Raw genomic sequence first — 288358 nt, forward strand, 5'->3', positions numbered from 1 at the left:
TATACTGGAATGCTTTTTACTGTGGATCAATGGAGGCACGACCAGGGTCGCTCCACCGGCCGTTACACGCCTCCCGATAGAAGATCTTGTCTCCCCTGCTTTGTACGGCTTGTGTCGAGGTTTTGTTGTCTTACTTATTAAGTGGAATTATTTGTCGTTTGCCACGCGAGATGTAAACAAATACTGCTAGAGTTGAAACAGACACTGTTTACCGAGAGATCTGTACAGCTCTAACCTATCTGAGCTCACATGTTCATTATACAATATTACTAGGACTGATACTGCAAAATTTTGTTTGCATTAATATTTCATTGGAAATCTGATAGTGTAGTTAAAGTATCTCTAACTGGTCCTGAATACAAATATCCATTAAATAAAAGTCCTCGATAGGAAAATTATCTATTGAAATAAAATTCAACATATTGTCAATATATTCATATATATATATATACTAGTCTATAGTACAAAGATTCAAATAAATCATTGATGTAATCCCAGATTGCAGACAATATGTTTTCACTACATACAGGTTTTGTGTTATTTATAAAGTCTAGTTGTCACACAGATAATCTACATTCTACATTCAGGTTTCTACACCAAATCCTCCAACAGAGGGATAAACAGTCAAAACCTCATTTATATATGCCAGCTGAACAGACTTTTTTCTGTCTTTTCACTTGCAACAATTTAACAAACAGCTATTTCAGAGTTAATTGTATGTGCAAGGTAAGATAAATACCGATAGGCTATTCAGTGCACTGCTGACTCCAGGAGTGATAGTACACAGCGACGAAACATACCACATACTCCTAGTAACAAACTTCTACTAAACCTCCAAATCAATTGTACTGATATATGTTTACCATATTCTATGGATCGTTCGGGGGTAGATAATGCATTTCAGAAATCATTGTCTGTGTGTAGCTTATTCCTACACGCCTGAAGCCATGTCAGGTGTCTGTAAAAACATTAATAGCAACAATATCAACAGCAGAGTAATCAATATTCCAGTAAAGAGGTTGTAGTATGACACGATTCTAATAGTTTTAAGCATATGACATCATTATAAATGTTATCTCATCATCATGTTTAATCTCTTTCCCAGCATCAGTAACAATCATCACCTCACATCAGTGGAGTCTTTATCTAATCTCATCCTATTCATTATTAATAAAAAGTTACATATAAGTAAAGTGAGGGACTAGTTGTCTTGAAAAGATTTTGAGAAATATTTAGGAAATTTATTTCATAGATTGACCGACAAACAAATGATGAAACCCATTTGTTATATCCCCCGTCAGACCAGGTAAAAAATCTTAGTGTTTGTTACATACTGTATATCATTTAGAGCATATTAACAGATGGCCAAAGTTAACACTGAAGAAAAACAAATATCAAATCTTACTTAATAAACAACAGGTTGTATTTACAGTATACAGACAAGCATTTGTCATTTTCATGCCACCTATATTTCACCTTGAAACATTAACACCTATATTTTACCTTGAAACATTAACACCTATATTTTACCTTGAAACATTAACACCTATATTTTACCTTGAAACATTAACACCTATATTTTACCTTGAAACATTAATACCTATATTTCACCTTGAAACATTAACACCTATATCTTACCTTGAAACATTAACACCTATATTTTATCTTGAAACATTAACACCTATATTTTACCTTGAAACATTAATACCTATATTTCACCTTGAAACATTAACACCTATATCTTACCTTGAAACATTAACACCTATATTTTATCTTGAAACATTAACACCTATATTTTACCTTGAAACATTAATACCTATATCTTACCTTGAAACATTAACACCTATATTTTATCTTGAAACATTAACACCTATATTTTATCTTGAAACATTAACACCTATATTTTACCTTGAAACATTAATACCTATATTTCACCTTGAAACATTAACACCTATATTTTACCTTGAAACATTAACACCTATATTTTATCTTGAGCATTAACACCTATATTTTACCTATATTTCACCTTGAAACATAAACACCTATATTTTACCTTGAAACATTAACACCTATATTTTACCTTGAAACATTAACACCTATATTTTACCTTGAAACATTAACACCTATATTTTACCTTGAAACATTAATACCTATATTTTACCTTGAAACATTAACACCTATATTTTACCTTGAAACATTAACACCTTTATTTTACCTTGAAACATTAACACCTATAGGTAAAATGTAAAATTTTACCTATATTTTACCTTGAAACATTAACACCTATATTTTACCTTGAAACATTAACACCTATATTTTACCTTGAAACATTAATACCTATATTTTACCTTGAAACATTAACACCTATATTTTACCTTGAAACATTAACACCTATATTTTACCTTGAAACATTAACACCTATATTTTACCTTGAAACATTAACACCTATATTTTATCTTGAGCATTAACACCTATATTTTACCTATATTTCACCTTGAAACATAAACACCTATATTTTACCTTGAAACATTAACACCTATATTTTACCTTGAAACATTAACACCTATATTTTACCTTGAAACATTAACACCTATATTTTACCTTGAAACATTAATACCTATATTTTACCTTGAAACATTAACACCTATATTTTACCTTGAAACATTAACACCTTTATTTTACCTTGAAACATTAACACCTATAGGTAAAATGTAAAATTTTACCTATATTTTACCTTGAAACATTAACACCTATATTTTACCTTGAAACATTAATACCTATATTTTACCTTGAAACATTAACACCTATATTTTACCTTGAAACATTAACACCTTTATTTTACCTTGAAACATTAACACCTATATTTTACCTTGAAACATTAACACCTATATTTTACCTTGAAACAATTAACACCTATATTTTACCTTGAAACATTAATACCTATATTTCACCTTGAAACATTAACACCTATATCTTACCTTGAAACATTAACACCTATATTTTATCTTGAGCATTAACACCTATATTTTACCTATATTTCACCTTGAAACATAAACACCTATATTTTACCTTGAAACATTAACACCTATATTTTACCTTGAAACATTAACACCTATATTTTACCTTGAAACATTAACACCTATATTTTACCTTGAAACATTAATACCTATATTTTACCTTGAAACATTAACACCTATATTTTACCTTGAAACATTAACACCTTTATTTTACCTTGAAACATTAACACCTATAGGTAAAATGTAAAATTTTACCTATATTTTACCTTGAAACATTAACACCTATATTTTACCTTGAAACATTAATACCTATATTTTACCTTGAAACATTAACACCTATATTTTACCTTGAAACATTAACACCTTTATTTTACCTTGAAACATTAACACCTATATTTTAACTTGAAATATTAACACCTATATTTTACCTTGAAACAATTAACACCTATATTTTACCTTGAAACATTAACACCTATGTTTTACCTTGGAACATATCAATTACACCTATATTTTACCTTGAAACATTAACACCTATATTTTACCTTGAAACAATTAACACCTATATTTTACCTTGAAACATTAACACCTATGTTTTACCTTGAAACATTAACACCTATGTTTTACCTTGGAACATATTAATTACACCTATATTTTACCTTGAAACATTAACACCTATATTTTACCTTGAAACATTGACACCTATATTTTACCTTGAAACATGATCTCCCATATTTTTATCAATCTATAGGTAATAGGGGAAGGTAAAAGTTAGACCAAAATGTCCAATATTCAGTTTTTCCTTATATATTCATACACATCAAATGAGTTGTTAGTTACTAAAGAAGAAAACAGAACTGCATCTTACAAAGATCAGTTTAAATGAAGACAAGTGTATTAACTGAATCATGTCTGCTGGTAAGTCTACTATTGTTAATTGTTAAACAAATTTTACATTATAATTTTTAATTCAAATCATTTACTTCTTATCATGTCGAAACTACTGACTCTGTTTAATATTTGCACAATGTTCAAGAAAGAATATAATTTGTTGTAAATAAAGAATACAAAAGAACTCAAAGTCATTCAGAATTAAAGAAATAATTCAAGCTAAAAATTCTCAAGTTCTGAGCGACTAAGGATACAATGTGCTCTATATATAGTCAACATAAGTATTTAGCTAACTTGAAAATTATTATCAAAAGGTTAAACCGACAAAATGATAATTATTTAAATGCTTTTGGTTGAGTTGTGTATCTTTGTCATCATACTCCTGGCTGTGTGTACACGTATAGGGTGTGCTCCATTCAGATCTAGTCATGCTTGGATCAAGTGCTTGGTATAATTAGCTGAATGCATTGATTCCTTGTTCTCTATCTTCTCTGCCTAACTATACCTATAGTTCTGGTCTTTAGAAATTAAACATTCAAAACTGAATTCAATATAGAGGCTCAGATTTATAAACACTTGTATCAGACACAAAAGGAGTGGAAGATCGCGTAACAACAGGACCCGATTTGGTCCTCACCTTAAATATGGTAAGTATACATTTGGTGTGGCTTTGTGTGATATTCCATGGCTTCAGAAGGGTCTATTTGTGTTGGGAAACACTGTAAAATTCTTCATTGATTCTTCCTCAAATAATCATGGACTGTTTTAATTGATTGTTAACAGAACATATCCACTACAACATTCACCAAAATAAATAAAGAGATTGGGCCTGTGTGCAATGTAAAAGTTGTGGGGTTTCAACACCCCTCAACACTGACAATTTGACAATGTATGCCACTGTTGTTGTTAGCACAGACGTTGGTGGCATCTTTCCTTATCTGTAGAACTCTAAAAACTAAATGTACATTGTAATTATGGCATGAAATAGAAAATGCCAGGAGATATTTTTACCAAAGCTGGGGATATCAATTATACATTACCAGGTAATTGTTTTACAATGCCGCCAGTATACATGAAATAAACTTGTGCTTTGATAACTTGTGTTAAAGTGTGTGGTTACTGACATGTCACCTGTCCTCGACCTGTCACCCTACACCTGGCCAGCATAGTTCTGTTCTTCTCCTGGCTCAAACTTACTGTATTCATCAAATTAAAGTGCAGATTTTCTAAGAACAAACATTACAAAATATTCAGTTTATATGTTACATGTATTAAAAATTTGGTGAAACTTCTTTCCAGTACTTTTCATCCATTCATTATAGAAAATCCTGATTGGTTTGTCAGTCACTAGTAATATGATAAATCATCATGATTGGTGAGTCTTTCACAGGTAAAAAGATAAATCATTGGTTGGTTTGTCTGTCACAGATAAAATGATCTATCATTGATTGGTCAGTCTGTCACAGGTAAAATAATAGATCATTGGTTGGTCAGTCTCTCACAGATAAAATGATAAATCATTGGTTGGTTTGTCAGTCACAGGTAACATAATAAATCATTGGTTGGTCAGTCTGTCACAGATAAAATGATAAATCATTGGTTGGTCAGTCTCTCACAGATAAAATGATAAATCATTGGTTGGTTTGTCAGTCACAGGTAACATAATAAATCATTGGTTGGTCAGTCTGTCACAGATAAAATGATAAATCATTGGTTGGTCAGTCTGTCACAGGTAAAATGATAAATCATTGGTTGGTTTGTCAGTCACAGGTAACATGATAAATCATTGGTTGGTCAGTCTGTCACAGGTAAAATGATAAATCATTGGTTGGTTTGTCAGTCACAGGTAAATTGATAAATCATTGGTTGGTTTGTCAGTCACAGGTAAAATGATAAATCATTGGTTGGTTTGTCAGTCACAGGTAAATTGATAAATCATTGGTTGGTTTGTCAGTCACAGATAAATGATAAATCATTGGTTGGTCAGTCTGTCACAGGTAAAATGATAAATCATTGCTTGGTCAGTCTGTCACAGATAAAATGATAAATCATTGGTTTGTCAGTCACAGGTAAAATGGTAAATCATTGGTTGGTCAGTCTGTCACTTGTAAAATAATAATCATTGATTGGTTGTTATGGTTAAATTGATAAAGGATTAATGGAAACAACACTTTTGTTTACAGTTTCAGAACAATGGTCACTTTTTTAATTTCAATTATCATTTCATCGTGTATGCAACAGCATATATGATTGAAATGTTCATACATAAGATGTTATAATTCATCTTTGGAAGATGGCACAGAACATTAGCCAACACATATCAAAACTATAATTATGATATATGTTGACAAATGTGAAACCAAAATCTGACAACAATAAAAATTTAATGTTGTACATACATAATACTGCCACTGTAACTAATCTCTATGTCCCGAAATGTGTTATCGCCAGCCATAATGTAACAAACTTGATTCTGTCCCATTGATTTAGGCTAACTTAACTTTATATTAAACCAAAGTTTCACCAGAAATTAATAGATAATTAAATTTTAACCCTATTATATCCTTACTAACCATTTATAGGCTCCCAAGTGTTCATCTTAAATGGCTACTGTTTAATTTCTTAAGGAATTTTAATTAAAACAAACAGAGGTCTATATTCTAAGTTCCTTGAAAACAAAACTTTATGTTCAGTGAAGTCTGCTACAATATCCCTTATTTAATTTACATATTGTTGAAATATAATAAATTTTATGGCACAAATTGTTCTACCAAACTTGAGACACTTGCTTATGTAACTAACCATAGACACAACAAAGAAAACAAAAGTACCCCGGGGTGGAACAATGATAATTCCTACGCTAAAGAGAAATGTATTGTAATGTAATGTTAAATCAAAATGCACACAAATATGGAAATGGAAATATCAAGTCAACAAGCCACCAGGGAAACGACTTCTACACATTTTTGATAAGAAAACATACCAAGTTTTTAAGAAATTAAAAAACTGTGAGAAAAAAATTTCTCTGGAAAACATAAATTTGCTGAAAATAAGTTATGGTGATAATTTCAAATATCATTTAATCAAACGTCTTTCATGAAAACACAATATGGTTAAAAAGTCTTCTAAGTTTCAAAGTGAAAAACTAATGGAGGACATATCTAGACAAAATTAATATACAGAATTTGACCATTTCATCTACTAAGTCCCATCCCTTCCAACCTACTGGGCCCCATCCCTCTCCTATCCCTCCCACCCTACTGGGCCCCATCCCTCAGACTGCAAAGGGCCTTGACTTTCCATTTATATAAAACTGAATCGTCTTCACCCAAGCAGGCTTAAGACCAAATTTGGACAATATCCTGCGTTTCCTGAAGAAAAAGATAGATATCAAAGAAATAAATAGATTTTCCCTATTGGGCCCCAACCCTCAGGCCCTAGGGGCGTATAAAAAATTGGTTCACTTCCCCAAGGGATGCTTCAGACTAAATTTGGTTAAAATCCGCTGGGTTGTTCAGGACAAGTTGCGATTTATAGGAAATGATGAGGGATAGACAAATGACAACGGACAACATGACATCCCTATAGCTCACTTGGGATCCAAGAGGGATCCTGGCACCCACTATTTTTTAAAAATTTGTATTTGATCTTTAAAAGTCGGATCTTTTCCCATTTTTTCTCCTATCTCTTCTGTGTTTGCTCAAAATTTGGACATTCCTCTGAAGAAATTGCAATAACAATCTTTAACTGCCAGAATCCATGATGGTTGCCTGTCTGCCATTTTCTTTTTCTGGTCAGTCCCAAAATCAAATGGGTACAACTAGGGACAAACTGGAACCTACATATGAAATATGAGAGAGATTCATCTCATCCTTCTATAGAAATAGCCATAACAAACGTTATGAAGCAAAATCAAAAATGGACATCTGTCAGCCATTTTGCTTTTCTGGTAAGTCCAAAAATCAACCAAGCACAACTAAGGACCATGGGGAACCTACCGTAAATACAAAATGTGAGAGATATCCATCCAGTACTTCTAAAGAAAAATGATAACAATCTTTCAATGTTTAATTTCAAGATGGCCATCTGTCCACCATTTTGTATTCCTGATCAGCCATAAAATTGCTCAGCAACAAAAAATGACCAAGGAAAACTAACATGTAAAATTTTAAAAATATCGATCTTCACAAGAAATAGCAATAACAAATTTTCTTTTTCAAAATCCAAGATGGCTGACTGTCGTCCATTTTGTTTTTCCAATCAGTTTTAAAATCAAACTGACACAAGTATGGACCAAGGGGTAGATACATGTAAAATGTCAGAAGGATCCATCCAGTAATTTTCAAGAAAAAGCAATAATGATCTTTCTTAGTCAAAATCAGGGTGTGTTTTATGCCTATACACCCTGTAAGTTTTACAATTGTTCTAGAGTTTCATTATCAAATTTCACTCAAAACGAGAAGGAGTTCTAGTTCTTTGCCATGCTGAGTGCAATAGACTAATAAAGGGAGACAACCTCAAAAAAATTACAAGATATATTTTCTGAATTCTTTTTGTGTATATACTACACAAGCTAGAGGACTGTCAGAGTTTGTTCCCTTGTTTCAAGACAAATCTTTTCTTGGGCTATACTTTAACTATATCTCTTTACAACATGACTAAATATCTGTTCCTGTCTAGTTTAACCAAAGGGGCTGGTCAGGATTTTAAATTGAGTCCATGAAGATGAAAAAAAAATCTTCAAATAAAAAAAGGATAAATTATCAAATTAATATAGCCAATATTAGTGCAGTCATTTTATGGTTTAACTAAACTTAACTGCAAAAGAATTATTTCTAGTTTTTCATGCAGATTTGTACACTTCGAAGCAGAAGAAAAGTCTCCAAAAATCAACCTTACATAAAAAGGTGTAACTTTGTTGTGTATGACTAACCTATGTGTAACTTTGTTGTGTATGACTAACCTATGTGTAACTTTGTTGTGTATTACTAACCTATGTGTAACTTTGATGTGCATTACTAACCTATGTGTAACTTTGATGTGTAATACCAACCTATGTGTAACTTTGATGTGTATTACCAACCTATGTGTAACTTTGATGTGTATTACCAACCTATGTGTAACTTTGATGTGTATTACTAACCTCTGTGTAACTTTGTTTTGTATTACTAACCTATGTGTAACTCTTTTTTTTATTATTAAACTATGTGTAACACTGAATAGGAGAAATTAACTGATTGCAAGACCAATTAGCCTACAAAACAGGTCTAGATTAGCCAATATACACCATCATACTGACAACAATATCACACCAGGAATATTGCTATAAATCATTCAATTGTAGAACACATTAGCTTTGGTTGTGTTGGTACGACTGGATATTGACTTAATCAAACAATGGCTCTTTAGAAATGCAATATTATAGCTGCATTTAAGTTTTGAAAATGAGAGATTTTACTTTTACATATAAAAATTGATGACTGTTCAAAGTTGGCCTGCAGGACTGACTGGTTTGGGGTCCAAACTAAATGATATAATTTGGACCGATTATGTAAGATTTTAGCAACAGCATCACTTAATGCATTGAATTATTTTTTTATACAAGTTATTTTTAGAAGAAATGCCATCTTGGATATTTGCAAATAATGAATGAAGTCAGGTTGGTGAAATCCTCGCCTTATACAAATTTGATTTTGAGAAATAGAAATGTGAATATATTTTTTTTTATTTATTTATTTTTTTTTTTTTGTATAACCGATTGCTTAAACTTTTGGCAGGGATTTTCACCACAACAAATATGAGTATGGTTCTCTTGATTGAGGGGAATTAAGTTTAAACATATATCTCATATTTGAATAGATCAATTTTTCTCTCTCTCAACAGTACAGAATGAGGAACTGCATAATAAGTTTGAATTGTTTTTGAGTAAAATGACTGGACTATATAGCTAATAGGGTGATAGGTTTGTTTTAAATACAACTTATAAATTTTTGTGTCAGAATTTCTCTTCTTCTATGGATTTGCAGTTCTTTGTTGCTTCAATGTTTGACTGCACCTGCTGAATTTGCTGTGTAAACTGGAGAATATTTACAAAGTCGGTAATGTTACACAATGTTGAAACAATTTTGGAGTTCATGAAGCCTTGTGCACACATAACTGTCTATATTGATACAGTGTGGAAATCATTATTCACAATGTTTAACGTATTGTAGCCTTTCATAATATGTTTTAAAATAATGCTCCCTCCCAACCTCCAACCAAGGGTAATCACTCACAAAGACCCCTGAGAGTATGTTGTTTGATGCCATACTCTTGGGTTTGACATGGTTTGACCACTTAGATTTACCCAAAATTCAAGTGTTAATTTCATGTCCTTCCCTTTGACCTTAATTTGAGAAATGGTCAAGTGTGATCTTTGATCTTTAATTTTGGATGATGACCACTAAAATCACGTGTATAGACCATGATGGGGTGATGCTATGGTCTGAATATGAAGTAAATCTGTCCACAGCTTCATGAGATATCTTTTACAAAACATGGTTTTAACCAAGCACAGAGTGGTCTGTATCAACCCACCACACACCACACCACAACCCAACACCCTTTAACTTTACCTAAGTGGGGTATTAATATTTCAGGGTTCACATGAACAACATATCCTACTGGTCCTGCAACAAACCCAGGGAGTCAACATACTCAAACTCAGGGAGTCACCATATCAAACCCAGGGAGTCAACATACTCAAACTCAGGGAGTCACCATATCAAACCCAGGGAGTCAACATACTCAAACCCAGGGAGTCAACATACTCAAACTCAGGGAGTCACCATATTAAACCCAGGGAGTCAACATACTCAAACTCAGGGAGTCAACATACTTAAACTCAGGAATGGCAATATATCATATCATACTCAAACTCAAGGGCTAACATGTCACATCTTATTCAAACCCAGGAGTCAACATGTCACATTTTATTCAAACCCAGGAGTCAACATATCACATCTTATTCAAACCCAGGAGTCAACATGTCACATTTTATTCAAACCCAGGAGTCAACATATCACATCTTATTCAAACCCAGGAGTCAACATATCACATTTTATTTAAACCAAGGAGTCAACATGGCACATTTTACTCAAACCCAGGAGTCAACATATCACATCTTATTCAAACCCAGGAGTCAACATGTCACATCTTATTCCAACCAAGGGGCCAACATATCACATCTTATTCAAACCAAGGGGCCAACATATCACATATCACATCTCAGACAAAACAGTATGATGTATAAGTTAACTGACAAAATTATGATGTATAAGTGAACAGCACTTTTAGACCTGGGTGGGTTTTTAACCAGACACGGACTTATTGCCAGAAAGATATGGTATTAACAATCACACGTATTGTGTATGTAAAGAATTTACCATAGTATGACCTTCACTGCTGATATTAAGTTCTCCTGTAAAGGTCAAATACATTTTCTTGTACAAGGTTCCATATTTAAGGTTTCAAATAACCTACTTCAAACAGGTATATCCTTTACCTCAGTCACTTTTATGGACTAATTTCATTCACATCTACTTGTATTAACAAGTAAAGCTGAGATCTTATGCTCTATTTCAATCACTTTTCAGTAGTAAACAGAAAAACTTTATTATTAGTCTCCGTTTAAATACCTAAGTTTATAGGTGTATAGAAGCTGGAGAACTCTTCCATTTAATTTCACAGCTAGACAAACATACAAAATTTATGAAGATTAAATCATCTGATTAAGATAGAAATCTATCCTAACTGAAGCAGTTTCCAAATCAGAAAATCCCTCTGTGGAAGATTTAATTTTTTAGTGATCATATTTTAAAATTTTACAAAGGGGTATATAGAACATATCAGTTAAACCTTGTCCAGTATTCATATAGCATATTGGTATTGGAAAAATTGGAGAACTTATTTCTGAACATTCTACTTTAATTGATCAGATTATCAGTGGAACAATCTCTTTGTGGCACTGTAGACAGAACAATTAGCCAGCAGACACACAATGACAAAGGCGTGTGTACAGCTGGGTACAATATACCTATACAGGAAACAATAGCCACAGATATGGCACTATGTACAATCAACACAAACTATAGTGGCCAGTCCTAATCACCAGTAGTACTGTTACTTAGTCTATGTTTAACACATACAACGATATTATAATGATAAGTTATATATACCTGTTCGCAGTACAAAGGAAACCAAAACAAATGCTGGGATTTTCAGCCAGTATGAAAAGAAACATCAAAAATATTCCAATTTCATCCTGCCCAAATCTAATCTACTTTTTATTTCAATCTCTATCATGAAGCTTTGACATAAGGTTTTTTGATCATGATGATAAAAATTTAAATGTAATTAGTAAAGACTAATCTAGTTTCATGGGTATATCAAGCAGGAGAGGGAGTATAATCACTTCCTACTGACTGTCCTGGGAAGAATCATCTACCTCATCAAGAATTCTAAATCATAAAGTTGTAAAACTGTTAAACCAGATGTTGTAAGCAGATAACTCCTTACATTTTCATGTTCCTTCCCTGAATTGAACCCCAGACAGCTAGGTTAAAGGCGAGAGTGTGTTACCACAGTGCCACCTGACCACCTAAAGATCTAGAAGTATAATTCAGTGGTTATATACTGCTATAACAGATTTGTCATGTCTTACTGACAATAACAAATATATAATAGACATTCTAAATGGTACATTAAACTTCAGTAAACAAAATGGCTGACAAAATGCAAGCAAAAAGTAAGACAGATCTACTCGACAAGGTGAAAGACCTGATCCAGGCCAGGGTAACATTTCAGTTTTTATAAAATGGTCACCAACTGATGATACAAGCAATGATTAGTTTAGCTGTTCAAAATTAATTATCAATTTTAATTTTTCCAGCTGATTTCAATTTCTGTTCAATTTCTCAAAACAGAAAAAGGGTTCTTGATAAATAAAATCTGTGGCTAAACTTGAAATGTCCCTACGTGTTTTGGTAACTTAAACCCTTGTAAGAATGAAGCATTTGTGAGGTCCTGTTATAAGTTGGTAATAAAAGATGGCATCAACTATTTCATATCTTCTATCCTAATACCCAGTGTGATAGTTTTCTGTTTTAGAACCTAATTGATGTCAACTATGAAAGGTGATACATTATGTATCCTGATACAGTCTCAGTACATCATGATATATCAGTATAGATGCCAGTCCGATTTCTACACCCCTTCAGACACATGTATTTCACAGTATATGGAGTACATTACCCACAATACTTTAAGCACCAATATATGCATCATTTGTAAAATCTACAATATTCATAAAACTTCTGAGAAATCTTCCAAAAGGTTATTATGCATAAGAAAAAGGTTAAAATATACTTCAGTTGAATTATATCTATTAAGTGGGAATATGGAAACAATATCACATCTCATTCAAACCCAGGAGTCAACATATCACATTTTATTTAAACCAAGGAGTCAACATGTCACATTTTATTCAAACCCAGGAGTCAACATATCACATCTTATTCAAACCCAGGAGTCAACATGTCACATCTTATTCAAACCAAGGGGCCAACATATCACATCTTATTCAAACCAAGGGGCCAACATATCACATATTACATCTCAGACAAAACAGTATGATGTATAAGTTAACTGACAAAATTATGATGTATAAGTGAACAGCACTTTTAGACCTGGGTGGGTTTTTTACCAGACACGGACTTTTGCCAGAAAGATATGGTATTAACAATCACACGTATTGTGTATGTAAAGAATTTACCATAGCATGACCTTCACTGCTGATATTAAGTTCTCCTGTAAAGGTCAAATACATTTTCTTGTACAAGGTTCCATATTTAAGGTTTCAAATAACCTACTTCAAACAGGTATGTCCTTTAACTCAGTCACTTTTATGGACTAATTTCATTCACATCTACTTGTATTAACAAGTAAAGCTGAGATCTTATGCTCTATTTCAATCACTTTTCAGTAGTAAACAGAAAAACTTTATTATTAGTCTCCGTTTAAATACCTAAGTTTATAGATGTATAGAAGCTGGAGAACTCTTCCATTTAATTTCACAGCTAGACAAACATACAAAATTTATGAAGATTAAATCATCTGATTAAGATATTATATCTATTAAGAAATGCTTTGTGGGAATATGGAAACAAACACAAAATAAAAAGTAGGTCCCACTTTAAGTACAAACTGATGTTATTTGAAGATCAAGAAGGCCTTCACTTAAAAATCTACCTGACCAATCTGCATCCTCAGCTGTAACAGTGTAGTCATTTCTTAATGTTCAAAGGTTTGTCATTCCTTATTATGGCCTTCCAGTCTTTCAGCAGATGAAGGGTATATAGTCTGCACATTTACAGGTAAAAGGTGATGTTGAATGTGCTTTTCATGACATCACACCACAGGTGTAATGCAGGTCGGTGTATAGTCATTCAAGGGCTCGCTGTGTAGCCTGAACAGGGTGTATAGAGGTTAATAGAAAATACCAACCTTTCACAGAAATGTCTGAAATATTTTCTGACTTCAGTTCAGTAAAGATCATAAAAGGAGGCATACATATATATATATATATATATATATCTGTGTGTGTATATATACAAATGCACGAATTCATCTCAAGTATTTCTCAGTAATTCTTACTCTATCAATAGATTCTATTTTCTCTTCACTTTCTCAGTGAAAGTTGTGTATATTGGTGCTTTAAACATGGCTTTTAACAATATATACCAAGTACACATGTACTGAGATTTTCAACAGTTTTTACCTACAATTTATCTGTACATAGATGTAGTGCCAACAAACACAGGTTTAAACACTAGACAAAGGTCTTTTTGTTTATCTACACCACAAAATACAAATGAGTATTTGTTGATGAGGATCCCTAGTAAAGTGACTACATATAACCAGCTTCACATTGGACTTTGCTACATTCAAACTCTTAAACATAGGAAGGTACTATTAGGCTCAGATCCTTCTTTCCTGACAGTGTGGGACATCTTACATTAACTTTCTACATATTAGATACGCTATACAATTGTGTAATTAAACATTACCACATAAATGGTTGTGAGGGACATTACCCTTTTTACTAGAACTACTGCCTCATGGTAGTTATTCCATTAACCCCTCTTGATTATAATTAACTGACAGTCCAAATATGGAATCTAATGTGACCATCCTTAACTGCCTGTCACTAAGGTGTATCTATCTACCTATCATAGTTACGTGGCCTACACACATCCAACATTGGTAGGGTTCTAATCTAATAAATAGAAGGGCTCAATTATATGATAAATTAAATACATAATCAATAAAGTATAAAAAGAAAGTGCCAACTTGCTGGACCTATAAATCACACATATAAGTTGGCTCTGTGAGTCTGTAACTCCATCAAGATGAGTCACCAACTATCAAGTGTCATATACAAGGTGATTGAAGCTGCAGTTCAAACTTTCTGTCGGGACAAGTGGGTAATTAACCCTACTGGACTATGTCAATCCAGTGTCTGGTCAGCTCAACAGATCAAACTGGAATCTTATAAAGTCCATTTCTGTCAAAAATCCATTTATACATTGAAAAACAATAACAATAACATATGTTTATGAAAGATGTGATATTACAGAATTATTGAATAAAATTACAGACTTGTAGAAGAGTTAGATAAAATCAGCTCTAAACGTTTCTCTGAAAGCTTATCAATACGTGACATGTTTCCTGTATACAACAGGTAAAGGGTAACCAATATATACCAAATCGATCCTTTCTGACTTTAGATGTTAGACAACAAAACATACTTGAGATTACCTGCAGGTCTACCTGTTATCATAATATATGGGTGTACCTGTTGGACAAACGAATAATCGGGTTTAGTCAAACACAATTTACCTGTGTAGTAGCCATAGTGCTCCAAATGTTTTCGCATAAAACTGTCATATGGATTCTGCAAATGAAAAGAAAGCATTTTTAAATCCTCTGTTTAAGATCTGTGGCTGTATTTAAATGAGGAATGCGGTGGAAAAACGAACATTATTATTTTCAGTAATTTGTTTTTATTGGTTTTATGTCCACAAATCAATATATTCCATTACAGTTCCACAAACTTTTACATGAAGTTTCATTAAAATTGGTTAAAAAGTTTAGGATAATTTATCTGCACAAACAATGGCCACCAATGGGATACTCCACATTGTGAAGAATACAGACTGTACCTGGAAACAATCCTGAAAATGGCAAACAATGGGATACTCTATATTGTGAAGGGTGCAGACTGTACCTGGATACAAGACTGACAATGGCCACAAATGGGATACTTTACATTGTGAAGAGAGCAGGCTGTCCCTGGATACAAGACTGACACTGGTCACCAATGAGATACTCTACATTGTAAAGAGTGCAGGTCGTGTCTGGATCCAAGACTGACAATGACCACCAATGAGATACTCTACATTGTGAAGAGTGCAAGTCGTCCCTGAATACAAGACTGACACTGGTCACCAATGAGATACTCTACATTGTAAAGAGTGCAGGTCGTGTCTGGATCCAAGACTGACAATGACCACCAATGAGATACTCTACATTGTGAAGAGTGCAGGTCGTCCCTGAATACAAGACTGATACTGGCCACCAATGGAATACTCTACATTGTGAAGAGTGCAGGCTGTCCCTGGATACAAGACTGACACTGACCACCAATGAGATACTCTACATTGTGAAGAGTGCAGGTCGTCCCTGAATACAAGACTGACACTGGTCACCAATGAGATACTCTACATTGTGAAGAGTGCAGGCTGTCCCTGAATACAAGACTGACACTGGTCACCAATGAGATACTCTACATTGTGAAGAGTGCAGGCAGTCCCTGAATACAAGACTGACACTGGTCACCAATGAGATACTCTACATTGTAAAGAGTGCAGGTCGTGTCTGGATCCAAGACTGACAATGACCACCAATGAGATACTCTACATTGTGAAGAGTGCAAGTCGTCCCTGAATACAAGACTGACACTGGCCACAAATGGAATACTCTACATTGTGAAGAGTGCAGGCAGTCCCTGAATACAAGACTGACACTGGTCACCAATGAGATACTCTACATTGTGAAGAGTGCAGGCAGTCCCTGAATACAAGACTGACACTGGTCACCAATGAGATACTCTACATTGTGAAGAGTGCAGGCAGTCCCTGAATACAAGACTGACACTGGCCACCAATGAGATACTCTACATTGTGAAGAGTGCAGGCTGTCCCTGAATACAAGACTGACACTGGTCACCAATGAGATACTCTACATTGTGAAGAGTGCAGGCAGTCCCTGGATACAAGACTGACACTGGCCACCAATGAGATACTCTACATTGTGAAGAATGCAGGTCGTGTCTGGATACAAGACTGACAATGATCACCAATGAGATACTCTACATTGTGAAGAGTGCAAGTCGTCCCTGAATACAAGACTGACACTGGCCACAAATGGCATACTCTACATTGTGAAGAGTGCAGGCTGTCCCTGGATACAAGACTGACAATGACCATCAATGGGATACTCTACATTATGAAGAGTGCAGGCAATTCCTGGATACAAAACTGACACTGGCTACCAAGCTTAAAGGGGATACACTAAACATTAAGAAGTAAATGTTCTCTGGGAGCAAGACTGAAAATGGTCACAAAGGAAATGCCATACAGTGTGTGAAGAGTGTGGTCTCTGGAGGCAAGATGGGCTGTGGTAACCATACTGTAGATAACTAAAAACCAACATCCATTCAGTGTAGATAAGGAAAAGTTCATCTGGGTCCCAGAAGGATACCAAGTAGTATGTAGGGTGCTCTTAGTAACCAAGGAAATACCTTAAATTATAGAGAGTGGGTACAGTCTTTGGGGGAAAAACTTAGAACAAAAATGAGGGAAAATTGTGAAGATTAGGACAAAGATGATCCTCTGTATTCTACTGGTCATCAGGAGATTCTGGAATCAGATAGTAGTCTGTACGGTGGCATAATAACCTGTCCTGTTAATTACTATTCTGATCTAAAGCCTTCAAGAAACATGTACTCTAAATCTATATCTATACAGTGTACAGTTAATCATTTAGGATATGAAATTATGATTAATATTCTAGTACAAGGTATGCTTAATCAATGGACACCTCCAAAGGTTATCTAAACCCATTTTGTTTTCTAATGAAAGTGCTAGTCCTTAGGGACACGTTTATCTTGTATCGTGGGGTCTATAGCACTAATTCATTCAGGAAAGTGATAATCTGACACTAATAATATTGGACAGTCTGTTTTTTTATTACTAAGGAGAGGCTGGCATAGCAAAAATATTAAATAATCAGGTCAACTAACATTAAGATGATATCAGAGTTTCTTTTTATTGCAATTTTAGTATTCTTTACATTGGTAATTCTATTAGATCTTATCAATCCTACAAATGAAGGTAAAAAATCACATCAATTAGTGATAGTAATCTTCCTGACATAAGGCAAATAAACAGAAAATAAAAACATACCTCCAAACCATTCCACATTACATTCCCTTAAAGCTAAAAACCACCTCTGACATTTGAACATCTGACCTCCGATGCCTTCTCCACCTAACAACCACATAAACATGTACCTGACTTCGAAAACTATCCCCGCTTGACATTCCATAACAGCAGCCCTATGAACACCTGACTCCCAGCACCATCTTCACATAACAACCGTGTAACAACAGCCCTATGAACACCTGACTCCCAGCACCATCTTCACCTAACAACAGCCCTATGAACACCTGACTCCCAACACCATCTTCACCTAACAACCGTGTAACAACAGCCCTATGAACACCTGACTCCCAACACCATCTTCACCTAACAACTGTGTAACAGCAGCCCTATGAACACCTGACTCCCAACACCATCTTCACCTAACAACTGTGTAACAGCAGCCCTATGAACACCTGACTTCCAATACCATCTTCAAGGTGGTAAGGAGGATGTGTATTAATCTACCCCTGGTCTGTATAATATATCTGTGAACAGGAAAGCTGACCAGTCAGATTATATATAAGGTGGTATGGAGGATGTGTACTGATCCACCCCTGGTCTGTATAATATATCTAGGAACAGGACAGCTGACCAGAACAATCCAAACATGCCATTAACGATTAATCTCCTCAACAAGAGGGTGGAACACAAAGAAACAAAAAATCTAAACAACTTGTAGATCAATAATGTAAAGCCCTGAATTATTTATAAACACTATGACTGTAATAAAACGAGTGTCGTGACATTACAGGGGCCAGGCATTGGTTATTATTTAAACAGAACATAAACTTACTAGTAACTATATTAGCCACTAAAATAGCAACACACAAGGGACTATACTTAATAGACAATTAGAACCTTGTATTCTAGACTGTCGAAACAAAACGATCAGAAAAACAGATGAATTGTGCTCCCTAAAAAGTGACATTACAACTGGAATGTGCAAATATACATAATTCACATATATAATTATGTTACCGTCACTTACTTAGTTGTGTAATTCAAAATAGTACAAATAAAACTCTAACTTACAATTCCATAAAATGTCACTGACCTACCTTTTGCCTTCAACCTCAAAGTGATCACAACCTTGACTTTAGACATACAGTTTTAAAATGGCACAGAACACAAGGCATTGCTAACTGACATACAAATATATCTATATCATTATATAGCCAATAATCTTCACTTACAAAACCAACAGTGAGTTACGAGTTATGACCTTGACAAGGATTTCAAACAAACAACAGGACAAACTGATGAATAAACACATACCTCCACAAAATGTGTGGGTTCTGGGAGTAGTGCACACAACTTAGTAACAAACTTACTAAAGAATTGATAAAAAGGGGAAAGATTTGTCCAACCACGATGTACATCACGCTGTAACGATATGTGAGTAATAGTAGTATATGATGAAAATTGAGCACTGGTTTTTAACACATGGACTGGTATACATGTTTATAGTGAATACATGGTCAGTGTCTTCAAATGTAAGCTAATATTTGAAGACACTGACCATGTATTCTATTTATCTTGCAACACTGATTGAAAATCAGACTATTAAATCCCCAAATAGATTTGTTGTTCAATCTTTGTTTACCTGACATTGACATAGCGCTGAAATTTGCCTGATGACAGACATCAAAGTAATTGCTCTGCATGGAAACATAATTCAAAACTTCATCAGATATAACAGCAATTTTATGAATTTTAATAGATCAACATGTTCATTACAATGTAAGATTATGTAAAATATATAAAATATGTAAAATTACTTTTTTCAACAACTTTTTGTTTTATTAATGGTAATATTTAAGTAAACTCAGACAGAAATTCTGTCAAATTACTGCACATGCTAAAATACAGCTGTTTTCCGTCACTGCCGAATACAACCAAAAATATATGTAGCAGGTGTATTCTGACAATGGCAGTGCCAGTTGCAGGATACAAGATTTCTTTACAGTAGATCAACATCATTTTAACTTTATAAGACTTAGCTGCTGAGCTATATGCTTAACTTAAATACCCAACATACACATCTCCCAATTAATTCAGCTGCATAGGACTTCCAACCAGAAATTTTCAGAACTGTCTTAAGAAAAAAAAAAAGTAAGTTCAGTGTAAAGACAAATCCTATTACATTATTGCTACTGGGTAAAAAGGTGAAGGCATCACATCAGGTATCTAGTGTGTGGTACTCCAACAACACTTAATCCCTACTCATGCCTACAAGTATATTGGAAATGTCAATTACTTAAGTTTAATTCCTATGTTTGGCATTGAAGATGTACCCTAACTGCTTACGTATGCGACAAAGCGATGGAAATCTTATCAAACATTGAATGTCAACAATTTATTTGTATTGAACAACCACACAAAGATTCTAAAATTGTTGTGAATAAATTAAGTACATATTTAAATTCACTGGACAAACATTCTGTGTAAATATACTGGTATTATAGTAGTATGGGTTCAATAGTAAATTAGCACTTGATATGTCAGACTGTCCACTACATTTCTAACAGGGACATCATCACACCTTGACTGCACCAAGTCTTTGGTATAACTAAGATATGTGACAAATTGTCAATATCATTCTCTCATTTATTTCGATTAAATACCTCTGCCCAACATGTTACAAAGAGAATATTTACTCAGTAGCTGGTTACAGCACTTCTCTTCACATTGATCTGTCAGATATTGATGAGTACACTAACAAAAGAATTAAACATCATCAGTGGATTTTCATTTTCAATACTTTAAACCATGTTCTCTCCTTAAACATTAAATGTTGAAATAATTTGTTCGATTTTGTCTTTCATGTTAGAAATCTATAAACCCTTTCATTTAAATATGCCCACAGCTTCAAACAAAGTTCACAGGCTATCAGCATGATTTAAGAAATCTGTTCAATTCAAAGCAACTTATGCATTGTAAAAACACCAATGAATTATTTTAAGCATACATGTACATATACTGCTTTCCTTATCTTTTTACTGATCAAATCAAATCATAAAATTATTAATGGAAGAATATACAACAAAGAACTAAAGTCAACATAAAAATATGAACAAACTGTTTTCTAACTAAAGATTGATGTTAACGTGTTTTCTTTTGGAGAATAAACAGTATTTTTTGTAGGATATTTTCAGGTGAGTCTATAATACCAAAAGTTTGATGAGTTCCAATACCAAGAGATATAGAAGGCTCTCAAAAAAATTGAATGAGTCCCATAGGAAAATCAGGAGTCAAGAACTCAAATATCTGAGTCCCAAAAATCACTGTAAATATATGTACAGTGGATTTTCCAGCGATTTGTACTGTCTAAGTTATCTGGCCTTTAGACAACTGATAGCAGACTTTTGTCAAAGAAATTCTCTATGTCTGACGAACAGTCAAATATATTTGGCTTTATTGATAAATCTGTAAGCTTTGAATAAAAAGTTTAGCCATAAAACAAACAAACTTGAGTTTGGCTAAGCCGGGAAATGATAAGGCCACACGACCAGGTAACTTTCGAAAGTGGCACAGATATAGTATGGGATATATTTGGTCACCACTGATTCATGTTTGGATATGTATTTACTATTTAACACTTACCCCTTTTACTCTAAATCATAAATGTAAAGCTTTGACAATAAATGAAATTAAACATCAATCTTTTTATCTAACACATCTAAGGATTTATTTTGTAGGTGAAAAACAGCTATTTCCATCGGCTAAAAGTATGTTATTTTACAATAATGTAGTGCAGGTAATTTAGAAGAGAGAGTAGAAGAAATCTGATTTACCAGTAGTTCCAAATACATGTTACTACAATGTAAATTATAGATCCTTTTGACAACAATCATAAATGATTCCCTGTAATAAATTGATTTCCACTTTATAACTATTACTAATGTAGTTGCCAGGAAATGTAAAGAAAGAGGTGATCATATTGGAATTTCCATTTTCCTAATACTTACAGATATATACATTTTCTAAAAGATACTTTTATTTCAAAATTTATATACATTTAAGTAATCTAGTCTAACAGATTTTACAACCTTACCACAATATGATATATATATATAAATTACATGAAGAATGCTGTTAAACTATGGTCATCAAATTTTGTTATTTATACTCTAATCCAGTACACATTCATATATATAAAAAAAAAACTAAGAGCCAAAGTTTAATGATGGCAAACAGGCAATTAATGAAAGAGAAAAATGTTATGTGATTATCTTCAGTACTTTACTGTTCAGTGCTTGATACGTAATCAGACATTGAAAACGTTACAGTATACTGCATGTACAATCATTTATCTTGAAAAAAAATACATATTTGTCATCATATGATTTCATGGATTATATCCATTGACAGTTCATACTTACCAAGTCATATTGAAAATCGTTATCAGGATTTTCCCACATGTTGAATATCCTGTGCTGTTTTTATCAGAAAAATCAATCTGGATTTAGAAAATTGACAGCGATGCCAGTCATCAATTTAGTTCTTGCAAAGCTTTATCCCTCATTTTAACTGCTAAGACTTGAATCGGTAATCATATGCTTATTTTGGCAGCAACTTTTCCAGCGTCCCTCATCTCAAAAATACGTCATAGATTTCTACTACAGTATCATTTTTACTCTTTCATCTGTAAATGTTGCAGTTTGTGTCGTCGTGCTGCTGCAGCTGTTATGCAGAATCCGTGCCACTAACTTTATCGAAAGTTGATTTTATACAATACTACGATGTGGCACACAAATTAGATAGTTTGTATGAACGAAAGAATCGTTTAAGTCCAAAGCATTGTGTATTGGAACCACTATATATCCCTTTAAATAACGTAGTAAATAGGTTAGAACAGGTAAAGACGTGCTGTATAACAACATTAACTCGGTGCGAGTCGAATTACACCAAAAGATGCTACCGTCCGCCTGAAAAAATAGTCCTAAAAATAGCACATTGTAATATTCTAAGGGCTAAATGCCTTAAATTATCAGTAAAAATAGAATATATAACCCTAAAATATTAAGTTAGAATATGCACATGTATATGAAAGTGGGCATATTTGTCAAGCACATTGACAATGCAAAAAAACATGCAGACGCTTCTTCCGCAACGTTGCTAAAAGCCCTATTTTCAAGTCTCGGGCAGAATAAAATTTATATATTTCACCAAAGTATATAATTATATCACTACAGCAGCATAGCAAACGAAATCAATGATAAATTTAGCTTCCTAACGGAATAACTATTTATTTAAAGATATATATTTTTTACACGACTTCCTTTTCCTGCGCACCTGCCTTCCTTTCCTTGACGGACGCCATTTCCGCTGTTATCAGAATGGTACGGGTAGTGTGTGAAATGTTGGTTAAGGCGTCTTTCAGTAATCTGAACATAATTTTGGAAAACAAAAACAAGTTGAAAATATTGTGATTGAACACGATTGATTATAATTATGCTCTGATGGCAGTCGTTTGTTGTCTTTTTTAGTGTGTTTATCGAACACGATTTTGTTTAGTTCACGTTTTACTGTCCAATACATGTAAACACAACACAAACTTACTGTATTTGCAAGTTTCAAACCGTATTTGCAAATTTAATAGTGATATTTATAAAGTGTCTCACACAGTATTTAGAACTATGCTTAATGACATTATGTCGCAGTTATTGAATGCTGCACTCTTCGATGCAAAGTTTATAAGAGAATTTCGTTGTTCGATCTAGATTATAGTAATTATCCCTCCAATGCAATGCTAAAACCTATATGCGTGGCTGTGCAGAACCTGTTAAAGGCTTCGAAAGGTGCTTCCAAGCTTCTTTATATAAGTTTTGATATGACATCACAAATATATTGACATAATAATAGGTAAAGGTAGTCTCCTCCCCAACACTACTCGCATTAACAAGAAGTTCAATGCTATTACACAAAATTCAGGATACTTTTGGACAAAGTGAAGCAGCATCATGAATCTAATTTGCTCTGAGAATGTAGCAGTTAATGATATTCTGACTAAGATGCATAGATAATAAAATACTCTGTCATTGTGTCAAATGGCTACCAACTTGTATTTTTGAGCTGAAAATAGGGATAAACATAACAATGTCTTTGTATCTATTTAACTTGCAAAGTAGAAACAAAGATAGCAAAGATTTTGATCTGTGAATATGAAATTTCAAGGATTCTACTGATTATATGTACATAAAATACTTGTATGATTTTCTTTGAAAAAGATAGCTGAACATGCAACAATTAATGTATTAAATAGAATGAAGGCACTGTTAGAGATATTTATGTTATTCGTTTATTATAGCTAATTAAAGTGTATCTCCTCTGCAGGGCGCCCACAAATCATTCAGAATTAAGATGCGTCTGGCCAAAAAACAGAAGCAGAACAGACCAGTACCACAGTGGGTCAGAATGAAGACTGGCAACACGATCAGGTGAGTGTTCTACTGCATATCTCAAAATCACAGCAACTGCTGGAAGCGTGAGGCCCCAGCAAAATCTTTAAAAGTGTTCATCCACTGGAGTATTGGCCTGGTTAAAAGTAATTGAAAATTTTCAAAACAATGCATATAAAGCATGCACATTTTGTATTGGACTTTCATGCACATAGAAACAGGTAGTATACTTCAGTAGACATAACAAATGTCCATTAGTACACCTTAACAAACTTCACTGGATAATGCAATTCACAGGATAATGCAATTCATAGGATAATGCAACTTTCAAATTAAAATCTGGCATCGTTCAGGAAAATTTACTTATCAGGACGATCAGACAAGTGCTTTGGCTAGGACCTGATTACTCATAAAAGCATGGATATTTTTTATTGTACTAAATTATTTTTTAATTGTACTCTAATAAAGCATTTGCTGTTGACAGTAGTGTTTGTTATGATGACAAATTCAAATATATTTGACATAAGATAATGAATTTGTGGTTGTTATACACATATGGAGTAGGAAAAGGCTTTTTGTCTGCATCACTTCAAACAGAATTGCTTTGTCAGTATGCAATTTTTGTAATAATAATGTCTTAATATATTTTTAAAATATATTCCTTTTTAGAGTTCACATTTCACCAATATAGGTACAAAAATAAAGTCACAAATTGTAGTGCTGAAAGCATGTATCTAGAAGCATCACATATCTTTGATTAACCTTTATCTAGATAATGTATGGTGTATATTGTTTGTAATTTGTAGGCTATACTGAAATTGATCATTATCATTTCAGAGCTGTAACACTTTAAGATATGTTTTCTTATAGTCGTGAACAGCCTTTTGTAATATAGCTGTAACTAGTGATAGCTAAAACCCATACTTTTCTTTTGATAATGAAGCATATCATTTACATGGAGGGTGATCTTCACCATGTTTGACTAGTATGTATGTCTTTATAAATATATGTACAACATGTATGAGGTAAAGCAAATAAATTTTTGATATTTGTCATGAACATGTGATTATGAGAAATAAGCTAATGACATTTTGTTAAATGTGAAGATACACATATTACAAAGATGAAAAGAGTCCATGCTTGGTAAGTGAGATGAAATGTGATGAAAGTACGGCTTTCAGTGATTTTCAAGACCTGTATGTTTGAGTTCTGAACTCGTGATTTTTGTGGGGGAATTTTGCGACTCACTTATCTATGTACTGGACTCATTAAAATTTGGGAAATTGTACTCTGGAGACTTAAAATCAAATTCTTCAAAAACTACAATACTCCATTTCAACAGTTGACATTTAATCTTTGAAAGTTTTTGTTATCAAATGTCTGAGATAACATTCTGTGTGTTATTTCAGGTACAATGCCAAGAGGCGTCACTGGAGGAGGACCAAGCTGAAGATGTAAACCAATTCCTCGTCCTTAATACATCATCACACCTGAACCTCTTCTGACATTTGGAATAACTAAAATCTGGACAAAATGTATTGGTGGCAGCACAATTTGAAAGAGATCATTGACGTAAAATTATCAGCAGGCAGCAAAACCTGATAAGAGGTGAAACATTTAGACATTGTGATGAAAACAATTTTTTGTCCAAAAATTTCACTGTAAACATTGGTGGAATAAATCAATCTTCAGCTACCTGGTTTCTTGTCATCACTAAATGATATACATGTCTGTCTAACATATAGTTACATCGACAAATTTAGTGCTTCTGTTGAGAGTGATGTATGGTTTTCTAAAATAAAAAAAATAAGTTTGCCTGTGCTCATTGAAATCATTTAAACAAAAGCCAAGGAATCAAGAATTCAGATTATTCCCTTCAAGACAATATATATCGTAGCATAAACCCTATACAGGAGCATTTTATACACAGCATCATATTTGTGTTCATCATACTTCCCACAAAACTCTATACTATTAAAAAGCAATTATAAAAGTCGTTTTACATCAATATTTATATGCTTAGGCTTGCACTTCTCCTGTGCCAATTGTATGTTTCTGGAAAGTTAAGTCTCGAACCTTTCGGATTCTGTATGTACACACACATTACCAACAACAAATAGAGCATAACTTCAGAAGGCTTGAACTTACTTGGACATGCATCTTAATTACAGACGAGGCATGTATTACTTGTCAGATACAGACTCGGAAAGTTTCATGCCTAGGTACAAATTTAATGCTCGAAAATATCACCATGGCAAAAATGACAATCGCTGACAATCAGGGAGATTGTTTGGTGACCAGATGTTATATGTTGAATTTTGATGGTTAGGTTACTGTAGAGCAATTGCTTCTTTAAGAATTGTAGGGGTATTGTAAATCATCTTTGAAGTACTGTACATCATGTGGATCTGCCAGTGATGTCTTTGGAGAGACACTACCCTAATTTCTTTTCAATACAGAAGGTGCCCTCTATGAGGGGGATGCATGACCTCTTGGGTTTACAAGAGTTGAAAGCTTTTAAACTTCCAACAATAGTATAGAAACTCATTAGATTATACAAAGAAACTTTTGCAGTTCAAAAAAGGTTGACTGAAGTTTGATGGTAAAGCTGAAAGATGTCATCATATATCGAGTGCCTCGTTACGTTGTAGTACTGTATTTGTCCTACTCGGGCTGGATAGTTGGCATTACTTCAGACTGAAAGTCAATATTGACTACAATATGCTGAAATAGCATTCATCAATACTGGTATAAAGTAACATTATTATTATTATGACATTCTTAATGGCCCATCAACACATAAAAGGTCATTAGGGTCATTAAGTGGTAAAAGATACAGGGATCCATAAAGGAAATAATATCAAACAAACTAAAAGGTAAAGACAAATGCTAAAAATCTTAAATAGTTATATTATTACAAAAGATGAAGATTGTAAGTAATAGTCTATAATACAGGCCAACATCTAAAATAACAATTATCCTGTAAACAGGCCAGGAGGTTGGCACTATTTAATACTGAAAATTGGGTGTTTATAGTACCATATTTATCATACTGTCAGGCCAGGAGGTTGGCATTGCTTTTTACTGAAAGTCCCAAGGTTAATAGTACCATATTTATCCTACTGTCAGGTCAGGAGGTTGGCATTACTTTTTACTGAAAGTCCCAGGGTTAATAGTACCATATTTATCCTACTGTCAGGTCAGGAGGTTGGCATTACTTCTTACTGAAAGTCCCAGGGTTAATAGTACCATATTTATCCTACTGTCAGGCCAGGAGGTTGGCATTACTTTTTACTGAAAGTCCCAGGGTTAATAGTACCATATTTATCCTACTGTCAGGTCAGGAGGTTGGCATTACTTCTTACTGAAAGTCCCAGGGTTAATAGTACCATATTTATCTTCCTGTTGGGTCAGGAGGTTGGCATTACTTCTTGCTGAAAGTCCCAGGGTTAATAGTACCATATTTATCCTACTGTCAGGCCAGGAGGTTGGCATTACTTCTTACTGAAAGTCCCAGGGTTAATAGTACCATACTTATCTTCCTGTTGGGTCAGGAGGTTGGCATTACTTCTTACTGAAAGTCCCAGGGTTAATAGTACCATATTTATCCTACTGTCAGGCCATGGGGTTATTACAATACAGTTAAATGGCATTCATCAATACTGGTAATGCATGGGTTTATTGTGAGAAGTGAAGTATGAACTAAAAAATCCAACAATTGTCAACAATTTTATTTCAATCAACATTTTGATACATGTATTCTTGACTAGGCTCTGTACCGATGTGGTATAATGAAATCATTTAGCATGCCTTGTAACACCAGCTTCAAACTTAACACCATTACTATCAATAAGTTTAATGTAATAATGAGTTTCTCAGAGTTGGATTTTCTATTTGAAATATGAAACATCTGTGGTATATAAAGTTTAACATTTTGCAATTATTCTTTCATAAAAGAAAAATTTGTACAAAAGTAAATTGTAAAACTTTCAAAGTACTTTAAAACTATGGAAATGTTAATTTGTTCTTTGATCAAAACTACTTGCTATTCCAACAATGGGTCAAGCTTTGTAAGTTAATCGTGACCAGAACTGAACCTGGTACATGAACTAATGCTATATATAATACAAAAAGTATAACAACTTTGAACCAAGTCTTCATATGTCAAGTATAGAGTTGGAGTAACACTAGTGCTGGCACATTAGTCCTTCCATAGAATAACAATATTATCTGCCTTCTGGGTTCTGTGGTGACAAAATCTTAATATAAGCAAGAACGGTGAAGTTCTGGTCCTGATATCCTCAAACTGACAATGTTAACAATAAGTTTAGTGTTAAGATGGTGACCTGTCGACAAAGATCGGTGAGTCTGACTTTGTCTGTATCATATGCCCTCCATGCTTCTGCCACAGGTCTACAGCTTGTATTACCAGGACATCACCGCTATCCTCAGGGATCTGAAACCGAATTGTCATTCATAAAATAACAAATATTTATCACCATTATCTACTTACAAACAACAACCACGTTAACATAGTTTATATGTGATGTCTGAAACAGTTTAGAGGTTGAATACATCTTTACATTCCTTGAAAACTTCTGACTGTGACTGATGAGGAAAGACTTGTCAGTTTTCTCTCAGTTTTGTCAGACTTTGTATGATGTGAGTTGAGTGTAAACTTTCATAATGACCTTTAAAATACTTTTTACCTGATAACTCAGGTGTCTGATCATTGACCATAATAAACACATGGGAAATCTTAATGGTGAAAGAAAATGCATTTGTCTTTAACTTGATTCAATATTTGTACTCACTTTGAGTAGATAGTTTACCATGTCGTCTCGGCTGTTCATGCTCAACAGAGGACGTTTGAAGGTTAGGAATATTGACACCGCTACATAGATGAGTATACTACAGGACCCTCCAATTACTTTATCCCACACTCTGTAAAAGATCAAGATATTTTCTCTACAAAATGTTAATGTAATGCAGTGACTGATATTGGAATACAATATTCATGAGGAAAAAGTGTTGTGGGATTGTAGGAGTTTGTTTCCCTGATAATCACATTTAAAGATCGTTGGACAAATTGATACCCAAAAGAGTGAGTAATAGCATTTCTGCTAAATGTATGAACCTTTCAAATGATGTGTCAGGAAGGACATTGGAGAAGCACCGCCGATACCAGTCAACTAAGGGCAGACAACTCCAGACATCATGTTTATTGAGGTGGTTGAAAAGGCGCTGGTCTGTATCCTCCTTTTTCAGATACTGTATTGTTTTTTCAGGCTGTAAGAAAACAACAAACATGTTAATAACTAAGTAACTAAAATGGTTTTCATTGATAATTGTTAAACTATATTATAACACAAAGACAAATTTATCATTGATATACAGAAAACAGGGAGAAAGACATATTTATTAGCAAATCATTACAAATTCTTAAGTGTCAAGAGAGGAAGATTTACAATGAGTAGTGTCCCACAAAGTGTGTTGATTTATAATGAGCAGTGACTTGCAATGTGTGTTGATTTATAATGAGCAATGAGTCACAAAAAAGTAGAATAAAGAGTGTTGACTCACAAAGTGTGTTGATTTACAATTTGTAATGAGAATTGAATCACAAACAAGGTATATATTGAGCAGTGTGATCACAAATAGTGTATAACCAATGGCTCACCAGTTGTTGTAGGGATTCTTTACACTTGCTGAACTGTGTATAAAACCTTGTAGTAATCCAGTACCCATCCACATCATTCTCCACAATACCACTTACTGATGATCCCATGGAAACTAGAGCTTGATTCTCAGGATTTTTCTTCAAGGAACAGAATGACAGTTTTAAAACCATTGAACAAGACTCCATTTTGTAACAGTTGTTATTCTTAAAATGTAATTGACCAGGAAATAGTAACAAAGGTGGGAAATCAATATACAATGTCATTTACCGGAAATCAAAGACAAACATCTTTTTTTGTTATCTCACCACTACAAATAACTTACAGATTTCCAAAATTATCAACATAAAACTATGGATAAGCAATGTTTAATAGCAGGGAACAATGTAACAAATGTGAAGATAATTTTTTTTTAAATTCAAAACAATCACGAAAGCTTTATTGACCAAACATCAGTGAATTCGATGACAGCTTGGATTTAAACTGATACAGTAAAGTATTCATCCTTTAATATGCACAGGGGGCCATCAATGTAACAGCTTAGCACCTGACTTTAGGTCAAGGAGTGACCTTATTACACAGCAATGAAATACTTATCCACCTCACTCAGGGTCAAGGTTTGGGCTATTACACATCAATAAAATAGCATAGTACCTGACTTTAGGTCAAGGAGTGGGCTTATTACACATCAATAAAAAAGTAGAGAACCTGGCTCAGGGTTAAGATGTGGGCTTATTACACACACTGCAGAAATAGCATAATGCCTAACTTAAGGTCAGACTTGGTTTATTGCAAACCAATGAAAAATCATGGTACCTGACTCGGGGTCAAGGAGTGGGCTTATACAACAAGTGAAATAAAGTATTATCTAACCAAACGTTAGGGACTAGACTTATTACAAAAAATTGAAATAGCATAGTATCTGACTCAAAGTAAATGAGTGGGCTTATTACACACCAATAAAATAACATAGTACCAGCTTATTACACACCAATTAAATAGCCCAAGGCACCTGACTTTGGGTCAAGGAATGGGCTTATTACACATCAATGGAATAGTTTAGTACCAGCTTATTACACACCAATTAAATAGCCTAAGGCACCTGACTTTGGGTCAAGGAATGGGCTTATTACACATCAATGGAATAGCATAGCACCTGACTCCGGTTAAAGGAGTTGGGTTATTACACATCAATGGAATAGTTTAGTACCAGCTTATTACACACCAATTAAATAGCCTAAGGCACCTGACTTTGGGTCAAGGAGTGGGCTTATTACACATCAATGAGGGGGCTTATTACAGAACCCATTCAATAATTTTGCTGAACAGCAACATACTTGAGTGGGCTTATTACCAGATATGGCTAATTACAGTGTAAATACAAAACGCTTATTCCCTAGCATACCAAATCATGATCTTCAAATGACAATATGCCAGTTTGAAGGAGAAACATTTTTGTGTAGACTTCTCCCGGGGAAGTGTGATTGTCAATTCTCCTCATGACAATGAGAGCATGGCGGAGATCTTCATACTGTTGACGGCGCTGACTCATTACAAAGTCTGCTGATTTAGAGTTAGCCGGAGTAATACCTGGAACAAACAACTAGAACTTGAGTACAGTATATACAAGAAGTATTACAAAAATCAACAACCCATCACAAAGACTTCACATAATTGTAACTTTTATCTTGTAAACAGTTATTTACTTCTGTTGGTATAAAAAGTATCACATTAAACAAGCAAGCACTATTGTAACTTCACACATAAGAGAGTTCACACAAAAATAAGCATCAATATAACTGTCAAACCTGTCTACAGAGTACAATCAATTGAGAAGTGAGAAGTGGCAGTTGACCCCTTAATAGAGTTTTACATGTAATTTACGTCTCATACTTTTTATACACCAGATGGTACTCGCTGGAAGATGTAATTACATCAACTGGTGTCATACTAGGACATTAAATCAGTGACATTCCTAAGTAAGTCTTTATTATATGTGAGTGACCATATATAACAGCAGATGTTTGACTGAATGGAGCTAAAATGGCCTCTTTATAGAGGTTTACATGTGATTACTTAAATTGGTGTAATATTGAGATCTTAAATCAGTGACCTTCTCAGGTTGTTTACTATATGTGAGATAACATAACAGTGTAGTGGAACTGGACGGGGGTCGATTGTCAGCGACCAGTTAGCTCAGTAGGTAGAGCACCCGTCTAGAGTTCAGAAGTTCCCAGGTTAGAATTCCGTTCTGGCAGCGCATTTTTCTGCTGCTGTTACATTTGATACTGTGACCAAACTTTGTTTCAAGCAGTAGGTGAATACTTAACAAGGGGATACCCAAACCTGGGTTGTGATGTCTTGGGGCAAAGGCTAAAAACAAGGAGAGAGGAATGTAGCAGAACTGGACATAGTGATCGTCGGTGACCAGTTAGTTCAGTAGGTAGAGCATCTGTCTAGAGTCAGAAGGTCCCTGGTTCGAACCTCGGTCTGGCCGCTCATTTTTCCGCTCATGTTACAACAGTAGCTGTTTGACAAATTCACAATTGACTGTCACAAAATGGTAAACAAGTATAATATTGTATGCAGAAATATATCTAAAATGGCAGGTATTTGTTACTTGTGAGTGGCCATGTATAAAAAATGATAAATTGCATAACGGTAGCTGTTTGACTAAATGTACCTAAAATGGCTTTCCACAAGTGTATCCTGTACATGGCTGGGACCTGGAATCGTAAACAAAACTGTCTCAGTTTTTCAATGTTAAGTGGTTGTTCTTTCAGAAGAATTTCCAGCGATTTCTTTTCATCCACTCCTCCGATGCCAAACTTTTCATAGTAGTAAGTTCGGAAATTTCTTTCATCATGTCCAGCCATCTGAAAAAGAACAAAGCAAACTGTTAAGGTCTGCATTTTCAGTTAGTTTCAGCTACAAGCAATACATATACTTCAGTACATCAAATGAAAAGTCTGGACAGAAAACAATTTTTGAACATCAATCTCAAACATATAACTACCATACAATCACGGACTTAGACATAGTTAGATTTAACATGGACATTTGTATATATCGATCGGCTGGGTTGTTTGATACGATACTTCCCTGAGATTGGCACTGTGGTACACAAGTGTAAACATTAACATTTCAACACTCTAATATTACTATATATTCATTTCAGTACTGCAGCGGTGAATATTTACTAAATAATTCAGTAATCGCTAAGTATTATCATACAACGGATCGCTATACCTCAAACACTCAAATGTCACCACTTCAGCTTAAGGGGGACATGGATGCTGCAAATAAGGAAACTTTGACCAGCTGCATGCTAACTAAGTCTCCACATCGTCGTCTTAGTGTTGTAAACAATGTCATTTTACTTCATATTCTTCTTGCCTGACATTCTCCAGTTATTTAGAGTGATCTCCCCTATTCTTTCGGATAGTCTCTAGACTTCAAACATTTACAAACGGTAAAACAAGAGATATCCGAAAATACAAGGAATGGCGGAAAATTTGAGAAATGGGGATGAAGAGGAGTTGTGTAATACAATATCCATTCATTGATATGTAATAATTAATGCTTTCCCCACTTTAGTTTATTCAATATCACACCCAATGTATCCTACATTTTAAGTAGGGCATTTATGACGGGAACGCACAGATCGTCAATTATCGATAAATAATTGTGCATGGGCTTATGCATTATATCTGGTTGTAAACTCGAGTAGAAATCCACAGTCCATAGGTCTCTTTACATGGCAGATGCAAGCGCCTGTGGAACGGATGAACTGAAAATAAATGATCAAAGTTAACTTGTTAGTATGTACTCGACGCGACTGTAAATTATTACAAGATGGGGAGAAAGGGGGTTGATTCTTTGATATAAAATGGCGGTTACACTTGAAGGAGATGTTAACTTGTAATATTTCTTATATAAAGCACACATTTGGATTGTTATATAAGATATACATACTTACATAATCATTAACTGAATATGTCTCGGTAATATGATGTTTTGATTGCGAGGCAGGATGTTTTTCATTGCCCCATCCTGTATTACAAAAATGAAAATGATAAATTCGAACCAAGTTATCACTTAAATGCTGAAATTGTACACATATATTTTTAGGTGATTTCTGATTTTTGGCGGTTGCCTTGAAGTCTTTGGAGGACATGTCTGATGAGAGTGATGATGAACTTATAGTGTTACCCCCATCACCTGGAGCTGTCCAGCCTTCTTCATCAGCCAGTTTCCTCTCAGAAGCATCATCACAGAGGACATCATCCTCTAATTTGACATTTGGACGATCACTTCAGAGCCTCTTCCGACAAAGAGAAGGATCTTCAGGATCTGGAAGCGAACCCCCTCTACCATCCTTGATTATACCAGAAGCAAATATTTTGATTCCATATGAGGGTGGAAATAATGGAAGATTTCATGTAATACAGATAGTTTCACTTGATATAAAATTTTATGTGTCCATGGATATATCTATTAATGGCATAATGAAGAAGTTTTTATCTAGATATATTCAAGTTCATTTGGGATGTTGAAAAAGTGAAGTCTAGGTTTGCTTCATGATTTTGTCAATCATATATGTTTTAAAACGTAAACTTATTGGATATGTTTTCTTGTCCTCAGAATGTGTTGAATGTTGACACCAGTTCCCATGGCAGTGATGTGGTGGATGTTGATAACAGTTCCCACGGCAGTGATGTTGTGGAAGTGCCATCCGGAAGTGAAGACAATTCAGATGTTGTAGAAGTCGAAACAGAATCAGAAAATGAAGTAATTGTTGTTATTAATGAGATCATGTTTGATTTGGAGACTATTGTTTTGAAGAGTCAAGGAGTGAAAATGAGTCAAGGAGGGAAAGATCCTTAAAATAAGTATACATTTCACATATTTTTATCATGTTCTGTTTAATGATTTTTTTGTAATGTTTATAGGTTTCAAATATTGCTTTGGAAATTTCCAATTCTGATGTAAAAAGTTTTATTTCAACTAATCTAAGGATTTTGTGATGTCATTTTTCAAATTGACTTGATGATTTCAAATAATCCTATTTATGTTAAGGTCGAAATAGTATGACAAGATGGGAAACACATTCTAGAAAAAAGAAGTACACAAGATGGTTACAAATCTCAGTGATGCTGGCAGGGGTCAAAAGTGTTGAAATGCAGATTAAAAGTTTGGAAATCTTAACTGGCATGAAAAATGTACAAATGGCAATGGAGGTGTGCAGTTACATAGCCCCAAAATGATTTGTCAGTATCTAATTTAAAAATAACATGGTTTTTATGTTACACAGGAATCTGATAATGAAGTGCTACAGCCTGGTAGTCCTGCTGATCAAGGGGACAATATACAACAAGCTGGACCATCATCTGGTCTGACAGAAATAAGTGAACATGTGGCTGATTCGTCTTCTGGTCTGTCAGCCACAAGTGTTGCACCAGAAAGTACTGGTTCCAGTACCCCACGCCCTGGATCTGTGAGAGCTTTGTCAACCAGCCATGGCTCACCACGTGATTTCCGGTCCCCGAAACGCAGAAGAGTAGACTCCAGTGAAACAGCGACTACAAGTGGAGCAGATGTGGCAGGTTGTCTTGATGATGATGACGATGCAAATGTAAGCTATCGTACTCTTCAAAAACCTTTCTTTACTGTGTTCTAGGTTTAAAGCATTTTACTTTTTAGTTCACCTGTCCAGCAGGGCAAAGTGATCTTATGGCATACTCCAGTGTCCGATGTCACCCATCAACTTTTCCATATCAATTGCTTCTAGTCATAAACGACTCGCATGATTTCATCCAAATTTTGTCTGAAGCATTGTTGGACGAAGGGAAATCAATTTTGTGTAAATGGTAGGTTCCCGACCCCCTGGGGCATGAGGGGCAGGCCCAATAGTGAAAACAGAGCAAATCTTTCAAATCCTATTCATGCAGGAATTATTGAATTTTGCCCATATTCAGTATTAAACATTGTTGGGTGAAGGGGAATCATTTTTGTATAAATGGTAGGTGTCAGTCCCCTGGGTTGGGAGGGAACGGGTCAAGTTAGGTAAATCCTTAAAATCCTGCTTCTCCATAAGGAATGATTAGATATTGCCCAAATTTGGCAAGAAGTATTCTTGGGTGAAGGGGAACAAAGTTTGTGATAAGATTGGTTCTCAGTTCCTAGGTACCTGAGAGACAGGGCCTGATTGTAGTTGCCCAAAATTGGAAATTTTGCAAGTGCTTTAAAATCTTATCTTCCATAATGATATTTCCTAAATTTGGTCTGAAGTATTCCAGGGTAAAAGGGACTAAGTACCGTATAAATGGTGCATCCCAGCACTCTAGGACAGGAGGGATGGGCCAAATTGGGGGAAATGGGAGGGGTGGGCCCAATTCAGGATGGGAAGGGGTGGGCCAAATTGGAGAGTTCATTGGTAGATATGAGAGAAAATTTGCAACATGCAGTGATTGGTGCCAATAATGTTACAACTGTACCCACATAATGGTAAAAGTTTGAAGTAGTGTTGAACTTACAGGACTTGTGTACCTTTTATTGTAGACCTGTCCCATCTGCTTTGAGGAGTGGACAACATCAGGCTCGCACCGACTGGCTTCCCTCCGTTGTGGTCACCTGTTTGGACATAGGTAGGAACACAGACATTTTTGGCAGTCATCTTTACAATAATGAGTCAATATTCCATGATGCTAAGGGCCACTCTTGATTTCTGTAATGTTTTAAAATAACCAACCTAACATATTATCAACGACAACAAAGTTGTTCTTTTAGTTTACCATATTTGGCACTTCTATATAAATTTCTTAAGAAGAAAGTTCTTTAGGCGAGGATTTGGTTTATTGAACACATGGTTCATGGACAGGCCATGTCAAACAAAAATTACTGAAAAATGGAAATATTCTGGGTAATATTGATAAGAAACAAATGTTAAAGTGATCTATAGCCATATAGGTATGTTAGTTTTACCTATGGTACTAACAATACTTAATAAGTTACAGAAATATAAAGCATTCTGTCAATATAAGTGCTAATGCTTCATTGTGTTTGTATTACAGTTGTATAGACAAATGGTTGAGGGGTCAGGGTGGTAAATGTCCCCAGTGTAATGCCAAGGCCAAAAGACAGGACATCCGACTGCTGTATGCAAAGGCTATTAAGGTAGAGTCTCTCATCTGTCTTGTTTGAAGTTCACTTAATTCAGTATGATTTTTTTTAAAGACTTTTCTTTTGTTTTAAGTTTATCTGGTCCAAAGGACCAATGAGCTTATGCCATTTTGGTGTGTTTGTCCATTGTTTTCTAAAAATCACTATTAGACAGGAATGAATGGCAGAATTTTGACAAAATTTGGTCAAAAGCATCTCTGGGGGAAGAGGAATCAATTTTGCATAAATGAGAAGTAGACATAAGAGACTAAAATGATTCTTTTTCTGTTATAACAAGATACTTTGACAAAATTGTTTTAGGAGATAGTAACACAATTGTGTATAGTAATGTTCAGATGTGAAAGTTGAAATAGCCAAGTGAGCGATACAGGACCTATAGGCCTCTTGCTTTCTCAAGTCAATATACATTAATTTTAAAATACCTGTTATGAGATAAAAGATCATTCACAACAAGACAATCTGAAGGAAAATCATGATAGAAAAAAAATAAAGATGCAAATGATGATGATTCATAATGATAAAAAAAATGAACCAAGAATTGTACTGCATGCAGAATTATCTAATAAATTGAATCATAGGAACCCTTCTTACAAAACAAAAGTGTGAAAATTCAGAGTTAATATATAGACAAGCAAGACTGCTGTGTGGATAAGTACCAGTAGATTTTAGGATGTCCCAGGCCAAATGAGTAAGTACTCTTAAATATTTTCCCCTTCTTAATTTTAATCAGATATCAGTATAATACAGTGTGTGTTTGATAACAAGTAATGTATTTGATTTAACTATAAACTGATTTCTATTAAAAAAAATTGCAATGTTTTCTAATAAAACAATATTAATATTTTCTATTAAAACAATTTTAATGTTTTCTAATAAAACAATTTCAATATTTTCTAATAAAACAGTTTTGATGTTTTCTATTAAAACAATTTCAATATTTTCTAATGAAACAATTATAATTTTTTTCTACGAAAACAATTTTAATGTTTTAATAAATTGACACTATGTACACATGTACATGTAGATTCAGTATAAGTTGCATACAAGGTAAATAGATTTTAATTATAAAACAAATAATATTGAATCTTAATTGATTTTTCACAAGCACTGAAAGTTATTTTACAGTATATAGATTTGCTGTAAGTTTTAACCAGTTTTGAGTTTTAAGAAAACATTATTTTAAGAAAATAAAGTTGGATTGTCATACAGCTGGACCATTGCATCAATGTTCTTGTTATCTTCTGTATACCTGGTGTTATAATTGGACACTTGTGGTGTAATCGCTTCATTTTAATTGTTACCTTAACTTTGTTATCAAGGCAATAGATACATCAGAACGTGACAGAGCACTGCAGGACCTGGAGAAGGAGAAAGAAGCACGACGACGATGTGAGATGGAGGCTGCACAGACACGTTTACAGTATCAGCTGTCTGTAGAGGAATGCAACAGACTCAAGGCAGAACTAGACAGGGTCACACAGACAGTACAGTCACTCAGGTACTAGACAGGTTCACACAGACAGTACAATCACTCAGGTACTAGACAGGTTCACACAGACAGTACAGTCACTCAGGTACTAGACAGGTTCACACAGACAGAACAATCACTCAGGTACTAGACAGGTTCACACAGACAGTACAGTCACTCGGTACTAGACAACCTCATGCACAGCATGGTAACTCACATCCCAGTTATTGACAATCTTAATTATATTGTAGATCACAGGCTTCCAGTAGCAGTCTTTCTCTGACCCAGACAAGTCCCACAAGGCAGATTAAGGCTAGGCTTAATGGTCAGTTCATGCTGGAGAAAACTATCAAGATTTGGGAGGTAATATTTCATAAAAGTATAAGGCATGGTGTTTAGATTTTATATGGGCATGTTTTTTTTTGTAAACTGATCATGTTGAATTGGAAACTATTCTGTTCTTGTTAAATTATATATGCATTCGTCAATAAACACTTGTAGTTTTTGTGTGAGTGGTTTCCTGATAACCCATTAAAAGAAAATAGCACTTGTCAGAAAGTTTTAGAATGTCAAATGGAAATGCTTCAGAGATATTCTATATCAACACTTCCTAGATATATAAAGTATCAATCTATTCATTCTGTATGGAGTATTGACGTTCAACCATTATTTTCACTTACATGGAAAACAAATGGATTTTTGTTTACAGGCGGGCAACTGTCGTGTCATGGACTACAGCTCCTCTCTAGCCACCTTGGTTGTATCTCAGCCATCAGCCAGTCCTCTATTTCCAGGATTTGGCATTAAAAAGGTAACATTTGAGGAAACAGTGTACTTGTCACCAAAATGAGAAAGTAAAATCAATGGTTTTACATGTTATTCCATATAGTCTTTATACACAGCCTTGTTACTATGTATTAGATGTTAAACTGTTTATCAGACTTTGTGGATTCTGTCACGTAGGTCAGTATGATGGACTTTAAGACCTGCCAGTACTTAACGCTCCACACCAAGGCCATTCGTGATGTTTGTTTTCATCCCTTGGTGGACGATGGCATGCTGCTCAGTGCATCGATGGACAAAACCATTAAAATGACAAGTGTCATCAGTAATGCTGTTGTTCAGTCGTAAGTTTACCATTGGAAATGACGAGCTTAACCTCAAAATGACAAGCTTATTGTGTTTGTTATGTAGAGGTGCCTCAGTGAGGTTGGAGTTTACTGTAGAATAGTATATGTTACAATTTATGACACATTTTTACAAAATGAAAAATGATATTATTATGATATTGTAGACGAGAATTTTTAATAGTCAGGCAAGTTATGAGAAGTTATACATTTATTCTGACTAGCTGAGCATTACTGGAGAAAGAGGAACTTCTGTGTAATTGGTATTCATACTTTTGTTTTTAAGTTTATTCATTCATTCATCATTTGTGATATTTCACATAATGGCTGGTATATAATGACTGCTGTCCCAATTTTCTTTGTCCCTGAATTTGAAAAAGAAGTCAGGTGCATGTCATCAGGAATAGTATTCTGTACTCAGTATTCCTGTAAAACTTTCAGCTGGTTTATCATCTTTCTGACATTAGATATGAGACGCCACAGCCAGTCTGGAGTTGTGTGTGGAATGCTGATGACCATAACTACTTCTATTCTGGTCAGAGTAACGGAACTGTCCTGGAATTTGATATCAGAAATACTACTGAACATCTGAAGGAACTAAACACTGAAGGTCACAGGTCACCAGTCGTGTCCCTAGAGTACATCCCTAAGGATCCACAGGCCATGTTCAGGTAATCCCACCCTTTATCATCAGTCCTACCCCCAAAATTAAGTACAACCCTGAGGTTTTCTCCACCAAGAAAATAAATCATTAGTTAGACCCTGAGATAACACATCAAAAGTCCAACCAACAATATTATATAAATCCTTTCTCCAAGATAGGATCAGCAGCAGCATGATAGATAACAGTGATTCTACTCATTAGAATAGTTCTTTGGAACCTAATACTTGATGTAGTCTCTTGTAAATGTTGAAATAGGTGTTTAATGAACACTTGACCACATGTAAGACGAGTCATTGACTCGAGTTTAATACCAGGTATAGATAAAGACTACTTCTGATTATTAGTCTGTCCTTTATAAGGGAGTTTGGAAATGATTATTTGTTGTATATTTTAGACCTGGAGGTATACTGGTTGGACAGTTGGCCCAGGTTAGCTTCTACGAGCGTAAATCAGACGATCAGTACCGGCTACATATGCTGCCCCTGGATGGTAGGTAGATCTAAAGATAATTCTATAATTCAATTCAGAAGAGTAGATTTGAAACTTCATTTTACATTGTTTCATTTAAACACTTTGACAAGGAGTGAGTCTCTACATTAACTCACTGCTTTGACAGGGAGTAAGTCTCTACATTAACACTGCACTTTGACAGAGAGTAAGTCTCTACATTAACTCAACACTTTGACAGGGAGTAAGTCTCTACATTAAATCAACACTTTGACAAGGAGTGAGTCTCTACATTAACTCAACACTTTGGCAGGGAGTAAGTCTCTACATTAACTCAACACTTTGACAGGGAGTAAGTCTCTACATTAACTCAACACTTTGACAGGGAGTAAGTCTCTAATTAACTCAACACGTTGACAGGGAGTGAGTCTCTACATTAACTCAACACTTTGACAGGGATTAAGTCTTCACATTAATGCAATACTTTGACAGGAAGTAAGTCTCTACATTAACTCAATACTTATACAAGGAATAAGTCTCTAAATCACCGTATTCGATCCAATAAGCGCCCAGGCGCTTAAAAAATAACAATTAAGGGGGGTGCTTATTAAAGACCATCTTACATGTAAAAGAAACACATTCAGTGCTAAAAAATCTGCCTCCACTAGGAACTTTACGTCTTCTTTTTGAGGTGTTTAGTAAAGAGGTTTTCAATTCACTCTCTTTTTGTCTCCAATCGCTAATTCGCTTCCTATCTAGACCGTACTGCTTTGATGCTTTGCTATTTCCCCATTCCTTGGCAAGCTCCTCAACTTTTAACTTGAAAGAAATTTCATACGACTCGATTTGGCCCCCTTTGTGAGATTGTGATGTGCCTGTGGTTGCTATTACTTCAGTGTCAACCTCTATGTATCAAGGTGCACTCTGTCTTTTTGTGTTCGTCGATAAATTGTTTCAGAATATCTTAACATGATGACACGAAAGGGAATTTGTTTATGATAAAGATATAAAATTCCATTCATACTTGCCTGTTTTAGCACAACTGTTTTGCTTGTCATTTGATATCTAACTGCTTCATTTCTTTCTGTCAGATAATCTATCACACATGAAAATATCATTTCTTAATCTGCTGTATCAATGGCTACCTTACCTGTTAAATAATGGACTATGCCTATTCAGTCGTCATTACTGTGGCTGAGCGCGCGACACCAAGGTACACAAGGTAAAGGTCATCTACCACGTGGTTTAGGAATGTGTGAAAAAAATGTCTTTTATGTATGAATATTCGTCTGTGGTCAGGGGATATCATGTTTATAGAGAGTGTTGAAAACCATTCATAGGACAGTGCCTTGATACAGTTATTGAGGATAATAATCCGTTTGACAAGTTTGCAATCAGAGTTGTGAAAGAAGGGAAAACAGTGGGTCACATTTCAAGTGAACTGTCAAAAGCAGCTGATTTTTAGGTCGCCTGAGCCGAAGGTTATTCTCAAGAACCACTGAATGGATTTTGACCAAACTTGGCACAAAGCATCCCCATGGGAAGCCGCTTCAAGTTTGCGAAGAAAAAGGGCATGGCCCCAATAGGGGCCACAGGAGGGGGGAAAAGGGGGTAAAATTAGGTAAATCTTTAAAAATCTTCTTCTCATGAACCAACTGTCAGATTAAATTCCTATTTTATATTTAGGATCCTTATGGCAAGGTCTACAAAGTTTGCGAATGAAAAAAAAATCGGGTCAAAAACGACCCCACTAGGGGGCGCTCAAAAGGGTAGAAAATTCAACTTTGACCGATTTCAACCAAATTTGCGAAGAAAAAGGGCGTGGCCCCAATAGGGGCCCCAGGAGGGGGGAAAAGGGGAAACTTGATAGGAATGTTCTACACAAGGTCCTGGCAAGTGTTTTAACTTTTTTGGGGCGATTCAAAATCCAAGATGGCCACCCTGGCCTCTGTTTGGCTAAGACATTATGGACTTCCTCTCAAGAACCATTGGGTGGGTCATGTTCAAACTTGGTACAGATGTTTTACACATGGTCCTGCACAAGTGTTGTTACATTTTTGCAACATTTCAAAATCCCCAGATTATTGACATATATTCCTCAGGTGACCGTTAAGGCCCCTTGGGCCTCTTGTTTTATCAGGCATAGTGGGAAAATTGTGGTAGTAGTTACAGAGGACACTTATCAACATTCCTCTGTTGCTGGTGGACTGGAGATAAACTGTTTACATTTTTCTGGAGTACATCTCCTTATAAACTGACTTAAAACAATTCTTGATCGTGACTAATACATAAGTAAATCTAGACTTTTAGGTACCTGAAAGGGAGAGGGGGCGCTTCTAGGGACATGGGCACTTATTGGGTCGAATACGGTAACTCAACACTTTGACAGGGAGTAAGTCTCAACATTAACACAACACTTTGACAGGGATTAAGTCTCTACATTAACTCGGCTTTTTGACAGGGAGTAAGTCTCTACATTAACTCAACACTTTGACAGGGAGTAAGTCTCTACATTAATTCAACAATCTGACAGGGAGTGTTTATTTCAGGGACTTTATCAAACCTCTGTGTCGATGTCTCTTGACTAAGTCTGCAATGCAAATGTCTCTCGGTAATCCTGTGATTTGTTTTTTTTAGGGACTTTATCAAGTCTTTGTTTTGAGCCAACTACCAGAAACCTACTGGCAAGTTTCAAGCCCAATTCAAAATATCCAACAACTCGACATCAGGTATGTATACCTGTAATATTTATAGGAACTTTTCAAGCAAGTCAAGAACACCATACAAAAACTTTTAATGAATCCCATTACTAAGGGGTATAGTGGGTCTTCTGGGGGTATAGTGGGTCTTCTGAATTTGAGTCCCACAGGAAAATCATGCTTCCAGGATATGAATATTCCAAAAATCATTGTATACAAAAACTTTACAATATTATAACTGTCCAATTCATGTCGTGTATTAAAGTGATCCTGGAAATTAACTGCCTGTACATTGGGAATGCTTTCATGATAAAGAAAAAAATAATTCATTAAAGAAAAAAATAATTCATTATATATAAGAGATGACCTCCTCTCCTTAACCTCCTTGTTACAATGCTCTCCTCTCCTTAAACTCCAAGTAACAATAGTATCCACCTTTATTTATAAGGCAAATACAATGAAATTTGCTGATTTTCGTTAACAGATGTGCGAGATGTCATCAACAGCTATCAACACTGGTTTAGACACTGTGTGTACTTGTAATGTGATTCAAACATTCCATGGGGGACGTACCCAAGCAATGCTGTCCAACTCCCTTCTCCTTCCCCACCCTGAGGATAGCAGCCGACTCCTTGTATGTGCCGGGGAGGAGGCCTCTTCTGCAGTAAGTAGCCCTGACTCTCTCCCTTCTTCAGGGATGACAGCCATTTTCTTGTATTTGCTAGGATTGAATCTAATCTCTCACATGATGACATCAGCCAGCCTAGAAGAGAGAGTTCATTCAGTCTCTCACCTAACAGCTTCCTATCTTACCAAAAACTAAGTTTTCATATGCAGCATACAGATAAATCTGCAAAAGTCATATCAGTGTTTCTCGATATATTGTATCATTATGTGTATGTTACATATCCTCTGTCATTGGACTTGTATATGTTGTGTCTGAAGATACTATTTTTCATATGTTGTTTTATTGCCAAAATTAATTGACAAAATCTTTACGTGTTATATATTATGGCGACTATGTTTACCTACAGATGCATGTCTGGGACTGTGGTACAAATCAGATGAGTCAGCGACTCCACACAGGTGGAGTAGTGGTGGACATATGTGCGATACGCAGCAACCAAAAGGACTATGTTGCTGCTCTGACAGAGAAACAGGTCAAAATTCATAAGTGGTCATGAGTAGATATGTGTATGTAATGAAGTTCTGTAGAATACTCTGGTCAGCATGTGGAATGGACTTGTACAAGGAAGACATTTAGGAAATCCAAGTGTATGTGAAGAGAGTTTTTGAAAATCCAGTCAGGGACAAAAAAAAAATGGATCAGAATACTGAAGTAAATGTGAGTTAGGGAAGCCTGAATTAGTGTTAAAGAACTTCATACCAGTACTGAAATTTTAAGACTTCAAAAAATTTCAGTCTTGTGTTAATCATGAACAAGTATTTAGTGTCTGAACTAAAGAAACTGGTTCAAAAGGTTGATTCATGCATCTGGACTTCATGTGCATTGAGTGTGAAGACTAAAAAAAAACTGTTTTTATATGCTTTATGCTAGTATGTCTTGAATGTTTTGTGTAAGAGTATGGGTGGTGTTGTGTGGGATACAGAAAATAAAACAGCAAGATTTGAGGCTTGTAAATTAACTGAGTAGTTTTTATCATGATGCCTTGTGGTTTATAAACTATGTATAAGGTAACATCTATTGAGAAAAGAAATGAGGACAGAGGACACAATATCATAAGAAAAGAATTTTAAAGCCATGATGAGATAATGATTTAATGACTTGACATCACAGACATTACAATGATTTTGTGAGCCTTTGATGAGATAATGACTTGACATCACAGACATTACAATGATTTTGTGAGCCTTTGATAAGATAATGACTTGACATCACAGACATTACAATGATATTGTGAGCCTTTGATAAGATAATGACTTGACATCACAGACATTACAATGATATTGTGAGCCATTGATAAGATAATGACTTGACATCACAGACATTACAATGATTTTATGGGCCTTTGATAAGATAATGACTTGACATCACAGACATTACAATGACATTATGAAGCCATGATAAGATAATGACTTGACATCACAGACATTACATTGATATAGTGAGGCCATGACAAGATAATGACTTGACATCACAGACATTACATTGACATTATGAAGCCATGATAAGATAGTAACTTGACATCACAGACATTACAATGATATTGTGGGCCTTTGATAAGATAATGACTTGACATCACAGACATTACAATGACTTTGTTAGTTTACCTGGCCTGAAAGACTGATTTTATGCTATGTTGAAGTGTCTATCATCTATTCCTTGGCCCATTTTCAAGGTAACTTGGGGTCATTTGTTAAAGCCTTTAAATTTCCTTCTGATTTAGCAAATGGCCTAGAATCATGACATTTGGGTGGTAGGATCCTAGGATGATGATCAACAAAGTTAGAATAGAAATTAAAATGGCCTTGACTCATATCCAAGTTCACAGAGGTCAAATATGCTAAAATCTTCAGATAACATCTTCTGAGTAACTAAAAGACCTAGAGTCATGATATGTGGCTGAAAGGTTCCTTTAATGAAGCTCAACAAAAATATAAAAAAATAATTACCTGAATTATATTCCTGATCACAGCAGTCAAATTTGTTATCACCTTCAAACCACTTCTTCTAATGTATCAAAACCAACAATCGTGATATATGGTTAATACTGTATGTATTTAAATCAGTGCAGTCTTATTTTAGTTTTCTGAGGGGGTTTAGCCTTATAAGCCTGATCTTAAGTTCTCACAAAAACGACAAGAATATATTTCAAACAAGACGTAATGTACTTTCCTGATACAAAAGTTTTCCAGGTGTCCTATAATGGAAACCATATACAGGTAAGATTATCACGGAGCCTAGTTTTTTAAGAAATATGCTATACTATACAGGTGAGGTGACCTTTCTAAATATTCATACAGTAGATTCCTAAGATGAAGTCCATGACATTTTACAAAAAGAATTGACCTTGACCCATATTCAAGGTCACAAGGGTCAAATTTGTTAAAACCTTTAAATGTTTCCTTCTCATTAAGCAAGATTTGTAATGTAAACCATTATTAAATGTTCTTGTACTTACTGTAAAAGCATTGAGTACCAGGAGAGTGATGCAAGCCCACTGGGCCTCTTGTTTTGTGATGTGACTGGGGACTTCATGATTTTTAAAGAAAACATGTTTTAGGAAACTTAAATCTTACTTTCATTTCTGCATACCTTACATAAATCAAAACTTGTATTATTATTATTTAAGTTCAGGTTTGTAACTGACTTCATCTCTAATCTGTAAGTATTGCCTGCTTTTATAAGTTCTCTTATAGAATTTAAACTACCTCTAATTACTACTGCCAATGTATAGATAGGCTCATTATGAACATTTCACACAATCATGTTAATTTTATTCCGTCTCTTCACTTCACAAACATAAAAGATGAACAGGATACATTTGTATAGATTGTGATCAGGCATATATAGAGTATGATTAGGTATAGATAGAGTATGATTAGGTATAGATAGAATGTGATTAGGTACAGATAGAGTGTGATTAGGTACAGATAGAGTGTGATTAGGTATAGATAGAGTGTGATCAGGTACACATAGAGTATGATTAGGTATAGATAGTGTGTGATTAGGTACAGATAGAGTGTGATTAGGTACAGATAGAGTGTGATTAGGTACAGATAGAGTATGATTAGGTATAGATAGAGTGTGATTAGGTATAGATAGAGTGTGATTAGGTACAGATAGAGTGTGATTAGGTATAGATAGAGTGTGATTAGGTACAGATAGAGTGTGATTAGGTATAGATAGAGTGTGATTAGGTACAGATAGAGTGTGATTAGGTACAGATAGAGTGTGATTAGGTACAGATAGAGTGTGATTAGGTACAGATAGAGTGTGATTAGGTATAGATAGAGTGTGATTAGGTATAGATAGATAGAGTGTGATTAGGTATAGATAGAGTGTGATTAGGTATAGATAGAATGTGATTAGGTACAGATAGAGTGTCATTAGGTATAGATAGAGTGTGATTAGGTACAGATAGAGTGTGATTAGGTACAGATAGAGTGTGATTAGGTATAGATAGAGTGTGATTAGGTACAGATAGAGTGTGATTAGGTATAGATAGAGTGTGATTAGGTACAGATAGAGTGTGATTAGGTACAGATAGAGTGTGATTAGGTACAGATAGAGTGTGATTAGGTATAGATAGAGTGTGATTAGGTACAGATAGAGTGTGATTAGGTACAGATAGAGTGTGATTAGGTATAGATAGAGTGTGATTAGGTACAGATAGAGTGTGATCAGGCATATATAGAGCATGATTAGGTATAGATAGATAGAGTGTGATTAGGTATAGATAGATGGAGTGTGATTAGGTATAGATAGAGTGGTATTAGGTAGAGTGTGATTAGGTATAGATAGAGTGTGATTAGGTATAGATAGAGTGTGATTAGGTACAGATAGAGTGTGATTAGGTATAGATAGAATGTGATTAGGTATAGATAGAGTGTCATTAGGTATAGATAGAGTGTCATTAGGTACAGATAGAGTGTGATTAAGTATAGATAGAGTGTGATTAGGTACAGATAGAGTGTGATTAGGTATAGATAGAGTGTGATTAGGTATAGATAGAGTGTGATTAGGTATAGATAGAGTGTGATTAGGTACAGATAGAGTGTGATTAGGTATAGATAGAGTGTGATTAGGTATAGATAGAATGTGATTAGGTATAGATAGATGGAGTGTGATTAGGTATAGATAGAGTGTGATTAGGTATAGATAGATAGAGTGTGATTAGGTATAGATAGAGTGTGATTAGGTACAGATAGAGTGTGATTAGGTACAGATAGAGTGTGATTAGGTACAGATAGAGTGTGATTAGGTATAGATAGAGTGTGATTAGGTATAGATAGAATGTGATTAGGTACAGATAGAATGTGATTAGGTATAGATAGATAGAGTGTGATTAGGTACAGATAGAGTGTGATTAGGTATAGATAGAGTGTGATTAGGTATAGATAGAGTGTGATTAGGAATAGATAGAGTGTGATTAGGTATAGATAGAATGTGATAAGGTACAGATAGATTGTGATTAGGTATAGATAGATAGAGTGTGATAAGGTACAGATAGATTGTGATTAGGTACAGATAGAGTGTGATTAGGTATAGATAGAGTGTGATTAGGTATAGATAGAGTGTGATTAGGAATAGATAGAGTGTGATTAGGTAGAGTGTGATTAGGTATAGATAGAGTGTGATTAGGTAGAGTGTGATTAGGTATAGATAGAGTGTGATTAGGTATAGATAGAGTGTGATTAGGTACAGATAGAGTGTGATTAGGTACAGATAGAGTGTGATTAGGTATAGATAGAGTGTGATTAGGTATAGATAGAGTGTGATTAGGTATAGATAGAGTGTGATTAGGTATAGATAGAGTGTGATTAGGTAGAGTGTGATTAGGTACAGATAGAGTATGATTAGGTATAGATAGAGTGTGATTAGGTATAGATAGAGTGTGATTAGGTATAGATAGAGTGTGATTAGGTAGAGTGTGATTAGGTACAGATAGAGTATGATTAGGTATAGGTAGAGTGTGATTAGGTATAGATAGAGTGTGATTAGGTATAGATAGAGTGTGATTAGGTATAGATAGAGTGTGATTAGGTAGAGTGTGATTAGGTACAGATAGAGTGTGATTAGGTACAGATAGAGTGTGATTAGGTACAGATAGAGTGTGATTAGGTACAGATAGAGTGTGATTAGGTATAGATAGAGTGTGATTAGGTATAGATAGAGTGTGATTAGGTATAGATAGAGTGTGATTAGGTAGAGTGTGATTAGGTACAGATAGAGTGTGATTAGGTACAGATAGAGTGTGATTAGGTACAGATAGAGTGTGATTAGGTACAGATAGAGTGTGATTAGGTATAGATAGAGTGTGATTAGGTATAGATAGAGTGTGATTAGGTACAGATAGAGTGTGATTAGGTATAGATAGATGGAGTGTGATTAGGTATAGATAGAATGTGATAAGGTACAGATAGAATGTGATAAGGTACAGATAGAATGTGATTAGGAATAGATAGAATGTGATAAGGTACAGATAGAGTGTGATTAGGTATAGATAGATAGAGTGTGATTAGGTACAGATAGAGTGTGATTAGGTATAGATAGAGTGTGATTAGGTATAGATAGAGTGTGATTAGGTATAGATAGAGTGTGATTAGGTATAGATAGAGTGTGATTAGGTATAGATAGAGTGTGATTAAGTATAGATAGATAGAGTGTGATTAGGTATAGATAGAGTGTGATTAGGTATAGATAGAGTGTGATTAGGTATAGATAGATAGAGTGTGATTAGGTATAGATAGAGTGTGATTAGGTATAGATAGAATGTGATAAGGTACAGATAGATTGTGATTAGGTATAGATAGATAGAGTGTGATTAGGTATAGATAGAGTGTGATTAGGTACAGATAGAGTGTGATTAGGTATAGATAGAGTGTGATCAGGTACAGATAGAGTGTGATTAGGTACAGATAGAGTATGATTAGGTATAGATAGAGTGTGATTAGGTACAGATAGAGTGTGATTAGGTACAGATAGAGTGTGATTAGGTACAGATAGAGTGTGATTAGGTATAGATAGAGTGTGATTAGGTACAGATAGAGTGTGATTAGGTACAGATAGAGTGTGATTAGGTACAGATAGAGTGTGATTAGGTACAGATAGAGTGTGATTAGGTACAGATAGAGTGTGATTAGGTATAGATAGAGTGTGATTAGGTACAGATAGAGTGTGATTAGGTATAGATAGAGTGTGATTAGGTATAGAGAGAGTGTGATTAGGTACAGATAGAGTGTGATAAGGTACAGATAAAGTGTGATTAGGTATAGAATTATGTTGAAGTACGGAATGCCAGAAAATAAATGTCGTTATTTTGTATACAATATAGACTGGGAAAATTTGTTGTCTATATTGTAAACATCACATCCCATTCTGCAAAATATAAATGTCTGTGATACAGTGTGAATTTGGTAAGTATAGTGTATGTGTGTTGTACATGTGTGTAAAGTTGGATGTTTATATTGTGCTACATATGTGTGTCTATGTATGGTATTTTGTGTGTATGTGTAAATTGGCTGTGTAAAGTATGTATGTAAAATTTGCTACATACTGTGTATGAAGTGTGTGTGTTGTACATTTGCTCTGTTTAGTATATATTACATATTGTGAAGCATTTGTATGCCGTGTTATTGTGTGTTGTTAACATACATACATACTTATTTTGCATGCAATATACCAATGTAATTGTCAAAACAATCTCTCCTTTGTGTCATATTTCATTGTTTGTAAAAATATCCATTGACAATGACAGGTACAATGTATTATTAAGTATGTTGACAATGACAGGTACAATGTATGATTAAGTATGTTGGCAATGACAGGTACAATGTTTGATTAAGTATGTTGACAATGACAGGTACAATGTATGATTAAGTATGTTGACAATGACAGGTACAATGTATGATTAAGCATGTTGACAATGACAGGTACAATGTATGATTAAGCATGTTGACAATGACAGGTACAATATATGATTAAGCATGTTGACAATGACAGGTACAATGTATGATTAAGTATGTTGACAATGACAGGTACAATGTATGATGAAGTATGTTGACAATGACAGGTACAATGTATGATTAAGTATGTTGACAATGACAGGTACAATGTATGATGAAGTATGTTGACAATGACAGGTACAATGTATGATTAAGTATGTTGACAATGACAGGTACAATGTATGATTAAGCATGTTGACAATGACAGGTACAATTTATGATTAAGTATGTTGACAATGACAGGTACAATGTATGATTAAGTATGTTGACAATGACAGGTACAATGTATGATTAAGTATGTTGACAATGACAGGTACAATGTATGATGAAGTATGTTGACAATGACAGGTACAATGTATGATTAAGTATGTTGACAATGACAGGTACAATGTATGATTAAGTATGTTGACAATGACAGGTACAATGTATGATTAAGTATGTTGACAATGACAGGTACAATGTATGATTAAGTATGTTGACAATGACAGGTACAATGTATGATTAAGTATGTTGACAATGACAGGTACAATGTATGATTAAGTATGTTGACAATGACAGGTACAATGTATGATGAAGTATGTTGACAATGACAGGTACAATGTTAAGTTGCCAGGACTTATTACAGGATAAATACAGTACATGATACACAAACTGTACACAGAGGTAATGTTTAGGTGTCCTGGACTTATTACAGGATAAATACAGTACATGATACACAAACTGTACACAGAGGTAATGTTTAGGTGTCCTGGACTTATTACAGGATAAATACAGTACATGATACACAAACTGTACACAGAGGTAATGTTTAGGTGTCCTGGACTTATTACAGGATAAATACAGTACATGATACACAAACTGTACACAGAGGTAATGTTTAGGTGTCCTGGACTTATTACAGGATAAATACAGTACATGATACACAAACTGTACACAGAGGTAATGTTTAGGTGTCCTGGACTTATTACAGGATAAATACAGTACATGATACACAAACTGTACACAGAGGTAATGTTTAGGTGTCCTGGACTTATTACAGGATAAATACAGTACATGATACACAAACTGTACACAGAGGTAATGTTTAGGTGTCCTGGACTTATTACAGGATAAATACAGTACATGATACACAAACTGTACACAGAGGTAATGTTTATGTCTCCTAGACGTATTACAGGATAAATACAGTACATGATACACAAACTACACAGGTAATGTTTATGTCTCCTAGACTTATTACAGGATAAATACAGTACATGATACACAAACTACACAGGTAATGTTTATGTCTCCTAGACGTATTACAGGATAAATACAGTACATGATACACAAACTACACAGGTAATGTTTATGTCTCCTAGATTTATTACAGGATAAATACAGTACATGATACACAAACTGTACACAGAGGTAATGTTTAGGTGTCCTGGACTTATTACAGGATAAATACAGTACATGATACACAAACTGTACACAGAGGTAATGTTTAGGTGTCCTGGACTTATTACAGGATAAATACAGTACATGATACACAAACTGTACACAGAGGTAATGTTTAGGTGTCCTGGACTTATTACAGGATAAATAAAGTACATGATACACAAACTGTACACAGAGGTAATGTTTAGGTGTCCTGGACTTATTACAGGATAAATACAGTACATGATACACAAACTGTACACAGAGGTAATGTTTAGGTGTCATGGACTTATTACAGGATAAATACAGTACATGATACACAAACTGTACACAGAGGTAATGTTTAGGTGTCCTGGACTTATTACAGGATAAATACAGTACATGATACACAAACTGTACACAGAGGTAATGTTTAGGTGTCCTGGACTTATTACAGGATAAATAAAGTACATGATACACAAACTGTACACAGAGGTAATGTTTAGGTGTCCTGGACTTATTACAGGATAAATACAGTACATGATACACAAACTGTACACAGAGGTAATGTTTAGGTGTCCTGGACTTATTACAGGATAAATACAGTACATGATACACAAACTGTACACAGAGGTAATGTTTAGGTGTCCTAGACGTATTACAGGATAAATACAGTACATGATACACAAACTACACAGGTAATGTTTATGTCTCCTAGACTTATTACAGGATAAATACAGTACATGATACACAAACTGTACACAGAGGTAATGTTTATGTCTCCTAGACGTATTACAGGATAAATACAGTACATGATACACAAACTACACAGGTAATGTTTATGTCTCCTAGACTTATTACAGGATAAATACAGTACATGATACACAAACTACACAGGTAATGTTTATGTCTCCTAGATTTATTACAGGATAAATACAGTACATGATACACAAACTACACAGGTAATGTTTAGGTGTCCTGGATTTATTACAGGATAAATACAGTACATGATACACAAACTGTACACAGAGGTAATGTTTAGGTGTCCTGGACTTATTACAGGATAAATACAGTACATGATACACAAACTGTACACAGAGGTAATGTTTAGGTGTCCTGGACTTATTACAGGATAAATACAGTACATGATACACAAACTGTACACAGAGGTAATGTTTAGGTGTCCTGGACTTATTACAGGATAAATAAAGTACATGATACACAAACTGTACACAGAGGTAATGTTTAGGTGTCCTGGACTTATTACAGGATAAATACAGTACATGATACACAAACTGTACACAGAGGTAATGTTTAGGTGTCCTGGACTTATTACAGGATAAATACAGTACATGATACACAAACTGTACACAGAGGTAATGTTTAGGTGTCCTGGACTTATTACAGGATAAATACAGTACATGATACACAAACTGTACACAGAGGTAATGTTTAGGTGTCCTGGACTTATTACAGGATAAATACAGTACATGATACACAAACTGTACACAGAGGTAATGTTTAGGTGTCCTAGACGTATTACAGGATAAATACAGTACATGATACACAAACTACACAGGTAATGTTTATGTCTCCTAGACTTATTACAGGATAAATACAGTACATGATACACAAACTACACAGGTAATGTTTATGTCTCCTAGATTTATTACAGGATAAATACAGTACATGATACACAAACTACACAGGTAATGTTTATGTCTCCTAGATTTATTACAGGATAAATACAGTACATGATACACAAACTGTACACAGAGGTAATGTTTAGGTGTCCTGGACTTATTACAGGATAAATACAGTACATGATACACAAACTGTACACAGAGGTAATGTTTAGGTGTCCTGGACTTATTACAGGATAAATACAGTACATGATATACAAACTGTACACAGAGGTAATGTTTAGGTGTCCTGGACTCATTACAGGATAAATGCAGTACATGATATACAAAGAAGTACTGTATGGATCTTTTTCAAATTTCTTATGGGTAGATTTCCTTTGGTCTCTAGTTGTAACCATGTAATTTTTGGGACTGATCAGGGGGGAAAATGGCCGAAAGGCAGCCATCTTGGATTTTGATTTTGAAAGGTTCTTTTCGCTATTTCTTGAGAAGTATGTAATGGATCTCTCTTAAATTTTTTATGGAAGTTTCCCTTGGTCTAGTTGTTCCTGTGTAATTTTGGGTCTGATCAGTAAAACAAAATGGCCCACAGACGGTCATCTTTGATAGTGACTTTTATTGCTATTTCTTGATAACTACAGCATAGATCATGTGTATGCTTTCCTTGATCCCTAGCTGTGCCTGTTTGATTTAGTACTTATCAGAAAAAATGGAAATGGCCCGCAAGTGGACATCTTGTCTTTGAAAATTTTCTTGAGAAATACTCAAAAGATCTTTCTCAAATTTCTTGGGTAGGTTCCTTTAGGTCCCTTTATATGTTTAAGTTTGGGACTGATCAGAAAACAAATGACCGACAGGCAGCCATCTTGGACTTTGCAGGTAACGATTATCATCGTATTTCTGCAAAGGACTGCTCAAATATCTTATCATTAAGGATAAAAACAGAGAAAAGAAGGGAAAAGATCCAACTTTCAAAGACCATTAAAGATTTAACCGTGTTGGATGACAATATCCCTGTGGGATTTCTTGTTTCTTGTTTATTTAAGATTCACCACAGGCTATTTATTACAAACTTTTACGATATTAATGAGGCTGTATATATCAGTATCTCATTGCCCTAAACACACATGTTTTGTGGACAAGAATCCTTTATTTCCTCGACAAACGTTTTGTGGACAAGCATCCATCATTTATTTCTTAGACAAACGTTTTGTGGACAAGCATCCATCATTTATTTCTTAGACAAACGTTTTGTAGACAAGCATCCATTTTTTATTTCTTCAGTGTACGTTTTGTAGACAAGCATCCATCATTTATTTCTTAGACAAACGTTTTGTGGACAAGCATCCATCATTTATTTCTTAGACAAACGTTTTGTGGACAAGCATCCATCATTTATTTCTTAGACAAACGTTTTGTGGACAAGCATCCATTTTTTATTTCTTCAGTGTACGTTTTGTAGACAAGCATCCGTCATTTATTTCTTCAGTGTACGTTTTGTAGACAAGCATCCATCATTTATTTCTTAGACAAACGTTTTGTAGACAAGCATCCATCATTTATTTCTTCAGTGTACGTTTTGTAGACAAGCATCCGTCATTTATTTCTTCAGTGTACGTTTTGTAGACAAGCATCCATCATTTATTTCTTAGACAAACGTTTTGTAGACAAGCATCCATCATTTATTTCTTAGACAAACGTTTTGTGGACAAGCATCCATCATTTATTTCTTAGACAAACGTTTTGTAGACAAGCATCCATCATTTATTTATTTCTTAGACAAACGTTTTGTAGACAAGCATCCATCATTTATTTCTTAGACAAACGTTTTGTGGACAAGCATCCATCATTTATTTCTTAGACAAACGTTTTGTGGACAAGCATCCATCATTTATTTCTTAGACAAACGTTTTGCAGACAAGCATCCATCATTTATTTCTTAGACAAACTTTTGTAGACAAGCATCCATCATTTATTTCTTCAGTGTACGTTTTATAGACAAGCATCCATCATTTATTTCTTCAGTGTACGTTTTGTAGACAAGCATCCATCATTTATTTCTTAGACAAACGTTTTGTGGACAAGCATCCATCATTTATTTCTTAGACAAACGTTTTGTGGACAAGCATCCATCATTTATTTCTTAGACAAACGTTTTGTAGACAAGCATCCATCATTTATTTCTTAGACAAACGTTTTGTAGACAAGCATCCATCATTTATTTCTTCAGTGTACGTTTTATAGACAAGCATCCATCATTTATTTCTTAGACAAACGTTTTGTAGACAAGCATCCATCATTTATTTCTTAGTAGACAAGCATCCATCATTTATTTCTTCAGTGTACGTTTTGTAGACAAGCATCCATCATTTATTTCTTCAGTGTACGTTTTGTAGACAAGCATCCATCATTTATTTCTTCAACGTTTTGTAGACAAGCATCCATCATTTATTTCTTCAGTGTACGTTTTGTAGACAAGCATCCATCATTTATTTCGTTTTTAGACAAACGTTTTGTAGACAAGCATCCATCATTTATTTCTTCAGTGTACGTTTTGTAGACAAGCATCCATCATTTATTTCTTTCGTTTTGTAGACAAGCATCCATCATTTATTTCTTCAAGTTTTGTACGCATCCATCATTTATTTTTTGTAGACAAGCATCCAACATTTATTTCTTCAGTGAAAGTTTTGTAGACAAGCATCCATCATTTATTTCTTCAGTGTACGTTTTGTAGACAAGCATCCATCATTTATTTCGTTTTGTAGACAAGCATCCATCATTTATTTCTTCAGTGTACGTTTTGTAGACAAGCATCCATCATTTATTTCTTCAGACAAACGTTTTTTCAGTGTACGTTTTTAGACAAGCATCATTTATTTCATCATTTATTTCTTAGACAAACGTTTTGTAGACAAGCATCCATCATTTATTTCTTCAGTGTACGTTTTGTAGACAAGGATCCATCATTTATTTCTTCGTAGCCAAACTTTTGTAGACAAGCATCCATCATTTATTTCTTCAGTGTACGTTTTGTAGACAAGCATCCATCATTTATTTCTTCAGACATCATTTATTTAGTGTACGTTTTGTAGACAAGCATCCATCATTTATTTCTTAGACAAACGTTTTGTAGACAAGCATCCATCATTTATTTCTTAGACAAACGTTTTGTAGACAAGCATCCATCATTTATTTATTTCTTAGACAAGCATCCATCATTTATTTCTTCAGTGTACGTTTTGTAGACAAGCATCCATCATTTATTTCTTCAGCATCCATCATTTATTTCTTCAAACGTTTTGTAGACAAGCATCCATCATTTATTTCTTATGTTTTGTAGACAAGCATCCACATTTTTTCTTAGACAAACTTTTGTAGACAAGCATCCATCATTTATTTCTTCATTTAGTAGACGTTTTGTAGACAAGTACGTTTTGTAGACAAGCATCCATCATTTATTTCTTCAGTGTACGTTTTGTAGACAAGCATCCATCATTTATTTCTTCACGTTTTGTGTACATCCATCATTTATTTCTTCAGTTTTGTAGACAAGCATCCATCATTTATTTCTTCAGTGTACGTTTTGTAGACAAGCATCCATCATTTATTTCTTAGACAAACTTTTGTAGACAAGCATCCATCATTTATTTCTTCAGACAAGCATCCATCATTTATTTCTTCAGTGTACGTTTTGTAGACAAGCATCCATCATTTATTTCTTAGACAAACGTTTTGTAGACAAGCATCCATCATTTATTTCTTAGACAAACGTTTTGTGGACAAGCATCCATCATTTATTTCTTAGACAAACGTTTTGTAGACAAGCATCCATCATTTATTTCTTAGACAAACGTTTTGTGGACAAGCATCCATCATTTATTTCTTAGACAAACTTTTGTAGACAAGCATCCATCATTTATTTCTTCAGTGTACGTTTTGTAGACAAGCATCCATCATTTATTTCTTAGACAAACTTTTGTAGACAAGCATCCATCATTTATTTCTTCAGTGTACGTTTTGTAGACAAGCATCCATCATTTATTTCTTCAGTGTACGTTTTGTAGACAAGCATCCATCATTTATTTCTTAGACAAACTTTTGTAGACAAGCATCCATCATTTATTTCTTCAGTGTATGTTTTGTAGACAAGCATCCATCATTTATTTCTTCAGTGTACGTTTTGTAGACAAGCATCCATCATTTATTTCTTCAGTGTACGTTTTGTAGACAAGCATCCATCATTTATTTCTTAGACAAACGTTTTGTAGACAAGCATCCATCATTTATTTCTTAGACAAACTTTTGTAGACAAGCATCCATCATTTATTTCCTCAGTGTACGTTTTGTAGACAAGTATCCATCATTTATTTCTTCAGTGTACGTTTTGTAGACAAGCATCCATCATTTATTTCTTCAGTGTACGTTTTGTAGACAAGCATCCATCATTTATTTCTTCAGTGTATGTTTTGTAGACAAGCATCCATCATTTATTTCTTAGACATACTTTTGTAGACAAGCATCCATCATTTATTTCTTCAGTGTACGTTTTGTAGACAAGCATCCATCATTTATTTCTTCAGTGTATGTTTTGTAGACAAGCATCCATCATTTATTTCTTCGATATATTCGAGATATAAGTATCAAAAGTTAAACACAGATATAATCACAGGTATTAGTATCAAAAGTTAAACAAAGATATAATCACAGGTATTAATATCAAAAGGTAATCAGATATAATCACAGGTATTAGTATCAAAAGGTAATCAGATATAATCACAGGTATTAGTATCAAAAGTTAAACACAGATATAATCACAGGTAGTAGTATTACAAGGTAATCACAAGTATTAGTATCAAAAGGTAATCACAGGTATTAGTATCAAAAGGTAATTAGAGGTATTGGTATCAAAAGTTAAACACAGATATAATCACAGGTATTAGTATCAAAAGTTAAACACAGATATAATCACAGGTATTAGTATCAAAAGGTAGACACAGATATAATCACAGGTATTGGTATCAAAAGTTAAACCCAGATATAATCATAGGTATTAGTATCAAAAGGTAATAACAGATATAATCACAGGTATTAGTATCAAAAGTTAACACAGATATAATCACAGATATTAGTATCAAAAGGTAATCACAGGTATTAGTATCAAAAGGTAATCACAGGTATTGGTATCAAAAGTTAAACACAGATATAATCACAGGTATTGGTATCAAAAGTTAAACACATATATAATCACAGGTATTAGTATCAAAAGGTAATCACAGGTATTAGTATCAAAAGGTAATCACAGGTAATAGTATTACAAGGTAATCACAAGTATTAGTATCAAAAGGTAATCACAGGTATTGGTATCAAAAGGTAGACACATATATAATCACAGGTATTAGTATCAAAAGTTAATACAGATATAATCACAGGTATTAGTATCAAAAGGTAATAACAGATATAATCACAGGTATTAGTATCAAAAGTTAAACACAGATATAATCACAGGTATTAATATCAAAAGGTAGACACAGATATTATCACAGGTATTAGTATCAAAAGGTAATCACAGGTAATAGTATTACAAGGTAATCACAAGTATTAGTATCAAAAGGTAATCACAGGTATTGGTATCAAAAGGTAGACACATATATAATCACAGGTATTAGTATCAAAAGTTAATACAGATATAATCACAGGTATTAGTATCAAAAGGTAATAACAGATATAATCACAGGTATAAGTATCAAAAGTTAAACACATATATAATCACAGGTATTAGTATCAAAAGGTAGACACAGATATTATCACAGGTATTAGTATCAAAAGGTAATCACAGATATAATCACAGGTATTAGTATCAAAAGTTAACACAGATATTAGTATCAAAAGGTAATCACAGATATTAGTTTCAAAAGGTTATCACAGGTATTAGTATCAAAAGGTAATCAGAGGTATTGGTATCAAAAGTTAAACACAGATATAATCACAGGTATTAGTATCAAAAGGTAATCACAGGTATTGGTATCAAAAGTTAAACACAGATATAATCACAGGTATTAGTATCAAAAGTTAACACAGATATAATCACAGGTATTAGTATCAAAAGGTAATCACAGGTATTGGTATCAAAAGTTAAACACAGATATAATCACAGGTATTAGTATCAAAAGGTAATCACAGGTACTAGTATCAAAAGGTAATCACAGATATAATCACAGGTATTAGTAACAAAAGGTAGACACAGACAAAGACATTAGCCATGTATTTGTGTGTACATTACACATTCTCAAAGTGAAAGTCATATCTTATGAATCGATTTGTCAACACAAAGCGTATTTCTTGTCTAAGTGAGAAACAAAGACTTCTTATCTACAACGAAATGTCTTCATAACATGGACCAAATAGTATTGTAGGCAATATAAAAAGGCACAGGTAGTAGCATTACACAGGAACTGATTTAATTCAGGTGATTTTCTGTTTTATCAAAGGATGTAAGGGGTTATCTCTACTTCTAGTTTTTTCCACTCGCTAGTTTCTCTGTTGATCAGCACTGGGAAGCCGTTCTTAATATTACTCCATATCATGATTATTCAGCAGTTATATCTGTTATAAATAGGTCTCATTGGGAAGGTGGTCCCTTTAGATAGGTTTGATAATCACGTTCAGTAGTCAGAATGTAAAAAAATTTTACTGATTTGGCATATAGACATATTTTGTTCTGAAGAATCCCATACATACATGAAGAATTGGTGAAAATATCCATTATTTTTATTACAACACATTCTCCGAGATTAAATCACAAAATCTCAAGTGACCATAAAGATAAAAATACTAACTAAATCTTCCAGCATGAAAAGTGTCTTTATCTAAATATAAATTTTGGATCATTAGTTTTAAGTTCACCATCATCTAGCTTTCTTGAAAAACACTATAATCAAAATTTGGTCTGAAGCATCCTTGGGTGAAAGGAATCATTGTTTAATAATCAGGGGGTCTGGAATCCCTATGATGAGAAAACGTGGTCCTGTAAAGGAAATGAATGTCAATGTCTTAAATGCTTTTCATTCAGTTTAGATGACGTAATTTCAGCAAATGAAATAAGGTGACACACCCTCTTTGGGCCTCTTGTTAAATCCCCAGTGCAAATTGGTTGACAGATAAATCTGTTAAAACTTTCGATCAACCAGTTTATACACATACTGCATTAGTCATATGCTCACAAGTGTTTACCAGGTATCTAAATCAAGGCATTAGTCATATGCTCACAAGTGTTTACCAGGTATTTCAATCCAGGAAGAAGAAATCGTTGGATTGTATAACGAGCCCTTGATTTTAGGATATATTATTTCTGGACAGAATACAGGTTTACCACTGGAAAGACTTGGTATGTTCTATCTAATTTGTTCTTTAGATAAACATTTTCCCTTTTCTTCTTTTGATTAGATGAAATTTGAAAATTCATTTTTCAAAATGATACTGATCATCTTTAGCTGTCAAGTCCAAGATATCTGCCAATGATTTTGTTTTTAGTTCACCAGTTCTGAGGGACCAGTAAGCGCATATGCCATGGCACAGCATTCACTTGTTCATCCAGCCTGAGTGGTGAAGAGGAACAAATTTTGTATAGTCAAAATTAAATACAGTAAAACAGCAGCAAACAACAACTAACAACAGCAAAACAACAGACAACAGCAAAACACTCCAAACAACAGCAAACAGTAGCAAAACTTTAGCAAACAACAGTAAACATTGGCAAATAGCAGCAAAACAGAAGCAAACTGCAGCAAAACACTAAAACAGCAGCAAGCAACAACAGACAATAGAAGCAAACAACAGTAAACAGGTGCAAAACAACAGCAAAACAGGAGCAAACAGCAGCAAATAGCCCCAAAACAATAGAAAACGAGTGAAAAACAGGAACGCATAGCAGCAAACAGCAGCAAAACAGCAAACAGCAGCAAAACAGCAGACAGCAGCAAACAACAACAGACAATAGAAGCAAACAACAGTAAACAGGTGCAAAACAACAGCAAAACAGCAGCAAATAGCCCCAAAACAATAGAAAACGGGTGAAAAACAGGAACGCATAGCAGCAAAACAGCAGACAGCAGCAAAACAACAGTAAACACCTGCAAAATAGGAGCAAAAAGCAACAAATAGCATCAAAACAACAGTAAACAGGTGCAAAACAACAGTTAACAGCAGCAAAATAGGAACAAATTGCATGAAAACAGCAGCAAAACAACAGTAAACAGGTGCAAAACAACAGCAAATAGCAGCAAAACAACAGTAAACAGGTGCAAAACAACAGCAAATAGCGGCAAAACAACAGTAAACAGCAGCAAAATAGGAAAAAATTGCGTAAAAACAGCAGCAAAACAACAGCAAAAACAAAAAAGACAGCAATAGATAGCAGCAAACAACAGCAAAACGCAGCAAACAACAGCAGCAAACCATCAGCAAACAGCAGTAAAACAACATCAGCCAATAGCAACAAACAATAGTAAACAGTAAACAGCAAACAACAAGAAAACAGCAGCAAACCATCAGCAAACAGCAGCAAAATAGTAACAAACCATCAGCAAAACTACAGCAAACAATAGTAAACAGCAGCAAAATCCCAGCAAACATCAGCAAAGCATTAGCAAACAACAGAAAACAGCCGCAAAACAACATCAAACAAAAGCAAAACAACAAGTAATAACAAAACAGCAGCAAACAACAGACAACAACAGAGCAAACAGCAGCAAAACAACAAACAGCCAAAAGCAATGATAAAAAACAGCAACAGATAGCAGCAAAAAACAGCAGTCAGCAGCAAAACAACAGTAAAACAACAGCAAACAAAATAAAACGGCAGCAAACAACAGCAAACAGCAGCAAACCTTCACAAAACAGCAGAAAATATACAGCATAACAACAGTAAACATCAGCCAAACAGTGACAATACCTGCAGTCAAACAGCAGCAAACAACAGAAAACAGCAGCAAAACTACAACAAACTACAGAAAAGAACAACAAAACAGTAGCAAAAACTGCAGCAAAACAGCAGCAAACAATAGCAAACAGCAACAAAACAACAGCAAACTATAGTAAACTGCAGCAAAACAGGAGCAAATAACAGAAAAACAATAGCAAACAATAGCAAAATAATAGCAAACCAACAGCAAACAGCAGCAAAACCTGCAGCAAAACAGCAGCAAACAACAGAAATCGGCAGCAAAACGCAGCATACAACAGCAGCAAACAGCACCAAAACAGCAAACAACAGTAGCATACAACAACAGAACAGCAGCAGAACAACAGAAAAAGTTTCATTTTTTAACATCATTACATATTTTGAAAAAAAAAGCAATGATAGAAATGTAATTGTGTAAGTGAAAAATGTAAATGTTATAATTTTATGCTTTTTTGTCAGTAACATAGTAATATTTCGTATATGTATAGATGTGTACACTCTACGGCACAGTCGAAAACTTAACGACGTCGTCAAAACCAACCCGTCAGTCGAATTACGTACTTTACTATAGCTACAACATCAACGACGTCATCAAAATCAACCTGTCAGTCGAATTACGTACTTTACTATAGCTGAAACATCAATGACGTCCTCAAAACCAACCCATCATTCGAATTACGTACTTTACTACAATTTAAAACATCAATGACGTCGTCAAAACCAACTCAGGGCGTACCTGAAACAATGAAAGCAAAACAGGGGAGACAATTAGTAACGTCTAATGATCAATTTTTCGCTAATTATGTTTTGTTTTTCTAGATAGTGTTTGAGTCAGTTGTTTATAATTATTTCTAACGTTTTGCTTAAAGCTATTGGTCTCTAGGAGGCTGGGGATTCTTTATCCTGACCAATTTTGTATATGGGAATAACGATATCATTATTCCAGGACTCTGGATAGGAACCTAATTTCTGAATTGCGTTGAAAAGTAACAGAATGATATTCTTGATTTTGTCCTGACAATTTTTCAGAATTGTATAAGATCAATAATCTATGCCCGAGGATGTACTTTCTTTGGATTTCAGTGAATGGAAGCGGGCAATTTTTGTCTTCTTTCCCAGGATGCTTTAGCGCCTCTCTGATATTATCTATGTTTTGGTTTTATTGTCAATAAATTCCTGAGTATAATTATTAAAGCTCCTTAATATTCAAACTGGTTTTGCCCTCGGCATTTCTTCCTAATATGGGCATTTCTCTAAGGTCTCAGAGAGAGGGCCCAAAAGGTGAAATAGAGCAGATTCTTTAAAATCCCTCTTCTCCTGTAGGAGTCATTGAATGTTGCTTAAAGTTGGTCTGAAGCATTGTTGGGTGAAATGACACCAAGGGAAATACAAAAAAAATTTAGATGGGATTTAACCATGAATGTGACACTAGATGATATCACATAATGCATCCTACAATTTGATAACATACTTTTAAGAAATTGTAGGAATTGTTTAGGTGGACAATGGAAGAATCACGGACATGGTACTTCACATTAAATTACCTAGTCAGAATATATATCATTGGTATGTAATAGTGTAATAATATCCTATTATCCCGTCCATTAGAAAATACCATTAATATGTAGTAGTGTTATAATATCTCATTATCCAGTCTCGTAGAAAATATTTCATTAAAATGTAATAGTATAATAATATTCTGTTATCCCGTCTCATAGAAAATTTATTATTACTGTGTAATAGTATCCTATTATAGAGTCTCCTAGAAAATGTTTTATTACTTTGTAATAGTGTAATAAGATCCTATTATAGAGTCTCCTAAAACCATCTTATTACTTTGTAATAGTGTAATAATATTCTGTTATCCCGAAACATAGAAAATATATCATTATTCTATGACAATAAAGTTATATCAGCTTCTAGCATGTCATGGTTTATACTTTTTACAGGCGGTGTTCGACCTGATGGATACCGGGAACCTCCGAACAAGAAAACGGTGTACAGAACCAGGACATACAGAATTAGTGAGTGCCTGGTGTCAAACTTGTCAGATGTTTGTCTGTATCCAGGATATAGTATCCCCAAAACATGCTAGACATGTCTTTGTATCACTGGAGAAGATTGCTGAAGAACACAGATCTAGCACACACCAGAAGAAAAAAGAATTGAGTAAAATCAAAGAAAATCTTGAAAAGGTTTTATTACAACAGTCGGAAATTGAAACCCAGTTTGACGAGAAAGTCCAGGACATTGATGCTACAATAGAGAGGAGAGCTGAGGCTTTACAATCTGACATTGAGTCATGGAAGACAAAGGTCAAATCAGCTCTTCAGAAGAAGGTTGTGGAAAACAAGGAGTTAATGAAGGCACGCCAGGAAAAAATTAGAGAGGATCAAAATAAACTACAAGAAGCTCTGGATCAATGTAATGTTGATCATTTTGAGATGGTGGACAATGTTATTCAGGCTAAACACCAGACATCTGTCTACAACCCTGCATCTCTCATCTTTCGAGAAGGCAACTTAGCAACGCTTGACTTGGACGGCTTACTCGGACATATCTCTGATGAAGACTTCTATGGATCAGACAGCATGTCTACTCTAAACCCAGATTCCTTTACTAGTACAAATGATATCAGACATAGACGACCACCAGAATCTGAAGACAGCAGATCACTCACAGAGGATTGGACCTCTAAAGTAACCGAACGCCCTGAGAGAATATATGACTTCTTGGAATTCGAAGATGTTGAGATTTTAGAGCATGGCGTGTTTCACAACCCTGACCAAAAAGTTGACAACACCACACAAGGAGCTGCGATCAAGCTAGCTGCTAGCACAGAGGAAGGTGTGTGGGTGACATGTACAGGGAAGAGATGCATCAAACATTTTAATGACAAAGGTGATTCTACAAAACAAATTATCTCAGACTTTGATATAGCAGACTTCGGCTTCAATAGTAAAAACGAACTTTTCGCAACTGTACACAACGGTTTTAAGATAAAGAAAAAAGGGTTTTTCAAATGGAAAAGTCTTGTAAGGACTGCACCCTATTTGACCTTCGGAATTAACCTCACTCCTGAGGATGATATATTGGTTTTCCTCCAAGGAATCGGTTGTAGAGCAGAGATACACAGGTATTCTCCTGCTGGAGACAATAAACAGAGAATCTATTTCGATCAGGATGTCCAGGATGGCAAAGAAATTTTCCTCAGACCAAGACAAGTACTTGAGGTCGGCCCTACAAGAGATGTGCTAGTGATAGATAGCAAGAGACTGATAACTCTGGACAAGGATGGGAAAGTGACGAAAACCTGGAGAGGTGAGCTGGACATGGAAACTGGTAGCGAAGCTGCAATGAATTTGTTCCATCCTGTCAGTATTGCTGTCGCTTCACATGGGAATTCAATTGTCTTGGATACAGGAAACAAGCGAATCGTTGTGTTTGATAAACATGGACAGATACTCTGGAGTTTCAACGATACGGTCATGTTGGAGGACATGAACTGCGTAGTATTCGATAATGAGGATAAACTTTGGGTTGCCTGCACAAATGGCGCTCTTCACCATGCAAAGCTACACTTTAACTGTAATGGAAAAACAGACTGAGATATTTCTTTATTAAAAATCAAACCATTTTGCCAAATCTGACAGCATTGTAGTGTCTGGTTTTGAGTTTTATCCATCTATTTATTTTTGTTTACTTTGTTTATATTCCTATTTTCTCTACTTTTTCTCAAAGCTTTTCACTTTTAAATTCACACCTACCTTTAATGTGACCTGTATACCATAACACATACCTGTATTTAATTGGATCCCGAAGTAGAACAATTTGACTTCATTTAATCTCAGTATATTGAGGCCAATTTTCATTGCTCCCTTGAGTGGCCTTTGGAGACAGGTTTGACTTTATTCTGTTTTTGTGGTTCATAACTTTCATGAATAAAACAGAACACTAAGCAGCATTTTTCATCGTTATCAATAAAAAAAACTTTTCAGGCGAGGAATCACCATTACAGATATCTTCTTTCCAGGTTCAATCAACATACCAGTCAATCACCCCTACAGACATGTCTTACTCAGGTTCTGTCTACCTATCAGTCAATCACCCTCACAGACATGTCATACACATATTATATAACCTATCAGTCAATCACCGTCACAGACATGTCCTACTCAGGTTTTATCTACCTATCAGGCATTCACCCTCACATATATGTCCTACTCAGGTTCTATCTACATATCAGTCAATCACCCTCACAGACATGTCCTACTCAGATTCTATCTACCTATCAGTCAATCACCCTCATAGACATGTCCTACTCAGATTCTATCTACATATCAGTCAATCACCCTCACAGACATGTCCTACTCAGTTTTTTATCTACATATCAGTCAATCACCCTCACAGAAATGTCCTACTCAGATTCTATCTACATACAAGACAATCACCCTCACAGACCACAGACATGTCCTACTCAGGTTCTATCTACCTATCCGTCAATCACCCTCACAGACATGTCCTACTCAGGTTCTGTCTAACTATCAGTCAATCATCCTCAAAGACATGTCCTACTCAGATTCTATCTACATACAAGTCAATCACCCTCACAGACATGTCCTACTCAGGTTCTATCTACATACCAGTCAATCACCCTCACAGACATGTCCTACTCAGATTCTGTCTAACTATCAGTCAATCACCCTCACAGACATGTCCTACTCAGTTTTTTATCTACATATCAGTCAATCACCCTCACAGAAATGTCCTACTCAGATTCTATCTACATACAAGACAATCACCCTCACAGACCACAGACATGTCCTACTCAGGTTCTATCTACCTATCCGTCAATCACCCTCACAGACATCTCCTACACAGTTTCTATCTAACTATCAGTCAATCACCCTCACAGAAATGTCCTACTCAGATTCTATCTACATACAAGTCAATCACCCTCACAGACCACAGACATGTCCTACTCAGGTTCTATCTACCTATCAGTCAATCATCCTCAAAGACATGTCCTACTCAGATTCTATCTACATACAAGTCAATCACCCTCACAGACCACAGACATGTCCTACTCAGGTTCTATCTACCTATCAGTCAATCATCCTCAAAGACATGTCCTACTCAGATTCTATCTACATACAAGTCAATCACCCTCACAGACATGTCCTACTCAGGTTCTATCTACATACCAGTCAATCACCCTCACAGACATGTCCTACTCAGATTCTGTCTAACTATCAGTCAATCACCCTCACAGACATGTCCTACTCAAGTTCTATCTACCTATCAGTCAATTATTCTCATGGATATGTACCGTCTACCACTTTCTAAAATTATCGTCTGTATCCAACTATAATTTGTTCATAACTACCTTCTGTCTATAATTATCTCCTATTTATTAATACCACCTATTTATAACTACCTTGTGTTTATAAATATCACCTGTCTATAAGTATCACCCTTTTTATAACTATGACCTCTGTATAACTACCTTCCACATATAACTACGACATGCTTATAATTTCTACCTGTCTATAACTATCACGTCTGTAACTACCATCTGTCTGTAACTACCATCTGTCTATTACTATATCACCTTTCTATAAATATAACCTATGTAACTAATCCCAACATATAACTACAACATGTGTATAAACTCCTAGCTATAACTGCCACCTGTCTATATCGACCTCCTGTCTCTGATGATTATCTGTCTATAACTACCTTCTGTCTATAACTATCACTTGTCTATAACTACCACCTGTCTATATCGACCTCCTGTCTCTGACTATTATTTGTTTATATCTACCACCTGTTTATAACTACTACCTGTCTATCACTACTACCTGTCTATTACTGCCTTCTGTCTATAACTATCCCCTGTCTATAATTACCACCTGTCTGTCTATAACTACCACCTGTCTATAACTACCTTCTGTCTCTAACTATCACCTGTCTATAATTACCACCTGTCTATCACTTCCACCTCTCTATATCGACTTCCTGTCTCTGACTATTATCTGTATATATCTATCACCTGTTTATAACTACTACCTATCACTACCACCTGTCTATAACTACCTCCTGTTTCTAACTACCACCAATTTTATGACTAATTAACTTTTAAACTGTGTGACTTGTTTCCATTTGTGTGTTAAACAAAGATCCTCAAAAGGCTTTATTTAAAACTGCGAAAGAGGAAATAAAATTGTGCAGATTAATCGGCAGCAAGATAAACAGATCTACTGCACAATGGCAAAATGGTTTGTGTGGAACAGATATAACTCAATAATACTGGTGTGCTATTCAATGTTCTACAGCTATCTATTGTACTGTTGAGATACACATAAAGTACACATGGTCACACTATTGTTCTTACCAGGAATTCTGTTGCCAATTTTCAATACAGTATTTCAAGTAAGAAGAAATAAATGGTTAATCTGACCAGGACTTAAACGTACGATATTTTCAAGGAGAGAAAACACTTACAGGTAAATTGGATATTACATAGGTTCTACACAATGAAGTTTTTGCTTTACGATAAACAAAACATGCAGACATTTATCTTAGAACATTTCAAAGAAGCTTACATGTATAGTGGGGACTATACATAAGTTTTACACAATTAAGTTTTTTTTTTATCTTATTTAAAAATTGTAGAAACTGCTCAGTTTAGTTTTATTTTGCATTTAAATGTTTCCATCATTATATCTTATAGTAGTGGTAGCCTCAATTCATATTACCCAGTCTCCTAGACATAGACTTAATTATGTAATAGTGTCCTGATATCAGCTTCTTTCTTCTCATGTAATGATATCTACTCATTATAGGCAGAGTTCGACCTGATGGATACTGGGGACCTCCAAACAAGAAAACAGTGTACAGAACCAGGACATACAGAATTAGTGAGTGCCTGGTGTCAAACTTGTCAGACGTTTGTCTGTATCCAGGGAATAGTATCCCCAAAACATGCTGGACATGTGTTTGTATCACTGGAGAAGATTGCTGAAGAACACAGAGCAAGCACACACCAGAAGAAAAAAGAATTGAGTAAAATCAAAGAAAATCTTGAAAAGGTTTTATTACAACAGTCGGAAATTGAAACCCAGTTTGACGAGAAAGTCCAGGACATTGATGCTACAATAGAGAGGAGAGCTGAGGCTTTACAATCTGACATTGAGTCATGGAAGACAAAGGTCAAATCAGCTCTTCAGAAGAAGGTTGTAGAAAACAAGGAGTTAATGAAGGCACGCCAGGAAAAAATTAAAGAGGATCAAAATAAACTACAAGAAACTCTGGATCAATGTAATGTTGATCATTTTGAGATGGTGGACAATGTTATTCAGGCTAAACACCAGACATCTGTCTACAACCCTGCATCTCTCGTCTTTAGAGAAGGCAACTTAGCAACGCTTGACTTGGACGGCTTACTCGGACATATCTCTGATGAAGACTTCTATGGATCAGACAGCATGTCTACTCTAAACCCAGATTCCTTTACTAGTACAAATGATATCAGACATAGACGACCACCAGAATCTGAAGACAGCAGATCACTTACAGAGGATTGGACCTCTAAGGTAACCAAACCCACTGAGAGATTGTATGACTACTTGGAACTTGAAGATGTTGAGATTTTAGAGCATGGCGTGTTTCACGACCCTGACCAAAAAGTTGACAACACCACACAAGGAGCTGCGATCAAGCTAGCTGCTAGCACAGAGGAAGGTGTGTGGGTGACATGTACAGGGAAGAGATGCATCAAACATTTTAATGACAAAGGTGATTCTACAAAACAAATTATCTCAGACTTTGATATAGCAGACTTCGGCTTCAATAGTAAAAACGAACTTTTCGCAACTGTACACAACGGTTTTAAGATAAAGAAAAAAGGGTTTTTCAAATGGAAAAGTCTTGTAAGGACTGAACCCTATTTGACCTTCGGAATTAACCTCACTCCTGAGGATGATATATTGGTTTGCCTCCAAGGAATCGATTGTAGAGCAGAGATACACAGGTATTCCCCTGCTGGAGACAATAAACAGAGAATCTATTTCGATCAGGATGTCCAGGATGGCAAAGAAATTTTCCTCAGACCAAGACAAGTACTTGAGGTCGGCCCTACAAGAGATGTGCTAGTGATAGATAGCAAGAGACTGATAACTCTGGACAAGGATGGGAAAGTGACGAAAACCTGGAGAGGTGAGCTGGACATGGAAACTGGTAGCGAAGCTGCAATGAATTTGTTCCATCCTGTCAGTATTGCTGTCGCTTCACATGGGAATTCAATTGTCTTGGATACAGGAAACAAGCGAATCGTTGTGTTTGATAAACATGGACAGATACTCTGGAGTTTCAACGATACGGTCATGTTGGAGGACATGAACTGCGTAGTATTCGATAATGAGGATAAACTTTGGGTTGCCTGCACAAATGGCGCTCTTCACCATGCAAAGCTACACTTTAACTGTAATGGAAAAACAGACTGAGATATTTCTTTATTAAGAATCAAACCATTTTGCCAAATCTGACAGCATTGTAGTGTCTGGTTTTGAGTTTTATCCATTTATTTATTTTTGTTTACTTTGTTTATATTGCTATTTTCTCTACTTTTTATCTAAGCTTTTCACCTTTAAATTCACACCTACCTTTAATGTGACCTGTATACCATAACACATACCTGTCTTTAATTGGATCCCAAAGTAGAACAATTTGACTTCATTTAATCTCAGTATATTGAGGCCAATTTTCATTGCTCCCTTGAATGGCCTTTGGAGACAGGTTTGACTTTATTCTGTTTTTGTGGTTCATAACTTTCATGAATAAAACAGAACACTAAGCAGCATTTTTCATCGTTATCAATAAAAAAACTTTTCAGGCGAGGAATCACCATTACAGATATCTTCTTTCCAGGTTCTATCAACATACCAGTCAATCACCCCTACAGACATGTCTTATTCAGGTTCTGTCTACCTATCAGTCAATCACCCTCACAGACATGTCATACACATATTATATAACCTATCAGTCAATCACCGTCACAGACATGTCCTACTCAGGTTTTATCTACCTATCAGGCATTCACCCTCACATATATGTCCTACTCAGGTTCTATCTACATATCAGTCAATCACCCTCACAGACATGTCCTACTCAGGTTCTATCTACATATCAGTCAATCACCCTCACAGACATGTCCTACTCAGATTCTATCTACATATCAGTCAGTCACCATCACAGACATATCCTACTCAGTTTCTATCTACCTATCAGTCAATCACCCTCACAGATATGTCTTACTCAGATTCTATCTACCTATCAGTCAATCACCCTCACAGACATGTCCTACTCAGTTTCTATCTACATAACAGTCAATCACCCTCACAGACATGTCCTACTCAGATTATATCTACATACAAGTCAATCACCCTCACAGACCACAGACATGTCCTACTCAGGTTCTATCTACATACCAGTCAATCACCCTCACAGACATGTCCTACTCAGATTCTATCTACCTATCAGTCAATCACCCTCACAGACATGTCCTACTCAGGTTCTATATACATAACAATCAATCACCCTCACAGACATGTCATACTCAGGTTCTATCTACATATCAGTCAATCACCCTCACAGACATGTCCTACTCAGATTCTATCTACATACAAGTCAATCGCCCTCACAGACCACAGACATGTCCCCAATCACCCTCACAGACATGTCCTACTCAGGTTCTGTCTAGCTATCAGTCAATCACCCTCATAGACATGTCATACTCAGATTCTATCTACATATCAGTCAGTCACCCTCACAGACATGTCATACTCAGTTTCTATCTACCTATCAGTCAATCACCCTCACAGACATGTCCTACTCAAGTTCTATCTACCTATCAGTCAGTCACCCTCACAGATATGTCTTACTCCGATTCTATTACTATCAGTCAATCACCCTCACAGACATGTCCTACTCAGATTCTATCTACCTATCAGTCAATCACCCTCACAGACATGTCCTACTCAGGTTCTATATACATAACAATCAATCACCCTCACAGACATGTCATACTCAGGTTCTATCTACCTATCAGTCAATCACCCTCACAGACATCTCCTGCTCAGTTTTTATCTACCTATCAGTCAATCACCCTCACAGACATGTCCTACTCAGATTCTATCTACATACAAGTCAATCGCCCTCACAGACCACAGACATGTCCTACTATCAGTCAATCACCCTCACAGACATGTCCTCTACCTATCAGTCAATCACCCTCACAGACATGTCCTACTCAGGTTCTATCTACATAACAGTCAATCATCCTCAAAGACATGTCCTACTCAGATTATATCTACATACAAGTCAATCACCCTCACAGACATGTCCTACTCAGGTTCTATCTACATACCAGTCAATCACCCTCACAGACATGTCCTACTCAGATTCTGTCTAACTATCAGTCAATCACCTTCACAGACATGTCCTACTCAAGTTCTATCTACCTATCAGTCAATTATTCTCATGGATATGTACCGTCTACCACTTTCTAAAATTATCGTCTGTATCCAACTATAATTTGTTCATAACTACCGTCTGTCTATAATTATCTCCTATTTATTAATACCACCTATTTATAACTACCATGTGTTTATAAATATCACCTGTCTATAAGTATCACCCTTTTTATAACTATGACCTCTGTATAACTACCTTCCACATATAACTACGACATGCTTATAATTTCTACCTGTCTATAACTACCACCTGTCTATAACTATCACGTCTGTAACTACCATCTGTCTGTAACTACCATCTGTCTATTACTATATCACCTTTCTATAACTATAACCTATGTAACTAATCCCAACATATAACTACAACATGTGTATAAACTCCTAGCTATAACTACCACCTGTCTATATCGACCTCCTGTCTCTGATGATTATCTGTCTATAACTACCTTCTGTCTATAACTATCACTTGTCTATAACTACCACCTGTCTATATCGACCTCCTGTCTCTGACTATTATTTGTTTATATCTACCACCTGTTTATAACTACTACCTGTCTATCACTACTACCTGTCTATTACTGCCTTCTGTCTATAACTATCACCTGTCTATAATTACCACCTGTCTGTCTATAACTACCACCTGTCTATAACTACCTTCTGTCTCTAACTATCACCTGTCTATAATTACCACCTGTCTATCACTTCCACCTCTCTATATCGACTTCCTGTCTCTGACTATTATCTGTATATATCTATCACCTGTTTATAACTACTACCTATCACTACCACCTGTCTATAACTACCTCCTGTTTCTAACTACCACCAATTTTATGACTAATTAACTTTTAAACTGTGTGACTTGTTTCCATTTGTGTGTTAAACAAAGATCCTCAAAAGGCTTTATTTAAAACTGCGAAAGAGGAAATAAAATTGTGCAGATTAATCGGCAGCAAGATAAACAGATCTACTGCACAATGGCAAAATGGTTTGTGTGGAACAGATATAACTCAATAATACTGGTGTGCTATTCAATGTTCTACAGCTATCTATTGTACTGTTGAGATACACATAAAGTACACATGGTCACACTATTGTTCTTACCAGGAATTCTGTTGCCAATTTTCAATACAGTATTTCAAGTAAGAAGAAATAAATAGTTAATCTGACCAGGACTTAAACGTAGGATATTTCCAAGGAGAGAAAACACTTACAGGTAAATTGGATATTACATAGGTTCTACACAATGAAGTTTTTGCTTTACGATAAACAAAACATGCAGGCATTTATCTTAGAACATTTCAAAGAAGCTTACATGTATAGTGGGGACTATGTTTTACACAATTAAGTTTTTTTTATCTTATTTAAAAATTGTAGAAACTGCTCAGTTTAGTTTTATTTTGCATTTAAATGTTTCCATCATTATATCTTATAGTAGTGGTAGCCTCAATTCATATTACCCAGTCTCCTAGACATAGACTTAATTATGTAATAGTGTCCTGATATCAGCTTCTTTCTTCTCATGTAATGATATCTACTCTTTATAGGCAGAGTTCGACCTGATGGATACTGGGGACCTCCAAACAAGAAAACAGTGTACAGAACCAGGACATACAGAATTAGTGAGTGCCTGGTGTCAAACTTGTCAGACGTTTGTCTGTATCCAGGGAATAGTATCCCCAAAACATGCTGGACATGTGTTTGTATCACTGGAGAAGATTGCTGAAGAACACAGAGCAAACACACACCAGAAGAAAAAAGAATTGAGTAAAATCAAAGAAAATCTTGAAAAGGTTTTATTACAACAGTCGGAAATTGAAACCCAGTTTGACGAGAAAGTCCAGGACATTGATGCTACAATAGAGAGGAGAGCTGAGGCTTTACAATCTGACATTGAGTCATGGAAGACAAAGGTCAAATCAGCTCTTCAGAAGAAGGTTGTAGAAAACAAGGAGTTAATGAAGGCACGCCAGGAAAAAATTAAAGAGGATCAAAATAAACTACAAGAAACTCTGGATCAATGTAATGTTGATCATTTTGAGATGGTGGACAATGTTATTCAGGCTAAACACCAGACATCTGTCTACAACCCTGCATCTCTCGTCTTTAGAGAAGGCAACTTAGCAACGCTTGACTTGGACGGCTTACTCGGACATATCTCTGATGAAGACTTCTATGGATCAGACAGCATGTCTACTCTAAACCCAGATTCCTTTACTAGTACAAATGATATCAGACATAGACGACCACCAGAATCTGAAGACAGCAGATCACTTACAGAGGATTGGACCTCTAAGGTAACCGAACCCACTGAGAGAATATATGACTTCTTGGAATTCGAAGATGTTGAGATTTTAGAGCATGGCGTGTTTCACAACCCTGACCAAAAAGTTGACAACACCACACAAGGAGCTGCGATCAAGCTAGCTGCTAGCACAGAGGAAGGTGTGTGGGTGACATGTACAGGGAAGAGATGCATCAAACATTTTAATGACAAAGGTGATTCTACAAAACAAATTATCTCAGACTTTGATATAGCAGACTTCGGCTTCAATAGTAAAAACGAACTTTTCGCAACTGTACACAACGGTTTTAAGATAAAGAAAAAAGGGTTTTTCAAATGGAAAAGTCTTGTAAGGACTGAACCCTATTTGACCTTCGGAATTAACCTCACTCCTGAGGATGATATATTGGTTTTCCTCCAAGGAATCGATTGTAGAGCAGAGATACACAGGTATTCCCCTGCTGGAGACAATAAACAGAGAATCTATTTTGATCAGGATGTCCAGGATGGCAAAGAAATTTTCCTCAGACCAAGACAAGTACTTGAGGTCGGCCCTACAAGAGATGTGCTAGTGATAGATAGCAAGAGACTGATAACTCTGGACAAGGATGGGAAAGTGACGAAAACCTGGAGAGGTGAGCTGGACATGGAAACTGGTAGCGAAGCTGCAATGAATTTGTTCCATCCTGTCAGTATTGCTGTCGCTTCACATGGGAATTCAATTGTTTTGGATACAGGAAACAAGCGAATCGTTGTGTTTGATAAACATGGACAGATACTCTGGAGTTTCAACGATACGGTCATGTTGGAGGACATGAACTGCGTAGTATTCGATAATAAGGATAAACTTTGGGTTGCCTGCACAAATGGCGCTCTTCACCATGCAAAGCTACACTTTAACTGTAATGGAAAAACAGACTGAGATATTTCTTTATTAAGAATCAAACCATTTTGCCAAATCTGACAGCATTGTAGTGTCTGGTTTTGAGTTTCATCCATTTATTTATTTTTGTTTACTTTGTTTAAATTGCTATTTTCTCTACTTTTTATCTAAGTTTTTCACCTTTAAATTAACACCTACCTTTAATGTGACCTGTATACCATAACATATACCTGTCTTTAATTGGATCCCAAAGTAGAACAATTTGACTTCATTTAATCTCAGTATATTGAGGCCAATTTTCATTGCTCCCTTGAATGGCCTTTGGAGACAGGTTTGACTTTATTCTGTTTTTGTGGTTCATAACTTTCATGAATAAAACAGAACACTAAGCAGCATTTTTCATCGTTATCAATAAAAAAACTTTTCAGGCGAGGAATCACCATTACAGATATCTTCTTTCCAGGTTCTATCAACATACCAGTCAGTCACCCCTACAGACATGTCTTACTCAGGTTCTGTCTACCTATCAGTCAATCACCCTCACAGACATGTCATACACATATCATATAACCTATCAGTCAATCACCGTCACAGACATGTCCTACTCAGGTTTTATCTACCTATCAGGCATTCACCCTCACATATATGTCCTACTCAGGTTCTATCTACATATCAGTCAATCACCCTCACAGACATGTCCTACTCAGGTTCTATCTACATATCAGTCAATCACCCTCACAGACATGTCCTACTCAGATTCTATCTACCTATCAGTCAATCACCCTCATAGACATGTCCTACTCAGATTCTATCTACATATCAGTCAATCACCCTCACAGACATGTCCTACTCAGTTTTTTTATCTACATATCAGTCAATCACCCTCACAGAAATGTCCTACTCAGATTCTATCTACATACAAGACAATCACCCTCACAGACCACAGACATGTCCTACTCAGGTTCTATCTACCTATCCGTCAATCACCCTCACAGACATGTCCTACTCAGGTTCTGTCCAACTATCAGTCAATCATCCTCAAAGACATGTCCTACTCAGATTCTATCTACATACAAGTCAATCACCCTCACAGACATGTCCTACTCAGGTTCTATCTACATACCAGTCAATCACCCTCACAGACATGTCCTACTCAGATTCTGTCTAACTATCAGTCAATCACCCTCAAAGACATGTCCTACTCAGATTCTATCTACGTACAAGTCAATCACCCTCACAGACATGTCCTACTCAGGTTCTATCTACATACCAGTCAATTACCCTCACAGACATGTCATACTCAGATTCTGTCTAACTATCAGTCAATCACCCTCACAGACATGTCCTACTCAAGTTCTATCTACCTATCAGTCAGTCACCCTCACAGATATGTCTTACTCCGATTCTATCTACATATCAGTCAATTACCCTCACAGTCATGTCCTACTCAGGTTCTATCTACATACCAATCAATCACCCTCACAGACATGTCCTACTCAGGTTCTATCTACATACCAGTCAATCACCCTAACAGACATGTCATACTCAGATTCTATCTACCTATCAGTCAATCACCCTCACAGACATCTCCTACTCAGGTTCTATCTACCTATCAGTCATTCACCCTCATAGACATGTCCTACTCAGATTCTATCTACATACAAGTCAATCACCCTCACAGACCACAGACATGTCCTACTCAGGTTCTATCTACCTATCAGTCAATCACCCTCATAGACATGTCCTACTCAGGTTCTGTCTAACTATCAGTCAATCATCCTCAAAGACATGTCCTACTCAGATTCTATCTACATACAAGTCAATCACCCTCACAGACATGTCCTACTCAGGTTCTATCTACATACCAGTCAATCACCCTCACAGACATGTCCTACTCAAGTTCTATCTACCTATCAGTCAATTCTCTCATGGATATGTACCGTCTACCACTTTCTAAAATTATTTTCTGTATCCAACTATAATTTGTTCATAACTACCGTCTGTCTATAATTATCTCCTATTTATTAATACCACCTATTTATAACTACCATGTGTTTATAAATATCACCTGTCTATAAGTGTCACCCTTTTTATAACTATGACCTCTGTATAACTACCTTCCACATATAACTACGACATGCTTATAATTTCTACCTGTCTATAACTACCACCTGTCTATAACTATCACGTCTGTAACTACCATCTGTCTGTAACTACCATCTGTCTATTACTATATCACCTTTCTATAACTATAACCTATGTAACTAATCCCAACATATAACTACAACATGTGTATAAACTCCTAGCTATAACTACCACCTGTCTATATCGACCTCCTGTCTCTGATGATTATCTGTCTATAACTACCTTCTGTCTATAACTATCACTTGTCTATAACTACCACCTGTCTATATCGACCTCCTGTCTCTGACTATTATTTGTTTATATCTACCACCTGTTTATAACTACTACCTGTCTATCACTACTACCTGTCTATTACTGCCTTCTGTCTATAACTATCACCTGTCTATAATTACCACCTGTCTGTCTATAACTACCACCTGTCTATAACTACCTTCTGTCTCTAACTATCACCTGTCTATAATTACCACCTGTCTATCACTTCCACCTCTCTATATCGACTTCCTGTCTCTGACTATTATCTGTATATATCTATCACCTGTTTATAACTACTACCTATCACTACCACCTGTCTATAACTACCTCCTGTTTCTAACTACCACCAATTTTATGACTAATTAACTTTTAAACTGTGTGACTTGTTTCCATTTGTGTGTTAAACAAAGATCCTCAAAAGGCTTTATTTAAAACTGCGAAAGAGGAAATAAAATTGTGCAGATTAATCGGCAGCAAGATAAACAGATCTACTGCACAATGGCAAAATGGTTTGTGTGGAACAGATATAACTCAATAATACTGGTGTGCTATTCAATGTTCTACAGCTATCTATTGTACTGTTGAGATACACATAAAGTACACATGGTCACACTATTGTTCTTACCAGGAATTATGTTGCCAATTTTCAATACAGTATTTCAAGTAAGAAGAAATAAATAGTTAATCTGACCAGGACTTAAACGTAGGATATTTCCAAGGAGAGAAAACACTTACAGGTAAATTGGATATTACATAGGTTCTACACAATGAAGTTTTTGCTTTACGATAAACAAAACATGCAGACATTTATCTTAGAACATTTCAAAGAAGCTTACATGTATAGTGGGGACTATACATAAGTTTTACACAATTAAGGTTTTTTTTATCTTATTTAAAAATTGTAGAAACTGCTCAGTTTAGTTTTATTTTGCATTTAAATGTTTCCATCATTATATCTTATAGTAGTGGTAGCCTCAATTCATATTACCCAGTCTCCTAGACATAGACTTAATTATGTAATAGTGTCCTGATATCAGCTTCTTTCTTCTCATGTAATGATATCTACTCTTTATAGGCAGAGTTCGACCTGATGGATACTGGGGACCTCCAAACAAGAAAACAGTGTACAGAACCAGGACATACAGAATTAGTGAGTGCCTGGTGTCAAACTTGTCAGACGTTTGTCTGTATCCAGGGAATAGTATCCCCAAAACATGCTGGACATGTGTTTGTATCACTGGAGAAGATTGCTGAAGAACACAGAGCAAACACACACCAGAAGAAAAAAGAATTGAGTAAAATCAAAGAAAATCTTGAAAAGGTTTTATTACAACAGTCGGAAATTGAAACCCAGTTTGACGAGAAAGTCCAGGACATTGATGCTACAATAGAGAGGAGAGCTGAGGCTTTACAATCTGACATTGAGTCATGGAAGACAAAGGTCAAATCAGCTCTTCAGAAGAAGGTTGTAGAAAACAAGGAGTTAATGAAGGCACGCCAGGAAAAAATTAAAGAGGATCAAAATAAACTACAAGAAACTCTGGATCAATGTAATGTTGATCATTTTGAGATGGTGGACAATGTTATTCAGGCTAAACACCAGACATCTGTCTACAACCCTGCATCTCTCGTCTTTAGAGAAGGCAACTTAGCAACGCTTGACTTGGACGGCTTACTCGGACATATCTCTGATGAAGACTTCTATGGATCAGACAGCATGTCTACTCTAAACCCAGATTCCTTTACTAGTACAAATGATATCAGACATAGACGACCACCAGAATCTGAAGACAGCAGATCACTTACAGAGGATTGGACCTCTAAGGTAACCGAACCCACTGAGAGAATATATGACTTCTTGGAATTCGAAGATGTTGAGATTTTAGAGCATGGCGTGTTTCACAACCCTGACCAAAAAGTTGACAACACCACACAAGGAGCTGCGATCAAGCTAGCTGCTAGCACAGAGGAAGGTGTGTGGGTGACATGTACAGGGAAGAGATGCATCAAACATTTTAATGACAAAGGTGATTCTACAAAACAAATTATCTCAGACTTTGATATAGCAGACTTCGGCTTCAATAGTAAAAACGAACTTTTCGCAACTGTACACAACGGTTTTAAGATAAAGAAAAAAGGGTTTTTCAAATGGAAAAGTCTTGTAAGGACTGAACCCTATTTGACCTTCGGAATTAACCTCACTCCTGAGGATGATATATTGGTTTTCCTCCAAGGAATCGATTGTAGAGCAGAGATACACAGGTATTCCCCTGCTGGAGACAATAAACAGAGAATCTATTTTGATCAGGATGTCCAGGATGGCAAAGAAATTTTCCTCAGACCAAGACAAGTACTTGAGGTCGGCCCTACAAGAGATGTGCTAGTGATAGATAGCAAGAGACTGATAACTCTGGACAAGGATGGGAAAGTGACGAAAACCTGGAGAGGTGAGCTGGACATGGAAACTGGTAGCGAAGCTGCAATGAATTTGTTCCATCCTGTCAGTATTGCTGTCGCTTCTCATGGGAATTCAATTGTTTTGGATACAGGAAACAAGCGAATCGTTGTGTTTGATAAACATGGACAGATACTCTGGAGTTTCAACGATACGGTCATGTTGGAGGACATGAACTGCGTAGTATTCGATAATGAGGATAAACTTTGGGTTGCCTGCACAAATGGCGCTCTTCACCATGCAAAGCTACACTTTAACTGTAATGGAAAAACAGACTGAGATATTTCTTTATTAAGAATCAAACCATTCTGCCAAATCTGACAGCATTGTAGTGTCTGGTTTTGAGTTTTATCCATCTATTTATTTTTGTTTACTTTGTTTATATTGCTATTTTCTCTACTTTTTCTCTAAGCTTTTCACCTTTAAATTCACACCTACCTTTAATGTGACCTGTATACCATAACACATACCTGTCTTTAATTGGATCCCGAAGTAGAACAATTTGACTTCATTTAATCTCAGTATATTGAGGCCAATTTTCATTGCTCCCTTGAGTGGCCTTTGGAGACAGGTTTGACTTTATTCTGTTTTTGTGGTTCATAACTTTCATTAATAAAACAGAACACTAAGCAGCATTTTTCATCGTTATCAATAAAAAAACTTTTCAGGCGAGGAATCACCATTACAGATATCTTCTTTCCAGGTTCTATCAACATACCAGTCAATCACCCCTACAGACATGTCTTACTCAGGTTCTGTCTACCTATCAGTCAATCACCCTCACAGACATGTCATACACATATATAACCTATCAGTCAATCACCGTCACAGACATGTCCTACTCAGGTTTTATCTACCTATCAGGCATTCACCCAAACATATATGTCCTACTCAGGTTTTATCTACCTATCAGTCATCCACCCTCACAGACATGTCCTACTCAGATTCTATCTACATATCAGTCAATCACCATCACAGACATATCCTACTCATGCTCTATCTACCTATCAGTCAATCACCCTCACAGATATGTCTTACTCCGATTCTATTAACTATCAGTCAATCACCCTCACAGACATGTCCTACTCAGTTTCTATCTACCTATCAGTCAATCACCCTCATAGACATGTCCTACTCAGATTCTATCTACATATCAGTCAGTCACCCTCACAGACATGTCATACTCAGTTTCTATCTACCTATCAGTCAATCACCCTCACAGACATATCCTACTCAGTTTCTATCTACCTATCAGTCAATCACCCTCACAGATATGTCTTACTCCGATTCTATTTACCTATCAGTCAATCACCCTCACAGACATCTCCTGCTCAGTTTCTATCTACCTATCAGTCATTCACCCTCACAGACATGTCCTACTCAGATTCATCTACCTATCAGTCAATCACCCTCACAGACATCTCCTGCTCAGTTTCTATCTACCTATCAGTCATTCACCCTCACAGACATGTCCTACTCAGATTCTATCTACATACAAGTCAATCACCCTCACAGACCACAGACATGTCCTACTCAGGTTCTATATACATAACAATCAATCACCCTCACAGACATGTCATACTCAGGTTCTATCTACCTATCAGTCAGTCACCCTCACAGACATGTCCTACTCAGATTCTATCTACCTATCAGTCAATCACCCTCACAGACATCTCCTGCTCAGTTTCTATCTACCTAGCAGTCATTCACCCTCACAGACATGTCCTACCCATATTCTATCTACATACAAGTCAATCACCCTCACAGACCACAGACATGTCCTACTCAGGTTCTATCTACATACCAGTCAATCACCCTCACAGACATGTCCTACTCAGATTCTATCTACCTATCAGTCAATCACCCTCACAGACATGTCCTGCTCAGTTTCTATCTACCTATCAGTCATTCACCCTCACAGACATGTCCTACTCAGATTCTATCTACATACAAGTCAATCACCCTCACAGACCACAGACATGTCCTACTCAGGTTCTATCTACATACCAGTCAATCACCCTCACAGACATGTCCTACTCAGATTCTATCTACATACCAGTCAATCACCCTCACAGACATGTCCTACTCAGATTCTATCTACCTATCAGTCAATCACCCTCACAGACATGTCCTGCTCAGTTTCTATCTACCTATCAGTCATTCACCCTCACAGACATGTCCTACTCAGATTCTATCTACATACAAGTCAATCACCCTCACAGACCACAGACATGTCCTACTCAGGTTCTATCTACATACCAGTCAATCACCCTCACAGACATGTCCTACTCAGATTCTATCTACCTATCAGTCAATCACCCTCACAGACATGTCCTACTCAAGTTCTATCTACCTATCAGTCAATTACTCTCATGGATATGTACCGTCTACCACTTTCTAAAATTATCGTCTGTATCCAACTATAATTTGTTCATAACTACCGTCTGTCTATAATTATCTCCTATTTATTAATACCACCTATTTATAACTACCATGTGTTTATAAATATCACCTGTCTATAAGTATCACCCTTTTTATAACTATGACCTTCCACATATAACTACGACATGCTTATAATTTCTACCTGTCTATAACTACCACCTGTCTATAACTATCACATGTCTGTAACTACCATCTGTCTGTAACTACCATCTGTCTATTACTATATCACCTTTCTATAACTATTACCTATGTAACTAATCCCAACATATAACTACAACATGTGTATAAACTCCTAGCTATAACTGCCACCTGTCTATATCGACCTCCTGTCTCTGATGATTATCTGTCTATAACTACCTTCTGTCTATAACTATCACTTGTCTATAACTACCACCTGTCTATAACTATCACCTGTCTATATCGACCTCCTGTCTCTGACTATTATTTGTCTATATCTACCACCTGTTTATAACTACTGCCTGTCTATCACTACCACCTGTCTATTACTACCTTCTGTCTATAACTATCACCTGTCTATAATTACCACCTGTCTGTCTATAACTACCACCTGTCTATAACCACCTTCTGTCTCTAACTATCACCTGTCTATAATTACCACCTGTCTATCACTTCCACCTCTCTATATCGACTTCCTGTCTCTGACTATTATCTGTATATATCTATCACCTGTTTATAACTACTACCTATCACTACCACCTGTCTATAACTACCTCCTGTTTCTAACTACCACCAATTTTATGACTAATTAACTTTTAAACTGTGTGACTTGTTTCCATTTGTGTGTTAAACAAAGATCCTCAAAAGGCTTTATTTAAAACTGCGAAAGAGGAAATAAAATTGTGCAGATTAATCGGCAGCAAGATAAACAGATCTACTGCACAATGGCAAAATGGTTTGTGTGGAACAGATATAACTCAATAATACTGGTGTGCTATTCAATGTTCTACAGCTATCTATTGTACTGTTGAGATACACATAAAGTACACATGGTCACACTATTGTTCTTACCAGGAATTCTGTTGCCAATTTTCAATACAGTATTTCAAGTAAGAAGAAATAAATAGTTAATCTGACCAGGACTTAAACGTAGGATATTTCCAAGGAGAGAAAACACTTACAGGTAAATTGGATATTACATAGGTTCTACACAATGAAGTTTTTGCTTTACGATAAACAAAACATGCAGGCATTTATCTTAGAACATTTCAAAGAAGCTTACATGTATAGTGGGGACTATGTTTTACACAATTAAGTTTTTTTTATCTTATTTAAAAATTGTAGAAACTGCTCAGTTTAGTTTTATTTTGCATTTAAATGTTTCCATCATTATATCTTATAGTAGTGGTAGCCTCAATTCATATTACCCAGTCTCCTAGACATAGACTTAATTATGTAATAGTGTCCTGATATCAGCTTCTTTCTTCTCATGTAATGATATCTACTCTTTATAGGCAGAGTTCGACCTGATGGATACTGGGGACCTCCAAACAAGAAAACAGTGTACAGAACCAGGACATACAGAATTAGTGAGTGCCTGGTGTCAAACTTGTCAGACGTTTGTCTGTATCCAGGGAATAGTATCCCCAAAACATGCTGGACATGTGTTTGTATCACTGGAGAAGATTGCTGAAGAACACAGAGCAAACACACACCAGAAGAAAAAAGAATTGAGTAAAATCAAAGAAAATCTTGAAAAGGTTTTATTACAACAGTCGGAAATTGAAACCCAGTTTGACGAGAAAGTCCAGGACATTGATGCTACAATAGAGAGGAGAGCTGAGGCTTTACAATCTGATATTGAGTCATGGAAGACAAAGGTCAAATCAGCTCTTCAGAAGAAGGTTGTAGAAAACAAGGAGTTAATGAAGGCACGCCAAGAAAAAATTAAAGAAGATCAAAATAAACTACAAGAAACTCTGGATCAATGTAATGTTGATCATTTTGAGATGGTGGACAATGTTATTCAGGCTAAACACCAGACATCTGTCTACAACCCTGCATCTCTCGTCTTTAGAGAAGGCAACTTAGCAACGCTTGACTTGGACGGCTTACTCGGACATATCTCTGATGAAGACTTCTATGGATCAGACAGCATGTCTACTCTAAACCCAGATTCCTTTACTAGTACAAATGATATCAGCCGTAGACGACCACCAGAATCTGAAGACAGCAGATCACTTACAGAGGATTGGACCTCTAAGGTAACCAAACCCACTGAGAGATTGTATGACTACTTGAAACTTGAAGATGTTGAGATTTTAGAGCATGGCGTGTTTCACAACCCTGACCAAAAAGTTGACAACACCACACAAGGAGCTGCGATCAAGCTAGCTGCTAGCACAGAGGAAGGTGTGTGGGTGACATGTACAGGGAAGAGATGCATCAAACATTTTAATGACAAAGGTGATTCTACAAAACAAATTATCTCAGACTTTGATATAGCAGACTTCGGCTTCAATAGTAAAAACGAACTTTTCGCAACTGTACACAACGGTTTTAAGATAAAGAAAAAAGGGTTTTTCAAATGGAAAAGTCTTGTAAGGACTGCACCCTATTTGACCTTCGGAATTAACCTCACTCCTGAGGATGATATATTGGTTTTCCTCCAAGGAATCGATTGTAGAGCAGAGATACACAGGTATTCCCCTGCTGGAGACAATAAACAGAGAATCTACTTCGATCAGGATGTCCAGGATGGCAAAGAAATTTTCCTCAGACCAAGACAAGTACTTGAGGTCGGCCCTACAAGAGATGTGCTAGTGATAGATAGCAAGAGACTGATAACTCTGGACAAGGATGGGAAAGTGACGAAAACCTGGAGAGGTGAGCTGGACATGGAAACTGGTAGCGAAGCTGCAATGAATTTGTTCCATCCTGTCAGTATTGCTGTCGCTTCACATGGGAAACAAGCGAATCGTTGTGTTTGATAAACATGGACAGATACTCTGGAGTTTCAACGATACGGTCATGTTGGAGGACATGAACTGCGTAGTATTCGATAATGAGGATAAACTTTGGGTTGCCTGCACAAATGGCGCTCTTCACCATGCAAAGCTACACTTTAACTGTAATGGAAAAACAGACTGAGATATTTCTTTATTAAGAATCAAACCATTCTGCCAAATCTGACAGCATTGTAGTGTCTGGTTTTGAGTTTTATCCATTTATTTATTTTTGTTTACTTTGTTTATATTGCTATTTTCTCTACTTTTTATCTAAGCTTTTCACCTTTAAATTCACACCTACCTTTAATGTGACCTGTATAACATAACACATACCTGTCTTTAATTGGATCCCAAAGTAGAACAATTTGACTTCATTTAATCTCAGTATCACCCTCACAGACATGTCATACTCAGATTCTATCTACCTATCAGTCAATCACACTCACAGACATCCCCTACTCAGGTTCTATCTACCTATCAGTCAATCACCCTCACAGACATGTTCTACTCAGGTTCTATCTACCTATCAGTCAATTACCCTCACAGACATGTCCTACTCATATTCTATCTACCTATCATTCAAAAACCCTCACAGACATGTCCTACTCAGATTCTATCTACATACCAGTCAATCACCCTCACAGACATGTCCTACTCAGGTTCTATCTACATACCAGTCAATCACCCTCACAGACATGTCATACTCAGGTTCTATCTACCTATCAGTCAATCACCCTCACAGACATGTCCTACTCAGGTTCTATCTACATATCAGTCAATCACCCTCACAGACATGTCCTACACATGTTATATCGCCTATCAGTCAATCGCTCTCACAGACATGTCCTACTCAGGTTCTGTCTATCTTTCAGTCAATCACCCTCACAGACATGTCCTACTCAGATTCTTCTGTCTACCTATCAGTCATTCACCCTCATGGACATGTCCTACTCAGATTCTGTCTACCCATCAGTTAATCACCTTCACAGACATGTCCTACTCAGGTTCTGTCTACCTATCAGTCAATCACCCTCACATACATGTCCTACTCAGGTTCTGTCTACCTATCAGTCATTCACCCTCATAGACATGTCCTACTCAGATTCTGTCTACCTATCAGTCAATCATCCTTACAGACATGTCCTATTCAGATCCTATCTACCTATCAGTCAATTACCCTCACAGACATGTCCTACTCAGATTCTGTCTACCTATCAGTCAGTCATCCTTACAGACATGTCCTATTCAGATTCTATCTACCTATCAGTCAATCACCCTCACAGACATGTCATACTAAGATTCTATCTACCCATCAGTCAATCACCCTCACAGACATGTCCTACTGAGGTTCTATCTACCAATCAGTCAGTCATCCTTACAGACATGTCCTACTGAGGTTCTATCCACCTATTCAGTCAGTCATCCTTACAGATATGTCCTACTCAGATCCTATCTACCTATCAGTCATTCACCATCACAGACATGTCCTACTCAGATTCTGTCTACTTATCAGTCAGTCATCCTTACAGACATGTCCTATTCAGATCCTATCTACCTATCGGTCAATAGTCAATCACCCTCACTGACATGTCCTACTCAGGTTCTATCTACCTATCAGTCAATCACCCTCACAGACATGTCATACTAAGATTCTATCTACCTATCAGTCAATCACCCTCACAGACATGTCCTACTCAGGTTCTATCTACCTATCAGTCAATCACCCTCACATAGATGTCTTATATCATCTATTTTAAAAACTTTCACAGGGGAAAATATGAGAGCCTTGAGTAATAAAAATTACAATTTTGGTCAAACATCTTTAAGCCTTTTCATCCATGAAGCATTTGAATCTAACTTACTTGGTTTTTTAAAGTTTCAATCCATTTGACCCCTTTTGGTCATGGCTTATAGGCATCTTGTGGATGGGAACCATATAATTTATCATTTTGGTACAACTCTGGCCATCACAGGTTTCTGCAAAATTTCATTAAAATCGGTTCTAAGGTTTTCCAGAATTCAAAAATGTTGAAAGTTTACAACACATGACACCAGACAAAAGATAATCGCAAGGGGTCTCCATGGGATTTTGTCTGACAATGATCACAGGAAAACCAGGATGTGACAGACACCTCCATTGTTCCTACTACATAGGTATCATCATACCATTGACATCATTCATTCAAGCATGAAAAGATAAATAAATGGCCGAAGCAGCTGCTCTATACCAAGCTTTAAAATCACCAGGAAAACCAGGTGCATCCCTACTGAGGGACTCGTCAGGGATTGAACCCAGATCGCAGCACAATAATCCAAGGACCAACAAAAGCACAGAAGCACCCTGCTTCAGTGACAAAGACCTTATTTAACATTTAACTGAGTTTACATCACTATTGCCATATGTATATTGACATGAAAAAAATCACAACTGAAAAAAAAATCAAAACAGGTGAAAATTAAGCATTTTATTAAAAATCATAAAAAAAATATCAATGATTTGTTTGATCTGAGTACATTACATACATTATACTTCAATAACAAACTTAATCTACTTTGACAAACAAACAAGGAATTTCAACAAGGTGTCTCTCAATAAATATTATATTTATCTCCCAACAGTCATATTATCTAAACCTCAATATGATCAGACCTCTCAGTAACTATAAATGTTATCCTCTTACCGTGATCAATACTTTATCTCTCTGTGATCATAGACACATCATCTCTCTGTGATCATAGACACATCATTTCTCTGTGATCATAGACACATCATCTCTCTGTGATCATAGACACATCATCTCTCTGTGATCATAGACACATCATCTCTTTGTGATCATAGACTCATCATCTCTCTGTGATCATAGACACATTATCTCTCTGTGATCAAATCTCTATCTCTCTGTGATCATAGACATTATCTCTCTACGCTCAACACACTATCTATTTGTGATCATAGACACATCATCTCTCTGTGATCATAGACACATTATCTCTCTGTATCATAGACACATTATCTCTCTGTGATCATAGACACATTATCTCTCTGTGATCATAGACACATAATCTCTCCACAATCCACACATTATCTATTTGTGATCATAGACACATTATCTCTCTGTGATCATAGACACATAATCTCTCCACAATCCACACATTATCTCTCTGTGATCAAATCTCTATCTCGCTTTGATCATAAACACATTATCTCTCTGTGATCATAGACACATTATCTCTCTGTATCATAGACACATTATCTCTCTGTGATCATAGACACATTATCTCTCTGTGATCATAGACACATAATCTCTCCACAATCCACACATTATCTATTTGTGATCATAGACACATTATCTCTCTGTGATCATAGACACATAATCTCTCCACAATCCACACATTATCTCTCTGTGATCAAATCTCTATCTCGCTTTGATCATAGACACATTATCTCTCTGTGATCATAGACACATTATCTCTATGTGATCAAATCTCTATCTCGCTTTGATCATAGACATACTATCTCTTGATGACCACAAATGAAATCACACAATGTTACCAGTATCTATCAATAGTTGTTATTATTGAAATATCTTGAAGTATCTGTGGCTATATGAGAATCACAATACCATCAATGAATTTGTAATGAATTCTGGTTTCTGATTGGTTGTAATTATCCTTAAAATCACTTGTTAGTTTCCTGCTTAAACAACTGCTCAGAGCTTGCTGTTGGTTCCTGGTTTGTTCAATTCCACCACAATCTTCCCCAAATTTTTCTTTGTGTACATATACTGAAAAACAATAAATGTAAACTTGATTAAAACAAGAGTATCAGTGAAACTGATGAATGCTCCACAAAAACAACTTTGTTTGACACAGAATTTTAACAAAGGGCAATAATTAAGTACTTAATGGCTTTCAGGCTCTGAATTTGGAACACTCATTGTATTCACCAAATTTCATTATGCTAGTTTGAATAAAAACATATGCTCTGATGTGAAATTTTATCAAAGGGCAATAATTCTGTAATTAAGTGATTGTTGGCCCTGAATTTTATACACTGCACATAGTCTTAGTGTGACAAATCATACATGATCACGAGATTTAGGATCCTTACTTAACTATGAGCAAAGTTATGCGCCAGACATGAAATGATCGATGAAAAGACGGATGGACGGACAAAGCAGCAACTGTGTATGCTCCCCAGAAAATTTTCGGAGTTCACGGGAGTTTAAAAATTTTTGTCACACATGATGGACAATATTTAAGACAAATCAGGGCCAAACACACCACATTTAATTTCATTATTTGTTTTGATAGGAATATTAGTATATGACTTCGATGAATGCATGTACACACATACAATAGTATTGTTACTAGTATTGCATATCACAATAAACAACAACTAAATGTTTTCATTGTAAGAGACGAGGAAAGTCCAGCTGAATATTTCTTTCTTTTAAATCGTGTACATTTTGTGAGTTAATCTTTGAAAAGCTGCAAATTATAGGGCTAGTCGTAAACTGATCTCCTTTCAAATATATATCAGAACTGAAATAAGAAATTCTAAAATAAGTTAAAAGTAACAATTGTTTAGACACATATACGCAAACAACTATGTTAATTTTATCTTTTTAATTATATATATATGTATATATATAAACTAGCGGGAAAAAAAAGCAAGTTTGGTTTTCTTAATGCAATTTTTAGACATGTGCATAAGATTTAGTAAAATTTGACACTGAGCTACCTCTGTGCACTATGAAAATGTTCTTCAGTTAGAATTCAGCCGACGCTACATGCTTTTACCTGATTTTTTTTTTAAAAGGTGTATCTAGGGTACTCCTGCACTATATGTGCTGGTAAAATTACAAATCAAACATTAGAACAGTACCGATCAGCAACACAACATTTCTTTTTGAAGTGATTATAGAGCGAAATGCCGAAATTGAGTGAAGTTGAGAGGGGTAGTTGCTGTAATAATGCAGGGGCATTCGCAGCGTCATGTAGCCCAGCAATATAGCATACACGAGACAACATTATCCCATTTAGTTTGTTGTCTCAAAGCCACAGTGAGATTGGGTGAACGTCCCAGGAGTGGATGCTCACACGTTACATGGTGACATCAAGATAGAGGCATCTCTCACCTCCACAACCAGACGACCACAGAGATGGCACACCAAGTTGTCGGCACTCATGGTCAGCCTGTGTGTCTAAGAATGGTTAGGATTCTGTTATGGGAGTTTTATTTAAGGCCACAATGACCCTATGTTGGTCCGTCACTTATGCAGAGACAATGCCAACCTCAAATGCAGTGGCTGCTTGCACAAGCATCTAATCAATTTTGTTTGGCTCATTGGAGACACGTGTTGTTCACTGACAAATCTCACTTTACACTTTAAAGATCAGATAGCTGACGTGTCTATTGGCAACCTGATAAACGGTATTCTGATGATTGCGTATCTGAAAGCCACAGAGTAAATAAATCACACAGGCCCTTAGGAATAATATCACCAAAGGACAATAAACACCTTGATGGGGTCAATGTTAAGGAAAGTAAGAGCAGCGATTGAAGCCAAGAAATGGTACACATGCTACTCATTTAGATCAGAAAACGGCGTAGGGTACGCTAATCACACAAATGCCGTCTGTGATTGGACAACAAAAATCATCAAAATGTATTCAGTAATAAAGAAAAATAATCGAGAAACCCAAACAATGAACTAATCATCAACGACTCATGTATGATAATAATTATCGAAAATAAACTTTCAATTTTTTCTCTGTAATGTATACATATATATGAAACGCGGGTAAAATTACGACAAGTAATTCAAATGTTGCTGATCCAACATTGAATCTACAATTTGTATCCATGTATGTATTTCCATTGCGATCCAGGTGTTTATATCATGTAATTAGACAATTTGCTACTGTGATCATATTGAGAAATATCTTGGTGTATATTGATACAGTTTCCAAACATTTTTTGGGGATGTCATGGTTGTGTGATGGTTAGGCAATTTGGAATTTTCTCCAGATCAATGAATCGTAAAAACACTAAACAGATTATATTTAATTACCTCTACAGCATCTGCAATTTTCTCCAGACCAATAAAAGGACCAGAGACAGTGGAGTCACCTTTGTCTATAAAACTTTTCAAGGCTCCCTCGCTGTACATGCTCGACAGTTTGGAGGCAGATTTCATCCAATCTTGTTCAAAATGTGGTATAAAGAATCCTTGAACACATGCCGATTTCTGTAATAACTAAAAATAAATAAGATTTTTATATTATATTTTACTGTTGAGTACATAGTAGGGTTTGAAAGCATGATCACTGTAGCATTATACATAGTAACTGTGTATCTGTAATTATACAGGACCAGTAACACAGTAAAAGACATTATCATCATTCAAACATCGAATTTATTACAGAAGTTCAATAATGTTACAAATCTTTATGAGATCAGATTCTACTGATAACCTGTCAGACCATATGGGATTTCCCGATGTACTCTGCCCTCCTTCCACAGTAAGACCCCATGAGCACTTCCATCCAGGCCAAGAAAAGTAATTAATAGAAAATGTTATATCCTGTTTTGCAATTTTGTAAAATAAATAAAGTTTATATATACTGGTATGCTTACTAAAACTTCTGAAGTGTAAAATACTGAAAAAATCAAAGTTTGGAAAAACAGAGAAATCAAATTAATGACATCAGTGCATTCTATAAATATCATATATGAACTCTGGATGAAAAAATGTTTATTGCAGACACCATTCAATTTTCTTTTGATGTAACCTAAAATGTTTCTCATTCATCCTCAAAATTTTCAGTAAATGAACAACATAATGTGTTGAAAGTAAAACAATACAGAAGGGTCATGACATTTGACCTTGAACTTTGACCCAGCCAAGGATCTGGAAATACAATCTTATGTTAGCAGAAAGCTGTGAATGCACAGATGTTGATTTCTCCTCAGCATGACTTACCCTGACAGGAAGAGATGCCATAGTCCTGGAGGGAGTGAAGCCCAAGTCAGACTCATATCCAGATATAAACCCAATAACGATGAGGCGGCCTCCAGTGGTCAGACTGTCCAAACAAAATCAAACACAATCAGAGGCATGACCCTTACTGGTCAGATTGTCAAAACAAAATCAAACACAATCAATGACATGGCCTTCAGTGGTCTGACTGTCCTAGCAACATTAAACACAATCAAAGACATGGTCTTCAGTGGTCAGACTGTCCAAACAACATTAAACACAATCAATGACATGGCCTTCAGTGGTCAGACTGTCCAAACAACATTAAACACAATCAAAGACATGGCCTTCAGTGGTCAGACTGTCCAAACAAAATCAAACACAATCAAAGACATCGCAGTCAATGGTCAGACTGTCCAAACAACATTAAACACAATCAAAGACATGGCCTTCAGTGGTCAGACTGTCCAAACAACATTAAACACGATCAAAGACATGGCCTTCAGTGGTCAGACTGTCAAAACAAAATCGAACACGATCAAAGACATTGCAGTCAATGGTCAGACTGTCCAAACAACATTAACCACAATCAAAAACTTGGCCTTCAGTGGTCAGACTGTCCAAACAACATTAAACACAATCAAAGACATGGCCTGCAGTGGTCAGACTGTCTAAACACAATCAAACACAATCAATGACATGGCCTTCAGTGGTTGGACTGTCCAAACAACGTTAAACATAATCAAAGACATGGCCTTCAGTGGTCTGACTGTCCAAACAATGTTAAACACAATCAAAGACAGGGCCTTCAGTAGTCGGACTATTCAAACAACATTAAACACAATCAAAGACTTGGCCTTCAGTGGTCGGACTGTCTAAACAAAATCAAACACTATCAATGACATGTGTCCAAGATAGTAATGTTAAGACACCAGAAATAAATTCTAAAAATGTTACCTCAGAAGACTTAAGGATGTTGTACTTACCTGTTCAAACAAGTGTCGAATGTTTCTCCTCCGACTGACTCGTAAACAACATCAACACCTTTCTGTGGATTAACCCAAAGGATTCTTACTCAAATGTAATGTAAATCTAATGTAAATCAAATAACAAATTTTTCCTCACATTATATCAATCTGATTTAAATAATTGTGATTTTAAATAAAATTCAAAAGACTTAGAAGAACTTTTAATGTTCAAATCCTGTCCATCCTTTCTCATACTGAACATAACATTGGTGATTTTTTTTTCTCAGAAACAACATTTTATTATCAAGGATGAAAGGAAGATAAACAGTTGAAGGTCAAATAATTGACCCTGGGTCAAAGTTATTTCGATGGAAACTATGACTCACCATCATGCATTGTGTTTATTTGTTTTTGTTTGTTAATAGATTCTTTTGAGATTTTTATTTTAACACATTTGACTGCAGTAAATGTTTGGTCAAGGTCACTTCAGGTATCATAACCTTATGGGTCTCATTTAGAATCAATTTTTCAAAGACTTTAACACCTTTGATGTCTGTTACTTTGAAAGCTGGTCAAAATATCCGTCTGGCCATAAGTTAAGGACCATCAATTGCACTATGAAAATTTTAATCAAACTGATTTTTCCTTTGTTATACTCCTTTTGTGTTTGAAGCTGTATGCAGCCAAGCCATGGATCAAACTTAACAATAACATGGATTAAACAAGGGTACCCAATACTGTAGCAAAACACAAGATTGCTTTGGCACCTAAAACAGCATTTACATGTGTATTACTGGTAAATCATACACATGTTCATACTGCATGTTGAAGTTGACAAACGCTGAAAGATGACTAATCAAAACTGGGTATGTTGACAAGCAACCCAGGTCTAGCAGACCTTGGAAGACACAGATAGAGAAGTTAGACAGGCAAGGTAAGCTCCATTCACCACGGCCAATAGGCACAGAGGCTAAAGGAAGGTTCACATCAGCCAACGTACCATCAACTGATGTTTGAACAATTGGCGACCGCCCTCTTGACGACCAGCAAAACATGTTCTGTTGACTGGAAGGCATAAACATGCAAGACTGCAATGGGCACAGGACCATCAGGCATGGAATATCAGGCCTTGGCGAAGAGTTCACTAGTCTGATGCTGCTTAAGTCTGACAGACAGCAGGGCATGTTTGTAGACCAAGAAACACAGAACACCATCAGAATCACATTCAGAGCACAACAGCATTTGGTGTAAGCGGTGTTACTGTATAGTGATATTTTTCTCTAAACTTCAGGTTTGCTTGCATGTTCTTAATTGAATTTTAAATAGGCAGAAGTACCATGATCAGATCCATCCCTTAAGCCTATCTTAATGGATAACAATGCTAAACCACACAGAGCTAGTTGAGTACATGACTAACAGGAAGTGACAGAGACACTCCCACTGCCTGCAATACTATGAGATATGAACCCAACTGAGAATGTCTATCTAGGACAAAAAGTCAAAGCACCGGATCCCAAATGCCAAACAATTAGAGAATTTCTGGTTGCGTTGATTCAGGAATGGCAGAGGTTTACTCAGAACAAGCTTCAGCATCTGGTCAATGGTATGAGAAGATAGGCACAAGAATCCCTGAATGTATGGTACCTATACCCAATATTGACATTTTCATACCCAATAGAACTTGTTGATAAGTTCATTTTCTTGATCAAGAAAAATGTTCCTTTTAAATGATACAGCACCTCTGGTTCTGTATATTTCCCTTTCCAGTTGCCAGTGAATGTTTAAATACAGAGAACATAATTAAGCCCAATGTAAGATGTCGGTGGTGCTTTACTTACGGGCAAGTGTACATTTCTAACGAACAAATTTTTGACAGCCCTATCAGCAGGTGAGCTAAAAATGAAATACCTAGTCCAGGGATTCAAACATGTAGAAAAAGAATTGTTTGATATGAGAAAATATTACCTTATATTCTGTTTTCAAAACAGTTCGTAAATCTTCCTTTTTGTAATTTATGGGTCGGTCACATCCTAATTTCTAGAAAAAAAAATCATCAGGAATCAAATAATTTCAATAAGAATTATAATAAGAAACGCACAATAACAATATATCAGAAAATGAACTGATTTATCAAGCATATCAAATACGCACTGTTAACAGGAGAAATTATACTTTCCCCTTTAAAAAGTTCACAATGGTTATCTTTACTTTTACATATTTATCTAGCAGAGATTCCAACTTGCTCTCTATAGTGTTCAACTTTACTCGTATATTTACGTATATATAGGAGAGACTCCACCTTCCCCTCTTTAGTGTTCAACTTTACTCGTATATTTATGTATATATAGGAGAGACTCTAACTTCCCCCCTAAAATGTACATCTCTAGCCCTATATCTATTTTGCAAGTGTATTGTTACCTTGAGAAATTCCACCTTTTCCTCTGTAGAACATGTTCCAATAACATGACAGCCAGCTTTCTTTGCCCACTGTACCTATAAATCCAAATACGTTGTTTTATTAGAATTGAGAGCGTTGAATTCTATGGAGGGCAGATAGGTCCTTATTTGATAAAACATTGTGACCTTTAGTATCTTTTCCACTGTACTTTACTGATGTGATAGAACAGAATTGACTTATATAAACCTGAGGAAAATAACATTAAAGCTAAACAAGACGATTATCCAGAGACCAACATAACATGGATACAGACATACTTTTGAAGTAGTTTTCCTGGTAACTTTTTTGACAGACAAACATGGTATTTAACAAGATTGTGCACAAGATACTTACAGCAAACTGTCCTGTTCCACCTGCAGCAGCTTCAAACAAGAGAAAAAGCTACAATAAATCTTTCTATAACCTAGGACTGATAATAAACCTTCCCATACCTATAACAATAAACATCATCACCTACTCTATCATGTACATCATATATTGGCAGAATTAATATTTCAACACATGAATTTTTTAAACAGTAACTTCTTCAAATAATAAATACATTATTTAAACAGTATCTCTACATATTACAGTATTTAAATCTATAAGCATGAATATAATGCTGATCTAAATGTAATAATTACCAGTGACCAAGACAGTCTCTCCTTTCTTCAAATTTCCAAACTGAAAACAGCAGAGTGAAAATGTTTTATTGGATAAGACATCTATTGATATACCTTACATATTCATAATTTGTGGAAATGGACAGAACAAGAAAAACATCTTGCTGTTAATGTTCTTGACTGAAAGAACGCCTCTGTTCTCTTGTTATGGAACCATTCTCTTTCAAGAAAGGTGAACAGCCATACACTTACATGTAGCATATTTTATGAAAAATGTGTCAAAATCAAAGAAGAAATATATGGAGGAAGAAATGATAAAAGCAATTTTATTTGTTGTTATTGTCTCACCTTTTCTAAGGCAACAGTTGCTGTGGGTCCACTTAATTGGAATGGCAAGAACTCTGGGGAGGCCGTCGGAATCTTGGTCAGGAGTCTGGCTGGTACTTTCTGTAATTATGTAGTAGACCTTATTTACACAACAGTATTTCCAAGATCTGGCCTTAATCTCTGCCACATATTTTTCAAGGGATACTGCAAAACACCCTTTATTCATTCTGCTCATAAACATCCCTTTAGACTCTGCTTTCCCTGGGAGACTACAGTTTGGCAATCTACACTGAGAAAGGGTTATCCTCTAAGGCCCATCGCTTCTTAAAGATGTTGTTCCGTAAAGTCCAACTGTCATACATTTGCACCTGGCTGTTCTAGAGCAGTCATACTATTTAGTCATCGTCCCCAGCTAGGAAATTTAATTAGGTCTTACTTTCCCAAGATAGATCATACTCTTGAGTAACAGTTTCCTTGAAGAATCCAGCCCTTAAAATGTTTACAAGCCACCAGTATTGCCAATTCACATGATTTTGTCAGGTCGGTCTGATACTGGACTTGTTCAAATCGTGGAAAATTTAAGAATCACTCGATATTTCTTTGTTTTTGACCAGTTTTGAAAAATTTCAAAATCTATTTCTGAATCTAATATTAGTCAAAATAGTATTCAAACATGAAACATCATCTCATACACATATACTATTATACAATAGAGTTAACTATATTTTCCTTTACAGTTGCAAGGAGACACTGAACCCTGAACTATCAAAAGTTAATATATGAGTGAAGTAAATTATTCAAGATTGTATTCACTTAGACATATGTCAGATTTTTTAGTCTTAATTAATTTTTAATTTAAATGCCAGAATGAGACTAGCTAAATTTGTAACTGACATCTATCGACCAGTGGGAAAACTATGTATTGACCAGTGGCCAGAGGCATACTGTTGTTACTTAATATATACATGGTCAATGTTATAAATGTATTTCCTGATTACATAAGTTATTACCTAAGCTCATGTATTAATCTTTGTTAGTCTGTTTATCTATTGTGTAAAGTTACTTTACCAACAATTTTTTAACTTTTTGGTATAAATAGACTTCTCTTGGCTTACTAGAAGAGAAGAGCAAAGGCCAGACAGGAGAGAGGCTAGTTTCCACTGTCAGGACAGCTGTTCGCTCAGGCTTCTGCCTGAACAGTTTGGATGTAATTTGTAAATATATACACTTATATATATAGGATATATATAGGACAATCTACAATTAACATGAAGACCAGAAGTTTGACTTAATTGTCATCACTACACTATAAGTCAACAACATCAAAGCACATAATAGGAAAACATATATTTCATCATAACCCCTTAAATCAATCTAAATACATGTGTATTTCTATCCCATGTAATTTCATTACATAGCATATTTGAAATTCCATTAACCATATAGTTTTCAAGCAAACCTTGCATTTCTCTAGTATTAATTATCAGGTTCAACGTTCAAGAAGTGATTATAAAATGTACCACATAGTCTGCAAAACTGCCATTTCTACAGTACATGACAGCTTGACCTGGAGATATGTTGACCCCTGAGCCCACGCTGACAACCTCACCAAGGCCCTGTGTTAATGAAAAGCAGAAACTAATCATGGATATGAAACAGATTGAATTACTACTGTAGAAAATTGACGTATCAGTGGAACAGTTTCAAATACATCCGTTTCTTTCCTAAATCTCTGAATTTTATTTCAAATGTTTACAAACTGTTTTTAATTTGGAGGACAAGTTTAAGTATTTTCACAATCCAAATGCAACCTTTACATGAAACTTGAATTGTCAATGGTATGATGTTGAGGAAGCTTGAGCAATTGAAGTTCTCACCTCCATTCCACAGACAAACGGTGGTTTGATAGACGGATCATATCTCCCTGCTGTGTAATTTATATCAGAAGCATTGATACCAACATATCTGCAATAAAAGATGCCATATTTGTCACATGTTTAAACTTATAATTTAGCAACACCATTTCTCTTATACATACAAAGTGTCAAAGTATTCATTTTGGTTTGTTTAGGTTTTTTGTTTATGTATGTGGTAAATATTCTGTCTATCTGAATGTCTTACGCTGGTAAAACCACAGGGGCCTGTAACAATGTTTTTTTGGAAACATTAAATAAAGCTTTTAGACTCTCGACTGGAATGAGAGTTTGTGTGGAATAATATACCTCGTACTGTGTGTACCCTGGATGTTTAAACCCATACTACAATGCGGACTGATTAACGAACAGTACTCATATATGTAAAAGAGATCTAGCCCGCCTTGATGCATTAGCAGATATCACGACAAAAGTTTCTAACCATGTAAAAAAAATGTAAATACATGCATGTTGGTAAGCCTAATCTGAGTGAAACCATATATACATTGAACAATACTGTGCTGGAGAATTCTGAATGTGAAAAAGACATTGGTATCAAAGTAGACTCAAACCTATCGTTTGAAGATCATATAAGTGAGAAAGTCAATAAAGCCAATTCCATGTTTGCCATGCTTCGGAGAACTTTTAACTTTATGGACAAAAAATCATTCCTACCACTTTATAAAACCCTAGTGAGAACGCATCTAGACTTCGCTAGCTCAGTATGGTTACCTTATAAAATAAAAGATATTGAGAGAATTGAAGGAGTGCAGAGAAGGGCAACAAAACAACTTCCAGGCCTTAAAAACTTATCTTACGAGGACAGACTAAAAGAATTAGGATTACCAACCCTCGCTTACCGCAGGACAAGAGGAGACATGATCGAGACATACAAGCTAATGAGTGGAATATATGATAAAAATACAAACAACATACTTATAAGCTGGAGCAGCGCTGCAAGCAGGAGTAGCAACAGGACAAACTCAAACAAGATCTACCCCCAGAGAGCTAGAACAAAACTTAGGCAACATTACTTCTCTCACAGAGTATGGAAAGTATGGAACAACCTACCAGAATATGTAGTCAACGCACCCAACACTAACACATTCAAAAATCGCCTGGATAAACAATGGAAACACCAGGAGCTGTATTACAGCTACAGAGCAGATATAAAAAAGAATGGAAGTGACAGAACTACATTGATTAACAACAACGAGTCCGGTGAAGAGGAATTTTAATTCCTGTACTGGAAATCAACTATAAGTAACTATAAGTATGACAAAATCTTAACCTTGTTGAGTAAATGAATAGATAAGACTGCACACGTGACATTGAATGCTAAACTTTTCGCATTTCCCTCAATGTCAGTTATTTGTTCTAACCTGTTCTTCACTAAAACCTCCCCTGGTTGCAATTCCTTCAGGGGAGCTTCAACGATTTTAGTTATATCTCTGAACTTTGGACTAATTTGTGTAGCTATTAGTCTTCTGACAGTTCTTGGGACGTGCCCGGCCATTTTCACTTCCACGGTTATCTGCCCTTATTTCCGGTATATCGCTTAAAACTAAATAAAGATATCAATTTATGTAAAAAGATAACATGACACATTATTCTCAAAAACATGGTTTATTACCGTCATACAATCGTTGATTGCAAAACACAGCGACTATATTTGAATCTATAGCAAAATTACCTAAAATGTAAGATATATTTTAGCGTTGTAAGCGGCAACTATTCGGCTGATCAGCCAGTTAGCAGACGATTGTTTTTAAAGTGACGAGATCAGAGCAAATTCATGATGTTAAAAGCGCTGTTTTCGTTACCTCTAAGCATAGTAGCATGCTATGCGATATTTGTACTTTCCTATAAAGCTGTGGTGTTCTTTTCAGTCCAGAAGACACAAGCGTTTAACGTTATACAAGGTGATATTTGCATGTCGACAACGGTATTAATGTTACCTGGTTACATACACGTAGTGATCATGCATGTAGATTTTCAGGATTTGATTTCTGTTGATAGCAAATCTTTCAGGAGTAACAACAGTGTTATTCCAAATGTACATGTGCTGCAAATTCATGAAACTTGTACAACGGAGTGATCAGCTGTCAAAGTGCCGAGCACGCTCGACGTTGCTAGTTAAGTTATGATCACCATTCACAAATGAGCTACATCACAAAGCTCTTGTGGGTTTTACCTGGCATCTCTGTGCTCTTCTTTTCTGTTGGTCTGTCCAAGACTTACAAAATTTTGGGAGAGTGGTTGAACCTGAACACAGTGGCTAACATAACATGGATACGTGTATCTAAATGCTAAGTAGAGATAATGTGACAAATTAATTAGTTTCCGATGCCTTCACTGGCACTTGAGATTAGCGGTCGATAGGGGCTTATTTTGAACTTTTCAGCAGATTTCTGAATAATAAATACAGAGGAGGATAAAAAAAACTGCTGGTAATTTTATTAATTTGCTTCGTAAAATGAATTTAGTTAGATTTACAATTAATACAAATTTTGAAATCTGCAATATTTTTTTCATTCAATTAATTTAAAGAAATTTTGTTTTGTTTTTTTAGATTCAAAAGAAGTCTTCAAGATTTTGCTGTTTGATCTGCTTTTAGTTGGAGTGTTTGTATTACAACACAGCTTGATGGCAAGTCGTTTGTACAAAGAAATGATTGGGAGTAGGTTAGGATTCCTGCAGAGATCAGTATACACAATACTTACCTGCATTATTCTTCAGGTAACATTGAAATTTTCACACATATGGTAACCGTGTATAACTATCAATTTTAGAATATGAACAAATTTAAATACAAATCTTTATCACTTGAGACAGACTTTTCATTCTGTAGAGCATCCTCAGAAATAACGAAGCATTGTTCCTTCAGATTGTGTGCAGGCATGGTGCTAATATGTCTTTGTTTTTAATCTCACTTGCAGTTTTTGTTTGAAAATTGGAAGACAGTCAGTGGATGGGACATATGGTTTTGGGACCTTCATGATTCTCCTGTTACTTCCCTTTTCTTTTCTTTGGTTCATACTGTTGCTTGGTGTTTCCTTGCCCTAGAACATGCACTGATAGACCCCTTCTACCTCATAGGGGTGAAGCAGGTCAGTAGAATTTCAGAAAGTTTTGTTACAATCACTAATTAGGGTGAGGACAATAGTTTTTTGTGTTGTCAATTATATATAATTATCAAATTTCATTATAACCAGCTAACCAAGAAAGTAAGGTCACGACAATAACATTGACCTCAATGTGATGTTACCTTTTATCTTTACTGAAATTATAGTTGACACAAGCATCTTATACTGAAATCTGGATGGAGAGAGCTGCATGACTAAATGCTCCATCAATTTTTTGTAAAATTGAAGTTGAGGTATACCCAGAACAGATTTGTTAATAAACATAGTTTGTTGATATAATATTTATATTTTAATACCGGTATGCCTAAAATACACAATCAATATTTTTGCTTTGCATTATACAATTACTGTTACAGGTATACTATCGACTGTGGGGTGACATGTCACCCTGGCAGTACATGTCTCGGAGATTACAGAGTTTCATCACTCACATGCCACACCCTGGTGTTCTGTGCTTTCTCATCCTTTTGTGGGTGTATCCACACATGTCCCTGGACCGCTGGCTAGTGTCTACTCTCCTTACCTGGTACACCTGTCTAGGACTTGGACAGGTCACAAACAAGGACTTTGTCTACATAGAGGAACAGACCAAAGTCAGAATGACCACTACTGCAAGACATATGGCTGCTTGAAGGCTGTGTAATGATGTGATGTAAACTGCCTATAGGAGACTGAAGCTGCTATCACTGCTTGAAGGCTGTGTAATGATGTGCTGTAACCTGCCTTAAGGAGACTGAAGCTGCTATGACTGCTTGAAGGCTGTGAAATAATGTGCTGTAACCCGCCTAAAGGAGACTGAAGCTGCTATGACTGCTGGAAGGCTGTGTAATAATGTGCTGTAACCTGCCTAAAGGAGACTGAAGCTGCTATGTCTGCTTGAAGGCTGTGTAATAATGTGCTGTAACCTGCCTAAAGGAGACTGAAGCTATGACTGCTTGAAGACTGTGTAATAATGTGCTGTAACCTGCCTAAAGGAGACTGAAGCTGCTATGGCTGCTGGAAGGCTGTGTAATAATGTGCTGTAACCTGCCTAAAGGAGACTGAAGCTGCTATGACTGCTGGAAGGCTGTGTAATCATGTTCTGTAACCTGCCTAAAGGATACTGACGCTGCTTCTGCATAGCCTGAACCATTTGAACCTTTCAGAATATGACACACACACAGATTAGAAATGAAATTATCCCATGAAATACTGGTCTAGCTGTAGGATTACTAGTTTTGAAAATATCTACAAAACATTGTTGCACATATTTCTATATTTCATGTAATGTTAAAGTCAGTAAAGCAAACAATGGAATGCATTGTGTAATTGAATGTTTTTAATATTTTGTTTTACACTGATAGAAAACTGTTCATTCTGACATTTTAATAGTGTAACTCCCCCACCTCCATGGCCAGTAGATTCTAACAAACATTTTGTGGAATAGTCTCTGTCATCTTTTACCTTTTTACCCAGGTTACAAAGAGGAAGCTACATGTACAGTTAGACACTTGAATAATTATAAAGTTTTTCTCATATGGTAACCAGCATATTTGATTGTTCTGCCTTAGGCATAGTGCAATTCTTATCTCATATAGACAAAACATTAGAGGTTTTGGCTATGTCTCAACCTCATTTTACAGTTCTACTCTAATAGTCACTTATGTTGGCAGGAGACATCATAGTAAAAGTTAGTTAAATAGCTCATTTTTTAATGATTGTGCATATTTTGACTTTCAGAGGGTTGAGGCGATACATTACAAATAGTTGTTTATCAATTTAATATCATTTTCTATAGCACGATATAGTCTTGTCATAAAAGTGTCTTATCAATATACATATATAATGTACATATATTTTTAATATATTAAAGTATTTTCATTACTTTTTTTGAACGGACACATTTAAATATGTGCATCAGTATTATGTATCAAAGTGTTATCTTGCTGAATACACTTACTTGTTGCTGGCCCTAATGACCTTTTGTGTTGACGGCCATTAAGAATGTCATAATTGTTGATAACAAAAGAAAGTCTTCATACTTAGTAAGTGTTGATTGTTGAATAAAAAGTTTTCTTATTAAATGTTAGATACTCTACAATGGAAATGATATATGTATTGTATTTTCTACATTAATGTAATATATGCCAAGACGCAATAAAAATACTATATTCTACTAAGTATACTACTACACACGTTTTTTCCTTTCCAGTAAATGCTTTATTCCATAAGAAATGGCCCCGATACTCTCCCTTGGGGTACCAAAATACCTGCTTCTCACTTCTTTACAAATTGTTAATAAACCATGGGCTGTATCTGTAAACAAAGCCAAGAGTGATTATGATGTCAGTATATCATGACTTTACAATGTAGATGGAGATGGTGGGGAAGGAGGATTTTTTTTTTATTTTTTCGGTTAGATAGAATCAGTAGAAGATTAGAATGTGACAGACTCTTCCACATTTATTAAAAGCTTAGCCAAATTGACTTCAGTACTTTGTTACCATCATGTAATTTTTGGTCTATAATCTGTTAACCATCTTGTCAAACTATTTTTTATCTTGTTGTACACAAGATTATAGTACAGCCAAAAAATGTTGTTAGATTCCCTACCATCTTGTACATTGCGTCAGTACTAGTGCGCTCCACACTAATCATTTGTCTGATAAAGGTGACCATGTAGTCATGGAAATGTCACTCTTCTACTGGTTATGTCATAAAAACTTCTATCCTGTTGATACTACCGACCCAAAGAAAATGTTCCGAAATGGTTTTAAGAAAAAATTAGGTATAGTAGTAAAAGGGGGTCATTTTTGGGTAATACATATGGGCAGTTTGATTTCTTAAGAAATCAGGTGTCAACGATGAAGCAGAACACACTTACTCTTCCGGAACACTTGGTCTATTTCTTTGTATGATCAATTTTGAATGACTGCCAAAGGGGAATACCTAGGATGAAGGAGTCTAAGGTCTTAAAAATAATGTTAATAAATACCTTACTGGGTGTTAGGGCAAGAGGCACTGCAAGGGAAACATGTCGGGGTTGTGTTGGCCTCAATGATACATTTGAAGAGGAGTTGGTGTGAAGATTTCATGTTTAGTGTTTGAGTTGTATTTTATGTTTAATTGGTTCAATGATTAATTGTTCTTAAACCCAGCTCTCCACACAATCAGTACTTACAGTGCTTTGATTTGTAAAGCAGTCTTGTGTCGAAGTCTTTCAGTACTTTGTTATCATCAGTTGTTGTGTATCAATGAGTGCTTCAGAGTAAAAATACCACTTAACACAAATGTATACAAAATATTGAAAATTTATTCACCATACAAAATGTCTCATATTTTCATAAATTACCATTTTCATTTTAATCTCTCCCTCATCTTAAAATAGTCTCCATGTATCTTTTCTTCCTCACTTATTTAATCTCAGACATTACACCAACTGTTCCTGAACATACAAGGACAGTAGCAGTGAAACTGGTCAGGAATTAATTATTTAAACATGTAGCAATAATTTGTCTTTAAATCTTCAAAACTTTAAAAAAGAAATTTATCAATTTGTGTCATATTATATATTTATTGAAACCCCAACTTTTATACTGACAATGACTTTGGACCCCTTAACAGTATTATTTTAGGAAAACGTATCTTATATAATGATGCAAAATATTAATCTGCTGCAACCCTTCATCATTAAAATACTTACACACTGTTATCAAACATAGTCAACAAATTACATACAAGTATATTCTTATGAAATAGAGATCAAATTCTCACAAAATAACCATTCAAAATGTCTTCATTCCTTCCACACATCACATACATTCTAATTCACCCTCAAGTTCCCTCTCTATCTAGTTTCATTTTCTCTTTTCCAAACACCAATCTTTCTCATTTCCTTCTGTCACTCCTTTAAATTTCAGTCATTCAAAAATAATTAAACATGTAATCTCTCTTCCCTCTGGTAACAGATATTGACACATAAACCCCATGTAATCTGTATCAATTAAAATCACGATATCTGGTCCGTAGAATAAGACAGTACCAGATCAAAGTAAATAAGACCATTTTGGCTCTTGCATATCTAAAAAGAGCAGACATGTCCCTGATTTTCAGGCAGTGTTGATATATAATACTGAGAGCTGCAGTGTCGCCAAACTCATACCAGGTCAATGTCCTTCAAAATCAAAGATGACTGAGGTGCAGTAAAGGAAAAAGACCCTATAATCTATTGTATAGTAAATTATCACATTTTGATGATATTTTGTTATATTTTAACATTATCAAAATGTCAAAATTCATTTTGAAAATTTCAAGTATTGACAAACTCAAATATTGGGTGATTGAAACAAAGGTTATTATTTATTTCAATGATCCGCTGAGATTCAAACCCAGGATCCTGGCTTATTAGTCTGATCGAACTAAAGAGAAGCTCTCTTTAGCAGAGCGGTATATTGCAGCTAATATTCTCCAGGGTGACATACTCTCCTACCAGGAAACAACTTGTCCAGCAATACTTGTGAAAGTAACGCCAAGTACTATTCCCGAGTCCCTACATGGGCACCAATGTAACAGAGGTCCTTACTTATTTCACTGCCTCCGCTAGGATTTGAACCTAGGACCACTGGCTTTCTAGTATGACACTCAACCCATCGAGCTAAAGAGAAGTTCTTTCTAGCCAAGTGGTATATTGCAGCTACAGGGTTACAATAGTAACATTTGTCATGATTTAAAATGTAAGGAAATATCAGGTGGTACTAACAATTTTTCAAAGTTTAAGCTAGTCATGATACAGCCAACATCAGGTTGACCTGACAGAGCTGGTGAATTAGGGACACTGAAGCTGGTGTTTTATAATCATCAGAAATAAGGACACAATATTAACACACAGCTTACTATAAACAGTGAAACACTGAACAAGACTAGTGTGAATATTACCAGAATAGAGTGAATATTTACTAGGTGATGGTTGACAAAAAAATGTGAAAAAATCCTAGAAATGGTGAAACAAAATGTTGAAATTGCATGTTTGATAACAAAAAAAGGTCTATTTTATATCTACAATATTTGCAAAAGTATGTTAATTAACTGAACTTATTACTCAAAATTTGTTTATTCAATAGAAAAAAAACTGTTGTACAGATAAACAATATGTTGTGTATATGGAATTTTTGAGTCTGTATTGAAGAACTTTAGATATACTGTACTAATATAAAATATTCAGACTAAATGCACAAAATTTGGCTGTTAGTAGATTTGAAAACAACCAGGCAGTATTATCATCTTCATCATCATAAATCCAAGTACACAAATGCATTAATGCCCTGAGGATGGATTATAATGCTCTTTGGCATTGTTATTCATAACTAGGTATCATAGAGGGCAATAATTGGGAAAGATCTCAACAATGACATTTTTATAGAAGTACAAGCATGCATATCAGGTACATGTCTCACTAAAATAAACTTCTTTATGTTCTTGGTAAACAGATACCATGTTAACAATACATTAGAAAACAAATTATGGACTATCCTAGATTAGGTAGAATGTAATTTCTTTAATTTACTGAAATGTGCTTTTAGGGAATTTCTGTCATATCAACATCTCCATCTCAAGTCTCAAACATTTTTACTACTTGTCTATTGTTATGAACTTGTATAATTACCATTAGGTATACTGCATGTAATTGATAGCTCAAAGAAAATCAGTACATTTTTAACATTAAGTGACATTTTGATAGATGGGGTAAATTACCCCAAAATTATAGAGATGTAGACTTTAATGGTCCTTGAATGGAACCTTAATGACATCGCCAAAATACACACACAAGGTTATCAGCAAAAGCAGTGAATAATTATACTACAGAACACAAGTCCTTGTTTAAAAAAAAAAAAAAAAAAAAAAAAAAAAACACTACCATAAAATATTCAACATGACACATGAAAGCATTATTTGCAACAGTGACAAAAATTAAAACAATTGCTACACCGGTAACAATATAATATTATCAATATGGAAAAATCATTAATTTTCGTGTGGAATTTATTTTCACTATACCCTTAGTTCATGAAATCATATTAGCAATATTTTAAAAAAGCAGGAAAATTAAGCCCCACCAAAATATATAGATTTCTCAAGCTCTAACTCAATCTAATTTTCCTTTCAAGGAAAACTCTTCACCTAAATTGAACTTTTCAGGAGCATAATTATTTCATACTATATGTATGTCATCTTTATTGTAAGATAGATGTTTTTAAAAGCCATATTTAGTGGTTTTCCATGATTGTCAATCAATAGTTGAAAACTGGATGTGGAAGTTGTCAAGGTGGACATCAAACAACCTACTGACTATTGTCTTGTCTCATATGATTAATAATCTCAGATATAACATGGCTATAGATGCTTCTGCTCTCATAGATACAAGTATTGACATTAAGACTTTTATAAATAGTAAGAACAACCCTGATTTTTGAACTCTGGAAACAAACCCATTTCAGGAATTTCCAGATAAGCAAAAAGTTTGCTGGAAATCCCTTGAGAAATGAAGAATACTGACATGATTCCCATAATTAATGGGTAAATTTAATGACATAAATGGTGGGGGCCTCAATAAACAACGATGTATATAATTGTCTTATTCATTTGGTGTAGCAACACCTAAGTTAAATACATAGCTATTTCTTCAGGCAACGTCTTGGAGTAGATGGATTTAGGTGCCCTGAATTACATTTATTTATGTTGGCAGACATTTGATGTCTTTAACTGAATTCTCTGTATAGAAAGTATAGTATAGAAACTGATCTCTTTCACTGTACATTTTTTCTGATTGCCAAAACATTTTAAAATCAAACTTTTTTGAAGAAAAAGAAAAATGAGAAGAAATTGTTTTAAATATCAAAAATTTCCATTGTACTTTAATTTTAAAGCATCAATTTCAGTTTTGCTGAAGATAGTTTCCTCCTTCATTTGTCGGTTTATTATTACAGTGATGGACTAACTTACACACACATAAAGTGACAGTACATATGTAAAGAACATAAACCAGGTAAGATATTGGGTTAAGATTCCAGTTGGAATGTCGTACATAGATCAATGAGAAAAAAACATGGCTCCTGATCATAGTCAAGGTGTCTGTGTGCGTTGGTAAGGTGACCTGCGTTGTCGGGGAGTAGTGCCATCAACAGGACTGTATCCAGGTGACCAGAGGTATGGAGTTTTGGGTGTGGTTCCATATGGATTGTACTGAGGAGACATCACAGCTGGAATATAGTAATGACAGTGATATAAAACAGGCTGATATACTCAGGTATATACCATCAAAAAATCTGGAATGCATTAAATGAAAGAAGACCTGACATAAGTACTTCTACATGCAGATGTTAATGTTCCAAATCAAATAACGCTGACAATGCTGTATGATTTATTACATATTTTACCTTGAGGTGAGTAGCTGATGGGCGTGGCAGCTCCTCCTGGTCCCATGAATACACCTGCATTGGCAGCTCTGTACTTCGGTCCAAACACAGCATGGTAACCTGTTAAACACAGAACATTATATGTAGAAGAGCGGTAATGTAAAAAATTATTATTTTTTGTTATTTATAAGCATACTGAAAGATAAAGCACACATCAGCAGTGCTAACATTTGAAGATGAATAATAAATTATAATTGTTTGTGTGTTTGTCCCAATGTATTTATGGATATACGTAGGATATTGCTACAGTGTATCCTTTCCCGAGTCAATTGTACATTACCAGTTCATAAACTGACAATTAAAAACAAATAAAACATGAGCTTCATTGAATATCTCATTCACCTGTCACTCATATACCCATGAATGCCAACTAAAAGCTATGCAAAACTTGAACAGCACTGTTAATAATAATAGATACAAGCATGATGATGACTACCACAGTCATCAGGAGATCAATTATATTTGACGTTCCAATTTAATTTTCTAAAGATCTCATACAAATCATGCACCAGTGGTGCTGTCCTGCTAGACATATTTACTGATAAATCTGCTGTAGTACAATAATGAAGGAGTGAAATTTACCAATGATGACTGCTAGAGCTGTGAGGATGATGACCAGGATGATGAAGAGCCAGGACTGATAATTGTAGAAGATGTTACGAACCAAGGACTGCCAGCCACTCCCTCTGTATGTACCTGCAAAAGAACAATAGAAATATCACGAACAGTTCCGATTTCTGATCTGAATCGGGATCAATGATATGGAGTTTAACCATATCTTTCTCAAGAAACAATAGAATATCTCTATCCTTATCTTAAACTTTTACCTGAATCTTATAGTCAATGGTAACACAAACAAAATCAGGTTTCAAGAAATAAACCCTACATGTAATTAAACCTCTGTCCAGTTAACTGGAGTTAATTGACAATCCCTTTTACAGATTTATAAGAAGAACAAACACTGATCTGATTTTTCAAATATAATTTATACTTGCAACTTAATCTTAAAGCAATTGTATTAAATACTTATGGACTGAGTTTTTAAAGACTGAGTTAGGTCCACTGTGACTTGTTCTTGTGCACTTAAACTGCCTGTGAATACCTAGCTTGAACAACTTACTGATGTAATCCGGCTTCTGACCAATAAGACTGACAAATACAGGTAGTTTGACCCTTTGACCTGTCTTTTGGCATATCATCTCAATGTGTACATCAATCTGGTCTTTTTCCCACAGAGCTGCTGACTCAATCAATCTGATTGGATACAGAAGCACAGCTCCAGACTGTGTATCCTTCTCTGGGGACAAACTCTCTAGGATGGATGGGTCACTCACATAGACCTACAGAAAAGAGGACAGAATGGTAAGGACATCACACACTCAGACAAACTCATATAGACAGATCACTCACATAGACATACAAAAAAGAGAACAGAATGGTAAGGACATCACACACTTAGACAAACTCATATAGACAGATCACTCACATAGACATACAAAAGTGAGGACAGAATGGTAAGGACATCACACACTTAGACAAACTCATATAGACAGGTCACTCACATAGACATACAAAAAAGAGAACAGAATGGTAAGGACATCACACACTTAGACAAACTCATATAGACAGATCACTCACACAGACATACAAAAGTGAGGACAGAATGGTAAGGAAATCACACACTTAGACAAACTCATATAGACAGATCACTCACATAGACATACAAAAGTGAGGACAGAATGGTAAGGACATCACACACTCAAACTCATATAGACAGATCACTCACATAGACATACAAAAGTGAGGACAGAATGGTAAGGACATCACACACTTAGACAAACTCATATAGACAGATCACTCACATAGACATACAAAAGTGAGGACAGAATGGTAAGGACATCACACACTTAGACAAACTCATATAGACAGATCACTCACATAGACATACAAAAGTTAGGACAGAATGGTAAGGACATCACACACTCAAACTCATATAGACAGATCACTCACATAGACATACAAAAGTGAGGACAGAATGGTAAGGATATCACACACTTAGACAAACTCATATAGACAGATCACTCACATAGACATACAAAAAAGAGAACAGAATGGTAAGGATATCATAAGGTTCTTCAAGAATTTACACTTAATATTCTTACACCAAAAGTTGCAATCTCCCTTCCACCTCAATAAGTGGGTCAATGATTATTTTTACCTGCTAGTTTTCTTCTACAGGTGTTTTTTTTTTATTCCAAAGCTTTGCATTGTTGATACAAAATCATAGACATACCTCTATACAGTCCATGAGACGAGATGTCGTGGAGACACGGACAGATGAGAGTTGGTTAATCGTTGATAGATGAACCTCACTTTGGTGGATAAAAAATGAAGGTAGGAAGCTGAATATGAGCTGTTGCGGCATGACCTGCCTTTGACCTTCACGGGATGCGACTCCTACTGACAAGGTCAAGTCTACATTTAATGTACTAATCTGCTGTTGTATCATTGGTCTTGACACTTGGTTTATCTGACATCCAAACTTCCCTGAAATTTTGAAAAATGAAATATAAATTCTGTGAATCTTAATCTACTATAATGTCAGCATCTAGTGGTTTCCAATTGATTCACATACTGATGGTGGTACTGTATTTTTGATATTAAAAAGATATGCATTCTTAAAAAATAAAAATTCAAAATTGATGAAATGAGATCAATAACAGTTCATAATCATTTTATTTTTTAAGTATAACTGACCATGATGTTAATAATAAATACAACTGAATGGGATATAACATTTCAAAGACAATAATGAAGAAACTAGGTCAGCGTACAACATTTGTCAATGGTCATGACAAAGTGTGTTAAAACTTTTTATATGTTAACCAGACCCGAAAGAAGAATTCTCGTATTTCCTTTCTTATTTACCCAACATTTCCTGATATCATAACACCAAATTTTTACCAGTCATGTCAGAGAGTCAGACACATTTTGATACATACTGTCATAAATGTCATTCCATTAACCCTCTTGTATATCATTTCCTTTATAAACACACGAATGTCACAACATTACAAACCTGTCTTCAAATCAAAGTCGGGGTGTGTGGTGAAAAGATCCTCTACACCGATATCAGGCGTCTTGCCGGCGAGTTCCAATTCACACCAGAAAGGAATATGTTTAGGATGGAAATGGTATTCCTGGATTCTAGCTGTGCAGTTTTCTCCTGTAATGTACGATCCAACTTCCTTTTTAACCTCACATGTCAAAAGTTTATTTCATTTCATATTTCATTAACTTAACCTAGAAAGCATGCAGACTAGTCAAGATGACTTTTGTGACACAACTGGCAGTGTGTTTGACCAGTTATCAACATTTTAAACATTTTAACACTCCTTTAAATAAGAAGTAAATTTATTATCTAGATTTGCAAACAAGATAATTTCTTTACAATATTCCAATTTAGCAGGACTTACATTTTATGTTCATTTCAGTCAGAACAAGTGTACATGGATTACTATTTGGAGAACACTAGCTTTTCAAAATTTTGACAAAGGTAAAAAAGATAGAAGAAAAACTGCCTCTTTGTTTGTATATACAAGTACATATCTCTTGTGTGAGATATTCACTGATATTTTCACTGATTACTTTCCTATTTCGTCAAGATCTAGTTTTAAATAAATATGAAGACGATGGTCAAGATCTGGTTCTAATCTAATATGAAGACGAACCTGTGATTCCTGTTGTTAATGTTAGTTATAAAATACCTACCCAAAACTTCATTTTCATCATCCAGGACGACAGTAATGAAGGGAGCTTTCCCTCTAGACTGGACATTGGTCAAGTGGTCCACACTGTTGTCCAGTGTCAACTTACTGATTGGCGAAACTGTCACCTGTAAAGTAACAATGAAAAATCAGGATTAGGGGACATTTTTCAGGAATATTATCTCGAACACTTATTTTCAAACTTACCTTTGTTCTAGCAACTGAAAATGTTATTATTACTATCTGATAATAAGTGAAACTGCAGTGGTCAAGTGGTTAAGGAGTCTAAATATCTCCATCACAGCTAGCCCTCCACTTCTAGGTAAAGGGTTCAAGGCCTACATGGGCCCACACCAGGTAATGGCTACAGGTCGGTATTTTTTCTCTGTGAACCCTAACTTCCCTCCACAAACCAAACCTGGCACATCCTTAAATGATCCTGGCTGAGGTAAGGAAACCTAACCTAACCTAACCTTGATAAGAAGTCATGTGGAGCCAAAAACCAACACAAAGAAAACTTTAAATTGTGTGTTTGTATTTAACATAATAGAATTGCCTTACACCTTGAAAAGAAGATTGTACAAAAGACAGGTAAAGTGAATAGCACCATTCAGTACAATTCAGGAATGAGATTTACAGCCAAACAAAGAACAAAACTGAATACAGCTGTTTCATCCTTCATGCACTCATCAGTGATGCTGAGGGGCTAACTTTTAAAACCTAGAAAGTGGCTGAGATATATAACAAATGATCCAATAAAATGTCAGAATCTAGAATGGGAGATACTCTTGCCCAATTATTAAGCAAATTTAATTTTTTTTTTCATGTCAGATAGTTCGAGAACATCAAGTACATAAGTATGTTATTGAATGTTCTGTACCATGCCAATCAATCAATACTAACCTCCATGTATGTAGACACTGTGCTGGAAATGTTATAGTCTACAAAAGATTGTCCAACTCCTGTAGCAATAGCGATACCCGAGTCCTTGTCAACGTGGATATTGCCATTGCTGGAAAACCAAGCCCCTCTGTGTCCTGTTTAATAAAGATTCTAACATGAATGGGCTGTGTGTGATCAGTGAAGGGTCCTTTAATCACACTACTGCATAGTCTCTATCTCATGTGTTTTACACACTACTGTATAGTCTCTGTCCCATGTGTTTTACACACTACTGCATAGTCTCTGTCATATGTGTTTTACACACTACTGCAACGTCTCTATCTCATGTGTTTTAAACACTACTGCAACGTCTCTGTCTCATGTGTTTTACACACTACTGCAGAGTCTCTGTCTCATGTGTTTTACACACTACTGCATAGTCTCTGTCTCATGTGTTTACACACTACTGCATAGTCTCTGTCCCATGTGTTTACACACTACTGCATAGTCTCTGTCCTATGTGTTTTACATATAGAATTCAATATATAAGTATGCTGGTGTGATGACGATTAGCCTGACTGACCAGATAGAACATAAAATCACACTACCTGGGTATGACTATGATAATAACCTTCCCTAAATGATATGGATCTTTAAGTACAACAGTAATAACCATTTACAAATGACAATGTAAAATTCAAAATTCTGTATTCTACTGGATCTTTTCACCAGGAGATCTAAAAATAAAGCTCAACACCAAGCTGAACATAAAACTTTAACTTTGTTTTGAGAAAATTTGTCTTCTAAACACAAACAGCATTCTGTTTTATGATTAACAAGCACACTTAACCTTAAAAATTAGGCTAAATTGAGAAATGAAACCAAGTCCTGAGATACTCTTGGTTATATGACTAAAGAACAGGTTTAGTGATAATAGCACTCGTAATGATTGAACAACTTTTAGTTTAGCACAAAAGTTGACACCATCACTGATGTTGCTGAAAAATTAACAACTATGCCTGCCTCTGTCGCAAGATTTTTTCAGTGTTTTATATAGCTAGTGCATTTAAAATTTTTTGCTTGTTATCTGTTGTTGATATCAAGGTCAATAAAATGATACCAGAATCTATAAAATCTCTTGTTGTAAATGCACAGTATCCTGTCAAAAAAGGAAATATTGGTGAATCACTTACCTTTCTCCGATACCAGTGATGACTGGAAACAAACAATTTCTCCTAAGGACATGACAACCTTAACAGGCATGATGGCGTAGTCTCCATGTATATTGATATAATCTGCTAACCAGGGATTCTGTTTGTCCCAAACCTGTAGAGAAATTCATTGGACATTGGTTAATGAAACAGGAAATCATGCGATACCACAAATTGAAGAGTTTCCCAAATAGTGAAAACAAGATCAAAATATTTCTTTAACCAATGGAATCTACTGACATGTGCCTAAGTATTATCCCAGAAATGGCTTTTTATCATGGAGCAACAAACAGAGAGGTTTGTAATTATCCAGATATTTGTGGTAGGTCTCACTTGAAAAACACATCCTCTGGCAAATACTATTCATAAAATTCTGCGAGGCTAAAGAAAAATCTTTTCAGCTTGATAGGTTGAGTGCGATACTGGACAAGATAGACTTTACAACCCTAAGGAATCACTTACCTTGAGTATAGTTTGGCCAACATCTGAGACCTTGACAACAAGGGTATTATTTTCTACGCCATAACCAGCTTGTACCAGATCATACCTAGTAAATGTACAAATCACTACTATACAAGAATTTGATGGAATTCCACTTTGCTTTCAGCACTTTGGCTAAACAAAACACTGAAATAATCAAAATCTTTTCACATTTAAATGTACATTTTTTATCAAACATTTGTGCAAAATAAGTCAATTTAAAAATATTTAAAGGAGATCCAGCAGTATTCTAAAAACAAGTTTGGACAAAAGAAAAAAAAATTGTTTCATAAATTTCATAATGCCGTAAAAACCCACGTAATGTCCGCATCTGTGTAATGTCCGCACCCCTTTTTTGACACAAAAATCTGGGGAAAAAATCCACCTTCCATGTAATGTCCGCGGGTAAAAAATGCAAATTGAAGCTGCCGATTTCATTTCACGTACGCTAATGTCGTAATGGCCGAGAGCATGTCGCATTGTGTATAACTTACAGGTACCATTCAAGAATTCACTTAATTGTTTATAACAACAGTTATTCTCCATAATGATACAGTAAGCTTACCAGTATGACAAGTCCTCATTTCGATAATTGGTGTTTTGATAAGGGTTAGCCCAGCAGTGTTATAAACAGCTTGGGTCGTCTCCTCACCTCGAGTGTGAGTGAGTGACAGCGTGTGATTAGCCAATTCACGATAACTATACAGTAACATGACCCGCCCATGACCCACGGCGCCACTGACCCTACTGACACACCATCAGACGACGAGAACGCCATTTATTACAACGACCAGACAGAGGAAGACAACTTCAACGCCAAGGAGTTCTTCCACAGTGACGACGACGACTTCTGGGGTTTTTCGAGAAACGCTATTAAACCGGCCTGCTATGTATTAAGACTTTCTGATAAACGATCCATAATCAATAAAACGTCTGATTATTTATTTTATGTAATATTCTTGTACATGTTATTTATTGTTATTTTGTAAATAAAATGTAGAATGAAAATGTTGTGTTATTTTGTATATGCTCATGGGTATGCTTTTTCAATGGGGAAAGGGGAATAACTCTAACTTTATTCATGTGACAAAGTCAAACAAAATGGCTTCCTATTACGAAGGACGACACAATACGAACTTGTAACGAGAAATTGGAAGGAATTAGCCATGGAAACTATAATAAATAATCATAAATAATCATGTTTGGTTGAGGAAACATCATAGGAAAAACCATAGAACGATAATATCAGGTATGCTTGGCTTTTAAGAACACAATTCAAGGAGATATGATATGAATTGTCGGAAGGAAAAAAGTGTCATTTCCTCTATATCTCTGTAATGTCCGCACCCCCTTTTTTGGATTGATTTTCGGTGAAAAAAAGTGTGGACATTACATGGGTTTTTACGGTAAATAAAACTTATGCCACCTCCTCCTATACACATATAAATAAATTAACCAAAGTAACAAATTTTACCTGCTAAATCTGTAACGCATTTTCACATTTGTTGCATAAAACTTTTCTCCAATGTTGTCATGGTAACTGATAGATAAATGAAGAGTACTTCCAACTGGAATCTTTTTCAGCAACCCTCCAGAAGTCCTCAGTTTAGTGTCAGAATTGATCATCATGTAGGAAACAGGTTTTACCTAAAGGACAAACAGATATATAGGTTTTACCAAAAAGGTCACTGAAAATATACAGGATTTACCTAGAGGTCACAGAAATATACAGGATTTACCTACAGGTCACAGAAATATACAGGATTTACCTAGAGGTCACAGAAATATACAGGATTTACCTACAGGTCACAGAAATACACAGGATTTACCTAGAGGTCACAGAACTATAAAATAATTAACTAGAGGTCACAGAAATATACAGGATTTACCTAGAGGTCACAGAAATATACAGGATTTACCTAGAGGTCACAGAAATACACAGGATTTACCTAGAGGTCACAGAAATATACAGGATTTACCTACAGGTCACAGAAATACACAGGATTTACCTAGAGGTCACAGAACTATAAAGAATTAACTAGAGGTCACAGAAATATACAGGATTTACCTAGAGGTCACAGAAATATACAGGATTTACCTAGAGGTCACAGAAATATACAGGATTTACCTAGAGGTCACAGAAATATACAGGATTTACCTAGAGGTTACAGAAATATACAGGATTTACCTAGAGTTCACAGAAATATACAGGATTTACCTAGAGTTCACAGAAATATACAGAATTTACCTAGAGGTCACAGAAATATACAGGATTTACCTAGAGTTCACAGAAATATACAGGATTTACCTAGAGGTCACAGAAATATACAGGATTTACCTAGAGGTCACAGAAATATACAGGAATTACATTGAAGTCACAGAATTATACAGGTTTACCTAGAGGTCACAGAAATATACAGGATTTACCTAGAGGTCACAGAAATATACAGGAATTACATTGAAGTCACAGAATTATACAGGTTTACCTAGAGGTCACAGAAATATACAGGATTTACCTAGAGGTCACAGAGATGACCTTGATGAGAAGGATGAATGTATGAGACAATAACCTTGATGAGAAGGATGAGGGTAAGAGACAATAACCTTGATCAGAAGGATGAGTGAGAGAGATAATGACCTTTATTAGAAGTACTAATGTCTGGTTAGTACCAAACTCCTCCTGAGATGTGATGTGGAGGGCAGCCTCTCCAGCCTTTGGTCCAGAAATCAATAAGCCTCCATCTCCCACGGCAACGACCCTCTGGTCACCACTAGATGGCAGTACTGTGTAGCTCACTTTGGCTGCCCCATCTCTATTGAATTATAGAAGATTTCTGAGTGTTAGTACTGTGTTAACATCGACCTGTACAAGTCTTGTAGTACATTGGTGACTTATTGCCACCACAGTTTACTGTCTTCATTTACACCCAAAAAACAAATCAATAAATATCTGTTGATATTGCAATCAAGAACTTCATATAACTTTAATATAAAAAGCGAACAATTTATGATTGCTTGAAGTGTTTGAATGTGGAGATTTGTAATACCTGTTTGTTTTGATGACTGCCTCGGTGTTAGGAGTCATCAGAAGTTTGCCATCACACACAGACGGACTGATCACAGCAAGCTTCTGGAACACCTGAAAATCAACACCAATAATCACAATGAAATGTAACATGACTAAATATCATTTCATTACGAGACTATGACAGAAATAATAAACGTAAGTTATAGTACTGTGACAGTGTTAGTGTCTGTTTGCTGCTCCTCCAATTGATTACTGTTGTACTAATTTGTACTCTTTGCAGCAAAATAAGAGATCATGTGATAAAATTTCATTGCACTAAATCAAGGATGTTAACAGTATTTTTTAGATTCATGTATCATGATCTCACAAATTTTTTTTTTAAAAAGTTACCAAGTCAAAACTGTAGGTCACTATTTCTCCCTTCACTTAACAGACCCTTCCTCAATCTGTAGCTCACCACTACTTCATTCTCTTTACTGACCCCACTTTTATCTGTAACACATCAGTCCTGTGTACCCCTAACTAACCCTACCTCAATCTGTAACACATCAGTCTCTGTACCCCTAACTGACCCTACCTCAATCTGTAACACATCAGTCCTCTGTACCCCTAACTGACCCTCCCTCAATCTGTAACACATCAGTCTCTGTACCCCTAACTGACCCTCCCTCAATCTGTAACACATCAGTCCTGTGTACCCCTAACTGACCCTACCTCAATCTCTAACACAATAGTCCTGTGTACCCCTAACTGACCCTACCTCAATCTGTAACACATCAGTCCTCTGTACCCCAAACTGACCCTACGTCAATCTGTAACACATCAGTCTCTGTACCCCTAACTGACCCTACCTCAATCTGTAACACAATAGTCCTCTGTACCCCTAACTGACCCTACCTCAATCTGTAACACATCAGTCCTGTGTACCCCTAACTGACCCTACCTCAATCTGTAACGCATCAGTCCTGTGTACCCCTAACTGACCCTACCTCAATCTGTAACACATCAGTCCTCTGTACCCCTAACTGACCCTACCTCAATCTGTAACACATCAGTCCTGTGTACCCCTAACTGACCCTACCTCAATCTGTAACACATCAGTCCTGTGTACCCCTAACTGACCCTACCTCAATCTGTAACGCATCAGTCCTCTGTACCCCTAACTGACCCTACCTCAATCTGTAACACATCAGTCCTCTGTACCCCTAACTAACCCTACCTCAATATGTAACACATCAGTCCTGTGTACCCCTAACTGACCCTACCTCAATCTGTAACACAATAGTCCTCTGTACCCCTAACTGACCCTACCTCAATCTGTAACACATCAGTCCTCTGTACCCCTAACTGACCCTACCTCAATCTGTAACACATCAGTCCTCTGTACCCCTAACTGACCCTACCTCAATCTGTAACTCATCAGTCCTCTGTACCCCTAACTGACCCTACCTCAATCTGTAACACATCAGTCCTCTGTACCCCTAACTGACCCTACCTCAATCTGTAACACATCAGTCCTGTACCCCTAACTGACCCTACCTCAATCTGTAACACATCAGTCCTGTGTACCCCTAACTGACCCTACCTCAATCTGTAACACATCAGTCCTCTGTACCCCTAACTGACCCTACCTCAATCTGTAACACATCAGTCCTCTGTACCCCTAACTGACCCTACCTCAATCTGTAACACATCAGTCCTCTGTACCCCTAACTGACCCTACCTCAATCTGTAACACATCAGTCCTCTGTACCCCTAACTGACCCTACCTCAATCTGTAACACATCAGTCCTCTGTACCCCTAACTGACCCTACCTCAATCTGTAACACATCAGTCCTCTGTACCCCTAACTGACCCTACCTCAATCTGTAACACATCAGTCAATATGTAACACTCTGTGTACCCCTAACTGACCCTACCTCAATCTGTAACACATCAGTCCTCTGTACCCCTAACTGACCCTACCTCAATCTGTAACACATCAGTCCTCTGTACCCCTAACTGACCCTACCTCAATCTGTAACACATCAGTCCTCTGTACCCCTAACTGACCCTACCTCAATCTGTAACACATCAGTCCTCTGTACCCCTAACTGACCCTACCTCAATCTGTAACACATCAGTCCTCTGTACCCCTAACTGACCCTACCTCAATCTGTAACACATCAGTCCTCTGTACCCCTAACTGACCCTACCTCAATCTGTAACACATCAGTCCTCTGTACCCCTAACTGACCCTACCTCAATCTGTAACACATCAGTCCTGTGTACCCCTAACTGACCCTACCTCAATCTGTAACACATCAGTCCTCTGTACCCCTAACTGACCCTACCTCAATCTGTAACACATCAGTCCTGTGTACCCCTAACTGACCCTACCTCAATCTGTAACACATCAGTCCTCTGTACCCCTAACTGACCCTACCTCAATCTGTAACACATCAGTCCTCTGTACCCCTAACTGACCCTACCTCAATCTGTAACACATCAGTCCTCTGTACCCCTAACTGACCCTACCTCAATCTGTAACACATCAGTCCTGTGTACCCCTAACTGACCCTACCTCAATCTGTAACACATCAGTCCTCTGTACCCCTAACTGACCCTACCTCAATATGTAACACATCAGTCCTGTGTACCCCTAACTGACCCTACCTCAATCTGTAACACATCAGTCCTCTGTACCCCTAACTGACCCTACCTCAATCTGTAACACATCAGTCCTGTGTACCCCTAACTGACCCTACCTCAATCTGTAACACATCAGTCCTGTGTACCCCTAACTGACCCTACCTCAATCTGTAACACATCAGTCCTGTGTACCCCTAACTGACCCTACCTCAATCTGTAACACATCAGTCCTCTGTACCCCTAACTGACCCTACCTCAATCTGTAACACATCAGTCCTCTGTACCCCTAACTGACCCTACCTCAATCTGTAACACATCAGTCCTCTGTACCCCTAACTGACCCTACCTCAATCTGTAACACATCAGTCCTCTGTACCCCTAACTGACCCTACCTCAATCTGTAACACATCAGTCCTGTGTACCCCTAACTGTAACACACCCTGTGTACCTCAATCTGTAACACAATCTGTAACACATCACTCTGTAACACATCAGTCCTCTGTACCCCTAACTGACCCTACCTCAATCTGTAACACATCAGTCCTGTGTACCCCTAACTGACCCTACCTCAATCTGTAACACATCAGTCCTCTGTACCCCTAACTGACCCTACCTCAATCTGTAACACATCAGTCCTCTGTACCCCTAACTGACCCTACCTCAATCTGTAACACATCAGTCCTCTGTACCCCTAACTGACCCTACCTCAATCTGTAACACATCAGTCCCCTGTACCCCTAACTGACCCTACCTCTGTAACACAACACACACATCAGTCCTCTGTACCCCTAACTGACCCTACCTCAATCTGTAACACATCAGTCCTCTGTACCCCTAACTGACCCTACCTCAATCTGTAACACATCAGTCCTCTGTACCCCTAACTGACCCTACCTCAATCTGTAACACATCAGTCCTCTGTACCCCTAACTGACCCTACCTCAATCTGTAACACATCAGTCCTCTGTACCCCTAACTGACCCTACCTCAATCTGTAACACATCAGTCCTCTGTACCCCTAACTGACCCTACCTCAATCTGTAACACAATAGTCCTCTGTACCCCTAACTGACCCTACCTCAATCTGTAACACATCAGTCCTGTGTACCCCTAACTGACCCTACCTCAATCTGTAACACATCAGTCCTCTGTACCCCTAACTGACCCTACCTCAATCTGTAACACATAAGTCCTCTGTACCCCGAACTGACCCTACCTCAATCTGTAACACATCAGTCCCTGTACCCCTAACTGACCCTACCTCAATCTGTAACACATCAGTCCTCTGTACCCCTAACTGACCCTACCTCAATCTGTAACACATCAGTCCTAACTGTACCCCTAACTGACCTAACTGACCCTACCTCAATCTGTAACACATCAGTCCTGTGTAGCCCTAACTGACCCTACCTCAATCTGTAACACATCAGTCCTCTGTACCCCAAACTGACCCTACGTCAATCTGTAACACATCAGTCCTCTGTACCCCTAACTGACCCTACCTCAATCTGTAACACATCAGTCCTGTGTACCCCTAACTGACCCTACCTCAATCTGTAACACATCAGTCCTCTGTACCCCTAACTGACCCTACCTCAATCTGTAACACAATAGTCCTCTGTACCCCTAACTGACCCTACCTCAATCTGTAACACATCAGTCCTGTGTACCCCTAACTGACCCTACCTCAATCTGTAACACATCAGTCCTGTGTACCCCTACCTCAATATGTAACACATCAGTCCTGTGTACCCCTAACTAACCCTTCCTCAATATGTAACACATCAGTCTCTGTACCCCTAACTAACCCTTCCTCAATATGTAACACATCAGTCCTCTGTGCCCCTAACTGACCCTACCTCAATCTGTAACACAATAGTCCTCTGTACCCCTAACTGACCCTACCTCAATCTGTAACACATAAGTCCTCTGTACCCCTAACTAACCCTACCTCAATCTGTAACACATCAGTCCTGTGTACCCCTAACTGACCCTACCTCAATATGTAACACATCAGTCCTCTGTACCCCTAACTGACCCTACCTCAATATGTAACACATCAGTCCTCTGTACCCCTAACTGACCCTACCTCCATCTGTAACACATCAGTCCTCTGAAACCCTAAGTAACCCTAAACCCTACCTCAATCTGTAGTTCATCAGTTAGCTGCATATGACCGCTAACTTGGATTTTCTGGAATCTTGCTGGGCTGACCTCCAGCTTGACTGTCACCCTTCCAGGTTCCCTAGCAACCAGCTGGTTGGCAAAGTCACTCTGTTCTGGAGGAAAGACACCACTCTGCAGAGTAAAAATCAAATCAAAGATTCATAACAAGCATTTCAGGTTGACATTAGCGGCTGAGAACAGTTAATGGAATAATAGAAAATTCTCTCACAAGAGTGAGAGCTGTTTACTACAACACTGATCTGGACTATAATAGCACACACAATCCTGCAGTTTCATCCAATAATATACCAATAACTCACCGAATGGAAGACGTTCTCGAGAAAGACAACATCTTTGTTGGAGACGGACCATGAGAATGTGAGTGGTGGGATGGCACTACCAAATGTAAACGGAGTCTCATGTTCTGTTGTTCCGACAGCATACATGGGCATCTGGATTACACAGGGGAAGGAAACTGTTAGCAATTATACAGGTGGTATTTTGTTTTTGCTTTCATTTATGACAAAATGGCTATTTTACCCAAATTAAAACAGGTTTTTACATATTTTAGAAAATGACTATGTTAGACAAATGAGAACTAAAAGAACACCATCCTCTAAATAATCAAAATATCATATTCCTGGAGGACATGTAATAAACCTGAACAGTAATGTCATTTCCTTACCATTAATGAAAAGATTGAGAAATGCCAAAACGTTGATAATAATACCTCCACTTACCCGTGTGCCAGTTTGTAGACGTGTCAGTGGGGCGTGGATTCTGATGTCAGTCAGAGGCACAACATGTACCTGTGCTTCATCCTGGGGGCAAAAAACAAAGTATTATCTCTTAGAACACAACTATCACTCCTTGCAAGTCCAACCCAATCAAAAGACTTGGCATCAGTCTCTTGATATTTAAATAGCTTTTTGTACAGAAGATAAAAATCTTTATTTATTATTTATGTTATTGAGCAAAAAGTCTATAATGAATAAATTTTCACCTGTGAATATATGATTGTCTCTCCCGTTTCTGGGTCTTGACCTACAGCTTGACCTATGACCCTTGTTGAACCCAGTTCTTGAGCATCAAGTAGTCCACTGCTTGAAACTAAAGCGATGTCATCATTGGCGATTGAGAAGAGCACTGTACACTGAGGAGTGGGGCCACCTTTACTGAGCACCTGAAACAGAAATCACAAACCTATCAATTTGATACACTGAGGGGTGGGGCCACCTTTACTGAGCACCTGAAACAGAAATCACAAACCTATCAATTTGACACACTGAGGGGTGGGGCCACCTTTACTGAGCACCTGAAACAGAAATCACAAACCTATCAATTCGATACATTGAGGTGTGAGGCCTCATATGTTTGCTTACCTGGAAGAGTGCTCCAATAATCAGTGTAATATTCTGAGGTATTAGCTGGAGTGGGGGAAACACCTGCAATATAACATTCATTTGTTACACTTATTCAAATTGAGAGTGAAATATAATACATATGATTATCTAATTATGTCAGAAATTCAAAATGATAAACATTCAGTCCACTGTGAAAGACATTATATTATAGCATAAATATGTAGGTAATTTCTGTTATTTTTATCTTTTTGTTTATGGCTTACAAACCTTATTCTACGATCATCACTTTGATGTCTAGAGGTCTCACAGCCATTCATTTTTATTATCTACAAGTTTCTTGTTAATTATTTTACATATAAATATTCATAATGAATAATTACTTTCCTGGATACCTACCTCAACAGCTTTGGCAACACTGGTCACTGCAACATCAGGTCTGGGCGTCGCCCGAGCCTCTAGGGAGGTGTGGCCCACTATTGCTCCATGTACAGTGTAGAATGCAGTGAATCTGTCTTCTGCTGCCTCAAGATCAGGCCTGACAGATGAAACACAAGTTCTGAATGTCTATGTAATGTAATGAGACAGAATCACAATGGAGAAGAAACTCAGACATTTTAAAAAATCCCTTCATCGCGCCCCTCAACGAGATGATGGTAAATGCAGGCATCAGTCAGAGTTGGGGAAAGAAACTTGCCTGTAGTAGTAGTTAACTATTACATAAAACCAGAACATGGCCCCATCCTTATTCACAGGTACTTGTCTGAGGCCCATTGGGGCGAAAATTGCCTGCATTGGTTAATTCTTTTATTATTCTCATACAAGTCCCCATTCCTACTTACTTAACTGTGATGATGGTGGATGCAGGCACTAGCCGGAGGCCAATCAAGGGGAAGAAGCTAGGCTTTAGTGAGTAATTATTGTATAAAACCCCTACAGAGACCCATCCTAACTCATACTTACTTAACTGTGATGATGGTGGATGCGGGCACTAGCCGGAGGCCCATCAAGGGGAGGGGCTCGCCTGTAGTGAGTAATTATTGTATAAAACCCCTACAGATACCCATCCTAACTCATACTTACTTGACCGTGATGGTGGATGCGGGCACCAGCCCCATCAAAGGGAAGAAGCTCGCCTGTAGTGAGTAATTATTGTATAAAACCCCTACAGAGACCCATCCTTCCTTACACTTACTTGACTGTGATGATGGTAGATGCAGGCACCAGCCGGAGGCCCATTAAGGGGAAGAAGCTTGCCTGTAGTGGTTTACCATGCATATCCAACACCTTCACCTTGGCCTGAAAGTCCTTGCCAACTTCCACCTAAAAATTCAATTTAATGTCATAAAGTTTCTTTTCAGTTCTTAAAACAATAAATATGGACTATGATTTGTTTAAAGCAGCCATTTCTAATACTCAGCAGTCTTAGTGCTATCAAACCTGACCAGGCAGAAATGTCTTCACCATCTGTACAATTACAGGAATTTTATTCCTAGTCAAAGAAGCAGCTTACCTCAATAAAGTTCATGGGAGATATAGTACCTGATATATACAGAGTACCTGTAGTTTGTGATAGGATGTCTTACCTTGTCCATGGCAGAGAGCTGAATACTTCCTACACCTGACACGAACACCGTAGCCATAGGAGGGTCTGGCATATCAATACAGAGGTCAAATACGGTCACAGACAAGGAGCCATCTGATATAGGCTTTACCTGTAACAGGTGACAAAGATTATTTATAGATCACAGTGATGTCACATTCACAACATTGCCATGTTTAAATCTGTTGATACTGTTTCCATTTCTTTATTCTTTTTTTTTTTATTTTATTTTTTTCTTCCATTCTTTTTTATAGAAAGATTGTAGGATATTTTTTATGAAGATGAGAAAAGATTGTATCACTGTTCAATTTTTGTTATCAATGGACAGCATATATAAATAACACTTTACCAGCATCTCGCGTTTCTGATCGCTGTAGTCGATCTTCACGATGTCAGACTGGGCTGGATGGATATAGAAGTACCCCGAACCTTTCTGTACGTGAACTGTCACCTGATCAATATAAACAACAGTATAATAGTAAGGACGACTATGTTTTCACATAATTGCACAAAATTCAATCAAAGTCAACAACATTTGTTATTTTACATTTGGTTTTTGAAAACAAATTGTAGGTTTTCTTTAGGGCGGTTCCAGAATTAAATGTGTGATAGAGTCTGGCGTCAGATAAATTGTTTTTTTGTGAGAGGTTGGGACAACACTATAATGAATTATATGAGTGATTGGTACTATTACAAATTGAATTACATAGTTGACAGGTAAAATGGGAACTCCCCAAAAAATGTGGAGTTAAACTTGATACAGAAAGTAAGATTTTGTGGGTCAAACAATTCAGTTATTTTGATTTTTAAAGAGGTTTGAAATTAAATTATCAATTTATTCTTCCAAATGCGTATTGGTTCCCAATCAATGAGTTCAAGGGAGATACCTCGTGTTGGTTTTGAAACTCTTTTTGGATGTGAGAACTAACGCAACTTAGTAAAAAATGGCAAAGGATAACTAGAATATACATGAGGTGGTCACATGGTTTGGCTAAAATTGCTTGGAATCCTTTTAAGGGGCCATTCATTAGTAAGTAATTTTGTTGGTTTTCAGTCAAGTTGATTCGTGACATGTTTGTAATACAAAATCACATCAATATATTGTAGTGGACTTGCCACAAGCACATACTGACCTTGTTAGAAGGGTGATTGAACACTGATATCATGTCTGGAGATACAACAGCTTCCTCCACCAACTTTAACTGAAGCGACTTAGTAAGGGGTGGTGATATGTTGGCCTGTAATGAAAATATGTCAGAATTTTTCATCACTGAACCAAGAGTTTCACTTTCCTTTGTGTAGGAGTAAATTCTTGATCAACATACTGAACAGATATAAGGTGTAGAATTTATTGAGATAGTTTTAAAATGTATTGAACTGAAATGACATAACTGGAATCTCTATTAAAAAACCACTTGTGCCAATAAAAGCCAGCTAAATGTGACTGTGCTCCTTATCAACTGGTCTTTATGTACCAAGATTAATGTTGGTTGAAGATAAACAATCTGTCATTTGGTTCTTAGATAATACACAGAAGACAAGGTTCTAGTTTTACAATTATCTGGTCAAACATGTTTTGTGATTATTCCCAACGGTAAACCCAGGGTTATTTCCAGTAGCGTACATATATTCCTGATCCAGCCTCCCTGAGATACTTGGCTAAGTAGCGATTCACAGTGGCAGTTACAGTGATATATCCAGGACGGCCAGCTGGGTTCAGGGTCTGGAAGTCTGTCAGAAAGTAACAGATTAATTACACAATCATACACAAAATTTCACAAAGGTTACACCTATTATATTCAACATAACATTACGACATAACCATCAAAACAGAAAATTCTACATCCACAAATAATCACAAAGTGACAAAGACTAATACAACAAAACATTAAAAACACTCTTACATGGGTTACTTTTTATTTACTAAACATTTTTTTCATTTTTGTAAAAATTCCTTCAGTAATATCACATAGTTCTCTCACTATAACTGTAATATCCTGGTAAAATGTTTCTTCTTGTATGTTTCCTTATTTAATACTTATTCCACAAACTCCTGCTTATTGTTGAATTATTATCTGCAGTGACCTACTTTTAATGGTGTTGAATTATTACATCTGCAGTGACCTATTTTAATGGTGTTGAATTACTACATCTGCAGTGACCTACTTTTATCGGTGTTGAATTATTACATCTGCAGTGACCTACTTTAATTGGTGTTAAATTATTACATCTGCAGTGACCTACTTTTAATGGTGTTGAATTATTACATCTGCAGTGACCTACTTTTAATGGTGGTGACTCCTTCACTGGATGTGGTCACCTCAGTCATAAGACCAGTCTCCAAGGCTAAGGAACCTAAGGAATGGTCAGTGTGTGTCCACTCAAACTCAAGAGAGGAGAAATTGTCAAACTTATTGCCAGCCGAGTCGGTGACAGTCACCAGAATGTCCAAATCTCTGCTACAATGTACAGGTACCTACAACATAGCAAACGAACAATGAACTAATGATAAAGTTTCATAAATAACAAGATTTCAGTGATAATTTCCCGCAGTGACATGAAGACCATGAAATCTACATGAACCAAAATTGTACTGCAACAATTCTTCTAAGTTTAGATACTTGGAAGTAACATAGTACTAGTACTTGAACACTGACAGGTCAGCAATGGCCCAGCTATCTGACAACACTGTATAAAGTTCAGCTTGATTGGCCCAAGGAAATTCAAATTATTACACCAACACAAAAGTGCTGACAGATAGACGGATGGACACCGTGATTACTATAGGGATTAAGCACTTTCTTGTGAGGCCCTAATAAATAAAATCTTAATACAAATCAGTAAAAGGTGTGAAATTCAATGAGAAGATATGACCAGTGTCTTAAAATATAAGCTATATTTTGGCACAGGGGAAGAAACACAAAAGTGGCTTGCCTCTGTCCAGAGATTGTTCAGTCTTTGTTTACCAGACATTATACTGTATTTTGTCTACTGACGTAGGTTAAAATAATTGCTCCACATGGAAATTTAGTTCCGAAATTCAATGGACATATCGGTCATTTTTTTTATGAGTTTTTGCAAATAAACTTGTGCATTAAATAATATATATACCCCCGGTAATAAAATTGCTTATTTCAACAACTTACTTCCTGTGTGGGATCTCTTATGATAGGTCATGGTGGGAGGTCCAAAACTTACCGACTGTGTGGGATCTCGTATAACAGGACACGGAGGCAGGTTCTTGTCTGGCATCTTTACAAGGGGGGTCAAATGTAGTTCTACTGGAGCAGCACAGTTGTATCTGATGGGTTCAAATAACATTATAATATAAAATATAAATACTGACTGTCAAATGTCTTTTCTCTTTTGCAATCAAATAAAAAATTATCTTGAGAAATAGTAATACCATCGTTCCCAGCTCATGTTTTATCAAGAGAGGGAGAGAGGGAGGGGCGACTAAATTTCAGAGAAAACCATCAGGTATGATACAAAAAGACTTGGTGGGGAAAGATTTACACAGACCTACCTTTAATATTACCTCATTACAGGCAATATACTAGCATATTTTACTTCTACTTCCCAAATATAGTATAATGGGGATGGGCCAAGGAGGGGACATTATTGTGCCCCATTATCCCTTTTAACTACTGATTTCCACAGCTCTCCATAGCTCCACCTGTTTATCCCCCATATATCAAAAAAACATCACAAATCATCTGTTTCTTTGTTATAGGCATTGTCTTCTTCACCAAAAGCTTACATGATAGACACTTCTTCTGTAGCTGGGTACTGGTTCTTGGCTGTTTTCTCGTTTCCAACCCTGAGAGTTAGTTTCTGTAAGTAATAAGAGTAAAATGCTATATACAAATCAGAAAACTGCATCCCTAACCCTCTTTCTTAGATTTGAAAACTAAATAAAAAAAAAATTTAAGATAAAAAATGAGCTGTGAAACATAAATTTAATATTTGTGTGAACACCTGTCACTTTTGAAACTTAATACATCAAATTAGAGCTCACTGTATATATAAAACTTTGAATTTGAGATGTTATTACAAAGTTATCCCGGCTAATGGCTCCCTCAAAGGAACTCTGCCATGGTCTACTACAATAGGAGTACACTGTGAATTACACTGAAATATGTTACACCATGAATTACACTGAACTGCACTCTGATTTACACTTAATTACCTTGTGAATTATACTGAATTACACTCTGTGATTTACACTGAATTACAGTTACGTCATGAATTACACTAAATTATACTGAAAATTATACTTAATTACACTGGATAACACCACAAATTATACCATTATAGTTTAGAGTGTTTACCTGTTTACCAATATCTCTACAGGTCACTAAGAAGTTATGGAAACCTCCTGAAAAAGATGCATCATCACATCATTAAAAACCTTGACAACCATCAGACAACATTTGGTTAAATAATCAAGTGACTTTTAAACAGAGATATTTGAAATCAAACCTTTTTCATAAATAATTACGAGTTTAAATGTTATTTTTATTGCCCTGACAAATTTTTGATTAATACCAAGGACGAGAGTCCAGCCCACTAATCAATCCTCTAACTTAAGTATTGTTGTCAGTTTTGTGAAATCATATCAGAGACAGAAATGCACATTAGATAAAACAATAAAACAATATACCCTTACTCTCGACAAACAGTGACACAGACAGTCCGATACTTACTATTGTTGCCAAATGTTCCCAGTTGATGCTGTTTGACAATGCTTGGATTTTCAGGTGTCACTATAAAGTAGAAAGATAAATTATAAAAACACCAATGAAGACATAACATTTGTCAGCTCAGAAACGGATTTTAAATCAGGATTATTTCTATATCACTACTTTCCTTCCTATAGGTGAGGGAAACTCAGCATAACAATGGAAGTACTTGGATAAGTCTATGACCCAGGGCTGGGGGCCACCTCTGAGTAGCATGTATAGGGCTTTGAGTTATGACTCAGGGTGGTGTGTTACTTACATATTTGGAAGTACTTGGATGAGTCTATGACCCAGGGCTGGGGGCCACCTCTGAACACCACCTCTTTTTGAGAGCCCACAGCAACCACAGCCTCCTTCTCTGGATCCACAGCCTGTATACACAAATAAATCAAACTGGATTATGATCAATATTTGTACAACATGAATTATGATCTTCTACGACAATGCTCAGCTAGCCTTTCATATTTCTGGCTAAAAAATATCACACAAACAATTTTCCATCCTCTTGACTGACCTGAAGTGGATCATAAGCAGCAATTGTGACTGTGGATTCAAGCTGTATATTGCCTACTATATAGGAGGCCTTCACTTCTGTGTGACCTTGGATCACTGCCCTGACCTTTACAAAGCGACACCCATTATCAGGTAAGGAAGTTATATCTACAAAACAAAACATGTATAAGATTACATAAGTTTAAGTGTTATAATATATACATCAAAGAATTTGAATAAAAGATACAGAAAAAATGTTTAATCAAACAATGACCTTGATTTTTAACATAACACCCTATATGCAATACCATTTCATATACAAATATATAGTGATGATATTTTTAACCTTCATCTCACATTTACATAAAATAAATGAAATTTAATCAGAGGCCAGGATTGTGTTGCCACTGTTTATGAAACACCTAATGTATCCTACTATAGGTTTTAACTAGTTTATACTATTTGACCAAAGTCAAATAATGAAATCTGTTGAATGACTTTTCGAAGTGAAACCTGTCTACAGTTACCAAATACCACAGCAACCAAAATTTTGGAAAAACAAGGGAAAAAATTCCTATTTTATGTTAAATGGTACTTTTCAACAAAGGAGTTCACCAAATGTCAAGTTAATCATATATTGAACGTTTGATTACAACAGCATCTTTAATAAAAACCAGACATCTGATTTCTACCAGACTTCATTTTATTACAAGAGCATGTAAAAATAAATTCTAATTTTACCAGCCTTCTCATTTTTCTAATGATCTTCAAGAAAGTTAAGGCTTATAACCTTGAAACAAAAAAAAAGGATCAAGACTGTGGTGTTGCAGAAGGGTGGAGTGTGGAATTGGGTGGGGGAGGAGGTCAAGGTTTTGAATGTGAGAGGAATGTGCGGACTGGATTAAGCTATTTTGGCATTTTCAGGTAAAGAAAAGATCAGGTTGATAAAAAATGTTGAATTAAAAGAATAGATATATATCTATACAACTGACCCAATAATAAAGAAAAAAACAAGAACTGATCATCAGTTCTGATATTCATGGGATTTTGAAACGTTTAAACTCATTACCTTCTGAATACTGGAACACTGTCTGGTCAGTAAAAGTTACATTCAGTCTCATCATTCTGCAGTCGTTGAATTCCTGCGGTGTCCCTGGAAATGATGTGTCATTATGTAAAAATTCAGTCTTGAATGTTCTGCATTAGACTATACAGAATGTTTCCTAAATAAGTCCACGGTAGTGTCCCCTTTACCCCTGAATGAGGGTAAAAAATCACCCAAACTGGTCTTGAACCCCAGTTTTCAAGGACTCCCTACATGAATGCATTGTTGAGTACACTGTACACCCAGTTTCAAAATGCAAGAAAGAACACTGGTCCTGAGTTAGCAATGGTTGTCCTGGCCCTAAAACTCAAGTGATAAGAGAGAATCTAAAACCATGAACAGTAACCCTGTATCAAGATGGATTGGAGAGGGTCTAGAACCTGACCTACATCAACAACCATTAACAGTGACCCTGTATCAAGATGGATTGGAGAGGGTCTAGAACCTGATCTACATCATTAACCATTAACAGCAACCCTGTATCAAGATGGATTGAAGAGGGTCTAGAACCTGATCTACATCAACAACCATTAACAGTAACCCTGTATCAAGATGGATTGGAGAGGGTCTAGAACCTGATCTACATCAACAACCATTAACAGTAAACCTGTATCAAGATGGATTGAAGAGGGTCTAGAACCTGATCTACATCAACAACCATTAACAGTCACCCTGTATCAAGATAGATTGGAGAGGGTCTAGAACCTGATCTACATCAACAACCATTAACAGTCACCCTGTATCAAGATAGATTGGAGAGGGTCTAGAACCTGATCTACATCAACAACCATTAACAGTAACCCTGTATAAAAATGGATTTAAATGAATGTAGAACCTGGATCCACATTGCCACCACTAATTGTAGTTTAAACCAGATCTATGATTACAGAAGATACCAATAAATAATGACAAACCATTTTTACAGCAGATACTTGGTACAGATGAATTAACTGAAGACTACTAGTCACGTAACACAGGACTATCATTATCCTGTAATGGTGACTTACCTTTAAACAATGCAAAAATAGCCAAGGGGATCTCCAGATCTGTCCCAACAGCAGCCTCGACTCTTTTAGGGCGGAACAACATGTCCGACGGTGGCAATACATGGACCTTCAAGGTAAATCACCAGTCATAGATGAAAACTGACTTAAGTTTAAATAGATTTGCACCAAAATTCTGGAAAAGACTTAAAATTCCTTAACTGATTTTACAACTTTTGGTTCTGACCATTAAGGTAAGACCATGGTAATGACAAGTGATATATATCCTTATTGACGACTAGTGGTATTGATTATCCTTCACTGTGTAAATGTATGAACATGTTTATATACATTTACTGATGGCAAACCCTGATTCATCAAGTAACACTTACAGCAGACAAACCCTGATTCATCATGTAACACTTACAGTAGACAAACCCCAGTGGGCCTGGTTCCTTGTGTCAGCTGCTGTTACGTTGGTGCTTCCTGTGTGACCTGTCGTTATCTCCCCATGCATGTTAACATTAGTGATTCGTGGCTCTGATGACTTCCATATATACTCTCCACTTCCTCCTGTAGCCTGGAATCAGGTAAAGAAAGCTATATTTTATATTTCAATAATTTGTCATGTGTCAAATAGATAAATGCTACTCTGTACAGGTGTGACAATAATGTACCTAAAGTTGTGTACACATGTTAGAAAATTACTATTAGAAAGTACAGGCGTCACAGAAACTTAACCGTAGTTGACACAGGTGTCACAGAAACTTACCTGTAGTTGGTACAGGTGTCACAGAAACTTAACTGTAGTTGGTACAGGTGTCACAGAAACTTACCTGTAGTTGACACAGGTGTCACTGAAACTTACCTGTAGTTCGTACAAGTGTCACAGAAACTTACCTGTAGTTGGTACAAGTGTCACAGAATCTTACTATTAGAAGGTAGATGTCACAGAAACTTAGCTGTAGTTGGTGCAGATGTCATTGAAACTCACCTGTTGTTGGTGCAGGTGTCACAGAAACTTACCTGTAGTTGGTGCTGGTGTCACAGAAACTTACCTGTAGTTGGTACAAGTGTCACAGAATCTTACTATTAGAAGGTAGATGTCACAGAAACTTAGCTGTAGTTGGTGCAGATGTCATTGAAACTCACCTGTTGTTGGTGCAGGTGTCACAGAAACTTACCTGTAGTTGGTGCTGGTGTCACAGAAACTTACCTGTAGTTGGTACAAGTGTCACAGAATCTTACTATTAGAAGATAGATGTCACAGAAACTTAGCTGTAGTTGGTGCAGATGTCATTGAAACTCACCTGTTGTTGGTGCAGGTGTCACAGAAACTTACCTGTAGTTGGTGCTTGTGTCACAGAAACTTACCTGTAGTTGGTACAAGTGTCACAGAATATTACTATTAGAAGGTAGATGTCACAGAAACTTAGCTGTAGTTGGTACAGATGTCATTGAAACTCACTTGTTGTTGGCGCAGGTGTCACAGAAACTTACCTGTAGTTGGTACAAGTGTCACAGAATCTTACTATTAGAAGGTAGATGTCACAGAAACTTAGCTGTAGTTGGTACAGATGTCATTGAAACTCACCTGTTGTTGGCGCAGGTGTCACAGAAACTTACCTGTAGTTGGTGCTGGTGTCACAGAAACTTACCTGTAGTTCATACAGGTGTCAAAGAAATTTATGTTTAGGTGGTAGAGGTGTCAGATTTACATGCAGTTGGTTCACTCAAGTGTCACAGAATCTCACCTGGAGTTGATAGCGATGACTTATTGGCACCTTTGGGTCCCAGGGAAAGAAGAGCTCTGATGGTTTCACTAGTATAGGATCATAGATCTCCACTGGCTGTATCTGTTTGATGGCCGGACTGATCGGGTACTCCGAACCATCCTAAAGTCAACAAGAACATTATGTCAGGATTTTATAAGTAGTTTTACCCTTAAGACAGCAGTTATTTTTAACAAAGACAGAGTTACCATTTAAAATGAAAATTTCAATATCTTGGTTGTTATATTTTCCATATATGAGGCATTTAACTTAACATTTTAAGACTGATTACTTACAGTATTTGTTTGTCCCATGCCACAAGGCATCATAGAATTGATTTGTCTAAAACAGCTTAATATCACCTACTGATGCTGTCATTGATATTGTCAGGATCCTGGTTGATTCTGCACTGTTTAAGTGAACTAGTATACAGCAGAACAAAACAACCACCACATTTTTAAGACATGTAATCAATTTCTGCTGAAACTATATAGCATGGTGAAAGTCTAGAAATACTACATTTAATATGCAATATCAGCTTTAAAAGCAAATAATGAGATGACAGTTTGTCTATTGTGTACTAAGATAAAATACAAGCTATATATCAGATATATATTAGGTAAACATCGCTGTTATACCTGAATGTGTGCTATGATAATCTATGTATGATAATCTTTGTATGATAATCTATGTATTATAATCTATGTATGATAATCTATGTATGATAATTTTTGTATGATAATCTTTGTATGATAATCTTTGTATGATAATCTATGTATGATAATCAATGTATGATAATCTATTTATGATAATCTATTTATGATAATCTTTGTATGATGATCTTTGTATGATAATCTATGTATGATAATCTTTGTATGATAATCTATTTATGATAATCTTTGTATGATAATCTATGTATGATAATCTATGTATGATAATCTTTGTATGATAATCTATGTATGATAATCTATGTATGATAATCTTTGTATTATAATCTATGTATGATAATCTTTGTATGATAATCTATGTATGATAATCTTTGTATGATAATCTATGTATGATAATCTATGTATGATAATCTATGTATGATAATCTTTGTATTATAATCTATGTATGACTATCTATGTATCTATGTATGATATATACCTGGTATACTACAATACACATGGTGAGATACAACAGAATTTATTGTCCAAAAGCTGAAAGCCAGTCAAACACTTCTCTGGTAATGCAATCAATACAATATTTCCATTCTAAATGTTTTAATATTTTAATTTGAAAGTTTGGCTCTCAATGAAGTGAAAACAGTATTCTATCAATTCTGAAATCTGAAGTAGAAAAGTATTCAACACAAACTTTAACTATCATGCCAACTTCGTTCATCAACAACATTTGATAATAGCTTTGTATTTCAAACATTCTTATGCTGTACAACAAACTAATTGTGTATGTTTCCATGGCAACGTTTTACAACATCATGCTCAAGTTTTATCTCAGGGAAATCATCATGAACATACACACAATAACAATAACAATGGAATCTTGATGCCTAACATTCTCTTATCTTTATTCTGTTCTTTAAAAGTTCTTTTCCCTCCTTTCCTGTTTTTGCTCAGAATTATATGAAATTTGAAAATTCCTCTCCAGAAATAAAGATGATAATCTTTAACTATCAAATCCATTTGATTCATCTGATCAGTCCTAAAACCTGAAGGGCACAAAGAGGAACCAGGGTGAACCTACATGCAAAATTAGAGAAAAAAATCTATTGACCACTTCTCAAGAAACAGCAATAACAATACTTTTATTATCAAAATCTAAAATGGCTGCCTCTTCATTCCCAAATCAAACAGGAACCATCTTTCATTTTCAAATTCAAAGATGGCCACCTACATCTTTCAACAATTTCATTTTCCTGACCAGTCTCAAAATCAAAAGGGCACAACTAGGGACCAAAGGGAGTCTACATATGATATTTAAGAAAGATCTCTTGTTTTAATCCACACTATATTAGCGTATATTCTGGTTAATCTTACTCTTTGCCACATTGGCATATATGTATATTGGACACTTAGGTATTTAGTGTTTATAATCATATTTTATATGCCACATGAGATCTTACGTATGCATGACTTTTAATACTTAATTTCTTATAATGAATACTCATGTATCTTTTATAATTCGGAAATTCTGAGATATCAATGTTATATTCTGTGATATTATCAAACGTTTTGTAATGTTCTGTGTTTTAACTATGCTGTAAATACTGTATATTTTATATTTTCGACCACATGTGAGAAGAGTCTTTGACTCAATGTGTAATCGAATGAAAATAAAGTCTATTATTATTATTATTATTATTATCTATTCAGTACTTCAAGAATCAATGATAACAAAAACCGTCTAGGGATGGACTGACCACAGACATAAGGTGATATTAATAGCCCACCAGCTGATGATGATAGGGTAAAAAACTCACAATAGAAAGAAAGTATAAATATCTGCTTAGTATAGCAACAGGTGCTTTATCTTTCTGACTGCACTGATACAGAATCAATTTAATATTCAATTAACATACTGCTACAAGTGCTTCAACTCTCAGACTGCAGAGATATACAATCGAATGCTATTTGAAGCAAGTGCAACATGTCAGATTTTTCAAAAAATGAATGACTAGATATATGACAAACTCTATGAGTACATGACATGCTTGATCAGCAAATGACATGCCTGTTCAGTATTTAACAAGCCTGTTGGGTAAATGAAAAACTTGATGAGCATATGACAAGCTTGTGTGGCACAACACATGCCTATTTGGTATATAGCAAGTCTGTTGGGTACATGACAAATTTGATGAGCATATGAGAAGCTTGATGGGCACACAATATGCCCTTTGGGTACATGACAAGCCCAGCTGGTAAGAGTGATTACCTCTACGTAGTAGACATAGTAATGAGTGCCCTCTGTCATACGTCGGCTCACCTGACGATAACACATCAGTTAATGTTTTGTCAACAGAAATCTACTTCTGTTATCTTACTGAATGTTTTCATACAATAGATACTCTGTATTAGTACATATGTAAACCATGAATTCATATTACTTAGACTCAATGTTCATTATGTCAAATCAAGCACACAAAGAATTGAATGTCACACCAATCCCATTTTGTCCTTTTAAAATGACTAGGTCAAAAAATGCATTATTGTGTACAAAATATGAAATAAATCTGAAAATTCCTGTCAATTTTTGGAAATTCTCACCAAAACTTCCCATCTTTTACCTACACATAAAATTCTCGTACTCCATACATTTATTTGTTTTAATCATGATGATTACATGTCACAGAGATAGGAAATTTCAATGTCTAACTCATTATCATTCTCTCCCCTCATGGAGGACATCTAACCAGACATGTGTCTTACCGTTCTGATAACACTGCCCAGAGTTCCATCCAACACGGTCTGTCCTTTGTCCAGTGTCTTTACTAGATGGTATGTACCGTTCTTAGTGGAGGACAAGACCTGGAAATATTCTTTAGGGAACAGCGCCCTGATGATGACATTCTGGCAAAAAAAATAGATGATGGGGTTTTGATTTTAAACCAAGTAGGAATCCTGAATTAAAATTAAAATGACAAAACATTAGCATCTACAGAGAATTTTTCCAGCTTTACACAGATAATGAGAGCTAACAAAATCTTAATCTTACTATCTACATCAGACGGGTAGACCTTATGTCTGTTTTTATCATACATCTTTATGATACCTGTACTTACATCAGACAGGTAGACCTTATGTCTGTTTTTATCATACATCTTTATGATACCTGTAAGTACTTACATCAGACGGGTAGACCTTATGTCTGTTTTTATCATACATCTTTATGATACCTGTAAGTACTTACATCAGACGGGTAGACCTTATGTCTGTTTTTATCATACATCTTTATGATACCTGTACTTACATCAGACAGGTAGACCTTATGTCTGTTTTTATCATACATCTTTATGATACCTGTAAGTACTTACATCAGACGGGTAGACCTTATGGCTGTTTTTACCATACATCTTTATGATACCTGTAAGTACTTACATCAGACGGGTAGACCTTATGTCTGTTTTTAGCATACATCTTTATGATACCTGTAAGTACTTACATCAGACGGGTAGACCTTATGTCTGTTTTTACCATACATCTTTATGATACCTGTACTTACATCAGACAGGTAGACCTTATGTCTGTTTTTACCATACATCTTTATGATACCTGTAAGTACTTACATCAGACGGGTAGACCTTATGTCTGTTTTTATCATACATCTTTATGATACCTGTAAGTACTTACATCAGACGGGTAGACCTTATGTCTGTTTTTATCATACATCTTTATGATACCTGTACTTACATCAGACAGGTAGACCTTATGTCTGTTTTTATCATACATCTTTATGATACCTGTACTTACATCAGACAGGTAGACCTTATGTCTGTTTTTACCATACATCTTTATGATACCTGTAAGTACTTACATCAGACAGGTAGACCTTATGGCTGTTTTTACCATACATCTTTATGATACCAGTAAATACTTACTGATATCTGTATATACTTACATCAGACGGGTAGACCTTATGGCTGTTTTTATCATAGACTTCTATGATGATTTCATATTCTCGTCCAGTTTCTAAAACCCATTTCTTGTGGGGCAGGATAACGAACGCTGTAATATTTGAAATAATATGATCAGTTAACTTGGATCAATCAACGATGCCCTTTAATCTGACACTAGATCAGCTGGAAAACAAATCTAGGCAGTGATCAGCTCAGGATAATGGTCAATCAATTATGTTAAAACATCAATGTTTTTTGTCAGCATTATTGGTTAGCCTAGATTGACTAGTATTGGCTGATAAGTGAGTTGTTCCTGTATGTGATAATACATACCCAGACGACTGGCTGTGACAACATACATCATGGCAGATGGACGCCTCAGAACATCCTGATTTTTTATATCTTATGTTGGTTAAGGTTTTCAACATATCTGTACTTTAAGTGATTACTCAAACATATTGTTACCCTGAAAAGTATAATAGACCATGACTGTCAAAACTGTTTAAAATAACAGAGGTCATTATTTATTTTGATGCCTCTGCAAGGATTTGAACCCACGATCCCTTGGTTACTAGTCTGGCTCTCAACTGATTGAGCTGAACAGAAGTTATTTCTAGCCAAGCAGTATATTGTGGCTGGTATTTAAATAGGGTTATATAATGTAGGTAAACATTAAATACTATATAGCAAGGTATGTCATGTGATTTGGGAAAGACGGAAAGGATACTTTTGTCCATCAGTACAATCTCTGTGGAACCAAGCTCGGCCGCTGTCGCAAATGATGTCTTGGCATTAAACTCACAGATCATGTGATCCTGGACTTCTAAATAAAACTGTTCTGATGGCATCGCAATCTCTGTAACAGAGTGAAAATTAAAGTACCATCATGTCTACAATTAAAATTTAAACTGTAACAAAGATTGAGGTGAAACTTAAGCAATATGTCTGATAAACATTCTGAGGACATGATTCATATTAATGAAACTATGATTATTTGATGATAGCCGTACAGATTGGAGTGTTCACAGGAAACCATAAATATCAAGTATACATAAAGCAAAAGTAATTTTAATTAAATTAAATATTTTTACATACTCTCAATACTGAGATACTCAAACCATATTTTAACAAATAGACAACAAAGTGATAGCTTTTTGTATAAACGTTGACAGATCACTGGAATTAAGACTAGCTTACCAATGATGGAATTCTGCTTGATGAGTTCCACTGTGTATTTCACAGTGGAGTATTTAAGGACATAGGCTTCAGCTGGACTAACCATCAGGTTTGCGATGACCATGATCTTCACAACATAAGGCGAGACATTCTGGGGAAAAAAATAATACTGACCACAACCTTCAACACATAACACATTTGGGAGCATTGTTACAACACTTAAAATATTGCAGGCATAACATACCATATTCTGAAAGCAATTTTTATGACATAAATTACTCTATAAATAAAAATTATCATTAAATTTTTAAATAACAGTGTGTCTATTCCGGTCAACTCACCTTGTAGGCAGGGTCACGTATGATAGACTTAACATTGGCACTGCCTGTACGAATACCCTCCACCAAGATCATGTCACCCTGTAGGCCGCGTCCCTCCAATCTATCGATGTGGGATGGTCGTGTGTAGTGTGACTCTGAAAACTTAATGATTCTGAAAAAAATTTCAGTACAAAATTAATTTCATTAATTTTGATTCTTAGCTTGATGACTTTTTGAATCATCACATCAATTTAAGACGTTGACATAAACAATCTCCTGGCACTGAATGAGCATGAAATTGAAACCAAATACAGGACAAAATGTTAAGATTTCTCAGATTTATTAGACTAAACTAGCTACCGCAGGATGTTGCTGGCATCAATGACCATGTCCTGGTCAGCTGAAGTATCTGGTTCAAGGCTCCATTCAAAGCGCAGACCAGCAAGACTGGAGAAGACATTTCCTGGAATGTACAGAACAACTAGATTAGCTTTGCTGGGAAAATTAAATGATTGAAGAATTACCACTACATGAAATGATCCATGATTACAACATGTTCAAAGATCATGAAAATGACCTTATTTAGACACCCAGGACACTAAAATTAAATGCAAAATCCTTCACCATTTATCATTCATCTTTTATTCATTTTTTTCCGCTGAAGGGAAGAAATTATGAAAGAATCTTGATAACCATCATTGTAAACTTTACAAATGCAAAATAAAAACCAAGAGGAACTTCCATTTACAAATTACTGAAGTGGAATTAATTGAAAACATGTGAAAAAACCAAAATGGTCATCTTGTCTTTCCAATTATCTTAAAATAAAACATGCACAAATCAAGGCATTCTTGTCATACAGGGGAAGATCAGTTTATTCGAGTTGTATTAGGGACATACAGACAAGGCCATAACAAGGTATGTCACATATCAGTTAATGGCAGAGCTGAAAATCAGATGATAAATCAGTCAATTAATCCAAATTTTTGCCAAACCATAATCCATGATCAATGGATTTATCAGCTGTAAGTTATATATATATATATATGAAAATAATGAATTGCATTAAAACATACGAAACTTATTTTATTATTTGTTGTCTTTATCTTCAATCTATCATATATGACTGACGGCTCTGAAAATTTACGTGAAGGTAGATAATCCAATAAGGTAGACAGAAAACTCGAAATTGATAACCCCTAGAATGGTATGTTCCTGAGTATATTATACACCCCCTTTTTGACACAATAGTTTTTGTCTAAAAAAGTGCACACTATATGCGCAAATTCATGGTATTATACAGCAAATTGTACATCAAATTTCTAATCTAACCTTCTTCATCAAAACCACGGATAGTAAGCTCCTCTGGTGAATCTTCAAGATATAGCAGGCGAGTGGTAGTCTGTATCTCAAACCGATGCAGAGATTCTACGATCACAATACATCTCAATATCTCACGAGTGACTGCAAAACAAAATTCAAAACATTTACTCATAACACTAAAAATTGAGCAATACAAAATTGCCGAGACATTAATGCCATACAGTTTGAATGAGAAATCTTCCACTTAATAAAGTTGATAGAGAAAACCTGGTTTTAAAGACAGCAAAATGTCATAAACTTAAACATTATCATATCTGCATTTGAACATAGTGCTGCATGCAAGAATTATTTTCAAAATGAAGAGTTATGAATCAATAGCCCATATAGCTAGGGTCTGGGGGTCATCTAGGCCCCCAGGTGGGGATCGAAGGAGGCAAAGCCTGTGGGCCAAAATTAATTTTAGCAAAGTCTACCTGGTTAAAATTACCCATTCATACACCTCTATGATTACTTAAAAGAAACTTTGAAGTAAAAAGTTGTTCAAAAAACATTTAATTTCATAGAGAAATTTTTAATTATCCTCTTCTGGATAACTTTCAAGTCAATGCTGTAGACTTTATTTCATTTTGGCTGACCTCCATTGGCCTTTCAGGTTAATCATGAACATCATTTCACTTTCGAAAAAATATTATAGGTCTTTGATTAGGTGTAAGTTTAGGAAGCTTTGATTGTTTTGGGACAGCCATGCTGTTTATTATGACTGTCTAGATCATCGGAGCACTTATATCAGGGCACAATACAAAAAATGAAACAGGTCAAATTTCTGGTTTCTTTTTGTTTATTTGGTTATTAGAATAAATAGTCTGTAAACAATAACGAACGGTGTGTTAGAAATTAACCATATTGGATGAAGACAGTGGGTCATATTTACAACTTAGGGGGTCAACCTGTCGCTTCAATCAAATAAAGCAGCATCATGTCTGAAACAAGTGACCCAATGGCGCAAGGGCACGGGCCGAAATGAACCTTGAGGTGGAGTGACCTAGGTTCTCATCTGGGGTTCCAAATGGCTACTTAGTAATTAACAACCAGTCACATAAAACATTTAACTTATTTTATTGGGATAACAAAAACAACAAACATAATAATACATGACGAGGTCCTTTACCACTGGGACACACAACATATACATGTAAAGGATCAGACACATGCAGTCAACACGTAAGGGCATATTCAAACACCCATCTATTTAGTTAACAATAACCATCACGGGGACAGAAGAAGACCGAAAATGAGACAACACAGCTCAGAGAGCTACCAACTGTCTGACGAATACACATGCACTATTGTATTAAATAAATATCAACAGCCAATGACAATGCCACAAGCCGATCAGTTTACAGCTTCTTGGCTATTCTGACCACCAGTACAAACAAAATGTATGATACAAACGACAATTTCACAAATCCATGTGGCAGCAATACATAAGTAACAGAAACAAGGTATAAACAATAACCTACACTCATCGACATCAGCAATCCATTCACATCTACATTCAATCCCAGACTAACACATATAGATTTATAAACATGTCACTTTCACACAAACAGACCCATAGTAGTGCGAAAGAACAGGAAAAATACACACTCATGTCAAGTGCCCTGACAGGGAATCGAACTCAGGTCTCTGGCATGATAATCAAGCGACTCTACCAACTGAACCAAAGAAGCATGCTCCATCAGCTGAGTGAAAGAGACCATGTTTAACACTTATATACAAGCCACATCCACCCGTCAGCTGAGTGACAGAGACCGTATTTAACACTATATACAAGCCTCACCTACAGAGATTATATTTAACACTATATACAAGCCACACCAACCTGCCAGCTAAGTGAGAGAGACCATATTTAACACTATATACAAGTCACATTGACTCGTTAGTTGAGTGACAGAGAAAGGATTTAACACTATATACAAGTCACACCAACCCGCCAGCTAAGTGACAAAGACCATATTTAACACTATAGTATATACAAGCTACACCAACCCGCCGGCTGAGTGGCAGAGACCGTATTTAGCACTATATGCATGCCACACCGACTCATCAGCCCCAGTGACAGAGACTGTATTTAACACTATACACAAACTGACAGAGATCATATTTAACACTATACACAAGCCACACCAAGCCGTCAGCTGAGTGACAGAGACCGTATTTAACACTCTATACAAGCTACACCGCCACCCTCCTAATAAAGTAGAACCATCTTTACCTTTATTCTCGGCCAAGACAATTGACGTTTTCCTGTGGGAAGATTTGGAGACTGCCGAGATAACTGCTGCGAACGCACACTCCCCATCTGTACTATTGACTAGCTGGACTGTGGCTACCTCTTGCTGAGTTGATCGCCTTTGTAAAAAAAAAGGTTGTTAAACGGAAGCGCCAACAACTTTTCTCAAAATATTAATAGTAATGATGATATCAACATCAACGACACATTGTTAAATGTAACAAGAAAAGATATTGATGAAAACTTTTATCAACCGTACTAGTATAGCATTTCAAATAACCAAGTACGACTAAAAATCATAATTTTGATTCGTAAACAAACCATGTGTAACAACTGTCGTGCACGTGAGATTCTTCCTTGGTTAAATTGATATGTAGAGTAAAATTGGTTACTACTGTACTGTGGTACGGGAGTAATATCTTGGGATCACTTAAACGTGCACCTTGGGTTGAAGAAATTATACCAATGACAACAAATAAAGTCAGGATTACAACGGCAAAATTATTACAAATTGCCGCCATTTTCGGCACATGGAGGCCGCCATTAACAATCATACTCTTTAACAGAGAGTAAAATACATCAGTGCAGAGGTCTCGGGAAGTTTGCGCAAATATAATTCAATAATCATAGTTTTTGTTATATGAGCATCCTAGCTGATGAATCATATAAACAAATTGATGTATTAATATCCCTCACTGATAAATTGATGTTTGTTAAAGATTATGAATCGGATCCGCCATATTTAGAAGTGGATGTTACTTTCTGAACTTCCTGGATCTAGTAAAAAGTAAACAACGTACGACTTATGGTTTGATCTCACAGTATCAGCATTTTGTCACAATGGCAGGGTTTGATCCGGACGATAAATATAGGTATTGTTTTCAGATACTACATTTAACCTCATTTATTTACCCACTGACTTCCATTATGGTGTTCGCCATGATTCACAAGTTCAACTTTCAACAAAAATTGGAAAGGTTAAAATAAAACTTTTTAAAATTAAAAATATCGTCACTTTAAGATCATTTCAAAGAAATAGGTATGTTTGAAATTAACGTATATTGTTAGATACATATAAGTTTGCACCATCTTGGTCAAAGGCCACTGTATCTGTCAGATGCAGTACTGCACTCAGCTATCGGCTGTCTAGCAGTAAACGTTATTTGGTGCAGTAGATCTATATTTTCTCTGACGAATGCCTTAAGGAACACAATGTGATAAATTTAACACTTTTGTTTATGTTGCCATTTGAAAGTGTATAGTGCATGTGTATCAGTATATATATATAAATGATCATCATTGCTAGTGTACATGTTGGCTCAGTTATCAGTCATGCGTGGAATACATGTACAGGAGTCAAGGAAAATATCTAGAAAATGTTCAAAACGTTTTACCTAATTGATAACACCATGAAGTGACTATCAAGATACATAATGATTGCAAATAAGAGTGTGTGGAGGGTTTGAATTGTAACGAAGAAATTACTTTGACCCTACCATATATATGTTTATGACTCAGAGAATGAATATGGTATTTTCCTGCAGAGAATTGATAATATCAATATGTTGTTTTCCTTTCAATAAAGTGTTTATTTTTCTGTTTGATAAAAGAATGGTCATCAATACATGATACGTAAATTAAAACAAATGAAATAATGAAAAGAATAGAGCAATTAAAGCCCAATTATAGTACTTAAGTTATGTAGCGTTTGATTGATATATCAACAGATTGTGTGAAAGAGTCCAGGAAGTTGTAAAATAAATGTGCCCAGTCTATTAAGTGTTTGTTGTTCAACTGCTTATACCAGTACAGATATGAATATAATAATATATTTCATAAACAGAAAAATATTTCTTGGCCTTTTCTTCATATACTGGCCAACATAGATTAAAATGAATTCACTTATTCAATAAAAAGGCTTTTGAAATAACACTGAGACACAAATTTGATTTTATATCAGAATTAGTTTTTGTATTCTAATTGTGTGGTTCAGTCCATTACGTGAAATTCCAGAGTATGGATTGAAACTTACTGATCTATGTATGAATAATTTGTTTTTCAATTCACAATGATTGAACCTGTTTTTGAAAGTATAGATTTTCTCTTCATTAAGATTTGATTTTCAGTTTTTCTTCTTGATATGACAACTCATTTTTATTCTCCAAAACATATAAGTACCAGATCTGTTCAAGCAAGGGACATTTAATTTGAAGAAATGACTCCTATTTGACAGATCTAGACTAGCTCTGATTCAATTCGTATATATGTTCCAGTCCTACTCCAAAATTTTAATGAGTCCCAATACTAAGAGATATAGTAGGTTTTCAAAATTTGATTGAGTCCAGGTAGATGTCAATTATGAATGAGTTGTTAGATATTTTTTTACTATGGAAACATCAAAAACATCATTGCTATCATGACATTTCATTAATGCTTCTTTTCTTGTTTCAGTTGGTATTTTGGTCCACTTAATCGAGATGAAGCCAATGAGATTTTACAGCCGATACAATCAGCAGGAGAGTTCCTAGTTCGTGACAGCCAATCTATAAAAGGCGACTTTGTGCTATGTGTAAAGTAAGTTTGGTGAATTATATTTTTGTAGAAAATTTCTTTGGTCCTGGACAAATGATGTCATTTGTGTCACTGACTTATTTAAATGCTGTGACATCTTTAATGTTGACTTGGTCTTTCTTCATTCAAAAAGCATATAGTTCTAATGAGTTTTTAATTGTTTATTGAAGCCAGACAGCTGATAGGTTTTCATAGCAACAAATAACTGTTGCATGGTTAATATGAAACACAAAATAATTATGATATCATGTAGAAAGTATAATGTGGTTGAGTGGCTAAGGCATCTGACTGCCTTTATCACAAGCCCTCCTCCTCTGCGTCATGACTTTTGAGGCCTATGAAGGGCAGTGGCCAGATACTGGCTGCAGGTCGTTGGTTTTTCTCTTGGAAACTGGCTTTCCTCCACCATCCAAACCTTGTACATCCTTCAATGACACTAGCTTTTAATAGGGCAAAATTATAAAGCAACAATAAATAAATAAAGTATGAAAAATAATCTTGTATATTCAATAAATTCAACAAATGTTTTATGTTATTGTCACACTTAGATAAACCTATTGACAGAAGATAAACATGTACAGCTCTTGTATGATTACTTTACTTAAGTGTACAGTGACTTTCCAGTTTAAATATGAATATGTAGGTGTCATTAAGATAACAGATGCAGCATATCACATAAAGGTTCAATAGAGAACACGCTAATTACAAAAATCAGGGCATGCAGTAAAGTATACAGTGGTGTAGTCAGGGGATCGAAGGAAACTTTATACAAAACGTTTGAACCTTGAAACGCTGGCCATAAACTTATCATATGTTGTTAATCAAAGTGAAAACACAATAACTAAGGTCAGATTCTATATATGGCTTCAAAAATGCAACAAACTTGAATGCAGATACTTTCCAGTAATACAAAGTTTTTTTGTCTTAGATTACAAAGTTCCTTGTGTTACATGAAGATACCAGCATGACAAGTTCATATTAATTTAGATAGACATTACCTGTAATACTTTATAATGATTATTTTACAAATATCTACACCAAATCAGGTAGACAAATCAGAACAAAGGGAAAGTAATATTACAACACCAACCTTCTTCTCTATATAACTGATGTGAAGAAAGTCATAATTCAAAACAATTTATGTATTTAGGACATTCTGTATCAAATAAGATTGTAATATGAAACTGTTTATTAAGACTTTATACAAATACCAGTTTGATGAGTTCCTTGTGTGAATAAAATTATCAGTCAAATGCCTTTCATCATCAACATAATGGTTAAATCAGACATTGCTAAATCCAGAGGACAATAATTATTTCTTAACCAGACAATGTCAATTACAGTTTCTGTTTCGGAAACTGACTTAAGAATACAATTATCACATTTAATTACAGGTTCCACCAGTATTTGATTATCTGTCATAACATGATAATATGCAAAGGTAGGCGTCCTTATTCAGTCTACATTAAAACATGACATACTTCTACAGTATTAAAGCCCAATGAATAAGAAGAGTGGAAGCAAATACATCCAAACCCTTGACTTAGATTCTACATCGAGAGACAAATTATTATTAGTTCTTAATAGGGGGTACATTATTCATGTATTTTCAACATTATTCAGTAATTGTGAATTGAGTTTTTTGTAAACTTACCATTGAACAACAATTCCTATTCTATTGCCATTCAGACAAAAAATTTCAGCTTGTAATTCCAAGAATTTGAACCTTTGCAATTTTGTATACGAGTTCTTGGTCAAAAGTTGTGCACCTTCTTGGCAGTCTGTTACCCTTCTTGGCAGTGATATGTTCCTTTGAACTTGGAAAATTTCTCAGGAATATTGCTTTGCATAGTTTTCCCTTTATGCTTTGAGTTATAGAAATGAAATTGTTATTACAACTGTATGGTTGAACGTTGCACATCCAGTTCGATTTCTGGGTGACCGTTACACTTTATGCAGGCGACACATACAGTTTGAGGAACTCTCTTGTCATTTATTACTATAGTGTTTTAAAGAGTCTAATATTTTTTGTAAGCCAGTGACAGATTCTGAGAAGAGGACAGTGTCATCTGCATACATAGCAGAAACAAGGAAATATCTTTTACTGACTGGGTTGTGGGTTCCTTTACTCTTCAGCTGGATACGCGGGAGTATGGAGGGTGATTGAGCAGTAGGGAAAATCAAACTAAAAATATCAATAACGACAGCATTAGAGTGTGTTCTTTAGATTTATTACTAACCGTCATTAAAAGATCAATTTTCAGACCACTCATGCTAATGCAGTTTACATAATAACCTGTAAATATAGCGCCAAACAGTATGGAGGGCAAACTTTTAACACAATTATCACTAGAATCGGGAACCATTTGTATGTTATTTACTGCGAAGAAAGGAGAAAGTTAGTCACGGCACACTTCATTTCATTTCATTTCATTTCACATTTCATTAGAAACAGCTTAGTAGTCTATATACAGCTTGAATAAGTTCATATTTTTCAGCAATTGTTGTTTACACTTCTTGCTGGACAAAGCCATTGTAAATCACCTGTCGCTCTCTTCTACATACAAAGTTAAACTAACCAAAACATTTGTTCAAATAACAGACACAGTTCATTGATTGATGCTCATAATTTATTTTTTTGTATCATATTTTTACCTGAGCATTAAACTAGAGATACGAACGCACCAAAGCATGACAACACTGCTCACGGGCGCCGGGAAGGCCTTCAAATTAGGCGATGTGAAAACAGTTCATTAGTACTGTCTACGACCAGTATTTACCTGCCAAATAATGCAGGATTTCAAATTAACCAATTTAAAATTAAACAAGAAAATTCCAAGACAAAGAAGACATTTGGATGGGGGTTATTTTATATTTCAAATTAACCGAATGATCAATATAACCAAATTCAAATGAAATGGATTTGACTCTAAAACACTTATACAATTTCGACAGGAAATTCAAATCAGAAACGATTAGATCAACATACATTACTGTATGTGATGCACTGTGTAAACTGTTATTTGAACATGATAAAACAACTGATGAAGGAAGACAATTTTTGACTTGTGCCCTATCCTGGCCTCAAACTCACAATCTACGACACCAAATCTCTTTCTCTATATATATATATATATATGTATGTAGGGGAAAAGCAATGATTTACCTCGTTCTGATAGATTACACAACATCAGTGTAATATTTCCTGATTTTATCAGTAAAGCCAAGGGGATTTCTTCCTTCAAAGCTTTACTTCTTTTCTTCAGCAACGCTATAAATCTGATTATTATATGCTGTTATTATTGTTACACTTATGTTACATATTGTGTAAGATTCATCATACATGATGACCCGTCCAGGGATTCTGTCTGTTATGCTACCACAGTATTTAGTGTTGTGTTGGTTGTTACGACTTGTGTGAAATTTTATGTGTAAAAAAGGAGGATTTATTTTGGTGAGTGATAAACAAGCATTTTGGAGATAAGATAAAACTGTTGAAGTTGAAACACTTTTATAATTATAGCAGTCTTATCTGTAACAGTGGCAGACCTAGCTTCCTGTACATGTACACACAAGTGTGTTTCTGTGTGCTGACAGATGTAGGGGTAGCTCCCTGTACACATTAGTGTATTTCTGTGTTACACTGACAGATGTAGGGGATAGCTCCCTGTACACATCAGTGTGTTTCTGTGTTACACTGACAGATGTGGGGGTAGCTCCCTGTACACATCAGTGTGTTTCTGTGTTACACTGATAGATGTGGGGGTAGCTCCATGTACACATCAGTGTGTTTCTGTGTTACACTGACAGATGTGGGGGTAGCTCCCTGTATACATCAGTGTGTTTCTGTGTTACACTGACAGATGTGGGGGTAGCTCCCTGTACACATTAGTATGTTTCTGTGTTACACTGACAGATGTGGGGGTAGCTCCCTGTACACATCAGTGTGTTTGTGTGTCACACTGACAGACGTGATGGTAGTTTCCTGTGTTTTTTGTGTTACTCAAGGGGACTGATCTCAGTACTGTCATTATAAGTGTACTTTCTCAAAACACTTCATATTTAAGTTGAGAAATGTTTTCTCAGAATTTTTGTTGGCGATATTGATGATAGATTTATTTCATTCTGTTGTAAATGTCTTAATAACAATTTCTCAACTGAATCCAATATCATTAGTGTGTGAAGATCGACCTTACAGTCTAGTAATTCTGATATATTTGTGTTTTTGTTACAGGGAAGATAATAAAGTAAGTCATTATATAATCAACAAAATTGCTGTTGGCAATACAACAAGATTTCGGATAGGAGACCAGGAGTTCACGGATATCCCAAACCTTCTCAGCTTTTATAAAACACATTATCTGGACACGACGTCTCTCATTAAACCAGTAAGTAGCTTTGGGTTGATTCATAACTCATTCAGAGTCACTGACTCACACACCACCCAAGGTCACAGTGGATCACACTGTTCAAAGTCACAGACTCGCACATCACCCAAGGTCACAGTCGATCCCACTGTCCAAAGTGACAGACTCACACACCACCCAAGGTCACAGTGGATCACACTGTTCAAAGTCACAGACTCGCACATCACCCAAGGTCACAGTCAATCCCACTGTCCAAAGTGACAGACTTGCACATCACCCAAGGTCACTGTGAATCACACTGTCCAAAGTCATACTCACACATCACCCAAGGTCACAGTTGATCCCACTGTCCAAAGTCACAGACTCACACCTCACCCAACATTACTAAATCATACCTCAATCAAAGACAGATTTTGAAAATTTTGGGGATGTAAAAAATTTAATTTTACAGTATTAGAAAATCATGTTGATTCTTTATGATTGTCAAGACAGAAGAAATGCATGTATGAAATGATTTTAAAAAATTTTGGGGGTATTGAAAGAACCTGTAAATACAAAAACTTAATTCCAAAGAAAAGAATTTGTTGGGAGCAAGGAATTTATTTATGTCTTATTTATATAACGTAATCAACATTCCCTATAGTACCTGACTTTCCTGGCATTCAAAATGTATATACAAATTAGACATAATTTTCAAAAGTCATAAGGTTATGTACATATTTTCTTGGTGTTAGAGTTTATCCTGTATGTGATTTTTATTTAGAATGATATGCAGCTATACAGGAACTGATGAAAGACTTCCCTGTTTGTGTACAGTTATAAAGCCACTATTAGGTTACACTGCATAAACAGTGATAACTAGACACTTATAGATATACATTTATGTCTGCTGACTCGGTTTGACACTTGACAGCACTTCAGTGTTTCCTTGTTCATAAACCAGACGCGCCATTCTCTCTTTTACAGGCCACGAGGCTGAAGGTGATCGCCAAATTTGACTTCGGAGGAAATGTAAGTTTTACCTACATTGAATCAAAGAAAAAGATGTTTAAATACAGTTGAAACTCATCTCAAAATTGTTTGAGTCAAAATGATTGTGGCTGGTATATAGGTATAGCTTGTGGCTGGTATATAGGTATAGCTTGGAGAAAGTGTTGTAGCAGCTGGTCTTTGTAAATTTTGGGACTGAAATCAGTTCAGTTTAAAACTTTTTTAATATAGTGTTATGTTATTGGTAGAAATGTACCATTGGTAGACTTGTTTGTTAGGTTATTGATAGACATGTTTGTTAGGTTATTGGTAGACATGTTTGTAAGGTTATTGGTAGACTTGTTTGTAAGGTTATTGGTAGACTTGTTTGTTAGGTTATTGGTAGACTTGTTTGTTAGGTTATTGGTAGACATGTTTGTTAGGTTATTGATAGAAATGATTGTTAGGTTATTGATAGACATGTTTGTTAGGTTATTGGTAGAAATGTACCATTGGTAGACTTGTTTGTTAGGTTATTGGTAGACTTGTTTGTTAGGTTATTGGTAGACATGTTTGTAAGGTTATTGGTAGACTTGTTTGTTAGGTTATTGGTAGACTTGTTTGTTAGGTTATTGGTAGACATGTTTGTTAGGTTATTGATAGAAATGATTGTTAGGTTATTGGTAGACATGTTTGTTAGGTTATTGATAGACATGTTTGTTAGGTTATTGATAGACATGTTTGTTAGGTTATTGATAGACATGTTTGTTAAGTTATTGGTAGAAATGATTGTTAGGTTATTGATAGAAATGATTGTTAGGTTATTGGTAGACATGTTTGTTAGGTTATTGATAGACATGTTTGTTAGGTTATTGATAGACATGTTTGTTAGGTTATTGGTAGACATGTTTGTTAGGTTATTGGTAGAAATGATTGTTAGGTTATTGGTAGACATGTTTGTTAGGTTATTGGTAGACATGTTTGTTAGGTTATTGATAGACATGTTTGTTAGGTTATTGGTAGACATGTTTGTTAGGTTATTGGTAGAAATGAACTATTGATAGACATGTTTGTTAGGTTATTGGTAGAAATGAACCATTGGTAGACATGTTTGTTAGGTTATTGGTAGACATGTTTGTTAGGTTATTGGTAGACTTGTTTGTTAGGTTATTGGTAGACATGTTTGTTAGGTTATTGGTAGACATGTTTGTTAGGTTATTGATAGAAATGATTGTTAGGTTATTGGTAGACATGTTTGTTAGGTTATTGGTAGACATGTTTGTTAGGTTATTGGTAGACTTGTTTGTTAGGTTATTGGTAGACTTGTTTGTTAGGTTATTGGTAGACATGTTTGTTAGGTTATTGGTAGACTTGTTTGTTAGGTTATTGGTAGACTTGTTTGTTAGGTTATTGGTAGACTTGTTTGTTAGGTTATTGATAGAAATGATTGTTAGGTTATTTATTGGTAGACATGTTTGTTAGGTTATTGGTAGACATGTTTGTTAGGTTATTGGTAGACATGTTTGTTAGGTTATTGGTAGAAATGATTGTTAGGTTATTGATAGAAATGATTGTTAGGTTATTGGTAGACATGTTTGTTAGGTTATTGATAGACATGTTTGTTAGGTTATTGATAGACATGTTTGTTAGGTTATTGGTAGACATGTTTGTTAGGTTATTGGTAGAAATGATTGTTAGGTTATTGATAGACATGTTTGTTAGGTTATTGGTAGACATGTTTGTTAGGTTATTGGTAGAAATGATTGTTAGGTTATTGATAGAAATGATTGTTAGGTTATTGATAGACATGTTTGTTAGGTTATTGGTAGACATGTTTGTTAGGTTATTGGTAGACTTGTTTGTTAGGTTATTGATAGAAATGATTGTTAGGTTATTGGTAGACATGTTTGTTAGGTTATTGGTAGAAATGATTGTTAGGTTATTGGTAGACATGTTTGTTAGGTTATTGGTAGACATGTTTGTTAGGTTATTGGTAGACATGTTTGTTAGGTTATTGGTAGAAATGATTGTTAGGTTATTGGTAGACATGTTTGTTAGGTTATTGGTTGACATGTTTGTTAGGTTATTGGTAGACATGTTTACTTGTATTTTCTATGACAAGAGTAAATGAATGATACAGTATGAACTATGCTGTTTTTTGTTCCTAGGATCCAGAAGATTTACCGTTTAGGAAAGGCGAGGTTTTAGAAGTTATATCAAAAGACGAAAAAGATTGGTGGACGTGTCGAAATAGTAACAATCGAGTGGGACAAATCCCTGTACCTTATGTTGTGAAAGTAAGTCCTTCTGTTTTGTGTGTCGTACTGTACAGACACAATCGAGTGAGACAAATCCCTGTACCTTATGTTGTGAAAGTAAGTCCTTCTGTTCTGTGTGTCGTACTGTACAGACACAATCAAGTGGGACAAATCCCTGTACCTTATGTTGTGAAAGTAAGTCCTTCTGTTCTGTGTGTCGTACTGTACAGACACAATCAAGTGGGACAAATCCCTGTACCTTATGTTGTGAAAGTAAGTCCTTCTGTTCTGTGTCGTACTGTACAGACATAATCGAGTGAGACAAATCCCTGTACCTTATGTTGTGAAAGTAAGTCCTTCTGTTTTGTGTGTCGTACTGTACAGACACAATCGAGTGAGACAAAACCCTGTACCTTATGTTGTGAAAGTAAGTCCTTCTGTTTTGTGTGTCGTACTGTACAGACACAATCGAGTGAGACAAAACCCTGTACCTTATGTTGTGAAAGTAAGTCCTTCTGTTTTGTTTATTATCATAAATTCTGAAATAAGCATGAAATCCTTCCAACCTGTATTTAAAATATGCAACATTGCTTTTTTTTTTCTACCTTTGTAAAATGTTTTTCCACAGTTTGACGGAGAGATGAGTGAACAGTTGCTGGACCTGAATGGCCCAGAGCAATCACATGGTCGGGGGTATATGTCTCCGGCCAATCCTGTTAACCAGCCGAGTCAGGTAGGACAGAACAATATGAGCAACGTGCATGGTGCTCCGCCTGGCAGTCCTCCCCCCACCACTCCTGCTCCACCGCCTGTAAGCTCCTCTCATCATGATTTATCTCTCTCTCTCTCTTCCTCTGTTAAACCTTTATCAGTAGTCTGATCTTTCTCTTGCAACTTTTTCCATCTCTCTCTCATCACTTTCATTTTCTCTTTCATTTTGGATTTTTGAGTCTCAGCATAATAGAGATCACCTTGTAATTATAATTTGATTTTACACAATAGAGGCTTCTGTGTTGTAAAGTTAAACCTTTTGTAGTTACTTCTGTGTTGTAAAGTTAAATCACTTGTAGAGACTTCTGTGCTGTAAAGTTAAACCTTTTGTAGAGACTTCTGTGTTGTAAAGTTAAATCACTTGTAGAGACTTCTGTGTTGTAAAGTTAAACCTTTTGTAGAGACTTCTGTGTTGTAAAGTTAAACCTTTTGTAGAGACTTCTGTGTTGTAAAGTTAAACCTTTTGTAGAGACTTCTGTGTTGTAAAGTTAAATCACTTGTAGAGACTTCTGTGTTGTAAAGTAAAACCTTTTGTAGAGACTTCTGTGCTGTAAAGTTAAACCTTTTGTAGTGACTTCTGTGTTGTAAAGTAAAATCACTTGTAGTGACTTCTGTGTTGTAAAGTTGAATCACTTGTAGAGACTTCTGTGTTGTAAAGTTAAACCTTTTGTAGTGACTTCTGTGTTGTAAAGTTAAATCACTTGTAGAGACTTCTGTGTTGTAAAGTAAAACCTTTTGTAGAGACTTCTGTGCTGTAAAGTAAAATCACTTGTAGTGACTTCTGTGTTGTAAAGTTGAATCACTTGTAGAGACTTCTGTGTTGTAAAGTTAAACCTTTTGTAGTGACTTCTGTGTTGTAAAGTTAAATCACTTGTAGAGACTTCTGTGTTGTAAAGTTGAATCACTTGTAGAGACTTCTGTGCTGTAAAGTTAAATCATTTGTAGTGACTTCTGTGTTGTAAAGTAAAATCACTTGTAGTGACTTCTGTGTTGTAAAGTTAAATCACTTGTAGAGACTTCTGTGCTGTAAAGTAAAACCTTTTGTAGAGACTTCTGTGCTGTAAAGTTAAACCATTTGTAGAGACTTCTGTGTTGTAAAGTTAAATCACTTGTAGAGACTTCTGTGTTGTAAAGTTAAACCTTTTGTAGTGACTTCTGTGTTGTAAAGTTAAACCATTTGTAGTGACTTCTGTGTTGTAAAGTTAAATCACTTGTAGAGACTTCTGTGTTGTAAAGTAAAACCTTTTGTAGAGACTTCTGTGCTGTAAAGTTAAACCATTTGTAGAGACTTATGTGTTGTAAAGTTAAATCACTTGTAGAGACTTCTGTGCTGTAAAGTAAAACCTTTTGTAGAGACTTCTGTGCTGTAAAGTTAAATCACTTGTAGAGACTTCTGTGTTGTAAAGTTAAACCTTTTGTAGAGACTTCTGTGCTGTAAAGTTAAATCATTTGTAGAGACTTCTGTGCTGTAAAGTAAAACCTTTTGTAGAGACTTCTGTGCTGTAAAGTTAAATCACTTGTAGAGACTTCTGTGCTGTAAAGTAAAACCTTTTGTAGAGACTTCTGTGTTGTAAAGTAAAATCACTTGTAGTGACTTCTGTGTTGTAAAGTTAAATCACTTGTAGTGACTTCTGTGTTGTAAAGTAAAATCACTTGTAGTGACTTCTGTGTTGTAAAGTTAAATCATTTGTAGAGACTTCTGTGCTGTAAAGTTAAATCACTTGTAGAGACTTCTGTGCTGTAAAGTAAAACCTTTTGTAGAGACTTCTGTGTTGTAAAGTAAAATCACTTGTAGTGACTTCTGTGTTGTAAAGTTAAACCACTTGTAGAGACTTCTGTGCTGTAAAGTTAAATCATTTGTAGAGACTTCTGTGTTGTAAAGTTAAACCTTTTGTAGAGACTTCTGTGTTGTAAAGTAAAATCACTTGTAGTGACTTCTGTGTTGTAAAGTAAAATCACTTGTAGTGACTTCTGTGTTGTAAAGTTAAATCATTTGTAGAGACTTCTGTGCTGTAAAGTTAAATCACTTGTAGAGACTTCTGTGCTGTAAAGTAAAACCTTTTGTAGAGACTTCTGTGTTGTAAAGTAAAATCACTTGTAGTGACTTCTGTGTTGTAAAGTAAAATCACTTGTAGAGACTTCTGTGTTGTAAAGTTAAATCACTTGTAGAGACTTCTGTGTTGTAAAGTTAAATCACTTGTAGAGACTTCTGTGTTGTAAAGTAAAATCACTTGTAGAGACTTCTGTGTTGTAAAGTTAAATCACTTGTAGAGACTTCTGTGTTGTAAAGTTAAACCTTTTGTAGAGACTTATGTGTTGTAAAGTTAAATCACTTGTAGAGACTTCTGTGTTGTAAAGTAAAATCACTTGTAGAGACTTCTGTGTTGTAAAGTTAAACCATTTGTAGTGACTTCTGTGCTGTAAAGTTAAACCTTTTGTAGAGACTTCTGTGCTGTAAAGTAAAACCTTTTGTAGAGACTTCTGTGCTGTAAAGTTAAATCACTTGTAGAGGCTTCTGTGCTGTAAGGTTAAACCATTTGTAGAGACTTCTCTGTTGTAAAATTAAAACACTTGTAGAGACTTATGTGTTGTAAAGTTAAATCACTTGTAGAGACTTCTGTGTTGTAAAGTAAAATCACTTGTAGAGACTTCTGTGTTGTAAAGTTAAACCATTTGTAGTGACTTCTGTGCTGAAAGTTAAACCTTTTGTAGAGACTTCTGTGCTGTAAAGTAAAACCTTTTGTAGAGACTTCTGTGCTGTAAAGTTAAATCACTTGTAGAGGCTTCTGTGTTGTAAAGTTAAACCTTTTGTAGAGACTTCTGTGTTGTAAAGTTAAACCTTTTGTAGAGACTTCTGTGTTGTAAAGTTAAACCTTTTGTAGAGACTTCTGTGTTGTAAAGTTAAATCACTTGTAGAGACTTCTGTGTTGTAAAGTAAAACCTTTTGTAGTGACTTCTGTGCTGTAAAGTTAAACCTTTTGTAGAGACTTCTGTGCTGTAAAGTTAAACCATTTGTAGAGACTTCTGTGCTGTAAAGTTAAACCATTTGTAGAGACTTCTCTGTTGTAAAGTTAAATCACTTGTAGAGACTTATGTGTTGTAAAGTAAAATCACTTGTAGAGACTTCTGTGTTGTAAAGTTAAATCACTTGTAGAGACTTCTGTGTTGTAAAGTAAAATCACTTGTAGAGACTTCTGTGTTGTAAGGTTAAGGTTACTTTTGGGGTAATAAGGTAGAAGGTCAAAGGTGAAACTCACTTTCTTACATTGTTTTCTCTAATATTGGTTATCTTTATCACTCTCTATCTGACCTTTCTCTTCAAAATTTCTATATTCAAATGTTTCATATTCTAACAGTTTATGTTTCTTGTATGTATATTTATTATCAGTATTTAACCTCCACAACACACACTTGTCAAAATCAAAATACATTTAGCATGAAATTCTCACCTCATTCTCAACTATTTGTCATCAGAAAGTTTATTTTTCATCTAGATAAAATGTGCCCAAGAAATATGGAAGGGAAAAAAAAACACTTCAAGCATAGTAAACTTACTTAACAACCATGTTTCTATAAGTGTAGAGTGTGTCTAAAGGTCAAATGCTGTCATATTCAGTAATATGTGTAACATGTTTCGTATGTCTGTATTTTATTGTCTGTTTGTGACCTGGTGTACCACAATTATTAATTGGGCCAAAAATCTCCCATCAGTCAGGCATGGATTGTCTTGTTTTTTATACTCTCTCTGAAAAATAGCCAAGTTCATTTGATAATTTTATGACTTTTGGCCATTATGCTGCTTTTATGAAACAAGTTTGCTTCATAAATATATATATACACTGGTCATGTGTTATGTTAGCATGGAAATATTTGCCATCAGGTATATGTCCTTTACCATCAAGTATATGTACAGTCTACACCAAACATTTTCAAGTCATTTAAATTCCTGCACATACTTTCTGTTCCCCTGCATGCTAAAGCTTGCATCATAAGTACTACAATACAGTTGTGTAGTTTGTGATTTACATGTATACATCTTGTCTGGCACATCAATGAGAAAAAAAATCAAATTTCTATAATTTTTGAACTAGAATTTGTTCTATTTCCTTCACAGCAGGAGTGGGTTTATTTCTATTTTATAATCAGTATTTTGGTTTTTGTTACGTTTTGATTTTATTACAAGGAAAACTTTGTCCAGGAAATAGAAGATATCATTGATTTACACTACTGCAAATCAATTCAGAAATGTAGGAAGTGAATTAAACAAGCTTGACATGTAAACCTTACATAGAACAAACTCTTTATGTTGACAAGTAGTGTGACAATAGGTAAACAATTAAAGGAAATTGCTGCATTAACTGTGTCAAATGACAAATAATGCTGTGAGATGACCTTATCTGTTGATATTATTCTGGTAGTCTGTCCTTAACAGAAGTACTTCCTAATAGAACAAGTCCATATGCTTTATCAGTAACAGGAAGTATCAAAGATAGATTAGAAACTTAAGACAACTCTCTCATCTGTAAAATGTCACATTTATAGAAATTCTCATCAACAGTTACAGGAAGTATCAAAGATAGATTAGAAACTTAAGACAACCCTCTCATCTGTAAAATGTCACATTTATAGAAATTCTCATCAACAGTTACAGGAAGTATCAAAGATAGATTAGAAACTTAAGACAACCCTCTCATCTGTAAAATCACACATAGATACAATACCTTTTGTTAGATGGAGTAAGTAAACAATAAATTTTGTCAGATGGAGTAAGTAAACAATAAATTTTGTCAGATGGAGTAAGTAAACAAAAGATTTTGTCAGATGGCATAAAGAAAGAATAGATTTTGTCAGATAGAGTAAGTAAACAATAGATTTTGTTAGATAGAGTAAGGAATCCATAGGTTTTGTCAGAAAGAGTAAGGAATCCATAGATTTTGTCAGAAAGAGTAAGGAATCCATAGATTTTGTCTGAAAGAGTAAGGAATCCATAGATTTTGTCTGAAAGAGTAAGGAAACAGCACACAATGTAAAGATTGTTAAAAATAGTTTTTAAAAAGTTACTAACTTATTGTGTATTATATAAATTTTACAAAGAAGTAATGTTTGATCGTATTGTTTTTTTAGGTAAAATTGCCGGCATTGGCAGTAGTTATACAGCCACGAATACCAAACCTTTACGACAAGACACAATTGAAATTAGAGGTGAGATTTTCATTTATTCTTCTTCACCATAAATGTCAAAATTTGAACTTACATTTGAATTTTACTCATTTCAATCCTTCTCTGTATGTTAGAATCTAACCATACATATATGACATATTGAATTGTCTATCCTTACCTTGAGGTACTCCATACAAGTAGGATCAATCAAAGTTTTCCAAACAGTATTACAATCAGTCTTGAGCCGACCATCATTAGATGGTGGGCTATTCAAAATCACTCTGCGTGTGTGGTTCGTCCGTCAATGAACAATTTTTGTTATGGCTATTTCTTTAGAATTACTGGATGGATATTTCATTGCGTATGTAGGTTCCCCTTGATCCCTAGTTGTGACCATTTTATTTTGGGTTTGATTAAAAAAAACATACAAAATGGCTGGCAGGCTGCCATCTTGTATTTCAACTTGAAAGTTTGTAATTGTTATTTAATTATTGGACTGATCTGAAACATAATTGTATAGATCTTTCTCAAATTTCATATGTAGAGTCCTTTTGGTCCCTAGTTGTGCCCATCTAATTATTGGACTGATAAAAAAAAACAAAATAGCAGAAAAGTCGGCATCTTTGATTTTGGCTTTGAAAGTTTGTTATTTCTGTTTCTTGAGAAGTACTGGATTGATTTTTTTTTTAATTTCATATGTAGGTCCCTAGTTGTGCGAATTTGTTTTTGGATGTGTGACACCTTGAGCTGTTCTGGCGTCTAGTTTTTAAAAAAGAAAAAAGAAAAGAAAAAGAAAAACACAACTTCAATGTTAATTTTCTTTGCTTTTGAATATGTCTTATCAACTTGCTGGTCACATGTGCCGTATCTAGATGCTTTTCTCAGAATATTTGAGTCACTTTTCTGTATACTTCAAGTGGTTAACTCTTGGCCCTATAGATACTGACAGGGTTAGGCCTTGTTAGATCTGAGGTTTTCTTATGAGGTTTTTGACATGTTATGTCTGTGACCATTTTAAATCTGTTTTGCCCTTATACTATACAGATACTATAAAACACTTGTATTTCAGGTGGGGGTTATTTTCATAATAATATGTGACGAGCTAATGATGAATTCAAATCCCCCTTGATAATCTGAATGAAAATAACTTACGATTAGCATCCATCTTGATTTAGTTACCAATATCATGGTCTTACACAGTCTATGTCTTCTTTTAGCTCATTATTACAAATTTAAAGTTATATCTAGATCAGCATTTGCAAAATCATGTACACAGGTATTCGCAGATATGTCTGAAGTGGTACGTTCTCAAAAATAAAGCATTCATGAAATTTGATTGATTTACAGTAGTAAACAGGTGATCTGTTACCTCTGTGTTACTCATGTGTTCATTAACTGGTGGTATAAGGTTGATCTTTGTTTATATTTGTTTTACAGAAAGGTGAAATTGTAACAGTGACTAAAATGAATAAAAATGGGCAATGGGAAGGAGAGATTCAAGGACGGAAAGGAATATTTCCATTCACCCATGTTCGATTTATTGACCAGGATGGAACTGGGACGTAGCCATGAATCAGCAAACCTTAGGCTTTTTATACTGTACAATCTACCTAACTCTGGTGGTCAGTTTTAATACCAGTAATGTACCGATAAGTGACTGTCCATTTGGTCTGATCCCTGGAGATATTTAGTGGAGCGGTAGATGACACTACACACATGCTTCTATAGACTGTTGTTACTGGAACAGAGAAACACAGACAGACAAATCATGATATGCTTATTCAAGAAATAGGAAAAATGGTGATATGTGTTTAAATGTATTAGTTTATAATACTATGTACAGGGATATATTCCCTAAAATACAAAATGTATAATCACTCTGCAGAGTTTTATTCACAAAGTGTTAATTTCATCATAAAAAATTTGTAAATACAGAGAAAACAATGTCCTTACGTTGGCTGACAATAAACACAGCCTCTTTACTGAGGGTGAAGTGACATTGGCTGACAATAAAAACAGCCTCCTGACCGAGGGTGAAAGTAACATTGACTGACAATAAAAACAGCCTCTTGACTGAGGGTGAAAGTGACATTGGCTGACAATAAAAACAGCCTCCTGACTGAGGGTGAAAGTGACATTGGCTGACAATAAAAACAGCCTCCTGACTGAGGGTGAAAGTGACATTGGCTGACAATAAAAACAGCCTCCTGACTGAGGGTGAAAGTGACATTGGCTGACAATAAACACAGCCTCCTGACTGAGGGTGAAAGTGACATTGGCTGACAATAAAAACAGCCTCCTGACTGAGGGTGAAAGTGACATTGGCTGACAATAAACACAGCCTCCTGACTGAGGGTGAAAGTTACATTGACTGACAATAAAAACAGCCTCCTGACTGAGGGTGAAAGTGACATTGGCTGACAATAAACACAGCCTCCTGACTGAGGGTGAAAAAGACATTGGCTAACAATAAAAACAGCCTCCTGACTGAGGGTGAAAGTGACATTGGCTGACAATAAACACAGCCTCCTGACTGAGGGTGAAAGTGACATTGGCTAACAATAAAAACAGCCTCCTGACTGAGGGTGAAAGTGACATTGGCTGACTATAAACACAGCCTCCTGACTGGGGGGTGAAAGTAACATTGGCTGACAATAAACACAGCCTCCTGACTGAGGGTGAAAAAGACATTGGCTAACAATAAAAACAGCCTCCTGACTGAGGGTGAAAGTGACATTGGCTAACAATAAAAACAGCCTCCTGACTGAGGGTGAAAGTGACATTGGCTGACAATAAACACAGCCTCCTGACTGAGGGTGAAAGTGACATTGGCTAACAATAAAAACAGCCTCCTGACTGAGGGTGAAAGTGACATTGGCTGACAATAAACACAGCCTCCTGACTGAGGGTGAAAGTGACATTGGCTGACTATAAACACAGCCTCCTGACTGAGGGTGAAAGTGACATTGGCTGACAATAACACAGCCTCCTGACTGAGGGTGAAAGTGACATTGGCTGACTATAAACACAGCCTCCTGACTGAGGGTGAAAGTGACATTGGCTGACAATAAACACAGCCTCCTGACTGAGGGTGAAAGTGACATTGGCTGACTATAAACAGCCTCCTGACTGAGGGTGAAAGTGACATTGGCTGACAATAAACACAGCCTCCTGACCGAAGATAAAAGTGAATATTGAATGTTAGATATTGCAGTGTGACAGATTAATTTTTTTTTGTCTTGTTTGTATGCTCTGGCCTTTTTGGATGGGGGTGTCTGTCTGTCTCGTTTTGAATAAGTGTCATATCCTAAGAACCTCTCTATAAATTTGGTTCATATTTACTCCAGAGAATCATAACATCAAGGTCTACACACAGTGATATTAAAAAGGTCATTAAGATGGGTAAAAAGGTCAAAAGTCACAATTAACAACTTCTACAAATTTGTCAAATAATGATACATACATCAATGGAAACTGGGGTATTGATGTCTTGCAGATATTTTCATTTTTTGTTTTTTAAGTTGTGTAAAAGCTGTATGAGTTTGGATATCAAATTAAATGTCATTTGCCAAGTTAAATCTTTGCTTCAAGCTTAAAGAAAAGTTAAGCTAAATTATCACTAGAGATTGACTGATGGTGATATGTTATGCTTGGTGTATGTCTATCAGTGTAAGATTATAGAGAAAATGAGTGAGAGTGAGTGCTTCAGTTTTTTACTTTGTAGCTTCATATTGAAGCATGTTGTATACCTTAACATTCAAAATCTTATCTGTTAGTCTCAAATTATGTGTCAGGACTAACAGTTCTAACAAAACTTTCTATGATTTTTATGTAAGTGGATATGTATCAAAGAGAGATAACTGGATCACTCCCCCCTCACACAGGTTACAAATCGAAGGAAAATATTCTTATTGAAAAAATGTGTCTTATGTTTAAAGGAGAGATATTTGGTGATTATGGAGTTCACCCTTAGATTCCTGATGACTAGTCAGAGAGATTGTTGGTATATATTAATTATTATTGATAAACACGCTTATCATCATCATATATAGTGTTGTCCATACTTCAGTGTATATAGGGAAGTATGCCCCATCTGGTGTTTCAGTCCATGTGACCACAGTTATTATATCAAGTCACCCAAATATGACATTAACAGTGTATATCAGCCATATTTCAGTGTATATAGGGAAGTGCGCCCCATCTGGTGTTACAGTCCATGTGACCACAGTTATTGTACCAAGTCACCCAAATATTACATTAACAATGTATAATATCAGCCAAATTTCAGTGTATATAGGGAAGTACGCCCCATCTGGTGTTACAGGCCATGTGACAACAGTCAGTGTATTACGAGGCATGATCATTTTTGAGTTGTAGCTGGTCCGCGAGCCTATACATGTGTAATATCAGCTGCTATAACTTATATATATATAAATCTATGACATCAACCTATTATATACTAGAATAGAAATGATATGTAAATCATGAGATTGATTTATCTGATTATGTTTAATATTTATTGAGATTCTATATACACTGTAGTTTTTTATTACCAATGTTATATAATGTTGTAATCTTGAGTTTGAATCTACTTGTTGGTGCTGGAAAGTCTGCCATGTATTTCTGTTTCTTTACTTTTTTAGAAAGAACTTAAAAACACAAGTTTTATTGATATTTATTCAGTCGTCAATTAATTTGTTTTTTAGATTAATAGAAATATTTTGTATGGCCTTTTCTAAAAGTTCAAATTTTTCTGAATTGCGATTTTACGATTTTCATCAGACATTTATTCGAAAATATTTCAGTAAGAAAGTTTTTCCTTGTAGTTATGTTCAGCTGCTGTGTTCTGACGTTAGAAGTTAGAAGAAAAAAACAGCATCAAATCAAAATGGTGTCAAAGTGATTTAACTCTAAGCAGGAATGATGTTATGTTTAATTAATATGTTAAAGAAGAGAATTGTCTATTAGAACTAATTTTTGAAGGTTGTATGCTGAAGCCACCTATTGAAGCTATCTTTCATTGTCGTTTAGGATCAAAAAGATCATTTTGAGTTGATACGAATATATATCAAGGTGTCAAATGTGTCAGATTCTTTCAAAAGCTGCTGTTATGAGATTAAACAGATCATCTTTCTAGGTACTGTAAACCAGCTCTCTTTGGCATCTACAAACTTTTAGAGTGGCAAGTTCACATTGTTTTTATCAGTTTACTTTTTCTCTACTCAGCGGTTTTATGAAATGTACCATATTTGATTAATGGAGAAGTATATATACCAAGTCTATACAGGTATCAATGTCTTTAGAAACAGAGATAAATAGAACTTGTAGCCACCATGGAATACTTCATATATAATGGAGTTATTCCAGACTTAATTTACTGCGATAACTTCCACAAATTTGTTTTGATCGGAAAATTTGTGGAAGTAAATCACATGCAAAAGGAAGTTGGTGTGCAGTAATTGTTTCCATTAAATTATTAAACTATTACATTGCTGTTTGGAAACTGAGATTCTTACTTCATAGGAAAAGAAATATATTTATTGTTCAACAATGTTTCTTTCAAACAAACAAAAAATACCAGAAATTAGGTTTCGTGGCCCAGGGAGGACAAAACTCAGGCTTTACCAGTAGGTTTGATGACCCAGGGAGGTTAAAAGTCAGGCTTTACCAGTAGGTTTGTTGACCCAGGGAGGTTAAAAGTCAGGCTTTACCTGTAGGTTTGGTGACCCAGGAAGGTTAAAAGTCAGGCTTTACCAGTAGGTTTGATGACCCAGGGAGGTTAAAAGTCAGGCTTTACCAGTAGGTTTGATGACCCAGGGAGGTTAAATGTCAGGCTTTACTAGTAGGTTTGTTGACCCAGGTAGGTTAAAAGTCTGGCTTTACCAGTAGGTTTGATGACACAGGTAGGTTAAATGTCTGGCTTTACCAGTACGTTTGGTGACCCAGGTTGGTTAAAAGTCAGGCTTTACCAGTAGGTTTGTTGACCCAGGAAGGTTAAAAGTCCGGCACTACAAGTAGGTTTGGTGACCCAGGTAGGTTAAAAGTCAGGCTTTACCAGTACGTTTGGTGACCCAGGGAGGTTTAATGTCAGGCTTTACCAGTAGGTTTGTTGACCCAGGGAGGTTAAATGTCAGGCTTTACTAGTAGGTTTGTTTACCCAGGTAGGTTAAAAGTCCGGCTTTTCCAGTAGGTTTGATGACACAGGTAGGTTAAAAGTCCGGCTTTACCAGTAGGTTTGGTGACCCAGGTAGGTTAAAATCAGGCTTTACCAGTACGTTTGGTGACCCAGGGAGGTTAAATGTCAGGCTTTACCAGTACGTTTGGTGACCCAGGGAGGTTAAAAGTCAGGCTATACCTGTAGGTTTAGTGGCCAAGGGACCCGGGAGTTCAAATGTCAGGTTAAGTGTAGTTGAAGCTCACATTAATTGATGGGTTGTATAAATATAAAATTGAAGAAATTATGTTAAAAAATATTTCTGAATGAATATATTGATGTATTCAATACTAATAGTTCTGATTTATTTTAGAAGTATTAATTTGTAACTCCACATGTACATAATATGTCCACCGCTTATTGTCCCTCTACATAGAATCTTTTTGTGTTACAAAAGAAAAACACTCTTGTGTCTATGCTAGTGTTACTAACACTTTAATATTATGAACTTTCAAGCTTCAATGCAGAATTAAGAAAGAAAATCTTGTCTTTTGATTTAAAATATGATTTCATTTTCTCAAAATTTGTCCTTTGCATTGTAACTGGTGTTTTGTTTTGATAATTTTTTTCTGCTGTCAAAACTCACAACAGAGTAGTCTGTAATACACCTTGGTAATGTAATTTTAATGTTAAGAACATATTTACACAGTTGGTTCATTAAAGTGAACATTATTAAGAATAACATTTTGATATTTGGGATGTCTTGTCTATTTTGTGAACAAAATTTGAGTCTTTTTTTTCTTTTTTTTTCTTAACTAAAGCCTCAAAACCCACTGTACAAATAGTGTTTATTTCACAAATGCTTAAAATGAACTGAATATATGGATTTCTAAAAATGAATTGAACACATGGATTTTTTTTTACAAATGAACTGAATATATGGATTTCTAAAAATGAACAGAATATATGGATTTCTAAAAATGAACAATATATGGGTTTCTAAAAATGAATTGAACATATGGATTTTTTTTCAAATGAACTGAATATATGGATTTCTAAAAATGAATTGAACACATGGATTTTTTTTACATATGAACTGAATATATGGATTTCTAAAAATGAACAGAATATATTGATTTCTAATAATGAACAGAATATATGGATTTCTAGTTAGTTAACATTGTTGTTATTGTCTTAATTCTGCTTATAGGATATAATGAGATAAGCAGGGAACTGTTATATATATATAATTTATAATGAATGATATATAGACAAGGAAACTACACCCTTGGACTGGTGACATGGTTTCTGATGTCAGCACTGTACTATGATGTAGAGTCGCCATCAAATACAATGCATGTTTTGTATAAACAAATTGTAGAAAATGTATTTGTGGATTTGATAAATCTTATTGATTTGGAGTAAAAAAATTATAAAAATGATTTTGGCCTTAATAATTATTACCTGTCCAATGGACAAGTGACCTTATGACTTACATTATAGAAGCATTATTGACCATCAGCTGTCTGTCTATCAAGCTTATGGAGTGGTACAGCATCAGCTATCTGTCTATCAAGCTTATGGAGTGGTACAGCATTAGCTGTCTATCAAGCTTATGGAGTGGTACAGCAGCAACTGTCTATCAAGCTCATGGAGTGGTACAGCATCAGCTGTATATCAAGCTTATAGAGTGGTACAGCATCGGCTGTCTATCAAGCTTATGGAGTGGTACAGCATCAGCTGTCTGTCTATAAACCTTATGGAGTGGTACAGCATCAGCTGTCTGTCTTTCAAGCTTATGGAGTGGTACAGCATCAGCTGTCTGTCTATAAACCTTATGGAGTGGTACATCATCAGCTGTCTGTCTATCAAGCTGATGGAGTGGTACAGCATCAGCTGTATATCAAGCTTATAGAGTGGTACAGCATCGGCTGTCTATCAAGCTTATGGAGTGGTACAGCATCAGCTGTCTGTCTATAAACCTTATGGAGTGGTACAGCATCAGCTGTCTGTCTATCAAGCTTATGGAGTGGTCTATCAAGCTTATGGAGTGGTACAGCATCTATCTATCAAAATTAGTGGAGCTGGTCTACAAACCTTATGGAGTGGTACATCATCAGCTGTCTGTCTATCAAGCTGATGGAGTGGTACAGCATCAGCTGTCTGTCTATCAAGCTTATGGAGTGGTACAGCATCAGCTGTCTATCAAGCTTATGGAGTGGTACAGCATCAGCCATCTGTCTAACAAGCTTATGGAGTGGTACAGCATCAGCTATCAAGCTTATGAAGTGGTACTGCATCAGCTGTCTATCTATCAAGCTTATGGAGTGGTACAGCATCAGCTGTCTGTCTATAAACCTTATGGAGTGGTACAGCATCAGCTGTCTGTCGATCAAGCTTATAGAGTGGTACAGCATCAGCTGTCTGTCTATCAAGCTTATGGAGTGGTACAGCATCAGCTGTATATCAAGCTTATAGAGTGGTACAGCATCGGCTGTCTATCAAGCTTATGGAGTGGTACAGCATCAGCTGTCTGTCTATAAACCTTATGGAGTGGTACAGCATCAGCTGTCTGTCTTTCAAGCTTATGGAGTGGTACAGCATCAGCTGTCTGTCTATAAACCTTATGGAGTGGTACATCATCAGCTGTCTGTCTATCAAGCTGATGGAGTGGTACAGCATCAGCTGTCTGTCTATCAAGCTTATGGAGTGGTACAGCATCAGCTGTCTATCAAGCTTATGGAGTGGTACAGCATCTATCTATCAAAATTATGGAGTGGTACAACATCAGCTGTCTGTCTATCAATATTATGGAGTGGTACATCATCAGCTGTCTGTCTATCAAGCTGATGGAGTGGTACAGCATCAGCTGTCTGTCTATCAATATTATGGAGTGGTACATCATCAGCTGTCTGTCTATCAAGCTTATGGAGTGGTACAGCATCAGCCATCTGTCTACCAAGCTTATGGAGTGGTACAGCATCAGCTGTCTATCAAGCTTATGGAGTGGTACATCATCAGCTGTCTGTCTATCAAGCTTATGGAGTGGTACAGCATCAGCTGTCTATCAAGCTTATGGAGTGGTACAGCATCTATCTATCAAAATTATGGAGTGGTACAACATCAGCTGTCTGTCTATCAATATTATGGAGTGGTACATCATCAGCTGTCTGTCTATCAAGCTGATGGAGTGGTACAGCATCAGCTGTCTGTCTCAATATTATGGAGTGGTACATCATCAGCTGTCTGTCTATCAAGCTTATGGAGTGGTACAGCATCAGCTGTCTATCAAGCTTATGGAGTGGTACAGCATCAGCTGTCTGTCTCAATATTATGGAGTGGTACATCATCAGCTGTCTGTCTATCAAGCTTATGGAGTGGTACAGCATCAGCCATCTGTCTACCAAGCTTATGGAGTGGTACAGCATCAGCTATCAAGCTTATGAAGTGGTACTGCATCAGCTGTCTATCTATCAAGCTTATGGAGTGGTACAGCATCAGCTGTCTGTCTATAAACCTTATGGAGTGGTACAGTGGTACAGCATCAGCTGTCTGTCTATCAAGCTTATGGAGTGGTACAGCATCAGCTGTCTGTCTATCAAGCTTATGGAGTGGTACAGCATCAGCTGTCTGTCTATCAATCTTATGGAGTGGTACATCATCAGCTGTCTGTCTATCAAGCTGATGGAGTGGTACAGCATCAGCTGTCTGTCTATCAATATTATGGAGTGGTACATCATCAGCTGTCTGTCTATCAAGCTTATGGAGTGGTACAGCATCAGCCATCTGTCTACCAAGCTTATGGAGTGGTACAGCATCAGCTATCAAGCTTATGAAGTGGTACAGCATCAGCTGTCTATCTATCAAGCTTATGGAGTGGTACAGCATCAGCTGTCTGTCTATAAACCTTATGGAGTGGTACAGCATCAGCTGTCTGTCGATCAAGCTTATAGAGTGGTACAGCATCAGCTGTCTGTCTATCAAGCTTATGGAGTGGTACAGCATCAGCTGTCTGTCTATCAATCTTATGGAGTGGTACATCAGCTGTCTATCTATCAATCTTATGGAGTGGTACAACATCAGCGGTACAACATCAGCGGTACAACACCAGCTGTCTGTGTATCAAGCTGATGGAGCTCCATTATCAATTGTATTCCTAGCTGATGAAATGAGGTAACATCACCTTTCTGTCTATTGTCAGCTGTCTGTCTTTTAAGCTTATGGAGTGGTGTGGCATCCAGGTCATAGAAGTCTAATTTGTCAGAAATTCAAAATGACTTCTTACTAACCATACATACTTGAATCATCATGTTTTGCAATGCATTTTACACTTGTAATATTCTGTACAGCTATACAGCCAAAAAGAGTTACACACACAAAAGTTTAATCAGTTTTAATTCGATTAGTTTTAATAATGTATATTACAAGAAGTAATCGTGAACTGCACTACCTTACCCTGAGTCAAATCACCTGTCCTTCCAAATTAATTCGCTTATTATAACGGCAATATAAAACACCGATGAAGTCAGTTTCCGCATGTTCCCGACTTAGGGACCAGACAACGCGTACTATGTTATCAGATAATGCCATATGTATTCACTCGTGTAGTTGGCATTTCATCATTTATGTTAGTATTGGCAATAGTATTTGAATTTTGACGTGATAGCTTAACATTTAAAAAGAAGTAGCGGTTATACCTCAAGACTGACCAAATCTGTGCCTTTTTACAGGCAAGTATGAAAGACCAATTAACTTTCATTTATAAACGATATCAATTATAAAATATGTTATCTTAAAACTTCTTTATCTGCATTCAGATACCAGCTGTTAAATAAATGAATAATAACTCTTGTTCCTTGGAAAACGAACGAAGTTATTTGGCCTAAACAAATATGTAAATTTGGTGGTTATTTCAAGAATAATGAGGGCGAATACCATATCCGGTTCCATCTGCATACATAAAACACATTACAGATATCTCACGTAATATACTGATAATATCACAGTTGTAATTATAATAGACACAATAACTGGACATATAGACGCAATATATATACATACATTTAGGATAACGAAGAAGCGGCCAAAATTACATAAAACTTAACCCTATTACAAATAATATCTGCGTTACAGATTTCTGACTGATAAAATAAGGGTAGGTATAACAGGATAACAAGAATGTTTTACTTTTAAGATGGCTTCTAAAATACCATATATTGATTAGGAAATACATTATACCCAGGTGTTACGTATGTACATGTGTCACATGTGTTTATCATAAGATGTTTATCATGCTGAATATCACAATTTCTGTCAAAACATCTACGTTGTTCGATTCTTGAAAGTGAGTCTTTTTCATTTACTATCATGGGTCGACTTTCTTCCGTACAGATGGACAGACAGATATGGCGATCCCTATGTAGTCCCTCAACCTGTTTGCGGGGAGCATAAAGAATGGGGAAAAAATACTATAAACAATTAGAAGTTTGTTCAATATCTGTCAAAGCAATGCAGAGTCATCACATTCAGCAAATATACGTTATACTTGTTTGGAACTCCTGCATTCCATTTATGTGGATTTTTTTACACGTAAATACACGGTAATAAAGAAATACACAAACTTCGTGTTTTGCTATGTACTTTTTAATCTTAATTTCAACGTAAGTATTTACGGAGAAGTTTAATCAGATTCTATAGATTAAATATATGTATATTAAACTTGCGTCGACGCACCCAAAATGCATAAACATCACTATTTTAATGGCTGAAAACTAACCCGGTTTTCAATTTTGGTTGTTAGTAACCAGTTTTGTAAGTTTATTCATTTTAGCGCGAAATATACTCCTCCTTTTTCGCGGCAGTCGTTCACGTGGTCTTTTTAAACCAATTGAAACAGTTTACTAGAGTTCGTCGGGGTCATTTTCCGAAGCAGACGATGTCGATAACTATTGTTGATTTCTAAAGAGTGTCAGTTTCCATCACGTGGACACGGACCTTCTCATAGAACAGCTCAAACACAAGGTATGGTAAACACCAATTCGATGACAATGATGATGAATGTTAAATACTATCGAAACAGGATGTAAAACATCGACATCATTGATGCTAGCTCGATTTGATAGACCTGTCACTATTATACTGATATCATCTCGGTCTTCTATCGAAGGTTATTTTGGTATATAGGTTGACCAATCCATATTTTATCTAACTGTTTATTCACTCACTGTTGAGAGCAAATGTTCTAAACCATCTTTGATTTGTATTTCCTTTGTCCTATGCCATCGTGAAAATGTGCTCTCGTTGTTTTTGAAAGTCCCGCGGATTTTACTTTGTCGGTTTCTTGGGGAGGGGCGTGGTTTTCAGTACACTTACAAAATGTAATATCAGACACCTGACGGTACAATAAAACAATAAGGACTGTAGACTTTTCAATATGCACTTAGAGATAAAAGGAACAGAGAAAATTTAAAGAAAACGGGTACACCAGACGATGTCGAAATAGCGCACCTTTCGTTATCTTACTAACTCTGTCCAAATCTCATTCAATGTATTTCGTGCTAGTGGTAACACAGAAGATCTTAGACTTTTTGATACAAATAAAAATGTTAAATCATTATTTATTTTAAAAAAGGAGCATCGTTCATTGGATTACATAGATAAATAATGCAAATCATTATTTAAATTGTGATCAGAACAGATTTTGACCTAAACCCTCAACCACAGAACTTGACCAGTACCTATATAAACATTGGGATCATCATCCACAGATCAGGGACTTCAATCTCTACTGTCTTATTTTACATTAAATGACTGATTGAATTTAACAAAAATGTTCAACATGTATCTATTTATGCAAAGGTAGCATATTTGATTAATTTACCAAAATAAAACTGTCGTATGGTATCAAATAAATTGAATTGATTGTGTCAATAGTTTAAAAAAAATCAACAAAAAGCAAACAAAAAGTAAATCTATATATAAATGAAATATATGTGGATATTCAATTGAAATTCTTGCTCAGCTAGGTTTTGAATAATTTTTTATTTATGTGATTATATATATCATACCTCGAAGATCAGGAACAAATTCACCTACACAATACTTTATTGACAAAGAGAACCTTTCAATACTCTACTACGTCTGTGAATATTTATTGTTTTCAGATAGAAATGAGAGCAGATTCTGACACATACAGTTGTAATTATGGCTACAATATTCCCATCATCAATATGAAGTCCAACACTAAAATGTCGGGGAGGAGGACACAGGCAGTGGCTCATACATCACAGGCTGGTGTGCAGATACGAGATTGTTATGACGAGGTTCAGATATATCAGATCAGGTTACCCTTTACCACAACAAACTGCAGTCATAAGAAGCATGTTACACACAAGGATACCTGTGATGGACAGACGAAAAAAAGGAGAAAACGAGAGCGTAGTCACCTAAAAAGATCAAAACGTCACAAACTTTCATTGGATGTTCCTCGCTTTGATCCCGATCTGACAGACCTGAATGATATGAGAGGTATACACTCACATACTGTTACAGCAGTACCCAATGATCTTACTAAACACAAGGTACTGAATCATCTATAGTTATTTTACTTTCTCTCACTTTGCCCTTTCTACAGATAGTGTGCTATTATTTATGAAGATAAATACCCATGAAAGGGATAATGATCACAAGGACAACACTGTTGTAGAAAATATTTTTGAAGAAGGTGGCAATTCCTCTCCAAAAAGCCAATCCCTTAGTGTATTAAATATTGATTTTTTTCTTGCGAGTCAGTGCTCAAGAGTATTGCATATGGACATCTAGCAAATCATCAGGAGTATTGACTTATGAGTATGGATAGCGATCCAATTGTCTAATGTATTGACTAATAAGCATGAAGGCTAGCAAATCCTCTCATATATTGACTATTGAGTATGAAAGCTAGCAGATCCTCCTGTATATTAGCCATTATGCATGAAGGCTAGCAAATCTTCTGGTATATTGTCTATTGAGTCTGGAAGTTAGCAAATCCTCAGGTATATTGTCTATTGAGTCTGGAAGTTAGCAAATCCTTAGTATATTGTCTATTAAGTATGCAAGCTAGCAAATCCTCAGGTATATTGTCTACTGAGTCTGGAAGTAAGCAAATCCTCAGGTATCATTTAGTGTATTGAGTATGGAAGACTAGCCAATCTTTGATTGTATTGAGTTAGGATAGGTAGCCATCATTTAGTGTATTGAGTATGGAAGGCTAGCCATCATTTAGTGTATTGAGTATGGAAGGCTAGCCATCATTTAGTGTATTGAGTTAGGATAGGTAGCCATCATTTAGTGTATTGAGTATGGAAGTCTAGCCATCATTTAGTGTATTGAGTATGGAAGGCTAGCCATCATTTAGTGTATTGAGTATGGAAGGCTAGCCAACCTTTGATTATATTGAGTTAGGATAGGTAGCCATCATTTAGTGTATTGAGGATAGGTAGCCATCATTTAGTGTATTGAGTATGGAAGGCTAGCCATCATTTAGTGTATTGAGTATGGAAGGCTAGCCATCATTTAGTGTATTGAGTATGGAAGGCTAGCCATCATTTAGTGCATTGAGTATGGAAGGCTAGCCATCATTTAGTGTATTGAGTATGGAAGGCTAGCCAACCTTTGATTATATTGAGTTAGGATAGGTAGCCATCATTTAGTGTATTGAGTATGGAAGGCTAGCCATCATTTAGTGTATTGAGTATGGAAGGCTAGCCATCATTTATTGTATTGAGTATGGAAGTCTAGCCATCATTTAGTGTATTGAGTATGGAAGGTTAGCCATCATTTAGTGTATTGAGTATGGAAGGCTAGCCAACCTTTGATTATATTGAGTTAGGATAGGTAGCCATCATTTAGTGTATTGAGTATGGAAGGCTAGCCATCATTTAGTGTATTGAGTATGGAAGGCTAGCCATCATTTAGTGCATTGAGTATGGAAGGCTAGCCAACCTTTGATTATATTGAGTTAGGATAGGTAGCCATCATTTAGTGTATTGAGTATGGAAGGCTGGCCAATCTTTGATTGTATTGAGTTAGGATAGGTAGCCATCATTTAGTGTATTGAGTATGGAAGGCTAGCCATCATTTAGTGTATTGAGTATGGAAGGCTAGCCAACCTTTGATTATATTGAGTTAGGATAGGTAGCCATCATTTAGTGTATTGAGTATGGAAGGCTAGCCATCATTTAGTGCATTGAGTATGGAAGGCTAGCCAATCTTTGATTGTATTGAGTTAAGATAGGTAGCCATCATTTAGTGTATTGAGTATGGAAGGCTAGCCATCATTTAGTGTATTGAGTATGGAAGTCTAGCCATCATTTAGTGTATTGAGTATGGAAGGCTAGCCATCATTTAGTGTATTGAGTATGGAAGGATAGCCATCATTTAGTGTATTGAGTATGGAAGGATAGCCATCATTTACTGTATTGAGTATGGAAGGCTAGCCATCATTTAGTGTATTGAGTATGGAAGTCTAGCCATCATTTAGTGTATTGAGTATGGAAGGCTAGCCATCATTTAGTGTATTGAGTATGGAAGGCTAGCCATCATTTAGTGTATTGAGTATGGAAGGCTAGCCATCATTTAGTGTATTGAGTATGGAAGGCTAGCCATCATTTAGTGTATTGAGTATGGAAGGCTAGCCATCATTTAGTGTATTGAGTATGGAAGGCTAGCCATCATTTAGTGTATTGAGTATGGAAGGCTAGCCAACCTTCGATTATATTGAGTTAGGATAGGTAGCCATCATTTAGTGTATTGAGTATGGAAGGCTAGCCATCATTTAGTGCATTGAGTATGGAAGGCTAGCCAATCTTTGATTGTATTGAGTTAGGATAGGTAGCTATCATTTACTGTATTGAGTATGGAAGGCTAGCCATCATTTAGTGTATTGAGTATGGAAGTCTAGCCATCATTTAGTGTATTGAGTATGGAAGGCTAGCCATCATTTAGTGTATTGAGTATGGAAGGCTAGCCATCATTTAGTGTATTGAGTATGGAAGGCTAGCCATCATTTAGTGTATTGAGTATGGAAGTCTGGCCAATCTTTGATTGTTTTGAGTTAAGATAGGTATCCATCATTTAGTGTATTGAGTATGGAAGGCTAGCCATCATTTAGTGTATTGAGTATGGAAGGCTAGCCATCATTTAGTGTATTGAGTATGGAAGGCTAGCCATCATTTAGTGTATTGAGTATGGAAGGCTAGCCAACCTTTGATTATATTGAGTTAGGATAGGTAGCCATCATTTAGTGTATTGAGTATGGAAGGCTGGCCAATCTTTGATTGTATTGAGTTAGGATAGGTAGCCATCATTTAGTGTATTGAGTATGGAAGGCTAGCCATCATTTATTGTATTGAGTATGGAAGGCTAGCCATCATTTAGTGTATTGAGTATGGAAGGCTAGCCATCATTTAGTGTATTGAGTATGGAAGGCTAGCCATCATTTAGTGTATTGAGTATGGAAGGCTAGCCAACCTTTGATTATATTGAGTTAAGATAGGTAGGAAATTACTATAAGATTCTGTTCATTAATGATATTACTCAGTTACAAATGTCAACAACTGTAAAAACAGTAATTTATCAAAATTTATCAAAAATCTAGTATATGTAATAATCTCATTCTATGTCCCTCTCTTTGTAAAAACAGCAATTTATTAAACTGATACAAAATTAAGTATGGACAATAATCTCACTCTATGTCACTCTCTTTGTCACCATACTTATCATACCATTAAACTATCAGATCCTTTTGGAACCAATGAGTACTTATAATACATTTGTAAAACCAAAGTTATATAATTGGTCTTATTACAAACCACAATGTAGTCCTGGGAAAACAGTGTATCAGAAACATTGTTATATCTATGTTTTCTTGTCAGATGTTGAGGAAGAATGCCTGAAGAAAGAGGAACGCAGGAAAAGCATTAGGGAAAAGCTGGAGAGGGGACAAGAATATCTGTTTACTAAGGTATGTTGAGGACAGCATCATCTGTTTACTGATATATCTTATAGCTAGGAGACATACATGGTATAATCTGTCTGTTGTAACTAGAGGAGAGAGACATACATGGTATAATCTGTCTGTTGTAACTAGAGGAGAGAGACATACATGGTAAAATCTGTCTGTTGTAACTAGAGGAGAGAGACATACATGGTAAAATCTGTCTGTTGTAACTAGAAGAGAGACATACCAGGTACATGGTATAATCTGTCTGTTGTAACTAGAGGAGAGAGACATACATTGTATAATCTGTCTGTTGTAACTAGAGGAGAGAGACATACATGGTAAAATCTGTCTGTTGTAACTAGAAGAGAGACATACCAGGTACATGGTATAATCTGTCTGTTGTAACTAGAGGAGAGAGACATACATGGTAAAATCTGTCTGTTGTAACTAGAAGAGAGACATACTAGGTACATGGTATATCTGTCTGTTGTAACTAGAGGAGAGAGACATACATGGTATAATCTGTCTGTTGTAACTAGAGGAGAGAGACATACATAGTAAAATCTGTCTGTTGTAACTAGAAGAGAGACATACCAGGTACATGGTATAATCTGTCTGTTGTAACTAGAGGAGAGAGACATACATGGTATAATCTGTCTGTTGTAACTAGAGGAGAGAGACATACATGGTATAATCTGTCTGTTGTAACTAGAGGAGAGAGACATACATGGTATAATCTGTCTGTTGTAACTAGAGGAGAGAGACATACATGGTATAATCTGTCTGTTGTAACTAGAGGAGAGAGACATACATGGTATAATCTGTCTGTTGTAGCTAGAGGAGAGAGACATACATGACCGAGCAGAGATCTACTCCATGTCTGTGTCACCAGATGAAGATTACTATGTTCCTCCTGATGAACAGAATTCAGACACAATTATCTTGACTACCAATGGGCGTAATCGTCATAGATCATTCCAGGTACTGCTGATAATCATTAATATTCACCTGTAATCTGCACCTTTGGTCCAGTGTTCATGGTCTGCCATCTGAATGTCCGATTTTTGTTGTCTACTTGTCTTGAAAGGTACTGGATAGCTCTTTCATGTGAAGGTTTCATTTGATCTTTTGTAATGTCCTTTATGATCCAATTGATGATTAAAAGTAATAAGAGAAAAGAAATGTTCTAAGTTAAAGTGTACCCAGAGAGGTCACCTATGTTGACCTTAAAAAATAGTTCTGCACATAAAATACACATTGCCGAAAATGCGAATGCCGTGGAATGTTCAGTTACTGAGAAATTGTGACTTTTCTGAAAAACACACCTTTGGCTGAGAGGCGTTGACCTCGTTTTCAGGCACCCAAACCTGTGACATTATAAGTTCAACGCTTTTGGTGATGCAGCCATATTGTCTTGACTGTGCTACATGTGATTGTGATCTATTTTGGGATTTCCCAGATTAATTTCTTTGTTTATTTACGTGAAAGTACTTCACATCTTCACAATATCTAAGGTAGTGAATGAGGGGTCGGTGAATTAGCGCTTAAATCAGCTAAAATGGCTTCCTATCAAGGAGGGAAGCGGTGTGCAGCGTACGATTGTCCTAATACTAACACGGATGGGGTGTTGATACATGCCGTCGATAAATAAAACTGATTGTTGATTAAATAAAAGTATATTTGTTAGTTTGATATTTTGTAATTAATTCTACAACTAAACACAACATTGATAGGCTAGCCTATGGCTTGGGCAGTCATTGGAATATTATTCCTTCGTAATCATGAACGCCTAATACACAGAGTAGGCCTAGTCGTGAATGTATGCATAGTCTTAGTCGCAATTTCCCGACGTCAGAAATTGTTGATCGTAAAACACACCCAATTTTTTTTTGTTTCTTTGAAACGACGATTCACTGTTCGATGCAAGCATTCATGACTACTGGTGAGGCCCAGTAAAGTACCTGCCAGTCGGGGTCGGGAATTTTCCTACTGAAGAATTTTTTGCCTGAGGGGAATTTTCGTCCCGGGTATATAGATAGGGTATCAACAACCAATTAGAACACCCTTGTTTCTTTGAAACGACGATTCACTGTTCGATGCATGCATTCATGACTACTGGTGAGGCCCAGTAAAGTACCTGCCAGTCGGGGTCGGGAATTTTCCTACGGAAGAATTTTTTGTCTGAGGGGAATTTTCGTCCCGGGTATATAGATAGGGTATCAACAACCAATTAGAACACCCTCGGCTGTGCTGATAATAAAAATTTGATGTTTTAGAAGTTTATACAATGATTTGACTGGTTTTTACCCAATTACTGGTACACATCTGTTGTTAGCCGGTGAAACCTCCTTACAAACGAGTAATAAAAACAAAACAACACATTGATCATGTTAACAATCTTTAATAATAAACTAAAACAACAATGTCTGCTGGAAGGTCTAAAAACCATATACACCTTATACACACAACATACACACCTTATACACAAATAACCTATTCTATAGTACTACTATATATTAGTAGCACGAAAATTCTCAGGACGAAAATACCCTTGACGAAAATTCCCAAGACCTGTCAATCTATGTTGCCCAAGCGATCGTCACTTTCCGAAGGGTAATTTTGCTCCGCACTGGATACATCGTCTTGTAATTCTGGTTCAAATTAGTAGGGTTGGATTTCGTCTTCAGAAATATCATCCACACCATAATCAGACTCCTCAAAACTCGTGTTCAAATTGCTATCAGGTGCGGTGTCGTTGTCACTGTCAGTCATGTTGGCTGCCATTTCTGTTGAACTTATGACATTACGAGTAGAAGTGCCTCGATTCCGCGGAAATGACGATTACGCTGATAAGGTCTGAGCGGACAGGTGAAAATCAACAACTTTGAGCTTTAATAACTCGACACTGGGGCGACGGATTTTGACGGGGTTTTCGTTATTATTATTTTTACGGCATTCTTAATATTATAACTAAAAATAAAATTACACTAAGGGAACACTATAAAAAGGACCAACAAAGATCCCACTTGGATGATTAATGATGAGATACAGTTCACTAAAGCTTAGGGTAACATTCATACATTGATAAACCACTAATGATTGCCTGGTATAGGTTCTGATGTACGTGGCATTATTTCATTGCTTTTGTGATTTCATACATCATTGTATAGTGAAATTTCCCTCCTCATGGACACTGTACCAATCAACCCTTGGTGATATTTCTCCCCACATGGACACTATACCAATCAACCCTTGGTGATATTTCTCTCCTCATGGACACTATACCAATCAACCCTTGGTGATATTTCTCTCCTCATGGACACTATACCAATCAACCCTTGGTGATATTTCTCCCCTCATGGACACTATACCAATCAACCCTTGGTGATATTTCTCTCCTCATGGACACTATACCAATCAACCCTTGGTGATATTTCTTCCCTCATGGACACTATACCAATCAACCCTTGGTGATATTTCTCTCCTCATGGACACTATACCAATCAACCCTTGGTGATATTTCTCTCCTCATGGACACTATACCCAATCGACACTATACCAATCAACCCATGGTGATATTTCTCTCCTCATCGACACTATACCAATCAACCCTTGGTGATATTTCTCTCCTCATGGACACTATACCAATCAACCCTTGGTGATATTTCTCTCCTCATCGACACTATACCAATCAACCCTTGGTGATATTTCTTTCTCACTATACTATACCAATCAACCCTCATGGACACTATACCAATCAACCCTTGGTGATATTTCTCCCCTCATGGACACTATACCAATCAACCCTTGGTGATATTTCTCTCCTCATGGACACTATACCAATCAACCCTTGGTGATATTTCTCTCCTCATGGACACTATACCAATCAACCCTTGGTGATATTTCTCTCCTCATGGACACTATACCAATCAACCCTTGGTGATATTTCTCTCCTCATGGACACTATACCAATCAACCCTTGGTGATATTTCTCTCCTCATGGACACTATACCAATCAACCCTTGGTGATAGTTCTCCCCTCATGGACACTATACCAATCAACCCTTGGTGATAGTTCTCCCCTCATGGACACTATACCAATCAACCCTTGGTGATAGTTCTTCCCTCATGGACACTATACCAATCAACCCTTGGTGATATTTCTCTCCTCATGGACACTGTACCAATCAACCCTTGGTGATATTTCTCTCCTCATGGACACTATACCAATCAACCCTTGCTGATATTTCTCTCCTCATGGACACTATACCAATCAACCCTTGGTGATATTTCTCTCCTCATGGACACTATACCAATCAACCCTTGGTGATATTTCTCTCCTCATGGACACTATACCAATCAACCCTTGGTGATATTTCTCTCCTCATGGACACTATACCAATCAACCCTTGGTGATATTTCTCTCCTCATGGACACTATACCAATCAACCCTTGGTGATAGTTCTCTCCTCATGGACACTATACCAATCAACCCTTGGTGATATTTCTCTCCTCATGGACACTATACCAATCAACCCTTGGTGATATTTCTCTCCTCATGGACACTATACCAATCAACCCTTGGTGATATTTCTCTCCTCATGGACACTATACCAATCAACCCTTGGTGATATTTCTTCCCTCGTGGACACTATACCAATCAACCCTTGGTGATATTTCTCTCCTCATGGACACTATACCAATCAACCCTTGGTGATATTTCTCTCCTCATGGACACTATACCAATCAACCCTTGGTGATATTTCTCTCCTCATGGACACTATACCAATCAACCCTTGGTGATATTTCTCTCCTCATGGACACTATACCAATCAACCCTTGGTGATATTTCTCTCCTCATGGACACTATACCAATCAACCCTTGGTGATATTTCTCTCCTCATGGACACTATACCAATCAACCCTTGGTGATATTTCTCTCCTCATGGACACTATACCAATCAACCCTTGGTGATATTTCTCTCCTCATGGACACTATACCAATCAACCCTTGGTGATATTTCTCTCCTCATGGACACTATACCAATCAACCCTTGGTGATATTTCTCTCCTCATGGACACTATACCAATCAACCCTTGGTGATATTTCTTCCCTCGTGGACACTATACCAATCAACCCTTGGTGATATTTCTCTCCTCATGGACACTATACCAATCAACCCTTGGTGATATTTCTCTCCTCATGGACACTATACCAATCAACCCTTGGTGATATTTCTCTCCTCATGGACACTATACCAATCAACCCTTGGTGATATTTCTCTCCTCATGGACACTATACCAATCAACCCTTGGTGATATTTCTCCCCTCATGGACACTATACCAATCAACCCTTGGTGATAGTTCTCTCCTCATGGACACTATACCAATCAACCCTTGGTGATATTTCTCTTGTAAATCACCTTCACCACCTACAATATTTATAACCTGACAACACTGTGGATGTTTCTGATGATCACTCATTTAATGTGTCTACTGACAGTTACCGAAAAAGCGGAAGAGAAGGAACTATATGTCTGACAGTGTTTTCCTGACCTACCGAAGTGAATGTGACCCTTATGACAACAGCCATAAACTGCCTCTAGGTAAGTCTCCTTATCTTTTTGATATTATTGTCCTGAACATCTCTCCATGCCTGTCTGTAGCACTCATTTTTATTTTTGCCTTTCGTTTAACTGAAAGTTAGACAGGTAAGACATAAAAACTAATAGCACCTTATTGTAACATAATCTTCATAAATGAAGAAACTACATAGATTCATGATATTGTATATTAAGACAGTATATAGATGCATGCTAGTGTATATTAAGACAGTACATAGATTCATGATGTTGTATATTAAGACAGTATATAGATGCATGATAGTGTATATCAAGACAGTACATAGATTCATGCTGGTGTATATTAAGACAGAATATAGATTCATGCTATTGTATATAAAGACAATACATAGATTCATGCTGTAGTATATTAAGACAATACATGGATTCATGATGCTGTAGATTAAGACAATAGATATATGTTTCAGGCAGTAAGCTGATTCGCCCACCTGACAAGCTAGTAGAACTGGTAGGCCAAGCCATCGATGGTAGCCCTGATGGTCTATTACAGGTCCCACAGATCTACACAGTTGTACAGTAAGTTAAATTTAAACTTGTGAGAGGAGTATTATGGTACTGTCTGTCTGTATCTCTGAAGTCAGATATATTTGTCATAAACAATTTACCTACATATTTATTTTGATCGTTTCCTACTAATGAGATGTATTCTCTTTTGGTCCATATATGTGGTTAAGATGTGGATAAAGATATTTACTATTTACTGACTGATTGTTTTAGGATACTGATACACCACATAGAGGTCCTGCTGGGGGCTAATACTGATTATGTAGAAATAAATTGGAAAATTATTTATTTTATTATATGAAGGAAGAAATATCAGCAACATTTTGGTGCAAATTTTTTAAATTTTTTTTTCTCTCTATTTCATCAGAATCATCAGGTAAAATGTTTTCTCTTGTCTAATTGTTCACTTAATAATGATAGTATAATGACCCTTTGTATGGAGGCCTTTTGTTTTATTCTGTATTGTGACACTATGTATGGAGGCCCTTTGTGCTATTCTGTATTGTGACACTTTGTATGGAGGCCTTTTGTGCTATTCTGTATTGTGACACTTCGTATGAAGTCCTTTTGTGCTATTCTGTATTGTGACACTTCGTATGAAGTCCCTTTGTGCTGTTCTGTATTGTGACACTTCGTATGAAGTCCTTTTGTGCTGTTCTGTATTGTGACACTTTGTATGGAGGCCTTTTGTTGTATTCTGTATTGTGACACTTTGTATGGAGGCCTTTTGTGCTATTCTGTATTGTGACACTTTTTATAGCGACTTTTTGCTTCATTCTGTGCTGTAAATAGCAGAAGACTAAGTAATTTCTGATATTATTGTTATATACACAAGTAAATATATTTTTTCACTTTCATGTATGTCACAACAGTATAATTATCTCCTGTCTAGTGTCAAGTATTAAATAACAGCTCTACATTATGATGCAGTAAAACCATGAATGTTAAAGGTTTTTAAACTTTTTAATTTCTAGGAATAGATATCCATTTTTCCGTTACATGGATCGATCTGCACTGTCAAGCTGGAGGGTAAGTACTGAAAAAAGGAATAAAGATAGGTATTCAATAATATGTTGCAAAGGATATCACATACTTACTGCTCATATAGAACAACCTTCAATCTATCAAATTTTAAAGACAAAAAAAACACAATTAACTGGACCATGATTAATGACCTTTGTTAATTGAGAGTTAATTTCTTGTGCTATTTTATAATTTTTTCTCTATTTAAGAGCTCGATAAGACATGCATTATACCAAAAATGGTTTAGGAAGATTCGATTTGGAACTCATGCCATCAACACCAAGGGTTGTTACTGGGCAAACAATCACACATACGTACCCGTCAACAGAAAGGAGGAGACCAGTTATCGGCGTAATAAACCTCTCATCGACTGTGAGCAGCAGAGTCGAACAGAGAATCAAGGTAGCCAAAAGAAACCCCATATTTCTATCAGACATAATGAAACATTCCTCTGTAGGAAAGCATTACTTCTCAATCACTAAAAGTTACCAAGTATAAATACATTAGTAATACATTCCTGTCAATAGTTGTTGTGACCTAGTTATACATTCCTGTCACTGGCTGTTGTGACCTAGTAATACTTTCCTGTCACTAGTTGTTGTGACCTAGTTATACATTCCTGTCACTGGCTGTTGTGACCTAGTAATTCTTTCCTGTCACTAGTTGTTGTGACCTAGATATACATTCCAATCACTAGTTGTTGTGACCCAGTTATTCATTCCTGTCACTAGTTGTTGTGACCATATCTTGTATCTAATGTCATACCTGTAAGGCCCATGGGTCTCTTGTTTTTGTAAGATCCTAGGTATAGTTATTCATTCCTGTCACAAGTTGTTGTGACCTAGATATACATTCCTGTCACTAGTTGTTGTGACCTATTTATACATTTCTGTCACTAGTTGTTGTGACCTAGATATAAATTCCTGTCACTAGTTGTGACATCCTAACAAATTTGGCTTTTTTTTTTAAGATCCTAGGTATGTAATGTCCTTGTATACTTGTTGAAAGATCATGTACATTTGTCCTTGTTTATTTATTGATGGATCCAGATATTTGGTCTGTGTGTATTTGTAGAGGGTTACAGATATTTGGTCTGTGTGTATTTGTAGAGGGTTACAGATATTTGGTCTGTGTGTATTTGTAGAGGGTTACAGATATTTGGTCTGTGTTTATTTGTAGAGGGTTACAGATATTTGGTCTGTGTTTATTTGTAGAGGGTTACAGATATTTGGTCTGTGTTTATTTGTAGAGGGTTACAGATATTTGGTCTTTGTGTATTTGTAGAGGGTTACAGATATTTGGTCTGTGTGTATTTGTAGAAGGATTCAGATATTTGATCTTTGTGTATTTGTAGAAGGATTCAGATATTTGGTCTGTGTGTATTTGTAGAGGGTTACAGATATTTGATCTGTGTGTATTTGTAGAAGGATCCAGAAATTTGGTCTGTGTGTATTTGTAGAGGGTTACAGATATTTGGTCTGTGTGTATTTGTAGAGGGTTACAGATATTTGGTCTGTGTGTATTTGTAGAGGGTTACAGATATTTGGTCGGTGTGTATTTGTAGAGGGTTACAGATATTTGGTCTGTGTGTATTTGTAGAGGGTTACAGATATTTGATCTGTGTGTATTTGTAGAAGGATCCAGAAATTTGGTCTGTGTGTATTTGTAGAGGGTTACAGATATTTGTAGAAGGTTCCAGATATTTGGTTCGTGTGTATTTGTAGAAGGATTTAGATATTTGGTCTGTGTGTATTTGTAGAGGGTTACAGATATTTGGTCTGTGTGTATTTGTAGAGGGTTACAGATATTTGGTCTGTGTTTATTTGTAAAAGAATCAAGATTTTTGTCTTAGTAACACTGACAGATTTAGCCAACATCGTTTATCTTGTATTATTTCAGAAGGGTCAGAGAAGCACCACTTTGATGACTTTGACCTTGACCCTGACACTCATGACAAAGTTAGAGCTCTCCTAACAGAGGAAAAGGAAAAAGAAAAGGATCTACCTGAAGATTATGGCAATATTGAGGTAAAATCATTTGTATTCATCTACTTTTCCACAAGTTGAATGAGATCATTTAAAAAACCTGGACATAATTTGGTAGACATAAGGACACCATCAATATCATGCAAACTCAAAATTTTAATAAAATTATCAAAAATTAAAATTTATCAATATTTATTTCATCATTAGCTCATCTGTACCAATTAGCCAAGATATGGGTTTGTGTCACTAAAGATTATGGGATATCTCTGGATGTTCAGTATTTTTGTTTCACCATTACAGGATGTGGTATGTATCGCTAAGGAGTATGGGATATCTCTGGCCGAGTATGGTCCATTGTTAGGAATGGATGACACCAGCAAATCCTCCAAGAATGACACCGTCCCATCACCTGTACGTGACCCAGACCCGATCCTGTCTACATGTGGGCGTGACCCTGACCCAATCCTGTCAACTTGTGGTGTAGACTGGCAGATGAGCACCAAAGATCGCATGCTTACTTCATTTGGTAATTAGCTTGTACCAATGCATAATTCTTTTGGATTTGCATGTTTTGGGGTTTTTTTTCATTTTTCTAATTAATCTTTGACTTATTTCATTCACTCTTCAAGCTGTAAAATGTAAAATGGTTGGTTTTTTCCTCTTTAACAGTGGCAACAAATCTTTTGGAAAATATGTTCTTCATTACAACCATAAAACTGTTGCAAGCTTAAGTTATGAAAAGGCTTCATATTGTATCACAAAATTTTGTCATGAGCTTTTGATGTTCTGAGTTCTTATTGACTTGTAGTCAACTATTACTGGTTTTACTGTCTTGTAGTATTACGCATTTCAATGGCATGTTTTTAACTCACATTTCAGGGTCAAAACAAGTTTTGACTTCGCCAGCAGTCTTACCTACCACATCCCTGGAGTGGAATGAACAACAGAGAGCTGTACACAGTATCACTTATCCTCTGTCCAGCTCTGCTGCCTCACATACCTGTTTTGGACTGACCAGTCCTGTCCAATTCAGTGCCAAATCAGATATCTTACGAATGGACTACAGGTGGGATAACCCTGGTGGACTGTTGTCCGACCCAGGAATGGGACCAGCCTCTCAATCATCAGATGGTTACCAGTTCTCTAACGACCCCTGTGAACCACCAATATCGTTTGATATAGAACAGCTTCCTGAAATGTATAATTCTGATATGTTCATGCCAGAAAATTACTTCAGTGAACTAAGTTAATATACATAGAGCATTATCATATCACAAGGCAGCTGATCAAACGCTTTTAAGAAATGATGAATTTGACGATTAGTTTTATTGACATTTGTGGTTTTACCGTTTATTTTTTTCTTTGGCTGCTAACATGTAGATTTTACATTGGTGAATAATTTTTTCGCCACTAAGAATTTGTTAAATTCATGCATCAATGTTCTGTATATCGGGACATTTTCGCTCTAGGTTATTTTCATCTTGTACTATTATACACCAATTCACCACATAACCATTTCGACCTCTGAAGATTACTTTATAAGGTTATTTAGCATGTAAGAAATTTTCACCCCCATCTTAAATTTGCCTTCCATGTTCATTGATGGTGGATGAAAATGTCTCGGTACACAGAATACATAATTTATTTGCCTCCCTTTCAAAATATCTTAAGATATCTGTTCACCAAATCCTGTAACATTGACATTAGGTGGAGTAACTTACATTTTAGTTCTATATCTTAAGTATATCAAAACATTTTGTTCTGATTTTATCATTTTGAATGCCAAATTTTTAACTAACTCAATTTTGATGATGAGAATGTGTTAAATTTAGTGTACAACTGTGTTGTTTGAAGAAGTTTCCTACTCACTCACTGGAACTTGTGAATTTGTGATCGTCTTCCTGACAACGGGACCAGGGGATGTGCTACTGTCTAGGTAACACAGGGACCTGAGAATTTGTTCCAGACCAGGTGACACTGGGACCTGAGAATTTGTTACAGACCAGATGACACAGGGACCAGAGGTTGTTACAGTCAAGGTGACACAGGGACCTGGAAGGTTGTTACAGTCAAGGTGACACAGGGACCTGGAAGGTTGTTACAGTCAAGGTGACACAGGGACCTGGAAGGTTGTTACAGTCAAGGTGACACAGGGACCTGAGATTTTGGTACAATCTAGGTGCATTGAGATGTCAGAATGTATTATAGTCTAGGTAACAGTTGATGTGACCTCTGATCCCTGAACTCTTAGCACCCACAGTGGTACATTATCTGTGTTTCTGAATTTGTTGTATTTTTTATGTATTTGTTTCCAATCAAGTATATTATGTTATGTAATTACCAATATGAAATACAAAAGAAAGAACTATTTTTTATACAAATATAGTGTGTTATGTAAACTACATACAGTTTATCAAAACAAGTATTTACAATGTAATTTTACAATACATACAAGACTATATTCTGTAAACAAATATAGTGTGTTAGGTAAACTACATACAGTTTATCAAAACAAGTATTTACAATGTAATTTTACAATACATACAAGACTATATTCTGTAAACAAATACAATGTGTTATGTAAACTACATACAGTTTGTCAATACAAGTATTTACAAGGTAAGTTTTCGTAAATTAGTTAACAAAACAGAATTACTCACAGAATACTTTTTACAAATTCAATGTTATATAAATGATAAATTTTAGAACATCACGAATTATCTTTCATAGGGGGGCACCTGAAACAATATATCACCTTTTTTGGGATTGTACACATAGTATATCACTCTTGACATGCTTTATAAGAATCTTTTTTATGTAGTGTGTGTTTTCATCAAGAATCTTTTGTCTCATTTGTAGTTAATTATATGATTGACGCAATAAAATTATTCCAAAAAAAAATATATATCTACCTCATCAATTAGATCTCAACTTAAGATCATAGGTAACCTAAACGAATTTGAGTAACAATGATATGATGGCTGTGGGATAACTAGTGATTTCCCTGATCGTTCTCAAAATTGTAAACGTTCAACTAAAACAAAAGAGAACATTCCTATGAAATTTGAGAACAGTCCATCGAATGATTCTAAAGAAATTGCGATAACAAACTTGAATTGTCAAAATCCAAGATGGCTGCCAGTCAAGCATTTTTTTTTTTTTTTTTTTTTATTTTATTTTTTTTCTGAGCAGTCCTAAAATGGAATATTCATATGTATATTAAAGAAAAAAACAGTCACTCCTTCCCTAGAAAATATGATAGCAATAATTGTTTTAAAACCATAGATCTCAGAACAGAACACAATTTGATGAAGATTATAAAAAAGACACACCAGTAAAAATTCAGAAATTCATAAACCTGATTCCTAGGGCCTAAAGGAGGAGTGCCAGTCTGGGCCTTATGGTGGCCATGATGAATACTTTTTATTTTTTGTCTATTAAAAACTTGAGGTCAGGCGGTAATGACATGACATTAATCTAAGGTCAGCTCAAGGCTGTTCAGTTGTTAAAGAGGGGACGAGTGGGGGATCAAATTCATAATTATTTGCAATAATTATCAAACTAAAATTTTTTTTTTTTTAGTTTTTTTCTCTTAAATGTCATTTGATGATATATTTCAAAACCTTCATTAGAAAAAATGACCAAAAAATATGCCATTGTTGAAAAGTAGGCCACGGTAATTAAGTGCCCTAATTACTAATTAAGTCACACTTGAGCACGGTTTTTTTTTTTTTTTGTCTTAATGCATTTATAATCAATACGTTTATCACGTGCAGTGTATTTATTTGAAATATTTTTGCGTGAATTAGAGCAATGAAGAAGTTACAGTCAGGGTAAGAGAGGCATGCCATTTAAATAGACTAGTTACAATTTAAAGTGCAAGAGCACCAGTCACTATCTTATTCCGGTTAATGAAAATGTATATTGAATTATCCTGTATGAAAAATTATTTCAAATAAATTTCACAGTATAATAATTCTTCCGTGCATTAGTTGTATTCTTGAGCTTTAACATAAGATGGTTTGACACTAGAGCTTAAACATAAAATAGTATGACATCATGACATCTCCTTGATGTATACCTCGTTAATGGTTTTGTTTCAAACACTAGCAAACTTTAGTAATCTACAATGCAGTGAATGTAACACATGGTATATCCAGATATATAAGTATGCTTTGTTCTGTGCAGTTCGTACATGCATTGACTTATGCACATATCTTGTGTATCAATAAACCGTTAAATATAATTTCATTCATACAAGTGTGACATATATATAATAGTATTATAGTAGTTTGTTACGTTTTTATTAACTTTTTGTTATTTTTGTAAAATGCCAGTACACAAGCAGTGTGCTTGCTGCAAAGCAGATTATAAAGTCAATATATTGTCTGAATCAGGCAGATGTTCTGTCTTTCTTGAAAGATAACATCAATAAAGATTTATGTTTAGGTGACCCTGTATGTAAAAAATGCAGAGGGAGATTCTACAAACACCATGAACCAGTAGAGCACTCTAACAGTGGTTTAGACCATCAGAATGAGACACATGACCCTAAAAAAATCAAACTTGATATTCCGCGAGCTACGCTTACGTTGTAGGAGATTTTGTACGAATTGTTTGTGCAATTTGCAATGCCTTTCGTCCCCCACTTGCTTCGAATTCTCCCAATGACATTGTAATTGCCGAGAGAATGATGGCATTGTCCAAAACACCTTACAAACTTCAAACTCTTATTGAGGCAGAAGCAAAAATCTTCTCTTAACATTTTCTACACACCTAACAGATGGTCCATTACATAGATATAGGTACATTTATGCAGTATATTGATCTCTCTAAACATGTGTTACAAAGTCGTATGCAGTGCTGTCACGTCTCAAACATTTTGTTTGGGTGTTGTTGTTTTTTTTTAATTCAATTATATGTTCACCCAAGTATATTATAACACAGTAGCTCATTCAGATACACTAGACATGTGTTGAAAAGTATTGAATTTTACGTTAATTCAGTATCCTTTGGGCGGCCGTAACATACCGTTATTGAACAAGATGTGGTGTTGCTCTCCTCCTAGTGTGGTTGACCCGTCAGTTGGAACCATTTTACTTCAGTGGTCATCCTCGTGATCATAGATATGATTTCAAACGCCTTTCTGTTTTAGCACAAGTTATCAAGACATCTTCTCGTATATAAACTATATTTATGTAATAAACTTCATTATCTCCCCACGAGCACCTAGACACAGAGCTAAATCTCATAATCTTAAGGGTTTTACAACTGTGAAAGAATTCAGTGCTGGATTTTTAGTTATTGAGAAGGAGATTTTGAATACTTTGCCCCTTTGGGGGCCCCTTCCCTGGCTGGCTGGGGGCTACATCCATAATTTTAACAAGGAAGCGGTCTTTTTGGGTAAAGCATGATGAGGCCAGTTTGCCTGATTTCCCAAAGTTATCAGAACCAGAGTTGAGAGATCTTACCATGGGGGTGTATCAGCTGAAACAGGCAAAATCCTACACCAAAGAGCACTTTGCTGAAGATGGTCAGTATGAACTTATGCTATGCAGCGATAAACCTGACTTGATTAAAGTTCAGATTCGTTCACGACATGTTGCTTCGAAGGTGTACAATCTTTGGATTTAATATTCTAATGAACTGACCCCAATATCAGGCTGGTATTGTCAATGTAAGGTTGGTGCCAAAGTAGTCGGCTGCTGTGCCCACATTGCATCTGTCCTATGGTATCTTTCTTATGACCGACACCAGTCTGATACTACACAAACAATTGCCTCCTTAGTTGTGTTGATGACGCAATGACGGTGGAGAACTGGTCAGATTGTGATAGCGGCAGTGACTCCTAAATGAATATCCCAACACCACCATTCCCCTTACTACAGCAGTAAACAAAAATACAATCCTGTAAGTAATAGACAAAAGTCATTTATGATCCTGTGAAACCCGATGCTAAATTGATTTTTTCCATTTTAATATCATCCATATTTGCAAAAATATTTCAAATAAATACACTGCACGTGATAAACGTATTGTTTATAAATGCATTAAGACAAACAACGGTGCCCAAGTGTGACTTAATTAGTAATTAGGGCACTTAATTACAGTGACCTACTTTTCAAAAATGGCATATTTTTGGTCGTTTTTTCTAATGAAGGTTTTGAAATATATCATCAAATGACATTTAAGAGAAAAACAAATTTAAAAAATATTTTAGTTTGATAATTATTGCAATAATTATTTCCCTCGAATTCGATCCCCTACTCGTCCCCCCTATAACGACTGAACAGCCTTGAGCTGACCTTAAATTAATGTCATGTCATTACCGCCTGACCTCAAGTTTTTACTAGACAAAAACTAAAAAGTATTTGTCATGGCCACCAGAAGGCCCAAACTGGCATTCCTCCTGTTGAAACATAGGAGGCAACTGCGGAAAACAAAATAAAATATTGAAAGAAGTGTCGACATCTAGATACGGAGGTTCAATAGCCCCATGATTAAACTAGTTTCGTCATTTTCAGATATCTGATCATGTATTTTGAGCCATGTCAATATTCGAGCGTGTAAGATTGTACAAACACATAATGCGCTGTCGTAGAAGTTATCTCCCTTCGTACGTTGAGCTGATCAATCTCCAACTACATGTCTGTACAATGGCCGCCGGAAACTGAACAATGTTTATTTTAAGAAAATGACTTAATTCGCTGATGATGGTTTTATCTTTTGTGACGAAGACTGTTGTGTCATACGTAACCGTGATTAACAGAACCATTGATGTTATCAGTCATCTTAATACCACCGTGTGTTTAATCTCGAGTGTGAGGAGCACCGTCTCCTTATGGAAGGGTCCTGTGGGGAAGATATAGCGACGACGGGGATTTTTTGCTGTTTTTTTTTTTCAGTGAAACATACCCCGATATTAGTATTAAGGGACTTCACTCTCGAATGGTCAACAATGATTTTTAATTTTTTTTTTTTTTTTTTTTTTTTTTTTTTTTATTTTTTTTTTTTTTTTTATTTTTTTTTTTTTTTTTTTTTTTTTTTTTTTTTTTTTTTTTGGGGGGGGGGGGGGGGGGGGGGGGGGGAGGTTAAGTGAAACGTACCCCGATATTAGTATTAAGGGGCTTCTCTCTCGGATGGTCAACAGTTATCATTTTTTTATTTTCGACTCTTGGCGGACACGGATGAAAGTTCTGAGGATGTTCCGGGAGGAGTCATTCCTCCTATTTTAGTCAGGAAACACGGATAGCGACTTTAAGAGTTGGTATAGACGGTTACAAAGATAGAGGTACTGACATTGTCCTCAGAATATAAAGCTACAAGCTGCTGTGTGCTATTGTCTCGTGCGTGTCATAAGAAATGTTTTGTTGTCTTGTAAAGATTACAGACATTACATGGCATACCCAATTTTGATTAAGATAGCATGCTCAGAGTCCACAGTTTACACTTCAGTTTTTCTACCGCAGATTTGTCTGGACCCAGCAAGATACTATTACTTATACATATAAAACAAAATATCACTGACAATATTTTTCTATAGCTGTCCGCCGTGCGTAAACATTTTCTTCAAAACCATATTCCTCTTTCATACCATGGTGCATTTGTACCAAATTTGGTCTGATGCATCACTGGGTGAGAGTAATCATTTGTTTCATTCAGAAATTTTATTCGACCCTTAGGGGTTGATGGACGGGGTCCCAAAGTGTGTGTGTGTGTGGAGGGGGGAGGTGCTGAAATTAGCTTTAAAATTACACTACTCCTACTCCTCCTTTGCTATCTGGGTGGATTTCAACAAGTGTTGGTTTGGTTATTCAGTCAGGGTAGGCAATTATTTCCTAAATTCAGAAGTTTGATTCGACCCCTAGGGACTTAGGGCTCCCTGTTTTGTTACTTCACCTGCGTCCAAGAGTGTCTGTCCTTCCGTCTGATGTCATACTTTGTTTGATTTGTACGGTTGAAGCATGTTTACCCAAATGTAATGCCAACCAAAATATGTACACGGACGCATGTGAACAGTCACCATGCTTGGCAAGTGCTAATATTTCACATAACACTTATGGTTATGTCTGAGGTAGATGGAGCCGGTATGATTTGTATCACCAAACCATTCCATACATAGAAAACTTTAGTATTTTGTTTAGAAATGGACTGTGATACCCGACAGAATGCTAGGTGAAGGACAAGGCAGAAGGCCACGAACTCTAGACATATTCAAGTTTCCGGGAAACACACAATTGACTCTGCAGCCAATCCGCGTGAAAATAAACATCAACTTCCAAGAGATATTAATTTTAAAGAAGTTAAATTTTTCTAGCAAAGAAAAGTAAGAGTTGGTGAAAGAACTAGAGAAGCTGACAACTTATCGGATCGTATACCGCGATAACTTGTGTGCTGGCTTTTTGGGGCGGATCCTCTTTACAGTATCTGGTGGTTATCTAACTGAACAACGTACAAAAGGACCGTCACACAATTAGGATAAAGTGTCTTGTCTAAAGACATAAGCCTGGCAGTATAAACTGGTCTGTTTCTCAATTTCCTGAGAGACACAAACCGCATGACTAAGGAACATCGAGCTACACACATCAGTACCTCACGCGGATGATGTATTGTTGTATGGTCCATTGATTCTCTCTGGTGAAGACAGCAAATTTGATGAATGCCATGACTATGAAGCAAAAATCTTCTCTTAACATTTTCTACACACCTAACAGATGGTCCATTACATAGATATAGGTACATTTATGCAGTATATTGATCTCTCTAAACATGTGTTACAAAGTCGTATGCTGTGCTGTCACGTCTCAAACATTTTGTTTGGGTGTTGTTGTTTTTTTTTAATTCAATTATATGTTCACCCAAGTATATTATAACACAGTAGCTCATTCAGATACACTAGACATGTGTTGAAAAGTATTGAATTTTACGTTAATTCAGTATCCTTTGGGCGGCCGTAACATACCGTTATTGACCAAGATGTGGTGTTGCTCTCCTCCTAGTGTGGTTGACCCGTCAGTTGGAACCATTTTACTTCAGTGGTCATCCTCGTGATCCTAGATATGATTTCAAACGCCTTTCTGTTTTAGCACAAGTTATCAAGACATCTTCTCGTATATAAACTATATTTATGTAATAAACTTCATTATCTCCCCACGAGCACCTAGACACAGAGCTAAATCTCATAATCTTAAGGGTTTTACAACTGTGAAAGAATTCAGTGCTGGATTTTTAGTTATTGAGAAGGAGATTTTGAATACTTTGCCCCTTTGGGGGCCCCTTCCCTGGCTGGCTGGGGGCTACATCCATATTTTTTTAATTGCCTCGTCCCAAGGATGCTTGTGCCCAAATGTGATTAGGATTGTCTAACAAACATACTAGATGTTACCTTGACCTCTGTACAGTGATCTTTACATGCTCGAGCAAGAGAAAGTGCATTTTCTCCTGTGAGGAAACTTGTCGCAGCACGATTTCATGCAAGATTACTTGTAGCAATACTTCTTGTTAATTATTTGCGTGTTTTCTGTCACCTGGTCAAACGTTACTGAATTGTACAGTCGTCTTTATAGGACACAGATACGAGCAGGTTTACACAATGTTGTTTACAATACGTTATACCGATCTACTAGATGTATTAAAATTGACAGGTGCGATTTAGATCGATAGGTAATTTTACAGTCTCTACAGATATATCAATCTTGTCCCTAAAATCTATCGTTTATATTACTCGATAAGGTTCGCTCTTGTCTAGAAGAAATCTCGCGTGCATCTAGGTTAATGAGGTGTACCCGGAGATTACCCCGTTAATTTTTACGTTCGATCATGGTATTGAACACCGGTGACCTAGGTGACAGGCGAGTGTGATATTCACTCCGTCATCCGAATACCACGTTCTTTTATACGTAGCATTAAGAACCGTCGGTGTTAACTAAAGGGATGAAAAAACATCTATGTTTGCTTTAGATTTTTTTTTTGCACCAGGCCACTTAAAGTGTTAGTGTTATATACATGTTTTATCGCTAGTTGCACGTCTTGGGATATTATCATTATTAGTCCTCGGGGTTTGACATGAGATGGCACAATGAGGACACGTTTGTCCTGTTCATCAGCTGTCATTCTGAAATAACTAGTGTGACTTGAGATTCTTAGCATAAATTGAAACAAAACTCGTTTTGTGTTCCTTGATCCAAACGTCGGAAGTAACACCTAAAAGAACTGGTTTTGGAATGGTGGTCGGGTGGCGCAATGGTAACGTACTCGCCTTATACCCAGCCGTTCAGGGTTCGATTCTCACAACCAACGTGCAAAGGTAAATGGCCGTCCTGTTCGCCAGCGATAAGGCGGGACATAGGGACAAAAAGATCGTTTCCATATTGTTATAATCATTTAGTATGATACAAAGCTGGGACCTAGGGACAACAGACCGTTTCCGGAATGTTATAAACATTTAACATGATTCAAAGCTGGAACACAGGGACAACAGACCGTTTCCGGACTGTTATAAGCATTTAACATGATTCAAAGCTGGAACATAGGGACAACAGCCCGTTTCCGGACTGTTATAAATATTTAACATGATACAAAGCTGGAACATAGGGACAACAGACCGTTTCCGAAATGTTATAAACATTTAACATGATTCAAAGCTGGAACACAGGGACAACAGACCGTTTCCGGAATGTTATAAACATTTAACATGATTCAAAGCTGGAACACAGGAACAACAGACCGTTTCCGGACTGTTATAAACATTTAACATGATTCAAAGCTGGAACATAGGGACAACAGACCGTTTCCGGACTGTTATAAACATTTAACATGATTCAAAGCTGGAACATAGGGACAACAGACCGTTTCTTCAAAGCTGGAACATAGGGACAACAGACCGTTTCCGGAATGTTATAAACATTTAACATGATTCAAAGCTGGAACATAGGGACAACAGACCGTTTCCGGAATGTTATAAACATTTAACATGATTCAAAGCTGGAATATAGGGACAACAGACCGTTTCCGGAATGTTATAAACATTAAACATGATACATAAAATCCTCCATTCTCGTAGTGTTGTCGTCTAAAAGCTTTTGCATCACCATGAAAACGACACAGGCGCCAAGTCCGTTATTAGAAGATGAGGTCGCTACACCTTTTTATACTAACTGATTATAGAGAAGGGGATATACTGGTAATGGTTTGTATAAATTAGCCGGCATTGATTCTGACCCCACATCATCTCTACATAATGTAAACTATATTTTGACGTTTGTAATGGTAGTGAAGCACATTGTTTGGATGATTCCGGGGCTGCGATCCGGACCTGATTATAACCCTCTCACAGCATACACTGGTTATTAATCCATTAGACTTTGATAATGGCACACAGAAAACATCAGAAACTCGTGTTTTCTATGATATCTGAGTCATGTTAATGTTTAGTGCTTGTCTCGTCAATATTCTTCAAGTCATCTTGTCATAATGCCTTAATGGGGACGCTGAAAAGGGCTGGCGCGTTCCTTGAGCTTCGGTTGACACAACTCATGAGAGCTCATACTGCATTATCATAGAAACGACCGGAAAATAGGAATCAATGGCGCCGTTAATGTCTACAGTACTCGCTGTAGGTACTTAATTGTCTCTGTAGCCCGGCACCGTTAAATGTCTACAGTACTCGCTGTAAGTACATAATTGTCTCTCGAGCTCGGCACTGTTAAATGTCTACAGTACTCGTTGTACGTACTTAATTGTCTCTGTAGCCCGGCACCGTTAAATGTCTACAGTACTCGCTATAGTTACTTAATTGGCTTTCGAGCTCGGCACTGTTAAATGTCTACAGTACTCGCTGAAGGTACTGAATTGTCCCTCGAGCTCGGCACTGTTAAATGTCTACAGTACTCGTTATTGGTACTTAATTGTCTCTGTAGCGTAGCACCGTTAAATTATACAGTACTCGCTGTAGGTACTTAATTGTCTCTGTAGTCCGGCACCGTTAAATGTCTACAGTACTCGTTATAAGTACTTATTTGTCTCTGTAGCGTAGCACCGTTAAATGTCTACAGTACTCGTTGTACGTACTTAATTGTCTCTGTAGCTCGGCACCGTTAAATGTCTACAGTACTCGTTATAGGTACTTAATTGTCTCTGTAGCCCGGCACCGTTAAATGTCTACAGTACTCGTTATAGGCACTTAATTGTCTCTGTAGCGTAGCACCGTTAAATTATACAGTACTCGCTGTAGGTACTTAATTGTCTCTGTAGCGTAGCACCGTTAAATGTCTACAGTACTCGTTATTGGTACTTAATTGTCTCTGTAGCGTAGCACCGTTAAATGTCTACAGTACTCGTTATAGGTACTTAATTGTCTCTGTAGCCCGGCACCGTTAAATGTCTACAGTACTCGTTATAGGTACTTAATTGTCTCTGTAGCGTAGCACCGTTAAATTATACAGTACTCGCTGTAGGTACTTAATTGTCTCTGTAGCGTAGCACCGTTAAATGTCTACATTACTCGTTATTGGTACTTAATTGTCTCTGTAGCCCGGATGTCGGCTATTTTGAAATACTAGTAATGCCTAATAATCAGGGTACTCAAAAATGTAACAGTTCAGTGTCCAAATCATTATTGTCCATTTCAAAATCGGTAACGCCATTGTCAAAATTTGTAACGTCATATGTACAGTGTCTTGTAATGTCACATGTACAGTGTCTTGTAATGTCATAAAGTCACATGTACAATGTCTTGTAATGTCTCAAGTGCAGTGTCTTGTAATGTCACATATACGGTGTCTTGTTATGTCACATGTAGTGTGTCTTGTAATGCCACATGTACTGTGTCTTGTAATGTACTGTGTCTTGTAATGCCACATGTACTGTGTCTTTTTTCCTTTTTAACTTCCCGGTACAAATGACTCAGAAGAATATTGAGTGTGTACTCTCACATGTAGTGTGTCTTGTAATGTCACATAGGTCACATGTACGGGTCTTGTAATGTCACATGTACATTGTCTTGTAATGTCACATTTACAGTGTCTTGTAATGTCACATGTACATTGTCTTGTAATGTCACATGTACAGTGTCTTGTAATGTCATAAAGTCACATGTACAATGTCTTGTAATGTCTCAAGTGCAGTGTCTTGTAATGTCACATGTACGGTGTCTTGTTATGTCACATGTAGTGTGTCTTGTAATGTCACATAGGTCACATGTACGGGTCTTGTAATGTCACATGTACATTGTCTTGTAATGTCACATTTACAGTGTCTTGTAATGTCACATGTACATTGTCTTGTAATGTCACATTTACAGTGTCTTGTAATGTCACATATACATTGTCTTGTAATGTCACATGTACGGTGCCCTGTAATGTCACATGTACAGTGTCTTGTAATGTCACATAGGTCACATGTACGGGTCTTGTAATGTCACATGTACATTGTCTTGTAATGTCACATTTACAGTGTCTTGTAATGTCACATGTACTGTGTCTTGTAATGTTACATGTACTGTGTCTTGTAATGCCACATGTACAGTGCCTTGTAATGTCACATATACAATGTCTTGTAATGTCTCAAGTGCAGTGTCTTGTAATGTCATATGTACTGTGTCTTGTAATGTCATATGTACTGTGTCTTGTAATGTCATATGTACAGTGTCTTGTAATGTCACATGTACGGTGTCTTGTAATGCCACATGTACTGTGTCTTGTAATGTCACATGTGCGGTGTCTTGTAATGCCACATGTACTGTGTCTTTTTTCCTTTTTAACTTCCCGGTACAGTGACTCAGAAGAATATTGAGTGTGTACTCTTACACATATGTGAGACGTGAGAAATTTGGAATAAGTTTGAGAAACAAGAGTACCGCAAAGCGGAACAAAATACGCCCGTGAATATCCAAAACAGCAGTTGGGTATAACTCTTATTCAAATCGTCAAATCAAAACCCCGTTCGGGAAAACACAATTTCATATCATGGTGATTAAGCCTATTAAGTTTTATAAAGATCGGCGGAAAAATGTAGGAGGAGATCTCCGAACAAATAAAAGTTTACGACGGACGCCGGACGCCAGACGCCGGAGGGATGGACAGCGCCATACCATAATACGTCCGTCTTTCGACGGGCGTATAAAAAGAATAATATACAAATTTTTATGTTAATATATTTAATTCATTTAATTAACATCAAAACAAATCTGAGCATTGGAATGAGAATGATGGTTTCAAAGTAAACCAAGGTACTGGAATGTCACACAAAACAAATCAACCACTTTGAAAAAAAAATCCACTTTTAACAAAAATGCTTAAAAAATATTAATAAGGTTTTTTTACTCGCTAACAGTTATCTATAACTGAAGTAAAAAAAATATCCTCAACCACGGTATTAAATAACTATATATATTTTTTATTATTGATGTATTGTGTAAAAGTAACTTATAGAACTACCTTGTAAACACTACATCAGGATATATCGCTCTGTCAGCCACTGTCCTAGCTAGGCTAACGGCGGACTTTCCTATTTAGGCTAACAACGGGGTGTCCTAGCTTGCTGACTGTCCTAGTTAGGCTAACGGCGGACTGTCCTAGTTAGGCTAAAAGTGGACTGTCCTAGTTAGGATAACAGCGGACTGTCCTAGCTAGGATAACAGCGGACTGTCCTAGTTAGGCTAACAGCGGACTGTCCTAGCTAGGTTAACAGCGGACTGTCATAGTTAGGATAACAGCGGACTGTCCTAGTTAGGCTAACGGCGCACTGTCCTAGTTAGGATAACAGCGGACTGTCCTAGTTAGGTTAACAGCGGACTGTCATAGTTAGGCTAACAGTGGACTGTCCTAGTTATGCTAACAGCGGACTGTCCTAGTTAGGATGACAGCGGACTGTCCTAGCTAGGCTAACAGTTGACTGTCCTAGCTAGGCTAACAGTGGACTGTCCTAGTTATGCTAACAGTGGACTGTCCTAGCTAGGCTAACAGTTGACTGTCCTAGTTATGCTAACAGTGGACTGTCCTAGCTAGGCTAACAGCGGACTGTCCTAGTTAGGATAACAGCGGACTGTCCTAGCTAGGCTAAACAGTTGACTGTCCTAGTCCTAGCTAGGCTAACAGTGGACTGTCCTAGTTATGCTAACAGTGGACTGTCCTAGCTAGGCTAACAGCGGACTGTCCTAGTTAGGATGACAGCGGACTGTCCTAGCTAGGCTAACAGCGGACTGTCCTAGTTAGGATGACAGCGGACTGTCCTAGCTAGGCTAACAGTTGACTGTCCTAGCTAGGCTAACAGTGGACTGTCCTAGCTAGGCTAACAGCGGACTGTCCTAGCTAGGCTAACAGCGGACTGTCCTAGTTAGGATGACAGCGGACTGTCCTAGCTAGGCTAACAGTTGACTGTCCTAGCTAGGCTAACAGTGGACTGTCCTAGCTAGGCTAACAGCGGACTGTCCTAGCTAGGCTAACAGCGGACTGTCCTAGCTAGGCTAACAGCGGACTGTCCTAGTTAGGATAACAGCGGACTGTCCTAGCTAGGCTAACAGCGGACTGTCCTAGTTAGGATGACAGCGGACTGTCCTAGCTAGGCTAACAGCAGACTGTCCTAGTTAGGATAACAGCGAAATAGAACAAACATCCTCTCACTAATACTACAAACCTACAGCGGTCCAATCTTCTAAAAAATGCAAACAATGAACATTTCTTTTATTCAAGTGAAATCAAAAGAATTATTCAAAGTTACAAATTTCAGATATAGGTACCGGAAATATCTGACAAGCCCCAGCAAATAATTTCTCAAAAGTGAAATCAGTGATGCAGAATATAATTAACAAATCTTTGAGAATTACTCCTGAATTACACTGAATACTACGGGAAGGTTTTGTTTTATAAGGTGATATAATATTTTCAAACTTTCGGGGTTTTTTTACATCAGCTTATAACATAATGAAACTGAAACAATAAAATGAAGTTATTTTGTAGAATAATCAGTTAATTTTAGAGCCAAATCCGAATCCTCCACCGCGCTGATACCGAGTAATATAGATAAATAATATATAATACATGGTGTAGGTTTTCACTTGATCAACAGTTCCAAAGTTTCTATATACATACCGACACAAATTCTGTAAACCACACCGGAAGGGACATATTGGTATTGAAATTGTAACGCATCGCTTAGTTTTTTTTATAGAAAATGTCCTGAAGCATTTAAAGCAGGTCACACGCAAAAAATCAAATGTAGGAAGCAATTCAATTTTACTGGCAGATCCGGATCCGGAAGTGACGTCAGGTAAACTACAGATAGAAAACCGAGACCTGACAGTAATTTGTGTTTTATCATCAAACCATGTTAATAGTTGTGTCCATTGGGTATTTTTGGCATGACATCAATGTTACGCATCATTACAGACGTTAGGTATGACCAACACGGTTAACGTGTAACATCAAAAGCAACAATGGTAACATGACAGGATATATAACATTTTCATAACAGTAGATATAATGTAGATAAAGGTCACAAGGAAATATAAACACATAGCTAGAAAAGCATATTATCAGACTCCGTACAGAAAAAAATAACATAATCGGCATCAATTCATCACAGAAAAGTTTACATAGGGCCGTAAATAGGTAACTAAAAATATAAAGGGACTTAACTCTGGATATCCCGTCTGAAGTCAGATGGAAAACTGTGATTATATACTATAGTGCAATATACATGTTTTACACGCATCAACTTTTTTTCGGTGTAATATATATTATTCTGATTTTAATAACATCAATATCAGTCAAGATAATAAAATAACACAGTTGAAATATAAAAAAAAAACCAAGAACAGATTCAAATTTCAACACCAAAAGCAAACAACTGCTGGCACAAAAACACAAAAATAATTTTCTTGTAGTTTTAGGAACAAACATTAATTTCTTGGTTTGCTTTCTTTAATAAAACACACTCAACATTTCTCATATTCATCTTCATCATATCAGGTCACAGAATTTATGACGTCATAAAACCAATGACGTCATACATGAGTACACACATCATTGATAAACCTGACAGAAACATTCCAATAAGACACTTATTTACATGATATGGAATGTTAACTTGAGTAATATAAAAATAATATATAAAACATAGTTAAGAATGAGATCTCTTAGTATACATCATGGATATGATTCCTAATATACAATATAGATTGACATGTATCACAGAAATGTGGAACGTGCCTGCTAATTATGTTTACGTGATAACTTCGTATTATTGAGTCTCAGCATCAACGTCATAATTTCGGTAACATTCCTACTTAAATGGTCCACTGTTATTTCTTTCCGTCCATTACGTAAAAATCCTGTTTGTTATTGTCTACATTTATCGACTTAATTACAGACCACGTCACCAGCCTTTTTTTCTTCAATAAACGTCACGTAATGGGTCCAATGTAAACGATGTACAAATTGTATCGACCAGGCCCAACTTGTGCCTGCCCTGTTCGCTTTAATTACCCACTAATGGAACCTTAGTGACATCTCACATTGCACGGTGTGTCGGGTAGGACACGCTGAACGCTAGGATCCATTACATCAAGTATAAGTAATCAATGGAGACTGGTTAAAGAGGAGATGTAGATTGTCCCCTTACATCGCTGATCTCTGACATTACTTAGGTAAAGTTAACGATAGAGAGATAGAAAACCTGTAGCTAACCAATAAACCAAGCTCATTACTGGTCTTATACGACTTGATCTAAAACAACCCACTGACCTGTAACTATCATTTCAGGCCATATATGCCTTCTAATTAATTCTACAAGAAGACATTATAACATTGAAATCGATGACGGATTATGAGTAACAGGTTTGAAACATAGCTCCAATACATGTTGTTGACGTAGACTGGATGTAGATGTCCATGAACTTGACCACTCACGTGAGCCACCATGGATAATGTCATTCAAACCAAACGGATATGAATAAAACCCGAATTCCATTTAAAGATTACGTTTCAATAACTTTATACTCTGGAGGCCCTGAATCAGTATATAATATCGTCATTGATACTCTGGAGGCCCTGAATCAGTATATAATATCACCGTCACTTATACACACACAGAACATTGAGGCTTAGAAGCATATACATATGTAACAATGCGGCCCCGAAGCAGTATATAGTAGCATCATCATATACATAACAATACGGTCCTGAAGCAGTATTACATGTACAAAACATTCAGGTCTTGAAGCGGTGTAAGTGTAAAACACATGTCTATAACATTGTTATACACATTGTACACATGAATAGCATCCAGGCCCTGATTTGGTATAGCATTGTCATATACATGTACATATAAATACTTGTAACATTCAGGCCCTGATGTGGTATAGCTTTGTCATATACATGTACATAAAATACTTGTGACATTCAGGCCCTGATGTGGTATAGCATTGTCATATACATGTACATATAAATACATGTGACATTCAGGCCCTGAAGTGGTATAACACTGTGGTATAACACTGTCATATACATGTACATATAAATACATGTGACATTCAGGCCCTGAAGTGGTATAACACTGTCATATACATGAACATATAAATACATGTGACATTCAGGCCCTGAAGTGGTATAACACTGTGGTATAACACTGTCATATACATGTACATATAAATACATGTGATATTCAGGCCCTGAAGTGGTATAACACTGTGGTATAACACTGTCATATACATGTACATATAAATACATGTGACATTCAGGCCCTGAAGTGGTATAACACTGTCATATACATGAACATATAAATACATGTGACATTCAGGCCCTGAAGTGGTATAACACTGTGGTATAACACTGTCATATACATGTACATATAAATACATGTGACATTCAGGCCCTGAAGTGGTATAACACTGTGGTATAACACTGTCATATACATGTACATATAAATACATGTGAAATTCAGGCCCTGAAGTGGTATAACATAGCCCTGTACCTTACACAAAGACCCGAAATCGAATTAAACTTACAGGTAAAATTGATAAATTGATGTTTGTATACAGGATTTAACATTAGAATTCCAATGCTGACTCACAGTGTTATGTCTTACTTACTGGTATCGTGTGTACTGAACTATTTCAAAGCATAAGGTGACCCCGAATAGATGACCCAGCTGATCCGGATTAAAGGACCCAGCTGACCCCGATTAGAGGACCCAGCTGGCCCCCATTAGATGACCCAGCTGACCCCCATTAGATGACCCAGCTGATCCCGATTAGATGACCCAGCTGATCCGGATTAAAGGACCCAGCTGACCCAGATTAGAGGACCCAGCTGACCCCCATTAGATGACCCAGCTGATCCGGATTAAAGGACCCAGCTGACCCCGATTAGAGGACCCAGATGACCCCATTAGATGACCCAGCTGACCCCCATTAGATGACTCAGCTGACCCCCATCAGCTGAGCCCTAAAACAGTTTGTATTTGTTAAAGTTCTTCGACTTATCAGAACTTCAAAAATTAAAAAAAAAACATTGAAAATCCTTTCAAAACCTGGACATGTAGTCAACACATTTACTCAAGTATGAGATAAAACCAAATGATATGTACAGCGACCATCAGTAACAACAATCGTTCAACCAGCCTCCACTCCAAAGATTCATATACATTGTCTTTAAACAAGTATTTAATAGCAATTGATATTTCAACACACTCATTCATAACCAGCCAAGCAAAAATTACTGTAGTTTTATGGGTTACCACTACCAATGATATAAAGTAATGATGAAGGTGTGATTGATATCACTAACACGACATACATCCACACTCGTATTAATCGAACACCCTTTAAAACGTCAGAATATTTCACTGAAGTCAAGTAGAAACAGAATACTGAACGAAATTGACCATCATTATTTTGAAATTTTCTGTCGTCTTCTGGACTGAATTGGGTTCAACCACTCCTGAAGTGGTTGCTGTAATATTTTCAAATGTTTTGTCGATAAATGTGACGTCATTAATCATCGAGAAAGATGAAATCACTGTTGTGATTTTGGTGGTCTATTTACCTATTTACCGATACATGTCGTCAGTGAAAGTATCGATCACAATCTAGAACAGTGTCAGCTCGACAGTGCTTTGTTAAAGAGTGGACATATGTACAGAGTTAGGTCAGCAGTCTGTTATCTTCGCGGCGTCAGCATGTCCGTTTGTTTACTATGAGAATATTGACATATTTACAGAAAAAATCCATTCAAACAAAAACCTGTGTGAATGAGAACAAAGATCAATAGAGATTTCTGTCTCACAGTTTCAGTGATCAACTCCTGCCTCACAGTCTCGGTGATAGACTCCTGTCTCACAGTTTCAGTGGTAGACGCCTGTCTCACAGTTTCAGTGGTCGACCTCTGTCTCACAGTTTCAGTGGTAGACGCCTGTCTCACAGTTTCAGTGCTCAACTCCTGCCTCACAGTTTCAGTGGTAGACTCATGTCTCACAATTTCAGTGGTTGACGCCTGTCTCACAATTTCAGTGGTAGACTCATGTCTCACAGTTTCAGTGGTAGACGCCTGTCTCACAGTTTCAGTGGTAGACGCCGGTCTCACAGTTTCAGTGGTAGACGCCTGTCTCACAGTTTCAGTGCTCAACTCCTGCCTCACAGTTTCAGTGGTCGACTCCTGTCTCACAGTTTCAGTGGTAGACTCCTGTCTCTCAGTTTCAGTGGTAGACGCCTGTCTCACAGTTTCAACGGTCGCCTAGGTCATTCTACTGGTCACGACAGTACAAAAACTCGCAAAAATTATCAACAAAAAAACACTCTCATACCGGGTATAATGATGGTTTAAAATGGTTACGAATTTGTGTTTTCAAAACTTAATACATTTCACTTATAACTCAATGCACCATCAAATTATTAAGGCGCGGTGAGGGTTATGTCCCTTTAAAAAGATGACGCATTTGAGAGGTAGTGTTTGTAGATGTCGCTAGTAATTATCTATAATGACTTTTGACGTCCGAGGACGATCCCTCCATTTTTCTTGTCCTATGCACACCCCTGGTCCCCGCCACCACCGTTCTAAATCCTTGTATATCATCGGCTGGTTATTCTGAGACTCGTGAACCATCGCGCACAGACGGCACCAGAAAAATGTGTTCACAAAGCTTCCGGTACCCTTCCACTTGAAGTACTCATTAAATAAGTCGTCATCTTGATCCAGTTTATGTAAATACTCTGCTAAAGCTTTTGGAGATTCGAATTCATCAACATGGATGAAAGAGTGTGGGGGTGCTGCTCGCCTATAGTCCTCCGGGGCCGCTCCCATCACAATTGGGATGACGTCATGTCTACAAAAATTAAAACAAATGGATAAGAACCTTTCTGTATGAAACAACAATTGTGACGACCGTTAACAGGCTTTTATCGTATTCTTTGTGATTGTTTTATGCCATGCTAAATCGAAACCGAAACCGGATGTTCTTATGAAACTAGGTGGACTAGTACGTTATCCAAACCGCTAGGATTAACAATAGTGTGCGGAAAGCAGGATCCTCGAAATGAGTTCAAGTAAACATGTCAACTGAGTTTAAATGTAATTCGACAGGTTCGGGAAAGAGAGTAGAGGTCGCTTCTAAAGTAGTTTTCGAACCTCGTAGAACCGGCGGATTTTACAGAACATCAAAAGGTCTTAGATTATAGAAAATTCATATTTCACAGAAACACATACATATGCGTTTTACATTCTCCTGAGATGTTTTCTGTGAAACAGTGTAATTCTCTCGTTGAAGTCTCGCGTGAAACGGGATCCAATTCTATTGAATAGGGCTTTAACTATGAAAAGGTCGCAATTCGCAAATATCTATTTACCGTAAAATATCTTTATAAATATAACTTGAAGAAATGGTTTTACTCTGCTAAATCATTTCTGATTATGCATTTCATTTCGTTTGATCTGATTATAATATCCTAATATTTAAACCATCTACTGACCATTCTGTGGTAAGCCCTGATGTGATGGTTACTACCATCTACTGACCATTCTGTGGTAAGCCCTGATGTGATGATTACTACCATCTACTGATCATTCTGTGGTAAGCCCTAATGTGATGGTTTCTACCATCTACTGACCATTCTGTGGTAGGCCCTGGTGTGATGGTATCAGTCATCTACTGACCATTCTGTGGTAGGCCCTGGTGTGATGATGTCAACGATCTATTGACCATTATGTGGTAGGCCTTGGTGTGATGGTGTGAACCATCTACTGACCATTATGTGGTAGACCCTGGTGTGATGGTGTCAACGATCTACTGACCATTATGTGGTAGACCCTGGTGTGATGGTGTCAACGATCTACTGACCATTATGTGGTAGGCCCTGGTGTGATGGTGTCAACCATCTACTGACCATTCTGTGGTAGGCCCTGGTGTGGTGGTGTCAACCATCTACTGACCATTATGTGGTAGGCCCTGGTGTGATGGTATCAACCATCTACTGACCATTCTATGGTAGACCCTGGTGTGATGGTTTCGACCATCTACTGACCATTATGTGGTAGACCCTGGTGTGATGGTATCAACCATCTACTGACCATTGTGGTAGACCCTGGTGTGATGGTGTCAACGATCTACTGACCATTATGTGGTAGACCCTGGTGTGATGGTATCAACCATCTACTGACGATTATGTGGTAGACCCTGGTGTGATGGTATCGACCATCTACTGACCATTCTGTGGTAGACCCTCGTGTTTTTGTCGTATTCTGAGGCCACACACAAATACTATCACAAGTAATGTACCTTATCTATACTGTTAGCCCTGATAATATTCATTTCTCCAGCACATATGTGTATACGTCTGCCAAATAAAACTTTAATTTATTTAAACAAGCAGAATATCTTGTACTGTGGTTAAACCATATTTGCAGTGTAAGCGAACATGGGTGCTGTCTCCGGGAGAACCGTACATAGCCGTTTAATTTCCCGGTGCTAATATTTCGCGGTTGTCCTAGGTTGGGTAAGTGCACAGGTAGTCAGTCTACTTCGTGTATATATAGATATGAACTCTTGTCCGTGTACACAGGGTTAGCAGATATTTCCTGAAATTTTTATTCACCATAGAAATGTTAGGTGGATATAACAAACTCTACTTCCTTGCGAACATTACACATACAGAACACTTAAATACGAAGAAATTCGTCATTTTCCTTTAATAAACATGAATTGGGGAGCGATTTTAACTTCCCGTCGGTTACACATGGCTGCGTGCACGATACACACACACCGGTTGTACCTATCAGTTCGCATAATCGCCTGAATTAATTTGAATATTTTAACCGCACTTATCAATGTCTATTCGAATTCTACGTCCAGGTTTGAAGGCGACAGATGGAAGCAACATATCTACACACTATTTCAGTCCTTTGTATACAGTAAAACCAGATATAGAGTTTTGATAATTTGTGATTTTTCTTAAGAAATATCAATAATATAAAATACCCAACACCTGATAGACAACATTGACATAACAGGGAGTTAATGAAGTGTACCATTGTCCAGGGGCAGACCAAACATGGCAACAACTTTCCGATAATCATCATTACATCTAGACCGAAATAGCCAATGGCATGGTGGGGTGGTCTCTGAACGTAAATATTTTTTAAACGATAGCAAACAGTGGCAAGTCAACTATATACTGTTTCATATTAAAGGGTGCATTTTTTCACCTGGATTGTTACCTGAGATTTACCTGTGCTTCACACAATACACTTCTTACGACCAACATAGAAAACTAGATAGATATATTTGGTCATTCCACATTAAAAATAAGTAATTTATGATATATTTAGTACATCCTATGTGACAAGTAAAGACCATACAGAAGAGATATTATGATATTTAGATAAAAATAAAGCATATTTTGTAATTGAAATCAATAGAAGATACATTTAGGGAGCTTGTAGGCTATAACAACGAAACTTTACCATTGATTAGAAAACTATCACGAGTTCTAAGAAATGCATTTCACTTAACATGCTATTGATGTACTGATGAATAAATTAGAATGATAACTCAGACGATCATATCATCAACCAATATAAAATAGACATATTTTAAATGATTGATCTTAATATTGTTTACCGTCGTTTAACAAAAAAAAAAGGAAATGACGGTTCACTCGCAAACCGTAAACACTATCGACATACTACTATAAGTAATCTTGTCAGTGACCTTCTGAATGAAAGGCTACTTATTTTTTTTAGTTAAGCCGTAACCTGCATGACACCGGTTGAAATGATCAGACACATAAAAATTACGAAAAGGTGCTAGTCATTTGGGGTTTTTTTTGTTAGTTTGTTTGTTTGTTTGTGTTTGTTATTTTACAGCCTCTGTGTAGTAAAAAAATTATCAAAAATCAAATTTAAAATATAGTGTATCTATCAAGGTATGAAGTATATTATATTATTTAATGTTCAGAATTTAGCATTTTTGACACGTGATAATGCTTAACGCTTGGAGACAGGGGGAATTTATTCTCTTTTTAATTATTTAAGAAGATATCTTTTGTGTATAGCCAGAAAATAGCGCGGGGGGGGGGCGATGGATTTTTTTTATCTGGTGAACACATATTTTATTTCACAAATGTAAGTAATTCTAAAGAAGTTTGAACTACATGCATGCTGGAATAATGGAACAGAAGTATGTGAAATTGTGGAAATATCAGGACGATTGTTAGAAATCCTAAGGTATGACGTCATATACTATATGTAATGGTGTCTGTTATAGAATATCTCAATGCTTTATATATGTAGTTAAAAGAGAATAATTTTTACAAATATTTAAACTACTTCTACAATGTAATTAGCATGGAACCGTGATCTGATAAATTAATGATACCATTACAATGTACATCGCACGATCTTCATTTGTAAATACTATCAACAGAGACGGTAAACACAAAGTACCAGATGATGGACAGTACTAAGGCATATCTCTGCCAGTCAGTGAAATTTATTTGCAAGATACTGAAGGCAAAATAAATAAGCGCACCACTTACTGGTATCACAATCCTAAAATATGTCATAAGTACAACGCTATTTGATTTTATTTATTGAAATTACGAGAACACTAGACAGGTACAAACGACTAGAGCCAGAAGGCATGGACGTGTGTCGGTCGCGAGTTTAACGCCCTCTAGTGGTCCTGCGACCTGGATATCGCGTGAACGTTACTGTCTAGCATCAAATGGATTAAAGAAATATACCTTTAGATAAATGTTTGTTTGTAGCAATTGGCTTCATATGAAAACGTGTATTTATCTATGTGTCTAATACTGATGGTAATGAATTTAAATCTATCAAACTAAATACTAGCCACGAAACGCCTACACATGAATACATCTATACTTGATGAATTAACAGATGTAGTCAAATCTGACCTTTGACACTAACCTTGACCGATGACCACACAAATATGATAAGTAGAGTAAATTGATATACTACTAAAGGATAAATATGAGCCAATTCTGTTGAGAGTCCTCAAGGTATGACTGATGGTACGCAATAGGGCAGGACGGACATGGGAACACATCCCCTCTCCCACCTTCCCCTCACATGGGAACACATCACCTCTCCCACCTTCCCCTCACAAGGAAACACTTCCCCTCTCCCACCTTCCCCTCATAAGAAAACACTTTCCATCTCCCACCTTCCCCTCACATGGGAACACATCCCCTCTCCCATCTTCCCTCACAAGGAAACACACCCTCTCTCCCACCTTCCCCTCTCTCCTACATCCCCTATCCCACCTTTCCCTCACAAGGGAACACATCCCCTCTCCCACCTTCCCCTCACAAGGGAACACTTCCCCTCTCCCACCTTCCCTCAATACTCACCCACAAACACATATGTTGAGTGTATACAAACCTAGTGATCTACATCCACAAAGTTTTGCTATTGGTGATAGATCCTGTTATATATTTACCTTCAACCTTCCCTACAGTTATACACTACAGGAGACTGACCTCCCTATGCTTGTCTGTGACTAATGCCCCCTTCCCTTGTACATGTCTATGACTAATTATCTCCCCTGCTCAGTGATGAACCACCAGGCAAGAAAACGCCCTCTGTCGGACCCTTTATGTCTGTTTTGGTTTAAAGCAATTACATAACCTTATAGTGGAGTGTATGGAGAGGAAGAGGTGTCAGGTAATAGTACATATAACATTACAGTGGAGTGAAGTTGTATGTATGGAGAGGGAGAGGGGTCAGGTAATAGTACATATAACATTACAGTGGAGTGAAGGTAATAGTACATATAACATTACAGTGGAGTGAAGTTGTATGTATTGTATAGTACATATAACATTACAGTGGAGTGAAGTTGTATGTATGGAGAGGGAGAGGGGTCAGGTAATAGTACATTTTACATTACAGTGTAGTGTAGTTGTATGCATGTAGAGGGAGAGGTGTCAGGTAATAGTACACTTAACATTAAAGTGGAATGTAGCTGGGGGAGGGGCGGCTAATGTCATTCATTTAAACAGTGGTGTTTGACCTTCCACCTAGTATGTTTTTATACCAATATTTTCTGCCTGTTGAGAGACTCGCTTTAAGATACATTAATTTGTTCTAATGACATGCAACATAGGATAAGCAAATCTTACTTTGATTTTTGACTACGACGAGTTTGGATTGGGGAGGTTGACCTAATGACAAGATCAGACAGATGAAACGTGTTTCCCTGTATCTGACAGATTTCACCCCATCCTCCATAGAAGGAAGAACGCTTAACACGAACCCGAAAATATTTTGAAACTAATATATATATAGGGGAGGGCAGGTGGTGAAGTGATTATTGTCCCGCCTTTAACCCAGGAGACCACACAGTTTCTCATGGTAGACTATCCCGATCGTCCTGTTTCCTCTCCAAAAAAACCCTACATGTTTTACTTTTATATCAATAAAAGTTTGATATTCAAGAGTCCGATAAAACCGAATACGTCATCTAAACTAGTAAATAAACAATAAACTTATACTTACTGAAGGCCATTGACGAAGAATTTTTCTGTGATGTAGTCACGACAGTTGGAATTTTCAAAAGCTAAATAAAATTTGTAGTCTTTATCAAGCATATCAAAGCACTTTTTGGAATTGTGACGTGGGCATTTTAGGGGACCGCACGCCCCATAAATATCCACGGAAATATGTTTGGATAACTCCGAGGCATACTCCCGCCGACCGTTCCTTCCTCCACAGTTCGACACAAACCATGCCACTTTCTTGGTTTTACCACTCGCATAACTCTTATTCTGTGGAATAGTCTGCACTGCTGGGTCAAATGGCACAAATTTTTCATAAGGCGCAACAATGGTAGAATCGTGTCGGTACGTGGCAGTCCAGTTAAATACGTCCTTGACCGCCTGCAGGCCTGGTGTGTGGTACGGCGATTCCAACATGTAAAGAATCCACACTTGGTGAGGTGGACGTTTGGTCCATGGGCGTGCGCCTGAGTGATGTAACATAACAGCGTCAGCCTCGCGCCCTAGCGACCGATCATCCGTCACGGTACAACGGTTTACAGGACATTTCTGGTGTTTAAACTGTTCCTGGCCCCTCCGGATATTCCAGTGTCCAACACCATGATAAAGCAATATGGTTTTCAAAGGCACGTCTTCTTCTTTTTCAGCTTCTAACAAAGATTTTGGTCGATGGCGCATTTGCGCTACTATCCTATCGTCACTATAATGATCCCACTCCAACCAGATGCCCCTCGGTGCATCTATTGTTCGACCAAATGTATTTCCTAGTTCCTCGTGGTTTAACGATTTATTGGGTTTAAAAACATGATTAATTTTTTCTACAGCCGAATTTTTTCCGAAAAGCTTGTCTCGATCTTTTATATGAGAATGGAACCTTTTGCCATCGTCACGCGGAACAGGGCGCTTTCCTATCCTGAGGCCCCATGGCGGGTCCTGGTGCTGGTAGATCGGTCCCCAAAGGTCGTGATGGTACACGTTAAATACAATCAAAAGCAGGCCAAACCCAGTAAGTGCATACGTCACAACTTTCCGGAAGTGGAATCTCATCTTTTGGAAACAGATTATTTCCCGGCATCCACCTGGTCTTAGTAATCTGTAACGAAAGACATTATACAGTGTAATATAATACACACGTTTATTACACGTACATTCTATAAATAGTATCACTCTTACATTGGCATGCGTTTACTAAATTGCTAGAATATTTCATTGAGTTATATTTTCTTACGTGCGTTGACGCTGTGGATTATTTTGTCGTGTGAGTTGACGCTGTGGAATAGTTTGTCGTGTGAGTTGACGCTGTGTAATATTTTGTCTTGTGAGTTGACGCTGTGGAATAGTTTGTCGTGTGAGTTGACGCTGTGGAATAGTTTGTCGTGTGAGTTGACGCTGTGGATTATTTTGTCTTGTGAGTTGACGCTGTGGAATATTTTGTCTTGTGAGTTGACGCTGTGGAATATTTTGTCTTGTGAGTTGACGCTGTGGAATATTTTGTCTTGTGAGTTGACGCTGTGGAATATTTTATCGTGTGAGTTGACGCTGTGGAATAGTTTGTCGTGTGAGTTGACGCTGTGGAATACTTTGTCGTGTGAGCTGACGCTGTGGAATACTTTGTCGTGTGAGTTGACGCTGTGGAATATTTTGTCGTGTGAGTTGACGCTGTGGAATACTTTGTCGTGTGAGTTGACGCTGTGGAATAGTTTGTCGTGTGAGTTGACGCTGTGGAATATTTTGTCGTGAGAGTTGACGCTGTGGAATAATTTACTGTATTTGTTGACGCTGTGGAATATTTTGTCGTGAGAGTTGACGCTGTGGAATAATTTACTGTATTTGTCGACGCTGTGGATTATTTTGTCGTGTACATGGATGCTGTGGAATAGCTTGTTAAAATTGTTGACGCTGTGGTATATCTAAACAATGAAATGCTTTCTGATCGGATTCATAAAAAGGACAAAGGCAAATTGATGAAGCACGTTGTAATAGTATACATGTTTGGTCCATTGCACTGTATTATCTAATGCAATGTTACTTTTGTGTTGTGTTCAGTTTCGTAGTGTCTCGTGTTTGATTCGCTGTGTTTTTAGTAAGTAAAATGTAAATCGATATTTTTTGCAACATTTTTGTATTTGCATCATTGATGACCTTCAGATAAATCAATATCGTTCGATATAGATGTATCAATATTATAATAACGATATAAAGAGAAATTCGATGAAACATGGCATCTGTAAGCTCATCAACGTATTTTACGTACCAATCAAGTCAGTGGAATAAAAAGGATGTTTTATTTCTATGGCCGTCGGGCACTTTATTTCAGATTAACTTCCGACCATCAAAGAGGATTTCAATCTGAAGTCTCCATCCACTAGTGGTGTGGATTATAAAGATTGCGTTAGCTGAGGTTTAGTCGATACCATTAAGTATTCGATGTCACATGACTATGTGTTTAACTCCAACACAAGTGACTATTAAGTTCACGACGTACTAGATCCGAAGTATTTTGTAATGGTAAAGTACACAACCTCAACATAACGTTGTTACTATATAGTTTTATCTTTGTCCAGCTTTTGCCCGTAACTTCGCCGGACATGAACGATAAACTGTCTCCAAGAATGTCAAGAGTTTTAACACAATTAGATATCGCTGTCAAACTGACACTTGCTGAAAGGGGGCGGGTTGTTCTTTCCTTATTAGGACTTATATAGATAACAATAAAGGGGGACGGGTGTTATTTCTTTACAAGGACTTACATCGATAACAATATAACGTGCGGAATATTATGTACCAGTTGATATTTACACGGAAACACATGAAATAGATGCTGTTCCGGAGTCTCAAATGGAATGGTGTTTACTTTCCATCGGTCAAGGTTGAGCATATAAAACAAATACGAACTACAGCATACAGACTACAGACAAAGACTCCTTTCATCAGATACCCTCTCACAGCCTTCTCACGTTCATTCACCACTTCGCATTAAGACAAACTACAGCCATTTCAGAATTATAATTTACCGTATACGTTAAGGCTGGTAACGTGTATATTATTTATGTAAGAGTACAGTTGTAGTATCTCATCAACAGTACTGTTTTTACTGTCGTGTAGTTATACAGTTTCTGTAGTCTCATTCACAGCGAACATTGACCAACAAAACAGTTTTGTCATGCTGTGTACCAAATCTGGTTAGAATCGGATCATTTTAGGACAGAATAAAGGATGGCACACAAAAGATGGAAAAGATTTTTAAGTCAATTTCACAGGAAGACGACAGAGATGTACAACCACGAAAGTTTGACAATCGAGAAATTGTCTGTGTTTCTGTTTTTAAAGTCGGAAAAATTTGAAAAATAAAATCATCAAAAACTAAGTATTTATAAGATGACAGCTATGAATACCAATGAATGTAACTCCACTGACGATACACCCAGCATAACATATGTAATCATATGGAACAGGGCTGTGCTTACTGAACCAGGAAGTCGAAAATCATATTTGAACTGAAATATCCTCGTCATCCACCTCGATATTGAAAAAAAACAGGCGGATATATCGATCACTGTCACGTGCTACGTAAACCCGAATAGGTCACTGGCATCACTCTGTACAGTCAGCAATAAAAACGGCCTTTATTATTCCGTCGTTATACGTGTATTACAGACGTAATACCGGATAACTTAACGGTATGAAATAAAATATAGGAGACCTAAGATCAATGGGATACCACAGGGACATGAGAACTTGATACAGATGATTTCGATGTGTTTATAACATTTTTAATATTTAAGATTTTTAATGTGCGTGTTTGTGTGTGTGCGAGTGCGTGCGTGCGTGTGTGTGCGTGCGTGTGTGTGTGTGTGTGTGTGTGTGGTTGGTTGGGGTTGCTGGTGTTGTTAGGTCAGTGTGTGTGTGTGTGTGTGTGTGTGTGTGTGTGTGTGTGTGTGTGTGTGTGTGTGTGTGTGTGTGTGTGTGTGTGTGTGTGTGTGTGTGTGTGTGTGTGTGTGTGTGTGTGTGTGTGTGTGTGTGTGTGTGTGTGTGTGTGTGTGTGTGTGTGTGTGTGTGTGTGTGTGTGTGTGTGTGTGTGTGTGTGTGTGTGTGTGTGTGTGGTGTGTGTGTGTGTGTGTGTGTGTGTGTGTGTGTGTGTGTGTGTGTGTGTGTGTGTGTGTGTGTGTGTGTGTGTGTGTGTGTGTGTGTGTGTGTGTGTGTGTGTGTGTGTGTGTGTGTGTGTGTGTGTGTGTGTGTGTGTGTGTGTGTGTGTGTGTGTGTGTGTGTGTGTGTGTGTGTGTGTGTGTGTGTGTGTGTGTGTGTGTGTGTGTGTGTGTGTGTGTGTGTGTGTGTGTGTGTGTGTGTGTGTGTGTGTGTGTGTGTGTGTGTGTGTGTGTGTGTGTGTGTGTGTGTGTGTGTGTGTGTGTGTGTGTGTGTGTGTGTGTGTGTGTGTGTGTGTGTGTGTGTGTGTGTGTGTGTGTGTGTGTGTGTGTGTGTGTGTGTGTGTGTGTGTGTGTGTGTGTGTGTGTGTGTGTGTGTGTGTGTGTGTGTGTGTGTGTGTGTGTGTGTGTGTGTGTGTGTGTGTGTGTGTGTGTGTGTGTGTGTGTGTGTGTGTGTGTGTGTGTGTGTGTGTGTGTGTGTGTGTGTGTGTGTGTGTGTGTGTGTGTGTGTGTGTGTGTGTGTGTGTGTGTGTGTGTGTGTGTGTGTGTGTGTGTGTGTGTGTGTGTGTGTGTGTGTGTGTGTGTGTGTGTGTGTGTGTGTGTGGTGTGTTGTGTGCGTGTGTGGTGTTGTGAGCGTGTTAGTGAGTGTGTGAGTGTGTGTGTGGTTGGTTGGGAGTGCTGGTGTTGTTAGGGCAATATTCCATAAATAGTAAGAATGTCGATACTACAGACATTTATCTAGATTAGATGTTTATCTAATCCTGCCCCCTCCCCTCCTCAAAAAAACATAGTAAATATTAGAAATAAGAAATAACTGCCCTCAGGTGCTTGTCAAATATACCAGACTGAACAGAAAATGTAAACATTAAACTTGCATATATATTTATTATATTGGTCACGTGATACTTTATAGAAAAAGAGGCGCAAAGAACCTGTATCGCTCGGTTATAACATTTCTTATGTGACATTGCCTTTTCAAGTCATTTTCATCAGAAATCAATATAACGTATTACTACCAAAGCATGTAAAATGATAAAGATCATTTCGATAAAAGTGACAGTCTTCATTAGTTCTCGTGGCCTTTAAAGGTTGATCTTAAGAGTGTAAAATGATTGAGCGATCTGTGACCTAATCGGATCAACTCAAATAAACTAGACACGTGTAATCTGAACACAACATCATCAAAGCGTCATCACTCTAGGCCTCACATGTCTTTAGTAGAAGTTACTGTTTTTGTAGAGGTGTCTTGATCATTAACTGTATCATATACCCTTATAAAGGTTGATCACGGACAAATTCAACATCGTGATATTTAATTCATCCATGTAGATCTGCACATTTGAGTTGTGTGATTATGCTTAACCTCATGTGAGAGGTTTGACTCTCCCGACCCGCGGCGGTTTGTGTTTCTCAGGAAGCTGAGAAACGGAACGGCTTGTGCTTTTTTGGTTGTCTTTGGGCAAGGCTAAGTACTCTTAAGGGCATGCGACGAGCCTTCCATATGTTGTTCAGAGAGGTTGTTAGGCAAACCTACGCTAGCAGCAAACCAATCAACCGTCTGTCATTGCATCCTACCACGTTTCCTTATGTAACGTAACCCTACATTTTAGCGAAACTCTATTGCTAGAGATAAAAATACACCAAGTCCTGTCACAGTATACACCAAGTCCTGTCACAGTAAAGCAACAGGTGGAGGGTCTTGATGACTGTTGAGTGGTTTATTTGTAGGAAACCAACAGCTGTCGATCTAGATCTTTTACTAGGGATTTACAAGTTCGCTTTTACAGATCCCATAAATTCACACAATAGTAACTTGTCTCCACACTATTATGTCAAATCCCCGACATTATATACCTATATAATATGGAATATCTTACACGAATACTTATTTCGTCAGAAATTTATGAAACTAGTTTACGTAATTATTCATTTCATCTCGTAAGAAATGAACAACTGGCAAACATTCTAATTGGAGATAATCTCACTACATAACGCTTTCTTTTGATGACGTCACAATGCGGACGACGCCATGAACTGCAACAGTGATGCGACCATCGAACCAAGCACCTTCATCCAATCATAGCTCAGCTGAATTATAACAAGCGATGTGATAACCAATAAAATGGGTGATTATACTACTGATAACGGTGATTATGATCAGGGGAAATCGAATCCCTGTGATAGGGGTATCAAATCTCTGTGATAGGGGTATCAAATCTCTGTGATAGGGGTATCAAATCCCTGTGATAGGGGTATCAAATCTCTGTGATAGGGGGTATCAAATCCTTGTGATTGGGGGTATCAAATCCCTGTGGTAGGGGTATCAAATCCCTGTGATAGGGGGTATTAAATCCCTGTAAGAGGGGGTATCAAATCCTTGTGATAGGGGTATCAAATACCTGTGATAAACGTATCAAATCCCTGTAATAGGGGTATAAAATCCCTGTGATAGGGAGTATCAAATCCCTGTATTAGGGGGTATAACAACCCTGTGATAGGGGTATCAAATCCCTGTGATAGGGGTATCAAATCTCTGTGGTAGGGGTTATCAAATCCTTGTGATTGGGGGTATCAAATCCCTGTGGTAGGGGTATCAAATCCCTGTGATAGAGGGTATAAAATCCCTGTGATAGGGGGTATCAAATCCCTGTGGTAGGGGTATCAAATCCCTGTGATAGAGGGTATCAAATCCCTGTGATAGAGGGTATAAAATCCCTGTGATAGGGGGTATCAAATCCCTGTGATAGGGGTATCAAATACCTGTGATAGGGGTATAAAATCCATGTGATAGGGAGTATCAAATCCCTGTGATAGAAGGTATTAAATCCCTGTAAGAGGGGGTATCAAATCCCTGTGGTAGGGGTATCAAATCCCTGTGATAGAGGGTATCAAATCCCTGTGACGGGGGTATCAAATCTCTGTGATAGGGGGTATCAAATCCCTGTGGTAGGGGTATCAAATCCCTGTGATAGAGGGTACCAAATCCCTGTGATAGAGGTATCAAATCCCTGTGATAGGGGTATAACAACCCTGTGATAGGGGTATCAAATCCCTGTGGTAGGGGTATCAAATCCCTGTGATAGGGGTATCAAATCCCTGTGACGGGGGTATCAAATCTCTGTGATAGGGGGTATCAAATCCCTGTGGTAGGGGTATCAAATCAATGTGATAGAGGGTACCAAATCCCTGTGATAGAGGTATCAAATCCCTGTGATAGGGGTATCAAATCCCTGTGATAGGGAGTATCAAATCCCTGTGATAGGGGTATAACAACCCTGTGATTGGGGGTATAACAACCCTGTGATAGGGGTATCAAATCCCTGTGGTACGGGGGTATCAAATCCCTTTGGTCGAGGAAATCGAATCCATATGACCTAAATCACCATGATACAGGAACATCTCTGAAATACGTTTACTAGGATACTCTACAGCAGATAAGACGTGTATATAAATTTAATCTAACAATAACTGCGAAACAAGTAACGTAGACTAACAATTATATGTCTGCGCTGTGTCATAAAATTTCTATTCGCAGTGGTCGGATTGCACAGTGGTAAGCCTTTGCATGCAAGCGACTGGGGTTCGATTCCCGTTCGGACGTCAAAAAGCATAGGATCACTTAGCCGAACACGAAGGTTTCTCCAAGTACTCCTAACAGGAAAACCCTTTCATCCACTTGCATCCAAGCCGACAAGAGTAATTAATATAAGCTGATAGCTTGTTTCGCGATTGTTGTAAACTGAGTCACGTTACATGAATTAGTCCCTACAAATGGATGTAAACATACGTTGAAGAAGAAATTTAGAATGAGCTTTAGTTGGCTCCCTTACCCGGGATCGCCATACCCGTCTGACTTCTGGTGTTGTAAAACCCTACCCGGGATCTCCATAACCCACTGACTTCTGGTGTTGTAAAACCCTACCCGGGATCACCATACCCCACTGACTTATGGTGTTGTAAAACTCTACCCGGGATCTCCATAACCCACTGACTTCTGGTGTTGTAAAACCCTACCCGGGATCTCCTTACCCGTCTGACTTATGGTGTTGTAAAACCCTACCCGGGATCTCCATACCCGCCTGATTTATGGTGTTGTAAATCCCTACCCGGGATCTCCATACCCGCCTGACTTCTAGTGTTGTAAATCCCTAGTCGCATTCCGGTTACACGGAACGAGACACGGTTTGTTAAACTTATACAATCAGTGGTTTGTACTAAAAATAGACCTATGTTTATACATGTTTACGATTATAATTTCTGTAAAAAGTTTTCCGTACATAATTTATGTGTTCAGTAACATTTCTATCCTGGATGATATCCCACATTTGTAGTCTGGTCACGTGTATATACATATCAGGTGTGCACAGTAAAATCACTTCGAAAACAACTGTATTGACACCGCCGTACGCCGCCGCTGTGTACCCCGAGTACACACCCCAATAGGTAGGACATTTACAACATGTTCCATGGTTTCAACAGAGCGTTTCCTACAATTCCAAGGGCGTATTCTGATCACCTATTGCGAAAAATACACTTACCTGTTGTTATTAATTTCACTTAAATCGTCATCACCATGTATTACTCCAAACTTGGACCTGATCAGGTTCACATAAACACACGGGCCACCGAGCTCGACAGTACACTAGAGTTCCACCTGATGCCGTCTCGCTCAGGTACACACAGTCGATCGAGCCAATAGTTTTATTGGGTATTCTACATACCTTTGTTATAGAGTAAATACGCCCTCGGAGACACGGCCAATGGGACAGAATCTCTCTACACGTCCGACCACGACACTCGGATTATGTCTGTAGATTAATGGCGAGTATCCCGTATTATTGTTAGCTATACAAGTTCAGATGTCGACATACGTCAATGCATTTTTCACCTGTTTGATCCGTTTCCTTGCATATGTTATACCCAGTGATATTATACCTAGTTGAAATGTAATCAATACCTTTACAGGTAAGAATCTATTATAAGTAAGGTATTTACACGACTGAAACATTTATAACTACAAACGGAGCAGGATTTGTAAACACAACTCCCCGACTATACGGTCACGAGATAAGACGCTGCGTGTGCCCGTGGGGTTCGACACTGTTTATATTTAAAAAAAGGCCACGAGACGACACAAGGATGTTCGTCCTTAACATGACAAACGATATTTCTCGTTGTTTTGTTTTGACTTAGTATATACACTGCAATACCGCTCCACAATTTATGGAGGAACATAATTATATACCCGATACATAATGCCCTTTAAGCACGTTACATGCAGCGCTTACTATGTTTTATCAGAAAACAACGTGAAAATATGATATAAAATTAGACTGTAGCCTTAAACAATACTTGTGCGGGCGGATAAGACGTTTGATTACCTTACTAGACACGGCTAGTGTGATAATATTCTTATCGTCAAGTGCTAGAGTGTCTGATTACAGACTGCAGAATCACCAGTTCGAACTCCAGCAGTGGCAAGGATTTTTTTTCATTAGTCTTTCCTAATACAGATGTTGTTGTCTCCGTCTGGCCGTGCGTTTTCCCACTCCCTTCACACATAGAAACCAAGTCTTTTCATCTATATCATATATCTACATTTTTTGGGGCGATCTACAAACGCTTCCCGGTAAGATTCCACCTCTACATACTTTGGAGTGATCAACGAATGTTTCCCTGTAAGATCCCACCTCTACATACTTTGGGGTGGTCAACGAATGTTTCCCTGTAAGATCCCACCTCTACATACTTTGGGGTGGTCAACGAATGTTTCCCGGTCAGATCCCACCTCTACATACTTTGGGGTGGTCAACGAACGTTTCCCTGTCAGATCCCACCTCTACATACTTTGGGGTGATCAACGAACGATTCCCTGTTAGTTCACGCCCTTATATACTATATGTATAGGGTATAGGAAACACATTGCCATGTGAGATCACGCCCCTTTGTACTGTATGTTCGGGGTATAGGGAACACACTCCCTTGTCAGATCACGCCCCTTTGTACTGTATGTATAGGGTATAGGGAACACATTCCTCTGTCAGATCACGTCCCTATGTACTATATGTATAGGGTATTGGGAACACACTCCCTTGTCAGATCACGTCCCTATGTACTAATTGTATATGATATAGGGAACATATTGCCTTGTCAGATCACGCCCCTTTGTACTGTATGTATAGGGTATAGGAAACACATTGCCTTGTCAGATCACGCCCCTATGTACTAATTGTATATGGTATAGGGAACACATTGCCTTGTCAGATCACGCCCCTTTGTACTGTATGTTCGGGGTATAGGGAACACACTCCCCTGTCAGATCACGTCCCTATGTACTATATGTATAGGGTATTGGGAACACACTTCCTTGTCAGATCATGTCCTTATGTAATATATGTATAGGGTATAGGGAACACATTGCCTTGTCAGATCACGCCCCTTTGTACTGTATGTTCTGGGTATAGGGAACACACTCCCTTGTCAGATCACGCCCCTTTGTACTGTATGTATAGGGTATAGGGAACACATTGCCTTGTCAGATCACGCCCCTATGTACTGTATGTTCGGGGTATAGGGAGCACACTCCCTTGTCAGATCACGCCCCTTTGTACCGTATGTTCGGGGTATAGGGAACACACTCCCTTGTCAGATCACGCCCCTTTGTACTGTATGTATAGGGAACACATTGCCTTGTCAGATCACAACCCTATGTACTATATGTATAGGATATTGGGAACACACTCCCTTGGCAGATCACGTCCCTATGTACTATATGTATAGGGTATAGGGAACACATTGCCTTGTCAGATCACGTCCCTTTGTACTGTATGTTCGGGGTATAGGGAACACACTCCCTTGTCAGATCACGCCCCTTTGTACTGTATGTATAGTGAACACATTGTCTTGTCAGATCACAACCCTATGTACTATATGTATAGGGTATTGGGAACACACTCCCTTGTCAGATCACGTCCCTATGTACTATATGTATAGGGTATAGGGAACACATTGCCTTGTCAGATCACGTCCCTTTGTACTGTATGTTCGGGGTATAGGGAACACATTGCCTTGTCAGATCACGCCCCTTTGTACTGTATGTTCGGGGTATAGGGAACACACTCCCTTGTCAGATCACGCCCCTTTGTACTGTATGTATAGGGTATAGGGAACACACTCCCCTGTCAGATCACGTCCCTATGTACTATATGTATAGGGTATTGGGAACACACTCCCTTGTTAGATCACGCCCTTATGTACTAATTGTATAGGGTATAGGGAACACATTGCCTTGTCAGATCACGCCCCTTTGTACTGTATGTATAGGGTATAGGAAACACATTGCCTTGTCAGATCACGCCCCTTTGTACTGTATGTTCGGGGTATAGGGAACACACTCCCTTGTCAGATCACGCCCCTTTGTACTGTATGTATAGGGTATAGGGAACACCCTCCCTTGTTAGATCACGCCCCTATGTACTAATTGTATAGGGAACACATTGCCTTGTCAGATCACGCCCCTTTATAATGTATGTTCGGGGTATAGGGAACATACTCCCTTGTCAGATCACGCCCCTTTGTAATGTATGTTCAGGATATAGGGAACACACTCCCTTGTCAGATCACGCCCCTTTGTACTGTATGTTCGGGGTATAGGGAACACACTCTCTTGTCAGATCACGCCCCTTTGTACAGTATGTATAGGGTATAGGAAACACATTGCCTTGTCAGATCACGCCCCTATGTACTAATTGTATAGGGTATAGGGAACACATTGCCTTGTCAGATCACGCCCCTATGTACTGTATGTACGGAGTATAGGGAACACAAGCATTATGGGAAAAGTCGGGGAACATTCCCTTGTAAAGACAACACGCCTCTATGTTCTACTGGTTAGACATAACACACAATCGTAATTCACGTGTATATTTGTGTTTGTATTATAACCTGCATATCGATCCAATAAACACGAGATCAGCGTATTTCAGAGGAAGGGACATAACTCCCGCACTAAATAAAGCTCTGGACTGAGTATCTTTACTTTCAGTAGTACGGCAGTGTAGAAGTTGACTGTCCCGGTCGTCTAACTTTGCCCCGGGTATTGTGAATTCCCCTTTAGTCGAACGACAGAATGTCCGAATAAAAACCGCATGGTCACTAGTTTGAACTGGGACAGGGGGCAGAGTACTTTTATTAAATTACATCTTCCTAATATAGATTTGGTTTCGAAGCTGTTGACAACTCCAAGGGTAGATACTATAGGAGACTGGTGTGTTTCCTTGGAGATATCAAACCTGGGTTGTTGTTGTCATTGGTGACGAAGGAGGGATTAGTCGATGGGTATTGTGTAGATATCGAAGGGTCGCTAGTTCGAAATCCATCAAGGGCAAGATGTTCTGCCTTACTCATTACTATTACAGTAAAAACTTATTGAACATTTCAACTTGAACTTGGCGTACACTGCACAGTAACGTCCGCCAGCATTTGTAATCATAATCTCAATAATTACTACAATCCTACATGTGTACATATAACCCCATCGGTTAAGCCAAAGGCGTTCATTTTCACACAGCAGATAGCGTAGCCACTTAAAATATACCAATAATAATAGCATTATCTTATAAAAATGACATGAACAGCGTTTATACCTCGAAGGCAACACGAAAAAAATGATTACCTTAAAGTGAATCAATCCGCCCAGGAACTTGGAAGTAGATCAATAAACGACAAAACGGAATTCCTGTTTGGTTATCCGGAAGGGTATAACACTCGTCTCTATCGGTACAAATGTTCACAACCATGAGGAAATAATTCCAAGTTAAAAACTAGCAACACAGTAAGCTCGATACAAAATGCTGGACGAACTTGATGTTAACTGCTTGGCAGCATTACATAACGCGAGAATTTTATCCTGTTTATTACTGGGACACGTTCATTAAATGGCAATACACGAACGACTTATCCATCATGCAATGCATTGTTTACTGTCACGAACGCGCCTTAAAACGAACCAGCACGACAGTCACATTTGCCCAGTTTAACAGGTGTACATGTACCTTACCAGAGCTAGGAATATTTGCGTTTTTAGGGTTACCTTTCACAGAATACACCTGGGTTAGGACGAGTTAGGATTTTTTGTGATTTTAAGGTTACTTCACACAGAATACACCTGGGTTAGGACGAGTTAAGATTTTTTGTGTATTTAGGGTTACCTTTCACGGGATACACCTGGGTTAGGACGAGTTAGGATTTTTTTGTGATTTTAGGGTTACATTACACAGGATACACCTGGGTAAAGACTAGTTAGGCATATTTGTGTAACAGGGATCATTATTTATTTCAATACCTCCGCTAGGATTCGAACCCGTGACCCCTGGCTTACTATGCTGACACTCAACTGATAGAGTTTCTCTCTAGCCCAATGACATATTGCGGCTAGCATGTAAGAGGGTAACATTTGTGTTTGTAGGGTTGCCTACCTCAGGGTATACCTAGGTAGGGATAAGTTAGGCATATTTGTGATTTAAGTTCACGACGAGTTAGGATTTTTTTTTGCGGTTTTAGGGTTACCTTTCACGGGATACACCTGGGTTAGGACGAGTTAGGAATTTTTGTAATTTTAGGGTTACCTTAAGGAGAGTTACCCAGCTCATTGTTTACAGGTTTGATATGAGTTACGTACTCTCCTGGTTTAAGGACACCGAGCCCATTATAAAAGTTATCAAAATTACAGTGATCACAACGATCACGACGGCTAATTATCGTCATCAGTACTAAACACAACATAAATATTAAAATTACATACTATCATCTATCATTATCACAGTTAAAAGATCGATGTGACGAAACAGATTACAATCTCCGATATTATTAACCAATAAAATTACAATCCATCACAGACAAATAAACAATATACCATACCAGTTTTATATGTCTCAACACGTTACACATACAAAATCCTATTGTCTAAATAAGACAATAAAAATGGTATAAGACACGTACATAAAACAATGAATGACAATGGCCTAACATTCCACCATTCACCAGCAATGCACAAACCTATACGACCTAGACCTCTAAAACCATACAGGGTAGCTTCCTCCAACAACACGTACACAACACGTACACAACACACTCTATAAACCATACAGGGTAGCTTCCTCCAACAACACGTACACAACACGTACACAACACACTCTATAAACCATACAGGGTAGCTTCCTCCAACAACACGTACACAACACACTCTATAAACCATACTGGGTAGCTTCCTCCAACAACACGTACACAACACGTACACAACACACTCTATAAACCATACTGGGTAGCTTCCGCCAACAACACGTACACAACACACTCTATAAACCATACAGGGTAGCTTCCTCCAACAACACGTACACAACACGTACACAACACGTACACAACACACTCTTTAAACCATACTGGGTAGCTTCCTCCAACAACACGTACACAACACGTACATAACACACTCTATAAACCATACTGGGTAGCTTCCTCCAACAACACGTACACAACACACTCTATAAACCATACTGGGTAGCTTCCTCCAACAACACGTACACACACTCTATAAACCATACTGGGTAGCTTCCTCCAACAACACGTACACAACACGTACACAACACGTAGACAACACACTCTATAAATCATACTGGGTAGCTTCCTCCAACAACACGTGCACAACACGTACGCAACACACTCTATAAACCATACAGGGTAGCTTCCTCCAACAACACGTACACAACACGTACACAACACACACTATAAACCATACTGGGTAGCTTCCTCCAACAACACGTACACAACACACACTATAATACATACTGGGTAGCTTCCTCCAACAACACATACACAACACGTACGCATCACACTCTATAAACCATACAGGGTAGCTTCCTCCAACAACACGCACACAACACTCTCTATAAACGATACTGGGTAACTACCTCTAACAACATGTACACAACACATTCTATAAGCCATACTGGGTAGCTTCCTCTAACAACACGTACACAACACTCACTACAAACGATACTGGGTAACTTCCTCTAACAACATGTACACAACACATTCTATAAGCCATACTGGGTAGCTTCCTCTAATAACACGTACACAACACTCCGTATAAACCATTCTAGTTAGGTCCGTTTTTCATTACTTGTTTTCATATTTTGAGCCCACATTCACCGTCATCTTAGCGTTTCCCAACTCTCTTATGGAAAATGATAGCATTTTTCCAATTTTTCTTTCAATACTGGTACCTCCATAACCGACAATTGTTTTTTTTAATAATCTTACCAGGCACACTGTGTTGAATTTATTTTTTTGTCTTATCTTTTATAAAAGAGAAGAATCTCTAGTTCAAATTAAGATGTTAGATTTTGTGTAATGTTGAATGATGTAAAATAACGGAAAATCACATAGCTGAAACATCATTGGATAAAGCATGACAGGAAGTCATATAGCTGAAACATCATTGGGTATAGCATGCCGGGAAGTCACATGGCTGAAACGTAATTGGGTAGTGCATGCTGGGAAGTCGGGTATAGAATGACGGGAAATAACACAGTATAAACATTACTTGGTATAGAATGACGGGAAGTCACACGGGTGACTTTTTATTAAATCGTTACCGTTTTATACCGTAGTAATCTTGTCAAAATATAGAGCATAGCTAAATGACGGATTTGTTTATGTAGATGAAGTCATTAATTATTTCCATGCAGGTTAACAGTGTAATTAGAGATTTTAAAATATCGTATGATTGCTTGCGTCTTCCGCCGTCGGTGGTCTCTGATGATCGATGCCTCAAGATTGGTGCGCCAATTTTATTTCCACCACGGACAGCAACTACCCTACTCAAATACAAGTCAATTTGATTCATTTGTTCAATAACGGTTTCCACTAGAGGGCATTACTCAATTATTCCACGTAGTTACGTGCGAAGTCCTCGCGAGTCCTGGACTTTTCTGCGCATGTCTGATGTCTTTTTCCAGTCATATCACGATATGATATAGATATTTTTATATAACACCACGTACTGTCACAGAACAAAGAAACCTAATAAATATCAGTGTCGGCCGTAGAGACCATGAAATGGTGTGAAATGACCACGAGAGGGATACACAAAATTACCCAACGTAATCCTTTCAACTGAAAACTGTACATCTAGGGTTAAAACACCGAGAAATAAACACTGGTAAAACCGTGTCTAATTGCAGAAGATGACAAAGTGTGTGTATAGTAGGCAACGTGTTGCTCCATCACACCTCGTCACTGCCCTGTATATTTTCTCTAAGAACACAACTTTCTATTGCCTATTATAGAATTAATGACGTGGCCCTGCTTTTTATTGCTGATGTTTACACCGCCATTGTCGCTATACTTCTCTACCAATTTGCTCTAATTAACTCAGGCTCGCCCGCCCGGGACTGCTCTGCGCCCATTACTCGATATAGCTGCAGCTTATTGGCAGTTCAACAGGCGTTGTAAATGTTAAAGGCTACTGATGTAACCGGTGACATTCCATGGTATGTTTGAAAAAGGACGAAAATCAAATAAAATTAACGACTGATTGTTAATAAGAAATATCGAACACGGAACACGCCGATCTGCGATCGATAGAATGTCAACGGTATGGCAGTATCAGTGTCTGGATTTCTCTGAGGATTAAATATTTGACACAGTACTTATATCTAACTTCGATTTTGTTAAATCATATCAATCTCCAAGTATATTGTAGCTACAGTCTTGCTATTATGTCACCAAGGCGAATAGTGACAATATTTGTATAGGTATTTTTGTGAACGTCACGTAAAAGAAATTACAATATTACTAAGTATAAGAAGAGTCAAAACAAATCCAACAAAAATAACCTTGTGCACGATATTGATGTTGTCTATAGAAAGGTATCGCCGAGAACCATTCCTTAGATCTAATTCCCCGTCACCACAAATAGGAACAAGGGAACTGGGTAATGTCCTTCACTCCACTAAGCACCGAACCATTTACGACATGAACTTTGTTGTAATGACGTCATATTGAAATGACGACATTTCATTATGACGTCAACATACGAATCGTAACCTAACAGAGAGAATGTTATTGCTCCGACTCGAAACTTTGGGTACAGTGACGTAAAGTAGATAAAAGTGTTCGCATATTCTACTTTCGGAGATAGTTCGGCAGATCTCAGACTGAATTTCCACATTCACCATACTTTCATATAAATCCCAGATAGTTTCTACAGAATTTGCACAGTCGCCATACCTACATATGATTGAGTCCATTAGGTCGGTGAGGTGACGAAGATCGACAAACCATTTGTATTGGACGAGTTATATGATAAGGACAAACGTGATACTTTAAAAGCTTTGTAGATTCAAACCATGTCTGCAAGATAAATCGATGATGATAACAAATGCCGAAAAAAATTGGGAGGGAAATCGCACGAGATAGTGTGCGTAATACGTCACTGACGTGATTATAAATAGACTATTTCATGTTATAGTCTCGGCAATGCTGGGTAGTTAGATTTACAGATAAAGACAATACCATGATTTGCTCTTACTTTCATTTCTTCTGGAGATGATAGATCGCTTATCTCCCGTCATAATGACGTAACAATTTATACGTGACATCATCGTCCTACACACATCAATAAATCAGTCAGCTTTAGGTATCAGAGGGAAACAAGATTAGATCGCAAATACTGGTTAGCTTACGTCTCTAAGAGCTTTCACCATAGTCAGGGAAGCGTGGTAATATCATGTTAAAGAACTGTTAAATAGTATCCACTTTTTTCTTCGTTTCCATATCTGTTATTGCATTGATGTGAAACAAATTCATTTATCATTGTCCTCATTCATATAATTTATGAATGGTTCCCGAATTCTGTTGTCAGCCTGTTGTTATTTAAACATCTACTTTATTACGTCATTTACACGAAGTAATAACGTCATCTACCCGCGGTTATTACGTCATCTACCGACGTTATTACGTCATCTATCCGATGTTATTACGTCATCTACCCGATGTTATTACGTCATATACCCGCGGTTTTTACATCATCTACCGACGTTATTACTTCATCTATCCGATGTTATTAAGTCATATACCCGGGGTTATTACGTCATCTATTGTTAATTGTCTAGGCTACATGTTTCTTGGAAATGATTCACATATATTTAAAAAAAAAAAAAAAAGGTTTTAGCTAAGGTAACGCCTATGTCACCAATCTCAATCATATACCTGTCTACAGGTCAAAACGGATAAAGGTTAGCTACATTTTATATATGTTCGTTTTTGAGAGTTTTCCGTCAGTTAGGTTAACAACCAGCAAAGAGACAACACTACGAACAACCCTGTGTTATTAAACTCTACCATTTCTATCATAAGACAGCTACATTATATATATATATATATATATATATATATATATATAGTTCTGTCTATACCTTATATATAAATATCAATATATATGGACTTAATCATTATAATTTGCCATCATTTCATTATGATCGGAACCAAATGATTTGAAGAAACAATAAACGTAAAAAAATAGATTTCGTTTGACGTTTGAAAAGACACATCATCATACCTGATGTATTACAGAGTCACACTCCTTTTATCAGACAGCACGTCACTAGGTCACATCATCATACCTGATGTACTACAAAGTCACACTCCTTTTATCAGACAGCACGTCACTAGGTCACATCATCATACCTGATGTACTGCAAAGTCACACTCCTTTTATCAGACAACACGTCACTAAGTCACATCATCATACCTGATGTATTACAAAGTCACATTCCTTTTATCAGACAACACGTCACTAAGTCACATCATCTTACCTGATGTACTACAAAGTCACACTCCTTTTATCAGACAACACGTCACTAAGTCACATCATCTTACCTGATGTACTACAAAGTCACACTCCTTTTATCAGACAACACGTCACTAAGTCACATCATCTTACCTGATGTACTACAAAGTCACACTCCTTTTATCAGACAACACGTCACTAAGTCACATCATCATACCTGATGTATTACAAAGTCACACTCCTTTTATAAGACAACACGTCACTAAGTCACGCAATTTTTAAGGACCCGGTACGTCACAAAGTAACATATGTCTGAAAGTCATTTTGATAAACAAACGTTATGATCCATATGTCAGTCATATTATTTTGTTAGAAAACACAACACAGGACGTACATTGTACATTGTTACAGTAGTTATAACAATATTAATGCTGTACAATGATTTGTGACCCCCTTCCACATAATTAGAATAAATCTACAAAAAAGAGAGGTGACCATCACTATCAGGTGCTACGTTAGAAACAAGCCTGTATATAAAAGCTCCACGGTTGTATACCCTTACCCTAATTAACGGTATGACTGACGACATACCCTTACCCTAATTAACGGTATGCCTGACGATATATCCTTACCCTAATTAACGGTATGCCTGACGACATACCCTTACCCTAATTAACGGTATGCCTGACGACATATCCTTACCCTAATTAACGGTATGCCTGACGACATATCCTTACCCTAATTAACGGTATGCCTGACAACATATCCTTACCCTAATTAACGGTATGCCTGACAACATATCCTTACCCTAATTAACGGTATGCCTGACGACATACTCTTACCCTAATTAACGGTGTGCCTGACGACATATCCTTACCCTAATTAACGGTATGCCTGACGACATATCCTTACCCTAATTAACGGTATGCCTGACGACATACCCTTACCCTAATTAACGGTATGCCTGACGACATATCCTTACCCTAATTAACGGTATGACTGACGACATATCCTTACCCTAATTAACGGTATGACTGACGACATATCCTTACCCTAATTAACGGTATGCCTGACGACATACCCTTACCCTAATTAACGGTATGCCTGACGACATACTCTTACCCTAATTAACGGTGTGCCTGACGACATATCCTTACCCTAATTAACGGTATGCCTGACGACATATCCTTACCCTAATTAACGGTATGCCTGACGACATACTCTTACCCTAATTAACGGTATGCCTGACAACATATCCTTACCCTAATTAACGGTATGCCTGACGACATACTCTTACCCTAATTAACGGTGTGCCTGACGACATATCCTTACCCTAATTAACGGTATGCCTGACGACATATCCTTACCCTAATTAACGGTATGCCTGACAACATATCCTTACCCTAATTAACGGTATGCCTGACAACATATCCTTACCCTAATTAACGGTATGCCTGACGACATACTCTTACCCTAATTAACGGTATGCCTGACGACATACCCTTACCCTAATTAACGGTATGCCTGACGACATATCCTTACCCTAATTAACGGTATGCCTGACAACATATCCTTACCCTAATTAACGGTATGCCTGACGACATACTCTTACCCTAATTAACGGTGTGCCTGACGACATATCCTTACCCTAATTAACGGTATGACTGACGACATATCCTTACCCTAATTAACGGTATGCCTGACGACATACCCTTACCCTAATTAACGGTATGCCTGACGACATATCCTTACCCTAATTAACGGTATGCCTGACGACATACCCTTATCCTAATTAACGGTATGCCTGACGACATACTCTTACCCTAATTAACGGTATGCCTGACGACATATCCTTACCCTAATTAACGGTATGCCTGACAACATATCCTTACCCTAATTAACGGTATGCCTGACGACATACTCTTACCCTAATTAACGGTGTGCCTGACGACATACTCTTACCCTAATTAACGGTATGCCTGACGACATATCCTTACCCTAATTAACGGTATGACTGACGACATACTCTTACCCTAATTAACGGTATGCCTGACGACATACCCTTACCCTAATTAACGGTATGCCTGACGACATATCCTTACCCTAATTAACGGTATGACTGACGACATATCCTTACCCTAATTAACGGTATGCCTGACGACATACTCTTACCCTAATTAACGGTGTGCCTGACGACATATCCTTACCCTAATTAACGGTATGACTGACGACATATCCTTACCCTAATTAACGGTGTGCCTGACGACATACTCTTACCCTAATTAACGGTGTGCCTGACGACATATCCTTACCGTAATTAACGGTATGCCTGACAACATATCCTTACCTTAATTAACGGGTATGGTTGACAGTATGGCTAACAATACGGTTGACGAAATGTCCGAAGAACCTGTCCTTGGCTGACATTTTCCCCTTCTCCATGTCTGTGTTATAACCTTTGTAAATACTGGAATGATTCACTACTAGTACTATCGGCGTTGTACGGACGCGGCGTTTCCGCCAACATACTCGGACTGTTTCCGCTGGTATTGTGTCACTGTATTATCGAGTCCTATTTTTTAATCTTCTTAAGGACGGTTTTCCCCTGATAATAATTCATTATATATTAAGTCATTCTTCAATGTAATTGTAAATAAATAAACACCGAGAATACGGTACATACAGACAAGATTTCATTGCTCCTGTGTTATGTCGGTATAACAAGAACATGACAGCGAAAATATCAGGAAATAGTGTCGTACGTGTGAAATATAAATTCTATGTTAAAAGTGTAACAATATCCACTATCCAATAACTTCCCTGTTATTCTGTGAATATTTAAACAACAAACCGTTTCCAAATGGGGTATACAATTGATACGAATTACATCATTGTGGAAGATAAATATTCACGCCGCCGAAACAGGTGCCATTCTGGTAACATTTTATTGTTCATATTACAATTCCTGTGTGTCAACAAAAAAACACAACACGAAAACATCGTTTAAATTTCCCGCTAACGGAGGGATGACGTAATCAGATGAGATGAATGGAAAAGGCCCATGTAATGTAGTTCCCTTAATCAGCCATAAAACAGGCATTATAAAAACATTGGCGATCATGTAATTATTTCTAAATTCCAATGTTAATGTTAAAAAGATATTATTCTGGTATGTCACCACTCTAAAACAAATTTATTGATGATAATAGCATTGCGATGTGATAAAAAACAAGTAGTGGTGCGGATGGAACACGGCGCTTTGTCGCCATGTGGAATCAGTCTCGCTGGGTCACAGGATAAAAGTGAGCTATTCTGTGAAGATGATGGTGCATCCATGAAATGTGACATTTGCGAAAAAGTCAGGAGTGGACATCGTGGATGTATTTGACCTAAATGTTTTTTGAGAAAGATTGGAAGAGATAGTTTCACGAGGTGGCAAATCGACAGCGAGTTTTTATTTGTGTACTTTTAGTGACGTCACACATTAACTATAGAATGTGTATTACTACGCTTGACCAGATGGTACTATACAGTCTCATACACTCCCATCTGGTTAACAAAGAACTACACGGGTAACTTGCAGTATAATGGAAATATACCCGTATATCGTGTGAAATGTGAAATAAAAACATCTTGACATCAGATATAGATAATAAAATGACGCCACATACATTTCATTGTGACGTAATAATGGCGACCACAAGTCTAAAATCGAAATGAATCGTTTGAAGTGGGTGTCCTTTTTTCTGCAAATTTGCTTGATTAACCATCATTTAATAAAAGGAAACTTAAATGTATTTCAGTTGATGAATGAAACTCGTCAAAAGATGTTCATTGTACTTCGCCAACGGCTGTCTAAAACGACCGCTTCTCAGACTCTGTCTTAAATCACACGTGAAATAAGATCCTATAGTTGGGAACGTATTATGACTGCTACTGTATGATAACTGCTATCTGTTGGATATTGTTTACCAAAATGTTATCTATTCTGATTTCGATTACTAAACAGCGTATGTAAAGAGAGAGAAAAAACTTGAAAGAGGTAATCGGTTTCAATTCAGAAAATATAGGGCATGATAAACTCTTTATCACTATTTGTTCCCGTTTCGCTAGTTCTAGCGGTAATCTGACAAATTTCCTTAAACCATTAATCCAGTCGTGAAATTGATTTTATCACATTTTATCATTTCTGATATTTCACCGGCAAAATGTGATAAATAACTATACTAAATCTTATCAAGTAACTACGATACATATGGGTTCATGTCATGGATCACTGGGAAGCTGAAGACACGTGACCTTGACCTTGGAAGTGTCGTCAATATTCATGCCATTGGTAACGTCAAAACCTCTATCTACGTCTAACTCGTGTATAATTCCCTTTTATTTATCATACCTTTTTCACTCAGTTAATTTTCCAAAAGCTATTAATCCGCTTTTTCGTAATATATATTACACAGCCAACATTACATAGAGACGGAAAGAGCTGTGTCCGCGCAAAGAGATAAGGTCACGTTCTGATGTATTCCCAGGAATATTTACTAATTCATTTCCCATATCTATGATAATACTCAGTCTGAATTGTCCATTATTCCTCCGTAATCCCTAGATGTCACTTCTAGCTATCACTTAGTCTCGTGATGGACGTGAACAGTTGTACATTTCAACATCACCAAATCAACGCCAACCCGAGAACAAAGGATTCTGACGAGCCATGACACGGCCTGACATTTCCGGATCTTGTGGGTTCCGTCACTGGTTCAGACATCAGTGTAAAACAGGAAACTGTTATTGGCACTACTGAACGTTAAATGTCTCATCCCCCATCCAGTAGTTTTAATCAAAATCTTGTCATACTGCTTGTTCAGTTTTCTACATTACGAACTCCTCAGGACAAGATTAATTTATAATGGACTTACTTGATGTCTCTTCATAACCTAGGAAGTGTCATTTCTATATAAACGGAAGTGCTCTTGTCTCTATAGATCCACAGAAGATATATTCTGTACGGATCTTAAATTCATGTCCCTGCGATGGTTCCCTACGATAGGAAGCTAAGAGTAAGTTTCTAGAAAACAAACCGGATGTGGTATATATGGATCAGGATTTGAGAGAACACGCCTCCCTACAAACTCCGATGTGTCGACCATTTTGGTGTTGTTTACCACTGGAAGGGAATTAACATTATGTCTCCTTCAATCCATTATTCATCCATCCGGAACTAATCGAGCACAAACATCCAAACTCTAAACCACAAGAAGTAGAATAAAATAAAGACTAAGCTCAGCAGGTCAAGTATAAACTGTACGGACCGAAATATATAACGCCCTGTACGAGGGCATCTAGTCTCAGTATTCACCAGTCAATGCGGCACCAGAATTAATGACTTAATGCAGGTATCAGGCGATATCAGATTGTAAGTAATTTGGTCCGTGAGGAGAAAACATTGTCCGTTTGTGACCCAGTTCAGGGTAAATGCTGCCTGTATGCCAGTTGACCCAATTAAAGTGTACATGTAACACACGCATGTAAAGAATACTTCACAGAGGAAAGTAAAACGATACCAAAAGACACTGTTTTCATATAAACTGTTGTTATCCGGGAGTGGGTGTCACGACATACAAGTATAATAACACCTATGATCTGTTTGTGTCGCGGACCGTTTGTTTATGTTCGATACAATAAGATCGCACTCTCCAATAAGAAATACCGAATTAACATCAAGGATGAAAAATTCATGTTTCAGGAACTGCTTTTATCCTCTTAATCGAAGTTTATTGGACTTTTTACTTGGTGCTGTCAAATTATCGTAAACAAAGTGAAACGCCAACGAAGAAAGATTGATTTTAAGCCTAGCAGTAACAGGGTACATACCGTCTCGGTTTCTAGTGAAGGCACGAGAAACAAAAAAAAAAAGGGTACATACAACCTAGGGGTCTAGGGAAGGCACGAGAAATAAAAAGGTACATACAGCCTAGGGCTCCAGGGAAGGCATGACAAATAAAAAGGTACATACAGCCTTGGGCTCCAGGGACGGCACGAGAAATAAAAAGGTACATACAACCTAGGGGTCAAGGGAAGGCATGACAAATAAAAAGGTACATACAGCCTATGGGTTCCAGGGAAAGCACGAGAAATAAAAAAGGTACATACAGCCTTGGGCTTCAAGGAAGGATCGAGAAATAAAAAGGTACATACAGCCTAGGGCTCCAGGGAAGGCACGAGAAATAAAAAAATGTACATACAGCCTAGGGGTCTAGGGAAGGCACGAGAAATAAAAAGGTACATACAAACTAGGGGTCTAGGGAAGGCACGAGAAATAAAAAGGTACATACAAACTAGGGGTCTAGGGAAGGCACGAGAAACAAAAATGTACATACAAACTAGGGGTCTAGGGAAGGCACGAGAAACAAAAAGGTACATACAGCCTAGGGCTTCAGGGAAGGCACGAGAAATAAAAAGGTACATACAAACTAGGGGTCTAGGGAAGGCACGAGAAATAAAAAGGTACATACAAACTAGGGGTCTAGGGAAGTAACGAGAAATAAAAAGGTACATACAAACTAGGGGTCTAGGGAAGGCACGAGAAATAAAAAGGTACATACAGCCTATGGGTTCAGGGACGGCACGAGAAATAAAAAAGGTACATACAACCTAGGGGTCAAGGGAAGGCACGAGAAATAAAAAGGTACATACAGCCTAGGGCTCCAGGGAAGGCATGACAAATAAAAAGGTACATACAGCCTATGGGTCCAGGGACGGCATGAAAAATAAAAAGATACATACAACCTAGGGGTCAAGGGAAGGCATGACAAATAAAAAGGTACATACAGCCTTGGGCTTCAAGGAAGGATCGAGAAATAAAAAGGTACATACAGCCTAGGGCTTCAGGGAAGGCACGAGAAATAAAAAAATGTACATACAAACTAGGGGTCTAGGGAAGGCACGAGAAATAAAAAGGTACATACAAACTAGGGGTCTAGGGAAGGCACGAGAAATAAAAAGGTACATACAAACTAGGGGTCTAGGGAAGGCACGAGAAATAAAAAGGTACATACAGCCTATGGGTCCAGGGACGGCACGAGAAATAAAAAAGGTACATACAACCTTGGGCTTCAAGGAAGGCATGACAAATAAAAAGATACATACAGCCTATGGGTCCAGGGACGGCACGAGAAATAAAAAAGGTACATACAACCTAGGGGTCAAGGGAAGGCACGAGAAATAAAAAAAGGTACATACAACCTTGGGCTTCAAGGAAGGCATGACAAATAAAAAGATACATACAGCCTATGGGTCCAGGGACGGCACGAGAAATAAAAAGGTACATACAACCTAGGGCTCCAGGGAAGGCACGAGAAATAAAAAGGTACATACAGCCTAGAGCTCCAGGGAAAGCACGAGAAATAAAAACAGGTACATACAGCCTATGGGTCCAGGGAAGGATCGAGAATTTAAAAAGGTACACACGGCCAAGGGTTCCAGGGAAGGCACGAGAAACAAAACAGGTACACACGGCCTATAGTTCCGGTAAAAGCAGAACCATTAAGACGGTTAGCCTTTGGTTGCCGCGAAAGGCAGATTATTCGTGTCACGTGATCATCGAAATTATATATTGGAGTCAGCTTCGGAAATCCGGATTAGGCGATGATGTTCCGGATTTATCTGATATTGTCATTTTAATGAAACGTTGTCGATTTTTATGATATAGAGACACGATGATCTATGGTTTAGTAAAGATGTTAACCCACATGCGTTCTTAATAGTAATCGTTTACTGATCATTGTAAATGTGATGTGACGCGTTTTTATTGGAAGATCCTAATTAACAACCATGGTCGATACAATTTTTAGTTTCTGGGTAATACTGGCTGGAGTAACAACATGGGGGAGAAGATATCATTCAAATAACAATCGATATAACAGTTTCTTCCAGTTTAGACATAATTGGACATACAGTGTTGATGCTGAAACAACAGTTGACAAACCAGAACCAGTCTCAGGCCATAAACAATACATGTGTCTTCAACTAGCGCGGAAAACGTCAGAGAATAACCAATATCAGCAAGTATATTCGATGGACATGATCAGCACATGTGTTTGGATGATGTGACAACAAGATCTGCACATAGGTTCAGAACACGTGACCGAACAACCATATCAGCATCTGTGTTCTGGTGACATCAGAGAACTACCATATCACACCTGTGTTCTAGAGACATCACAGAACAACCATATCACACCTGTGTTCTGGTGACATCACAGAACAACCATATCATTACCTGTGTTCTGGTGACATCACAGAACAACCATATCTACACGTGTGTTCTGATGACATCACAGAACAACCAATCAGCACAAGTGTTCTAGGGGCATAACAGAACAACCATATCACACCTGTGTTCTGGTGCACTGTGTTCGTGTGTTCTGATGACATGACATCACAGAACAACCATACCACATGATGACATCACAGGACAACCATACCACACCTGTGTTCTGGTGACATCACAGAACAACCATATTTGCACCTGTGTTCTGATGACATCACAGAACAACCATATTTGCACCTGTGTTCTGATGACATCACAGAACAATCATATCAGCACGTGTGTTCTGATGACATCACAGGACAACCATATCACACCTGTGTTCTGGTGACATCACAGGACAACCGTATCAGCACCTGTGTTCAGGTGACATCACTGGACAAGCATACCACACCTGTGTTCTGGTGACATCTCAGAACAACCATGTCACACCTGTGTTCTGGTGACATCACAGGACAACCATACCACACCTGTGTTCTGGTGACATCACAGAACAACCATACCACACCTGTGTTCTAGAGACATCACAGAACAACCGTATCAGCACCTGTGTTCTGGGGACATCACAGAACAACCATACCACACCTGTGTTCTGGGGACATCACAGAACAACCATACCACACCTGTGTTCTGGGGACATCACATAACGATCATATACTTGTGTTCGGTTGACGTCTAACGACAGTCACCTCATGCTTTCTTTAAGGGTGAACACTTGGTGACAAAAGGGAATAGTGATGATGTTTGGAGTCGCCTTTCTGTACACGAACAGTAGGAATTCCCCTTTGTATTTATTGTAAGTTATCTTACATGTAGAGGAAGACATATGGTTCTCCTCACCGTGGACTGGGAATTTTACAACTGTCGTCACATCAAAATGTATTACATGTAGGCATGTGACTGGAAATCATCCTATACGACGCGGTCAGAACTGAGTGTCTTAATCTAGGTATGTCAACGTTATGATGGGACTTTCTTGATAGTTTACCGTGTGATTGAGTCGTGGAAACTGGAGTTGTGCATAATTACGACAACTATTTCAAACATTTCATTACGACGATATGAAACACGAAGTAATTAAACTAATATAATTGATTGTGTATGGCCCCAGATACTGCTCCGCGTGAACTTTTTGAGACGCTACTAATCAGCATTCTCATCTCCAAGAGTTACTGCCCTTTGTCTCACTCTGTCATTGGTATAGCGATAAAGGTGACGGCCGATAGCGGCCCAGAATGCTAATCAGTAATGATGAGATCTTATTTTCACAATAACAATACAACTCATCTTGCAAACAAGTTAAATACTAGAATGTTATACAATCAATGAAACCCATTGAATCATACATTCCCCGTCCGCAACCCCTCTCCAACTATACCCCTCTCCAACGATACCCCTCCCCTAACACCCCTCTCAAAACCCCTCTCCAACCTCACCCCTCCCCTAACACCCCTCTCAAAACCCCTCTCCAACGATACCCCTCCCCTAACACCCCTCTCAAAACCCCTCTCCAACGATACCCCTCCCCTAACACCCCTCTCAAAACCCCTCTCCAACGATACCCCTTCCCTACCACCCCTCTCAAAACCCCTCTCCGACCAACCTGTATGAAGACGCGGCGTCCCCTTCATTATTCCGATAACACTCCATCGTGTCAATTAATGTTGCAGTCGAAAAAATTTCAGTTACCTGTACGAAGTCATTCTCTGATGTGATGGATAATTACTCCAATGTTATCACTGGTTAGAGCGTCTAATGTTATCACACTGCTGCAATGTCTGTCTACACAGAGAATAGGGCATCCAATGTTATCACACTGCTGCAATGTCTGTCTACACAGAGAATAGGGCATCCAATGTTATCACACTGCTGCAATGTCTGTCTACACAGAGAATAGGGCATCCAATGTTATCACACTGCTGCAATGTCTGTCTACACAGAGAATAGGGCATCCAATGTTATCACACTGCTGCAATGTCTGTCTACACAGAGAATAGGGCATCCAATGTTATCACACTGCTGCAATGTCCGTCTACACAGAGAACAGAACGTCCAATGTTATCACACTGCTGCAATGTCCGTCTACACAGAGAACAGAACGTCCAATGTTATCACACTGCTGCAATGTCCGTCTACACAGAGAACAGAACGTCCAATGTTATCACACTGCTGCAATGTCTGTCTACACAGGGAACAGAACGTCCAATGTTATCATACTGCTACAATGTCAGTCTACACAGAGAACAGGGCATCCAATGTTATCACACTGCTGCAATGTCCGTCTACACAGAGAACAGAACGTCCAATGTTATCACACTGCTGCAATGTCCGTCTACACAGAGAACAGAACGTCCAATGTTATCACACTGCTGCAATGTCCGTCTACACAGAGAACAGAACGTCCAATGTTATCACACTGCTGCAATGTCCGTCTACACAGAGAACAGAACGTCCAATGTTATCACACTGCTGCAATGTCTGTCTACACAGGGAACAGAACGTCCAATGTTATCATACTGCTACAATGTCAGTCTACACAGAGAACAGGGCATCCAATGTTATCACACTGCTGCAATGTCCGTCTACACAGAGAACAGAACGTCCAATGTTATCACACTGCTGCAATGTCCGTCTACACAGAGAACAGAACGTCCAATGTTATCATACTGCTGCAATGTCTGTCTACACAGGGAACAGAACGTCCAATGTTATCATACTGCTGCAATGTCTGTCTACACAGAGAACAGAACGTCCAATGTTATCGCACTGCTGCAATGTCTATCTACACAGAGAACAGAACGTCCAATGTTATCACACTGCTTCAATGTCTGTCTACACAGAGAATAGAGCGTCCAATGTTATCAAAGTACATAACGTCCAATGTTATCACACTGCTGCAATGTCTGTCTACACAGAGAACAGAACGTCCAATGTTATCACACTGCTGCAATGTCTGTCTACACAGAGCACAGAGCGTACAATGTTATCGCACTGCTGCAATGTCTGTCTACACAGAGAATAGAGAGTCCAATGTTATCACACTGCTGCAATGTCTGTCTACACAGAGAATAGAGCGTCCAATGTTATCACACTGCTGCAATGTCTCTCTACACAGAGAAAAGAACGCCCAATGTTATCACACTGCTGCAATGTCTGTCTACACAGAGAATAGAGCGCCCAATGTTATCACACTGCTGCAATGTCTGTCTACACAGAGCACAGAGCGTACAATGTTATCATACTGCTGCAATGTCTGTCTACACAGAGAATAGAACGCCCAATGTTATCACGCTGCTAAAATGTCTGTCTACACAGAGCACATAGCGTACAATGTTATCATACTGCTGCAATGTCTGTCTACACAGAGAATAGAACGCCCAATGTTATCGCACTGCTGCAATGTCTGTCTACACAGAGAATAGGGCATCCAATGTTATCACGCTGCTGCAATGTCTGTCTACACAGATAATAGAACGTCCAATGTTATCACACTGCTGCTATGTCTGTCTACACAGATAATAGAGCGTCCAATGTTATCACACTGCTGCAATGTCCGTCTACACAGAGAATAGAGCGTCCAATGTTATCACACTGCTGCAAAGTCCGTCTACACAGAGAATAGAGCGTCCAATGTTATCACACTGTTGTAATGTCGGTCTACACAAAGAACAGGGCGTCCACTATTATCACGCCGCTGCAATGTCTGTCTACACAGAGAACAGAATGTCCAATGTTACCACACTGCTGCTATGTCTGTCTACACAGATAATAGAGCGTCCAATGTTATCACACTGCTGCAATGTCCGTCTACACAGAGAACAGAACGTCCAATGTTATCACACTGCTTCAATGTCTGTCTACACAGGGTATAGGGCGTCCAATTTTATGACGCCATAACAACTGAAGTCTACCGTGTTTATGGTGTGTCTAATTTCATAAAACTTCTAAAACCGACACATGTTGAAGTAGTAGTCTACAATGGTTAAGAAGCGTCAAATATTTGACGCTGTTATACATTGAGTCCACGACAAAGTGTCCAGTGTAATGATTCTGTTACTTAATACACATTTAGTCAATACAGATGATGAAGCGTCCAATGTTGTAATTTTACACAATGCTATAGCTTTGCTGCAAATAGACCGGCTATACACGATGGCCCCACGCGATAGTGGTCTGCCTAAAAATAATCTTAGGTCACATTACAAAGACACGAAAGATAAAACCCCAATAAAAATCTACACATTGTTCAACTTATAAACAAAAGGCCCATGAAACCCGTATCGCTCACATATATAGAAACCTTACATATGTGAAACTGGGTAAAAATGGGTTAAACAGAGTTCATTTGAACTAAGTTAATAATATATTCATGACTAATGGATGCTGGCAGACCATAATTTTTAGAAATGTTTTTTCCGTTCGTGTTTACTGGTGTAAGCTTCATTTTTGGCTCATGTTGAAATTTCTGTTTTAATGCAGTTTACACACCAGTAAACAACAATTTTTTTATATTTACAATTTGAAAGCATTTTTCCCTTTATTTAATCTTCTTAAAATAACAACAGTCGTCCTTCATTGGACATTAAACGCATGCGCACTGACGGATCAGCCCGGCCACTGATGGAACAGCTGATTCCAAATTCCTGGAAAAGTTGTCAACAACAGGAAGTAATCAGAAAATAGTTCCACAATAACATCATTTTTAAAATTACATTTTAAAGAGATATTTGAAATAATTTTTATAACTATTCACATATTGCTTTCAGTTTTCCAGTTTAAACAAAATAAATTCACAAAATTAAAAGACATTACAACAAACTCAGATTGCGGATTCCCAAAAATTTTTACCGCAAGTTCACAGCGGCCTGACATCCTACGCCCAAGACTTGATGCTCACCGAAGCGTAAACATCAATTTTGTTGGTAGGGTAAAATAGGAGAATGCCCACTGGAGATGTAAATATTCTGTCGTAAACGCGAGACTAGGTAATTTGATAAAATTTGAATTTTTAGTTGGAAAAAAAGTGTTCCACGGTAGAAAATTTTTTTTTTAATATCCAAGTCTTATTTATAGACCTGTTGGGACTTTAGGAGAAGTTGTAATTGGATCATGGGTGACCTTGAATTACACTGTACGAGGTATGTTTATCTCAAACATGTAGTAACGCATACAGTGTAGCGATCCCAGTCATAAATTTCAGATAAAAAGGATTATCCAATAAGACTGTGTTTTCTTTTGAATGCATTAAAACTTCTTCCTTTTCGCCAGGTGAATAATAATCGTTATCACAAGTAGGATGTTCACATCATAATAAGATTAAAATAGATAATAACCCGATATAACATGATCAAACTGCATGACCACATCATACCATGACCCAACACGACCTTACACCGGGACCCCGCATGGACTTGTCAAATCCCCAGCGTCTGTACGTAACCTTGGTCATATCTGACACATATGTTACACCGGCGATCGGCTGTACGTAACCTTGGTGATATCTAACACAAATGTAAAACTGGCGATCGTCTGTACGTAACCTTGGTGATATCTAACACATATGTAACACTGGCGATCGTCTGTACGTAACCTTGGTGATATATAACACATATGTAAAACTGGCGATCGTCTGTACGTAACCTTGGTGATATCTAACACAAATGTAACACTGGCGATCGTCTGTACGTAACCTTGGTGATATCTAACACATACGTAACACTTGCGATCGTCTGTAAGTAACCTTGGTGATATTTAACACATACGTAACACTTGCGATCGTCTGTACGTAACCTTGGTGATATCTAACACATACGTAACACTGGCGATCGTCTGTACGTAACCTTGGTGATATCTAACACATCCGTAACACTAGCGATCGTCTGTACGTAACCTTGATGATATCTAACACATACGTAACATTGGCGATCGTCTGTACGTAGCCTTGGTGATATCTAACACATATGCAACACTGGCGATCGTCTGTACGTAGCCTTGGTGATATCTAACACATACGTAACACTTGCGATCGTCTGTACGTAACCTTGGTGATATCTAACACATACGTAACACTGGCGATCGTCTGTACGTAACCTTGGTGATATCTAACACATCCGTAACACTAGCGATCGTCTGTACGTAACCTTGATGATATCTAACACATACGTAACACTGGCGATCGTCTGTACGTAGCCTTGGTGATATCTAACACATATGCAACACTGGCGATCGTCTGTACGTAGCCTTGGTGATATCTAACACATATGTTACACTGGCGATCGTCTGTACGTAACCTTGGTGATATCTGACACAAATGTAACACTGGCGATCGTCTGTACGTAACCTTGGTGATATCTAACACAAATGTAACACTGGCGATCGGCTGCACGTAACCTTGGTGATATCAAACACAAATGTAACATTGGCGATCGTCTGTATGTAACCTTGGAGATATCTAACACATATGTTACACTGGCTATCGTCTGTACGTAAACTTGGTGATATCAAACACAAATGTAACACTGGCGATCAAGCATGTGCGTAACTTTCCTGATCAAATGCACAATACCTGTGTAACTGGAGTAATCTATTACACTTGTCTGACCTTGAGGAAAGCTAATATGCGTGTATAACCTTGGTTACCACTCACAGAAATGAGATTTCGTGATCGTAGATGTGATCAATGACGGACCACGACAATTGATTTGTACCTTATCAACCGGAAGTAAACACAGTCACGTGACAGTACTTATTGAAAGACAAAGCGTCCTGAGATGGCTGCTCGACACGCAAGATTACGAAACTTTGATAAAGAAGCGCCAGCATCTTATTTAGAGACGTTGTGTTGACAGAAATCTGGGACATTGGAAGACGGCAAACGATTTAATGTCGTTTCTTTCATCTTCAAAGAAAATGAATTCCCCAGAAGAAAGGAGCCAGCAATATTTGAACAAAGTTGGCGACACGTGTACTAATAGCGCACACGGTAGAGTTATTTAATCCGAGATTGTTGAGTTTATGAAATAACCAGACAAAATATTTCATGCACGGGAAGAACATTTCCCCAGGAGAAGCGCAGCGACATGCGATGCACGATTTGTGTGTAGCCATATGTCTACACTGCCTTGGAACGTCGTCTCCAGCGTGCACGGATTATCTCCGAGTCACGAACGCTCACGTTGTCCTTATAACCTTAATGGCAACTAAACACGAGGTAATCACTGTTGATCACACCGCAAATAACAACCATGGTTTCCTTGAATTTTGCCCCGCATAGAATTGAGTGACATGACATCAACTTTGCTTTATGACGTCACGTCTGCGTTGCGGTTTCCATGAATCCCTGCGATAACTCCTCCCCCTACCGGGTTGTCTGAGCGCCTGTGGAACTGACAAGCATCCTCGTGATATGGAAGAGGCTTTTAGAGTACTCCCGAACTTTTTAGTCCTTTTTTACTACCCTCATGTGACATTTGGATTTGAAATCTAAGATCCCGTGTCGATCATTTCGGCGTGAACAGCTAGCGATACAGGTCGTCTGGTTTCATCTGTCCGTCAACAGGAATAGGGTTTTGATAAAAGCGATATACTGACTTTTCAGGTTGTCTGTACTTTCAACTACTTTTCACAAAAAACGTCACTAAAACGAAAATCGCTGTCTTGGTGTTATCTAAACAGTTGTTTCTTAGCAGTCGATAGAACGATGGAGTAGATAGCTGACCAAAGCACCGGTCTGTCGTCACTTCCTGTCCCAGGGGACTTCGAGTAATTCTTCACGAGCGTGATTCAATATTGACTTCATTGAGCGCCCCCTGGGGAAAATGAGCTCACGTGACGCATACTTCCATATGTCAAAGTCAGCATGTCTGTTGGAGAGCTGTCGATCCGAACAGAGCATTTGAGACATGATCACTCTTTCATGACGCTTGTCCATATAAGTTAGTGATAAGAATTTGGGACGTTGTCTATTGCTCATGAAATCAATAATCATTACTGATGTAAATTTTCTGTTTTCTCGCGCAGATATTAATCAATGTCAATTGTTGATAGGAAGTCTCTTAAATCTCCATCACTGGAAAAAATAATAAAACTTAAGCAAATACGAGATGATCTGTATCAACAGGACTAATCAAGGAACTCACACATGCGAAGACATCCTGAAATACCAGTAGGAAGGGCATAGACAGAAAGACGGTAGATTACATAAGACAACGATATAAACACCATGAGTCGATTGTCAAAACAGTGAAAGGAAATAACGGCTGTAACTTCAACCAGTCATTGACAGCTTCGATCGTAATGTCTGCTGGTGCCCTTTATGGGCACCCGGATGATGAGAAATAGAATATCAAAATGTAAAATTGTCCTCCATTGATAGATATTTCTTCTGTTTTTGTGACAACAGGCAAACATCAACATCTAATGTTTTTAGGCGAACAAATTTTTTGATACGTACATGACACATATGATTTTAAAAAACGACGGAGGGAATATAATAGAGACACGACAGGAAGAACACCTCGTTTTAGGAAACAAAAATACTGACCTGTAGTGATTTCATAGCACATACACATGTAATCACGTGTTATACACAATCTATCGGGGAGTGTTTATCCAATGAAAATCGCGAATTCATTGTATTGTTTATACAGTTTCTAGGTCGGAGTTTTTAACAATTGAAACACGCGTATTTCATCATGTGGTTCCCGGAAAACTTTTAGTGAGTAAATTATACCGCAAAAGATCCTCGAGAGATGTTCTTCGCAATGAAATGTATATATTACCGGTTGGACAACATTATTTTATCATTTAAAAAGACGTTACTACGAAAATTATATCATAATGCCAAGATTCACGGGCACAATGTATACAGAGCAGTAAAGATAAAGGTTTGATATATATCGTGTTTCTATGTACAATCTATTGATTGCAGACTTGCACGTACGTAAAATCGACAAAATATACGTTGATAGCTTAAACATTTACAAATCAAATTTGTCTTCAATATTTCCAATGTCTGTAAATGGATTTGTTTTCTAGGATATCACATTGAGAAATACACAGGGGGAGGACGAATAGAATCCAAGATGAAATCAAATACATTATCAGATTTATCTTCTTAAAGACAAACTGTTTACAGCATATCTCTGGGGATTTTATACCGTTACACGACTCGAAAGCTGAAAAGTTCACTAACACAAATGTAATACTTCAATTCCGAAAACCCAAATACATAATTATAAACGTTTAAAGCGATTTATATAAAATGAAGACAATATGTCACAGAAACTATCCGACAACGATACATTCTTAGCTACACAGCTACAAGTAACCGAATCATTAAGTGTTTTTAATGCGTTATTACTCAAATTAACTCAACAAGTAGCAATATCAATAACACATTAGATTTTAATCGACCAGTTAGCAATATCAATAACACATTAGATTTTAACCGACCAGTTAGCAATATCAATAACACGTTAGATTTTAATTGAACCAGTTCTAACTAAACATTTAACCACACCAGTACCGCAATATCAATAACACGTTAGATTTTTGACCGACCAGTTAGCATTGCCATTAAAACACGTTAGATTTTTAACTGACCAGTAAGCGATATCAATAACACTTTAGATTATTAATTGAACTTGTAGCCATATCAATAATACGTTAGATTTTAACAGAAATGTTAGCAATATGAATAACATATTATACGGTAGAGTTCTAACTAAACATTTAACCACACTGTAACTAAACATTTAACCACACTGTCGTTAACTGGTAGAGTTTTAACTAAACATTTAACCACACTGTCGTTAACTGGTAGAGTTCTAACTAAACATTTAACCACACTGTCAATACCATGGTAGAGTTTTAACTAAACATTTAACCACACTGTCAATACCATGGTAGAGTTTTAACTAAACATTTAACCACACTGTCAATGACATGGTAGAGTTTTAACTAAACATTTAACCACACTGTAGTAGAGTTTTAACTAAACATTTAACCACACTGTCAATAACATGGTAGAGTTTTAACTGAACATTTAACCACACTGTCAATAACATGGTAGAGTTTTAACTAAACATTTAACCACACTGTCAATAACATGGTAGAGTTTTAACTAAACATTTAACCACACTGTCAATAACATGGTAGAGTTTTAACTAAACATTTAACCACACTGTCAATAACATGGTAGAGTTTTAACTAAACGTTAAACCACACTGTCAATAACATGGTAGAGTTTTAACTGAACATTTAACCACACTGTCAATACCATGGTAGAGTTTTAACTAAACATTTAACCACACTGTCAATAACATGGTAGAGTTTTAACTAAACATTTAACCACACTGTCAATACCATGGTAGAGTTTTAACTAAACATTTAACCACACTGTCAATACCATGGTAGAGTTTTAACTAAACATTTAACCACACTGTCAATAACATGGTAGAGTTTTAACTAAACATTTAACCACACTGTCAATAACATGGTAGAGTTTTAACTAAACATTTAACCACACTGTCAATACCATGGTAGAGTTTTAACTAAACATTTAACCACACTGTCAATAACATGGTAGAGTTTTAACTAAACATTTAACCATACTGTCAATAACATGGTAGAGTTTTAACTAAACATTTAACCACACTGTCGATACCATGGTAGAGTTTTAACTAAACATTTAACCACACTGTCAATACCATGGTAGAGTTTTAACTAAACATTTAACCACACTGTCAATACCATGGTAGAGTTTTAACTAAACATTTAACCACACTGTCAATAACATGGTAGAGTTTTAACTAAACATTTAACCACACTGTCAATAACATGGTAGAGTTTTAACTAAACATTTAACCACACTGTCAATAACATGGTAGAGTTTTAACTAAACATTTAACCACACTGTCAATAACATGGTAGAGTTTTAACTAAACATTTAACCACACTGTCAATACCATGGTAGAGTTTTAACTAAACATTTAACCACACTGTCAATAACATGGTAGAGTTTTAACTAAACATTTAACCACACTGTCAATACCATGGTAGAGTTTTAACTAAACATTTAACCATACTGTCAATAACATGGTAGAGTTTTAACTAAACATTTAACCACACTATCAATAACATGGTAGAGTTTTAACTAAACATTTAACCACACTGTCAATAACATGGTAGAGTTTTAACTAAACATTTAACCACACTGTCAATAACATGGTAGAGTTCTAACTAAACATTTAACCACACTGTCGTTAACATGGTAGAGTTTTAACTAAACATTTAACCACACTGTCAATAACATGGTAGAGTTTTAACTAAACATTTAACCACACTGTCAATACCATGGTAGAGTTTTAACTAAACATTTAACCACACTGTCAATAACATGGTAGAGTTTTAACTAAACATTTAACCACACTATCAATAACATGGTAGAGTTTTAACTAAACATTTAACCACACTATCAATAACATGGTAGAGTTTTAACTAAACATTTAACCACACTGTCAATAACATGGTAGAGTTTTAACTAAACATTTAACCACACTGTCAATAACATGGTAGAGTTTTAACTAAACATTTAACCACACTGTCAATAACATGGTAGAGTTTTAACTAAACATTTAACCACACTGTCAATACCATGGTAGAGTTTTAACTAAACATTTAACCACACTGTCAATAACATGGTAGAGTTTTAACTGAACATTTAACCACACTGTCAATACATGGTAGAGTTTTAACTAAACATTTAACCACACTGTCAATACCATGGTAGAGTTCTAACTAAACATTTAACCACACTGTCAATAACATGGTAGAGTTTTAACTAAACATTTAACCACACTGTCAATAACATGGTAGAGTTTTAACTAAACATTTAACCACACTGTCAATAACATGGTAGAGTTTTAACTAAACATTTAACCACACTATCAATAACATGGTAGAGTTTTAACTAAACATTTAACCACACTGTCAATACCATGGAACAGTTTTAACTAAATAGTTAATCTCATTGTTATTAATGAAACATTTTATCCCTGGTTGCAACAAAATTCTGAATTGGGACATGAAACCTATACTTTGTATGACATAGGCTAATCAGAAGTAAACTTTGTGAAATGCTAGTCTTTATTGTGATAATGATTTGATTTCCACTTTCAAATGTAGGTCAAAGGTCACGGTCAAAGTTACATGGTCAAAACATTTGGTACCACCGGAAAGGTCTTGTCACATGGAACACAACTTCCAAATATGTAAGTCCTACCCCTTACGGTGCAATAGTTATGGACAAGGTTAATGTTGACAACAAACAGACAGACAAACAGGCATACAGCACAAATGCAATATGTCCCGAAGGCATAAAAAACGCGAAAATAAGATTAGCCGTAAACTATATAGGTTTACTGTAATGAGAGCGTTTGTAGATTAGGTTCGTCCTTCCTCTTTCTCCTCTTTCTATGCTGACGGTAGATTGTGTGAAGCAACAGAAGTGTGGTGCCAGTAGTTCCGGACATGTCCAGACCTTGTGCCACTCCTGAAATATCCGGAATAAGTACCAATCCGTCTATTTAGATACAGGGACAGACTTGTTAATGTACAAACACCAAATCACATCCAGGAGAACGTTTCATCAGACGGAATTATGTTGATTCAGGGTTCTAATCTTGGTTTCAATACGCAATCTGTTAATGGAGTCCTAAAATCAAACGTTTTCAAACAAATAAAAACGTGAAGGATTAGTATCGCTCTTTGAAGTTGCACTCTACTGTATAGCAGTGAAGCACAGACACGCTTGTAACTGTCCCGGGGTATAATATTGTCCTAAAGTCGGGACACGTTCAAATAAATGTATTTTTGGTGTCTATTTGTCCATAAGTAAGGGTCATACATTAGATAACTGTTGTGCCAGGTTGACGTGATGTCAGATTCACACATTAAGTTCATTGTCTGGGAGACCAGCTTGTTCAGATGTCGGGTTCACACATTATGATAATAAGGGTATCAGGCTGAAGTGATGTCGGGTTCACACATTAAGATAACAGGGGTACCAGGCTGAAGTGATGTCAGGTTCACACATTAAGATAACAGGGGTACCAGGCTGAAGTGATGTCGGGTTCAGACATTAAGATAACAGGGGTACCAGGCTGAAGTGATGTCGGGTTCACACATTAAGATAACAGGGGTACCAGGCTGAAGTGATGTCGGGTTCACACATTAAGATAACAGGGGAACCAGGCTGAAGTGATGTCGGGTTCACACATTAAGAGAACAGGGGTACCAGGCTGAAGTGATGTCGGGTTCACACATTAAGAGAACAGGGGTACCAGGCTGAAGTGATGTCAGGTTCACACATTAAGATAACAGAGGTACCAGGCTGAAGTGATGTCGGGTTCACACATTAAGATGAGTGTCTGAGGGTAATAGGTTGTCCTAAAGTCAGAGACACACGCTCAGATGTCTGGGATACAAATTGATGTCCACACTTTAAGATAACTCTTGACGATATTCATGATGTCCTTTTAAATCGTTGACAACATATTTTCATCTATAATTGATTATTCAGGTCATGTTGGCGCTACTACAAAGAAAGCGTACAATTAAACGTATTTCTCGATATTCAAGGAATTTATAACCTCTCTTGTCTTTGCTACCAGGCATCAATAAAGTGGGCACCTTCTTAAGTAACGTAGATTTTCCTCTTTATTCATGTTGTTATAGGTGACTGTATCAAAACCCGTTGTTTTCGTGGCAGTTATGGCCAGGCAAATACATTCACACTCAATAACAGAAACACGCTACTTCAAATGCCAACATTGTAAAACCTTTCAGTTTCTTTTCCAGGTCTCACGGGATCGCGAGCTCTGCAATCTAATAGTGATTTCACAGAAAACGTTTCGGATCCCAAGGCTGCCTGACAACTCAAACTGATCAAATTATGTTGTTATCTTTTACCGTAACTGAAATAAATTCAAAATTTTGTAACCGTATAATAAAATCAAAGATCTGATGTTGGCAAAGAATCCAGATACGAATATAGGGGCACAGTTTTATATCATCTAAAATATTAGTCAGCGGTGAAATTTATAAACAGTGTGTGTATACATGTAAATACTGGTATTTAATATACAACGAATACACTACCGTGTGACAGTTATTGTTATGTATTATATGTCAGTATTGGGAGGGTATAATGAACAGTATTATCTCTATCAGACACTTTCCTCGAAGACAGCACGTGCTAGTTTCATTCTATGTCAACCGTATGGAACAAAATTATGATTTCGAAGCATGTGCAATTTTGTATCCGTAAATTGAGAAAACGGAAGTGTTCTGATTTCAACTGTGGTTTGTCACGCAGGTTTTCCTAGTCGTGAGGAAACGCCATTTTGTTCGTATTTCTAACACGCAGCACAACCATCAACTATACAGCAAGAACATATATATTTTCATATTCTTAATGCAACTTCGTCACGATCGACGCAAACTTCTCGGAACACATTTGTCTTGTGTTTGATAAGCGATGACAGAATAATACATTTCTCTCTATATCACATTTATTAAGGAAAACGAAAAGAAAAACTCTTCGATGTATGAAGTTATTTTTCAACATAAATTAGTTGGATCTAAAACGCCCATGGTACAATCAACATGTTGAAGTATCCGGATCGATACACACGCTGACGAACTAAGATCGATAAGTACATTATAACGGCCGAGTTTTTGTCAAAGACAACGTTAAAAGTTTCTTTTGTTTTAAATAAAGTACTAATTATCTCTAGAGAGCCTAGAACTGCCGACTTCCGTCATATACGGAAGCGGAAATTTCAAGTTAATTACGTTTACAACTTTACCGAACTCAGTGCAGTGATTAAAAGCGACAAATTTTAAATTAAGTACTGAGTTACACATGAATAAATGATAGGTCCGGCTTCTCCAAGCTCTCGCATATTTTATATCTTTTTTTTTCACCGCTGACATCATCTAGTGCACTTCTCTCGTTCTAATGAAATCTCAACAGTAAAACTGGTCGAAGTATCACACATGTTATCCGATGGACGGGAAATATCTCCGGCTCATTTCTAGGATCTAGAAATGTCTACTTCGTCAACTACAACCATTTCTTTTGTGTCCACTGATAACAGGGACTCATAGGAAAGAACGTTTTGTAGCGAGCCAGTTTGTTACAAAGTGGCAACTTGTTGCAGTAACATTTGTAACAACTTTGGCCATTTAGATTAAGAGATTATTACACGAATGTTACAGATTGGTACGCTGTAACAAATCGGCTTTAACTCTTTTGTAGTGCTATCAAACCGAAATGTCATAACACATGACTATGACTCCGCCAATCTGATCACATTATACCAATCACTTTTTCAGTGTATGCCGAAACGTGGTTCTGACAACAGCCCTTCCCTATCACATAATACTGACAACAGATATCTTTTTCAGAGTCGTCATGTTGAAATGTGATAGCTTTGGCCCAGAAATATGACAGCCAGCTTGATCACATTAGTCTGACAACAGGGACCGTAATGTAGTGTCGTCATACTGAAACGCCATGACCCGTATATGTAATATCACTACGTTGTTGAACACTTTTATTTTACAATATTTTTTAAAATTTCTTTATTTTTACTTGAAAAGAACTGTAGTTATAGATTGTACATCACAAAGCTACATTTTTGTACCAAATTATCAACACGCGGTTTACGCTATTCTTGTGTCTTTTTCGTTCTAGAAGTGTGTCATCCGAAGTCGTTGTCCTTAGTGCAAAACATTATTTGCTCTCTTGTCTCAGTTATCAGTAAATTTATCATTCGGCACTATTCGGTATAATTCGGTACAACGATATGGAGGTCAAGAAAACATTGACAACGAATTGTACGATCAAACTGTCAGTCATGAAGAATGAGGTACAAGCCACAATCATGTTATCACAATCAGGAACACATGCGAACAGATTGTAAACCACCAAGATTTGACCTTCGAAATAAAGGCTATCGTATTCTACATTGTATTTCTCCCTACGAAATGACTGTACGGTGTGTCAGTAAGACCGCCACAGCCATGAACCTCGGATTTCATCAATATGCCTACATATTTTACAATGGAATGCATGTAATTTCACGGTGTGTTATACAGCTTTATTGACGTTTAACGTATGTAATATCACGCTGCGTTCTACGTATAGTATTAATAGCCGTGATTGTCGAGGCGAGCTAGATATGACCGAATTTTCGAGAGCCACGGACAATAGAGAACGAATATATTGATTAGGAAACTTGATGACTTTGTTGGTTCTCTCTGTTCGTTGTAAAGGTTCCTTGTCATCCGGTTGTCAAACGTTTGAAGGAAGCTGATAACCTACGGATGCAAAGCGTTTTAAGAAAACCGATAACATATGGATGTGGAAAGCGTCTAAATGACGCTGATAACACGCACGCGAGCATGAATGACATTTCTACTGTTGCCACATAGTTGCGTTCCGAACGACTTAATTCTGGGTCGCGCTAATGCAGCTTAATTATCATACCTAAAACTGTCTATAGAAATGGCATTAAGTGCATGTCCATTGTTGCCAGTGGATTGTGTTCTGTGATGTGACGAATGACGACAAGAATATAGGAAGGTCACGATTGACAGGAAGTAGAACATAATTCAATATAAGTTGAACACCAACGTATTGTTTTAGACTCTATAACTTTAATAATGAAATAATGCTCTTTATATGACGTTTTATATGATTTTCGCTTATGGACTTCATTTTTGACGGTGCAATGTTGATGGCGTAATTCGGTTCATGACGTCAATAATTTTCGTTGCTAATTTAAATGTCATAACGCTGGGAGTCTTTGGAAAATTTCAACTAAATTTTGTATAAGTGATCACCATAAATCATAAACTACCTATTCTTGATTTGCAGGACTAGAAAACAAATATTTCTGAGCTTAGTTATTGAGCGAACATTGCATTTTTTCATAAATCAAAGCGACTGCCTCATTCTAATCATAAAAAACCCCCAACTATTTCCCTACGACATCCAGAATTTTCATTTTTGGTTGCAATGCATTTTAACCTTGTTAAATCAAAAGAATTGGGCAATTTCACATCATTTTAACACTTATGGTCCATGCAACATTCTAACATTGTTGGCTTTTTGATTTTTTTTTCAATAAAAGCGGAAATATCCTTTTGAAAATGCCGCACCTCGATTATGATCAAAATGTCTGTTATAACAGGTGATTTTATCCTATAACACATATCCTCTGAGGCCTGTATCGAAAAATAGGCAGCAACATTTCGAATTTTTTGCTTTTAAATTACTTCCCTAACTCTGACCTTCGAAAGAATCATCTCCTAAACCAAAGTTAAATTTTAAATTTCTTCTTTTCTAAATCAAAGAAATTTTGACCACCAGACTTTCAAACATCGTTAAGTCTTAAGGTTTAGTAGGTAGTGTTGTATTATTGTGTGTTGCCTGTGCTCTCTCCCCAACATTTCTAATTTTTCCTTTCTCGTGTCGTTATACAAATAGAGAACAGATTATATGATGCTGGTGGATCATTATTTGGGGTATATTGTTATGATTCATTGAAATAATGTCACTGTAACAACATAGACAAGGTATTGCTGGTCCTATGTCGATCTACAGCAGCTGAAGATACCTAAATCTAGATTTGTGTTTATGTATATCTCCACTAAGGCGATCGACCGACAGAGAGTAATTCCAGTTCAACACAGAAAACACTGTCAATAAACGACAGATTTTTTCAGAGATTTTGACAAGTTTCCGATAAAAGCGAAAAACACGAAGAAGCTATCCAGATTCTGATCCAATGTGGAGCTCCTTGCTCTATAACAGTTACTATCGTCTGTCATCTTCACTATTCCCGAATGTTATGTAAGTGTACTACGATTCACTGTTGGTGAATGTTCAAGCCAGGAATCCCATCATTCTCTTTACATCAATATACCACCGACTGCACCTCACTTCATACAATCTGTATAATCACGACATATGGACAGACCCAAAAATGGCAGCGTGTCAGAGGAAGGTTTAGTACTCGTCTTTCCATCGTGTAATCGATGAAGACAAACAAAATAAAGACAGAAATGAGAGAGAGATTTTGTTAGATTTAACATGTCTTTGCAGTCATGAATATTCATATCTTTATCTCGATAAGCCTCGGTATGGCTGTAGGATGATAGGTACCACAATGTTGACCACACCAGTCAAGAGGTCTTTGTGTACGTATTATTACCATCGTGTCAGGAAAATCGACGAGTCCTTAAACTGACAATTCTGACATTTAATATCATAAAAGTATGTATAACCATAGGACCTCTCAAACGCTATACCAACCCTTTCTTTATATGCATTAACGAATTTCGACTGACGTCAACGAGACTGGTTGTTTGACAGTCGGTCAAGAGACAGGTCATGTGACGTCAATCGTACAATATGGCCGTGCTTGATATAGCGGAATCATTAAGAAATGACACCAAAATGACTAAAATAGTACAAATATCAATTTTTACTTTTTAATATTGATTACTCTATACTCGACAATTTTCTTTTAGATTTTATGAAACCAAGTAACTGTAATACAATCACATTTCCTTCCCTGTGACCAAACTGGACATCTGTCCGGAAACAGCGATCTGAGAGGATTACACCAGTACAGAGTGTCTAATACCAAACCACAAACAAACACGAAATAAATGTCATATAGACGTTTTGTTTACCGACAAAGTGTACTAAACAGTCTAGCTTGTATTTTACACCTTAAGTAGACAACCTGACTCTTAACAGACCAGTTTCTGTCAGCCATTTTCCTGCTTGTCTCTCTACTACAGAATCACCTAAATTTGACTCTGATTTTTTTTTGACATTTTCCGAAGTCTGTGTATGATTTGGTATCAGATTTTAAAGCAGAGCTGCAGTGATGTTTTTCTATTGATAAAGAAATGTTCCCTTCAAATTGATTTCTTCGCCGCCGGATTCCTTGTAGTATACGATGTCGTTAAACGTATCCTGGACTTAATTGATATAATTGATAATATTATCTAACTAAAGTCGATAAATATCAATGTTTCTTGAAAGAGAAACGAAGAAAGTTAATTAGCAAAAAGTTAGAAAAAACGATAACAGAACCTTCTAATATACTGAAGCTGTAACACTAACATTCTGTTAGAATCCAGAATCAAATCCTGCCTGAGGTGTCCAACGTCCAAACGTATTGTCTTGGCTACCATTTAAAACGTAACGGCTAATTGTTTAAATGGTTGTTTGGTACTGGAGAATAGATTGGATGGTTGTTTGGTACTGGAGAATAGATTGGATGGTTGTTTGGTATTGGAGAAAAGGTTGGATGGTTGTTTGGTACTGGAGAATAGATTGGATGGTTGTTTGGTATTGGAGAAAAGGTTGGATGGTTGTTTGGTACTGGAGAAAAGGTTGGATGGTTGTTTGGTACTGGAGAATAGATTGGATAGTTGTTTGGTACTGGAGAATAGATTGGATGGTTGTTTGGTATTGGAGAAAAGGTTGGATGGTTGTTTGGTACTGGAGAAAAGGTTGGATGGTTGTTTGGTACTGGAGAATAGATTGGATGGTTGTTTGGTATTGGAGAGTTGATTGGATGGTTGTTTGGTACTGGAGAAGAGTTTGGCTGGTTGTTTGGTACTGGAGAATAGATTGGATAGTTGTTTGGTATTGGAGAGTTGATTGGATGGTTGTTTGGTACTGGAGAAGAGTTTGGCTGGTTGTTTGGTACTGGAGAAGAGTTTGGCTGGTTGTTTGGTATTGGAGAGTTGATTGGATGGTTGTTTGGTACTGGAGAAGAGTTTGGCTGGTTGTTTGGTACTGGAGAATAGATTGGATAGTTGTTTGGTATTGGAGAGTTGATTGGATGGTTGTTTGGTACTGGAGAACAGTTTGGCTGGTTGTTTGGTACTGGAGAAGAGTTTGGCTGGTTGTTTGGTATTGGAGAGTTGATTGGATGGTTGTTTGGTACTGGAGAAGAGTTTGGCTGGTTGTTTGGTACTGGAGAATAGATTGGATGGTTGTTTGGTATTGGAGAGTTGATTGGATGGTTGTTTGGTACTGGAGAAGAGATTGGATGGTGGTTTGGTACTGGAGAATAGATTGGATGGTGGTTTGGTACTGGAGAATTGTTTGAATGGTTGTTTGGTACTGGAGAATAGATTGGATGGTTGTTTGGTGCTGGAGAATAGATTGGATAGTTGTTTGGTGCTGGAGAAGAGATTGGATGGTGGTTTGGTACTGGAGAATAGATTGGATGGTTGTTTGGTACTGGAGAATTGTTTGAATGGTTGTTTGGTACTGGAGAATTGTTTAAATGGTTGTTTGGTACTGGAGAATAGATTGGATGGTTGTTTGGTGCTGGAGAATAGATTGGATGGTGGTTTGGTACTGGAGAATTGTTTGAATGGTTGTTTGGTACTGGAGAATAGATTGGATGGTTGTTTGGTGCTGGAGAATAGATTGGATGGTTGTTTGGTGCTGGAGAACAGATTGGATAGTTGTTTGGTGCTGGAGAATAAATTGGATGGTTGTTTGGTGCTGGAGAATAAATTGGATGGTTGTTTGGCATTGGATAATTGTTTAAATGGTTGCTTAATTGGTATTTTGGAAAAAAAAATTATTGTTTGTTAAATCAGTGTCGGAGTTACATTTGATTGGTTGCCATGCGATGAAGAATGCCACCAGACGATGTTTGGTTTGGAAATCCGTATAACAAATTAAATAACTTGGATAATTAGAACATGTGCCTTAAACTATTATAGGGACAAGTTATCCGCATTAACTGTAATTCATATTTTATAACATACTTTAATTACACGTCAAGCTGATTCAGCATAATGTTTACATAGTCTTTTTCACTGAGGCGCTTACAGACAGGTCCTATCGATCTAGAGCCCCGGGACTTAATCATCCTTTATTGTTTCGCTGAATAGAAATGTTAGATTTGATTCGTATTACTACCATATTTCTCCTGCTCTCAACCTTGTAATATCAGATGGCACTTCTGAATAATTCATTCAAATATCTGAGATTTGATACATGTGAATGATATCGTTTGAATACACTTGTAAAATCGTTCAATCGAGAGTCGGTGCCTGTTTCAAGATACTGTTTCCGTCACGTGATTGAAAATAATTCGAGTTTGTGGATATAGTGCGCGCCATTAAAAGCGACATCCACGACAGTGGTGTAGTGATGCTGAAATAACAGGTACATTCCCATGCGACATTGACAAAATGATGAATTCTTGGCAGAAGGACACTTGTAATTTCATCACAATTAAAAATTAAGATGCAGAGTCTCTTCCATCGAGTGTACTAATTTTCGTCGTCTTAAAAAAAGTTTTAGAAAAAAAAAAAAAAAAAAACAGAGAAAATTCCAGCATGTCAACACAATCACAATTTATTAAAACTCTGGTAAAATATGATCAAATGAAAGATTTACACGGACACTCCTAAAAAAGTAGAAGCAAGGAGATGTTCCGGTTATGATTAGACTGTCGGCATAACTCTAACAGCAGTATCCAACATTAAAACGCTGTAACGACTTTGAGCGCATTCCTCGAGGAGCTTGTAATATATATGGGAATATCTGGTCATCTTTCATGTGATCTTTAAACATTGAACAGTTACCAGATGGTAACACGCAGTCCTCGGGAATGCAATTGGTGTGACAGATAGAATGTGGTCCGTTAGGGGGATTACTAATCTGTCACCCAAATTGTATTCATATTTCAAAGCAAATATTAACATTCATTTATCCCATGTTCGTACAGAATGTGTTTAAAAATTCCCGCTTTGCGAAATACTGACGTCAGAAAGTTCATATTATAATTCCTCAGGTCGTTAAAAATATGGAATGAAAAAGCATGATAACAAATTTAACTTTTTTTATACATACATGTGTGTGTGTAATTTATGTAATATTTGTGTCTTGATAAAGCGGCAGGTTGCCTCGAAATTTTGACAATTCGCTTGTCCGTACTGTTGCTATTACGTCATTGATCATACATATTATATATATATATATTAGCAATTTCTTGATAACCATGGTATCTTCCTTGTCTATTTGGGACAGTTGTCCTTTATTATACATTAATACTAAAAAGTGACACGTATCTACACGTGCCATTTCTTCAGTATGTATCTACACGTACTATTTCTTCAGTATGTATCTACACGTACCATTTCTTCAGTATGTATCTACACTATTTCTTCAGTATGTATCTACACGTACCATTTCTTCAGTATGTATCTACACTATTTCTTCAGTATGTATCTACACGTGCTATTTCTTCAGTAGGTATCTACACGTACTATTTCTTCAGTATGTATCTACACGTACTATTTCTTCAGTATGTATCTACACGTACTATTTCTTCAGTATGTATCTACACGTACCATTTCTTCAGTATGTATCTACACTATTTCTTCAGTATGTATCTACACGTGCTATTTCTTCAGTAGGTATCTACACGTACTATTTCTTCAGTATGTATCTACACGTACCATTTCTTCAGTATGTATCTACACGTACCATTTCTTCAGTATGTATCTACACGTACCATTTCTTCAGTATGTATCTACACGTACCATTTCTTCAGTATGTATCTACACGTACCATTTCTTCAGTATGTATCTACACGTACCATTTCTTCAGTATGTATCTACACGTGCCATTTCTTCAGTATGTATCTACACGTACCATTTCTTCAGTATGTATCTACACGTACCATTTCTTCTGTATGTATCTACAGGTATCATTTCTTCAGTATGTATCTACACGTACTATTTCTTCAGTATGTATCTACAGGTATCATTTCTTCAGTATGTATCTACACGTACCATTTCTTCAGTATGTATCTACACTATTTCTTCAGTATGTATCTACACGTACCATTTCTTCAGTATGTATCTACATGTACCATTTCTTCAGTATGTATCTACACTATTTCTTCAGTATGTATCTACACCTACCATTTCTTCAGTAGGTATCTACACGTACCATTTCTTCAGTATGTATCTACACGTACCATTTCTTCAGTATGTATCTACACGTACCATTTCTTCAGTAGGTATCTACACGTACCATTTCTTCAGTATGTATCTACACGTACCATTTCTTCAGTAGGTATCTACACGTACCATTTCTTCAGTATGTATCTACACTATTTCTTCAGTATGTATCTACACTATTTCTTCAGTAGGTATCTACACGTGCTATTTCTTCAGTAGGTATCTACACGTACCATTTCTTCAGTATGTATCTACACGTACTATTTCTTCAGTATGTATCTACACTTTCTTGTTGTTGATTGATGTGATAATCAGAACAACAAAATCAACATAGAAATTCTAAAGGGTGTTGTTCCTGTCAATCAGTGACAACAATCAAATGGGTATTTAGATTGTAATGGAAGAGCGAGAACTGTCAGATCACGGTCTAGTGTAGGATGTTTACAACTTTGTAATCTCGTGTCTTATGGCGCTTATAAAGATTTTGTGGTAAAGTCCGGGTTAGACATTTTTTATCCTGTTGTTGTCTTATAGGTTTATTTCGTGAAGAATCTTAACTTGAAATGTGTTAGTATACCGATACTGAAATTGACCTGCAGTTTGTTAACCAAGTAGGGTCTTACTGTGTTCCAACACGGAACGTAATATCAGTCAGATGTGAACACATTTGAAAACGTTCTCTAATGGGTGTTTCTTCCTTGCCGAGCATTTTCCCCCAGGAAAAAAATCATCAAGGATAGTTTAAAAACGGCAATATCACAAACCGTCCAAACTCAAAAACCAACAAACACCTGGTCGGACAAGGGGATCGGGTCCACGTGAGGTTCCTAGGGTAGAAGGGTAGGGCAGTAGAGTGTTACACTACAGGATTATACAGGACAGTAGAGTGTAACAGGATGATACATGACAGTACAGTGTAACACTACAGGATGATACAGAACAGAAGAGTGTAACACTACAGGATGATACAGGACAGTAGAGTGTAACACTACAGGATGATACAGGACAGTAGAGTGTAACACTACAGGATGATACAGGACAGTAGAGTGTAACACTACAGGATGATACAGGACAGTAGAGTGTAACACTACAGGATGATACAGGACAGTAGAGTGTAACACTACAGGATGATACAGGACAGTAGAGTGTAACACTACAGGATGATACAGGACAGCACAGTGTAACACTACAGGATGATACAGGACAGTGACAGCAGAGTGTAACACTACAGGATGATACAGGACAGTAGAGTGTAACACTACAGGATGATACATGACAGTAGAGTGTAACACTACAGGATGATACAGGACAGTAGAGTGTAACACTACAGGATGATACAGGACAGTAGAGTGTAACACTACAGGATGATACAGGACAGTAGAGTGTAACACTACAGGATGATACAGGACAGTAGAGTGTAACACTACAGGATGATACAGGACAGTAGAGTGTAACACTACAGGATGATACAGGACAGTAGAGTGTAACACTACAGGATGATACAGGACAGTAGAGTGTAACACTACAGGATGATACAGGACAGTAGAGTGTAACACTACAGGATGATACAGGACAGTAGAGTGTAACACTACAGGATGATACAGGACAGTAGAGTGTAACACTACAGGATGATACAGGACAGTAGAGTGTAACACTACAGGATGATACAGGACAGTAGAGTGTAACACTACAGGATGATACAGGACAGTAGAGTGTAACACTACAGGATGATACATGACAGTAGAGTGTAACACTACAGGATGATACAGGACAGTAGAGTGTAACACTACAGGATGATACAGGACAGTAGAGTGTAACACTACAGGATGATACAGGACAGTAGAGTGTAACACTACAGGATGATACAGGACAGTAGAGTGTAACACTACAGGATGATACAGGACAGTAGAGTGTAACACTACAGGAAGATATAGGACAGTAGAGTGTAACACTACAGGGTGATACATGACAGTAGAGTGTAACACTACAGGATGATACATGACAGCACAGTGTAACACTACAGGATGATACATGACAGCACAGTGTAACACTACAGGATGATACAGGACAGTAGAGTGTAACACTACAGGATGATACAGGACAGTAGAGTGTAACACTACAGGATGATACAGGACAGTAGAGTGTAACACTACAGGATGATACATACAGGACAGAGTGTAACACTACAGGATGAGGACAGTAGAGTGTAACACTACAGGATGATACAGGACAGTAGAGTGTAACACTACAGGATGATACAGGACAGTAGAGTGTAACACTACAGGATGATACAGGACAGTAGAGTGTAACACTACAGGATGATACAGGACACTAACAGGATGATACAGGACAGTAGAGTGTAACACTACAGGATGATACAGGACAGTAGAGTGTAACACTACAGGATGATACAGGACAGTAGAGTGTAACACTACAGGATGATACAGGACAGTAGAGTGTAACACTACAGGATGATACAGGACAGTAGAGTGTAACACTACAGGATGATACAGGACAGTAGAGTGTAACACTACAGGATGATACAGGACAGTAGAGTGTAACACTACAGGATGATACAGGACAGGAGAGTGTAACACTACAGGATGATACAGGACAGTAGAGTGTAACACTACAGGATGATACATGACAGTAGAGTGTAACACTACAGAAGAGTGTAACACTACAGGATGATACAGGACAGTAGAGTGTAACACTACAGGATGATACAGGACAGTAGAGTGTAACACTACAGGATGATACAGGACAGTAGAGTGTAACACTACAGGATGATACAGGACAGTAGAGTGTAACACTACAGGATGATACAGGACAGTAGAGTGTAACACTACAGGATGATACAGGACAGTAGAGTGTAACAGGATGATACAGGACAGTAGAGTGTAACACTACAGGATGATACAGGACAGTAGAGTGTAACACTACAGGATGATACAGGACAGTAGAGTGTAACACTACAGGATGATACAGGACAGTAGAGTGTAACACTACAGGATGATACAGGACAGTAGAGTGTAACACTACAGGATGATACAGGACAGTAGAGTGTAACAGGATGATACAGGACAGTGGAGTGTAACACTGCAGGATGAAACAGGACAGTAGAGTGTAACACTACAGGATGATACAGGACAGTAGAGTGTAACACTACAGGATGATACAGGACAGTAGAGTGTAACACTACAGGATGATACAGAACAGAAGAGTGTAACACTACAGGATGATACAGGACAGTAGAGTGTAACACTACAGGATGATACAGGACAGTAGAGTGTAACACTACAGGATGATACAGGACAGTAGAGTGTAACACTACAGGATGATACAGGACAGTAGAGTGTAACACTACAGGATGATACAGGACAGTAGAGTGTAACACTACAGGATGATACAGGACAGTAGAGTGTAACACTACAGGATGATACAGGACAGTAGAGTGTAACACTACAGGATGATACAGGACAGTAGAGTGTAACACTACAGGATGATACAGGACAGTAGAGTGTAACACTACAGGATGATACAGGACAGTAGAGTGTAACACTACAGGATGATACAGGACAGTAGAGTGTAACACTACAGGGTGATACAGGACAGTAGAGTGTAACACTACAGGATGAACAGTGTAACACTACAGGATGATACAGGACAGTAGAGTGTAACACTACAGGATGATACAGGACAGTAGAGTGTAACACTACAGGAAGATACATGACAGTAGAGTGTAACATTACAGGATTATACAGGACAGTAGAGTGTAACACTACAGGAAGATACATGACAGTAGAGTGTAACACTACAGGATGATACAGGACAGTAGAGTGTAACACTACAGGATGATACAGGACAGTAGAGTGTAACACTACAGGATGATACAGGACAGTAGAGTGTAACACTACAGGATGATACAGGACAGTAGAGTGTAACACTACAGGATGATACAGGACAGTAGAGTGTAACACTACAGGATGATACAGGACAGTAGAGTGTAACACTACAGGATGATACAGGACAGTAGAGTGTAACACTACAGGATGATACAGGACAGTAGAGTGTAACACTACAGGATGATACAGGACAGTAGAGTGTAACACTACAGGATGATACAGGACAGTAGAGTGTAACACTACAGGATGATACAGGACAGTAGAGTGTAACACTGCATGGTGATACAGGACAGTAGAGTGTAACACTACATGGTGATACAGGACAGTAGAGTGTAACACTACAGGATGATACAGAACAGAAGAGTGTAACACTACAGGATGATACAGGACAGTAGAGTGTAACACTACAGGATGATACAGGACAGTAGAGTGTAACACTACAGGATGATACAGGACAGTAGAGTGTAACAGGATGATACAGGACAGTAGAGTGTAACACTACAGGATGATACAGGACAGTAGAGTGTAACACTACAGGATGATACAGGACAGTAGAGTGTAACACTACAGGATGATACAGGACAGTAGAGTGTAACACTACAGGATGATACAGGACAGTAGAGTGTAACACTACAGGATGATACAGGACAGTAGAGTGTAACACTACAGGATGATACAGGACAGTAGAGTGTAACACTACAGGATGATACAGGACAGTAGAGTGTAACACAGGATGATACAGGACAGTAGAGTGTAACACTACAGGATGATACTGGACAGTAGAGTGTAACACTACATGATGATACAGGACAGTAGAGTGTAACACTACAGGATGATACAGGACAGTAGAGTGTAACACTACAGGATGATACAGGACAGTAGAGTGTAACACTACAGGATGATACAGGACAGTAGAGTGTAACACTACAGGATGATACAGGACAGTAGAGTGTAACACTACAGGATGATACAGGACAGTAGAGTGTAACACTACAGGATGATACAGGACAGTAGAGTGTAACACTACAGGATGATACTGGACAGTAGAGTGTAACAGGATGATACAGGACAGTAGAGTGTAACACTACAGGATGATACATGACAGTAGAGTGTAACAGGATGATACATGACAGTAGAGTGTAACAGGATATTACAGGGCAGTAGAGTGTAACTTCAGGATGATACAGGACAGTAGAATGTAACAGGATGATAGAAGACAGTGAAATGTTATATCATAGCACTGTAGTTGTACACGGTGCAGAATAACGTGTCACGGTTTCATGACACAACCGTCGGTAACATCAGTTATGACTGTCACATCTTGAAGCATTACATATCATACTTCAATACATTAAAAGTGTATATTCCCGGGAGTCCCATCTGAGGGGATGACAAATGAATGCTAGGATCGACTTGGCAATGGTTCCAGTGCCAGTCACCCATGGGAAGTGTTTGTCAGTATCGTGGCAAAGGCTCCCTCACGCTAAAGTCTATATTGGTGATTAATCTCTTACAAAAATCATTGGTCAACTGATCGATCTAGGCATCAAGATTGGCGAAACAATTTGTCTTGTGTTGATAGATGACTGAGTGTATGACAGATGGTGGTGTTCACACCTGTTTCTGTCCTCACATCCTGTATAGTTACTCTATAAAAACTGTCGATATATTAATGCAAACTCCTATAACTACTCAGTCTGTCTTTCTGTCCTATCCATTAAGTCTGTCTTTCTGTACAACACACTCAGTCTGTCCTTTTGTCCTATCCACTCAGTCTGTCTTTCTGTCCTATCCATTAAGTCTGTCTTTCTGTACAACACACTCAGTCTGTCCTTCTGTCCTATCCACTCAGTCTGTCTTTCTGTCATATTCATTAAGTCTGTCTTTCTGTCCAACACACTCAGTCTGTATTAACTGGTTCTGTGCAATGTAAAACCCTGCCCACTAGGTGTCGTTCAGTGTCAACTGGTACTTGCAAGACAAAAAAAAACTACCCACTAGGTGTCGTTTTGTGCTGACTCGTCCTGTGCTACGGTCTAAAAGCAGTACACCGCTGTGTCGCTCGGTGCCGAATTGTCCTGTGACAGATATAAACCATTTCCACTAGGTGTCGCTCTCTGCTGATATTTCGTGAGCATGAATACCCAGCTAGGTGGCGATCTGTGTCGATGCTGTTCCAGACCTATTATTAGAGCTGAAAACCTTTTATCCAAAAAGCTATAATCATAACGAGACAGGACATGTAATGTGGTATATAGTTACATGTATATGACCTTTTTCCCTTTTAAGGTAATTATCCTTCGTCTAAATTCTATCAGAACGCAGAGGAGACACGACGTCGTGACATCTGTTGGGAGGAGTAATTGATTTCGAACTTACAAACTTAACTGTAAAACACAGTGCGCTGACATAATTTGCTGACTTTAATCCAACTAATATATCCTACAAGAGAAGGTGATATGGACGCGTTTTATTACGCTGTACATCTTAAATACATGTTTTAGTGTTTTGTTATAATTGAGAGTCATTGACAGTAGACAGAATCAGCACAGAGGAGGACTGAACGGAGACAGAATACATATATCATACGATCAGAACAGATGTGTTCTGAACGGACTGGACTATTGTGATCTTCCGACTCTGTCGATACAACGTTTTCATCAATCATGACGATGGCGTTTTCACTTAAGCGCGCGGTTAAAGATGATGAAGCTGGCGGAGACACTAGGGTGCATGAAACCATCAAACGTGTTATCTGAAAAGGCCAATTTCAATTAAGATGTTTGCCCTAAACATTTATCAAACGAGCGTTTCGATGCCAGCTTTCGAAAAGCCACATGCACTATAGCAGACAACGAAAGCTTCAGAAAAATACTGAATGAAGTCTTAATACAAAAGCTAATAATGTGTTGCTAAAGGGAACACCATGCATGGCATTATCCGAATAAAAAACATCGGGAATCTGTATAACCTTACATAACTGTTAACGTGTGTAGAATCCCGGGCGGAGATAGAAGCACACCATCTACAGGGTTAGTGTTTACCCCCCTTGTATAACTGCTAACTTGTGTAGAATCCCGGGCGGAGATAGAAGCACACCATCTACAGGGTAAGTGTTTACCGCCCTTGTATAACTGTTAACGTGTGTAATATCCCGGGCGGAGATAGAAGCACACCATCTACAGGGTTAGTGTTTACCTCCCTTGTGTAACTGTTACTCTGAGTAGAATCCCGGACGGAGATAAAAGCACATCATCTACAGGGTTAGTGTTTGCCTCCCTTGTATAACTGTTATGGTGTGTAGAATCCCGGGCGGAGATAGAAGCACACCATCTACAGGGTTAGTGTTTACCCCCCTTGTATAACTGTTAACTTGTGTAGAATCCCGGGCGGAGATAGAAGCACACCATCTACAGGGTTAGTGTTTACCTCCCTTGTATAACTGTTTACGTGTGTAGAATCCCAGGCGGAGATAAAAGCACACCATCTACAGGGTTAGTGTTTACCTCCCTAGTATAACTGTTAACGTGTGTAGAATCCCGAGCGGAGATAGAAGCACACCATCTACAGGGTTAGTGTTTACCTCCCTTGTATAACTGCTAACTTGTGTAGAATCCCGGGCGGAGATGGAAGCACACCATCTACAGGGTTAGTGTTTACCTCCCTTGTATAACTGTTAACGTGTGTAGAATCCCGGGCGGAAAGAGAAGCACACCATCTACAGGGTTAGTGTTTGCCTCCTTTGTATAACTGTTAACGTGTGTAGAATCCCAAGCCGAGATAGAAGCACACCATCTACAGGGTTAGTGTTTACCTCCCTTGTGTAACTGTTACTCTGAGTAGAATCCCGGACGGAGATAAAAGCACACCATCTACAGGGTTAGTGTTTACCTCCCTTGTATAACTGTTAACGTGTGTAGAATCCCGAGCGGAGATAGAAGCACACCATCTACAGGGTTAGTGTTTACCTCCCTTGTATAACTGTTAACGTGTGTAGAATCCCGGACGGAGATAGAAGCACACCATCTACAGGGTTAGTGTTTAACTCCCTTGTATAACTGTTAACGTGTGTAGAATCCCGAGCGGAGATAGAAGCACACCATCTACAGGGTTAGTGTTTACCTCCCTTGTGTAACTGTTACTCTGAGTAGAATCCCGGACGGAGATAAAAGCACACCATCTACAGGGTTAGTGTTTGCCTCCCTTGTATAACTGTTATGGTGTGTAGAATCCCGGGCGGAGATAGAATCACACCATCTACAGGGTTAGTGTTTACCCCCCTTGTATAACTGTTAACTTGTGTAGAATCCCGGGCGGAGATAAAAGCACACCATCTACAGGTTTAGTGTTTACCTCTCTTGTATAACTGTTAACGTGTGTAGAATCCCGGGCGGAGATAGAAGCACACCATCTACAGGTTTAGTGTTTACCTCTCTTGTATAACTGTTAACGTGTGTAGAATCCCGGACGGAGATAGAAGCACACCATCTACAGGGTTAGTGTTTAACTCCCTTGTATAACTATTAACGTGTGTAGAATCCCGGACGGAGATAGAAGCACACCATCTACAGGGTTAGTGTTCAACTCCCTTGTATAACTGTTATGGTGTGTAGAATCCCGGGCGGAGATAGAAGCACACCATCTACAGGGTTAGTGTTTACCGCCCTTGTTTTCCATTACAACTGATAAGACCAATCCATTATCTTAATCATGTAGACAAACGACTAAACACGTTCATTTCATGAACCTAATAACATAGACAAAGATTTGCGTATGAGGAATAATATCTAACTAATGGTACGGAGTGAAATATCATACGGACGTCGGGACCGAGACAAGATCTACCAATGACAAACAATACCTAACTGTATGTGGACGTTTACGGATGATTGATTTGTATTAACAATGTACACTTACCTACTTACGAAAGAATATCTACTTATCTTCATCTTCACACCCTGACATTTAGTATACAACGTATAAACGTTGTCGAATCATATCTCAATACTGTTCGCGATAGTTATGTGATGTAGGAGGGAAAGCAGGCAAAAGGTTTTCGGTGGAAATATGAATTCTAAAAGTATTTTGTAAAGTTTAATTGGATGACCAAATAATGATATATTACAAATAGAACATGGCTTGTCCCGGTGATTGTTGTAACACAGCACCAACCTGTACAACATCTAGACACGAGAGCGCGATAATTACTGTGAGGACGTCTCGAGAAAGACTAATATCCAAGCAATTACTTCAATCTGGGATAGAATATTCGACACATATGACCCAAGAAACTCCCTAGATTCCAACCCGCGTCGCTCACCCGTCTTGACGTGTTGGATCTGGCTGTGCATCTCGACCTCTCGCCCAACTAACTGATCTCGGATTTATGTAGTGTGACGACCGTCGGTTCGTCGGGGGCTCCATTCCAAACGGTAATGTTTACACACATCCCCGATGTCTCTGATTAGTTCTCAGACGCGACTGTCAGACCTAACAGAAGCAATCAAATTCTGACCTTTGAGATCTTCCCTAGGAAAAATAAAACGCTTGGAAAGACGTTAATTACCTGATCATTGTTTCTCCAGGGCCGACATGAAGGTGTGGATACAAAATGTGATGATTATTACTAATTTTATACTTCCTGTACGTTGGGAGAGAAACAAAATCACGCTAGACTTTAGCCTCTCTTAATTCACTTACAAAATATCAGATATTTTCTTGATTTTTAACACCGTTTTTTTTGTACAGATATTTCGTGATAAGTAACTCCGACTCATCATATATTAGACAAAAGGTCACTGATCCCACTTCCGGTTCACGGCGAGACGTGCGCAATATGACTCTGCGCAAGAAGAACCAGAAATCGACAAATGTTTTAAGTATTTCCTCTCTGCAATGTGTATTTTTTCAAGCTAAAACAATGAATTGCTTTCAGTTGGCATCTTATAGACAGTATCAGTGTCAAATACTCCAGGCTTAATTCAGCGACGCCAACGCACGTTCGCTCTTCATAATGAACCGCCTTTAATCAGGTGACAATTTTAGTGCCAGTGAATGACAAATACATATAAATTTTCATCTCATTTTATTGGAAGGTAACCTAAATTTGACTAGTAATATTCCTACTCCACTGGCAGTTCATGATCAGGTAATACACAACAGATTTAGGTAATCAATGACATACAATGGTAAACATAGACTTATATCTGTAATGTAAAACACATTTACAATGTTTCGGCATACTTTACTGGTGCAAAACAATGCATGATGCTGATACTCACAGAATACTCTATATTTGGTAAGTTTGAAATCTCTCTCCGGTCAGATATGATTTAAAAATTATTGTTGATTGCAAGTCCTTTCATTTTTTGTTTGATTTAAACTCAACATTACTAACTTGTCTGTCTGGATAGCAAATAAAATTTGACAATGTCCATATCTTTTAAATGAAGAACGCCCACGACATTGGGTAAAAGTTCACCGTATCATTATCTGCCCTGTAATTTAAAGGATAAAACAATATAAAAAGACGATTACATCATTTAACAGGTGTAGTATTACTCGAGATAGTTTTATCAGGTCCCTGGAGTAGCCACGACACAGACAATACTAGATTATAAAGTCACACAAAGTGTGAACAGCTGAAACTGTAACATGGTATTGGGTTTCTTTACAGAACGAGCCAGAACATTTTCTGTGATTTCGGGAAAAAACCTCTACACCAAACACAGTTGTCAATATCGAGGGAATAGTTGCTGGATTGGATTACGTGATTTAGTGTTAAAATTGGAGTAGAGTTGTGTCTAATTCCCGCTCCTTAGTAATTAATCCCAGTAATTTTTGCCTCAAACTTGACGCCATATTTGTCGCTGAAAAAAAATTGTAAGATAGCAGGAGGCTGTGGGCAGGGAATTCATACATCGATGTGAGAAATATTATTAGATAACGTAATTCGAAACAACGCTGGTGCCCACATGTGTAGGATGTTGTCTTAAATCGTAAACATTTGTGTCATTACAGTAAAGTTACTTATTTAATATCAGAATGAATTGATACTGTGCTCCTCTATATAATTATAAATCTAACATCGTTTTAACTCCCTAGCGAGGCCCTCTGAGGGACAATGCAGGGCAGGCGGAGGTAGGACGGCCGCCAGCGCGCGCTCGTAATTACAAAGAAACCCGTGTGTCTCGTGGAACGATAACCAATCAATGTTCGATTTTAATTGCAAATTCGAATTTCATTCGAATAACTTTACGGGAATCGTAAATCATGCTTTCTCTATAATTTAGGGTTAATGCACCATATTTTTATTATGAGGGTGAACAATTAAGTTTCAAGTGTGGAAATGGTTGTATAACATTAATCTGTATATGTTCCTAATGGATGGACGGTCGCACGGATTCATTGGTCTTGTGTCAGCATTATTACAACGTATGAATAAGATAATGAAGAGTCAGTGGCGCTTTATCACCATACAATTCTTGTTTGTAACACATCGGTTTGTTGACATTGGGAGATGAAATATGTTTATCAAATTTTATCTTTTTTAGTTTGAAGGATATCAACCCATGGCTATATAAAACACTAGCCAGAAGACAATAATTTTTTTCTGAATTTATTAATGTAAAACTTTTGCAAAAAAATAAAATTTAGTGGTAGATATAAATGATGAAAGGAAAATTATGTTTACACAAAAATAAAGTCAACATTTCAACGAAGTTTGGAAACTTTTAACCTCAGCACATCTAAAAATTACCGTATAATACCGAAATACGCCCTGTATAACATCGTAATACGTACCGTATTTTACCGTAATACGTACCATATTATACAGAAATACGCCCTGTATAACACCGCAATACGTACCGTATTATACCGTAATACACCCTGTATAACACCGTAATACGTAAAGTATTATACCGTAATACACCCTATATAACACCGTAATACGTACCGTATTATACCGTAATACGCCCTGTATAACACCGTAATATGTACCGTATTATACCGTAATACGCCCTGTATAACACCGAAATATGTACCGTATTATACCGTAATACGCCCTGTGTAACACCGTAATATGTACCGTATTATACCGTAATACGCCCTATATAACACCGTAATATGTACCGTATTATACCGTAATACGCCCTGTGTAACACCGTAATATGTTCCGTATTATACCGTAATACGCCCTGTGTAACACCGTAATATGTACCGTATTATACCGTAATACGCCCTATATAACACCGTAATATGTACCGTATTATACCGTAATACGCCCTGTGTAACACCGTAATATGTACCGTATTATACCGAAATATGTACCGTATTATACCGTAATACGCCCTGTATAACACAGGTAATATGTACCGTATTATACCGTAATACACACTGCATAACACCGTAATACGTACCGTATTATACCGTAATACGCCCTGTGTAACACCGTAATATGTACCGTATTATACCGAAATATGTACCGTATTATACCGTAATACGCCCTGTGTAACACCGTAATATGTACCGTATTATACCGTAATACGCCCTGTGTAACACCGTAATATGTACCGTATTATACCGTAATACGCCCTATATAACACCGTAATATGTACCGTATTATACCGTAATACGCCCTGTGTAACACCGTAATATGTACCGTATTATACCGAAATATGTACCGTATTATACCGTAATACGCCCTGTATAACACAGGTAATATGTACCGTATTATACCGTAATACACACTGCATAACACCGTAATACGTACCGTATTATACCGTAATACGCCCTGTGTAACACCGTAATACGTACCGTATTATACCGTAATACGCCCTGTATAACACCGTTATATGTACCGTATTATACCGTAATACGCCCTGTATAACACCGTAATATGTACCGTATTATACCGAAATACGTACCGTATTATACCGTAATACGCCCTGTATAACACCGTAATATGTACCGTATTATACCGAAATACGTACCGTATTATACCGTAATACGCCCTGTATAACATCGTATTACGTACCGTATTATACCGTAATACACACTGCATAACACCGTAATACGTACCGTATTATACCGTAATACGCCCTTATAACACCGTAATACGTACCGTATCATACCGTAATACACCCTGTATTATACCGTAATACGTACCGTATTATACCGTAATACGCCCTGTATAACACCGTAATACGTACCGTATTATACCGTAATACGCCCTGTATAACACCGTAATACGTACCGTATTATACCGTAATACGACCTGTATAACACCGTAATAAGTACCGTAGGCGAGACGAACCGAGACGAGACATGTAAATTGTACTGTAATTCTGTTCATGTGCCTTTGTACCTGATGATCAGGTAAAAAAAAACAGAAAAAAGTTATCACAACAAGTGATCCAGATGTAACAACTTGGATAGCAGATCTGTCCCCCTTCAATACCCCCTTGGCATGAGACAAGGAACAATTTACATGTTAAAAAACAGTAGATCGATTTCGTGGGCTCACCACAAAAAACAATCCCTAATAACCTTTTACGTCTTAAACAGAGATACAGCAGGGATATATGTACTGAATGGTTTGTAACCGTGACGTAGTGAGATACAGCAGGGATATATGTACTGAATGGTTTGTAACCGTGACGTAGTGAGATACAGCAGGGATATATGTACTGAATGGTTTGTAACCGTGACGTAGTGAGATACAGCAGGGATATATGTACTGAATGGTTTGTAACCGTGACGTAGTGAGATACAGCAGGGATATATATATACTGAATGGTTTGTAACCGTGACGTAGTGAGATACAGCAGGGATATATATACTGATCGGTTTGTAACCGTGACGTAGTGAGATACAGCAGGGATATATATACTGATTGGTTTGTAACCGTGACGTAGTGAGATACAGCAGGGATATATGTACTGATCGGTTTGTAACCGTGACGTAGTGAGATACAGCAGGGATATATGTACTGATTGGTTTGTAACCGTGACGTAGTGAGATACAGCAGGGATATATGTACTGAATCGTTTGTAAGCGTGACGTAGTGAGATACAGCAAGGATATATGTACTGAATGGTTTGTAACCGTGACGTAGTGAGATACAGCAGGGATATATGTACTGAATCGTTTGTAACCGTGACGTAGTGAGATACAGCAGGGATATATGTACTGAATGGTTTGTAACCGTGACGTAGTGAGATACAGCAGGGATATATATACTGATCGGTTTGTAACCGTGACGTAGTGAGATACAGCAGGGATATATATACTGATCGGTTTGTAACCGTGACGTAGTGAGATACAGCAGGGATATATGTACTGATCGGTTTGTAACCGTGACGTAGTGAGATACAGCAGGGATATATGTACTGAATGGTTTGTAGCCGTGACGTAGTGAGATACAGCAGGGATATATATATACTGAATGGTTTGTAACCGTGACGTAGTGAGATACAGCAGGGATATATATACTGATTGGTTTGTAACCGTGACGTAGTGAGATACAGCAGGGATATATATACTGATCGGTTTGTAACCGTGACGTAGTGAGATACAGCAGGGATATATGTACTGAATGGTTTGTAGCCGTGACGTAGTGAGATACAGCAGGGATATATATACTGATTGGTTTGTAACCGTGACGTAGTGAGATACAGCAGGGATATATATACTGATTGGTTGTAACCGTGACGTTCACGATAAAACAATATGTTTTACCTGATCTTTAACAAATTCTCTTTAAACGATCGTACAGCCAGTTTTCTATCTCAATTGGATTTTAACTGCCATGCCAACGGTCGGAAATCGGTAACTGGTATACTAAGACTCATTCCATTTCCAGCGGATTCAATCAATACAGTCTTGCAATAATTCGACACCTTGAAAACCGTAATGGTGATGGGATATGTGACTTTGAATTGATGAGCCTAAACATATCTTAGAAAAGACGACTGTAACGTTTAGTTAGTCGCTATTGCAGTTTAAACATTAAGTTCGGGAAATTTTGGAAAAAGGACACTTCATTTACCGAATAAGAATTTTTCTTCCAACTTGAAAAAATCTTATTTAACATTTGAAACCACAACCGCATATAACACTAGAAACAGCAGATATACACTGTAGCGGAAATAATAGCTGCATACAATACAAACCACGACCAACGCCAGTGTGAAACATCAGAAACAACATCTGTACACAACACCGGCAACAACAGCTCTTTACAACAACAGCTCAGCACCTGAAACAACAGTTGTATACAACACCAGCAACAACAGCTCTAAACAACATCAGAAACAACAATTGTATACAACACCAGCAACAACAGCTCTAAACAACATCTGAAACAACAGTTGTATACACCACCAGAAACAACAGTTGTACACATCAGAAACAACAGTTGTATACAACACCAGAAACAACAGTTGTATACAACATCAGAAACAACAGTTGTATACAACACCAGAAACAACAGCTCTAAACACCACCAGAAACAACAGTTGTATACAACACCAGAAACAACAGTTGTATACAACACCAGAAACAACAGCTCTAAACAACACCAGAAACAACAGTTGTATACAACACCAGAAACAACAGCTCTAAACAACACCAGAAACAACAGCAGTTATATGATATCAAATAATTGTTTCCTCGATACTAATGTTATTAATTAATATCCAGAGTCGATAATTGACCTGGAATTTGATACGTCGTATATATCTTGTCGTTAATTACAGAACGAAGAGAGACAACTCTTATTCCTGTAGGAATGCTGACGTAAGAAGCGATCGCCACCCAACAACTGTCCCTATGTAATCAGCCTCGCACGGCTGGGTCCCTGCGAAAGCACACCGGACTGTGTACTTCCAGCCTGGTGACTGGTTATTTTTTCTTTCGCATTCATATGTAAAAATTACACACGCTTAAAGCCTTAAATAATTAAAGAAAATTTATCCAACATGTACACCAATCGTTTGAAAAGCATGTTGCTAAAATGATTAAAAACAATCAGGATAAATGCCCATGTGATTTTCTGTTTGCGTATTGAAACTTTCGACATTTTGTATGAACAAAAACTGGCAAGATACTGAGAGAACTTGCTTTAAATATGACCTTAAAAAAAGGTAGGAAACTTATTTACACGGACAACGTTAAATGTTACTGCTTCATTTCCTGAAATTGACGTAACCGTGGGGGCTGAACGCTCACTTGTCGTCTGCCATCAGTATCGCCAAGCACTTACTCTGTTGTGCTGCCGACACAATGAAAGCCCTAACATTAACTAATATACGTTGATATTTTGTTATCAATAATGGGTTGAGTAAAGGCGTGCATCTTGTTACAGTGTATTGTTCTATTACATACTGGACGTCAATTAGATGGCCGGGTAAGTGTATTAGTGTTATCAAAGGTTTTCGCCTACGTAAAACCATCATCACATCCTGTGTGCACATTAAAGTTAGATTGTTACTTCGACGAAGAAAATAATTCGCCTGCAGCCATGTGTTGATGTTAGATGAATATTTCAGCGAGATTACCTGTTTAATTGTGAAATGTTGAAAAATCGCACCAGAACCTGGGCTAATCAACCTAAACGAGATAAAAATCACACTAGATCTCTTAAGTACACCAGATCTTGGGCTGATCAACCTAAACCAGATAAAAATAAATAAAGACCAAATTAATCGTGAAAATATTCCTAATATGGTAATGAAGGTGAAAATTATTTTTTTATTTAAAGCGATACCGTTTTACTTCAAAATGAAAAATAAAAAGAATTAGGGTATTTATTGTAATGAGTAGCTTAAATTGTATATATTATCAGAATGTGATAGAGGATACTGAAAATATTTTATAGTTAATGGATACTATACATATTGTATGGTTACTGTACATATTGTATGGTAGATGGTTACCGTACATATTATATAGTAAATGGTTACTGTACATATTATATGGTAAATGGTTACTCTACATATTGTATGGTAAATGGTTACCCTACATATTGAATGGTAAATGGTTACCGTACATATTGTATGGTAAATGGTTACTGTACATATTATATGGTAAATGGTTACCCTACATACATATTGTATGGTAAATGGATACTGCATATTGTATGGTAAATGGTTACCGTACATATTGTATGGAAATGGTTACTGTACATAATGTATGGTTACCCTACATATTATATGGTAAATGGTTACTGTACATATTGTATGGTAAATGGTTACTGTACATATTGTATGGTAAATGGTTACAGTGCATATTGTATGGTAAATGGTTACAGTGCATATTGTATGGTAAATGGTTACTGTACATATTATATGGTAAATGGTTACTGTACATATTGTATGGTAAATGGTTACTGTACATATTGTATGGTAAATGGTTACTGTACATATTGTATGGTAAATGGTTACTGTACATATTGTATGGTAAATGGTTACTGTACATATTGTATGGTAAATGGTTACTGTACATATTGTATGGTAAATGGTTACTGTACATATTGTATGGTAAATGGTTACCCTACATATTGTATGGTAAATGGTTACTGTACATATTGTATGGTAAATGGTTACTGTACATATTGTATGGTAGATGGTTACCGTACATATTGTATGGTAGATGGTTACTGACATATTGTATGGTAAATGATTACTGACATATTGTATGGTAAATGATTACCCTACATATTGTATGGTAAATGGTTACCGTACATATTGTATGGTAAATGGTTACTGTACATATTGTATGGTAAATGGTTACTGTACATATTATATGGTAAATGGTTACTGTACATATTGTATGGTAAATGGTTACTGTACATATTGTACGGTAAATGGTTACTGTACATATTGTATGGTAAATGGTTACCGTACATATTGTATGGTAAATGGTTACCGTACATATTGTATGGTAAATGGTTACCGTACATATTGTATGGTAAATGGTTACTGACATATTGTATGGTAAATGGTTACTGACATATTGTATGGTAAATGATTACCCTACATATTGTATGGTAAATGGTTACCGTACATATTGTATGGTAAATGGTTACCGTACATATTGTATGGTAAATGGTTACCGTACATATTGTATGGTAAATGGTTACTGTACATATTGTATGGTAAATGGTTACTGTACATATTATATGGTAAATGGTTACTGTACATATTGTATGGTAAATGGTTACTGTACATATTGTACGGTAAATGGTTACTGTACATATTGTATGGTAAATGGTTACTGTACATATTGTATGGTAGATGGTTACCGTACATATTGTATGGTAAATGGTTACCCTACATATTGTATGGTAAATGGTTACCCTACATATTGTATGGTAAATGGTTACCGTACATATTGTATGGTAAATGGTTACTGTACATATTGTATGGTAAATGGTTACCCTACATATTGTATGGTAAATGGTTACCGTACATATTGTATGGTAAATGGTTACCGTACATATTGTATGGTTACCGTACATATTGTATGGTAAATGGTTACTGACATATTGTATGGTAAATGGTTACTGACATATTGTATGGTAAATGGTTACCCTACATATTGTATGGTAAATGGTTACCGTACATATTGTATGGTAAATGGTTACTGTACATATTGTATTGTAAACGGATACCGTTCGTTGCCTGATAGTAAGAATTTCTGACTTATCCTCAAATTTCACCTTTTTAAACATTCAGAATGTGGGTATATTTAAAGAACGTGTTGTAACATCCGGATAATAAAGTGTTGGTGAACGAGGGGCAGCCAGGTGAATCGTACTCAGAAACAAATACCCCGTCAACTCCTGTCTAGTGTCCAGCTGCTGTAACACAATGCCCTTGACATCGTTAAAGGTCAGTAACTTGACCGACATTGACATGCAGCTATGTTGACAGGAGAGCACGTGCTGAAATAGGACACTTACCTGGTCGATGCACGAGTTGGCCACGAGGGCGACCGGGCCAGTACCAGGGCATGATCTGTGATAGTTACACCAGCAGCTACACATCTAGTATATATAACCACAAACACGTTATCACAATATGTCACGTGAAGTCACGTGCACCAACATATTATATCCCGCCAGTTATACGCTTACTCTGTATGGCTATATAAAAATCACTGTGTAACATTACACCTGGACAACGGGGCAGCAGAAGGACCAATGTCATGGATCCGACCCAGAACACACATACCTATCCCAGCGCATGTCATGTTTGGTAATGTGAAAACGTTTGGAGACAGCCACGTGACCACACCACACCTGTCCGTGTCAATACTTATATCAACAATGATGTTGTTTACGTGTCTTTCGTCCGTGTCCCTCGTTACCTACAGTCTACTTGGTTCGGTTATTGGGCACAAAATTCACTTTGGCCCAACTCAACCATACGAACACGGACTCCATCACTGGTGATGCCGTTTTATGACAGTCCGGAGAAGGCAACCAATATGCATTATTGTGTTTTCTCCATTTGAGGACAACACGCTGCTTCTGCTACTCCGAGAGATCACAACAATGGTCCCCGAGTCTGCGATCAGCACTGTTCTCCAATAACGGCAGTCTTCGCCGCGTATCATTGACTGGAAGCGATCGATGGTTGATAATGATACGACAGAGAAGGGGATTCCCCACTGATGTATTCTACCAACTCCTGTTAAAGGCACAATCTATACAAACACGGTACTTACGCATACAATACATCACATTTATTATTTTTTATTTCACTTTTATTTTGTGAATAAACATCCCCTATAATAAAAATGCCTTTTAGCACCCTGTAAAAGCATGCAGAAAGTCTAACGTTTCTATTTGTAGAACACATACTTCCGTCTGCGCCTAAAGCAAATATTTAAGACGTTAAGGAAAATAAGAATTATGTTTCGATCTACACGTTTACAACAGGGTGTAAACGGAAATAGATAACCTGTTTTGTTTCTTTGAGGCTTTGATGTTTTTGTTTTTAAATTGTACACAGATTGTGATTTAGTCCAGATTAAACCTGCTTTCCTTGATATCATTTTACACAACCCTTTAAAACAAGAACGAAATGGAATTCTTGTTTCTGGATATAATCACGGTCACCTTTTTCCTAACCTGAAATATTTGATTCTTTTCGCTGCTGAACACATTCCCTCGTATCTTATGATTGTGGTTATCTAACTATCTATCATCCTCAATACTCCAAGGAGTTAAGGAGTTTAGAATCACTTTCGTCCTCTGCACCTCTGGAACATGTCATGGCAAAATTGTAGGCACAGGCGAAGTGATTTGATTGCTTCCAGGAGGCTGATAGGCTCCTTTTGAAGATTACAAAAGATCGACATCCAACTTTAAAGCCGTTACATTATACCGTTATGCAAACCCGAGATTCATTTGATGTACATCAGAGGATCAAACTAGTCTTTTCGTCTTGTCAACAAGGTGTCTTACAGGGAACCTTCAATATTGCCATGAAATGTTCTAGGAGTGTAGAGAACGAAACTGCGATATGAAGTTGGACGTGTTTTATGTTCGTTAATTTGCGTGGTGGTTCCATTGAGGTTTACCTTGTTCTCATTTTGGAACATGACATTAACTACTTGGATTGGCCAAAGTTTCTATGGTTGGTGACGTCTAAGAAGCAGAAGACGCACACTCTTTCAGAACACCTGGTTTATCCTTTTTGTACTTTTCCAGCGGTCTCCATGTATTTTTTGTGTTCGTTTGCTCATATTTTGCCCTAATTTCATCAAATTTGGGTTTGAACAAACATTCTGTCGGTATTTTCTTGGATGTTCTTTCAATACGTCTGTACGGTATCGCCATACCTTTATACGGGGTTTCGGTGTTTCTATAAGGTCTTTGGACTTCGTTAAGACTGTCTATACTTCTATACGATATCTGCATACTTGCATAGGTATTTTGAAACTTGTTTAAAACTTTCAATACTTCTATACGATATCTGCATACTTGTTTATGTGTTTTGAAACTTGTTTAAAACTTTCTATACTTCTATACGATATTTAAATACTT

General features: G+C 36.9%; 14 protein-coding genes across 14 annotated transcripts; 9 read left to right on the forward strand and 5 right to left on the reverse strand.

The window, feature by feature from the left end:
• Nucleotides 1-28604: 28604 nt before the first annotated feature.
• On the reverse strand, nucleotides 28605-33956 carry LOC132562177 (TBC1 domain family member 7-like). The gene is made up of 7 exons (XM_060226909.1): nucleotides 33816-33956; nucleotides 33250-33442; nucleotides 31972-32156; nucleotides 30569-30706; nucleotides 30026-30177; nucleotides 29703-29832; nucleotides 28605-29344 (listed from the first exon to the last, which is right to left on the reverse strand). Exons 2-7 carry the CDS (start codon nucleotides 33440-33442, stop codon nucleotides 29222-29224), a joined length of 921 nt encoding a protein of 306 aa, XP_060082892.1. The 5' UTR covers nucleotides 33816-33956; the 3' UTR covers nucleotides 28605-29221.
• Nucleotides 33957-34074: 118 nt separating this feature from the next.
• LOC132562182 (E3 ubiquitin-protein ligase RFWD3-like) lies at nucleotides 34075-45773 on the forward strand. The gene is made up of 15 exons (XM_060226913.1): nucleotides 34075-34135; nucleotides 34698-35008; nucleotides 35211-35357; nucleotides 35881-36201; nucleotides 37128-37213; nucleotides 37640-37742; nucleotides 39068-39246; nucleotides 39468-39579; nucleotides 39926-40027; nucleotides 40180-40343; nucleotides 40811-41014; nucleotides 41402-41496; nucleotides 44092-44183; nucleotides 44638-44817; nucleotides 45188-45773. The coding sequence occupies exons 2-15, from the start codon at nucleotides 34742-34744 to the stop codon at nucleotides 45335-45337; spliced, it is 2202 nt and encodes a 733-aa protein (XP_060082896.1). The 5' UTR covers nucleotides 34075-34135; nucleotides 34698-34741; the 3' UTR covers nucleotides 45338-45773.
• A 20036-nt stretch (nucleotides 45774-65809) lies between these two features.
• Nucleotides 65810-67453, forward strand: LOC132562196 (uncharacterized). Its single transcript, XM_060226926.1, has one exon. It carries the CDS (start codon nucleotides 65810-65812, stop codon nucleotides 67451-67453), a length of 1644 nt encoding a protein of 547 aa, XP_060082909.1.
• Nucleotides 67454-70705: 3252 nt separating this feature from the next.
• Nucleotides 70706-72349, forward strand: LOC132562197 (uncharacterized). Its single transcript, XM_060226928.1, has one exon. It carries the CDS (start codon nucleotides 70706-70708, stop codon nucleotides 72347-72349), a length of 1644 nt encoding a protein of 547 aa, XP_060082911.1.
• A 3587-nt stretch (nucleotides 72350-75936) lies between these two features.
• LOC132562198 (uncharacterized) lies at nucleotides 75937-77580 on the forward strand. The gene has a single exon (XM_060226929.1). The coding sequence runs from the start codon at nucleotides 75937-75939 to the stop codon at nucleotides 77578-77580; it is 1644 nt and encodes a 547-aa protein (XP_060082912.1).
• Nucleotides 77581-81028: 3448 nt separating this feature from the next.
• Nucleotides 81029-82672, forward strand: LOC132562199 (uncharacterized). Its single transcript, XM_060226930.1, has one exon. The coding sequence runs from the start codon at nucleotides 81029-81031 to the stop codon at nucleotides 82670-82672; it is 1644 nt and encodes a 547-aa protein (XP_060082913.1).
• Nucleotides 82673-86322: 3650 nt separating this feature from the next.
• Nucleotides 86323-87783, forward strand: LOC132562200 (uncharacterized). Its single transcript, XM_060226931.1, has one exon. It carries the CDS (start codon nucleotides 86323-86325, stop codon nucleotides 87781-87783), a length of 1461 nt encoding a protein of 486 aa, XP_060082914.1.
• A 2468-nt stretch (nucleotides 87784-90251) lies between these two features.
• Nucleotides 90252-102571, reverse strand: LOC132562171 (prostaglandin reductase 3-like). The gene is made up of 12 exons (XM_060226902.1): nucleotides 102438-102571; nucleotides 101020-101107; nucleotides 100663-100758; nucleotides 99164-99262; nucleotides 98837-98876; nucleotides 98547-98575; nucleotides 98174-98248; nucleotides 97721-97792; nucleotides 95774-95835; nucleotides 94791-94893; nucleotides 93879-94064; nucleotides 90252-91586 (listed from the first exon to the last, which is right to left on the reverse strand). The coding sequence occupies exons 1-12, from the start codon at nucleotides 102569-102571 to the stop codon at nucleotides 91512-91514; spliced, it is 1059 nt and encodes a 352-aa protein (XP_060082885.1). The 3' UTR covers nucleotides 90252-91511.
• A 267-nt stretch (nucleotides 102572-102838) lies between these two features.
• On the forward strand, nucleotides 102839-106361 carry LOC132562183 (nurim-like). The gene is made up of 4 exons (XM_060226914.1): nucleotides 102839-102977; nucleotides 103628-103794; nucleotides 103995-104165; nucleotides 104558-106361. The coding sequence occupies exons 1-4, from the start codon at nucleotides 102851-102853 to the stop codon at nucleotides 104831-104833; spliced, it is 741 nt and encodes a 246-aa protein (XP_060082897.1). The 5' UTR covers nucleotides 102839-102850; the 3' UTR covers nucleotides 104834-106361.
• Nucleotides 106362-111092: 4731 nt separating this feature from the next.
• Nucleotides 111093-148121, reverse strand: LOC132562180 (nuclear pore membrane glycoprotein 210-like). The gene is made up of 45 exons (XM_060226912.1): nucleotides 147922-148121; nucleotides 147583-147719; nucleotides 145317-145448; nucleotides 144345-144447; nucleotides 144006-144156; nucleotides 143686-143815; nucleotides 143216-143344; nucleotides 142822-142890; nucleotides 142491-142597; nucleotides 141302-141442; nucleotides 137859-137999; nucleotides 136532-136684; nucleotides 136129-136234; nucleotides 135086-135169; nucleotides 134039-134184; nucleotides 133784-133895; nucleotides 133489-133548; nucleotides 133114-133160; nucleotides 132543-132616; nucleotides 131981-132083; nucleotides 131066-131258; nucleotides 130407-130513; nucleotides 129916-130020; nucleotides 129132-129233; nucleotides 128766-128894; nucleotides 128375-128502; nucleotides 127579-127717; nucleotides 127201-127263; nucleotides 126822-127001; nucleotides 126559-126639; nucleotides 126139-126270; nucleotides 125795-125950; nucleotides 121040-121131; nucleotides 120631-120805; nucleotides 119467-119639; nucleotides 117975-118059; nucleotides 117495-117627; nucleotides 116323-116456; nucleotides 115424-115547; nucleotides 114732-114878; nucleotides 113946-114199; nucleotides 112773-112992; nucleotides 112235-112348; nucleotides 111614-111712; nucleotides 111093-111436 (listed from the first exon to the last, which is right to left on the reverse strand). The coding sequence occupies exons 1-45, from the start codon at nucleotides 148119-148121 to the stop codon at nucleotides 111300-111302; spliced, it is 5727 nt and encodes a 1908-aa protein (XP_060082895.1). The 3' UTR covers nucleotides 111093-111299.
• Nucleotides 148122-148362: 241 nt separating this feature from the next.
• On the forward strand, nucleotides 148363-171292 carry LOC132562167 (adapter molecule Crk-like). Its single transcript, XM_060226898.1, has 8 exons — nucleotides 148363-148472; nucleotides 150052-150174; nucleotides 154406-154559; nucleotides 155505-155549; nucleotides 157676-157804; nucleotides 158394-158498; nucleotides 163661-163738; nucleotides 165134-171292. Exons 1-8 carry the CDS (start codon nucleotides 148441-148443, stop codon nucleotides 165260-165262), a joined length of 795 nt encoding a protein of 264 aa, XP_060082881.1. The 5' UTR covers nucleotides 148363-148440; the 3' UTR covers nucleotides 165263-171292.
• Nucleotides 171293-173651: 2359 nt separating this feature from the next.
• On the forward strand, nucleotides 173652-191236 carry LOC132562201 (uncharacterized). The gene is made up of 11 exons (XM_060226932.1): nucleotides 173652-173729; nucleotides 177014-177377; nucleotides 180764-180852; nucleotides 181666-181812; nucleotides 186336-186438; nucleotides 186882-186990; nucleotides 187953-188007; nucleotides 188211-188403; nucleotides 189904-190028; nucleotides 190287-190512; nucleotides 190866-191236. The coding sequence occupies exons 1-11, from the start codon at nucleotides 173652-173654 to the stop codon at nucleotides 191234-191236; spliced, it is 1860 nt and encodes a 619-aa protein (XP_060082915.1).
• A 19707-nt stretch (nucleotides 191237-210943) lies between these two features.
• LOC132562187 (glycoprotein 3-alpha-L-fucosyltransferase A-like) lies at nucleotides 210944-218040 on the reverse strand. Its single transcript, XM_060226919.1, has 2 exons — nucleotides 216995-218040; nucleotides 210944-211304 (listed from the first exon to the last, which is right to left on the reverse strand). The coding sequence occupies exons 1-2, from the start codon at nucleotides 218038-218040 to the stop codon at nucleotides 210944-210946; spliced, it is 1407 nt and encodes a 468-aa protein (XP_060082902.1).
• A 45550-nt stretch (nucleotides 218041-263590) lies between these two features.
• On the reverse strand, nucleotides 263591-265293 carry LOC132562202 (protein piccolo-like). The gene is made up of 2 exons (XM_060226933.1): nucleotides 265199-265293; nucleotides 263591-264920 (listed from the first exon to the last, which is right to left on the reverse strand). The coding sequence occupies exons 1-2, from the start codon at nucleotides 265291-265293 to the stop codon at nucleotides 263591-263593; spliced, it is 1425 nt and encodes a 474-aa protein (XP_060082916.1).
• Between the last annotated feature and the right edge of the window lie 23065 nt (nucleotides 265294-288358).

Source organism: Ylistrum balloti, unplaced genomic scaffold (assembly GCF_031769215.1).
Source record: "Ylistrum balloti isolate Yb309-2 unplaced genomic scaffold, AGI_CSIRO_Ybal_v1 Utg371360, whole genome shotgun sequence".
Classification (NCBI taxonomy): domain Eukaryota; kingdom Metazoa; phylum Mollusca; class Bivalvia; order Pectinida; family Pectinidae; genus Ylistrum; species Ylistrum balloti.

Excerpts from the sequence above, each read along its gene's own strand:
- LOC132562182 (XM_060226913.1), top strand. The coding sequence starts at position 34,742 with ATGTCTGATGAGAGTGATGATGAACTTATAGTGTTACCCCCATCACCT. Across the intron at positions 37,214-37,639 it reads GGTCACCTGTTTGGACATAG|TTGTATAGACAAATGGTTGA; the intron begins GTAGGAACACAG and ends TTTGTATTACAG. Across the intron at positions 44,818-45,187 it reads GGGAGGAGGCCTCTTCTGCA|ATGCATGTCTGGGACTGTGG; the intron begins GTAAGTAGCCCT and ends GTTTACCTACAG.
- LOC132562187 (XM_060226919.1), bottom strand. The coding sequence starts at position 218,040 with ATGAGATTCCACTTCCGGAAAGTTGTGACGTATGCACTTACTGGGTTT. Across the intron at positions 211,305-216,994 it reads TTCTTCGTCAATGGCCTTCA|ACATGACGTCATCCCAATTG; the intron begins GTAAGTATAAGT and ends TAATTTTTGTAG.
- LOC132562200 (XM_060226931.1), top strand. The coding sequence starts at position 86,323 with ATGGATACTGGGGACCTCCAAACAAGAAAACAGTGTACAGAACCAGGA.
- LOC132562183 (XM_060226914.1), top strand. The coding sequence starts at position 102,851 with ATGATGTTAAAAGCGCTGTTTTCGTTACCTCTAAGCATAGTAGCATGC. Across the intron at positions 102,978-103,627 it reads AGCGTTTAACGTTATACAAG|ATTCAAAAGAAGTCTTCAAG; the intron begins GTGATATTTGCA and ends TTGTTTTTTTAG. Across the intron at positions 104,166-104,557 it reads ACCTCATAGGGGTGAAGCAG|GTATACTATCGACTGTGGGG; the intron begins GTCAGTAGAATT and ends TTACTGTTACAG.
- LOC132562202 (XM_060226933.1), bottom strand. The coding sequence starts at position 265,293 with ATGATTAAGTCCCGGGGCTCTAGATCGATAGGACCTGTCTGTAAGCGC. Across the intron at positions 264,921-265,198 it reads ATGCTGAATCAGCTTGACGT|CACCAAACAACCATCCAATT; the intron begins GTAATTAAAGTA and ends TTTATTCTCCAG.
- LOC132562177 (XM_060226909.1), bottom strand. The coding sequence starts at position 33,442 with ATGGCTGGACATGATGAAAGAAATTTCCGAACTTACTACTATGAAAAG. Across the intron at positions 30,707-31,971 it reads CATTTGAAGATCATGATTTG|AAAAATCCTGAGAATCAAGC; the intron begins GTATGCTAGGGA and ends TGTTCCTTGAAG. Across the intron at positions 30,178-30,568 it reads AAGAATCCCTACAACAACTG|CCTGAAAAAACAATACAGTA; the intron begins GTGAGCCATTGG and ends GTTTTCTTACAG.
- LOC132562171 (XM_060226902.1), bottom strand. The coding sequence starts at position 102,571 with ATGGCCGGGCACGTCCCAAGAACTGTCAGAAGACTAATAGCTACACAA. Across the intron at positions 98,249-98,546 it reads GTGGAACAGGACAGTTTGCT|GTACAGTGGGCAAAGAAAGC; the intron begins GTAAGTATCTTG and ends TTGGATTTATAG. Across the intron at positions 97,793-98,173 it reads AAAAGGTGGAATTTCTCAAG|AAATTAGGATGTGACCGACC; the intron begins GTAACAATACAC and ends TTTTTTTTCTAG.
- LOC132562167 (XM_060226898.1), top strand. The coding sequence starts at position 148,441 with ATGGCAGGGTTTGATCCGGACGATAAATATAG. Across the intron at positions 155,550-157,675 it reads AATTTGACTTCGGAGGAAAT|GATCCAGAAGATTTACCGTT; the intron begins GTAAGTTTTACC and ends TTTTGTTCCTAG. Across the intron at positions 158,499-163,660 it reads CTGTTAACCAGCCGAGTCAG|GTAAAATTGCCGGCATTGGC; the intron begins GTAGGACAGAAC and ends TTGTTTTTTTAG.
- LOC132562198 (XM_060226929.1), top strand. The coding sequence starts at position 75,937 with ATGGATACTGGGGACCTCCAAACAAGAAAACAGTGTACAGAACCAGGA.
- LOC132562201 (XM_060226932.1), top strand. The coding sequence starts at position 173,652 with ATGGAGTGGTACAGCATCAGCTATCAAGCTTATGAAGTGGTACAGCAT. Across the intron at positions 186,439-186,881 it reads CAGCCATAAACTGCCTCTAG|GCAGTAAGCTGATTCGCCCA; the intron begins GTAAGTCTCCTT and ends TATATGTTTCAG. Across the intron at positions 186,991-187,952 it reads CAGATCTACACAGTTGTACA|GAATAGATATCCATTTTTCC; the intron begins GTAAGTTAAATT and ends TTTAATTTCTAG.
- LOC132562197 (XM_060226928.1), top strand. The coding sequence starts at position 70,706 with ATGGATACTGGGGACCTCCAAACAAGAAAACAGTGTACAGAACCAGGA.
- LOC132562180 (XM_060226912.1), bottom strand. The coding sequence starts at position 148,121 with ATGGCGGCAATTTGTAATAATTTTGCCGTTGTAATCCTGACTTTATTT. Across the intron at positions 128,895-129,131 it reads ATCAGAAACGCGAGATGCTG|GTAAAGCCTATATCAGATGG; the intron begins GTAAAGTGTTAT and ends CACCTGTTACAG. Across the intron at positions 128,503-128,765 it reads AGCTCTCTGCCATGGACAAG|GTGGAAGTTGGCAAGGACTT; the intron begins GTAAGACATCCT and ends TTGAATTTTTAG.
- LOC132562196 (XM_060226926.1), top strand. The coding sequence starts at position 65,810 with ATGGATACCGGGAACCTCCGAACAAGAAAACGGTGTACAGAACCAGGA.
- LOC132562199 (XM_060226930.1), top strand. The coding sequence starts at position 81,029 with ATGGATACTGGGGACCTCCAAACAAGAAAACAGTGTACAGAACCAGGA.